The sequence below is a fragment of the Dermacentor andersoni genome, chromosome 3, assembly GCF_023375885.2.
Source record: "Dermacentor andersoni chromosome 3, qqDerAnde1_hic_scaffold, whole genome shotgun sequence".
Taxonomy (NCBI): Eukaryota; Metazoa; Arthropoda; class Arachnida; order Ixodida; family Ixodidae; genus Dermacentor; species Dermacentor andersoni.
The window spans coordinates 154,516,759-154,797,675 of NC_092816.1; the positions used below are offsets into that span (position 1 = coordinate 154,516,759).

The following is a 280,917-nucleotide window of genomic DNA, read 5'->3' on the forward strand; positions in this document are numbered from 1 at the left end:
CATACATAAAAGAAAGGCGCCCTCGGGACCTCGCGGGGCGCCTGCAGGCGCAACAGCAGACGACAGTCATCACCAGAGGGCTTGCCTTCCTTTAATTACTAAGGGGCTTTATTAATTACTTCTGCAGAAAGCCGGAGCCATCGAACCGGCGTCGTTTGAGGCGAGCGAATGCAACTGCTATATATACATATCGCAAAACCAGATCAAGTGCTGCTAGACAAACAGCCTCACTGCATTTGGTGGAGGTGCCGGGTAAGCGCGCTTCGAGCGGCCATTCGCGCGGCAATATTGCATGGAAAAACTTTTATGTAGCACGCATTGAGCAAAAGAAAGCTCTATCAGGAGTTTTTCATGTTCCTCTACAATTTTGCGATTGACACTTTTCATTGAACTATATTTGAGAAGTTGATTAATTAAATAAGACTGATTATGTAAGTAGGCATAATGAAAACATTGATCTGAGCATCTCCAAGCGACGGCAAACAACATTACCTTTGTTCTGTCCATCTACGTAGCATTTGCATATTTTAAAAGTTTGGCTAAAGTTATGGGGGACACCCTGTATATTTAAATATATTGACAGCGGATATTAAAAAAAATTGAAGTTAGGAAATATGGATGAGACAACTGCTGCTGGTGCTCCTATTGCGCTTGTCCTCTTATTGTCAGGATTTGCAGAAATACAGCAAAAGTATGAATTAAAGACTGTGCACGTCCGCACTAACAATGATGCAGAAATAAGGTTTTAGCCACAATAAAAGTGTAAGTGAAAAGGTAGGGGCAATTCAAAAGAAACCTCAAATGATGTGGGTAACACAACTCTGGTAATAATACTTAAGGGGGGAAGCTCTGTCTCCCCCGCCCCCCGGAAAACTTCAGAGGGGGCTCAGGCGTCATAGCCTCTGCGTAGTAGGCGCCTATGGTTACGAGTGACGTCATACGCTTTAACTGAAAGCCGCGGAAGCAGCGGCGGTAGTGTATGTAGATAGGCATGCGTACAGGGCAACCACAATCCCACTCCTGGCCTGCTTAGGGGTTAGGAGAAGGCGCAATTATTGAGTGCACAGCCACTACAGTTAACGTGTCCCATGACTGCTCTTTGATCATCACTTTTGCCTTTTGTTGAGCAAGGCAATGCACCCTCTAATAACGGTGCTTCGGTCATCCGTTTGCTTGTCAAAAGAGTGCGGGATTTTGCTTTAATTGGGCGAGGACATGAGGTGCAAGCGCCTGAACCTTTACTCAAATTATCCATTAGTTTGCATCCTTAGTTGTTAATGCTTACTGCATTAAAAAGCAGGAGGCAAAATTTTTGTGGGGGCTGTTCCTAATTTCTAGGAAGACGTAAATTTTTAGTCTTCCAGTACGAAAAGAGTTTCGAAAAGAAACTGACACATTGAAGACTGCGTGACAATCAATGCCATGTAGGTTTTTTTCATACCAAAGGAGAAAAACATTGTAATTTTTTTGCACCAGTTGTACTATAGTGCATGGTCGCAGGTCCATTTGGACAAAAGCTGCGAATAAAATACCCATTGCACTAGCACATTGCAAAAGTGTGACAAGCAATTATACTGAATAAGTATTAAATTCTATAGTTGCACTTCGTTTCTCGTTGAATATCCACCGAACGACCCTCAGTGGACAGCATGCGAAAAAGAAAGTGGATTGTGAGGGGAGGCACTGCGATATAGTTTGGCCCCCGTGGTTAAAATCTCTGCACGCCTGTAGTACAGTACACAATAAATTTTACTTCCTCAAGTAACACATCAGCTGAACCATGAAATTGCTTCCTGAAGAGACTGAACCCTATAGCTGTTGGGTTAATGACTTGTTTTTGTTAAACACACTCAAATGCCAAGCCACATCCTAATGCAGCCTTCTGCCGCATCTCAGCCCCCTTAAAGAAAGAAAAAAATAAAGTGCAAGCATACCACATCAAAGGTACTATATTTATTAAATTAATTCACATCGAGTAGCAGTTATTACCTATGACTCCAGGCATTTCAAAAGCAAGATGCGTGTGGATAGCAAATAATATCAACTTAGCACTTTTGTCTTATTGTGTTTGATATCGTATACATCAAAAATGATGAGCGGCATGGTTGGTTTATGACTCTACACTGTGACAAACGCAGCATTCCTGCACATTTATTCATGGTTTTCCCTTGGGTAACAAGAATAATGAATTCTTGCCACTTAATGATGACCACACATACTACTTGCACGTCTAACACTCGTGCACCTAAATTACACCCAATAAAACTCGCAGGCTACTTAATGCAGGTAACACTTTATTTCATGTCAAGGTGCTTGGTGACTGCTAACAAATCAAATGTCTTTTACAAGGGTGGTACACAGATGTATCAAATGCAGGCTGCAATACTTCAAGGCAGAAGTTTCAAAGCGACTGCACAGGTATATATGTATACACACAAACACTGTCCATTCAATAACGATTAAAGAAAAAGAAGAAGCACATACAAATGGCATGCCTAAATATTAGGTGCTCTCTTACCATTTATACATACAACAGCAAACACTGAACATATATGTCATAGTTTGACACTTTCTATCAATCCATCCATGAGCAGTTCTTGAAGGCCACAAAAGATGAGTACAAACACGTTAAGCCTGAAGCACTACACTTCCAAGACCAAAAATTAAAAAAAAGAAGGAGAGGGAGGTTGTCACTGCTTCAGTCAAGGAGAGATGCGACTGCCAACTGCCTGACTAATAGGCAAGCCATTTGTGTACACAACCTACTTGTGCACAATGCATGAAGTTTTGGTGTTTGTTTCCCATTCAGATCACACTGCACTTCAGTTCACATTTGTTTGCAATTGCAATACTGCAAATGTTACAACTGAACTGTAGTCAACCGACAAGGGGTATATTTATACCATCACATTTTTTCGCAATTTCTTCGGTGATAAAGCATCAAACAGCACACTGGTTGGCCAAGTCTGATTGGATTGTTATAAGCACACTGGTTGACTAAGTCTTATTGGATAGTTATAGGATGCATCTATTTATCGTTTGTTTTGAACACATATACACAGTTTACAGGAAGGGAAAGCGACGAGCAGGCTGGCAACTGCCACCAGAACGGGCACAACGCCTGCCTGGCCACACATTTTTGATGCACTTTCGAGCATGCTCGAGTAGAAGTGTATGGAGCTCAGTGTGCATGGTGCACTGCTACATGGCCGCTTTCAAGCCCTGTTGAGCTTGATCGCAGTAAGCTATGATCCTCCTTGTGCTTTGATTGCACTTGGAAAGTTACAATACAGATGGAGTTCAACGACGATCAGAACAGCCCGCGTAACAAGGGTAGCTCGCAATAGTTAGCTTCTTAGGCTAGACGCATTATTAAACAGTGATAGAAGACACAACATATGCAGTGTCTGTCATTGTCTTCCACAGTTTAATCAAGTGTCGGGGTATTACAAAACTTAACCTACTCTTACTGGACATGAACACGGACACGTCAACTCGCAGGCACGACCATTTTGGCACAGTTATGGACGAGATAGCATAAGGTTACTCCAGCGGGACGGCACCGAGAGAAAAACCTTAAGATCGAGGAGGAGGGGACCACACTACTTTGTCGTCCTCTGTCACTTGCAGCATGTACCGGGTGTCCCAGCTAACATGGAGCAAGTTTTAAAGAAAAATGAAGCCTTTTGTGTGGATGAAACCAACTGCATTTTAGCTGCCTCATGAAGAAGACTCCAGTATGCTTGGTGTTCTCACAAAGTATTTATTAGCTATCAATAAAGTAAGTTTTGGATTATCAACATTATGGCAACAATGACAATGCATGGTTTGTAAAGCACATTTGAAAACGACATTTTCAGTTCTTCATGATGTGCTTCCTTTTGCACAGCTCTTGCTTTTTGAAGTTGAAAGACAGCCCGAAAAATGCTCTACAAGCACGTGTATGTATCCCACCACTCGCGCAACATCATTCTTTCAATTGCAAAAGAAAGAGCTATGCAAAAGGTAACACATCGTAAACAAGTGAAAGTGGCATTCTTAAGTGTGCCCCACAAGCCACATATTGACACTGGGGCCATGAAGTTAATAACCAAAGACTTATATTGTTAATCAGTGCTAATTGCTCAAGAGCACGAAACTTCAAGTGGTTGCTAACATACGGTTAGTGTCATCCACGCAGAAGGTTTCACTTCTTTTTTCAAAACCTGCTGCATATCAGTTGGGACACCTCACATACGACAGGCATATGTTACACCACGTCTTCACCTGTCTCAATTCTCAAAGTCATTATGCATAAAATCTTGCCCCACACCATGCCTGCCTTGAACATAGGCCCAAGCTTAGACAGTGGTGGAAATGCATGTAAAGCTGGGCAAAGACACATGCCTGGCATAGCCAACGAAAAGGTGTGCTTCCTGACTAGATGTAATGTAACATTGTGGTCCATTTAGGGCCTATAGCTCTTTCCAGTCCAAGAGACTGCTACAAGCTAAGCATCACCATCTGCGATAAGTTCATTGTAGTTCTGGAAACTGACTTTGGAAGGCGCCAATGAAAGCATGCTGCCAGGATGCATTAGGCTTTATCATGTGCAATGACCATGCACTTGCTCATTTGGAGATTTATGCACCATAACGTTTTTGCAGTGTCTGCTTCTCCAGAAAACTTTCCTTGCAAATGCTGGTTATTAGACCCATTGTACAACCCACCAGCGCACAGCAGTTTTAATGCAACAACATGCACTTTCCTAAACGCAGTCTTTGTTTCTTAAGCTGCCGGGTCTAGTAGAATCGAAAGCAATCTAGTGTTGCAAAGCAAGCACAGAAACATATAGCGAGACTGATGAGATAACCTGCTGTGTACAGTATGGGTCATGAAAGCGTGCAAAATGTGGCTTAAAGAGCGGCTGTTAGTATCCTGTGAAAACTCAATTCTCTGAGTCTCCTTGATTGACACCGGAAATGCGATCCCCAGCACACGTTTGTCACATGCAGTTTCCAATGTCATGTTGGACACCCGACTTCTGCAAAACAAAAGCATTATGTACAGTCCACAGATTCAGAAAGCTACAAAAAACCTCAGGTTGAGAAAGACCGCTTCATCCTGAAAGCACCGACGGCTGCTTGCCACTCTTGGTACCTCAGAATACACCTAGTCATCCTGGGTACCTTAAAGGGCCCCTAAACCACTCTGAGCTTGAAAATTTGTTGTATGATTGCAGCTGTGTGCCATTCTACAATGACCACACAGCTGCAGGAGTTTTGAAATGGTGCCGTAATAGCAAAGTTATAGGTGTCTGATGAATGACTACGCAGCCGCCATGGTTTCACGCTCGCCTTTGCTACCCTCCCCATGGTCACTCTCTATAGTCTGTCTCACCAACTCTGCTCAGTGCAGTGAAAGCTAGCGGTTGCATCAGCCAACCAGAACAGATAACCAGAAGAAAAGCTCCTTCATAGTATGCCTCTCATCGCCCTCCGCATGACACATACTGCGCGAAGGCTTCACGGAAAGATCAGCTGCGCGCAATGGGCAACCCCCCACCCCTTTCCTTCTCAGAACACCAGGCCATTTCAGAGCACACTGGCGCTCTTGCCCCTTGTTGCCCGACTAATCAAGAGCATTTACCCTGGTGCCATCACGCGTGTGGACCTATTGGCATAACAACGGGTGAAGGGACCATAAAAGCCTGAAGAAGAGCACAGGATTGTTCTTTTTATTTAGTTTGTGGATTCCCCACAGCATACAGTGCTTCCATGTTCATCAAATTATCACCGTGGCATTCCGTGCACAATGTGCATGTTTGTTTACCACATATTCAAAATGGCAGGGGTGGCTTAGGGGCCCTTTAAAAGCAGTGTGGGCCACACGAGGTAGCTCGACACAGGGATAAACTGTGATAAACTACTGAAAAACTGCTAAGCAGAGACAGCAGACATTCATTGAGTGACTGCTTTCTAAACGAATGCACATGTTCCAAAGCAGAGACAGGGTATCAAAAGAGTTGGCAACCATCGAAGAGTCTGTGAATACACAACTTTTATCTATATCTATGAGGAGCCGTTAGCCCGCAGGGAGCTCTGACAAGTGCAAATAGCGGGTGAAACAGTAGCAGCAAACAGGAAGTACAATGCACGCTTGAAGTTTAACGAAAGTTCTTCAGAAACACAGAAACAAGAAGACACGAGTGTGCTTCCGTTAAACATTCGCACTTGACACAAAAATGATGCAAGACCAACTGGCCCAGCTAGTTACAATATTTCATTTAGACTTTTTCTTACAGAGAAATGTTCTAGAACAATGCTGAGATACATCAGCTTTCTGCACGAAGCGAGTTTCAAGCATGGTATTCCAGAGCATAAGAAACTGGCTTTTTATACGGTCAGCGGCTTTGTTTCCTTTCCGGCTAAGGTCCCCCCAATCGCATCTCTGCATTCCCACAAATTCAGGCTATGTGTGAACAACAAGGAAATTACAATCTCTGTTAGACAATTGTGTAAGCAATTTACAGTATCTTTCCAGCAAGAAATCATATTGCAAAAAAAAAAAAAGAAGTCTCTTGCGGAAAAGGAATTATAAAAATGAATGATTTGCTCAGGCAGGTAATGCTTTTTCCTTTCTCTTTCATTATTATTATTATTTTGTGTGTGTGTGTTTTTGAGTGTGTAGAAATTAGCATTCACTACATTTTCAATCTGCAGAGTAAATATACCTGATCTCTACCATGGGAGCAGGATGCGAAAATAAAGCAGCTCGTTAAGTACAGCCAACCAGTCTTTAAGCATCCTATACATGTAGTGGTTCAGCATGGAATGCGACCTCAGCAAGAAATGGGTGCGTTCGTGAGCCCTTAACATTGATATACAGGACGTTCCAGCAACAAATACCTCCAATTATTAAAAATAGCAAAGTTGACACAAAGCAATTATTTCTGTGGAATGGAATTCAAGTAAATGGTACAAATCAGAAAACTGGGTGATGATTGCTAGTAAGCTACTTAATGAACTCGAATTTCACTAATTACTGTTTACTGAATGGCGTCAGTCACGAATGCATGAATGGCCAATTAGTAGTCACAGGGCATTCGGATCAAGGGCAAGAAATTGAAAGAATACTGAAATTTTACTGCTATCCTTGAAAAGAAAACTGCACAATCACTGTGGATGTTAAACAAAAGACTGAGCTTAGCAGGACACTGCAATGTCAAAAGCAGATAAGTGTGGCTTGCTAGGGTAATGGACTGGAGTTGCAAAGGGGTGAAAAATGCAGCTGATGACAAACCATAATTAGACGGAGCGATAAAGCTTCGAAATATGCAGGTTGGGTTGGGTTCATGCGTGACGAGGGTGATGGTGGAACTCCGGGTAAGGCCTTTGTCGTGCAGGTCGACTTAATGAGGCTGCAGACCATGATGACAATGCACTGGCAAGTTATTTGAAAGGATCGATGATAGAAATGACCGCAACAACAGGTTACAATAGCCCCACCAGACACAGGGACCGAGCTGAGCGTTACGTGCTGCAAAAGTGGCGAAAGTGCCGCCAAAGGCGATTGAGGTTGTTATCTTGGTATGTCAGAAATCACGTGCTCAGTGACAGCTTCTCCCAAGTACAGTGTAGTCAATAATGTGCCTCACTCAAACATAACATGGTTTAGCGTAGCACAAGACCATTGTGTGTACGCTAAATGTTCAGCGCATTTCTGATAGAGCTACGGAAGTATTGGCGCAAAAAGAAGCGCAATATCCATTAGCCCCTTTGACAAAGATGAAGGGGTCCACCGACAGCTTTCCGGCTTATTTGGCGTGAAACTTGCTTACACATTAAATACAGGAACACAAAGAGCGCCATCGACACGAACAGTGTCAAAAATATAAAAAGTGATAAGAGGTGAACACAAGGGAATAAATAACAACGAAAATGAACGACAATACAGTCTGCCTGGTACCAGGATGTCGATAGGTGATAGAGCCCACCTGGTTCCAGGAATGACTAAATCATAAGCTACTAGCACAGTGAAATAAATTCTCGTACAAATGTGGACTCGTGGACTAAATTGGCAGTGAAAGGCCAGTCAGCGACACTAGCATATCGTAAAAAATACACCAAGCAAAGTGGGTGTGATGACAGTGCTTGCTTGTCTCTGACACCCTCATTCTGGAGTCTTTAATCTATAGCCATTGCTATCGAGTAGGGTACCTGCTGCACCATAATTACCTAAGCACAGCTCATATATTACTTAAAAGCATATCTGCAAAATGAAAGTGTATCTAACACTGGTAAATCGTGATGCCATGCTCTAAATCATCAGCTAGCTCAAATTTCTCATTTAACTTATACCTACCGCTTCCCTCCATAAGAACCTGATCAAAAGTTACAGCACATTTGAGACAACCATAAGGCAAAAGAAAGCATGATGAAAGCACTTTTTCTTTTCCAAACTCTTTGCATTCTGGCACCTATGTGTTTTAATGCAATGGATGCAGACTTGCTTGAAGGGACACTGAAGGCAAATATTAAGTCAAGCTAAAGTGATAGGTTAGTGCTCGAGAATCTCTAAGGTGTCAATATTATCATGAACAGAGCCTTAATAATCATGAAATTGAGGTAAATGCAGGACATAATTAGAAACTCCCCCAGGGCATTTAAGTGCTTGCCCGATGACGAAAACACTCCTCAGTTAAATTCTGTCCCTAGTATTCAACCACTCGTTGCAAGAAGCACCCTTGTATTGTATAATAAGGCAAAATAAAATGCTACTTGTCCAGTTCTATTTCATATTTAGAAAAAATAACTCATTGAAATTACCCTTGACGACACAGGCAGTCGAAAGGTTTTGTTTTCGCTTTCGCGTTTTAGTAGTTTCATTATCGCGTATTGCTGCGCTGGTTTTGCTGGCTCCCGAAACTTGCTCAAACTGCAAGTAGCAGAGTATTCAACTTCCATGTGATGTCACGGAATGCTCGAATGGTCTACACCACTTGACAAAAAAACAGCTGCAGCAGCAAATCTTGGCTCGGTACCTCCGTCTGTCGGCCACCATTTTACTCACTAACGGCAGCAAAGAGTGGTGATGGCGTATGCAACGTCACCTCCCGTCACCCAACCTCCCCAGTTGCGGGGGTTGGGTAGCGGGCGATTTAATTTTTAAAAAGGTATTCGGACCTTTCAGATGCAATTTTATTGTAAACCAAACTTTTTCTTGGCCCGAAACAAGCGCTGCGAGGCTTCTGTAATGGTATTTAAACAGTCCACGTCAACTTAGTATTTGCTTTTAGTGTCCCTTAAGATGCCAGGTCACCCTCTATTAAGTGACTGACTGGCAAATGCCAAACTATGCGACGCATTTCCTGTTGTCTTCACAGCCAACCCACAGTGTTCCCTTCATCCAGTCTCAACTTACTGAGTCAAGCCTGCCTACAGTGAGAGAGATGATAACGTTCAGCACCACAGCAAGCTTCAACACTGAAGGGCTAAGCAACCAGTAAATGAACAAAGGGCAACATGGTGAAAACTGAACAAAGTGCACAAAGCAACTGAACCGCCAACAAGATGCACAGCTCTGACCCATGAACTGCTCATCAAAAGTGAAAGACAAAATCGTCAGACAAGACAGGATATCTTGCAACAAAGGCAACATGGGAGAGGGGTGAGAGGGCAAGGCAGCTGCTTTGCAGAGTTCCTCAGAAGAAATGTTTCAGGAACTGCCCACAAAAAGCTGTTCTTTTTAAAACCTGCCTGCGGGTTACTGGGACTTAGCAACAGTCTTTCAGTTACATATAATTCTAAACAGTCGCCCCACTTTCGTCGTAATCAGCAAAGCAACAAAAATGGGGTGGAGATTAAGTTCAAGAAAATGCAGTATGTGCGCACACACACAAAAAAGAACTGTCCCTTACAAGTAACCAAACAAGTGAGCCAGTGGGGAGTGTATGAAACATCACAAGCCACACAACCGCTCTGACATGGTATAAGCTAATTATTACCCAGTGATAACTAAATTAGCACAGATTAAGTACAGTGAAATCAGCAATACTTGGCAACCACAGTCTGGTTCCAGCTCCTCGCAACAGGCTCACATTTCATTCGATTTCATTAAAGGCAAAAGTGTGGCGCTCCCTTGACTCAAAGTTCGGCATGGCAAAAAATGTGTCTGCTTACATCCGAGCCCCCTCCAAAAGGCGCACGAGTTAGTGTGGGCGCAGCAGCACCATATGACGCGAGGCGTTCGTAAAAGGACATTGCTACTAAACACGTGTTACGTAATCGCTGTAAAATGCTCAAACCTGAAAAAGAACTGCAGGTATTGCTAACTCGACGTGCAGTTTGCGGAGCCAAGCGTTAGACAAACATTCCTGCTTGTATCGCCCTAAAAAACACGGAAGTCTTGTGTTTAAAAAAAGCAGTCACCTTAAAGTTAATGAAATATACATTTGCAGCCTTTCTGGTGTAGCATCTTTGCCTCTAGTAAATGGTAAAGCATAGCAGAATAAAACAGAATCAACGCTGCCGAGCTTTTTCACCGTCACTTCACATTCCAAGTTAACCCAAGCACAGAAAAAATGAAGTTGCTGGTTTAAGGCCCGCAACAGCCGACTCTGACAACGTCATAAGCTTCAGTGGTGCCTACAAGTAACAGATGTTCAGGGCAACACCTAGGTGATCAATAATTCTAGAAAAGGCAATGACATCTCAACCAGAACTTGCATGCTCACATATTTAAACATAGGGTGACATAACACACATATATATATATATATAGTACAAATATATAAGAAAAGTAAATCAAGGTAAATATACTAACATATAGAGAGAAAAGTTACTTGATTCCAAAACAAGGGAGCTAAAAAAAAATGCAGCTGTTTTAACGTGTCTACAGCATGTTGCATAAATAAGGGAGATAAGCATATAAGCACTCCCTCAAACTGTACCACCGGCTTGTCCACAGTCAAATTTCACACCAAGGCAAACGCTCCGAGCTGCATTCCGCATAATAGCGTGCTTGGGTGCAGTACTTGAAATTTTTATTCAGAATCATTCGGAAGCGCACTTCATCTGTGGCCGTGCTAGAGAGGAAGCACAGGTCTTCTCAGCTATGCAATGGCACCCTTATCTGCCACTGCTACAGCAAGGCAGGGCGCACACTGCGTTTTGCTGTATCAGGCACAGATGGCGCCACCACTGTTTTCCCCAATAACTTTTATCTTTTTCTACATCGCCAAAGGCGACATGAAGTTGTGTTTCATCCACTATGAAACAGGCAAGGAGCTGCACCCAAACATATTAGTAGACAAAATGCACCATAAAAAAATGTTGTCTTTGTGTGAACTTTCAGCGTGAAGAGGCCAGTGGTTTTGCCGGAAGAGCCGTTTACATCCTGCTTCCTTATCTACACAACATTTTCATAGAGCAGCCTAAAAATATGCTGTAGTACAAATGCAATAGATCAAAGTAAGTACAACAACGAAAGGACAAACATTTTGCTTCAATCTTGAAAATGTGCAATTTCCCGAGTATGCTGCAATGCAGCTCCAGTGAAAACGATTCTGGAAGCATTTATGACACAACACATTCGCACAGAGTGTTGCAGCATGAAATTCTCAGCCTGAAACACAGCACAAAACACAAACAATGCATATATATATATATATATATATATATATATATATATATATATATAAGAAGACATCAATATTTGACAAAATAATTGTACATGCGAAAAGTTTGCCTTCTTGCAAAGAAAGACTTCTGTGTCCAGGGCAGGCCCATGGAGTTGGTTTACTACATCTCCTATGTTAGTAAACAGACCTTTCACACTAGTAAACACCTTGTATGCAAGGCCCTATACTAGTAAACAGACCCAGCATGACTTAAGAAAGTGCTGCAGTTTTGAAAGGGAAAGCACAAGCTGAGAACTGAGAGCCAGCCATGTATACTGAACAAGGATGAAACGGGAACTTTGGTCCTTGCTTTTAGACAGCCCTCCTGCCTTATATGCGAGAAGATGCATAGCCAGCAGTATGGCTTAAGAAGTAGCCAGAATGCTGGGCAGTGCCAGGGCCACCAGTGAAAGCAACGCAGCCATTCAAACACTGCTGTTTTTTTAAAAGCCTCAGCAACATACTTTGCAATGTTTCGTGCACTCCCTACAGCCCGCTTATGTGATTAATGCATTCAAATGTTAATCGCAGCTCAATTCTATTTAAATGAGTCACCACATTGTTCAGTGCAGTTAACGGTCCCCTTACAATGCCCTTACATCATGAATATGAAACAAAATCCCTGTGAAACACATTTTATCGCAGTAATCCTATGCAACAAAATCAAGGCCCTTCAAAATACTTTTGCATGCATAATGAGCACTAAAATTTAAATAAATTTAAGTACAAATCAGAAGTGCAGGTTACACTAGAATCGTTTCCCCTTTACACATGGCTTCCAAGGCAATGCCATACACATTGCCATGTAGCTGCATTTAAAGGCGAAATTCTCTTTGTCATGCAAATGTATTAGAACGTAAAGTTTGCACACAAATTCTTCTTTCACTGTACAGAAGCCATACCACGTTTTAACAGCTAGCAGAAGTAGCAGCAACAAAGACCAAACATACAAGACAACATTGCTTTTGAAGATCACGTTTTTCAAAAGTTGAACACCGTGCAACTTGTGCTAGTTGCAAAGATACGAGTTTTTGTTTGCTCTCTCATTTGAAGTCGAACTGGACACACAAGTTGCGTGCAGGGCTGGTTATATGTACACAAACAGAATAGAGCATGCCCGTGACCTAAGGCAGACTCTGCACCTTATACGCACTAGGGAAAGCAAGTGGCACAAAGAGTAAGTACACATTAAACGCTTCACAGCACCCTGGTGGACCATCACACTCAGTCCCGATGACTAGACAAACACAAGAGCATTACTTTGACCCAGTGCAGCACTTGCACTGCCTCCGAGCAGTGCCGGGGCAGTCAGGGTGCACACTCAGGGCAAGGTCTGGCGCAGTCGAGTGGCGATGGCCGGTCTGTTCACCACCTCTATGATGCGCCGCAGAAGCGCAGCCTTTTTGATCTCCACCAAGAGAACCTGCGCATCCCCAGCAAAAACACATGAAGCGAGGTTTCGGTGAGCTTGCATCCATTTGCGCAACACTTAGCAGCTACAGATTTCACATGCACGGCGAACAGCAGTATGAATCGCCCAAACCCGTTCGCCTTGCTTCAGGCGAATTCACTGAGGCACAGCACAACAAGGGCTGCAATCAGCTTACTTAAGAAGGCAAAGTGCGAAGAGAGGAAGGGGTTTTCGTTGCCCTGAAAGAAAAAAAGGCAGGACTGGTGCTGTGTGTGACAAAGGTGAATGTTCACGGTAAAACTATAGTTCAGCAGAGTCATAGTCATGTGCTGGAATGGACATTTAGAAATGAAGCTAAATGACCATATAACAGAATGATTCTTAAACTGACAGACACTCGTCTGTCATCGTGCCTTTAGGGCTTCCTTCATGTTTCCTTCGTGTTTATTGAGTGGGAAGCATGCACACCCATTTCCTCCCGTGTACTCGCATCGTCGCTTTCGCATGTTGCGGATGCGTCGAGAGCTGGTGTAGACACGGGAGAGACCCACTACGCCCTCTCCCAGTCCTCCCTCGCTCTCGCAACTTGCACCCTTCCACCCCCACCCCCCGACTTGTGAGAAAAGGAATGGTACCCAACGTGCGACGAGGACATTCCTCTCGCAAAGGTAAAAAGGTATAGAAGAGTGTTACCGGGGGAGACTTGCTCCCTGGCGCCTCGACCTCGAACCTGTCAGTTACGGATACCTGCCGCAACCCGTTAGTGACTTCATTGCCTGACTATCATGCATAACGAGGCAAGCCTATTTGTTACTTACTACAGAGTGGAATTCCTTCTGAAAGTGTTCCTTATTGCTCGTAACAAAAAATGTTAAATAAACACTGCTGGTTGCCTTATTCACCCAAACCCAACGTAGCTGCAATTAAGTGCGCTACGGATCGGGAAATACTATGGAACAACTGCATGTGGCTAGATCCGGAGCTCGCCTTCAGCCGTAGTCTCACGCAGAGCTTACATCCACAATTGGGATGACGCAACAAAGCACTCCAGCTGTCTCTAGCATTTGTCTCTTTATTCTGCCCAGTCTTTGCAAACTGTTACATTTAGGTTCTCTGTTATCACTGTGTGGAGCTGTTTTCACGATACTGTTAGATACAGACCATTGATTAGCATTGGTCAAGTTCTTTGGGCACAATTACTTGCCGTTGCATTCTAATTATGCTACCGGACCCGCCAGACAGGCTGGCTATCCCACCCTCGTGTGTCGGACGTGTAGCTTTTGTCTCCCCCCCCCCCCCCCGTGTGACGTTTTCCGAAAGTGTGCCTGTAGTTCGGCACGGTTTAGGTAGTTGACCTTAGTCCTGAGAAAAGCTGCTTTGCAGCACTGGAAGGTCGTTCAAGGACGACCAGGCAAGGAGGCAACGCTGGACGGATGCGGCCATCGGAGGATAGAGTCCAGGGAGTGTCCCCATTGTCCGAACATGACGCCACTTTGCATGGACCCTACAATTTTATGAAAATGACGACACCTGCACGGGCTCGACGATTGGCTGAAAATGACTGAAAATGACGGACTGAAGAGGGTTATAAGCCAGAGAACCATCGGAAAGGGAGAGACGTTCTTGCCACGGGCCACAGCATACAATTTGCTGCCGGCCGTTGATGGATGTTTACTGTTATTTTACCTGTTTCTAATTATGTACATAGTGTAAATAATGGAATTCTCCATTTCTTAAAGTCCCCCTCAATATCGGCCAACTCCCGCACTCAACGGCAAGATCCAATAAAACATATCAAGGCTCGCAACAGCCCACCTGAGCACAGAAATTCTGGAAGCTGGCAAAAGTTCATTCCCTTTCTGGGCATAGAGCACCAAATGCTGGCTTAAGTATGTCACACTTCGTTTCCTCTTTGAACGCTAGAGCAGGGGCCACCCCTAAGTTAAAGCAATACAAAACACAACAGCTAAATCAACTTAAGAGTGATCAAGTTTGCTTTCAAAACTACATTTTCATTACCTCTGCAGTAATAGGCTGGTTATCTGAAGAAAGAATGATTTTCAAAGTACCATTCCTAAATATTTTGTAGCAAAACCCCAGCTCCCGTATGTCAGTGTGACATTGCTGATTTCAAAGTATGTTTTTGTATTTTGGTCATCTCGGTCCAGTAAAAGTTCCCAAACTTGTTAAGTTCAGCTTTTCACTCCTTCAGCACACAATACAGTCTATCTTTACAGCAGAAAAAATGAACTCGCCAAAATCCACGACAGCATGTCAAGGCAGTGTGGGAAATTCAAAGTGGCATTGCCACCAGTATAGTTCATATTTTCTGCCTTTTCTGGCTTAGTAAGCCTCTAGTCTTCTTGTGGCAAGAATGGCACTTTTAATATAGTCGCTGGCCGATAAGACAGACATGCTTGATTATTCAGAAAGCTCTATGGCACTGCCATACAGCCCCAATGACTTAATGTACACGGAAGACAGAAATTTCGGACACCTTACAGTGTGCTGTGTGATAATTCAGATTCTGACGGCGTGGCCATTGCTAATTTGACCACTGAGTTGACCAGAAATAGCGATATTGTCACGTGGTGGTGACGTTGAATAACACAGTAGCAATACTGTGAATGACAAAACTAACTTTTATTGGGCGAACCTGCGCCCACAAAACGGGCTACACTTATAGCACAACGATAGCGGCGAACACGCTCGGCGATCGTCGAAAATCTGGTCAGCGGGTCAAGCGCATCGGCTTTTATAGATCAGTCGTCGAATGTTCCAGATTAACCGATGGGACCGACGTGTCTTCCACAAAGTTCTACACTATTCGCGTCGCGCATACATGCAATCAGATTACACAAGTTGAGGTGAAAGGCAGTTGACGGAACCATCGATAACATTCCAGAAACTTCTTTTACATGCAGGCGCGTCCTGCGCTGCGCGATAACATTTGTTAGGTGGCCAAACGTGGTCGCCCGATAAAGAAAGTACACGTGTCATTACCCCCCTCTTAAGAAGCATCGACCCGATGCTGCAAACAAACGAAAGTAATAAAAAGAAAGAAGCACTCGTAGCAAAGAAAACAAAAAAATAAGGAAGTTCGTCAGCGTCCATAAAAGGGTTTAAGGCGCACCACGTGGACCACTTCAGATCGTGCGCGGCGCCACTGTGAATGCGAAATGCCGTCTGGCACGACCTCATAGTCCAGCGCGCCAATACGTCGAATGACCTTGTAGGGTCCGAAATAGCGTCGCAGTAGTTTCTCACTGAGTCCTCGTCGGCGTATCGGGGTCCATACCCAAACACGATCGCCGGGCTGGTACTCGACGAAGCGTCGTCGGAGGCTGTAGTGTCGGCTGTCGGTCCTCTGCTGGTTCTTGATCCGCAGGCGGGCGAGCTGTCAGGCTTCTTCGGCGCGCTGGAGATAGGTAGCGACGTCAAGGTGCTCCTCCTCAGTGACGTGCGGCAGCATGGCGTCGAGCGCCGTCGTCGGGTTCCTGCTGTAAACCAGCTTAAACGTGATCTGTGATCTGTGTTGTTTCTTGCACCATCGTGTTGTAAGCGAAGGTTACGTACAGCAGGACGGCATTCCAGGTCTTGTGTTCAACGTCGACGTACATTGCTAGCATGTCGGCGAGGGTCTTATTCAGGCGCTTTGTAAGGCCATTCGTCTGCGGGTGGTAGGCAGTTGTCCTCCTGTGCCTTGTCTGACTATACTGCAGAATGGCTTGGGTGAGCTTCGCTGTAAAGGCCGTTCCTCTGTCGGTGATGAGGACTTCTGGGGCGCCATGTCACAGCAGGATGTTTTCGACAAAGAATTTCACCACTTCGGTTGCGCTACCTTTCGGCAGTGCTTTAGTTTCAACGAAGCGGGTGAGGTAGTCCGTCGCCACGACGATCCACTTATTTCCGGTTGTTGACGTCGGAAAGGGTCCCAACAAGTCCATCCCAATCTGCTCAAATGGTCGGCAAGGAGGCTCGATTGGCTGTAGTAATCCCGCTGGCCTTGCCGGGATGTCTTGCGTCGCTGAGAGTCTTGGCATGTTCTGACATAACGGGCGACGTCGGCGGTCAAGCACGGCCAATAATACTTTTCTTGTATCCTCGATCGTGTCCGGGAAAATCCGAGGTGTCCAGCGGTCGGATTGTCATGTAGGGCGTGCAATACTTCTGGACGAAGTCCTGACGGGACAACAAGAAGGTAGTTGGCGCGGACTGGTGAGAAGTTCTTCACGAGTAGATTGTTTTGAAGCGTGAAGGAAGATAATCCGCGCTTAAATGCCCTGGGGACAACGTCGTTGTGCCCTTCCAAATATTCAACGAGGCCTTTTAGCTCCGGGTCTGCCCGTTGCTGTTCAGCGAAGTCTTCCACGCTTATCATTCCAAGGAAGGCGTCGTCATTTTCGTCGTCTTGCGGCGGCGGGTCAATGGGAGCGCGTGATAGGCAATTGGCATCGAAGTGTTTTCGTACGGACTTGTAGGTTACAGTGATGTCGTATTCTTGTAGTCTGAGGCTCCACCGCGCCAGTCGTCCTGAAGGATCCTTTATATTCGCTAGCCAATACAACGTGTGATGGTCACTGACGACTTTGAATGGCCTGCCATAAAGATAAGGGCGAAATTTAGCTGTAGCCCAAACGATGGCAAGGCATTCCTTTTCGGTCGTAGAATAGTTGCCTTCCGCTTTTGACAGCGACCGGCTAGCGTAAGCTATCACCTGTTCGACTCCGTTTCTCCTCTGGACTAGAACGGCACCGAGGCCTAGGCTACTGGTGTCAGTATGGATTTCTGTATCGGCATACTCGTCGAAGTGCGCAAGTACTGGCGGCGACTGCATGCGTCGTTTGAGTTCTTCAAATGCGTTGGCCTGTGGCGTTTCCCACTTGAACTCAACATCACATTTAGTTAGACGTGTCAACGGCTCGGCGATGCATGAGAAGTCCTTGACAAAGCGCCTGTAGTAGGCACACATGCCAAGGAATCTACACACTGCCTTCTTGTTGATGGGTTGCGGGAACTGTGCGATTGCAGCTGTCTTTTGCGGGTCTGGACGGACACCAGATTTGCTGATTACGTGGCCTAAGAATAGAAGCTCATCGTAAGCGAAGCAGCATTTTTCCGGCTTCAGAGTAAGCCCTGACGACTTGATGGCCTCTAGTACTGTCACAAGCTGCTTGAGGTGATCGTCGAAATTTCCGGCGAAGACGACGACGTCATCCAAGTAAACGAAACAGGTCTGCCACTTCAATCCTGCTAACACCGTGTCCATGACGCGCTGGAACGTTGCAGGCGCCGAGCACAGTCCAAATGGCATAACCTTGAATTCGTAGAGGCCGTCTGGGGTGATGAAGGCCGTCTTTTCGCGATCTCTTTCATCGACTTCTATTTGCCAATAGCCAGACTTGAGGTCCACCGACGAGAAGTATTTGGCGTTGCAGAGCCGATCCAATGCGTCGTCTATTTGTGGGAGGGGGTATACGTCCTTTTTCGTGATCTTGTTCAGACGATGATAATCGCCGCAGAAACGTAGGGTTCCATCCTTTTCCTTTACCAGGACAACAGGGGATGCCCACGGGCTTTTCGACGGCAGGATGATGTTGTTGCGCAGCATTTCGTCGACTTGTTCTCTTATAGCTGCACGTTCTCGCGGCGAAACTCGGTAAGGGCTCTGGCGGAGTGGTCGAGCGCTTTCCTTGGTTATTATGCGATGCTTGGTGACTGGTGTTTGTCGAATCCTCGATGACGTCGAAAAGCAGCCTTTGTATCGTCGGAGCAGACTTCTCAGCTGCTGTTGCTTAATCACGGGGAGACTTGGATTAATGTCGTAGTCTGGTTCGGGAACCATCGTCGTCGGGGTAGATGCGGCGGAATCCGAGAGGACAAACGCATTACTGGTTTCCAGAATTTCCTCGATGTACGCGATCGTCGTGCCCATGTTGATGTGCTTGAACTCCTGGCTGAAGTTTGTCAGCAACACTTCAGTTTTCCCTCCATGCAGTCGAGCGATCCCTCTTGCGACGCAAATTTCATGGTCTAGCAGTAGACGTTGGTCGCCTTCGATGACGCCTTCTACGTCAGCGGGTGTTTTGGTGCCAACCGAAATAACAATGCTGGAGCGAGGCGGGATGCTCACTTGATCTTCGAGCACACTCAAGGCGTGGTGACTACGAGGGCTCTCCGGCAGTATCGCTTGGGGCCGTATCGCTGTATTGCGCCGTATTGGTTCAAGAAGTCCATGCCAAGAATGACGTCTCGTGAACACTGTTGGAGGATAACGAAGGTAGCAGGGCAAGTCCGGTCATGAACGGTAATTCTTGCCGTGCAGATTCCAGTCGGCGTAATGAGGTGTCCTCCAGCGGTCCGAATTTGGGGGCCCTCCCATGCAGTCTTAACCTTCTTCAACTGAGCGGCGATGTGTCCACTCATTACGGAGTAATCGGCCCCTGTGTCGACTAAGGCAGTGACTGCGTGGCCGTCGAGAAGCACGTCGAGATCGGTGGTTCTTTGTCTGGCGTTGCAGTTGGGTCTTGGCGTTGGATCACGGCTGCGTCGTGTTGAACTGAAGCTGGAATGTCGCGTCGTCAAGTCGTCTTTGTCGGTGTAGTCTTGGCTTCCGGACTTCGTTGGGACGGCGGCGTGTCGTCATTAGGTCGTCGAGATGGTTTCTTCGTCGGCTTCGTCGGCGGCGGAGGATCTTCGTCAGTTCGACGAACAGCAACCACACCTCCATCGGTTGCTGCTTTTAGTTTTCCGGATATGGGCTCGCAGAGCGGCCCCGGGCTGGGCCGGTGTATGGTCGGCGCTGTGGCGACAGGTAGCGGCCTGGTGACGGCGAACGGGACAGTCGTCGAGGGCTCCATTGAGTCGCGGCGAGGTAGTCGGCGATGTCACGTGGGCGCTCTCCAAGCCGTGGACACGGCGCGTCGACGGCGAACCCTCTCAGTCCCAAGTCGCGGTATGCGCATTGGCGATACACATGGCCGGCTTCTCCACAGTGATAGCAGAGCGGTCGGTGGCCGGGGGCTCGCCAAATGTCCGTCTTCCTCGCGTAGGTGCGCTGGGCGACGGGTGGGCGTGCTGGCGGCGGCGGACGACGGAATTGCGGCGTTACAGGGCTCTGGCGCGGTCGCTGAGGGGGGCCTTGACGGCGTGCGACGGCAGCGTAGGTCATCGCTCCTCCCTGGGGCTGCGGTAACTGAGGTTGCACCTCAGGAACTCTAAGCGATCGCTGAACCTCATCTTTCACGATGTCGGCGATCAAGGCCACTTGAGGCTGCGACGAAGGCAGGACCTTGCGCAGTTCTTCGCGCACAATGGCCCTGATGGTCCCTTCAAGGTCGTCGGAACCCAGTCCTTGGATGGCGTACTGCGGCGTGAGCCCCTGGCGGTTGTATTGCCGGGTGCGCATCTCCAGAGCTTTCTTGATCGTCGATGCCTCTGTAGAAAACTCATCTACTGTCTTCGGCGGGTTACGAATAAGTTCGGCGAAAAGTTCTTGCTTGATGCCCCGCATCAGGAAGCGGACTTTTTTCTCCTCCGACATTTCCGGGTCGGCGTGCCGGAAAAGACGGGCCATCTCCTCCGTGAAGATCGCGATCGTCTCGTTTGGCAACTGCACTCTGGTTTCTAGTAAAGCTTGGGCTCGCTCTTTTCGGACGACGCTTGTAAACGTTTGCAAGAAGCCGCTTCGGAACAGGTCCCACGTCATTAAGGTGACTTCTCGATTCTCGAACCAGGTCCTGGCGGCGTCTTCCAATGCGAAATAGACATGCCTCAGCTTGTCGTCGCTGTCCCAACTGTTAAACGTAGCGACCCTCTCATACGTCTCCAGCCAGCTTTCCGGGTCCTCAAATGTGGAACCGCGGAACGTCGGTGGCTCCCTAGGCTGCTGCAGAACTATTGGGGCTGCTCCGGCTGCCATTGGGGCTGTCTTCTTAGTCATCTCTGGACAAACTTCTCTGACGATCTTCTTGGTCGTCTCCGGTAGAATTCCGTGTTCCGGGGGCAGCTGCTGTAGCCGACGGCTTGCTCGATGTTCCGGGACGGTGCTGGTGTTGTCTTTGCGGTCCGGGCTTGGATTACGGCTTGTCAGGGGCTTTCGGTACATGAACGTAAAGCACCTCCACCAGATGTCACGTGGTGGTGACGTTGAATAACACAGTAGCAATACTGTGAACGACAAAACTAACTTTTATTGGGCGAACCTGTGCCCACAAAACAGGCTACACTTATAGCACAACGATAGCGGCGAACACGCTCGGCGATCGTCAAAAATCTGGTCAGCGGGTCAAGCGCGTCGGCTTTTATAGATCAGTCGTCGAATGTTCCAGATTAACCGATGGGACCGGCGTGTCTTCCACAAAGTTCTACACTATTCGCGTCGCGCATACATGCAATCAGATTACACAAGTTGCGGTGAAAGGCAGTTGACGGAACCATCGATAAGATTCCAGAAACTTCTTTTACATGCAGGCGCGTCCTGCGCTGTGCGATAACATTTGTTAGGCGGCCAAACGTGGTCGCCCGATAAAGATAAGTACACGTGTCAATATCTTCATTTTCATATGCCACCAGCATGGCCATTCGCCATGTTGCTGGCGCCTTGAAACCGACACTAGCGAAGTCTAGTAAATCTAGTAGTCGCCGATGAGAATATAATGCCTGCATTGACTGTACTTTCATCTACCTGTAGCGATAGCATGACAACTGTCAGGATACGAGCCGCGCTTTTGTAGCACAGCCTTCCGCTCCATTCTATCCCACTCTTATCATCTGCCGTTCATGGCCAGCCAGTTCCACTGGTAACGTATGCAAATTGTTGCTCTGATTACTGACGAAGTGTATAAAGCATGAAACAGAATAGCACAACAGGCATTGCTAGAAAATCACAGTGATGGCATGTCTAGGCCAAAGCAAGCATGTGCGCGTGAAGCAAAGCATCGGTAAATTTGGGCCGTATTCTTGGACAACGATTTTTGAAGATACCTTAATTTTTGCAATACAGTTAACCCTTTGAGGGTCAATGACGTAAATATACGGCGCCGCGAAAAAGTCCAAAGTGGTCGATGCCATATATTTATGGCACCGTCTGTACGCTTAAAACGCGCGCCGATTTCCTAACTTTTTCTTTTCTGGCATGTGCTGCCACTATGTGGGAATACAAGGAATTTTTTATCGTGCCTCCCTTCCTCGGTTTTCATTTAATGGTTTGTTTTAGAGCTAGTTTGCTCCGGCGTGTCTATATACTACCACTGGTGCGCGGGCAGGCGGCGGTTTGGGTTTTGTTCCGCGGGTGGTTTAAGCTTCTTGCGCTCGCAAATCTGATGGCTATCTCGTTACTAATCGCTCAAAGGGTGACCGCCTGTTTCTCGCTCGTTTAGTGCTCACAAGGGTGCGCATAGGAAGGATGCCGCCATGCATGCGTTTCCTTTTGTTTTCTTTTTTTTTTTTTTGAGACTCGCCAAAACTAATTTCCTCTGGTTGGCGATAAGATGAAGTTTAGCGGAAGTTTGTCACAAGTTTTGCTTTTTTGACGGGCACACAACCACAGTCTTCTTGAGTGTGCTCACCTACGCAGTTCGATTATGCTATAGACTTAAACATTAGTGTAAGAGCAGGAACATTTGACACTTGTGAAATATTCTTGTGTGCGCATTTTCTAAGCCTTAGGTGTATAACAATGCATCAAATTTTTAATTCTTATAAGCTTATTTCCTTTTTTATTGTTGTTATTCATGAATAAACAATACATATATACCAACGCAAAATATATTTTTTTCACTTTACGGACACCCTAGACAACCAGTAGAATTCTTCGGTCATCCCTCCTCATTTGGTTGTTGAGTTTGATGAGCCACTCGGAAAAGAGTTCTCTGGTCATCCAGGCTCGTTTGTTGGGACGGTACATGCAGTAAGCATGCAGTGCATGTTTGTTGGCACGGACATGACGCTTTTCATGCAGTGAGGCTTCGCATACTTGCCGATGACGAGCGGTTTAATTTTCTTCATGCCTGTTGCATTGCAGCAGAGCAGGACTGTCACTCAAAGATGCGACTTCTTCCCTCCTTTGCACTGCTGCCCTTCGAAGTGCATCGTCCAGTCTGGCAGGAGCTGATAAAAACATGTGGTCTCATCCGTGTCGAAAATATTGCTACACACATGTGGTATTTGACTGTCTGAACGAGGCGCGCGGGCACTATCACTCGAGAAAAGAGGAGGAAGAACGACCTGGGCTCGCGCTGTGAATCTAACCGGTCAGCGCTGCAACAGCTGTTGTAAATATAACCTGTAAATAGTTGCTCGTCTTACCGACTCGTCCTTCGCGTAACAATAATGTGTTCAGAGTACGATTCAGCCACCCCTAGAAAACTATCATTGCGCCAGAAATCCGTGACTTCTCTGTCAGCAGCCTTTTCTTCGTCCGAGACTACCTGCCAAGTTAGTCTGTTCCTTTGGCGGAAACGAAAAAGCCAACCCGCACTGGTGTCGAACCCAGTTATTTCAAGTGCATCAGCAAATTCGCGGGCTTTTTCTTGGAGCATTGGGCCAGACATGTGAATGTTTTGCAGTCTGGCATCTTTGAACCACGTGAGAACAGCTTGGTCCACATTTTGAAAGTTTCCCAGTCGCAGCTGTCTCCTCGTAGGAGCGAGTCGCGATTCTCGGTGAAGCTTGACAATCTTGTCTTGGTCTATCAAAATGGTTGTGACGGCTGATGGGGCAATGCCACGCTGGCTGCAGATGTGGATTTGTTTTCTTCCCTGCATCGATTTCCTGCAATATGTACAATTTGTCATGCTGCGAAAACTGCTTTCGCTTCTTCTTGGCACCGTCGCTAGCTGCATTCATCGTTGGATCTCGCGCGAACATCGCCAAACGTTTGTCGTGAAGTTCTTGGTGAAGCAGTTGGCACTCGACATGCGATGATGATAGCTACAACACTCGTGGTTTCTGTTTCATGCGAGAGTTTCAGCACTGTTACTTTTGGCCGAATTTGTAATACTAATGTTCCTTGGTTATAAAGGGAAAAATAAACTACGTGCGTTATTCTGAAATAAGCGCTGTATTGAAATTCGTAGGTCTGAAATATTTTTACATTGAAAATATGGGCACTCTGGCGGGATTTTTAATATATTTGTAAATTTGAGAAAATCTTTAATGTAGGATTCGTAGTAATGAGATGTGACTGTATAGTGTTCTCGATCGCATGCACCTCACGCTTTTTCTTGTTCACATGGGATCTAGTGGCCAGAAAATGTATGTGATCGCAGTCTGCAGCAGGGAAAGGCGGCGTGTTTCGGTTATAGCTTGGTAAAAGCATGCGCTAGGCTTCCAATGGCACCATGCGCTGTGGAACAGATAGGCGAAGATGCTTATCACAATAGGATTGGCGATGACAGCTGTGAATGCTGTGTGCGAGAACCCCGGAGAAGATTTGCTGGTACCGGAGAAACTGAGTGCGAGCCAGTGTTTTCACGTGACACGGGCGGGCAAGTATTGCAGTGAAGCTGCCACAGCAGGCAGCTGTATACTGTTCTCGATCGCACGTGCCTCATGCATATTTTTGTTTATATGGGATCTAGTGGCTGAAGAAAGTATCATACAATCCCAGTTTGGCGACGTACTGAACTTTGGTGCCAAGAAATAGTGTTTTCAGGGAACATATGAACCGGTAAAACATGAGCGTAACTTTATTGGGTAAATTTTTGTGTTCTCGATTGCAAATGTTGGTGCTGAGAAAACGTACGTAACGGGAATGTATCAACGAGGTTCTACAGCCGAACCTAACTATATCGAACCCGTTTACATGGAATTATTCTATATATCGAACAATTTCTCGACAAGGTATAGTTACAATGAGTATATATAGCAAAAATTACGCCTACATCGAACAAAAATAGCAGCGACTCCTGATATATTGAACGTCAAGCGGCGGAAAAGTGCCCCTAGAAGTTGGCTTTCCCTCGCGGTGGCGGGCAAACCCGGTGGCGCGGATCCATCGAACCGCTCTCTCTTCCGTGACCGCGCTGCGTCGAGCGAGCCGTCGACAACCCCCCTGCAAAAAATGATCCTGGCCCACCCGAAACGCTTGCTCAGACAGCCAATCAGAGGCTCTTGTGCCCTCGTCGTGCAAGATGGCAAAAGTGCGAGTTGTCTCGCTGCTTTTCTGGTTCATTGGGTGTGTGCCTTGTCTGTTGCCTTGACTGCCTGTTGTCGCAGACTCTCAAATTCAATGCTTCAACTTCATGCACTTTCCAATGTCTGAATGACTACCTATTTGCGTATCTGTCTGTTGGTGTCTCTGCTTTCCTGCCAACTTTCGTCACTGGGTGATTTACGGTCTCATGGGCAGAGCATCATGGCCGATGTTCTGAGGAAACCAGGTTCAAAACCAACCATTAGACCAACTTGAGTCACTGGGTTTGTGCCACTCTTATGTGACAAAATAACCTTCTAAAATTTCTCCACTGCTGGGAGGAATCAAACCTGCATTATGTAGTATATTCACATAATCTTGTCTGACTATATCGGGGGCGCGAGGCATTTGAGGACACGGCTTAGGATCGCCATAGGTATTGGCATGCTCGTTCCATCTGCCTAAGCACTTAACATCGTCCATGCCAACCCCTCTGTCACCTGTCGAGCAAATTTAAGCCATGGCCTCAGTCTGGTGCTGGAGACGAAGCTGTGCTTGGAGATCACTACCTTCTTGAATGTACAAAATGGTTTGTGTTCTGGCTGAGACAACAGTTCGTGGCCAATTATCACCTGTGACAAAGTTACGATTGGGCACTGCCAGTGGTCACATGCCATTCAGAAGGTTGAATTTCTCCAGAAAATGGAGGTCATGACAAGAGAACCCTGAAAAGCCTGACTATGGCCACTGACAATCAGCTTCAAGTGGCAGATTAACCTTTTAAACCCAGAATTAATTCCAGAAAAAATGTACCGAATTTCCCAAATTTTTTTTATGCAGTCATATTTTTTAAAATTTCATTCTCATTCTGAAGTTATATTACCTAATTGGTTTCTTGTTAGAATTAAAAAAAAAGTTGATAAGATCTGCTCTTAAAGGCAGTTTTCCATCAACGTCGACTGTAACTCGTCTTTGGTGGAGGGAGCAGCACACTGGGCTGAAAGAATTTGACTCGTCATTGGTGATATTGGTACAACTTCCCGTGAAGAGTGCAGCTTGGGATTGGAGGTTAAAGAGTTAAAGAGTCAAGCTTCCTGTGCATGATTTCGTTAGGCACCACTCCCAAGTTACAGATTAGCTTGCACCCACACCCGTGTCACCCAAGGATGTCTGGCTGTGAACTTCTGCAGCCACGCCAACCTCATTATGGCATCCTAGCTCCGAAAATCTAAACCCGTGAGCCGCTATGTATGGCAGGCGTCACTGAGAGAAAGACTAACAAACAGTCACACAATGACAAAAACTCTCTAAATCTTGTTATTTGGAAGCACTGCACAACATCAACACGCACTATCTAGCCCGAATATATAGACATTATTGAAGCCTAACTCAGTCAATAATTGAGGCTGTCATAATTTGAGGCTGGAGATGGTATTATTTAACCGTGTTATAAAAAAGCAGCAAAAGAAGCACTTTGGAACGAGTGTACCGAATCATGTCCGAAATATCAATGCTATTCCTGAAGTGGTCATTATGTCCTCAAATACCTTGCATACCTGATACATCTGCACCCATAGTAAATGCAGGCTTCGTGGCCGCGCCACTAGATGGCGCAGCATGGCTAGAGTGAAGAAAGCCCCTCAATTGACCAAAAGTAGTGCCATTCTTAGATCTTTCCGCCACCCCGCTCACCCTGGCGTTTCCTCCTCCATCCCTCCTGTCTCCCCAGCCTCCTTCTCTCCCCCATTGGCCAATCTGTGTCACGTGAAAGCATGTGTCACGCTTTTGTATATATTTTCTTTCCAGCGTGCTCCAACTGCCATTGTTGCCCAGTACTATGAAAGTACGCGCAGATTGATTGATCACGGGAGGTCGCGGGATCAAATCATGGCCGCCGCGGCCGCGTTTTGATGGGGGTGATATGCAAAGACGCCAGTGTCCCGTCCATTTGGGGCATGTTAAAGAACCCCAGCTGGCCAAAATCAATTTGGAGTCCCCCATTACGGCATGCCTATAATCATATCGTGGTTCTGGCACATAAAAACCAAGAATCAATTTTTTTTCTCTGTCTTGTGTGCCTTGAGTGTTCCAGTTAAAGCAACACTGCTTCGCTGCGAAAACTTATAACGCAAAAGGATATAGACGCACATTTATACAGATCTAAAATGAGCACTTCAACAAAATTGTTACTTGTACTAATGAGGGGGAGGGAGGATAATCATTTTTGGAACCTCTGTTCAGTTATGCCATCAAGTTCGTTCTTGCTATCAAATTCCAACTACTTGCACTGTAATAAATAAATAAAAAACGATTCCATTTGCCGGTACGTTGTTCAAATTATCAATACTGTCTACGTGTGAAAACGTTGCTCATGGCCGCCACAACCCGTCCATGAGCTACACACATCTGTGAAAGGTGCGGAGCAGAAGTGGCCCTGTTGCTAGGCATTGCTGGCCCCATACCGTTAGAATCTCTCCAAGCCGGCCAAACAAAAGTATCCTGCAGGTACGTAAATGAACCTACGAAACCACGTACACATACTTTCACATAGTGAAAACCTGAAACTGAGGTAATTACGTGCGTGTTTGAGCACGCCGAGTGCATGCGTCCTGTTTCAAAAACACGAATTCTCAACGTGTGGGCGCTTTACACCTTAAATAATGGTCCTTTTCTTTATTTTTTTGCGCAGTTCCAATATGACATTACCAAGGCCATTTACCGACTGACGAAGAAAAACGTCGCCTCAAAAAACTGCTCCACAGGGCAACTAACTTTTCCGCGGATTTCCTCCGGTAGCACGTTAGCCATCGTCTGCTACGGCAGGGCCAGCATAGGCGTCACCACTGTCGAGGCCACGCCGAGCGTGGAAGTGGAGCGGAGGAGGAGGGCAGTGGTTGGCGCTACTTTTGGAGATAGAGGAGCTTTAAGAGCAAAGTGCGTAAGAAGAGCCCAGCTCCATACACGCCTTGTCCACGGCACGTTTTGGTGGTGCAAATGTGACATGTCGCTACATTGTTACAATGCTAATTGCATTAACGTCAACATTTATTGTAAGATGGATTTTGACATAATTTGTTTTTCTCTTTATTGTCCCTCTAAAAGCACTAAAAGCACTACTAACTTCGACGAATGTTTTAAAGAACTGCTCTTCCATTTCCAACAGGTTTTTCTTGTATCTTTTTTCAACTGACATCCAGTTCCGAAGCTCACCTGGCCATTGCGCGAGACAACCATGAGCCCACAAGTGGGCGTGATCGAGGCAGTGAAAGTGATGTCAGGACACACGACGTGCAGACAGAGCGGCGTCACCGTCTCCAGGTCGCACAGGTGAACGACCCCACACTTGGTCAGCACGTACACCAGGCCCTGGCTGCTGGACACCTGAACAGAAAGCCCACCATTGCCACATGATCACATGCCACGCACCGATGATTAGAGGGACACTAAAAGGAAACACTAACTCAGTTTAGAGACTAAAAAAGTGCCATTTGAAAGCTATTTTAATTAATTTCATGGTAAGAGGTTGATTACTAGAATAGGAGATGATGGCCAAACTTCAGTTTCTTGAATTTCGCACTGAAACTTCATCAACAGCGCTCGAGTGTGACGTCACAGATTTCAAAGTGTCTTCTCATATTTTGGCCCCCTTGTGCAGTAAAAGTTTGCGAAACTTGCAGAGTTCAATCTTTTGCTCGTTTAGAATGCAATATATAGTCCATCTTACGTGATGAAAATCAACAAAGCCTGAGCACTTACCTTTCATTTTAGCAATTTTCTGGCTTATAAAGATACCTTTCATGGCAAGAGTGCCTCCTTTGGTATTTTTTTGAAAAGTCATTAACTGTTGCACCAATTTTAATTTCCTTTTTAGCATCCACTTAATTAGGTGTAGGGTTGTGCAAATACGAATTTTTGAGACTGAATCTAATAAAAAACAAGAACAGTGCCGAAAGTGAACCAAATTGAATATCAAAATTTTTCTTATAGTGTTTGAATAATTGACAGCCTTTCTAATTAATATAAATCAGTATTGACATCCCAGTATTTGCTACATTAGCAAGTTTCTGTCATTATACTGCCCATTATAAAGTACGGTTTATCAAAAGCCTGAATGGAATGGTATAAACAGATAAGCAGGATTCTTCAGAGGATCCATGGTTTTGAATTAGCAGAATGAACATTCGAAAAGCAATCTCGACAGCCCGTTAGAATCTGTGTATATCTTCGAGAATACAGTGAAAATTCGCGTTGACTGCAGCAGTGGTAGAACAGAGAAAGCACTATTTCTCGATCATTGTAAATAGTGCCTGTGTGATATCAAAATGGTTGCAATCGACCACATTCAGATTTAACCCTATGAGAACACAGTTCCGGCATTGATAAATAGCAACAAGCAATACCTATTGCAAAAGTCATGTCTGATTGAAGTTTGAGTACGAATGATTGTAATTTAGCTGGAAAAACCTGGCCAGCTCAGCGACACAGCACGGCACTTAACTTCTAGTTCCTTATATCCACTATGGCAGAGGTGAAATGTGCTTCATTTTTGCTTAAGTTTCATGTTTAATCATGCACAGCTGGCAATGTGAAGTAGTTGACAACTATTTGAAGAATGTTTGCATTTGTAGATAATGACTATTCCATCTGAGGACCCAAATCAAATACGGACAACATTCAATTTGTTATTTAAGAGTTCTAAACACTTACACGCCCCTAATTAGGGGCTTTATGCATGTTACGTTAGCAAAAGTAACACTGCAGACATAAGCATACACCGTAAATGGCTGGGAAAGAATGCACCGAAACAAAGGCTATTGTCTTGGAATTCATTTGCACCACATGGCGAGTTCTATGTGGCTGTCCATGGAGAAGGGGTTAACTCTTTCGTTACCGCACCTATAGAAATCGATCAATTTGACTGAAAGTTTTTCTAGGCGTTGCTACACATTTCCATTGCAATTCTACCAACAATGACAAGTACCACCTGAAAAACTTCAACTGTTCATTCGATCTGACAATTTTACAATAAAACAACACAACATTGATGCTTTGGCAGACTCAGCAACATAAATTGTAAACTTGTACGTGTGGTAATGCAAGGCGATTTTTTATTCTTTACGAGATTCATTTTCATTCTCTTGATGAAGACAGGTTAATTTTTATTGGAGAAAATTAAGGCCCAATGTGCCTTGACTGACCCTTGTGGCAAAACAACAGCTCAGTTACATCAGTGTAACATTGCAGATTTCAAAGCATTTTCTAGTATTTGAGTCGCTCTTGTGCACAGAAAGTTCTGGGAACTTGCTAGGTAGAGCCTTTGCTTCCTTTAGCATGCAGTGCCATCCTTCTTCACTGACACACAATTAACTGAAGCCGCCAAGTATGAGCTGTCAATATCTATGGCATCACAGCGGGCTGGTGCGGGAAATTCAGCGCAGCCTTTTACCACCCACCCCTAGTTTCTTGCATCCTTCCTCGACCACTAAGCCTCCTCTCGCTACAAGGGAAACCTCCTTGCTATTGCAAAAGCGTAATTTACTAATTACAAGTTAGAGGACCCATTAACCCCCTTAAGCTGGAAAACCCTTTTTATTGTAGCAGCTGTGTACCACTCTATAGTGAACACAGAGCTGCAAACATTCTTCAGAATGATGTAATAACAAGGTCGCAGACATTCAATGAATGACTACGTCACTGCCCAGTTTCTCGCTCTCCTTCGCAACCATCTCCGCAGGCACACCCTACTGCTTACTTACTAGTTCCATGCAGTGCAGCGAAAGCTATGTGCAGCGTCACAGAACCAGAAGGCCTCCTCTCATTGCCCTCTACACTATGCCACCTGAACAGTAGCTTCACAGAAGGATAAGTGGCACATAATGGGCAAGCCCCCCTTTTTTTTAGGACACAGGGCCAGCTGTCGACAAATTTGGCGTCGCTAACCGTTTTCCCAACTTGCGTCACTGGGTAGTCTATGTCTAGTGGTTAGAGCATCATGTTGCTGTAATGAGGGAACCGATTTCAATACAAATTGTGTGGTCAACTTGGGTCACTCACTATGTGACATTGGGTATGTGCCAGTCATCAGTTAACCCAGTTGGCCAACTTGTACTACTGGGTAACGTGCCGTTCTTCAGTGAACCTTGTTCGCCCCAACTTGGATAACTAGGTGTGTGAAGCTAGGTATCTGTCACAGTTCAATGAACCTCTTTGCTGCGAACTTGTGTAAGTGCCACTGCATATATGCCGCACTTCAATGACAAAAAAATCATTAAAATTTCTACGGTGGTGGCCGGAGTAGGAATGGTGTCATCAATATTCGTACAATTTTGTCTGAGTATATATTCACACACACACTCCATGCGGGCACTACTCTGCGACAGCGCTGGACGGCGCAGCACGGGAGAGCACACCGGTTGCACACACACCTTATAGATGGCATGTTTCAGCGGTTGCAATACGGTGTGTCAGTGCACTGCTTCAATGCTAATCGCAGCAACATCAGCTTTCATCTCGAGATTTTTAAAAAATTTGAGGCTTTCCTTGTTTGCCATATTTGCCAAAGATAATCACTACAGTATTCTGCACATGATGCATGAATTTAATTTAAAATGTGTAAAATGCAAGAGGTAGTTTAGGGACTCCATAAATTATTACCCCTATGTGGCATCTCTCTAAAGAAAGCTCATTCAAATGAGCAAAACAAAAACCGCAGCTGACCTGCAGACACACAGGGAAGTCGAACTTGTCGAGGGGGTCAAAGAACTCCAGCGTCTCGGCGATGGGCCCGCGTAGGGCGCCACCCGTGCTGGCAGGCGGGCCCAGCTCGGACAGGTGGAGCCGGCCCTCGGGCCGCTGTACCGCGGGTCCCCTGTCGGCCAGCAGCAGCAGCTGCGAAGCGTGTGCCTGGCCTTGAAATTGGTGCCTGCACAGCTGCGCACACTGGCCGGGCAGCAGCTGGCTCACTCGCCGGTCCACGCTGTACAGCTGGACCAGGCCAGAGACCACCTGCTCCTGCAGAGCCCAGGGAAGGAGCCGGGACAGAGAGATGACGCTCTCGCTAGCTTTCCCTTGAAGATAACAAATCTTTGGATGTAAAGAACTTTGCCCTGAGGTGTGGCTTCATGGCTGCACTGCCGTGAAGTAACGCTTCAAGGTGAAGTTTCCATAGAACCTGCACCTCGAATTTGCTGCTAAATTTAAAAAATGTGAGCTTTATGCTAGTTATACCTGAAAACACAAAAAAGAAAGAAGAAAAATACAGCATTTGTTTTGGACCGACCTCTTGAAAGAGTCCAGTGACCGCCAGCCACTTGAGGCCTGGGTCTGTGATGTAGCCCACGAGTTCCGTGTTGCGTATGCGCTCATGAAGTGAAAACATGAACACCGGCTCTGTTGGGGCTGGAATCAACAAAAGGAAAAGATGGTGTTATACTCTACAACACTCTGGCGAGTTGTGCCACAGACACGAAGGGCTGCTAAACCACTGAGCTCTCGTCCTTGCTACTTTTCCAGTGTACTTATCTAAGAAGCACGGGAACACCACGTCAATGCTGATAGTCACGTTGCTGTTCCTTCCATGTTTGAAAACACCATCAGCTTTTGTTTACCAGAACTCCACGCTTCTTGACTGCACACAATTTCCGCTGTACACAACACACTACACGACGTGAAAGCAGTTGACTGCGCATGAGAAGCAAGCAACACAAGGAAGAGCGGGCGTGCAAATTCATGGCAGACGCATGCTGGCAGATGGATCAGAACTGACATTCCTCATAGCTGTACCAATCGACAACTATCACCCTGGTAATGTCCCATGCATGACCCTGCTGGCATCACAATGCGTGAAGAATGGACCAGAAAAGACCAGAGGGGAGAGCACAATTGTTTTTTGGATTTGTAGCTTCCCTGCAGCACGCAGTGTTGCCATGTTTGTGATGTACATGATTCTATACACAATGTGCATGTTTATTTTAAATGTGTTAAAAAATCTGAAAGGTGGTTTCAGGGCCCTTTAATGCACTAGCTTCCCTCACATGAGCCTTGTGTACTACATATTTTGCAAGACCCTTCCAGTGTTGTTGGTGGTAGGGATGCTATTCTTGATTATCACCTTAACATGCACTAGCTATTCTTTTCTAGCTTGGTAACTGTTTCTCTCATTCATCATAATCATCAGCCTATTTTTATGTCCACTGCAGGGCGAAAGCCTCTGTAAGCGATCTCCAATTACACCTGTCTTGCGCCAGCCGATTCCAAGTTATGCCTCCAAATTTCCCAACTCCGTCACACTACCTAATTCATCGCCGTCCTCGAATGCACTTCCCTTCTCTTGGTATCCATTCTGTAACCCTAATATAGCACCGGTTATCTGTCCTATGCGTTACATGACCTGCCCAGCTCCATATTAAAGCAACGCTTTCTTTGCCTCTTCCATCGACATCCTTGCTGCTTCTGCTGGTGAAGGCTGTCTTGCCTAATGCGTGCATCACACTAAATGTAATGTCATCGTCATTGTACCATTGCGGTCCTTGCTAGCTGCTGGCTAGTCTTGCACAATTGGTCGGTGCCGAACATAGTGAAAATAAACACCGGATGCAGAGCAAATTAAGGCAGCCCGATTGGCCGGTGCAGGACATAGTGCAAACAAACACTGGATGTAGTGCCAAATAAGGCAGCCCACGATACCAGACATATTGCAAGCAAACAGTGAATATAATGCAAAGTATGGTGGCCCATGGTACTGAACACAGTGCAAACAAACACCGGATATAGTGCGAATTAAGGCGGCCCACAGCAGCAAGTGATGCATGTGAGCTCCAACATCGACACACGGTCATTTCATCGCCTTCATGCCCACTGTAATAATTTCTTCGTTGTCATATCATCATGCCATTGTCTTCATCACAGGGCTGCCATTTTGTCGTCACTTCAGCATTGTCATCCCATGGTCATCAGGCAGTCGTCGTCACGCCATGGTTGTCATTCCAGAGTCATCGTTGTCACACCACTGTTGTCATCCAATGGTTGTCATGCAGTCATCATCCCATCATCATTATCACACTAGTGTCGCCATCCCATGGTCAGCACCCCGTCGTCGTCATGCCATCATCCTTACTCCAGCAGCGTGGTTCCATGGTCATCATGCAGTCGTCATGCTGTTCTGGTGGTTCCATCATGCTGCTGTAGTGATTCCAGTGTCGTCATGCCATTGTTATCCTGTCTTCCTCGTCATTCACACTGTCATCTTCATGTCGTCATGGCCATTCCATCTTTGTTATTCCTTAGTCATCATGTGTCAAAGGCATGACTGAGTGCAAAGAGTTTCTGTTCAGCGAGGCCATTTCCAGTGGAAATGATTGTCATCTGTATTGTGTCGTCTCTACTTGCAAATGATTGCTAAACAGCAACAGCATTCTTCACAAACACCAATGAAAATGTCGCTTAAGCTGATTCCCACAGCCCTTGGGATCCACAGATTTTTTCCACTAGGATATTGGCTACTCTTGTTTGTTCTCTCATTCACACTGCTAGCTTCCTGTTTCTTAACGTTACCCCTAAAATGTTTCGTTCCATCACTCACTGTGCATTTCTCTCATTACATAACCACTAAATTTGGGATATACATTGCAGTGGGCTCGTCTCTCATAAACCGCTGGTGAGTGAAATATGGCCAGGGTTCCCAAACAAAAAGAAGGTTCAATTCTGCTCATACACCACTGGGTGCTTTGTTACCAGTCAAAGAATGCCCCCTCGCTACCCTGGCCACAACCCACAGGCCACTTATCGAGCCTTATCATGGTGGTGAGCACAATGATGTGTGGAGCTGCATATGATGGCATAATAGATTGAGCGCTATGTATCAGATTTGAAAACAAGCACTGCGCAAATTTCTTCAAGCCTCAGCAGAGAGCTGTGTTGGAACTTTGTATATTCAGTGCAACTGCAATGAACTTGTAGCGACAGCAGCATCGGCGTTGCATGAGAATGACGTAGACACTCGCGTCTACAGGAGGCACGAGCGGCTGGCACGCTCTGGCATAGGCTAGCATTCAGAAGGGCATTAATTCAAAAGAACGCTACGCTAAGAGAAGGAGTGTCGGTTTTTCCTCTCCCGCAAGAGCCCGAGACTTTACCGGTCTACGTGGTCGCTCGTCGCCACAGTTTGGTGACCACGGACGTGTTACTGCCATACACTCCCGTGGTAGAGACAACCATGGACCAGACCAATGCTACGAGAGCTCAAGGCCAGAACCCTTCTGAGGAACACGGTGAGCCCTCCTGTTCGGCTATCGCTGTCTGCCTCCCACAGTACTGGGACCAGCGTCCTTCAGCGTGGTTTCTTCGGCCGAATCGCAATTTCAAGTCGCTGGTGTCAGCTCTAAAGCCTCAACGTTTCGTTACGCCGTTGCAGCGCTCTCGCCCGCTGCTATTGACGAAGTAGCAGATTTGTTGAACTTCCCATTGTCTACCGCCGCCTATGACAATCTCAAAGCAGCCCTGCTACAGCGCACAGCAGCTTGACAGCGTTCTCGCATCCAGCAGCTTCTGTCCACTGAAGAACTCGGTAACTGATGCCCTAGCCAACTTCTTCGCCGAATGAGGCAACTGCTCAGAAACAACGCAAGATCCATCGACGACGCGCTGTTGCACGAATTGTTTTTGCAATGACTCCCGTCTAACGTGCAGATGGTCCTGGCGACAGCCTCTACCATGGACCTTACCGGACTTGCTGCTTTAGCTGACAAAGTCATGGAAGTAGCCCACCAACCATCGCAGCCACGGCATCGTCTCCGGGTGACAATACAACCGCCCTGCAAACCCTTCCCTGCTCTTCAGTAGCGCAATCTCGGCCCGACTCCTTGTGTGAGCGCCTGGAACGCATTATCTGTGGAGCGGAACATCGCCGCACGTCATCTCATCGCCCACGCAGCCGTAGTTCCAGCAAATCAAGGTGCACAGGCACCCGCAATGAAACATCAACTACAACGTCTGGCGTTTGCAACTACCACTGCCGTTTTGAAAACGCCGCTCGTCGCTGTCAGCGTCCCTGCGCTTGGCAGGGAAACAGGCCGGCTGACCTAGTGGTGGAACAGCTATTTCACCTTTCGGCGCAGGTCCTGGCACAGGCGAAAAGCCGATTTGGTGCAGCAGCAAGCACTTTTGGTCCAAGGCACATCTGCTTACAATACACCATGCAAATTTTTGGGCGCAGGGTCCAATGCACGTGTTTACCATATACCATGTAAATTTTAACTGATACAATCGGTACGTTGTGGAGATGGGTCTGCACAAGGCTTGCCCTGCAAGCGTGGTCAGGAAAGGATGCGATGCTCCTCCACACCACGACACACAAAGCCTGTGGCAGGGTTCGTCAATATGGCGCAGAGAAGGCACCACAGACAGACTGTCAACAAACGCGTGTTTATTAACTCAGGATGCAACATAGTATGACAGCCACGGCTTGTCGGCAAAGGTGGACTGCAAGACCGATTGAGCACGCACGCCTGCACTGAACATGACATCATGCAATGTACTCACATCATGCCATGCACGTTACGGATTTTTCAAATAGGGGCAGCAAAGATTTTGCGGCTGCTAAAAAAAATAGCATCGCACCACTGCGCATGCACAAGATGCAAATACGGTTTTGCGCTTGCATCAGCGATGCTATTTCACCAAAATAGCACAGCGACTCAAGCTCAACGCAAATGTTTTGCGTCAATGAACATGCTTTGGCATAGGCTGGGTGCAACTTTCCGCTAAGATGCCGTTTTGGCGCAGGATGGCACAAAGGACTGCTCTCGGTGCAGCTTGGCGCAATTGGCGCATTTGTTCCACCACTGACTTACAATTGCAAAGCTTGCAAAATTTACAAACAGGCCATGCATTTAGTTATATTTGCAATGTTTGCAAACTTTACAAACAGACCACACATCTAAGAGTGCATTAGCTGCGCATCAAGGACAAACAAAAGCAGCAAGTCTAACTTCTATGCCACAGGACCAGCTGCAAGAAAAAAAGAAAGCAAGGACAGTGCAGCCTGGAGTCAATGAGTGCGCTAAGCAGCTCCATGACCTAGCAACCCAAGTAATACAAATGAACAAATGCTTACATAAACCATGCTCAAGACTGGCCTTCGCTTGAACGTCACTGCTATATCGTCCCTTTGCGCCCCTACGAGTGGGCAAATACATCCTAAGCTTTACTTCCGTTTACGAGGCTATAAGAATGAAGTCACAAGAAGCCATGATGTTACCAGGAACCACGAGACTACTGGCAAAAAGAATTAGAACACCTAGCTCGCACAACTGCTCAGCACATAGAAAGAAGTCCAACTCAACTCCACTCCAACAGCATCTCCTAGACCAGCATCACGGGATCACCCACCCGAAGAGCAGTCCCAATGGAAGACAGCGTCGCGTGTGACCAGTCCCAGTGTGGATGGTGTGACCCAGGCCCAGTAGACGAGGTCTCGTTCCAGCCGACTCTTGTGCAGCAGCTTCTTGGTGCGTGTGCTGTACAGGTACAGCGCCCACTGGTCTGCACACCACAGCAATGGGAAACGGTGAGCAAGACGCCACAAGGATGCATGCCTGATCAACCACAAATCTGGTGACACACATACAGTATTGCATTTAATCAAACATAGCTCAGCTACGAGAGTAGGTTCAAACCAAGCCAGAAGCTACATGAGGATAAAAAAAAAAGGAACTACTTAAAACCTCGACTTAAATCCTTTTTAAGAGCATGGAAGAAAATTTCATGTCAACAAGCTTTCACTGTGCATTCAGCCCCTAGGAATTGCTAATGCAAACTGTCCTAGACAACAGTCCCAGTAGCATCATGGCTGAAAGTAAGAGGAATGCTCCAGTCATGGATGAGGCCTGCTGTCAAAGACATTGGGGCCGTGACACCTCCACAAGCCAAACATAAAACTTCTGGTGACACCTCTACCTGATCTTGACATACACACCCATCATCCCTTGTCAAGCAGTATGCACACACAATTATTGAGATTTGTTTCAAAGCTTCAATGAAAAGAGGGTTTGAGGAGTTAGCAATGGCTAAGAACCACTGCCAGATTTTTTGGTGGCAATTGGACTTCATTACATTAAGTCATGCCTTTTTATGTCTATACAGTCACAATTGCATGTCAGCCACAATCACAGTAAACATGCAATATTTATGGGGGGAAAAGAGAAAAAAGTCGAACTACATAGCTTGAAGAAGTACCATTACTGTCACAAAATTAAAGCAGAGACAATAGGACACGTGGCCAATGGAAAGATGGTGGATGAGGCAGATTATAAGATATTATTAAAGCGAAAGCCTTAAAGGGGCTCTGAACCACACCTTGGGCTTGGTGAAATGGCATAGTCCACGGGTAGTATATGCTGCTGTGAACATCTCAGTCAAGTTTTGCTGTCATATGCGGTGCGTGAAGCTTGCAAGCAGATCATGCTCATCTTTCTCTCAAACGCCCTCTCTTCAACAGAAGGCCCTGTCCTCACTCTCTTCTAGACACACTACTTCGCGATCGGACACACCATTTCGTCATTCCCTTAGACGGCTGCTATTGGCGAATAGCTGACATCAAGCTGGGGTCGGCTACATGGTGTAGATGCCGCGGCCGCCGCAGGGTGCTGCTCGAGTCTACTGGCTAAGTGCACTGTGGCTCGCTGAGGACAACCACATTTCGCTTATGTTCAGTATGTCGTAGGCACCCAAGGTGCAAGCTGTGGTGTCTACGTTAACATCCAAAAGGAAATTTGAACTGCACGCCATGGTGACATTTAGAAGGCGGAGCGTTGTGGGCAAGCCCCACTGCGCCATAGCCTTTGCAGTGCAAGGCATTGAAGAAGGAACAGGAGCACAGCGGAGGCCATGTTTGATTGCCAATAACTACGCTTCTGCTGATGTATTGAAGTACTTTTTTAGGCAAAGTATTTCTGAAATAGCCTATTTTTACTTCAGATGCCTTTCTCCACTTCGATAAAAAGTGGTTCAGGGCTCTTTTAAGTGGCTCGTTGCAATGGCTCTTACCCGAAAAAAGCTGCATCCAGCCCGGTGATGCAAAATGTATCATCATCAGGAATGGCCCATATCCGTGTAAGCAAGAAAAGATGCAATGGCTGAATACGAATGAAGAAACGAAAGAAAGAAAGAATGAAGAAAAGGAAGCCTGAAAGGAGGAAAAACAGAAAGAAAGAAAGAACGAAAGAACCTTTAGGTAGCGCATCTTGGGGGGAACCTATTCAGCACCAGATAATCATGATTTGGCCGCAGAAAAGGGGCAAACCTAAAACAATTATTGTCAACGTTTATAGTTCTCCCAGAGAAAAACAGGTGGATTTTGAAAACATGGCAGCCACCGCGATGCGATTCGCTCAAGGTAGGGACAAATTAATATTGTTAGGAGACATTAACACTCAAACTAGGGCTACAGTAGAGACAATCCCAAGGGCATCTTGTTAGCAGATGTCGTAGAGCGCTACGGACTTTTCCAGCTAACACAACCGGATCTCCCAACACGAATCGGGAATGTTCACCAACAACGAAAGTGAGATGCGATGGACGAACCTTGGGGAAAACCTAGGATACGATCACTATATTTTAAGCATATAGGTTAATGCAGCCAGGATTCGAAGAGCTATCGGCAAGGCAAGGCTATCCGACTGGACCAAATTTCGTGAAAAACAGAAAATGATCGACGGCGTAACAGACGTACGAGAATGGGCCGAGTGGATTAGAGTTATTCATGCTGGGGTCACAAAAACAATTGAAACAACAACAGAGGCTCCAGCCATGGACCGTCACCTCTTGCATCTCTGGGAAGCCTGGAGAGGCCTCACAAAACGATGGAAAAGGCAGAAGCTTAATCACAAACTCAGGATACGGATAGCTCAGCTAGCGCAGGAAGCTAACGAATACACACAAAAGTTAAGCGACAGCAATTGGCGTCAGTTCAGCGACTTGCTTCGGGGCACGTTGACTACAAAGACAACATGGTGCATTTTTCGAAGTATGATTGACCCGGGAGGAACAAAAACAGTCGCAAATCGCACACTCAAGCTGCTGGAAAATGAGTTTGAAGGTCGGAAAGCCGACATGATAGACAAAATTAAACAGATATACGTAGGAACTGTTCCGACCGGGCACTAGTTTACGAAGGTCAGGACCAACCGGAACTAGACGCCCCCATAACCTTTGATGAGGTTTATGCAGCGGCACACTCCTTCAGGAAAAACACGATCAGGTCACGAACGCAATGATTCGCAATCTAAGTGACGACACACCTGAGAGCTTGACCAAATTCTTTAACAACACATTCTGGACAAGAGGACGGTGTCCTTCCAAAAGAATGGAAGGAAGCGAAAATTATTCTCATTCCTAAACCCGGTAAGCCTCATAACATCAACAACCTTCGACCCATCTCCCTAATGTGAGCAAGAAAACTCTTAGAAAATGTTGTGCAGGTCCGGCTCTCGAACCACCTACAACTAAACAACATGTTCCCCTCCAACATGTTCAGTTTTCGACCCTACATATCAGCACAGGACGTTTTTCTACTACTAAAGTACAAGGTCCTGCACCCCAACAGACAGTCGGACAACAAATTTGTACTGATATTGGATATCAAAAAGGCCTTCGACAGCATCTCCCATCACACTATTCTGGAGGGACTGGAAGCGGTGAACTGCGGAACACGAATTTATAACTACGTGTGCTCGTTCCTCAGTGACCGCACGGCCACAATCGGATTAGGCTCCACGAGGTCCGACACATTCAATTGTCCAGACAGAGGCACCCCTCAGGAAGCTATACTCTTTCCACTGCTGTTTAATGTGGGGATGAGAAAGCTAGCCCTGGAGCTAGATGAATACCCGAATCTCGGCTGTGCGATATATGCCGATGACATCACGTTCTTGGCTCACCAGGGGTCCTATGGGGACAAGCAAGAAACTATTCAAAAGGCTATAGACGCAGTCATGGAATACGCAAGGGCGGAGGACATGGCATGCGCACCCAAAAAACCAGGATTCATTCGGGTGCGTGCGAAATACGCAAGAAAGGACTGGGTGCCAATCATTCTGACTCTTGATGGGGTGCCGATTCGTGAAGTGGAGACACTCAGAATATTGGGGATGTGGATACAGCAGAATGCTGGAACATCCCACACCCTTCAAAAACTAAAGGGCTCACAGGAAACGTGGCCAGGATGATACGGAGGTGGCAAGAAGCAGAGACGGCCTAAGTGAGGGAGAGACCAACAGCCTGGTTCACGTGCTCGTAATAAGCTGCATTACATACGCCTTCTGTATCAGGCCTTGACAAACCAAGAAATCACACGGGCAAACACAATAATAAGAAAAGGCTTCAAAGCCGCCCTTGGTCTCCTCGAATGCGTTAGCACAGAGAGATACGAAGGACTGGGTCTGCACAACACTTTTGATGAGTATGCAGGCACGACGTTATATGCTCAGAAAGAACGACTTTGTTCTTCAACTCAAGGAAGGGAAGTATTGGCGAGGTTAGGCTTTCCCCTGAGACCCCAGTACTGCGGAGAGGAAACGGCACAGATAGACCGCAATGTTCGATCGCACATCACAGTGGCCCCAGTTCCCAAAAACATGCACCCCAAGTATCATCCCGGACGATACAGAGCAAGGATAAAGACTCTTCACAAACGTTTTGGCATGGGACCAGGAGTGTATTATACGGATGCCAGTCGAACCAGCTCAGACAACTTCACCATAGTCTCTACATGTAAGAACAACATAACGACGGCATCGTTCAAAACCACCTCGGCATGTGTGGCAGAGGCTGCAGCCATCGCTTTGGCCATTCAGGACAGCGAGCGCCAAACCAATTCGGCTGTCATATTATCCGACTCGCAAGCGGCTTGCCACTGTTTCTAAATGGAACGGCACCCTAATCAATACTCAAAGTTTTAGGCAATCAACTAGAAGGGTACCACACTACCATATGGTGCCTGGCACACGAGGGACTGGCAGGAAACGCGAGGGCAGACCGTATTGCTCGAGGATTAAACGTCCGAGCAACGGCATGGCCTAGCGACAACCTTCCACCGAATACTCGTGACATCCTCCTACAGCAAAGGCAGGAGCGGAGAAGTTTTGGAGATCCTCACTTCGATTTAAACAGCAAACAGGAGAGGGTCCGGCATCGTATTCAGACGAACACATACTCCAACCTGCACCATCTACACAGAATACACCCCACGAGGTTCACTGACGAGTGCCCGTGGTGCACAGACACATCCACACTAAAACACATCATATGGGAGTGCCCCAGGAGGCCTTCGCACATAGGCAGCCCTATATTACACCGACATCCACTAATGAGGAATAGGCAGTGGGAGGCATGGCATGCAGAGGAGGGTCGGGAGAGCCAATTGGCTCTTCTGGACCAAGCCAAGCGAGCCGCTCGTGCCGCTGGGGCCTGTTATGATTGGCCTGCAGGGATACTGATCTGCAAACCTTTTCCGGCCCCCCGCAGCTGTTTCGATCGTAATGTGGGGGTAGCGATCTTCGAACCCTTCCCAGCCCACTGCGACGAGTGGCTTTGGAGAGCCAACAATGCGTGTCTTCGGAGAACCGGCGACGCCAGCGACCATGCGCCTCCTTCGGGGAACTGGCGACCACAGCAAAGCTAATCAACCATGCGCCTCCTTCGGAGAGTCGGCGACACCAGCAAGGCTAGCCACGCTCAGCGGACCGAGTATTGTTACATGATTAGCTGTCGTCTTCACGGTCTACTTGGAGCAAGAGCACGCCTGGAAAAGGCTGTTTTGCAGCACATTTTCATGGGCCCTAGAATTCGTCACAGTCTGCTGACAATCGCGGCGGCTACCTGAGGAGTCCGCTCTGCAATCAAGAGGCGCCGGCTGGGGTCAAGCGTGACAACCCATGTCTATGAGGACCCGCTCACCTCGGTGTGTCCTGTGAATCCAAAGTGCAGGTGTGAGAGTGCAAGCCCTCCCCCTCAAAGGCGGGCCGACTACGCCTCCAACGAAGACTTTGGACGGTCCGTTTGGACGGAGGTTGAACGGCAGTTTTCCCTCACCTAGGGATCTAGGGGGGACCAAGGGTTTTTAAGCAGCAGTTTTTTTCGGCTGCTCAGTGTGCTCGCGTGCTTCGTTTTTCGGGTTCCATTTGGGAGTCATGCTTGACTGTTGAAATGTACCTCCTGTCATAACATAAATATTGTAATTAAATCCCGTACTCCTAGTTCTCGATGAGAGGAAGTTCCTCCCTACAACCATGTCATAAGCATGAGTGAATTGGACGACAGCATGGGCCACCTACCACCTATTTCATGCCCGACCCCAACTCGTACAACTGTTTGCCAGCGGTGGGATTATCCTCCAACTCTTACAGGTCCTGGAATAGGGGGCCCAACCATCGTGCCTTACTTTTATATTTATATTCTTCTTTATATTATAAATTTATATTTATATTATTTATATTTATTGCTATTCATATTCAATAAAGTTTGTACTCACTCACTTAGGTAGTGCATTAGGTGCTCACATGTGTCGCTGAGGAGGTTGACCTACAGTGCCAAATGTTTACTTCACACTGTGACTTGTTACGTCTTGGATGAAGTCTGACCCCTCTGATTGCATAACTTAATGCATTACCATGTGTGCAGCAGACTTTCACCTTCCTGTGTTACAGGAGTGTAACATGCTGCTGAACTTCTTCTTTTTTTTATTTTGTGCCACGCACAAACCAACAGGGAGAAGGTCAAGTGGGAAATGAGATGAGTACATTTTGCAAATTGACCAATACATAAAAAAGACAAGCACAGTTCAAAACAATTCATAAATACAGCCTGCAAAAAAAAAAAAGAAGTTGGAATATATTGTGTAAGGAGACATAAATAAAAAAATCATCTGAGCTGTACTACCCATCTATAATGCCCTTCTGTAAAAAAAAAAAAGCAAGTCAACTGCTGTTATTGAAGAAAGACAAGGTCCTCTTGGGTTCATTAGTGTTGTATGTGGTTTGATGTTTAGGCTGCACTATCTCCGGGATCGGCCCATGTTTTTCGTTGAGTAAAGCCATACTTCTGGTTCTGGTTTTAGATGCGTGCAGTTTAAATAAGTGCATCTGTGTTTCACTTCGACCTTTTTGCACTAATTATACATTATTCATAATCATAAGCTTATTTTTACGTCCACTGCAGAATGAAGGCCTCTCCCAGCAGTCTCCGCTGGAAGAGGCCTTATTACTACTCCTTATTATGCATTATTACTGCTCTGTAAATAGCTCTACATTAACTTTTCATTCCAAGCCTCGAATGACTTGAATGAATTATGGTGTTTTAAGTGCCAAAATCACGAATTATGAGGCACGCCGTAGTGGGGGACTCTGGATTAATTTTGACCACTTGGGGATCTTTAACGTGCCCACAATGTATGGGACACAGGCATTTTTGCGTTTTGCCCCCATTGAAACGACCCGCCGTGGTCGGAATTTGATCCCGCAACCTCATGCTTAGCAGCGCAACACCATAGCTGCTAAGCTACCATGATGGGCCGTTCCAAGCTTCACTTTCCCACCTTTTTCGTTGTCTTGTGTTCACTAGAAGGCCTCAAGTGGTATAATTTGACGAGATAAAAGTGCCCAAATACCCAGATCACAGCGACCCTAAATCCATCTGAAGTCGCCAAGGAAGATCTTGTCTTTAAAAAAAGCTACTGTTACTGTGAAAAGGAGGCTAAAAGTAAGCGAGAAAATACACAAATACAAAAGACAAGTCACCACGCTGCCTTGAAATTTCCACAGCACATCGCCGTGATGCGTTCAATTTTGACAGCATTTGCTCAGGTCAAGTACCATGTGCAGAGGAGATGCCCAGTTGCTGGAAGATGGCCAAACAATCTTAATGTTGCATGGGCAACATTAAGGTTGTCGGGGGCCAGGTGACGAGGGTAAGAGAACATGGGAGGGTCTATAGCGGTGATGTAGTGGTGTACCACCTCATGGTGAACAGACTGCTTCAAGTCAGGTGGGGCAGTCAATTCTGGAAACTGGCGCAGCAAAGTGGTGATAGGACTATCGACAACTAAAGTGCAGGAAGGCATGCAAGTGATAGTTGCCGACAAAGTAATGCCCTGAATGGAAAAAGATGTCTTGGGGTCGAGGAGACGACGCTGTCGTATATTGACAAGGAGGCCATGGGCTGTAAGGAAGTCAGCACCGATCATCGTGCATCCTACGTCAGCTTCCAGGAAGATCCAATGAAAAGGTCAGCGGAGGCCCAGGTTCAACATCAGCAAACGCTGCCTGTAGACACGTATGCGAAAGCCATTAACAACTTGCAAGTACTGCATCGATTTATAGTACAATCCGTGCATGCCGCTGATGGGCTCCTGCGTCGATGAGGAACTTCTGTGAGGTGCAAAAAGATAGAAAGTTGCGCGAGTTGGTACAGTAACATGATCATTAGCATGAGCGCTCCTCCTGTCTGCTTCTAGTCTGTCCGCTTCCCTTCTTTAGATTATACTGGTCCAAACTGCTGTCATGTTTGTGAAAGTGCAACATGAATTTTTACGTCTATGTCGCTGGATTCTGATGGAGAGCCAGTGTCATAACCACTGGTGTCATGTAAAGCAATGATCACAGTCACTGATAGCTATAACATCAGATCATGTGCATATATAAGCCATAAAGCATTAAAGGAGTGTACGTACAAAATTTAGAGGCTGAATTGACAACAATGCAAGCTTTCCATGCTTACGAGGAATGCTTTCAGAAAGTATGGCTGACAGCAGACGGATAAAAGGTAATTTATTTCAATTTTAAAGCCTACAAACTAAATGTGGCTCCCTTCTACGAAGTCATTGTGACAGCCATCATGACAACGTCATTGTTGAGACCAAAATAGTGCGACGTTAAAGACAATGGTGCCAGCACATTTTCAGAGCGGCTGCATGTGCATTTGCTGAAACACGGCCGGGAGACGCAAATGCTTTCGTCAACACTGTGGTGGTTCACCAGAACTCTGTGACCTCGGTCGCTCATAATTTACGTTTACTCCATCATTTACTCATAATTTACTCCACAAACAGCCTCTTCGATTACCAGTCCCTGACAGCCCCAGACTGCTTGGGACTGCTGTGCCACATTCGATTTTGCTCGGACAGCTTCGGAAGCTCCGCCCACTAGTTCAAGAGTTGTCAGAAACGTGTTCATTTTTTTCATGGACCGGATGTCTTGGAGTGCCCGCAGACTCTTGGAGCTGCCAGCAGATTTTTGCTTGGACAAGCACAAGCAGCTAGCAGACGACAGCTGTCTGAAAAAGATGTGCAAGACATTTGCCACCATGTTGTAAAAGATGCCATGTGCTTCTGCATGCTTTGCGCGTTCCAGATGGCAAATATCGTGCACTCAGCTATCGCATCTGTTACATTGGTGCTTTGTGTGCCATCATGCAAGCTTTTCATGAGCCATGTAATTGCTGCAGCTTTAGTCTTTGTCTTTATTTAAGAGACAAGGACAGCAATCAGGCGCACATACTTGCTTTTCTTGATACATTTCCTAAATGTGTCATGCTCATTGCTATATGTGTAGTAAACAGGTGGATTTTGCTTTTCAGGTCAGTGAAACTGTTGTGCGAGCAAGCGTACCATATTGCATGTGGCTATTTCACACCGATAGCTGGGGTGGTATGCAATTAGACCCTCACTGATTGCTGTTCAGGTACGTTGTTCAGATACGGGATACAGTCCCCGATAGCTGAATCACATGCCTGTGACATGCCATTCTGTCAGGGATAGTCTGACCGAAAGCTGCCGACAATTTGGGGATAATCCGGGACTGCATAGTCAAAGAGGCCCACAGGCTATCCAACCCTGCTGGTGGGAATTATGAAATGTGGAACTGCGTGATGAAAATCATATTGAATTACTAGGCACACGATCATGCATGTGCCGGACTTTATTGTTATAGAAGAGTATGAAAAATATCACCGGAGAATCTGGTGTCTGCACTCCTTTAATAAGCAATGTTCTGGCGCTTACTCCATTTGTCATCTGTGCCCATCTGCTTCCTTCACAGCACCGCATGATGCCCTGGCATTCTCTTGCCTTGATTTGTCTCCTTTAACCACTTCATCAGATTTTCTCCAACACCCCATGAATCATCTCTGAGCACAGCTGTGAACATTCCTTCAATGATACTACAGCTAAATAAATGCCCATAGTCACTAACTGCAATGATGTATTTCTTACCTGTGATGGCTAAAAGGGGCTTGTCTGGATTCAGCTTGGCACAGCGTGCCTCGACCTTGTAAGTTTGCGGCGCAGACCGCTGTGGGTTGAACACGGTCACCACTGAGCACCTGTCGGCGCTGCTGGAAGCACTGCAGCAAATGACATATAAACTGTCACGCCCCTTGTGCCAGTCAGTTTGAACTGCCTCTGACAAGCCATTTTCCTGCTTCCGATCAACATACAAATTTGCACACTATAGCTTAGGAAACATGTCACTGCTCTTGAAGAAGGGTGATAAGATCAGGATTCAGGCAGCTACATACAAACATGGTTTCCAAAGCCTTATCTGACACCTACACATTATTCTAAAGATCTAAATATTCACAGTTTGTGGCTTTGTTTTCTCTACGAAAGTTCCACAGTCTCTGTGCCACTCCAAAATTGTTTTTATGTGAAAGATGTGCACCATGTAGCCTTGAAGGTAAGTCGAAGAAATTCCAAACCTGTGTCATGTATGCATGTCACAGGGACTAAAGTAGTGTAAGATGACAAATTGCAAGGCTGAAGATACTTCTGTCTCTCCTTGGGTCGCTTGAATACCACTGCGTACCACGCAAAAGTGAAGTTTCCTTTAAACACTGCTGCTATATCGGCAAAGATAGTGGCAACCATGCAAATTCTTTGACCCTTGAGGACGTATTTTTGATGTGGGCACATTCCTCGATGTCGAACTAATCCAAGATGTCCTATTTCAGCGCGTGAGTGTACCCGCATGCGTGAGGGAGCATAGGCGATGGGTCCCAGCATAGACCTGCCGCTCTCGTGTTTCAGTTAGTGTGCAGCTTTCGGTCTTTTCAGCAGACAGAGCTTGTGAACGTATTCCAGGTGCCTGACACAGCGAGAACGTGCGCACCGGGGCGCGTGGAGCTGCAGCGCGAGCCCCCGACAGATGCCACGCTCGCGAGCTTCCGCGGGCAAAGCGCGACCGTAAACTCACTTTCGGCAGGTCATGGTGTGGCGAATGCAGAGCCACTGGCTCGGGGTGACCGTGACACGCGGCCATGTGACGTGCTCCAGCGGAATGCCCAGCTGAGTCAGCTGAAACGCGAGAGGAGAGAACGCAGCTGTCAGATCTGGTGCCGCGGCGTCGCTGATAAACAGCGCGCTAGTCCGGACACGCCGACTCTTTTGGCCCGCCAAGGGGACCAAGACAGTTTTCTGCTAATTGCAGAGCTCGGGGAGGCAGTTGAGAATTACCTGGACAAGTTCTGTCACGCAGAGTGAAGGGGTAACGCTTTTCGGGTCGGCGGTCGACTTTTTCCTGACGGCGGACATCGTCAGCCGCTGTCATCGGACAGAAGTCGTCGCGTTTGGCAACGAATGACAGTTTGTCGCGAGGAGGCCGGTACATGAACATGGGGGCATCGATTAGCGTGTTATGTCAACGCGAACCGCGGCGTTGCCGCCAGCGGGACACCCTACACAACGTGCAGCGCTTCAAGCAACGGGATCCGGGGCGCACGCAAACATCCGCATAAACTTCTCGGGCCGGCGGTGATGCTGATGACGATGGCCATGGCGACATGTATCGTCGTCCCAACCACTTGGCAACTGTCATCGTGCGATCTGCTACAAAAGCAGGGGAGCAGATAACAATTCGTTCCCTATCTATCGAGCTAACATGCGTTTGGGCTTTTAGACTCTTTACGAGAAGCAAGAGATATCTACTGACAAGGTGTCGGCCACGAAATAAATATTCGCAGCACACCCTGTCAATCACGTACAGCAAGCCAGCCGTGACTGAATGAAATCTTTATTCACATAAACGAAACAATCGCGCCTTGTTTAACCACGAACTTGCTTTCGTTCGTGAGTATTAAAAATGAGAAACAAGCGTGTCCTTGTCCATACATGGCAACGGAACGTTTTCAACGCCAGTAAATTCACTAGGAATGCACGCACAAACGCACTCGCGACCAGCGAGCGCGCACGTAGGGGTCGTCAGTAATCGTCGTGAGTAATCTCCTGGTGGTAGTGCATTCCCCTGTCCTTCATTGCCTTCGCCCTCTGCTTCTCGAGCTCCTGCTTGGCGTCCGCTTCGATGCGCTGCACCTCGAGTATGTCCTCGACGCTCACTTCTTCGAGGTCGGCGTCCTTCTCCTTGTCTTCGTCGATCTCGCCCAGCAGCACGACGTTGTCGCCGCGAATGACGAAGATGCCCCGAGGAATGTCGCCGTACTGCTTGCCCACGTGTATCCTCTCGATGGTCTGGTGCAGGACCAAGTTGGCGAACTGGTCGATGCTCCGTAAGTAGCCGATCAGGGTGCGTCCGTCGCGGAGAAACACGAGAAGCTTCTTGTCGAGCTCCTCGAGGAGGCTCGCCGTACCGGGCAAGTAGAAGAGCGTCATTGCCTTGTAGTTTGCTTACGACTGTCCACACCGCAGTCCTCGCATCACATGAGAACCGAAAGATGCCTTAAACCGAGAAAATACTAAACTATGACCACACTTCCGTGGTCATCGACCGGCGCTCCGTGCGGAGAAACGTGCGATCACGTGTTGTTTACGGCTGCCAAAAGGCGCGATTGAGCACAAATTGAGTTAACTGCCTTCGCTTCTCGAACTCGCGAATTGTGGATTTGATCCTATTAGCTTCATCTTTTAGTTAGGTTATGTCGCTGTGTTTATATATTGCTGGAAAAGGTTTGTTTCAGAGAGAGAAATCATGCAGAAATCTTTTCCTTCCATTTCTCCTTTTGTGACAACCTCGCAGCCGCGAACTTTGAAGCAGGCGGCATTAAACACTACAAAGACAAGTACTAAGTTTAAGCAAAAGTTCGAACATTCTCTACCCTAGTCGTTCATTCTAATTATGGTAGTGTGCTAACTAAAAGACACAAGGACGAGTAATGTGGCGGTCGCGATAAGATAGAAACACACTCTTACGTTTACGGGCCCGCATTTGTCTGCTGGTTAATCGTTGCTGAAGTTGCATGCACAGTGAAAATAAATATATTTTCTGAACAACTACAAAACTTATAGAGGCGTAGTTGCTATAATTTAGCAAACGTATCACGGGTCAAAAACTGGTCCAATGTTGTCGGTTTAATATTTCAGGCTACTCGCCGTCCTTTGAGCCACTGCGTACGTTGTCACGCAAGTAATACAATAAAACTGATTACTGAACAGCTACTGTAGAAATGTGACCTACAGCTAGCTACTTGAGCTCAAGTAGCTAGCTAGCTACTTGAGCTTTACTAGTTACAAGTAGCTAGTAAAGCTCAAGTGACCTCTGTTCTTGTTCTATCAACTTCAAAAAGAAAGATTGTTGCAACAATATATTTTTCTTTCTTTTCATTTCCTTCTCCGTGAAACAGTTTGCGCATTTGTGCCAATGTGCGAAGCAGCGTGCTCGGAAACCAAAATAAAAGCTAGGAATGTTCTGAGTTACATTTGTTGGTCTGCGCTGCTATTATATATATATATATATATATATATATATATATATATATATATATATATATATATATATATATATATATATATATATATATATATATATATAAGTATATATTGTTATTCGGAAGTCTTACCTGCCAACAGACAGCAAAATCAGACCATGTCTCTACAGTTATCGTAATTATTCGAGCCAACTGGTCCGTGTTGTGCCTAGGCCATTTAACATAAAATTTTATTTGCAAGTTAACCTATATATAAAATGGCACTTAATTCCTAGGTATCTCTAAAACACATGTACACCCCTTAATGGGATAGTGCATGACGTTCAACAGGTACTCTGCTTTTCTTATATTTGGGCTACTGCATTCTTGGGCCATTAGGTAAAGCATGTGCCCATTTTTGGCTAATTCTCCAGAATTGGCATGTTCCAAATTTGCGACACAAAATGTATTGAGTGCCTAGATATATTTATATATAACAGTCGATTTAATTAAAGATGGAGGAGACATAATGCTTGAAAAACTGGCAACTCTCTATACGAAGGGTCTATCGACTTCAAGGGTCCCAGAGAACTGGAAGAATGCATGCATTATACTAATCCACAAAAAGGGAGATGATAAAGAATTGAAAAATTATAGGCCCCATTAGCTTACTCCCTGTATTATATAAAACATTCACCAAGATATAATTTTCAATAGAATAAGGGCAACACTGGACTTTAGTCAACCAAGGGAATAGGCTGGCTTCAGGAAGGGATACTCAACAATGGATCACATCCATGTCATTAATCAGGTAATCAAGAAATCCGCAGAGTACAATCAGCCTCTCTAGATGGCTTTCATAGATTACGAAATGGCATTTGATCCAGTAGAGATACCAGCAATCATAGAGGCATTACGTAATCAAAGAGTACAGGACGCTAATGTAAATATCTTGGAAAATATCTACAGCGATTCCATGGCCACCCTAATATTCCACAAGAAAAGTAGGAATTCAGATGCCTGTAAAGAAAGGGGTCAGACAAGGAGACACAATCTCTCCAATGCGATTCCCTGCGCGCTTGGAAGAAGTATTCAAGCTATTAAACGGGAAGGCTCAGGAGTGAGGATTAACGGTGCATACCTAAACAACCTCTGGTTTGCAGATGATATTGTCCTGTTCAGTAACAATGGGGACGAGACACAACAAATGATTGAGGCCCTTAACAGACAGAGTGTAAGAGTGGGGTTGAAGATTAATATGCAGAAGACAAAGATAATGATCAATAGCCAAGCAAGGGAACAAGAGTTCAGGATTGCCAGCCAGCCTCTAGAGTCTGTGAAGGCGTTCATTTACCTAGGTCAATTACTCACAGTGAACCCTGATAATGAGAAGGAAATTTATACCGGTGTCACACGTACACTTATGATTGCGATCGGGGCCAATCCAGATCGAGCTTTATCCGGATCGGGTGTTGCTACACGGTCATTTGCAATCGCGATCCTGCGGACATGCCACAAGTATGGGAACAACACTCGGCTATTCGCTCTATAACTCTCATGTTGAAGAATCCCTGCTACGGAATTTTAGTTTGTATCAATACGGGTACTATCAGCATAAGTTGAAATGCAAACAATTCTGAAGGTACTCCGACACATTATCTCCCTTCCAGGTTCACTTGCGTTTCTCACAGTGGCTTAAATCAGAGTGAAACGTACAGTCAGGACTACACAGTGGACTACTCCACGCTTACAAACCGGCTACGGAGTGATTACAAGTCGTGTAATAGTTTAAAGATTACAACTATTGTGCATAATAGGTGTTCTGATCATTTATTTACTGTTAGCATTTCAGTGTATGCTAAGGGTACAAGGGCAGCTACCAGCTTTAAATGTAAATCTGGTATTTGCTTAAGTATCAGCCCACAAACGCACAGCACCTAAACATTGGCCACAGTTAAACCTTAAATTACTGCAAAGACTTATAAAATAAGGCATTTAGTCATTTTTATTCCCAATACCGTTAGGCCCTTGCAGAGTTACAGAGCATTACAGAGTGGGAGGAGATCATTTCAAACACATTCACACAAAAAGCATTTCCAGCCTCTGCTGAAACATATCAGCCGAGTGGCATCCTGTGAACACATTGGCGTCGAGTCTGTTCTACTCAACAATGGCCCGAATGAGACATGAAAATTTGAATGCGTCAGCCCTTGGCGCGTGCAAAACCGAATGGCAAGAGGGTGATTTGTATGAACTGATGCTCGTACTGGATGTCGTAGCTATACGTCTGGATCGGTTTTCAAGTTTTTATGATAAATCTCGAACAGCAATTTCAGCCGCACTATTTTTCTTCATTGAGACAAGGGTTTTAGACCATCCCTATCAAGGAGCGCAGTCACGGATTGTTTTCTGTCGTAGCACGAAAAAATGAACCTGGCCTCTGGACTCTAATTTACTCATTTCAATTTGACTGTGGTATCGCAAACGATACCTGCATATTCCAGTACTGGCCTTACTATAGTTTTATATGCCACGAGTTTGACATCAGGAGTGGCATTCCATAGCTTTGTTTTTAGGAAACCAAGCTTATATTGGATAGATCTGCAAATGTACTCAATATCTTTGCCCCACTTCAAGTTATCAGTAATAGCAAGTCCGAGATATTTTACATGTTTGGAACGCTTGATTTCTTTCTGACTAATCGTATATGGATATTGTAAGGGGGACTTTTTATTTGCAACTGTCACAAAGGTAGTTTTTCCAAAATTAATTTTCATGTCCCACGTAACACACCAGTCATTGATAGCTTTCAAAGACTCACTTACAAAGTAAGTTGAGGCATATACGGGTACATTCATTAGCAAAAATAGCTTTTATTGAAGGTAACATGTTCCACCATTCAGTACACACACATGTTCATAAAAATTGACTCCAGTGTCCAGAGAGATACGAGCACAGAGTTGTAAACTTGTATGAGACCAGAGCTCACCAAAGAAAATATTGTAGAAAAAAAAGCCATATAGAAGAACAGGTATAATCATGAGTGAAGAACATCAAAAACCAGCACAACTCCATAAATCACAGTTTACATTTCTATGGAAAGGGCTTTGACTGCACTTGGTCCCACACACTTTTAATCACTGACAATGTGCTCAAAGCTTTACTGATCTGCACTGTGTGCAATCATTAATCGTTTGTGCAAAGTCGGCATCAGCCAATGCATCATCACAACTTTTACCCTGAAAACACACTCAACACGTTTGGATATATATTCCTCGAGAAATCACCCAGATGTAGCCATGTTAGTGTGACACACGGTGGGTTAACAACGTGACAGTACACAAAAGTTGCAATAAACAATGGATGACTGTTGCAAAAATAAAGGCACATCACCATTCTGTCCACAGTGAAAACAGTGTGACACATTTCTTGAATATTGGGAAACACGCAGAGAGGTCCGGCCCCTTCCGGAGTTGAAACAAAGTTAATCTGTACAGACCCTGGCCTTTGCATGATGTAAAACAATATGTAGCTTCCACCATAAGAGTGTATACAAATGCACATGTGCGATCAACAATACCATTGAAACAATCACCATCCATGATTGGTCACTCCACCGAGGTAGACCTTATTAAAAAAATAAAAAAATAATGATATATATGAGGGCACAATGTTATTAGAAGTAATCACTGGATAAAGATGCGACATAAAAACACCGCACTAATGGCAACAGGACAATTGACAAGAACTAAAACCTAGTTTCTACTTTGCTTCATTCGTTTGTTTCCTTGGCAGTCACATCAGCTACTAACGATAGAGGGAATACAGTGAAGCCTCAATATAAAAAAAAAAGCACGGATAGAGACTTTAGTTAATTCGAGCCTGACAAGACCGACAAAACTGATCGAATTATCTGGCTGGTCAAATTAAACAAGATGCAGAAAACCCGAAAACACTTTGCTGATACATTTGACTGTGTTTGCCCGTGTCTAACACACTGCCGAATCGAATGCGCACCCAATATCTGCATCTTAAGTAGAAAACTAAAGCATAAATGAAATTAAAGCTCCTAAACAAAATGTAAATCTAATGCGGACCCGATTTTAACGCGAGAGCGTTAAGGGCCTGTGTCGCATAAAATGTGGCGACGGCGTCCGCAGCCGAGGAAATCATTCCGAACCATGCAAGCCCTCTGCGTGACACATAGGCGTTACTGAGCTAAGTTAATTTCTCAAAGTAAAATGCATCAGAAAATTTGTCAAGTACTACTTGCACACAACCTACAGACATGATAGCGTCAGATTGTAATTTGAATATGCAAGAAAGCATCATTCTGTTATGCGGAAACTCAACGCAAACCCCTTTTCCAACTGCCATTTGAGGTTTGTCTTAGTAGGAGTGGTGTGGCCCGCTTGGCAACACCATCAAAACAAAAGAACCAGAAAGCTCGCCTACATGCATAATGTTTGCCGCCAGCATTTCCAGGAAAACATTACAGTTACATAACCTGCAGTTGCCGGGACATGTGAAGCCCAGTCAGGGATCTTTGAATACTATCGTGTTCCAACTTTAAAAGCGAAACCATTTTTTTAGGATGGCGGCAAGGTTCCTAAAGTTCGCTTCGCCGCAATACAGCTGTGTTATGAGGTAAAGCCTACAAATGCCACAAGGGCGGTTTTGGTTTTGTATCTGATTGCACCATGCAGGCTACTTTCGCCACAATTTCCTAGGAAAACAAAAGGCACGCTTTAGAATCGGGTAAACACCATAGTCAGACATTGCGTGCTATCGTTGTTGCTTGACTACCTTCCTAGGGCTGGCTGGAAATAAGCATTTTCGACGGGAGGTGACGTGTGTTTAATGCATTCACAGTTCCTTAAGCTATGCTGCAACAGATGCTGCCACGAAAGGGAGCGTTATTCGTGTTACCACAGGGATCAGATGCATGCATGCTGACTGGTCAAGTTCGAATTATCTGGTGAAGGTCAATTTTAGAATCGAAATAATGCCCGTTCGGGTCCATCGAAATGCATGGGCGCTGGCTGATAAATTCAGTTGGGATCGAATTAACTGGAAAATCTAGATAAGAGATAATATTGGTTACAGTGAAGCGAATAGTAGTATGCCTACAGCTCGAAGTATGCGTTCCGGTAGCAGAAATGTCAAATACTCGGCAACAGCAACTTGAGATGAAACATTCTGGACATGCATACGTGGGCCAATGGCTCAAATTGGCTGGCCTGCCCCAACGTGCAGATTCTGTACGACTGGATCAACCACACCATCATAGTGTAATGGTACAAAATGCATTCGTAATTTCGAGCTGTTTACGTGCCACGTATCACCATGGTAAGGTACCTACAGACCACTAAAATTGACAGAGCCTTAACTGTCTCATTGAAGGCATCATGCTTGGATTCCTTTCGCTTAGACTCAATCGAGAAATTGTTATTTTTTTCAATGACATCAGCGAGTATGCTTATAATGAATATCGGGTGTATTTTCACTACAGTTGTAACTTCATTTGGTGTATTCAAGCAACATCATGAGAGCTGTATTGTCGGCCTATTCACTGCTTCTGCAGCATGGCTGGACATAAAGCAGACATGTGCAGATCAGCACAATGTGCAACCATTCACCATACCAGATGTAAATTATGGTGGCCACTGCAGCAGTAGCTAATTTTATAAATACTGCCCACAAGCGGCTTTGCGTACCCAAATTCCTGCCCCGATTGCATTCTTTCGCACTCCTTTTGTTTTCTTTTGTATCTTGGGTTCTTTTGTACGCTCAGCCTATAGCGTCCCCTAATCTTGGATCCCATATTACTAAAGCTCCATAATGTCAGCGCATACTTCCCACTGAAGTGAGTTTAGATGTATGCTACTCAGGGTTACAGAGGTTAGACGTGCAGCCATGCACAACCTGAATATTCTTACAAACGTCTAGGTTATCACCTAGAAAAAAATGTAGCTTGCGCAGTGGGTACCCTTAATGAGGGCATTTTTAGAGACTTCTAGGGTGATTTCTAGGGTGAGGGAGTCCCAGGCAGACAGTCCTGCAAAACCATGGCTTCGGAAGCACTGAGTCATTCACGGGCTTTGGGATGACAACATGCCAACCGAGCGAAGAGCAAAAGTGGTGTGCTGCAACATATGTGGAAGGAGACGCCCGATGGTTGGCCTGGCTTTTCTCCGAGCCTGAGTGGCCATGGTGATAGCGGTGTGCTCTTTTTCTAGCGGCTTTGAAGATACAGACTGTTGGTGGCAGTTCTTTCCTCCACCGATTCTGGCCGAGGCTGGCGATTACATGTGGTAGCGATGACAGCACGCTCCATCACAGAGTGCTGTGGGAGCATGCGACTTGCTACTGCAACTCTTGCAAGATGCAAGAAAAGCAGGTTTAGCACTACCTCTTTTGGAAACTCATGCTAACCAGCACTAACAAGCAAGCGTCACCCAGGTATAAGAACACACTATTCCCGTGAAGCAAGCGTCCATCAGTTATATAGAAGTAGCCAGTATTTGATGCTGAATGCCGTGTGGCTGTAACCACCACAGCCATGCCACTTCAGCTCAAGTATGCGCGTGCTATGAGTATCTGACAATGTGACTCTTTGATTTACTGAGTGTGGCATATTTTATGAGTCTCATATGCACATTACATGGTTCCAGCTAATCACCACACATTAAAATGACAATTTCGGATGCAAACAAGAAGGGAATGAGCCTGAAAATACTATCAGCAGTGGTTGCCCGCAACTCTTATCACGTTAGTACTTCCCCAAACTGCCCCCTAGGAACTCTTGGGAACGACCAGTGAGCACTCCCACAAGCTTAACAGGGACCTCTAGAGTGTGGCGTGGTGCAGTGCCCACAGAGGCAAGGGCAGCATTGGCAACGACGAGACAATGCCATCATCCCGGAAACTGGAGGGACTTGTAATAGGAGACAGACCGCTGGACAGCCTCGTCAGGCGTCACGTTCGGGTAGTAGTTGAGCCGCAGCGTGGCCTTGGTGCGGTTGAAGAAGAGCGAGGTGCATATGTAGGTGACGGCCGAGGGCGGAGGCACGTAAAAGCGTGGCCGGTACAGGGGTCGAATCAGCCGCAGCACCAGTGCCAGCAGCATGAGCACCAGGATGGCCAGCAGGTAGGGGACCGTGTAGTCCGACAGCCGGCAGCCCTGGCACTCGACGAACGGCCGCAGGAACTCGTAGATGTCCTCGAGGGGCGTGTCGTCTGTCACGTAGAACACCTCGCCCGCCACTGACTCGTCGATGGCCAGCTTCTCCATGGCCCGCAAGTGTGCCAGGGCAGCATTTCCCACGTATGTCACCTGTTGTTGCAGTGAAAACAAAACAGAAGGAAATGAGGTTGCGGAACAAGCTAGGTGGTTGTTTACTGGATAGATAAGAACCCCCCATCAACAGTTTTGTTGGCTCATGCTAGCTCAATCTGAAAAATATCTACGCACCTCAAGAAATGCAGCCATTTCAGAATACTACATTTTAAAAAATTGAGGAATAGCTAATTTGTGCTCATTAATGAGCACCCTTAACCATCATTGCAGATAAGAATGTTCCCATCTTTCATAGTCACAGTCATCTGCGAGTTCTTCAGAAGATTGTATGCCATGAGTCAAATCTGTGCCCCCACTCCCTTCTGGGGAGGGGTGTCCTCGCCCCTCTATGTGCAAACTTAAACTGAGTTAGCACTGGCCTACCAATGCCAACTACACTGGCCAGCATTGATACTGTCATGCAATTAAACGTATATATGCTTCATTGCCTGCATTTGTCATCTGACTGCAGTGGCAGTAGACAAAGCAGAGTTGAGGCTATCAAAAAGAACTGGCCCGACCGTCTTTTTGACTCTGCAACTGAAATGGCCAATGTTGGCTGCAGTGATCATTCTGCCAAATTAGCTGGTTACCCGGAAACAATTACCAGGAAGAAAACGAAATATATCCAAACACTATGTTGGGCTTTCGGGCTGGACTCTCTACTCGGGACGTTATGCTGCAAAACAAGCAGCAAGTACTAGACAGTAAAGTGAGATCCACCAAAGCTATATTAGGGTTGGATCTCAAGAAAGCATTTGATAAAGCAGCACATTCGGCCATACTCAGTCGATTCAGCAACCTAAATCTAGAAGAAAGGGTGTACAATTACATCCAAGACTTCCTAACGAATAGGAAAGCTGCCCTGGGGGAACTCAAGTCCGAGCTGAGGGACATGGGCAGTTCGGGTACGCCTCAGGGCTCCATGACATCGCCCATGCTCTTTAACCTCATTATGATAGGATTATAGGAAAAGCTCGAGGACATTGAAGGAATCAATCACTCCTTATACGCGAATGATATTACCATATGGATCTCGCAAGGCAGTGATGGAGAGATAGAACCAATTACAGGAAGCAGTAGATAAAGTGGAGGAGTACCTTACAGGCACGGGGCTTGAATGCTCCCCAGAGAAATCAGAGCTTCTCCTTTACACACCCACCCTCAAGGGCAGGCCACCCAAGGGATACATCAAGGAGCGAGAGTACGAGGAGATACAGATTCGTATAAAGAATGGCGGGGCCATCTCCATCGTGAAACAAATTAGGGTCCTGGTACTCAACACTGAGTCAAAGGGAACTAAATGGTGAAACTCTTAGAAAGCTTGTGACCAAGGTCACTAATGCCATTAGGCTGATCAGGAGAATCTCGAACAAGAATCAGGGAATGAAGGAGGCTAGCATTGTTAGGCTAATTCACACTTTTGCTATAAGCCGCATCATTTACGTGGCTGCGTACTTCAACTGGTACTACAAGGTAGAAAAGGATAAAATCAATATGCACATAAGCAAAGCTTTTAAGCAGGCCATAGGCTTGACTGAAAACACCAGTACAGAGATTAATATGCATAACACCTTAGAATTGATTGAAGCTCAGCAGATAGCTCAGTTGGAAAGACTAGCCGGCACCTGGACTGGCAGAAGTACACTCGATAAATTACGAAGAGAGAGAGAGAGAGAGATGAAGAGGAACGGCAGGGAGGTTAAGCAGATATTAGTCGCCAGTTTGCTAAATTATGAATACATTACCATAACCAGCAATGACCCAAGGTTGCATTGGCCATAGAGATCAGGAGCAGGATTCAAATTCCAAATTTACTCAAAGATATGCACCCGGAATTCAATGAGGACAGAAGAACAGGCAGAGTTAATGCTCTACTCAAACACTATGGCAATGACGAGGAAGCACTATTCATGGATGCCGCAGAGTATTCAAATCACCAAGCATTTACAGCAGTAGCAATTAATACAAAGTAAGAAAGCTTACACACGTGCTCAATCAAAATCAGGATTTCTTAGGCGGCAGAGGAGGTTACCATTCCTCTAGCTACCACTTCTCCCAAATATAGATACATTATTAGCGACTCTCAATCGGCTATATGAAATTACGCCAGAGGATGTATATCAGTTGAAGCTGCAAGAATTCCAAACAGTAAAGTCAAACTCGTATCACCTGAGGAATTTTACAAGGAAATCATCTGGTTCGCAGCCCATACAGAATGCAAATCCACTACCACCCCAAACCTTAACGAATCTGCCCATCGTGTTGCGCAACGACTCATTAACTGCACCCGATTAGGGGCGCTTCGGCCGAGGAGGAGATGGAACGGAAGGATAGGAATAGACTTTTCTCATTCAGTGACATTACCCAATTCCATACAAAGTTGAAGTGTATATATCCACCTCCTAGCCCAAAATTGGACAGGTCTCAGACAGTTGACTGGAGGCACCTTCAAACCAGAACTTACATGAACCTGGCACATCCTAACAGCATGTTTCCGGAATTATACCCTGATGCCTAATGTAAATTATGTGATGATAGAGGAGCCACTCTAGAGCATATACTCTGGGATTGCGAAATAGTTCAGGGGAGAATTGCAGCCCCCCCCCCCCCCTCGATGGATTAGGGCTGCAGTGGAGAGCCACACCGACTAGCTCAGATCTCCAGGACCAACTTTGGGCCATCCAGCAAGCCCGGGAAGCTACTGAGAGACAGGGTCTCTCTGCTGCCCCTGGCACAGCCTAGAACCAGGCCATCAATCTGCAGGATATTCAATGAAGTTTTCATAAACACACTATCACGCTAAATGAAAATGCAAGCTTAAGAAAATGACCCAGAAGGAGAATTTCCCTTTCCACATTTACCACTGTTTGTGACAATCGGGTGATTCATTCACGAAGGCTTAGTTTTAAGACCAGCATACTCTTAGCGCACAGCTGCAGCACGATCACACATCTCACTTTGAAGCAATCAGGCAAGAGAGGCATTTTTATTTATTTATTCTTGTTTTCACTTCATTCCAGCATGATAGGCCTCAAGATGGCACTGTTGAGCTGACATACGAAATATTAGAGATCTGAATACAGTTTCATTCACTCGTGTTCTAAATTTTTTTTTAGTCTGTGAGCTCCTTTGACCACAGGCACTGGGTTGCAGTTCATAGTGAGCATGAATGTACATCATCTTGTTTCAGCACGGCACACGGTACCCCGCTCAGGACACCTCTTACTCCCACTTTTCCTGATCAGCAACACATACAGTACCACAGTTGCCCATGTTTTGTGGTGCTGTCTTAATGTTGAACTCTCCTAACCAGCACTCGCACATCAAAGTACCATCCTGTAAGATGGTGACACTATGGTAGTAGTAAAGTGGCAATACATGCGCATACCTGGAAGCGCTCATCAACACTGCGGATCTTGGTCAGGGTGTTCTTCCAGGACTTGGCAACACGCAAGAACTGCACCACGAAGTGCTGGTCCTCCTCCCCGTACATTGCTGTTGGCCGAAGCACCAGCGTGCTGAACTTGGTGTGGCCTGCACAATGAGAGGGCGACAGCAGCATGTGTCAAGCCGTTGCTTCTGCTCTGACTTGATCCCGGCCACAAATGGAACAGGGATGCAGTCCCATGCGAACTGGTCATTATTATTAGGTTTGCAAACATGAAAATGATCACAGAGAGATGAAAGAGAGAGAAGAGGAAAGGCCTGGGGCTGACAACTGCCGCCAGAAAGGGAGCAACACCTGCCTGCTCTAAAGGAAGAAAGGCTGATTCATTCGCGGGGTTTAATGTCCCATAGCAACACTTTGTACTCACGCTTTCTCCCTTGATAGAGCACTCACATGAAAATTGTGTCACACCTTCATTTTGTCTCTTGTTATTTAGGTAGCTGTCGACTCCATAAATATGGTACAAAGACTCCAATATAATTAACTACAGCGCCTTTCATACAGCCCGTTAGTATTGCAAACATTTTGTTATGTTGTATACCAATCAGATCTTTAGTTTAATAGTGAGCCATACTGTAATTAATATTACGTAACTTACATTTGGGTCTGCCTTGCACTGTTTACTCAAGATGTAATTAATATGATTTTCTATTACTTGGAAAGTTTTGCTTTCTAGGTTTCTTTCAGAAAACAAGGGCTTTTCCATCTAAATGGCAGGTGGTTTCTGTGGGTTATTGCCATCTCATTGTGGCCAATCTGCACAAGAGAAAAGCAGGGAAGTGCATCACGTGACTCAACACTGCTTCGTGCAGTCGTCGGGCGCTTTTTCACTGTTGGGTTTGACTTCGTCTGCTGCCTGTCATAAGTTCTCAAATCGGGAGACCCACAGCAAGGAACACGTAACACCACCCCTTCCCCTCCGTCCGCGTCTGTTTATCGCACGTGTAAATGCGTATGCAGCTGCATGGCACACATTTTCGAACTCATAATGTGAATACGAAGCTAGTCTTTTAACAAGTTGCTCGAAGTTAGAGAAGAGACTGATGTGTGCCTACGAGCAGCGTTTGAAACGAGAGGTTGTCGTACGGTGTTTCACAGAGATGGTTGCTATGAGCAATGGTCACCCCGTATGAGCAATGGTCACCCCGTACACTCGCTTTCGTTGGCTAGGTGGTTTGTTGGCTTTCTGAGCACCATGTGACCACTGCGAATAGATATGCATTAATTTGGCGCCAAAACATGATTTTACTCACCGACACCCAAGGACACAGTTCTGATTAAGGCGTAACAAGCTAGACAGTGTGGCCGTGACAAAAATTTACCGCCAGACCTTGTGATAACGAGGTGCAAGCCATCACAGAAAGCGTGTTGCTTACATGTTCCTATGGTTGGCTCATCAGTGATTGGCTGTGTCCGGTCAAATGATCTGCAGCACGGCCATAGTGTGTGTATTTACGTCAATGGTACCTGGCACCACATGACCGCCAAAACAGATTTCAATGATGTGATAAGTCTCTTTCATCACATGAGGAGTCAGCTACACTTGGAATGCATTTTTAACTGGCCTTGTTAATAGGTAACTTTCGAGGTAGTATTAACACTGCATAGAGTGACCATTGGGTGAACAGCTATCTAATAAGGCAATAATAGCGGCACGAAATTTTCTGTCAGTACTCCTTAAATTTTCACACTGGTGCAGAAAATTCAGTCTAGGAGGTGAGTTCCTAATTGAAGCAAAGACTTGCAGGGCAGTCGACTTGCAGAATTTAGTGAATTGCCTGTGCGCCTGCTGGGCTCAAGCGAAGGTTATAGCCAGTCAGGCTTATTTATTTATTTATTTATTTACATTATTGATAACTTGATTGGTTTTAACATCTCAACGTAACACCAGGGGCTATGAGAGGCGCCAAAGTGGAAAGCTCTTTTTTTTTAACGTGCCACACAAGTTTGGTATGTGGGCTTCCTTGTATTCTGCATCTATCAGAGCACGATAGGAGCAGATGGGAATCAATTCTTCGACCTCGTGCTCAGCACCGAAAAGCCGTAGCCATTAGGGAAAAAGGTGGCATTTGAAATTAAGATAGCTAGTGAGGAAGGCGGACAGTTTCGAAAAGAAACAAAAAATAGCAAATTAAAGAGTAATATAAATGAAATAGCAACACAGAGGGGACAAATGTATGCTGCATGAAAATGAAAACAACGTGCACATGCAGCTAGAGAGAAAGAGAAAGAAAACAGTGTGGCACTCAATGACCCAAGGATGGTACACTAACGTGCACGAAATTAGGACGACACCAGTAGCCGGGATAGTCAGACTACAACTGGGAGTCTAAATGTGCCGTTTTCATAGACAACGGAAACACTCTGTAAGCTTCATCGCATCTAGACGCATGGCCAGTACATTTAGTTTGTGGAAACTAACCGCAAGTACACAAACAAGGAAAGGGGGCCTTAAAGTTAACGACACTGTCTAGCACAGCTTGCATTTTCTCTTGTTCGCACTTCATTACTTGTGTGGCCCACAGACTGCCTTCGGCTTCGGAGGGACAAGATCGAAGACAATTATTTTATCAGTAAAACCTGCGTACGTTAATGTGACACCGATGGCCTGATGCACCTTCATGATGAGCCTAGACACCCAGCAGAGTGACTGTCTCTTGCTAGAAGCTGCAACTCAAAAACTTACAGCAGCTTCCTCACGTCAACGCACAACAGAATGTCTCCTCTTTTGTATTATGATAATCACAAAGTGCACGCAACGTAGCTGACAACCTCACTCTGTCTGCGGGCCTCACTCCATCTCGTGTGCACGCATTGAATGTCAGTATTCGCGCAGCTTCTCGAGTGTTGCCATTAAGAGTGAAACGCAGTTAGAGAGTCCCTTCACGAGGGAAGGAAGAAGGTGGCAGCACAACCCACCATCGGCCAGCACGCGCTGGTTGGCCTGGAGTACAAGTTGCTCGGCACGGTGCTTAGTCTCGGCATAGGGACCCATGAGGAAGTGCTTTGGCGTGAAGGTGGTGTTCTCTGCGCCGAAGAAGATGTGGTTGCTGCTCACGACCACGTCCGCCGTGCTCGTGAACACCAAGTAGGGCACATTCTGTCGGATGCAGGCATCAATCACTGTCCGTGTACCTGCGGCAGATGACATCGAGGAGGATTTCTGGAATCTTGGGCAACATTCTCAAGGTCATGTTGCCTGCAGTCACAACACACACAATCAGTGTAAAAAAAATTAAAAAACCGAGTATTTCTGCAGCCTGGTATGCGGATTTCCAATCTCCACTAGTGTGTGCGAACAGAGTTGTAAGGTTTTACTGGCTATGGTCACAAACTGTTCAGAAATTAATCTTATCAGATCCTGCAGTCTTACTGGCCGCAGCAGGTGAGTGGACATGGCCCAACACTGCTGAGCTCAAGCTTGCAGGTTCAATTCTGGCCGCGGAGGTCGCATTTCTACGAGGGTGAAATGAAAAAAAAGCTTATGTGCTTAGATATAAGTGCATGTTAAAGAATCCCAGCTAGTCAAAATTAATCCAGAGTTCGCCAGTATGGCAGGTCTCACAATCATATCATGGTTTTGGCACATAAAACCTCAGAATTAAAATGTTTCAGTTCCTGCAGTCTACAAGCTTTTGATGCTGACTGTACTTGGGACGTTGCAAATTTGCTGGCTTCAGTCCTTTTTTTTTTTTTAAGTTTCCATTTCCAGTTGATAATATCATGTCTCTTCCTTATATCATTGTCTGCTTCTGCACTGCACTTTTGACATTAATCCTAACCAACTTGCTCAGTTACTAGCCTAATCAGTCTTTGGAAGTTGTCTGCATTCCAGTCCCACTAGGTGCAGAAATCAACTGAGAGTCTCACTGAAACATTCGGCAAACAAATGCCTTAACCAGCTCCAGAAGCAAGGTCAGGATCACCAATGACATCTGCATCCTATTGACCGAGTAGGCCCAGAGAAGAAAATGCATGTTTCCATCCAAAAAGTTTGTGACAAAAGTGAGGAATCCCCACAAATTGAGCTGAACCTTGACACTACAGTGAATATGTATTTAAGGGAAGGCACTCCTCGAAACAACCTTTCTTTACTAGCTAGATGTTTGAACATTCAAACAACCATAAAGTTGTTTATGCAGATTTCAAATACTTCGTTTGTTTTTGCGTTGCTGCTATAGTTCTTGAGCTATGTCATACACAATGACAAAAGAGAGAGATCTCTGCAGGCACTTCTTTTATACACTAAATAAAAAAAAAAACATAATGCTGTAGCTTATTTAGCTTTTTGTAGGCAGAAAAGTGCCGATATCTAGCCAAAGAATGTGCAAAACTTAGGACACTTTAACAAATTTTGTTTCACAATTCCTTGAAATATCACATTGTACGTTCACAACTATTGCTAGGAAATATTGCAATTTCAAGTAGATATCAGCATTCTACATATCTTCAAAAGTACGTATGCTAGGTTTCATTAGTGTAGGGCACAAATGCACAAGGTTATTTTCATGGGGTTGTGAAAAAAATTAGTTGAAGTGTTATTTAATTTTTTTTTATAGTCCCAGCAACATTACACACTGTTTGGATAAATATTGGCACTTTGCAGTCTACAAAGAGCTACATAAACTACAGCACAATGCTTTTATGTAAAAAAATTTAGGACACAAAAAGTGTCCACTAAGATCGCTATATTTTGCCGCTGTGTAGGACACAACTCAAGAACCACAGCAGCTACATAAGAACTAATGACATATTTGAAATCTGCATGAAACACTTTATAATTGCCTGGATTGCCAGACCTTTAGTACAAATAATTAAAAAGGCTTTGTTGAGGAGCTCTTCAATTAAATTTGTGATGTACTTTTTTTATTTTACCTCAGGTTACGAGCCTCAGACAAAATGTATTACAGCGCATCATGGCTATCATGCACCAAGCTTTAAAGAAAGCCTTTCTGTATGAGTGAAATTAGAAATGGACATGTTAAGAACAACCTGAAGAATTGTTCAGTATTTCTTGTGCTGGTCATAATAAATTAGACTGCAGTGACTAATTAACTCCTTAATACACTTTACAACAGATATGCTGACACTATGTTTTAGCACACATGCGAAAACACTCGTTTCAATCATTTGCTGTGGGCTATCTCTTGTGTGGCTCACTCTTTGTGCATTTAAGAGAAAGTTTGCAAGATATAAAAAAGCCAATCCCGCGTCTCACTTGTGCAATGCAGCAGTGTCGCAGACATATGAAATTGAGATTTTTGTATATATAATATATATATACAAGGTGTGCATCTTTTCATTTTTCTTTGCGAGACACTTAAAAAAATAAAAACTCTCATGTCTAGGCCCCTGCCTGTCTCATGTCTTGCAGATAGGCTATGTGTCTAGGCAGACATTACCAGCAAGGAAACATTCAACGATAACTTTTTTAATTAGCTTTTTAACTAACTTTAGCGTGTACATTGTAATTGCATAACTGAAGCCGAGGTGCAGTGAAGTTGTGTCTGCTTAGCAGCAACCCTCAGACTAGCACCACTTTTGAGACATGCGACCTTAAAACGTGCAAAAGAATACATTGGCACTCCCAGTTTGAACTTTCCCAAAGGCATGTCTCTAAAAGTTTGGTACGATCTCAACTGGAACACTGAACATTTTCTAGCAAATTTTGGGGACGGACATCTCGAGCCGCGCTTCCGCATCCCCAGCGATAGGCAGCTCGCGGATGTAGACTTTTCATCTGGTTGCCATGCTGCCTGCGCTGACATTACGTGTCACTTCTCGTTAAAGGAGCACAAAAAAGAAAAATTATTTCACATGCAATAGCAAGTTACCCCTTTACATGGTAAGCATGGTATGCCAGAAAGGGTGCCAAAAAGTAACAGGTGGCGCCGCCGCCTTGAATTTAACTGCACCAGCTCACCATGATGTCGTGGACTTTGATGGTGCCAGCTACTAGGGCCTAGTTAATTCTTCAGTGGCAAAAATAGATTACACTGGGTTCTAAAGGAGCCAAAGTTTCGACAAGGCAAGTTGAGGCAACTTCTACTTAAGCAACGCGGCCCAAGTATGAGTAAATACTTTGAAATCTGTGATGTCACAGTGACGCAGCGGCACTGGGGTTCTGGCATGAAATAAAAAGAAATAGAACTTTGCCCTTAATTTTTCTTTGTACTAATCAACCTACTATTTGTGAAATTAATGAAAACAGAGCTTTCAAAGAATATTTGATCAGTCTAAACAGATTTAGAGCTTCACTTTAGTGTCCCTTCAAACATGTGTTAGTTCTGATCTCTGCTTGAGACACAACAATCAGCACGTAACAATTTTTGCGGTGACAGCAGACAATGGACAGTGCTTTGGAAACGATGCAAAGAAACACGCAGAAGTCAAGCTCCCGTCCTTCCTCTCAATTTCTACGCAATGCTCCAATTCCTGGCCAGTGGCCCAACTCGTGGCTATCTTTAGCGTAGCTCTGGTAGAGCAGGACTAAGCAGCAGTTCTGCGATACTTACGCACACCATGTCAAAGAAACAGACCGACCTTCTTTACTGCAGCCAACAACTTTCTGTGCTGGTTACCAGAGTATTCCACAGCTGTTCAACGTGCCGTACCTTCGACGTTAACTGCCTCCATGGCTTCTGCATCGGGAAAAATGGTGCAGTCGACCAGGGCCGCAGTGTGGATGACGCAGTCGACGCCCGCAAATGCCTCCTGGACTGCCTTGGCATTGCAGATGTCGCCCACAGTGGCCTTCATGGGCTTCTCTGTGCTGTGCTCTGCAACGAAATGCAATGCGTGCGGACATAAAATTTGAACCTTTACTGCAGCCATTTCATGCCCTGACATACCGATTTTAATGAACACATTGTGACCTTTTTTTTTTTTTCTAATTTCTGATCTCAAAATGCATGTTGTGATATCTTAAAACCGTGCTTGAATGAACAACATCTCTCTCATTTTTTTTTTTAGCTGTCTGTGCCTTGAAACTTCTCGCCCTTTCTCACACCATGCCTTTTTGGTGCAGCATAGCCCTGGCCACATCATGCCAGAGTGCATGCAGACCAGCAAGAAGGTCAAAGAAGTTAAACGACACTGGCAGCTGTTCACTGTCTATATAATCAGCTGCTCAAAATTTTTTTTACACTGCAATGTGCCAGCCATCAAATGCCTAAATAACGAAAAGGAAGCCAAGTTTAATTTTCATTACAGGGTTCATTGTGTCGAAACTGCATAGCGGGTTATGAGGGATGCAATATTGGAAGGCTCCAGAATAATTTTGACCATCTGGGTTTCTTTAATGAGTACTCAAAGTGAGACAGATGAGAACGGTTACATTCTGATTTATTCAGATGAGTCAGCTTCAGTTGGGAATAGAACCTCATGTTTAGCAGCACGTCACACTTGCCACTGAGGCACTGTGACAGGCAAGCAAATTGGCACAACGCGTTGCAACAGCTGTGGCTGGTGAGGGTTTTAATGCTTGATTAGGTTGCAACATTCCAACGATGGCAGCAAGAAGCGAAACAAAGACGATGGAGAGAACGAAGGCCTCAACAGGCATCCTTTTCCATGGTGCGATACAGACGACATACAGAGAATGGGAACACACACAAGTGCCGCTACCAACTGTTTCCAAAACACTCCCAGTCTCTGCATGACGTCTGCTTCACAGCGCAGAAGAATAATGCACAGTAAAACTGCACAGACTTGCCCAGCAAAGTGCCTTTCGAATCTTACAGGCACCCGTACTATGAGTGCTTGCCACTGGTCTTGGGGCACGCTCGCCCCAGTATTCTAGAATGTCCCCCTCCACTCAACATTCCACTTTGACTCAAGAAAGTGGGTGGAAGCACTACCTCTCAATTGGAGTGGTCGCTACACTTCAGTGACACCCCGTGATGTTTCCTGAGCAAAAAATGTAAGCATGTAATCTCGGCATCAAGACAAATGCACTAGGATAAATGTGGGTTTCTGAACTAACTCATCATCGAAGAAATCACTGAGAATCGTTTCAGCAAGACGATGTGTTCTTCAGTGAAATCAACGAGACTTCTCGTCTAGTCGGGAAGCAAATTTAGGTGATGAACAGAAAATAAGTGGTGGCGCATCTGTCCTCTGGAGATTGCTGGCAACATTAATGCAATTAGAAGTCTTTCTTATGAAGGGGGTGTGATTGGCGGGGGTATGTTTTATATGTTATAAAGATTATTATGATTATTATTGTATTTCCATGCCATATCCCCATGCTATCCATGAATCACAAGACCTTATGGGCACATCAGTAGACATGTGAACTGACCCTCTCGTTGCCAACCAGGATGCTGAATGATACCACGACATCGTATGCCTTTTTGTAATCCCTGCGCCCCAGTTAGATCTTTGGCACCCCCCCCCCCCCTATCCTGGCTGCAACTTCGTTGAAATGGTTATCCATCAAACGATTGCACTTGACGAAGAGGTGTCTTGTACAGATGGAGTGCTATTGCTCCAATATGTTTAAAGTTACATACTCTTTGTGTCACCTAAGCACACCGATTCTGGAGGATTGGCCAAGAATGGGCAAATACTGATATACTATCACACAGACAGTGCAGAGTTGTCTGTTCAGGCACGTTAGTTCAGGAATGCATGAGCTTCAGCTGAGGAAGAGGAAACGTAAACACTTTATTTACAACAAAACATATAAAGCAAGATAAACAACTGAGTGATCGGACTTATTTTCCTTATTTTCTTTTCCGTGCCTGTGCAAATGCAAAACCGCTGCATGTGGAAGCTACGTTTATTCCCAGTACCTGTTCCAAGAGACCGAAGGCACTGTCAAATGCTGCCGGAATGTTCGACGCTGTAACACGTATGCAGAAGTGCCAATCCTTCGTTGCCACGGTTAGTTGTCCACAAGTATAGAAGCGCAACAATGCATCCCTTTGCGCTTTTTAATGATGTGGTTTCTAGGCCAGTGGCCAAACTCTTGGCCATCTTCGAGCAACTCTGGCAGAGCAGACACCGTCAGCAGCAGCTCTGTGATGCTAATATTGCTTGAAACATTGACACCACCATATGTAGGAAGAGCTAAGAGACGCTTTCACATTTACCAGGCACTATATGTACAATTTCAATAGTGTGCTTGCACACACACACACGCACGCACGCAAGCACGCACGCACACACACACACACACACACACACACACACACACACACACACACACACACACACACACTTCAGGATGACAGAGAAGGGTAAGTGATGCTAAGATAGAGAGAACGGCACCCACTGAGTTTGTTCTCGTAGGGCTTGATGTCAAAGAGGCGGATTTCCTTGACATTCTTGTCGTGCTCCTGCAGCAGCTTGACCACGTGCTGGCCTAAGAAGCCACTCGAACCGGTCACGAGCACCACCTCAACCTTGCGCTTGTCCCTAGTCAGCGAGAGAGGGTGACCAGACATTTCACTCATTTTCACTTCAAAAGCAAGTAAGCATTACACACATGGGTCAGTGCAAAATGTGTAGAACAGAAGAAATAAACACAGCTTCTTGAATTAGTAGTAGTCACTAATAACAAAAGGATTCTCACTAGTGCAACATTAGAGTAATACAAAACACTGCCTTAACCACGGCGGCTGTGTCATTATGCTGCATTCTTGTTTCGGTGCATTTTAAACAATCCCACATAATCAAAATTCCTCCAAGGTTGGGGTTAATTTCGAGTTAACCTTCTCTTTCATGCGCATTGTCCTTGAGCACACACGGGCTGCTTTTATACACAGTTTCTAAGGTTCTTTATTGTCAGTAATGTAAAGGTTTTAGTAAAATTGTGAGTCTGCGTTTTATTTTCCTTGCTGTCCGGCACACACGTTAGCATACTTAAACAAGGACACAAAACCAGACACATGATAATTACACGCAGGCACTTTAGTCTCTCAACTTAATGCCGCTTCCTTGCACAATACAAAGAATAAAGTTATTTTTCTAAATCCACATTCTCCTGCCTTCGGGAGACCCCGAAAATTTGAATGACCCTGAATTCCTCTTTGACTAATTCAAACTAAGTAACTTCAAAACGCACTGAAAACATAGCTAACAGAAATTCTTTTTATTTGTTTGTAGTAACTAACTCAAACTTTTAATTATTTAAGTATGAATTTTCTTGGCATTACTGCAGTAATAATAGCCATCAGTGGGCAGCAAGGCCTACAGGCCTCTGTTTCACACTTGCACAGAAAAAAACTAGCGAGACAGTGTGCAAGTAGGCCACGCTTAGTTTCAATAAACAAAAGAAAAGAACAAAAAAAAGAACCTGTGAAGCATGCTATTAGTTTCGCAGTCCTTTTATCATTGCTATTATTGTTAATATTATTAAAGCAATAATACAAACAAACCTACCACCTCTAATTTACAAAGCAGAAGATTCAGTTAATTACATGTAACAAAACTGTTTTGTAGCTTTCTGATCAGAGTCCACTGCCTAGCTGACTGGGATGCATAAAGGATTCATTCATTCATTCAAGTGACAATGAAACAGTCAAATTGTAAGTCACATCCAGAAGGTAATGTAATGGTAACAAGAACACCAATATACAAAATGTAATGAATTATGCTGTGGGCTTTTACATTCAAAAGTCACAGCCTGGCAATGAGATTTTACCCGAACTACAGTACATTTTACAAGTTGGTTTAGCATGGACACCACGTATGATAGCTGGATGAGACAGAGAAGACATGGAAAGGTGCTCAAAACTGATGCCAATGTCAACCAAATTGGTGGGCTTAAGCATCATAAAGCAACCAGATGGCATACTTCTGTTCTTAGATGGCCTTTGTGGTCTTTGACATGTCGCCAAAGACAAGGAAAGATTAAATCAATCTAGGCTGTTTGATCCCACACTTAAAAACCTCATGATTATTGCTTTACATCAAGATTACTGCTTTTCATCAAGTTGTTTCAGAGAAAGCTAAGACTTCATAATTAAGGGGTTGCACACTTTTGCACTTCACATTGCCCAGAATAAGTAAGAGGTCATGCTCTGGCTGGCACACACAACCAGCTACTCCGAGTCAGATGCTCACACAGAGAGGACACAACACACCTGTATATATAGCGCCAATAAAACAGTCTCAAGAGGTAGCATCAGCAAATTACTGCATCAAAAATTCCAATAAAATTGTTTACACCACTGTGTCACGACATGGAATAATGACATCGTATTTTCACACTGACAGCCCTAATGCTATCTTACGTTTACTCAACTTTTTCACTTAATAAGAGCACTGTTCTTCGTAGAAGTAGTGCATATTTATCCAACATGTAGCCCCAATTTGTCAATCTGGTGCCTTTTAGCACCCCTTTACTATGTGCACACTAAGTATGTTTCACATCGGGGAGTATGGCAGCCAACATAATAGCAGCCATTGACGTATAATGTTTATTATGTAAATGAAAAGCCCCCATATGCTAAAATAATAAAAGCAGCAACAAAAAGCAGCACAGCAAACATCAGCTGGAGAATCCTGTGAAGAAATGCTAAGCACAGATTCGTGCCACAGCCCTGCAAGGTGTGCATTGTGTGACAAAAGGTTGGGAGACCCAGAAGTGCTTTATCTTCACATCACAAGCATGTTGCATGGAATTAAACCAACGAAAAGAAGGGACTGCTACTAGGTTCCAGTGCAAGTACGGCGCAACTTTATCATGGACATGACGTCATCTGTTCTCATTAGTAGTAGCAACAAGTCTAGAAGGAATAAAGCAATTTCCACACTTCAAGGAAGAGTTTTCTACCCCCCCCCCTCTCTCTCTCCCCTTTTTTTTTCTGCGGAGGTTTACTTTAGCGTCAAGGATGAATATACCCGGAATGCTAATGTTAGAAGAGCACCTGCTATGGGGTGCCACCTTTTGTATGCTAATGACTGACACGGAAGATGCACGTACAAATGAGTTGAACTTGAGTAGCCAAGCTTCTTGCGAAAGTTATGCCTGCCCGTTTTTTTACATTTGACAAGACCTCGAAATCGCAAAGGCTAACACTGGTGACACTTACGTCATGAAACAGACACGTCAAAGCACATTATTTGATGATGTTATGCTGGGTTTTCCTTTTACATCAGTGCACGACTAGTTTCTTCTTGCTTGTTTCTTTTGGCAAAAGTGTTGCACGTTGCATGTGCAACAATAGCAGACTGACTACCTGTAATTCCATTTTCATTTCCTTGAGCATGCCAACCGAGTGAACAACCTGGAAGGCAATAAGATTTCTTGTCGTCCTGAAGTTTCCTCCACGGACTACACAAGTTTGAAAGTTGAAATTTCGTGGGGTGTGGACTAAGGTAGGCTTGAAGATAACAAGGCCAGACGGCGACTGCAAACTTTTCCCGTGCTAAATCGCATAGCAAAAACAGCTCGACAATGGTCATCGATGTGCACGAGCAATATCTCCAGCTCATACTGCGCGTGTGTGTGCATGCATGTATGTACAATGTAGTTATTCTTCACAATTTTTTCCATATTCAAGAAACCACATATAAAGATGTCTATGTTTCCTCTTTTTTTTTCTGTGCCTTAGCTTCCCAAGCACTCAAAATGTACTCGCAAACCTAAAAAAAAAAAAAAAAAAAAAAGTGTGGGGCAAATCTACAATCTGCAAACATTTTTACAATCCTTTCAGAAGCAGAAGCTTTAGCAGAAAAAGCAAAAACAAAAGTAGCAATGAATTACTACCTGCAATTCTATAAAGCCATTTAATGAACTGCAGCATTTGTGCCTAAACGAAGGCAGCTATACATTCAGCAGATTAAAAGCTACACTAGCATGATCACAGCAATGGCTGCTAGTGAAATTCAGTCACTGCACAACATTCGACCGACTGTAGCTCTTCCTATTGTCCTTTATCTCCTTCATTTTAACAAATCTGCGGTGTTGGCTGTAATCAACTTAGGCAACTGATATGCAAATACACACAGCATGTCAGATAGACACAAAGCACACATTATGGGTTGAAGAAAAAAACAGATGTGCAAACCACTCAGGAACCTAAAGCTCCCAGCATGTTAATTCAAATGCATGTCCCACTTGCCAACACGGGCACTATTAAAGGGGGGTGGTGGGTCTTAGAAAAAAAAAAAAAAAATATTCTTTGAGAAATGGTGCCAAAAATTTTTAGATATATGTAACATTATGTGCTTATTTTGAATATGCAGTCCACGTTTGTTTATCTCCTCTGGTTCTCATTTTATGCAAGCTTCCTTCAAATAATTTTCAGCAAAGATTTGCAAACTATCAGTTCCTGAAATTTCACTAAATTCAGTACCAATGGCTTCTGTATGATTCAAAGAATGCTATAGGACCAACCATTATTGCTTTGCCTCACCTAGAACAAAAGTTGCAAAACTTTAAAGCTGTTCACCAGAAAAACACTTTTCAGAGTTCCAAAGTCAGTACCTCACAACTCATGTTATGGGTAAGACAGAGCAATAAGGTTGGTCTATTGCATTCCTTGAATCGTATAGAAGCCACTGGTACCCTGTTCAGCGAAGTTTCAGGATCAAATACTTTGCATAAAATTGCATAAAGCTTGCATAAAATTTGAAACAAAGGACATAAATGAAAATGGACCACATACTTCAAACAAGCACATAATGTTACATATATGTACAAGTTTTCAGTGCTATACCTCAAAGCATACAGATTTAGACCCACATCCCCCCTTAAAGGAACATTAAGGTGGAAGACTAAGTCAGTTTAGCCTGATCATCAATTTGCATTTACTTGGTGGGAAAAGGCTTATTATCAGTGCATAAGGCGAAGGTCAAAGCCTCCCGTTTTGGAAATTCGAGCTTGAATCAGAGAGCCAGTACATCAATGTGGCATCACAGGTTTTAAAGTACTTTCCTGTGGTTACGGGCTGTACTTGTTCGAGAAAATTCCTTATAGCACACGAGGCTGAGTGTTACATTTCGTAAAATGTAATGCGATCCTTGTTTCCGGATAATCCATTCACCAGACTAGATGCTGTCACCAGATGCTGTCCAAATAGCATGATGTTACAAGGAGCTGGTTTGGGAAGCCCACCTTACATTTTTGTACCAAGATCCTGCTTACAGTAAGACCAGCGTTTCTGGTATTTCAGAAGAGTGATCTGCTGATCCAGCTTAACCTGACGTTTATTTTGCAGTGTATCTTTCACGTGCCGACCAGCCTCTCGGAAGTCTTGATTCGTGCCGATCCACCACAGCTTACAATGAGACAAACTGTTTTCCACCATTCACTACCATCTTAAATGTAACAAAGAAACAGATGCACAGAAGCAATCCCTAATCTCAACAAAGTTCGTCATCATTAAATGGTTGAACCAATATATTAATATTGCAGCAGAAGGATTTTGCTTTTTAGACCTCTTTTTCTCCTCTAATCTATGTGAGACCATGTTGTGAAAGGCCAGTGGATTAATAGTATACTCTTTTTCTTTTTTCATAAGTAGCAGGCAAAGCTACAAATGCGACAAAACTTTTCTGTCTGCTCGCACTCATAGTGTGCCGCATTTGAAAAGGAGACAGGCATGTGTCAAAGATGCATGAAAAGATACAATGCAAGTCTTGTACTTTTACGTTATGTGCACAAAATTAAATCCAGTCTTACCTTCGTGGGATCTAGCATCATTTATTTGCTGGAATGTTTGTTCTGCCACAAACAATACAGCTGTGAAAGAGGACAGCCAATGAATGTTGGATCAGACGGACATCGCAATGGCGCGGCTAAAAACTTCCGAAAGCAATCATTTTAACCTACCAGGTCACAATGTCGATGAACTTAAAATTGATATCCAACAATCACATTTTTGTTTGCCCAGACACAGAAAATATTGAGAATTATATCTTGTTTACAAGTTTATTACACTTTAACCAATAGACATAAATGTTTCAAAAGTTCTTGAATCCAATCATTATACCAATGGCACAAATATAATAAGGAGCCCTTAATTTTTTGTGATCTTGCAGCTGGTCAGACCACATCTCCCGTCCCAATTTATTACGTTCATTACATATTTTTATTATTATTATTATTAATTATTGAACTTCAAAATATTTTTTTCTCATAAGCAGTGCTTTGCTAATCTACTATGTCTTCTAGTATAAGTTTACTGTGTCATTTATTTAATATTTGGTCAGTCTCATTTCTCTCTCCATCAGCGTTTAAAAAGATGTTGATTTGTATTAACGCGTAAGCATTATTTGGCGAGTACCCCAGCGAAATCTGTCCCACGCGAAAATTGTAATACCTTGTATCTGTAAAAAAATGCGTAATTTGCAAAGTTAGGACGTTTAATCGTTATAATAACATAAGTGCAGATGACTGGCAGCTTTATGAGAGTGTTGTGTGTCAAGTTATCGGGAAGTGACAGTGCACGAAGCCAGTGGTGTACATAAAGCGAGTAGTGCGGTGAAGACAATTTAACATCCAGAACGAATGGACGAGCGCAAGAAGACAATGATGAAGAAGCCACGTGTGCAAAATCTCATGTGCTGTCAGAAAGACTATAAAGAACGAAGCGGCCGTTAAGGACAGTACTTGATGGTTGACGTAGAAGAAAAAGAAGGAAGAAGAGGAGGTGAGGGAGAGACTCTGGAGCGGCGTGGTGGTGCTCAGATGCAAGAGAGCACCGGAGAAGTTGGCGTCATCCAGGAGCGGGAGTGAGCCGCCGGGCCGTGGGCCCAAACTTCCAGACTCCTACCGGCAGAACCTGGACTGCCTAACCTCCTGAGCGAGTACAAGGTCCCACCGCGTGACAAGCTGGAGTTCGCTCAAGGAGCGACCAGTACCTTCTGTCAGCGACGTCTCGGCATTCTTCAGCTACGTGACCATGTGCCTGAACTGCTGGTGAGCCGCACCCACCCTTGTTCACTCTCTGTGCAGCAGGACACTCATAGAACTATAGGGTTTGAACTGGAATGACCATTTAACTTTGTTATTCGACGTCTTGTTTTAGTTAATGGAAACCGTGTCTATTATAAGGAGTGTAGAGTTCTTTTTCCCTATGTCTATGCCTGCATTTTCTTGCTGCATTCTTTGTGCAAATGTACATTCTTCCTTCACTTCTGAAATCAAATGCTCTCATCCTTCCTCTGCAAAGGAAACATGGATATAGATGTTATTTCAAGTTGCTTTCATTAATTGAACCTTGACAAAGAGATAAGGAACAATTGAAAGCAGAAAAAAATTGATCAGAGAGAATGGCCATAGGGATACATAAGGGCTCCATAAAAATGTGTGGGGAAGCCTACAGTAGGGGTGGGCCAACTGAAGATATGGGGGTGGGCCAAGCTGGAATTTGCAGGTGGGCCAACTTAAATTTGCAGGTATGCTTACGCATACTTGGACAACTCCAGTGGAGTTTCTGCATAATTTTTTTTCACACCCAACCAAGCATGTCTTGTTAAAACATAATTTCTTCTACCAGTTTTAATCTTCTGGTACTCTTTTTTTTTTCTCTCTCTCTTTTTCTTTTCACGTGTTTAGACAGCATACCTTTTTACTTTCTGTTCAGTGGGAAAATGGGTCCACCATATTGTCAGCGCTGCTAGCACATTCGGATTCGTTTCCCTTTTTTGTCAGCTCTGTTTCTGACAGCAATGCTTCCCTTACTGGTTGCCTCTTTAGAAGAACTAGACACCATCCCCAACACTCTTTTCCTTTTCTCCCCCCCCCCTTCCCCCCTTTTCTTTGAACAATTTGAATTCCGGTTATTCCTCTCACCGGCTTATTCTTCTCCCCCTCCCCCATTGAGGGTTGTGGGAAGCGATCGACATGCATACATAAAGACGCTGCTAAGAAAAGCAGTTTCAAAGACAAGTGCCCTTGTCAAAACACTGGCTTTCACAAGGTTACTTGTTTCACCAGTGTTTATCACTTCAAGCCTCCATTTCCCTGTAAATCAGATCCTTGTTTTTGGATACTTTGATGTTGCAAGGTGTGGCGTAATTATTACATGAATAGTGTCACAGATCTGAACCGATTTACCACCTAACAAGTAGGGCGACGCATTTCTGTGAGCAGCAACCATAGCATACCACTTGGGCTTGCGACCAACAGATACTGGAACCGCACATACTGGAAGCACCAAAGTGCACAAATAAAGCGTGATTTGATGCAACCTTACGTCTACATGTTGTAGTTGCAATGCGTGAAGTGGTTGCTTTCGAGAAAGTGCTGCAGGTCAAGTACAACTGCAAATTGTTTGAAGTGAGACTTCCATAGCTTCACTACTTCCATAGCTTCAGCAGCATTGCCTGCCGAGTGTGAAACGGAGCAAAGGCCACATGGAGAACACATACACTGGACCTCAACAACTATCTAAATATTCTTTTTTTGTTTTGTGCTGTTTAACATGCAGCTACTACAGTCAGAAAAGTCAGATATACAGTTCAAGCCACTAGAGAAAACATTGACCACTGCTGACCCCCCCCCCCCCACCCAATCGGGTGTCAGGTAGCCTACGCCTTGCACTAATCGTATCTTATTGGACCGCTGAGGCAAAGCGAAAGAAAGCCACGAGCTGCCTTGGTTTTACATAACCAAACAGAGATAGTGGCATACTGTGGCCATCCTAAGCAGCCTTCGTCAGTCTCCTTCTAGATGTGATCTTTTCCAAAAGATAAGAATGTGAGTAACTGTAACCTGCAGAGGACACAGCAGTCTTATCAATAGCTTACGCTGAAGTGCCTCTACACAAAGTAGAGATGCCAGGTGATAAACACACGGATGTGTCTGACGGACAACACAAGCTTGCTGGCAGATGGTTGTTTTGTTTTTCAATGTTATTCATAGATAAACCCCAGCGGAGAGCTGAAGTACACCTCGAGATTAAAGATGTTAAACTAGTAACTTATTGGCTAGTCAGGATACTACAGGCAACCGAGGAGAAAATTTCACATAATTGGCATTTTCAAGTACAGCAATACAGCCTATTATTGCGAATTGTTTCGAGCACGTCTGAACAGTTTATCCTATTAAATGAATGTGGGGGCAATCGAGCATAAATTTTTGTGCCTTTTTCAACACATATAACACTAAAGCTTTTCTGTTCTCTACCTGCATTAAGTAAAAAAAATGTATGACACTAACATTTATTGATAGCAATAATCGATCTCTGGCTTGATCAACGGACAAATCCAGTAGTGAAGTCCAACTACACATCGCTAAAGGACCATGCTGAGCACACTGCAGATGTAATAAAATTTCCGCTGACCAATTATTTCATGAAAGCCATATGCCAATTTTTAGGCAGTAGAGGAGCTGGGCAATTCATGCTTCATGCCAAAAATGCCAGCAAACTAGCAATATAGACAGCCCGAATCCTTAAATAGGTGTTTGACAAGGCCACCATCACAACAAGTCAAATTCTCCAGAGAAAATTAGATGCAGAAACTGGTATTCCCACAGGGCGAAGTAAAGTGCCATAAAGTGTCTAGGACCATAAGTTCCTTAAAATGCGATTATATTTCAAGTTCCTGCTACACACACATTTTAAGGCCATTAAATACCACCACAATAGTGACAGCTACAGTGAATGCAGTTATTTCAATTGGCAATAGTAACATCATCAAAAAGTTATTCAGCTGACAAAGGTCCAAGAAATGGCACTTAAGATGTTAATAGGCATATTTTAAGCACATTAATTTACTCCATAAATGTGCTGTTCATACATTTCTGAATGCGATTCATCGGGGAAAGGAATACACATTCAACAAATAAATGAGTTGTGAGAATGCCGCTATGGCTACAGTGGCATTAACTTTAATGCCGTTAGGTATGTCCATGTGGTACTGCACGAACAAAATTAAGCAGCAGTGAATATAACTTTTTTTGTGCCCCTGTGTCATGGGTGCAAAGGAAGATGACATACTCAATTGCATTTGCCTAACTTTGTGCTACTGAGCACATGCTGTTTATCGCTTGCATACATAATTTTCACATATACTGCATTAATATTTCATATGCAGTCAGTGAGCGAACTGACTGTTGAAACTGCAGATATTACACATTCAACTTCACTTACTTAACTCGCTCTGCCCTTTCATCATCGTCTAGATTCTTAGTCGCACAATGATCATCAGGCCATAGTCATGCTTCTTTGGGTGATGTTTCCTCCTTTTTTTCCCGTTTTGTTAAACCTTCTCTCCCCCTCCCTAAGGAAAAGTGCCAGCTCCAAAACGTTGAAACAAAAACTTAAATTTGTTGCCCATGCATGCTGGCGCAGGCTTACTTTGGTATTACCGTGACCAGAATATATGCTGCTTGTCAATGGAATGTGTGCAAATATATGTCGCATTGTGTCCTGACCCTTAACTTTTCCTGAAACATTGCTCACTTGATCTGTACACCTGCCATGCTGTAAGCACTTGAAACGCACACAGAGAGCCACTCACGCTGAGGGTGCTGCCCACGGGGAATCCACATCTTCGAGCTCCGGGCTCTCGTTGCCATTGGTGCTGCTGCGCTCAGGGTCGAAGGACATCTTTCTTCAGCTTGCTTCAGCCTGCCAGCACATACCACAAGTTTAATCGAAACATACTCGTCTTGCTTTGAGTTCTCACTGCACCAAGAATCGCCAATTTAGTATATGGCTTATTGCTGTACACATGCGCACGTATATAAATTTCGGCTATTCAATGTTCTAGAGAGGGAAAGACATAGGTGAATATCGAGGCATGCAAAAACATAATGAACTTCAGGCAAGTGTAGCAGAAAAGAGATGTTTAGGGCTGCGAGTTAAGCAAAAAAGAAATCATGGCACTGAGTGCACGTACCCTGCGCACGCTTTTGTGCGTGCAATAAAAGCGCCAGGCAGGTGATATATGATGCAACGAGCAGAATACACACGGGATAAACACGTCACTCAGTGAATCCACTGCAGAGTCAGACTCGGAAGCATCTGCATGATCATCTACGATCGGTTGTCACGCAACGCGCAATATCTGCAAAGGGTCGCGACGGCTTCGCAGAGGATGTGCATCTGGATAACACCGCCGTTAAACGGTAGCGGATTTTCAGTTTTCGCTCACTGCCCTGCGCGACAGCAAGTTTCTGTGAGGAGCGACCGTCTGCTCTCGCGCAACATTTTACAGCAGCGACCAATCGCGTCGCGCGCTGCGGACAGAATGAACGCGAAGACCATCCGTCCGGGGCCCTTCCTTTTCCTCTTGCCCGAAGACAGACAACGATTGCATCTCTCACGTGAAGGTCGACCGTAATAGATGCCGCGCGACACGCTATCGCCGAGCCCACAATTATATATATAGTAGTACTCCATTCCCTTCGAGGAAAGCGCGGCCTCAACAAGTGCGCCTCTAGCACGACTATACCCCGACCGACGAAAAGTTTCCAACTTTTTTTTCTCTGCTTAGCCTTGGGTGTTTCTTGCGCCGGCGAGAACAGCGAGGCCGCAAAGGACAAGCTCGATAACGATCGCGGGAAAAAGTTCATGCTGGGCCGATGCAGTGTTGGGTACGCTGCCACTGGATCTTCGCACCGATTTGCGCGCCGTCGGCGCACCGTTTGCTTATCTAGTTTTCCTTTTTCTAACCGGCGGACACATCAGACCTTAAGAGATTCCATCGGTCCACTTCAGCTCACCTTCGTCGACTTTATATTGCTGCCGCTTCACGACACGGTTTCTCTTCCGGCGACGTTGGCGTGCTTGGGTGATGACAGCCAGTGAACCCAAGCTGACGTAACCTGTTGAGCAGCCTGACAACGGTGCCGGCCCGCAGGAACGAATAAACTCGATTGAACTCTGCAGCAGGTTGCTCCGGCGCATACAAAAACAACCGGCCGAGCAAGCCCGCCTCTCCACCGAAACACGAACCACACGCTCTGCCGCGCCCACGCTCGGCCGTCGACGAAATGAGCAAGGAGGAAAGGAATCGGCGTGGCGGCGCAGAGAGGAGGACAACGATGGTGGTTTAGGCCGCGGAGTTACAAACGTCGTAGCAGTAACACAATTTTTGTAAAGTTTCATAGTAGGCAAAACTTAACCGTAAGCGACATTAAAACTATTTATTCTAGAACTATGGATTCAGTAAAATTGTAGATCTACTCTGATATTTTTATTTTTCTAAATGAAGCCTCAGTTTGTGAGGCTTTTTTAAGGTATTAATTATTTTGCTTTTATTTCAATATAAGAACACATATTACAGTAAGTGTATTGAAAGAGGTTACCCACAGCTAGCAACTTGGGTATGCTTTGTAAGGTTAAGACGCGCCAAATTAAACCAGAAAGCAACTACAGTCTGCGCACCATGGAAAAAACCAAAACCAAAACAAAGCGCATGTTAAATACGTTGTAGGCGGGTTTGATCGCGCTTTTGTTTCGTGACTCGAGAGCGTGGCATCGTCTGCTACGATGGCCGCCTGTACCACTGCAGCATCAGCGCCGGGAAAAACCATAATTCACGGAGAGCACGCCGTCGTCTACGGCAAGGTGAGTTTGCAATACTGGGCAAAATACTTGGTGTTTCCTGTCGTCTAGGCGGATCTTAACAAAGTTTACTTTAGCCGGCGTTTTCCCTGTACTATGCTCTAAGTCCACCGAGCCGAAGCTAGCTCGCTCGTGCGTGAGCTTCCGTCCTGCTTGGGAAAACAAAACGCGCCACTTTTTCCTCGAACTCGACATTCGTCGCCGTCGCTGGTTTATCTTCTTTTTTTTTTCATTTCTATATATATGTATATATTTCTCCCTCGCGCTGCTCGATCGAGCTTTAGCTGCGGATCCAGTGGGCCGTGTTTCGTATAGATTGCACGTCGTTTGTGTCGCGCATTGAATATATCTGTCGAGGGCTTTTAATCTTTCTTCTGCTTACCCCTTTTCCCGAGGCCGCGGTCGCAGCAAGCGTCAACCTGCGGACCCGCGTTACTCGCTGCGAGCATGAGTCGTTCATTGTCTTGGAAGCTTCGGATCTCGACTTCGTCGAAGCCTGGCCCGTCAGCAAGTTTGAAGCTTTCACTGTTCCCAAAGGAGGTGCGTTGAACATCCGTATAATATATGTAGTGCATACTGATCTCGATCGCGCGACATCTAAACTCGGATAATTCAAAATCCCGGTTAATTCAAACAAACCTCGAAATTTTGGTTGTGCTGCTATGTCCAGAAGTCACTCAATTATTTCAAACAATTAAAAGTGTGATGTTAAACTTTTTTTGTTTCACAAGGGGTGGAGCAAGACTGACAAGAATTATCAGGCCAAGAGTGCATTTTATTGAGGGAATCACTGGCCAAAACACGCCCGTGTTTGGTATTTGCAAAAAAAAAAAAAAAAGCACTGCTAACGACCCATGCATGTATCCATGCAAGTATCTATTCTGACTGCACGTATCTGTTTGAATGTGACCTGCAGCCGGGATAGTATATGTGTGATAACCCATAAATATATTTGGGACCATATCTATTTTGGTTTGCATAGTTTGCGCTTACATTAGTTTGAACAAGAACATTTGGCAGTTGTACTAATTTATTGTATTCATAGAAAAGGAAAAAGAAGGAGAGGGTGGGAAACAAAAAGCCACGAGTGTCATAACTGTTGAACTTCCAAGTGGACACTTTATACATGCCCCACGGTAAGGGAAGAGTTAAAATAAAAGCGCACATTAAGTGAGACACATAAGTCCAAATTAGCACAAGTTGATTGTATATGACTTAAAGCCAAATGGCAGCAAGGTTGCCACACATTAAACATATTTATAATTGTCTTGCAGGCTACACGGCCACTGTCATCGCGTTCACCAGCCTTGTGCCAGATATTTGCAGCACCTTCGACGTTGATGCAAGGTCCTTCAAACCTGGAGACCAGGCGAAGCTTGCATTCCTCTTTTTATTCACTGGCATCACATTAAGGCACAACGATGGGTAAGTACGAATGCACTGTAACCGTGGTTGTAGTTTACATGCAGATATAACTATATAATTAAATAGTCTGCACACAACTGTACAGAGAGAGAAAACTTAAAAAAAAAAATCGGAAGTCAGCCAGAGGAGAGAGGGATACAGACTAAGCATATAAAAAGTAAAGGTCAGCGAAGTCGTCCCGAAGTGCATTCCTGTAGCCAGAGTTGTTGAACAAAGATGTCGCTGTAGCCACTGCTTCAACAAGAGGACTTGTCCTTGCCAGGGCAGCAACTGCTTTCCTTTGCGGCATCTACGCAAACGTAGCTCTCTCTCTCTTTCTCCCTCATCCTAAATGGGGGAGGAGAAGAATAAGCTGGTGCATAGAGTAGGGTAGGGAAAGTCAAAGTGTTCAAAGAACAAAGGAAGAAAAATGGAGTTTGTTGTTCAGCTGTGATAGAGAAAGCACTGGGGGGTACTGCTGTTGGTTCCTGCAAAAAGTTTGGATGACAAGAAATGGAAAAGGATCTATGTGTGTAAGCAGGAACTGTCAATCTGCAGGTGTGCCCAGTTTTTCAGAAAAACAAAAACTCATATGATAAACGGTTCAGATGTTTTAAAAACAAGCAGTAGAAATAGAAGTAAAAAGGGAGAACCACCAACCAAGAAACAACAAAGGAAAAATAGTGGCAGAAGCCATCAAACATGATTGTCAGAGTCAGCGATAGCTTTTTTGTGTAACCTGCCGCATATATCCCCATGCCATCTGTGAATCATGAAATTCTGCAGACACATACTCAAGCAGCAGAAAGTCCCCGTTAGAAAATCTGTCTGACGTCTCTGGCCAGCTGAAAAATGGTTGGCCCGACCTCGGCGCCTGATGGGGGGCCGGCATCAGGGATTGATACTGGCCTCACATGTAGCGACCACCGGCAAGTGACTTAGGCCCGACCACTGTAGCCGACTACGACTCAACATTTTGTAAGCACCGGTTTGCCGTTGGCCATCAGCTGGGTGAAGATGTGTCTTTTTTTTTTTTATTATGTTAAAAAAACACATCAGGTATTTCTTTTTTTGCTGCGTGTTGCCTTTTCAGGTCAACGATATACAGTTTATTAGAGGCGTTTAACTCATGCTGACAATTAATATATGCAATATGCACGTAATTCACATGTGAAACATAATTAAATGCCACTAATTATTCTCTGTACTCGTTAGTATAAATACGTAACACGCAACAGAAGAAACACGTGAATGCAATGTTTTCTCTTTTTAGGTGTTTATTTTGTAACCATAAAATACATTAATTTTTTCGCAGCAGTGTTAACAATTTGCAAGTAGTCTTGGTTCACTGAAATAGTATGATACAGCTGAAAGACAGTGCTGGTCTGCTGTGAGAGTTTCCCATACTGCCTGGGAGGCTCTCTTTCGGCCATGCCCATGTTCTTGGCTCTGAATGGTACAGTATCCGGCATTTCTCTGTTCCCGTCGAGAGTGTAACTTGGATAGTTAGAGTGCTCATACAAACTGAAACAAACAAATAATATAATAATGAATAACTCTGTGAACCATGCAGATGATCTAGTGGACTTTTTCACATTTGTGTGCAAGAAATCCTGACCCTGGCACAGCCAGAGACGAAAATTATTATTTCGTCGTTGCACACGCATGCAACAGACATATACTGTGCACGTCCAGTGAAAATTAGTGCGTTCAACTTCTGCAATGTGATTCACGCTTTAGGATCGCCCAAGGAAACACGAGGACAGGAAGGATCGATTTACTGGCTTGGCTCAGAATATTGTTGAAGAAGATATACATCCAGGGAGCACGATAAATGAATACGACAACAGATGGCATGCACAAACAAAATTGCATGCAGACTGCCATGAGATAACTATAATTGTTTACATCACGTTGAGATTGCGGTGACAAAGTTTTACATGTAAACTATGAAAATGAGACAGCAGAACAATTGAGGAACAACTTACATATCGGTTATCTGCAGTGCTTCACGTGTGTGTCTTTTTGTCCGATGTTCCTAGATCTACTCTGGTCCACATGTGGGGATGTGCCACACACAGTCCATTCTTACCTATAATGCAGCAGACGTATATCCTACAGTACTGGGTATTTACAGTTTTGTTTTTTCATCTGTGAGAAGGAACAAAAGCGACTTAGAATGAATTATGACTTTTCCGCAGTGACAACCAGACAAGCGTCTTACCCGATTTCTTCCCGAGTGGTGATAACAGTTCCGAGTGTAGCAGGTCATTCGCATACTATGCTTCAATTTAAGCAGGGTCGTTCCAGTGTTTCCTAGAAAAAAAATAAAGGAAAATACGCCACACTTACAAGATAAAAAATAACATTAATGATATATACCTGAAAGTACGTTTCACATTAACGCTTGATCCGTTCTCATATAAAGCTCTTCTTCTTTTTCTTCATGTCAGAAAAAACAAACACAAAGAACAAGGAGTTCATACGTTGCAAAACCATTCGCACAATACAAAGCTAGTTTTGTTCACTTGACAAAGGCAGTCATGCACTACACAATGTGAAATTAAAATGCCACTTATGAGTACGTATATCTTGCACGGCGAGACACGGCAGCTCCACTCCATGGAAAGGGCTTGCGCTCTTCTTGTCCATGATAACAGAAATGCACCAACTAGTCTACCAAGCTGTCGAGATGCAAAACGAGCTGGCATCCAGAGCTAGCATTTGGCGGGAACTTGCGCCCCTGCCGCCCTGCATGGGCCCTAGTGAGCAGGCGATGCTGCGCCTGACGAAGAAAAAATATGTAGCAAAGAAAGCCCCACTTCGCTTTCTCGCCTCGTCCTCGTTAGTGGGAACTGATACTGACGAAAAGAATCGCCCGTCCCTGCTTTCCAAGAACCTTTTCATTCCTTCTAGGAGAGGGAGATGCGACAGCACAAGACGACCACGGTTCCCTATACTTTTCCTTTCTTCTTCTTTTTTTCTTTTTTCGCTGTTTCCTTCTTGGTGTGTGCGTGTGTTGTGCGTGTGCGTGCGTGTGTAATGTAAACCTGCGATCTAGATTTTGCAGGGATTGGTAGCTCTATACGAATATGTATATAGCTAATATATATAATAATTTTAATGTCTTCACTGTGTCAAACAGCATTTTGGGTGCTATGTATGTTACCACGTAGGTTCTGTTTTCCTTTTTGTTAAGATTGTCTAAATATTGTCTAATCTTGTTTTGTTTTCTTTTGTCCTTGCTCATTGTTGTATAACTGCTTTTACACTGTACAATTACCTTTGTTTTAAAAGTCTTGATGTGAAGCCGCTGCCAAGCGAAAGGGGGCTGCGACTTTGTCAAGCTGTATCTGACAGCTTTTTCTGTGACTCTGCTGTCTGCACCTTTACAAAGCAGAAATAACTCATTTGAATTTTAATAAATATCTTCAATGCATCGCGTCTGTTTTGCACGAAGTTCGATATGTGCGTGCATGCATGCACATCAACACACCTTCTAGGGAGCTTTGCATGAAAATGGTAGATATGCCTTACAGGAGACGGAGCTTTAAAAACACTCATGATGTACCATAAGTTTATTAATTCTGAACTGCCTGATTGTTGAATGTCATTAGTTCATTGAGCAAAGGTTGGAATAATTTGATCTAGCTCTAGTTCTTCCCAATCAAATACACGTCGACCGCAGAAATGCTCCATTTGTATGACTGACATTGATTGAGATATGCAGCCTTAATTATTCTTAGATGAATTCACAATAGCTACAAAAATTGCAGATTTTGATATCTGTTCACCATTCGGCTTCGTATAATCACCTCTTTCACACTCCCCAGTGGAAACATCCAACCGAAATGTTTTCCTGAACTGTACAGTCCGCGAGTCGCCTGCGCTTATATCGTCTGATAATTTTTACTGTGATGCGACAGGACCGTTTAAAATTAACACGCCGTCCACGAACAATTTTGCTTGACTCTTTCTGCTGTGCAGATGACTATTACGAGAACTATCTAATGCAATATCCACTTTATTATATCTTGTTCCCCGTTAAATAGTTATTTTCTCCATAGTTTACCTGCAAAAAAAGAAAGCAATAATACAAATACAAATACAAATACAAATACAAATACCTTTATTTCAACATCAGGGATGTTAGGGGTGCACCCAAAAAGCCTATCACTGGCTTGACAGAGGGGCGCACCCCCGTACATAAAAACCGGCAGCAACAGAACACGGACAGAACAATAAAAAAAAGACTACAGTGCATAGGTAAACATCATATTCAATAAATATTAGTGAACATCCTCTTGCAATAACAAATAAATGAAGGCGGCAGAATTAACACGAAATGCTCAGGAACACTAAAGAATGCAAAACGAAGAATAACAATAAGAGAAGAAAAAAAGAGGAAGGAGACGCAAACTTGCAGTAACAAAAAATCGTATCATTAGGTTTTCAGTGCTCATTGCGCCGATTACGAAGAGTTGGAGTTATATGTCGGAGCATTTGACGACCGTAATTAGTACGAAAGGATGGCACATGCCAGACGTCGTTGTTACGTGTTGAGTAGTAATATTCTGGGCCATAAGTTAGCTGTGTCATCAAAGAATGTGTCATGATTTTTCCGTTTTCTTTCATAAAGAAAACGGAAAACAATATAATACTGTGACAAACATATTCGTTTTCAAAGTATTGAGATCTTGTGATTTTTGGTAAAGGAAATGTAATACTTCCGCGATATGTCTTCTTCTTGCAAGTTGCACACTGGTCTCCACATACTCTTGCTCTCATAATAGTGGTCGTTTCATGTGCACCCGCATATATGGCGAAAATAAATTTGATTCTGATTTCACAATTCCTTCTAATTACTAGGGTTCGATCAGTCCAGAACAAAACACAGACCCATCCCTTAGCCAGAAGTTGATCAAACTGCCAGATGAACTGTCACTAGCATCTGTATATGATGGCTGCTGCTTTTCCCCGTGTGACGAACCGCTGTCATTGCTTTTGTATAGCTGGTCTATATGCCGTCATCATATATTCGTCCATCAACATTCGTTACGCAAAAACAACAACAACAAAAATTGCTGCCTCTCACTTCTTCAAAGCACTGCACAGCCTGTCGGAATGCACTGGTGCATATGAACGCATTGGCCCAAAGGCTCAATTTCAAAGTAAAGTGTGGTTCAATTCCTGCCTGAACCACCGGTGAAGACTTTTCGCGCCACGTTACTTTATTATGCTCGCTTTTCTTGTGACTGATGACAAGACATTAAATTTGGCGGCCTCTGCAAGACAAAGACATGGACACTACATCAGCACCGAACATCATGTTGGAGCTCTTTTCTTGTTTGAAAGCACCATCAACTTCTGCTTATCAAGACCCCACAGTTCTTGGCTACACACTGTTGCCACCGCACGTACAGTGCTAAACGCACTACGCGAGGTGAAATCAGCTAATTGCACATGACAGGCAAGTGAGGCGAGGAGTAAGGATGGGTGCAGGACTGCATGCCAAACACGTGTCAGCAGATGGATTGGAACTGATGTCCCTCATATGCAGGCCAAGTGACAGCCCTGCTGATGTCACATGTATGCACTTGTTGGCATCACGACATGCAAAAAAATTACCAGAAAAGCCAGGAAAGGAGCACACAATTGCTTTTTGAATTATCAGAGGAAGTTTAGGGGCCCTTTAAAGCAATGTCACCACAAGCTTGCTCGAATTTCAGTGGCTCTAAGGTGCACAATGTTTTCCTGGTCTCTTAGTACAATTGCGCAACTTTGGCTAACTGTTCAACAGATGTCTTTCTGCTGTTCCATTCTTTTTTTATCGGGCCTTGTTGCCACTGGATTTCCTTGCCACTGCTGCACTGCTGGTGTCTAGTCCTGCATGTTGTCCCGAGTGTCACCTTGTCAATCATATGTAAAAAATCCAGTGTCACTCACCAGTGATACATTGTTATAACTGCCACGTCCTTAAATGGGCACACTCACATTGCCTATGAATTATCTACTAACCTATCAAGGTTAATCATGGAGGTTAACAAAAGAGAGCTTGAAAAAACGCTAAGGACTGCGCAGTAAGTAATGGAACAAAAAATTATTGTTGTGACATCGTGATACAGAAAAAGCGCGATATAAATCAGGCAGCAAACAGGCCTAGCTGATAAGATCGAGAACTGGGCAAGTTGTTGATGCCTGTGAATCGCACTTAAGACACAGAACTAACGAAAGGAATTGACAGGTGTACATGATATTCTACTTGATTCTACTTGAGATTAAGAGGGAGGATTGGAGTTGCACAGGCCATGTAATGCGTAGGGCAGTCAACTGGTATGTGTTCCATTCATACAACAGAATAAATGCCAAGAGAAGGGGAGCGTAGTTGAGTGATGGCTCAGGACTAGGCGGTGTGATGAAATCAGGAAATTTGCAAGCACAAGTTGGTGTCAGCTGACACAAAACCAGGGCAATTAGAGATCACTAGGAGAGGCCTTCGTCCTGCAGTGGATACGAAATAGACCAGTCATGATGACTAGGATTGCTACAAGGTAGTAGTACCCTTAGTTTTCCAATTAAGGGAAACTAGCCCAAAAGGAAAGCTACTACTCAGTAGCTTAACATTATCCAAGGCCCTTTACAGACAACAAAGGCATGATTAGCACACAACTCCCAGCTAGACATTCAAATATAACGCAGTCACCAAACTTCCTTAGTAATAGTCACCAAGCAGTACAATAACACTCCGACTATTACTCCTAAGGACACAAAAAAACACAAGGGTAGCGGTCAGCATACAATTAGCCTAATAGGTATCCAAAAAGGTGTCTCGAAAATCCTTAATCATCAGCTGCAACTTCTTTGTCTGCCTACTCTAGCTCCGGCATGAACGAGTCTTGGTCTTTTAAATATTGTCAGTGATGTAACTTGAGCTGGAATATTGCTTGAATGACGCAGACACTTTGGCCCTGCCAAGTTCACCGTCAATTCAAGGCTGCCACTGGGAGCCGGTCTCGGATCATCAGCATCCTACAGCACGGCCTTGGCGACGGTGCTTCTGGCGAAATATGGAGCTGTGCAACGCACTCTTTCTAGCAAGGACCGCGAGCTCATCTCCTTGTGGGCATTCCAGGCAGAGTGCATCCTGCACGGTCAGCCCTCAGGCATCGACAACACAATCTGCACATATGGTACTCCTCAATCAACCGATGTGCTTCCTTTCACGAAATGCATGCAGGGATATGTTTATATGTTCCCTTAAGGTGAGGGCAGGCAAGAAGAACTGGGAAGAGGATCCCATTCCGAGGTTACAGCCTGAATACAGAGTTTCAACATGGTCCTTATCACCATCATGGTCATCAGGACCATGATGATCTATTTTAATGGAGTGATGGTTTCAGGCTGAGCCTGCCATTCTCAGTGTCCTTGGGTGCTTATAAAGTATGCTGTCGTAGGCAGTAATATGCAGTCTCCATGCCCTTGGGTGTTTATGAAGAATGCAGTATGAAGTATGCAGTTGTTAAAGTTGGCTCATCACATGAAATAAATTAAATGAGCACAATAAAAGACACGGGCAAGACAGGGAACAGCACAGGTGCTTATTTACAACTAATGTTGGTTTTTCGTATATATATATATATATATATATATATAACCTGTGGTGGCGTTAATTACGTTGGTTGTTAGTGTACGGCTGTGCTGTTTCATGTCTGGGCTGTGTCTTATTTTTTTAACTCATTTAACTTATAATTGTATGACAGCTAAAGCAATGCTTTGGTAAACTTCCCAATTTGCTTTCATGCTGCTGAATTTCATGTTTACTTTATACTGACTCAGCAAAACATTCTTTGAGTTCGGAGGGAGTTGATTTGACTGGACCTTTGTGTATGCTTTTGTTTTAGAGCACAGCTCTTAGGCACCCGTTCCTGTGGTGAGTGCCGGTGTTCCCGGCTTAACCTAGCAAATGAGTACAGTGAAAGACGAGAGCGAATGCAGCGCGGAACGGGAGATGAAAAGAAAAAGCGAAAAGAGAGAAGAGGCACGAGGAGGAAGTAAAGCGGAGAGGAGGGTGCAACAGAACCGTGAGGTGGAAAGCGAGAAAGGAGAGTATGGCAAAAGCGTGAGAAGAAAACTAAAGCGTAGTGCAGCGATGATCGCTGTGAGATGGTGCCAGAGTAACGCATGTTGTCTGAGAGGTCTGTCGGCGGCGGCTGCTGTGAATCGCACCCAAAGGTCACTCACGCGATGCCTCTCGCGATCTCTAGATTAGTGAGGCAGTGGCACCACGCTTTGCTCCGTTTGCAATGTGCCGCTTGAGACCGATTGTCCGTGTCCGCCAATATATCACGAAATGAAAACACGTATAGAGCTGCGCTCAAATTTCGCATTAGGGAGTATCGCAATCGTTGATGAATTTTATTATTCTGGACCCACAGAGGTGGCCTTAACTGTGTCGTACATGGTCCTTGAAGGGACCCAACCTTGATATCTAAGAGTTGGAAAAAAGTAAGTGGCTTTTGCTGAAATCATATAAAAGAGACCTTCCACTTTTTTTTTTTCAGGAGGTGCCGTTCTTTTCAAGGGTGGGAAAATAAGTGAAATTCTCGAGAGGTGAGTGAAACCTAGTAATTGCATATCAGTTCCGTGGAAAATTCGCAGTGTAGAGGAAGATTCATGAAAAGGAAAAATTGTCATCTACTGGACAGTCGCAAGAAGCTGCAAAAGGAACTCATATAGGTTGCTCAGAAAGAAAGCTTCACAATTGAAGGAAAATTTGTCCTGTTCCAAGTATCGATCCCGGGACCAATGCCTTTCCAGGGCGGTTGCTCTGCCATCTGAGCTCTGAACTTTCCTCCAGCTTGCGGGCTTTTGCAGAACTGGTCTTTTGTATTCAGTGTCCCTGTGCTTTGAATTGCCAAATCATTTGGCCTCACTCTGAACTCTGCTAGCCTCCTGGTTAGCTCAGATGGTAGAATCACTGCCCCAGAAAGGCGTTGGTCCTGGGTTTGATCCTAGAGCAGGATGAATTTTTCTTCAACTGTGAAGCTTTCTTATTGAAGAACCCGCAAGGGCATTCTTCATAGATTCGTGCTACAGATCAAGTGGATGACAATTTTCTCTTTCAGAAACCCAGAAAAGACGAGCTGCATATGACTTACTTGCTCTCTCCTCCAATAAGAAAATAACAGGTAACAGAGTTCCCTTTTACAACCTATTATTGATTATGTGGACAAATGCGGCTTTTGAGAAGTGCTTCTGTTCGTGTTACTGAAGAAAATAAAATAGCATGTGCACACATGTGTGACTGTGGCTGGGAGGACATGTCAGAAATCTAACAATGTGAATGTGGTTGTGTCACCATCTCGCATTCGACCTACACTCTTCCGCAAATCAGCATGTGTACGCAGTGGAAGTATAATGAAATTTTGCCCGAATGTTTTATGAGGGTTTGGAAAAAATTTTGCTCTTGTCAGGTATCATGACTGAAAGAGAGCAAGTTGCTGCCACCAACAGAGCCAAAGCATGTCAGAATGCCTAAACAGAAATAAAAATTTTATTGAAAAAGCGTATATTTCGCTTAATTTCATTACCTTAAAGGCCGCCCTCAGTAAGGGGTATTGCATAAGGAATGGGCATATGCAAGTACATGCAGGGAACAAGAGAATGAGAAGTGTGTGTGTGGATGTGTGCGCATTTGTATGCATTCACTGCGCACTGAATAAAGTGCAAGTACTTAATAACTGAGATGAATGCATACAAGATTATTAAACTAATCAAAGCAGGTGAGTATGGCAACATTGTGTAGCAATGTTGCATTGGCACTTCTGTGCTGAATGCTATCCCAGTCAGTGTTGCTGCTAGGAAACAAAGTGACAGCATGAAGACATTGTTGCTCAGAAAAAAAGTAACAGCGCTGGGAATAAGCAGTAACTTTTTTCATGTGGAATTACAGACTTTTCTGGGGTGTTAGTTATTTCTGACACCGAGACAATGCAAACTGTTCAGCACAAATGTTCTCATGACAGCATTATGAGGCATGTTTTTTTTCTCAGCATTCCCAGCTACAAGGTATTGCTAGTGAACACCCAAGTTCCCAGAAACACCAAGGCTCTGGTGGCAGGTGTCAAGAAGAGGCACGACCAGGTAACGTGTGCCTTCCGAATGCTGTCAGATGTCTAGACTGTCTAAAACAGAATGTTTAGTGTGATAATTTTCATTGCAGTAGTGAAAACCTGTCGCTGTTATTGCTGTTATTGCTGTTATTGCTGAATATTGCTGAAGCCAACGCCTTGACAAGAGGACTTCGTCTTCATCAGGGAAGCAACACCCTGGTCAAGACAACTCACCTTGTTGAAACTTTGGCTTCAGCGACATTCCTTGTTCTACCGCAGTTAATAGCTTCAAGCCGCCATCATCCTGGGAACCTCTCTCTTGTTTAGGATCTTTGTGATATGTGACAGTATGTAACAATCAGAATAGCTCATGGATAAATTTTGGGGCAGAGTAAGCCCCATGTGTTTGCCAGTATTTTGTACATCCGTATCTTTGCGAGTGCATAAAAATATAAATAAAATTTCTGCCCATGTGATACTGCCTCTCTCGTGAATAAGGCTACACCTAGCGGGTTTCTACATAATTAATTTCATTACTAGACTCAGCTTGATTACAATGATGTGAGGTAGTCCCACAGTCAGCGACATAACTATAACCTTCTGTATTCTTTCAGTCACTCTCAAATCCAACAATGTTCTGATCAGGTAATTGAAGTAATTGTCTTCCTCTTCAGTTTCCAGAAGTTATAAAGCCAGTCTTGGAATCCATCGAAGCAATTTCTGAAACCTTTTGGAAGCTCCTGAAGACTGAACCTGAGACGGCAGAGAACGTTTTCTCCAAAGCCTTGGTAAGCCTCTACCAAAACTATTCACTAAGTGCTGATCACAATCGGCAATGATTAAATGGATCAAAATTGGTCCATTGATGTACCCAGATTGCAATGTGGACCAATCTTACAGGCAGTGTACTCAAAGGAATGGCTAGGCCAAATCTGATACTACCGTGTGATATATGTCCTTGCAAGAGTTTTAATGCAATGGAATTACTATACAGATCAGGATTTGGCATTCAGCAATGTAGAGAAGTGGTGCATCACTGGTAGCGCAACTAGCAGGGTGCTGACGTCTATAGGCAACATTGTACTCATGTAGACAGCACCTGTATACCATAATGCCACAATAACTCACAGGTGACTTTGAGATAGGAGAAGTCATTTGACAGAATATACAAGTGGGCATTTCGGTAATCCGTACTGAATAGAACAGCACGAACAGAAAGCGAAGGACAGACGAGAGAAGATTCAGCACTGACGAAGCACTGTCAGTGCTTTGTCTTGTCTTGTCTTGTCCATTTTTTGTCCTCCTTTTTCACTGTTCTATTCAGTTCAGTGGGAGTCCTGTGGATGCCAGTAGGGAATGAAACGATACAGAATCTCACGATGTCATTGCAGTCACTCGATTGAAGCGTAAAGACCTATGAGTTTTCTTTTGCTTTGCATTTGAAGTTGCATGTGTCTGCGATGCAGGAACTGGTGGAGATGAACCAGTCCCTGCTCAACTGCCTTGGAGTTGGCCACCCGCGACTGGACAGGGTCGCCGAGATTGCTGCCCAAAACAGTCTTGCTGCAAAGCTGACGGGGGCAGGCGGTGGTGGTTGTGCGCTGCTCCTCTGCCGTGTTGGCTGTCAAAATGGAGTGGGTGCGTACAGGTTTGATAAAGACCAACAGTCCTGACCGCCCTCTCCAAGATAAATTGCGCAGCCCATTCATGCAGAGCACGTATATCAGGCATGCATCAGGGGCAGCCACCACTGTAAGAGGAGGAGGATGGTGCCAGATACGGCTGAATCTGTCCTTCTAAACAAAGGCATGCCAGCAGTTGCTTTGCCCAGGCATCTCCTTTTAATGGTATGGCAATAAATATGCATGGGGATGAATAGTTCATCACAGCATAGCTTAATGATAGAGCACTACACGTGTAATATTAAAAATTCTGGGTTGCACTGCCAGCAGTGGCAAACTGTCTTTATGTCCACTGTCATTTTCTTTTCTCTTATTATTCAAACATTGGCCAAGCAATGTTTGAAAGTGATGTCTTGCAAATCACTCTTGGTTGATTGTGGCTTGAGACCACGGTAATGTGGACAGAGGTGGGGTCATAACTACAGGTTTTGCATACCGCTGACAGGGATTTATTCAAGCATGGCAGACATGCTCCCGACGCCCTCCATTTTAGCTGGAGCTGTCGTATAAGCTGGCACTTATGTCAAAAGCAGCTAGAGGTGCAGTACTCGTCCTGCTTGTACTCATTTCCAAGTTACGTTGTAGACGTAAAAATGAGTACTAAGTACAAGTTTGTTGTTACTACAGAAGTAACTCAGATCGCTTAGCAATAGAAAGATTAGTTACCATATTTTGGTAACTATATGCTTAATTATCCACGTTGTGGTGTTTTGAAAGGCCATCAAATGTGGCTGAAGTTCCTCTCATCACTTAAATATGTTGCAGTTTTGCATATTTGAACACTTCAGTGGAAACACACTGCCTCTACAGGGAATAACAGCTGTGTTTTTGCAAACGAAATTCTGTGCAGGTGCAAGCAGTGAAGCTCAATCGCTAGCAGTGTGCAAGCAGCTCGAAGAGGAAGGCTTCCTGTACTGGGAGGTGGACTTGGGTTGTCCTGGAGTCATGCTAGACTGAGCTGTGCTCATTGATCAAAGGAAGTTAACTTCAGGCCAGAGCATGTTTTAGGCCAGCGGAATGTAAACTGCACTGTGCGAGCACCCTAGAGTGCTCAAAAGCGACCCATCGAATGTACCATAAGACTCACACAAACTCACGGAATCATGAACTCGGGCTCAAAGATGTATAACTAGACCTGACTCAGAATAAGCTGCTAATGAAAAGGATATTAACCTCTTTTTCTGGGTGGTTCTTAGCCATATGCTCTTTCTGTTCCATTGAACAGAACTGTACACTGTTCAAAACTACCCTAATTAACCTCATTTCAAGATTTATACTGGTTGTTTTAATTAGGTGCAGTGAAAGTGTGTCTTGGTTCAATGAGCAGTTGCGAAGAGCCAGTAAATATAAAAAGCATCTGTATAAGCACACAGTTGCTAACAATCCATAAACTACATGGGAAACCTACTGAAAAAGCTACAAGGATTACCAAAGATTGCCTAAAGCTACCTGGTGCCAGTTTTACAGCACGTCTTGCCTACTATGCTATCTAATAACCCCCAAAGATTTTGAAGCTTAATTAACCCACGTTCACATCCTGATTCATCCTTGACAAATTCTAATGGCGATCAGCTGGATGATGCCCATTCTGCTCAACTCGTTAACTACACTTTTTCATCTGTTTTTCAGACATGAAGTCATGACCCCTTCTCGACTTCTCAGTTCATTTCATAATTATTCTATGCCCCCAATAGTCATAACTAAAGATTGTATTCTTTCCTTATTAACTAACCTTAAAGATACTAAAAGTACGGATCCTCTTGGCTTTAACAACAAAATGCTTAAAAACATTATCGGAGTATTTTTTCAAGTCCTATTTTCACTTTTGTCTCAGTCATTATCATCTGGCTCCATCCTTCACTACTAGCGAGTAGCTAAAGCAATGCCAATTTTCAAATCGGGCATCCGCTCTGATCCTCTAAACTGCAGATCCATTTCATTGACTTGCACCTTCTCCAAGCTCCTTGAACACATCATACGCACCCATATCATTACTTATCTTGAAGATCAAAGCATCATATTTATATATATCAGTACAGTTTTTTGCTAGGAATTTTCTTCTGACACTCAGTTTGCTGGATTTACTAACGAATTGTTTACTTTAATGGACGCCGGTATTCAAGTCGGCGCTTTGCTTGTCGATTTTTTCCTAGGCATTTGACTGGGTCCCCCAGCATAGACTACTACTCAAGTTATCGCGCCTCAATATTCACCCTCAGGTTTTAGCATGGATTGAAGACTTCCTCTCATCTCGCGTTCACCTCTTAATGGTTCTAACTCTTCAATGGCTCAAGTCACATCTGGTGTACCGCAGGGGAGCATGCTTGGTCCCCTGCTCTTTCTAATATTTATTAATGATTTACCTAATTATGTATCTTCCCAAATTAGACTGTTTGCTGACGACTGTGTTGCGTACCAAGCCATTAAAAGTGGTGCTGACCGTCAATCTTTACAAACTGACTTTGATTCAATTAACACTTGGTGTTGATCATGGCTAATGACTCTAAACGACTCTAAGACAAAGCTTGTCTCCTTTACAATAAATTCTTGCCGCATCCCAACCACATACACTCTTAATGACATAACAGTTGAGACAGCTTCCACTTACAAATATATAGGCGATCCCCTTCAGTCCGACTTAACCTGGAACTATCACATTGATTTGATTCTAGCGGCTGCTAACCATTTTCTTGGCATCTTAAATGTAATGTTTGACATGCTCCTGCGCAAGTGCGTAAGCTTCCTTATATTAACTTAATCCGACCTAAAATAGAGCATGCTTCAGCCATATAAGACCCGGATCAAGCCTACATCATAGATAACATCAAATCCTCACGGAACTGTGCGACTCATTTCATTTTTTCAGATCACTCACATTTCACTAGTGTAATGGCGTTAAAAGCTCGTGCGGATCTCGATAACCTTTTCCATAATCGTAAACTTGCTCACCTAACTCTTTTTCACTAAATGTACCATCATCCGTTGCTTCATGAGGATTTCTTTCACTCACCCTCAGCTGTCTTTCCACACCATGACCATCCTTTCAAGAGCAAATGAAATACATGCCACACTTCAACCTTTGCCAAATCATTCATACCCAAAACCATTATTGAGTGGAACCAGCTGCCTGCTACAATCGCAACTGAAATGAATTCGACAAATTTTCATGAACGTATAAAAAAAGAAAGCGATGCATAGCTTTTCTTCTAGTTTTGCTAGTTCTTGTAGTTCCATTCACCACAATGTGTTTTATTTTTTTCGTATTGTTTATTATGTTGCATTTTTTCATTATGTTTCGTTGAGTGTTATTGTTCTGCCACATTTTGATTCTTGTTGCTTATTCATTTATCCCACTTTTCTTGTTTGTCATGCAATCTTTTGCCACCCCCCTATGTAGTACACTCATTGTGAAGGCCTTTAGGGGTTTCTTGAAAAACATATTCAGAATAAACTTAGGCCTTAATTGAGTGCCAGCTCCACATGTACAAGTATAACAATCAACAGATTATTAGGCAGGCTGCAAAAAGAAAGAGATGCCCGTCAAGTCATGACAATTACTCAAAGGGCCTCACTGAATCATGACCAAGAATAACTAATGACTGCACTTAAGTTTATTTTGGTCACAAACACTTTGTACATCTAATAAGTGTAGATTATGCTCTTATGTGTTACGGATACGAGTTGCAATTCCAAGCCATATTTTGACCCCACCATTGCTATATTGCCTAAAGAGCAGAAAGTTGGGCCAAAAGACCTGCTTACTTTTTTTCCTGCACCAAATGGTGATGCTTTTCAATATTAAAGCCAAATTTCTGTATAGATTGTAATCTTTCTTGGCATTTTTCAATTTAAATAGGAGTGCTTGAGTGCCGAAATTCGCTAATAGAATATGAATGTGCAAGAAAAACAATGTTCATATATGGAATCAAATAATGAATATTTCCCAAGCAAGGTATAACGGTTGTACATAGAGCCCTTTCGAAAGACGAAGAAGGCTTCTTTAAGTTAATCGATACACGTAAAGACTGGATGTCAGCAACTGGATGGATCAGCTAATGGATGTCAGGGGAACTTTTAAATGAAAAATAAGTGAAAGTTGGTCATGTTTGGTGCACCAGTGACAATGACAGCAATAAACAAAGGAGTGGCTTGTCACCTAGTGCACGTAGTGGAATTGTGTTTGCTTAAGGTAGCCGAAGTTTTATGTTGCAGCAGTGTGCATCCTTCAAAACGCAGTGAAATCTGCTAAATAATGAATTGCATCACCTAAATTGAGACAACAAATTTGCAGGCTGCCAAGGACGATGCATGCTCATTTAGTGACTGTAAACTGCTGTGCGGAGAGAATCACCTCCACGTGTTTGCTCGGGAAATGGCGTGTCTACATAACAACCGCGTTTCTCCTGCAGGCGTATCATTTGAAAAAAAGTCTCCACTTTTATCGAACATTTTCACTGCAGGCTGCAATGAATATTGTTATCACTTGTGGTGTTGCAACAGATTTGAATATCCGACCAATTTGAATAGTGAGTTCTTTTATCAAATAACGAAGCCTTCAATCCACATTGGAAATGTTGAATATCTGCACAACCCTAGCTTTAATGGCAAAATAAGAGCCCCAGTTATTTATACTGAATACTCGTGCTTCGAATGGCAAGGGCGTTCATCTTTTAAAACAGTGCAGTAGAGATAACATGATCCTTTTTTGCAGCAATGCACTAGTAGTGTTGCCCCATAATATAGTACTAGTAACCAACTAATCATTAGCAAATACAGTAGACGCCTATTCATTTAACGTCAATTAATTCAAATTTTTGCTTAATTCAAATGCACTGGAAAGCCTTGGCAAGAAACCCTATATTTCTACGAAAGGAAAACTCGTCTAGTTCAAATTCAAAAACATGCTGCTTCAATTAATACGAGCTCCACCGGCGCCCCCTCATGCGCCGCAACAGTTACTAAAAGTTTGAAAACTCAAGAAATTCAGCAGTCAACGCTACTGCTTCCCTGGTCATGAAACTGTTTTATTTAAATGTACTTTTGGTCGTTTAGTGGCTGGCATTCCTTCTTCCATTGAAGCCATCTGTTCCCACCTGTTTCATGTTGTGTCACGCTGAAGCAGCGTTTAAACATGTCGCATTCTTTGCCTTATGCTGACTGAGTCTCACTTCAAGAGCAAGAAACAAAAAGAGATTACAGACTATTTCAAGCAATAAAAAAGATTTCAATTAGTTCATTTTACCACCATTAGTTAATCTGACCTATTGGGTAATTCAACGAAATATTTCCCTCTCTAAATTATTGAACTAATGGGAGTCAACTGTAATTAGTTGATCAGTATCTATCATTCACTTACTAATATTTGCCTTAACTTGTGTTGCCAATAAAAATACATTCTTCAATGCACAGCCTTCAGAAATATTACTTTTTTCCAAAGCAGGTGCAGGTAGTATGTAAGCGCTAATACATTTCCATGTGCTTAAAGTCAACAATATATTTGTATTCACTGGCGTGGTGAGAAATGTGGCGACTGGCTTAAATTTATTGTCTTTAAATCATTTACGCACCTGTTTGTTAACAGCATAAATTCATGTAGTATTTTTTGCATAAATATTGTTTGAGCAGAAATATATGAATATAATAAAATTCACTAAATTCATTATTACAGTTTGAACCACAATAAATAAAAGTTGCCTGAAAAGTAAATTAGTTGTGCATAAATAATTGTTCTTGAATAATTACCCCCTTTAAGCAGCAAGCAGAGCTTCACAAAGCAAGAAAAAATAAGTGTATCCCACACGTGTGGGAATAACTTTAGGCAAAGCTCTCACTGACTGCTGTTCTTGCAATCATGTTTAAGCATAGTGTACACAAACAAGTTGGACACGTTTTCATTGAGAAACACCTTGCTCAACATAAACTTGTTCTCGAATATGTGTTAAAAGCTCGCACATGTGGATTCTACACATGATGACGAACAAATTATGTAAAAGGTATGACTACACCAGAAGGATAACGAGAAGGTGACAAAGATAGAATGACCACAATGGCATATTACTGTAAATGTGTAACGACAACTTAACGATGACAGTGTTAAGATGACAACAGCGTGACGACTATGGGATGACAACACTGAATGTCCATAATGGCCTGGCGATGACACTATGACGGTACGACAACGATGGAATGATGAATAACGATGACAGCAACAGCATGATAATGACTGTATGACGACATTTGGAGGCAATACAAGAATGACGACCATAATGTAATGACAATGGTGTGATGACACCAGGATGACAGTGGGGTGATGATGCTGGAATGATGATGGCGTGATGACAATTGGATGATGATACTGGATGGACAGCGACTGTCGATGACTGTGCCATCACAACAGCCTGACCATGAATGCATGATTACGATCAAATGACAACAGCATTATTATGACCGTGATGACGGTATGATCACTGCATGATAATACAACAGCATGACGATAGAATGACGACGATAGTGTCACAACACCATTATAGCGACAAAATCAATGCCGTGATGGCTGAACGATGGCGATGGCATGACAATGAAGGAATTATCACAATGGAATGAAGGCAATTTAATGATAATGATGGTATGATGACAACTAGGAAATGATGACAGCATCATTACAACAAAAAAATGACGACTGCACAACAACAATGAAATGACGATGATGGCATGAGAACTATAGATGCTTAGATGGCAGCGGGCTAGAAAAACTCAGACGGGAGCCATGGCATAGTAACTACATATTCCGATGTCTTTTTCTTTTCTTCTGATGCTACACTGGCTGGCCAAGTTTATTTAACTTAATCTTTTTCTACATTCCACCCTGCCCAAGAAACAGTGGGCATCTCCAGGTGATGCTGGACTTGAATGGGCTTTTAAGTATTTGGCCGTCTTGTGGTTTGATGGAACAAGCCCACAACAATCTATCGTGGCAGGGATATGCTTGCAGTACTCAAGTCAGTGGCCGAAAACGTCGAGAATTTCTGCTGCCTGGCTGTAATATGACGTCATGCATTTTCCATCGTTTACACAGGTGGTCAATTGGGTTGCGGTGTCACCGCTGTGAGAATAATATGGAGAGTACTATAACACATATACAAAATGGGTGAACATCATTCCCATCATGAAACTGCACCACTCAAGGAGGCTCTACATCTGTACACACAGACAATGCGAATGCGAAGAACAGCCCAAATTTTGGCAGAACTAATCTCGTGATGGCTGTTTAGTTTAATGCGATTAGCATTCAAGCAATGCAGTGACACACTGTATTGCAACAGCCAAAACGCATGGTGTATGAGGCGTGTACTGCAGCCGGGCTCCTCTCTCGCGTTTCCCTCTGGACACGCAGCACCATCTAGCGGTGTGCCCATGAAGTTCCCCCCTTTTGGGTGGCCCCCAAGATGCGTGGCGTGCCGGTCGTGCTTATGCTGAGAATTAATTCGTTGGTACTCACGGGCATTTGTGGTGCAGCACTAAGGCATAGGGCTGCTGTGCTCAAGAAACTCGTGAGATAATTGCTTGAGAATGTTGACCTTCACAGTGGGCAATGTTTCGTGCAGTGTACATGGTGGACTTGCTTCCAAAGCAGTCAGTAAATACACTGGAGAATGCCATCTGCTAACGTCAGCCAAAATTAATCAATGTGAAATTATTATATGTCCTGTGAGGCAGAAAATCCGGCGTGGTTAAGTGATGGTTGGTAGAACGTGGCCGATGGGGCAAAGGGTAAAAACACATAAAATACACATAAAGAAATGCTAGGATTGTTGTCAACTTTCTCATAGAGGTTCTTGTAAACAAAGTAAATTAATGGCTTTGAAAAGAAAATTTTGGTGTAGGTGGGAATTGAACACGGCATCGGGGGTGCACGACGAGCATGCTTGCCCAACGCCCCGGCGGCTCCACGGATCGGGCTCACTAAAGGTGTGCCTAGTGCATGCATCATTGCACACGTCACGTCGCAGCCATGTGGCTGCAACATTAGAGTGGATTAAGGTTGGTACAAATTAGAGCAAGATGGATTAAGGTAGAGGTGTGAAGGACACGTGACATATGACGTCACATATTATGGATGTAACCACTTATTTAGACAAGTCATAATGCTTTTGCATTCAAATCACGTAAGGATACTTAAAGGTGACTATCAATTTTGGAGCTCGTGCAATAAAATATGGAGGAATGTTTATTTGGGTATGTCAAGTGTGTGGCGCATGTGAAAAAGTAGAAGCATGTGGGGTAATTAGGCGTGTTTTGAGAATTCACCATATTCTGGTATTCATGCTTTATAGCTAATATACTTTTTTATAGTAACATACTTTTTAATGTTGTGTCATTTCAGAAATACAGGGTGTATTAAGTAAAAAACTGGCGACAGTAAAGCATGTCTGAGGTGGAATGAGGAAAGAAATTGAGATGTTGAACACATATTGTGGCTGCTGCAAAAATTATATAGTTTATTATAATTGACGTTCTTAATTAGTACTTAATGAAGGAGTAAAACCTTTACTGTTTGCGAGCTGCTGGGTGTTTTGGGCTAACGCTTTATAGGAACAAAGTGTGTGGTGGCAAACAAATTGAATAAATAGAGAACTTCTACATCTTTCTAAGTGTGGGAGCACACCTTTGCTAAAGTTTACATTCCATGAAAAATGGTCCACACGATTTGCTATATAATTGACCTAGCCACTTACACGTGCAAATGTTGATTTAACAGATGTAAGACACCAGCATCACCAGTAAGACACACCATTTGGATCTTAACATACTTCGATACATCAGTCGATTCCTCATTGCAGCTCCACTACAACATCACTGCCAATTTGTCGGCGATTACTTAAAATTTCTTCTTCCACTTACAGACCTCATCCCTTTCAAATTCCCTTTACTAACACATAAGAAATTTTTTTTTAAATATTAATTTTATGTACTATAACCTCAAGTAGGTTGTAGTACATATTCTGCACCATTCTGTTGCTATCCTGCAACAGTCTGTGGGGTGGCTGGACTTGCATTAGATCTGCGCAGGCACACTGCAAAATCAGCAGTTTTTCCATGCCACTCACACACTCGTTATAATGTACTGCTTTATGGCACAATCATAATATGGGTCATGTTATTTTGCTATATGTTCATTTGTACGTGTTCGCAGTCGCTGCACACTAGGCTTCAATGCGTAACCTGCATATTATGCACTGAACCGCTCGCGCACATTCTACAGACATAAAAAAAATTGTAAACAATTCATCGCGCTTTAGAGGTTTGTTTCTATATGAATGCAAATGTTGCATAGGGTATCAAGGCACTTAAATATGTAGAAACACCAAAAAGTTCAGGGAACAAATTTGGTGCTATATACCGCCACCTCGTTTCAAATGAGATGCCAAAATTTTCATTATCATCATCATACAATGGCCTAATGAGCTTGTATTAATGTTCAGAGTGTGTGTAATTTCAAGCGAATGTTAAAGTTTGACTTATGAGCAGTATGCACTGCTGATGATGGCTTTGCAAAAGACATATTTTGGTTTGACTTTGTACTCGTCAGTTGAAGAAGCAGTACAACAGCAGATAGCATTCCAACTAAGAGAATGTGCTAGCTGTCATTAACTACCTTCAATTCTTCAGTAGAAACTTACAAAAATATGCGAACAGTGTGGAAGACTTCTGTGGTTTTCCCCACTTTACAACAAACTCCTCTTTCTCGTTGTTATAAGAGGGCGCTGAAATAACATGGGAAAAGGTTGGCACTTTAGAAAAACATTGACTTGGAGTGGAGAAAATGTGCAAATATGTCACAGAACTAGCCAGTAAATAAGATGTTTACAGGTGTGTAGACAATGGTAGAGGAAAGTGTGTTCAACTGAAGTGGGAGAACAAATGTGGATAAGGGTTGTGGAGAAAAAACCAGCTATGGAACTAAATTGAACAGCAATTAATGAAATCAATAAGAAGTGTCATTATAGTATTTCAAAGTGCTGAGCGCTACTGTTAGAACCTACATAAGGCTACTTGATTTTCTGAACAACTTTATCAGCACAGTGGTTGTCCCATCATGATAAATCAGCATCAAGTACAAGATTTCCCACACCACAACACCAACTAGCTCAGAACTTATTGACCTCTGAGGTGCTGTTGATCATATTGAACAACTGGCTAATCAGTGGGCCACATTCTGTGACGTCAAAGGTGGCCCTACAGTGTCTCTTGTCAGCTATTTGCTGAGGGTCCTGTGGACAACTCATGTGGAATATGATAAATGCACCACTGTGTGATCATGAAAGGGCACAACATCGTGTTTCAGTTGTTTCCGGGTTATTGCGGTACTATCTCTGGCAAAAACCTCGCTGACATAGACGATAGTAAAACACATGGAGGAACAAATATTGTTTAAATACTTTTGTGGAAGATTGACGCAGCCGAGTACCTAAGCAAGCTACTGCGTAATTTGACATTACAGCAGTGGCCTACGCCTGACATCACTCACCATCGATTGCATTCACTCGACCCCTCTGTGCAACTGCACCTGTTACCTGGTGTTCCACGAAGTTAAGAAACAGTACTGCTTAGCTTAAATCTGGACATTGCACTCACTAATGCACACTCATCTTTCATTGGAATTACTGATAACGCTGAATACAATGCCTGTGGTGGTAAAGAAACTGTTGAACACCTTCTGTGCTACTGCCCATCTTAAGAGGCTTGACCTCCGCACCACCCTAAACCAGCTAGATGGAAGACCTTTCTCATTGGACAAGATCATGGTATGTTTGGCCTTGTACATCACAGCTGCATGAGGCCACACAAGCACTGCTGCAAATTCTAGAGGCAAATGAACTGAGCCGCTGCCTATGATGCAGAGCAAATGACTTTCACTACGTCATAAACGAGAAGAAAAGGGATTAACCGAGGGGCCTGATTTTTATTAGTCATATCATCAGAAGCCAACAAACACTGACACCAAGGACAACATAGAGGAAACTACTTGTGCTTAATACATGAAATAAAGAAACCATAAATTAATGGAAATGAGAGGGGATGAAAAAACATGCCGCAGGTGGAGAACGATCCCACAACCTTCGCATTTCATGTGCCATGCTCTACCAATTGAGCTACCGCGGTGCCATTTCCCCATCCACTTTCTTGGGTATTAATGTTTCCTAGTAGAACCCTGGGAGTGTTAGCCACCACCACCACTCACAGACCTTGGCGGCGGATGTGCAACATCCTTTCTGCTGCAGGTGTCACGAAAACATGATCTTTTTGTGTGAAGGCAAACGGTCGACTGGGCTCGTCCTGCTTAACTTCCCAGCCTTTCACATATATATATATATATATATATATATATATATATATATATATATATATATATATATATATATATATATATATATATCTGAAAGGCTGGGCGAAGCAGATGGCGGGGCGAAGTCAAATTTGTTAACAACTCGAAGCAAAGGAAGAGTTTGATGTAATAGTTCTGCGGAAACCCGCAAAGTGGAGAGAAGTAATTAAGGGAAAATGAGACATCCACCCAATCGTAGCAATTGCTACAAAGGAAACCCATACAGGTTACTCGAAAGAAAAGCCTCACATTTGAAAAAACGCATATATATACATGTATCATGTATGATACATGTCCCTTTAATACTACCCGGCCCTGTATAGGAACACACTCAATGCTAACCAGTCTAGAAGCTATAAGCTTAACTAACGCTCATATTTAGAAAAGTAGACTTTGCATTATATATTTTGGCACTTCAACTTTGACAAATTTGATTTATTGAGCACACACTTGGGGAGTCCTCCATTTGCAATTCCCTACCTCAAGCTCACTGTTTCCAATGGGCACTGCTCCTGGTTACAAACAGATTCACTCGAAATCATATGAAATCACTCTTGCATGTAGTCCTGTGAAGTAAAAAAAAACACATGAAATCACACCTCATTCAAAAGTACCTAATCTCACTGAAACTATCTCCAGTTCAATGGGACTTGGACTCAAACTTACACCTACTACACGGACGACCTCCACTCACCCAGACTCGCATGCCTAGGCCGAGTCGGTCAGAAAAAAATGTTTCACTGGTAGGTCTATAGTATTCCAGAATTCCACTAGCTTCACATCCTGAGCCATTCTTGTTCTCGTCCTACCTCTTTTTAGCGCTTTAGTTAAATAGGTATGTCTCACTTGTGGTAATAAGTCGAGGTTACTCAGACTCAGACTAACATACGGTCCTGAGTGAGTCCGAGTGAGTCTACTCACATTGTTTGCCGACCTATGGATAAGATGCACGAGACCGACATCTGTGCATTAAAATGTAGTCTGCATGCCTTCATGCTATGATTCAGCGGTAGTCAGTAGCCATATTTAATTGGGTGTACGCTTCAAAGGTGGGTCACACTGTACGTCTGCGAGTGCGACACCTGCTGGCTGCGTTTTATGCGAGTGAATTTCTCCTTTGACAACTGCACAGGCCATTTTGGAGAATAGTCACCAAATATTTTGTTCTTATTGTTTTTCTTTTCTTTTTCTGCAGCTTTAAAATTTCGCCTCACATGCCAGCTGTTCTCTCTCACATCAAAGCTTATCTTTTCGATTTTGAATGTCAACTTGCCATCATTTCTGCATGGGTAGCATGCTGAAAAATTCGAGTGCTTTTCTCCTTATGGAGAACCTACCTCGCACACTGTAACCATTTTTCTGAAGAGAGATGCACAAAAGTGAGATGCACTGATGCCGACAAAAGCTTGTAGGCTGTGTGACCTGCTGCTGCTGATATAGCTCCACCTTTGCTGGACTATAGTTTGAGTTACCAGAAAAAGCAGATAAACTTTCCCCTCCATATTTTCCCAGCTGTTTGTTGCGGTTTTGGACAGAAAGGGCGGCTGCAACAGCACCTTTTTCCTAAACTTAGAAAAAGAACAGATCATGAGTATTGAGGTGCAGGAGGTGGAAGGATCGTAGCACAAGTTAGTTCCAACAGCAAAGCACAGAGTGCTATTAATGCCGATGGTTGGTTTGGGGATGAGTTTGTTGCGAGGCACAGACGTAAATAAATATAAAAAAAATAATGCGGATTCCACGCTCTGTAGGAATCCATGTGCGCGAAGCTTTCTGTGCTGTTTGATTCGATTGACGATAATTAACAGTGATGTTCACGGCAAAAGCTTAAACATTTAGTCTAACACGAGAGTTGTGAGTTTACGTTAAACGTTACCTTGTATGCACCACTGCTGTTTGTCTGCTTAGTACACAGAACACACAGGAAGATGTGTTTGCTTGAGGCTTTGTTGTGTGCCATATTTAGTAACCTCTGAGAGGGTTAAGCATTGTCATTGCCCCATATGGCACATTGAATCGTGGCAGAAGTATTAAACTTTAGTTGAATTATGGAACTGTGCGTGGCAAAACCACAGTCAGATTATGAGGCACACCGTAATGGTGGACTTTGGAATAATTTTGACACCGTAGTGCTCTTTAACGTATCCCTAAATCTAAGTGCACACACATTTCTTTTTTTCTGCTCCCGTTGAAATGCGGCTGCAACGATCGGGATCAAACTCGCAACCTGGAGCAATGCCATAGCCACAAAGCTACCGTGGTGGGCACAGAAGTGTTGATTTGATGTGCAACCACTTCTGTATTGTTGTCTAGACCCTACGGTGCACTTTAATGCAGCTTTGCTTCTGCATGCCCTGCGTAAGTTGTCCGCTCGATGTATTTACACAGTGTTTATTTTTCAGAAATAGCAGGAATGCACTGTACCGAGCCTCGAAATTAAATTTATCCCATTTTCTCGCAACCACCGTTGTGTCTAGTAGTAGCGTTTTCTTGCCTTCTACATCACCTTTTCCCTATCCCCCCTCTCACCACTTGTGTGGGAACTGCGAGCGAAGAGTGGCAAGGTGTTATTCACTCGTTTATGTGACTGCGTTGCTTCTACCCATTCTCTGGCTCCTCTCACCCCCCCTCCCTATTATTCTATCTAGCTTCTCTCTGGACTCGCACGTTAGGAGGAAGGTAAGCACTGCAATTTCTGCAATGCCTTCGCGGGAGTCATGGCTAATTACAGCTGTCAAGACGCTAATGTGGCAATGGCCAGGGAGCTTCAGAGGGGATTGTGCACATTCGACATGGTGCAAAGGTCCAAACGAGTTTCTCACGTCGCCTTTCCTCTCTGCAGCACTCCTAATGTATGCACACGCTCTGAACCACCTCCCGACGCAGTGTGCCAGACAGCAGCAGCAGTAGTGGGAAAGTCGAAGGAAGAGGCAAAGAAAGCTTTGTTTTAAAAAGGACATAAGACCGATGCATGCAGCTTGCATGATTCACATACTGCAGCAATGGGTTTGCATATCCTTTGTCCCTTATCTAACAAGTGTAGACATCAGGGACATTACGCTTAAGTTCAGCGTCCCATCGTGTTGTACTTAATACCATGAGTAAAAAAAAAATATTAAATTATGGGGTTTTACACGCCAAAACCACTTTCTGATTATGAGGCACGCCATAGCGGGGGACTCCGGAAATTTTGACCACCTGGGGTTCTTTAACGTTCACCAAGTAAGCGCAAAGTACACGGGAGTTTTCGCATTTCGCCCCCATCGAAATGAGGCCGCCGTGGCCGGGATTCGATCCTGCGACCTTGTGCTCAGCAGCCGAACACCATAGCCACTGAGCAACCACGGCGGGTAATACTGCGAGTAAGAAAACGGGAAAAAAGTGCCGCATGACGAGTTGCTTACACCTTTTTACGTGGGACACATGGTACGTGAAGGTTATATGTGTGCTGAATGCAAGTACCAGCAAACAAGCGTACACAAGCCCTGTACGCTGATTGGCACCGACAAAGTGGTGCCTGTAACCTCTGTTCTGCACAATAGAAAAGTGAATTCCTACATAAAAAACTGAACATATAATGTCATTTCAGAGGCATCTCAAACAAACCGACCCCTTAATGTAATAATTGCATTATTCAATGGGATCCTTTGATTTACTTGATTTTATTTTAGCTAGCCATTCAGTATGCACCTGAGGGTGTGTGCCTATTCTTGGCTAATCCATAAGAATGGGTATGTGCCACTGTGACACCAAAGGTACAGAATCCTTAAAGGAGGCTAGATGTGTGTTGTGCATCTCTGTGCACACACCTGTCATCACCATTTTTCACTGGACATGCATCATACATTGCCTTCGTCCTTGCGACATCAGTGCAGTTACATGTCACACTGTGCATCCAGCTGATTTGGCATTTGAGTTTTTGCACAGATTGTGAGAGGTGCAGTGCACAGACATAAGAATCGCGCGAGATTGAAGTTGTGACCTTTGTGGTGCATAAGCACAAACAGAATGAGACTACGTCCTGAACCTGCTTACAGCGCAAGTCTAAATAAGCATGTAAGCATATTCAGGATGACCCGCCAACCCAACTTTTTACCAACTTTTTACCTTACCAATGAAAACACACGTTGCATAGGATGAAAGCAAGCACATCTGTGCACATTGACGTTAATTTTATAGCATTTAATTACCCGTTTCATTAAAGCTTCGTTTCACATAGATTCCCAACATGTGCGTAGGATTTGCATGACATCTTTTTGTGATCAATGCCATCACACACAGCTTTATCGCTACATGACATCAGCAAATTTTGCTCTGCATCATGACGTCGCGATAATGACGATGCCAGGTACGGTATTTCGAGATTAGCTTTAATGTCACATTAATATACAACCTTGCTAAGTACCCATCTTTTACGTGCAAGAAGTTTTAGTACTTTGAAAATGTCAGCACTCCTTTAACCTTGTGCTTGCACACAGCCAGAAGAATCTGTGCCATCATGGACGACAACCACATTGATCTAATCGTACACAAAGCATTACTGTTTATGCTAACAATAAAGTGGACTTCTTTTGAGAGAGCTGCAGGTAGTTTGAGCTATCACACACACCACAAGATCATTTTTGACTTCGGTCGCAATCTGTTTTGGAGGGCCACATAGTATGTGCTACACTAAAACACTTAAAAACCTACCCTTTACTAACATTATGCAGCATTTCTGCAGATTTGACGTTACAGAAGTGAATGCAAACACTTTCTGCACAAAGAAGCTATTTCACGGAAGAGGTGGTTTCATAAAAGCAAATATACTGATCCACACACGTTTAGAAGTGGACAATTTGACAGCCGTCATTGGCTGCACTGTGTCAAGAAATGAGTTTTCAGAAATTCAATTACCGACTTGGCCTCTCTGGCCAGTTAGTTCATGCTGTGATGTACGTATAATTAGCCACACAGTGCATAAACTGCAGACAGTGGCTGCATGTTGTAACTCGCTGTAATCTGCAGACCATGTATTTATTGAAAGCATTTCTAGACTAATAAATGAGCTTCACTTCATCCGAGCACCTTTGTTTTGTTGTGTGCATGTGATCGTCAGCTTCCACACACTAAAGCACCAACAGGCAGTGCGTAAAACAGGGTATCTATGACATGCTTCCAACTCCGCAGTGGCTTCTGCTACATGCAGTTAGCAAAAGCACGGCCTTTGAGATCAGTACCTGTTACTCCGAGAGAGCCATTGCTAAAATATTGCATTCTGGGGTTTTACGTGCCAAAACCATGATCCGACTACAAGGCACGCCACGAGAGCTATCGCTGGGGCCTAGATTCGTGCACCACCTATTCGAATGATAAGCAACAGATGACGAGGTTTAACCCCTTAACCATTTTGGACAAGCCCTGCTCGTCCAACCCCTCGCATCCCCAAAGCGTTTAGCGTGAGTACGGTTCATCCTTGCGATATTTGTTTTCCCCTTGTGTGTTCTGAGCAAGAGACACTCGTCTATGGCTTAAGTGGCCTTTTGGTCAGCAGATGGCAGAATGTGTGCAGTGATTTCTTTCTTCTAAAGCTGAAGCATGTTTTTCGTGTCGCAAGTGATGTTTTCAAAATGGCGTCTGACAGAGGCTATGCGTGGATCGCCGGCAAAAGAGGCATTCCTTTGTCGTTTTCTTCCGACAATGATGGTTCAGATATCGAGAGTACATTGTTTCAGGAAGTGAAGACAAATGTGATGATGACTGAGGTCTGCACCGCCTCGGACGAAGAAAAGAGGAAGGTCACAGGAGGACATTGCATGTGCGCATCTGTGGACAAAAATTGATTCAAACAGTGTTCCGCCAAAGTCTCCAGTGTTTTTCTTTTTTTCTGTACCCTGTCAAAAGTGGCAGCTGTGGCGGTTCCACCACAGATGCCATCAACCCCGTGCAAAATGGCAACCGATATTTTGTGCGCCGAACGATGGTTTACTAAAATTTTTGGGCTCTACCTGTGCTAGTCGGGTCGTGAACATCGTTGCCGCGAATGCAATTTTGGAAGTTTGCGGTTTCGCTGAACGTTTAATTACGACCACAATTTGGCCACTAAGGTTGACCAAATATGAAACCTTACATCCTTGGCTTGCGTTGCACGACACCAAGCACCTGATTTTGTGTTGTGTGGCCTGGCAGAAAACAGTGTAGCCCAAGTGCAATAAAGCAGGTACGTGACGAACTTGAGTGACGTTTGCGCTTGCCATTGGATATTTGCGACCAAGATGTTTCATGGTAGCAAGCCTATCACTTGTTGCCCTGTCACACTATCATCCTGGCAAGCGCATGTGGTGCACGTGTGAAATGGATATACAACGTCACATGCACGGCACTCGCGCATTAATCGATGCATATGTACCAATAGGGCGCAATATAGTGTTAAAATGTATAAAGAAACTGGTGCACTACACACAGAGGAAACTGCATGACCTTATTCATTCAGTGTGGCTTTCCTTCCTGACCAGCCGATCAAATGAGTGCCAGTTCACATCTTTAGCTGGTCTGCATATACCCAAACGCATAACACTTATAAAACATTCGTAATGCATTGTATAGCACAAAACAGTTTTCATTTTCTTGCGGCCTAGTTACAATTATGACACCAAATGCACCCACACTTCAAAGACACTGACAATGAAATGGATTATTTAGGCTTGGATTGAAGGATTAAGCGCTATCCAACGCGTGTCTGTGGGCTGTGTGGTTGCCACTGAACAAGCACATTCTGATAAATTTGGCAACTTCATCCTAAATGAGTGTTTTGGAGCAGGTTGGCACAGCTTGACGGTTTGGTGCAAGATAGCGCAGCACTTCCATACCTATATGAGTGAGGACTGGGGACACGGAGAGAGGCAGACACGTTACTGACCTGTACGAAGTTTATTATTTTCCTCTAGAGTGCAGCATGACAAAACATGATGAAGCAGCATTTACACACTTCACCGTAACCACCTTTATAGCAGATTTATGCGCATTGTTGGCATGTCCCATCAGAACAGCTATAACAAAGCAAGCAACCCCCTCGTGAGCAAGTCCTTTTACGGGAATCAGTACCAAAGAACAAAATCGAATACAACCAACACGCAACATCATTCGGCTTCTACATTCCACCATTATATGCACCTTCCACTCTACCACCTCAGCAGCAACACCGGGTGTCGCGTCTTTCAACACTGCAGTCGTGGTTACGCATATAGAAGGGCATATAGTGAGGACATTCCTGATGGACACGCAATCCAAAGGCTGTGGCCGACGAGATGGCGAGGTGATCACTCGAGCAGCTCATCTCCTTCCTGGATCTCCTTGAGGCTGATGACCTCCACCTGACCACGACCTTTGCTCTCCTTGCTCACAAGCTCGTCCACTTGCCGGAAGTTGCCTGGGTCCGTGAGGAACACCTGTACGGCCAACACATGTGCCAGAAGTCAGATGCTTGAGTAGAACTTGTTCTTGGACTGTCATTTGCAATGTTTTATTACAATGTTTTATTTTCTTTTTAGGCTTCATTTTAAAAAGTGTTTATTATAAACAGTGTCTCTTTGTATGCATGGCAATGTGCTTTGCACAAAGCTGAATGTAAAAAAAAAAGAAAGAACAGCTAGATGCTGCCACACACAGTTCACACCGTAGTCAACACTCCCATTTTCATTTGCAAATAAAACTGCTGCATAGGTGTAGAATTACTTATCACTCTTTATGTTCACTATGGAATGCCCACCTTTTCTCCTGCAATGTAGTGCTAATTGGCATTAAAAAAATTTAGTGGCAGACCAAACTGTAGTTGATGTCTACGTAACTTGAAGCATTTTTGTTTTAAAGAGAGTGGCTCTACAAGTCCCAATCGTCCAAATCGACTTCCCGGCGAGGCAGCCTCGAGACACAAACAACGGTTGCTGGATGCGCTGTGCATGCATTGCTATGAGAGGAGAGTAGTTGGTGGGATCGCAGGATCAGCTGTGGCGCCGTGTGCCTTCAGCAGCCAAGTGTCGCACATCCCTGAGGTGCGTGCCTTCTAAGTCGCAAAGGCAAATGTGGAGGGGGTTGCATCTGCTGGGGGGCCAGATGACACGAGCGTTCAGAAGCGTGGCTGCTGCGGATCGCTACCCAAGATGAACCTCGCTAGAGGGAGGCCTATGAAGGAGTTGAGGGGACGTGCCATTCAATCGTGCTCACTGGAGACTACAATCGCAGCACACAGCAGCTACCTAACGAGTGTTGTACCTCGTTAAGATGGCTCTGGACAAGAATAAACTGTCAGATGTGAGTTTGCATCATTCGGCGACAGAAATGACATTACACGCAGCACCTTATAAAAGAGCATAGCGCATTGTCACAGAGAGCGCTGCAGGCGATCACGATTTCGAACATGAGCCAAGTCTCAGCTAGTGGAGCTCGTTAGCGTCTCTCTTGCTCCAGCTAATACGAAAGTGGACGAAGAGGTGTGTCATAAGAGCAGACACTCGCAGAATGCGTCGCACATGCGCAATAAGTTCACACTGCACGTGCCCGGCTGGCTGTCCTCTGTCGTACCCCTTCATGGCCGCTAACCACAGCCTCAGCTACTTCCCATCCCGACTGCAAATCCTGACGGTTGTCTGCTCGTTGACCTACAAAAACAGAGATACACTGCGACATCACCATCATCAATCTATTTTCATGTCCACTGCACGACGAAGGCCGCTTCCTGCGATCACCAATTATCCCTGTTTTGCGCTAGCCGATTCCATCTTGCGCCTGCAAATTTCCCGATTTCATCGCCCACCTAATTTTCTGCCGTCCTCGACTGTACCCATCCTGCACACATTCTGTAAATCTAACAGTACACCAGTTATCTATCCGACGCATTACATGGCCTGCCCAGCTCCATTTTTTTTCTCTCAATATCAGCTATCCCCATTTGCTGCCTAATCCACAACACTCTCTTCCAGTCTGTTAATGATACGCCTAACATTTTCCGTTCCATCGCTATTTGTGCAGTCCTTAACTTGCTCTCGAGCTTCTTTGTTAACCTCCAAGTTTCTACCCCATATGTTAGCACTGGTAAAATGCAATGACTGTACACTTTTCTTTTCAATGACAGTGGTAAGGTTTGGTAATGCCTACCACATGCGCTCCAACCCCTTTTTATTCTTCTATAACATTCCTTCTCATGATCAGGGTCCCTGTAAATAATTGACCTAGATAAATGTACTCCTGTACAGATTCTAGAGCTGTCTGGCGATTCTGGATTCTCATTCCCTTGCCAGGCTGTCGAACATTACTTTTGTCATCAGCATACTTATCTTAAACCCCACTCTTCCACTCTCTCGATTAATGTTCTCAATCATTCATTGTCATGAGTCCACAGCATTGCTGAACAAGATGATGTCACCTGCACTCATTCGTTGTACAGTCGAAACCCGCAATAATGAAATCCCACGACAACGGAATATTTTCATATCCCCGGTGAATGCCCATAGGAGTCAATACATTTCGTACTTCTCAACAACGAAATGTTGCCGAGCTACAATTCCGCATCAACGAAATTTGCCAGAACGTAACTCCACATATTACCTGCTTGCGCAAGGCTAGCAGACTGCAAACTGTGCTCCAATGCAATTGCTTTGCACTAAAATTGTGTAAAATACCACCAAATTACACTTGCGTGGGTGCAGCCATTTTCGTTTACAAAAACAACCAAGCACCGGAAGTGGCTGCTTGAGCTCGAAATGCATCATGGCTGCCATCTTGTTTGTTGATCGCCTGTTTGAAGCGGCACGCATGTTGCTACCGACGCGTGACGACGGTTTTTGCACACTTAGTGCAGTGCTTAATGTGTGTCTCGATGAAAAAAACGCAGCAAGAACAAGGAAATCCACACCCCACTGATGTGCAATTGCTAATGGCTCTTGAGATGGCGGTCACAGCGTGGAGTGCCACGCATCGGGCCGTGATTGAGTGACTGTCCAGGAATACACATCCCTTGTTTCAGGAATGCAGGTTTCGGTGCCACACCACAGGCATCGTGTGCCAGACATAGATTCGCATGAAGGGGCCATAATCTAGACTGCCTTCGGTTATACGAGATACGATCATGTTCGTGCTCAGCAATCGATGCATCAGCATGGCGTGGATGCTGTTGCTCTGCATCAGGTGCCAAGTTATGTGAAATATCGCAAAAGTGATCGCATCTTGAAAAGCAAGTGACCGAGAATACTGCTCCACGGCAGCACTACAGCTGCTGATCAACGCATGCGGCACACTTTGTACTCTCGGCGATGTGGTTCTACAGGGTGTGCTAGCTAACTTTAGTCGGAGTTTAAAAATATGCTAATGCCACGTACCTGGACAGAACAAAGCTAACGTTGTTTGCCATCACTTGGAGATACTCAGATTATTATTTTCATTCTACGTAATTATATATTTAGTCCTAATTAATCAACTTCTCAAATATTATAAGTAGATTAAAAGTGTCGATGAGAGAACTGCAGAGTGACATGAAAAACTCCAGATACAGCTTTCTGTTGCTCAGTATGTGCTACATAAAAGCGGTTTTCTAGGCACGAAAGAAGCCTGCAAATGCACGTAAAATTGCCACGCAACTGGCTGCTTGAGGCACTTTGCCTATCTGTGCCATCTCATTTCGTTACCAAGAACTTCTTGTGAAAGCGAATTCTTCCGCATTCCCCTCTGATTTTGTTATTGCAAGGTTCAACTGTAATTAGTTTCCAGTGTTGCTAAACAGGACAATATCATCTGTGAACCAAAGGTTGCCGAGATATTCACCATTCATCCTCACTCCTAAGTCATCCCAGTCTAATAGCTTGAATACTTCTAAGCATGCAACATTCTGAGCATTGGAGAGATTGTGTCTCCTTGTCTGACCCCATTCTTGAGAGGTACCGTATTTACTTGCATAATGATCGCACTCGCGTAATGATGACACCCCTGAATTTTGTTGTCAAAATTCATTTTCTTTCTTTCCCGTATAATGATCGCACCCCAAACTTTCAGCAGTGATCTGCACCAAGTGGTCTGCACGCACCAAACATTCTTAAGCAGACATCTCAATTCATTCCTTTCATCACTTTCTGCACTTCCATGAAAAAAAAAGCTACAACCAAACTTGCCTTAGCTTTACTATTTGTAGGCCTTATCATGGTTGTGGTCAACAACAAAAAAGGTGCCTTTCGATTCCTCTCGTCTGCACTCAAAAAATCGCGAGCGGCAACGATAGTAGCCACATTTACACTGATACGTTAGAAGTGTACCCTATTCATACACCGACACTTGTAACACAGCTAAGATATTGGCCCACCCTTAGTGGACACGTGCCGTATTAGGATAGTACTGAAGACAAATGCAGTAGTTTTTGCAGCATGCCTGCCATGTGTTTCTATGTCACTGGCAGCTAAGTGCGCCCATCTCTGTTTCTGTCCCCTCAAAGTGGACATGGCTATGTTATTGCCATAAACTTGCCGATATTATTCATTACTGATACGGAAAAAACTGTTTCAATGCACGTAATGTACTCTTGAGAAGAAGAAAAAATTGTGTTTGGCGCGTTCGGTTTGCTTCGACGGTCGCCATTTTTGTTTTGGTGTCCCGCACTGTTACAGCGGCAGCCACCTGTTTGTTGACTTGTCATCTCGCAGCAAATGCGGGATGAAAAAGAAATTAATTTTTGCAGAAAATTTAACCCGTATAATGATCACGCCTCTGAATTCGCGTCCATTTTTTTGACAAGAAAGTGTGATCATTATGCGCGTAAATATGGTAACTTTCTACTTTTCTTGCGGAGAACCAAGGTAGCTGTGGAATCTGTAGATATTTTGTAAGATATTCACATATGTCTCCTGTACTCCTAGATTACGCAATGCCTCTATGCCTGCTGGTATCTCTACTGAACCAAATGCCTTTTCGTAATTTATAAAAGCCATATAGAGAGGTTCATTGTACTCGACAGATTTCTCAATTACCTGGTTGATGACATCAATGTGATCCATTAGAATATCTATTCCTGAAGCCAGCCTATTCTCTTGGTTGAGAAGTGTTGCCCTGATTTTATAGGAAATTATCTTGGTGAATATTTTATACAAAACTGAAAGCAAGCTAATGGGCCTATAATTCTTCAAGTATGTAACATCTCTCTTCTTATGAATTAGTATAAGACTGGCATTCTTCCAGCTCTTGAAGCAATGCTTCGCGACTTGAAGTCGCGAAGCATTGCATATAAATGGCCGCAAGCTTTTCAAGCATAATATCTCATCATTTTATAATTAAATAGACTGTTATTCCATCTTCTCCTGCCGCTTTTCCCCATTTCATGTCTTGAAAGGCCCTTCTAACTTCATCACTAACTACAGAAGAAGCCTCTGTATCCTGTTCATTACTACTCTGAATGAAGATAGCGTGGCTGCTCTGGGTGCTGTACAGGTCAGTATAAAATTCTTCTGCTGCTTTTGCTATATTTTCGAAATTGCTGACGATATTACCCTGCTTATCTTTCAGTGCACACATCTTGGTTTGTCCGGTGCCTAGTTTCCTTCTCACTGTTTCCAGGCTGTGTCCATTTTTTACTGCTTTGTCAGTCTTCCTCGCATTATAATTTCGAATATTCCTTATTTTGTCTTTGTTGATTAGTTCTGACAGTTCGCGAATTCTATCTGATATATTGAGTTCGACACTTTCATTCTTTGCGATTTCTTATTAGGTCCTTTGTTACTTGGGAGAGCTTACCTACTGGTTGCCTTGGGGCCTTACCTCCCACTTCAATTGCTGCTTCTGAAGCCAGCCTAGTTATGGTTTCATTCATTGCCTTTATGTCATCTTCATCTCCCTGTTCTAAGGCTGCAAATTTCTTTGAAAGTGCCAACCTGAACTAGGTCTGCTTTCACGCTTACTGTGTCTAGGTTGGCCTGTTTCTTCTTGACCAATTTTATCCTTTCTCTCTTTAAACTGAGGTGAATCCTAGCCCTCACTAACCTATGATCACTGCACTTTAACCTACCGAACATTTCTACATCCTGCACTATGCTGGGATTGGCAGAGAGTATGAAATCTATTTCATTTCTTGTTTCTCCATTAGTGCTTTTCCAGGTCTGCTTCATGTTACTGTGCTTCCTGAAGAAGGCATTCATTATTCGCAGCCTATGATGCATGATGTACCACTACAAACATTGGCTTGACAGGAGTAGAATGCTTCGCATTAAAGCCTTTGCTCTACCAATGCCAACACAGGCCCAGTATTACTGAAGTAGTGACCAGGGCTGCAACTTTGACAGGGCAAATAAATTTGTCAGGAATTGTATTTTAGATGTGTGTTTTTCTTTCCTCTCTTTTGGCGGTCTGAGTAGTCTGCGAACAATCTAGGTTAAACGATATTTCAGGCCGACATATGCGTGTAAATTTACACGGATGCCACTGACCGCAAAGAGTGAGGATGAGTGAATCTTCTGGTCACACCGTTGGTCTTACATGCTGTCATTTGTCAGCAGGTATGAAAGATTCCCGGGCATGTAAAAAGCATGCTTCGCCGCTGAAAGACCGCGCATGCTAGACATGACAACAAAGGTCACTAGTGCACAGACCATCTCGAGGGTGCCCGTGTCACCAAGAACGGTGGACATCTCGACAGAGGACGCGAGCGCCTCCAGCCGTGACCGCACGGCCTTGCCCTGGGGCACCACAACGCGCAGCTTCATCTGCGACCGTTGCAGGGGTATGACATCTTTCAGCTGACGGATTGCTTCCAGTGCCTGCATTGGACATCAAAACACAGCATTAAATTCAATTATTCAGTTTCATTTCCAAAAGCAAGGCACGGCAGACACTACGAGAGACACTGAACTGTGTGTATGGACTGCATTCAACCACCTGATGTGCCTTGCTGTATGCTTAAAGCATGACACACAAGTTTTTTCATTATGCCCCTAACAGAATATGGTCGCGGCGGTCGGGAGTCGAATTCGTAACATTGCACATGGCTGCTTGAACTTGTGACAACATTGGAAATGTCCAGAGAATGATACCCCCTACAAAGGTTAGAGGAAAATGGCCAGTAAAGGTGGCCCCTGTGTGCTACCAAACAATACAGTGCTCCTGCTCATTGGGAGGCTTTGGTGAAAGCTTTACTTCACATCTTTGAAGTGCCTAACCACGCTTGTACGCACTCACCGTGTTCATAGCAATTCATCCTTCTTCCTACTTTATTATATTTTTTTGATTGATCGGTGCTCTTCATAGCAGCACTGTTGAAGCTTGTTCCATACTTGCATCAACAATATTCCAGTGGCCAAAACAAGTGAAAAACTTGAATTTATTAATGCAATAATAGTTTACTGTGCAAATGAGAAACACTCTAGCATCATTTATATACAATCTCCCCCACACACCGACGAATGCTGGCAATATAAACTCTCTGGGCTACCAGGTAAATAAAAAAAAATCAAAGACCTTAAAATGTTAACATTCTGCGAGTGTTAAAGTCTACAAGTAAGAAGCATCCAACCCCAGTGTGATGGTTTTCCTAAATTAATAAAAACTGACACTGAAAGGAGGTAAAAATAAATGTGGGAAGTATCACATTGGTGCCACAGTTTGTGAACTGCCAAAGCAGCTGGGTTTGTAAGCGATATGCAGGCATTACACTTTCATTAATAAGTACTAGCAAGTACTGTTCAACTTCATAGGAATAAAAAGGTTTTGCATGCGTGCCAAGTTTTTCGTAGCCTTCAAGATTTGCGACTTTTCGCTGTGGTAACAATGTGTAGCACTACGTATAACCTTGAAGGCTGTGCTTCTGGCGTAATGCTATGTTGCTGCTTGTCCACAGACAAACGGAATGCACTGCATGCTAGCTGAAGTGCATGAAAAAGGTCAGTCTTGTTGTACTGAATTAACCCCAGAAAGGCCAAGCACCATTCCACATCAAAGAAAATTAAAACAACTTGTTCTTGTCAATTTCTGGCCATTCCTACTAAAACATTCCGTATGCATTCCAACAATTCATTTGTTTTCAATATACTATTCTTATGGAAATTGCACAAAATATATATATGGAATCCATGAAGAATAGGAGGAATTCCATGAAAATCATGCAGAGTTATTGGAATGGCGTATGGAATGTTTTAGTAGGAATGTGGAGAGTACATTTGCAAAAACAAAAAACAATTAGTAGTAAATAATTACAATGGTAGTTAACTAATAATTGTTTTGCTGAACTACCCAAAAGAAAGCCCTCTCCATAGCTTATCAGAAATGCTACAATTGACTTTTTGTTGAGCATCGAGTGTCCAAGAGGAAGCTTTAGCTCGTGCCCAGCTCCAATGCCACCTATTCAAATACATTTAAAATGCAGAAATGCTTTTATGAGGTCATCTCTGAACCGATTTTAATGACAATTGTTGCATATAAGACACAAAATTAAATTATAGTGACTCTAAGAAGCTAGAAAGAATAATTTTGATTTAGCCCATAATTTCTTTTTACAGAAATTGGCCAAAATTGGTAAGCAAAAAAATTCACCGATGATTATGACACTCCATAATGTGAAACTTGAGTTCACCTGCTCAGATGTCTTAACTTCCCTTTATATTAAGGCAATGAATTTGAATCTGAACGGCAGGATACCATCGCCGGCGGCGCTGAGCCTCTGCTTGTGCAGCTTGTATGGCAGCAGCGGTAGACGAACCACTTCCACCGATTGCGTCGCTCATTGTTCAGAAAGAAAGAAAACCAAAATGCGCGTGGAGCGCATTCTCTAGCAGAGGCGGCATATGTGAAGTAGTGCATGCAGAGTGGGTCTCCACCATGGAGCATGTCTCGTGTGACGCTACCCTTCCTCCTCACCATTTTGCCACGGTATCCTCCCCTGCTTTTCTCCTCGTGGCTTCGCTGCACACTCCACCTCCGCTTTCCTCCTCGCACTCTATTCACTATCGGCGTTTTTCATCTCCTGCTGTGCTCCGCATATGCTCTTTCATTCTTTGCTGCGCTCTTTCACTTGGTTGCGAGAGACACCAATGCTCAACGCAGAAACGGGTGCCTAAGAGCTGTGCCCTAAAGTGGAAAAAAAAAAGCACAAAGCTTACAAAAAGTTCTGCTGACTTTAGGGTGCATGCCAGAGCACCCTAGAGATGGTCGAGAAAAGGGCGGGGTTTGCTAGCAGCAGATGCTGCACTGCAAGCCCCCACCTTTTGCGCAACTATGTTGGCGAGCAGGGGCAAGGTCTAGCACACGCTTTTTCGTTGGCCCTGCCTGGTTATTCCAGCCACGAATAGCTGACACCACAAGCGGACGTGCCTGCTCCTGCTGCCATTTGCTGGCACTCAAGGCAGCCGTCGCAAAGCACAGGCCACATGTTCGTGTGTTTGCTTTCACAAAGAAACCCGACGTACATGCCCATCTGGGAAGTGCCACCCACCTGCTGCTTGGTGCTCTTGTTGGGCCGCACCGAGAAGTGCGCCTCCTTCATGGACTTCTCGATAATGGTGACGGGGTAGGGCCTCTTGGTCTCCGGGTTGATGCACATGTCGGCCACCACGGTGGCAATGTCCCGGTAGTTCGACTCCAGCTGGCAGTGTCGCTCCTTCTCCGACACCTGCAGCTCACCTTTGGCCAGGATCTGGACACGGATTGATTGGCAAGGGTCAAAAGTCAATTGCGACAATATTTCACTCCAGCTAAATTGGTTATAAACGGGCAGTCAACATTTATTTCCACTGAAGGGTAAAGGCCTCTCCCAGTGATCAATTACTCCCGTCTTGCGCCAATTGACATCACCTGATGCCTGCAAACCTAATTTCAGCACACCATCTATAATTGCTATCACAGACTGTACTTCCCTTCTCTTGGCACCCATTCTGTAACTCTAATAGACCACTGATTACCTGCCCCGAGCATTCCATGTCTTGCCCAACTCCATTTTTTCACCTTTAATGTCAATTAGAATATTGATTACCCCCGTTTGCTCTCTAATCCACACCGCTGCCTTCCTGTCTCTTGATGCTGCACCTATCAAATGAGCAGTACCGTATTTACACGATTGTAAGTCGACCCCTTTTTTTAAATTTGAAAGTCTGAAGTTGGGGGGGTCGACTTACAATCGAAACCGAAACATGGCCCCGCCAAAAAAAGCGATACCAGCGGGAGCTACAACGTAGTTAGAATTTTATGTTTGCTCTATGGCCCTACCCATATCTTTTCGCTATCCCGCGTGTTTGTTCGCTTTCGGAAGGGTTTTTCAACATTTTTGAGAGTTTTACAGTGCATGCAACACTCATGGCTGGGGGGGCGTCGATAGTTGATGGAAGCGCCGCTGTTCCAGTTTGCGGCGGCACCCTCAGAACGGCGGCGCTTGCGGGGAGTACCGGTAGTTCATGGAAGAGCAGACACCGCTCGCTGGTTTCTCTGTTTGAAGGCATTGGTATTGGCATGGTATTGGTTTGACGCGTTCCACTTGACTGCCGGCTATGTGCTACTTCTATGCTTCCCCAGTCGTCATGAGTGCTCCAGGCCCACTAATCGTTCGGCACTCGTTCACAGCAGCGTTCAAGAGGGCTGCCATCCTTTACGCCGAAGAAACAAACCACTGCACAGCGGGCCGCAATTTCGATGTTTCTAAACGGGTGGTGCGAGAGTGGCGACTACAGCGAAGCGAGATTTTCACCTGTGACAACAAGTGAGAAATTTCCCACGTGCCAAAGTCTGGACGCTTTCTGGAGCTGTAGGCTAAGCTTGCGGCGTACGTCGCTGAAATGCGTGATCGGTCCCTGCCAGTGAAGTGCGACGTGGTCATGAAACAAGCCCGGACCTTCGCCTTAATTTTAAGATTCTGCTCCGCCGTGAGTACAACGAGTGGCTGGCGGCAGAAGACTGCGAAATTACGCCAACCGGACCTGTCAAAAGAGCCTCCCTGACGGCTGCGTGTGGTTGGGTGCATTTGGCGTGGGCTGCAGTTCTGCAAGATGTCCTGGTGCGGTCGTTTGCCAAATTTGAAATTTCGCTGGACCACGACGCGCTGTGGGACCGCAGCAACGATGACGATGGCAGCACTAGTGAAGACGAGTAGTCCAGTGACCATGTCAGCTACTAATAAATTTTTGTTATCGAATGCGCCCTCAGGTATGCTATCTTATTTATTTTTTTCGGTCACGCGATATGGGGGGGGGTCGACTTACATTCGAGTCGACTTACAATCGTGTAAATACGGTACATACTAGCAAAGCAATCTTGGCAATGTTGCAGGGCTGGTTATTGTCTAATTTTCTCATTAGATGCCTAAGCAGAAGACACTTCCACTTTGTGGTTAGTGTATAGGACGTAAGCACAAGCATATTGCCTATGAGAGTTCTCAGCGCGGCGTGGGTGGTACCCACTCTCCTATATCATTCCAAGGAGTTGGTTGCTCTGGGTTGTGCATCACTTCTGGAAAGTAGTAATGGCAGCATTTTTCTTTTTTTCAGTTTTGGTGTGGAAAACATCTACTTTTACAAGCTTTTCATAACACATCCACTGATACTTCAAATGTAAAATACTGCATGGAAGCTACTTGTGTGTGTGAAAACTTTATTAAGTATCCTGCATATTGATTGCCTGGGTCTAGGCTGTGCAGGGGGCAACAGAGAGACCCTGTCTCTCAGTAGCATCATGGGCTTGCTGGATGGCCCTAAGTTGGTCTTGAAGACCTGAGCAAGTCAGTGGTGCTCTCCTTCATGTCTCTAGTTCATCCGGGGGGACTGCAATTCTTCTCTGAACTATTTCACAACCTCAGAGTATATGCTCTAGGGTGGCTCCCCTATCTTCACATAATTTACATTTGGCAACATGGTATAATTCTGGAAATATGCGGTTAAGATGTACCGGGTTCGTGTAAGTTTCGGTTTGAAGGCGCCTACAGTCAACTGCCTGAGACCTGTCCGATTTTGGGCTAGGAGGTGGACATATACATCTCGAGTTTCTATAGAATTGGGTAATGTCACTGAATAAGAAGAGTCTACCCCTATCCTTCCGTTCCACCTCCTCCTCAGTCAGAGCCCCCCCTCCTAATCGGGCAGGGTTAATGAGTGCTCGCACAACACGATGGGCAGACTCATTAAGGTTGAGGGTGGCTGTGATTGCCTTGCCGTGAAATTCCTCAGATGATATGAGTTTGGCTTTACTGTTTAGAATTCTTGCAACCTCAACTTACATCCATCCTCCGGCGTGATTTCGTACAGCCGTTAGAGAGTCACCAATAATGTATCTACATTTGGGAGAAGCAACAGCCAAAGCGATGGCAACGTCCTCCGCAACCTCAGATACCCTGCTTTTGATTGAGCATGTGCATAAGCTTTCTTGCTTTGTATTGTGATGCAGACTTTCAGAAACTAGGCATTTTTACACACTCCAAAATTTTATTGCAGCTAGCCCTTAAATAGCACATACGCAGACAATGTTGGTACTGTACCTGGTAGTTAATGTATACGACACAGATTCTAGAACATGGCCTCCAAGACTTTCACTGCACCGCAGGAGCAGCTTAATCCCAGAGGTCGCGCCCAGGTGCCAGAGTCACTGTGTTCTGGATTATGGTCATTTCCAGCAAGCAATATAGACAGCGGTTTGGACTTTAACATTTACAAGCTAGTAAAGCATGGCACCTTTCCATTTCCCGCTTTTTCAAAAGCCTGACAGAGGAACCTAATTTTCCCTAACAAGAGTTGTTTTTGTTTGCGATAAGGTAGTGCTACACCGAGGACAGAACATTACCAAGCTACTCTGCACATTTCATTGGCCAGTGACAGCATCTGCAGCAACAAGATTCATTACCTCTTTGCAGATCTCGGTCTCGTCTTCTGAACCAAAACACCTCACAAGGTCCTCCTTCTTGGCAGCCTGGCCCTTGGTGACATTTGTGTACACTGTGTGCATTTGAAGGACTTCATCAATGTCCTTCTCCCTGTGAAAAAAATAAAAAGAAGCAGATATGTAAACAAAAGGAAAACAAAGTGGTACTCTGTAGACGGTTGAGAGGTGAAGCAAGCACCAGAGTGGTAATCGATCGACAATGCCAGTCTACAGCTTATTTCATGAAGAGGTTCATACCAGTCCCATGCACATGCCTCATCTGCAAGTGCAGGGAATACTGCGAATTCAATCTGGACTAAGCCTGCATCACGAGAACAAATTGCAGGGTAATACCACATTCCAATGGTAAACAATTTTTATTTTCTCTGTACAATAGTCTATACACATTATTTTGCATATATGTTAAAGCAGTGGTCACTCATGTTTGGAACAAAGGCCAATGCTGGAGGCGAGTCGCTCCTTTGAGCCAGTGTGCAGGTCTTATTCTTTGAAAATGCGCACGACAGCAGCTTTAATCCAGGAAAGCACGCATGCAGTAATGTCACCATTTTGTCACAATTTTCTATTTTCAGAGCCCCCCAAAAATGAACCAACAGGTAACTTCACAAAAGTAACTAGTTGTTTTTGAAGTTGTCTGCACTGTTTCAAATAACAATTGCACAATCAAATTGATGCCATTTATTTAAAGTGTGCACTGTAAAAGTATTTTCCAGCTTAAGATCAATTATGCACTTCTCATATAGGCGACCTTTATTGTGAAGGAATCAAATCTATTGACGACTATGCAAAGCACCTGCAAAAGAGTTGTCCGACTGCTTACCCAACTGATCACACAACAAATATTATAATTCATCATCGCCAAAACACAAGTTGTGTTTGCATATCACTAGCACTGAATAAACATGCAGTAATAAGATGTACAATCCTACTCATGAATATTCACAGTTAATAACAAAACTTTGTTTTGGCTTTAAAAGCGATGCTGGAGACGTATGAAAAGAAAATTATTTGTTCCTTTGTTTTCCCTGCCTCGCATCCAAGTATGTTAGACATCAGTTAAGCTTGTGTTTGCTCTACGCATATCTTGTGCAGTTGGCTGACAAAGTTCACAGACCAAGTGAATGCATGCCAAATGGCCTCTAAGCGACACTTCTGGTGTCAGAACTAGCATTAAAGAGGGGTCTTTTTGTTTTTTGCCGACGTCATTTTCTTTTTACAGCGACGCTGTATACCTCTACCGTCCAAGTAAATTTTTGTGTTGGTGTGGCAAGCAAAAAACTCCCCATACGTGGGTCGATCCCGAAGATAGTGCAATGCCGGCCAGACCCGCGGCAGAGGTGCAGTTCGCCATTAAAGGGACCCTGAAAAGATTTTGACGATTTTCTACAAACATACTGGGTCGTTAGAGTAGGTCCTTCTGATCATTAATTGACACATCTAAGTGCTCCGCGTAAAGCGCGTAATTTATTACAAGGTTTTAAAAATGCACATCGCTGCCGATCGCAGCACGCTGCTCGGCGGAATTTTAAGCCGCCCCTACCCATATGACGGAAATCACCCATATGACGTCAGTGGGGCGAGCTATCCGATTGGCTCACCAGGGCGCGTGACCGATAATTTTTCGAACTTTATGGTAAACAAATGATCTTCGTAATAGTTGGAATGTTAGTTAATGTGTTTTTATAAAAAGAAAGTAACATAAAGGGAAGGCACAAGAACAATTTTTCAGTACACTTAAGCACTTCCGGCACACAGCAAGCGTCGTCTGCTTGTGTTACAACGTACTCCATTTTGACGAGAGCTCCGCGGTCAGAGTCGGTTTCAGTCTTTTCGCGAGCACTATGATTCGACTTTGTTACCTTGTGGACTGCAAACCTAGCGACTGGCAATATGTCAAGCTGCGACATCGTGTCCCTCTGCAAGGCAGCATACGAGCGAACTGGCTGCTGCGCATCGGACTGCCGCTATCCGATCGAAGCCATGATTTGCGCGTTTGTGGCCGTCACTTTACACCGGAAGATTACTAACGCAATAGCGTTTGGCGAGGCCGCTATTAGGGCAACGCAAGCGCAAGGGGACAGGGTCTGGCCGCCTGACTGTGCCGGGATGAGCCATGAGATGAGCAGAAGGGCAAATGTGAATGGTCTGCATGGTGCAGCCACCTGCTGGCACAGAGCTCAACCATACACAGTAGCAGCAACAAAGTGTATTCTTCTTTGCTGCTGGTGTGTATTTTTCGCAGGAGTGTAATCATCAACACGTTGTTTTTATAAATGTTTAGAATGTTTTGCACTTGGTTAGAGCAATATTAGCGCTTTGTTCGACTGGTTAAGCGCTGCGCCAACAAGTGTCTGGACCGTGCTGACCGATCAGGCTGCTCACGTACGTCTACGCTGAAGTTCCTTCATCCGCTTGAGTTTATGCCTCCAGTCATTTGCCGAAATGACCAGCTTGTCTGTGGTACCGGAATACCGGACACGTTCGGCGCTACGACAGAATGCTCGCAACGCACGCTGTTTCGATAGCTCTTGGTCGACGGCCAAGCGGCTAGCGGAGAGGTCTCGCGCGGGAGGGGGCGTGCTCCAAAACAACCTGAAGTGGACAATGTGACGTCGCATCGTGACGCAGTACCAGTGAAGGCGGAGCTTAGCGCCGCTCGCTCGGCGAGCTAGTTGAGGAGGAAAAGCATGGCTAGGGAGGAGGGTAACTTCTAATCGCTTGTAGCTCCATTAATATGTAACGCTTTAAATTGTGGTGCGAATGTTCTAGTTAAGCTGTACCCTATGCGCCTACAAAATTTGTCCGAACCGTTTCAGGGGCCCTTTAATGGGCCAACATGCACAGCTTCGCTGGTCATCCTTCTTCACAGAGTGGAAGGGCACCGAGTTCTTTTTGCTTGGTGTACTTCTCTGTTTCTCCTTCTCATGCGATGCGCTCTTTGAGAGCTGTGGTGACATGCTTGTCTTGAGAGCAATACAGTGAACTCTCACTAGAGTGAACTTCAAGGGACCGAAGGAAATAGTTCCCTTAACTGAAAGTTCACTAAACTGAATATTCACTAGACCAACGTAAGACATTGCATACAGAGTCAAAAGTTTGAAGTGCAAATCATGGAGCAAAAGACATGGCATCCATAGTGTTAGAAATGTGTGAAATGGAATTTGTACATATCAATGAAAATCACATCACGTGGGTCGTTTGCGTGCACACACGGAACCGATGAGACTGGAAAGAAAGAGATGACGACGATGCCACGACTAGCCGGTCGGAAAGAAACACACACCATGTGGTTTGTGGTGCGACAGATTGCCGCTTTGCTCTGGCGGCGTTGTAAGCACCAGCGATGTTACTTTGTTCATGGCCTCCGAGATTACATGCTTGCTCGTTTTGTGCGGGCGATCTCAGAGGCCATGCCTCGTTGCCATTCGTTTTCCGCGCCGTCGCTTTGCCCCAGGGGCGCCAGCGACGTTACATTGCCGGTGGAGCGGTGGTTGGATGAGGGCGGGCATCGGTTGCACTTGCAGTGCAGTCCAGTGCAAGCCTTGGTCCTCTGAGCGAGTTCGTTAAACTGAAATATTGACTGTTCCGAAATTCATTTAAGTGAAACTTTTTTGCATAGAATCTATAATAATACTGCCGGGGATTTTTTAAAACTTCGTTATTCTGAAATATTCGATAAACCGACGTTCGTACAACTGAGAGTTTACTGTAGTATCATTGGAATTGAAATCGCTGATACCAGCCACTGAAATCTTTTATTCTTGATTGCCTTCTCCACATCACATGACCCACCAAGACTTCACTTCTTCCTATCAATCTCAACTAGAATTTCAGCTTGCTCTCTAACCCACACACCTCTGTTGTTCCTGTCCATTAACATTCCTGATACCATTATCATCACTCGTTGGGCAGCCCTTAGATTCTTCTCAATCCTCTTAGTTATCCTTGAAGGTCCTTTAGGTTAGCATTGGTTAATGATCTGATTAGCACTTTATCGCATATTGCAATGCGCAGCTAATAAAGTGTGTCATATGAAGAGATTTCAGGGTTCATTATCCCATGTTTGACTTGCGAAAGATGCGGTCTCAATACAAGCTTCTCAGATGAATGACATTTTCTGTTCCCCAAAATACTTGTTTAGCCCAACACTAAACAGCACATAAGGCAGGTGTTTATCCGCCTGTCTTCTGTGATTTTGCATGTGTGTTTTCAGAGTAGGGTCTGTGCGGTTCTATACCTTTACCATGAACGAGCTAAGCGTATGAACAGCTGTCAAAGGATTTGAATAATCACTTGCAAGCAATTGTGCAGTCAAAAGCACCTACATAATCAATCTTATTAAGAATTAAAGCTTCCGTCGAATTGGGCACGTACCACTTGAAAATTGAGCTACCGTTTTCACGTGTTGCACAAACACACCTATCCGTTAGAAACGCAGAGGCTCGTGTGTACAGACTCATCGCTATCATTAGAAGGATTGTAGTGCACTCAGAGCTATTTTGTTTCGGCCTTTTATTTCTATAAACTAAACAGGCAAAGCCGGCTGACGAGGCTTGAACTACTTGTATCACAACACAACGCCTCCGCCGTTGCAGTTGACAGCAACAAAATAACTCTGCCCGATATGTGGCAGGCCACGCGCTTTATGGTAACAGCTCGCTAATGTTGCTTCATTTCACGGAAGCAGACGGCGGCCTGTGAGAACGTTCCCTATATACAGAAGAGATGAAACTAAACTTAAACGTAGTCTGTGCACCGAACGTGACTGCCTCGCGCTCATATGAACGGTCGCAACATTTCCGCCATTCCTGCACCGTAACTGACCATGGCGCCCGTCGCCTACAGATAAAAGAGAAACCAAGCTTACACGTTGTTCCTCCAAGCCAAAACCTTGTTCTTGTAGCAGGCGATCTCGAAGCGCTTGCCACCTTTCTTCATGCGCACTATGGCAACGTTGGTCAAACGTATCTGGTTAGTCGGCGTAAATATCGACATTTTGAAACCTTAAGTAATAAAAGAACGCTTTAAATTGGACGTTATTAACTGATAAACGAGCGCTACCGTGTACAGCGAGAGTATGCCTAAGAGTTGTTACGCAAAAACTTGCTCGCAAATGAGCCAAAATCCTGTATTGCCGTAGCGTATAGACCAAATACGACCTACGTGTTCTGTGATACACCAACACGACAACACGAAAAGCAGGAGAGATGGAGAGCCGGAGAGCGCATTCCACCAGTCACGTGGTATGAAGCGCTGCGCCTACTCTGCGCACACGCGGTGTTGCCTAGGCGACCGAGACGCGTCTTCTGACGAAACGGTGACTCCGATGTCGATTGACCCTTTAATACTCGCATTTGAGATTCCTTGGTTAGTTCGTGAGCTCTGCGTGCGTTCGCGTCAAATAAAGCACAATAATGAAAAAATTTTCCAACTACTTAATACTAAATTATTTATAATCAAATGTTGAAAGAACTTACATGAAGCAGCCTCGCACACTCGATTGCTTAGTGGCGGCCCCTGCTCCCGAACACCAGAGGAAGCGAAAGTTAAAGTTTTCATCATCCCATTCAATATTCCTTTCTCGGCAATCCGTGACTGCGTGGTGCAACGCACCGCATCCGCTCCGCAGAGTTTGCGCTCTGGAGTCGGAACAGTACCGCCTTTCTGGTTGTGACAGGCGGCGCATCGCGTTCCAAGATGCAGCTCAAGCTAAGCTGCAGCAAAACAGAGCCCCTCGTGGGTGCCCTAATCACTGCCGCGTACGTCAAGCCGGCCGTCCTCGTCAACGTGGACTGGGACAGCAGTACAAGTAGTACGTGCTTGGAGCTCGACGGCGGCAAGTCGTTCGGATCGTCGGCGCTCATCTCGCGCTACCTGGCCCGTGCGGCTCCGGACGGCCAGCTGTACGGAAACACTGTTCTCGAGCGCACTGAGGTCGACCACTGGATCGAATTCGCAGCCGCGCGCTTGTCCCGCGCTGCCGATGCCGGTTTCGCCCATGCGCTAGGATGCCTCGACAAGGCTCTCGGTTCGGTCACCTACCTCGTGGGTCGGGCGGTCACGCTAGCCGACATCCTCGTCTGGGAGGCTCTCTACGGGAACCCGGCGTGGCACACGGCGCTGGAAGCGCAGAGATGCCCGCAGAATGTCTCCCGCTGGTACCGGTTCATCGCGGAGCAGCCCAACGTGAAAGACGTCGTCGCCAGCCTGCCGGCCGATGTCGCCGCGCGCAAGCAACCCAAGGTGGCGACGGCTGCTGCGGACGCCAGCAGGATCAGCAAGGAGGAAGGCAAGTTCGTCGATCTCCCCGGAGCCGAGATGGGCAAAGTGGTGGTCCGCTTCCCTCCCGAGGCGAGCGGCTACCTGCACGTGGGTCACGCCAAGGCGGCCCTACTTAACCAGTACTACCAGCAGGCCTTCAAGGGCAAGCTCATCATGCGTTTCGACGACACCAATCCAGAGAAGGAGAAGGAGGACTTCGAGAAAGTGATCCTGGACGACGTCAAGAAGCTCGAGATCACTCCCGATCGCTTCACGTTCACGTCGGACTATTTCGAGCTCTTGCTCCAGAAGTGCGAGGAGCTGCTCATGAAGGGCCTTGCCTACGTCGATGACACCGACGCGGAGACGATGAAGGCCGAGCGTGAGCAGAGGGTCGAGTCGAAGAACAGGGCCAATACAGTCGAGCAGAACCTAAAGCTCTGGGAGGAAATGAAGAAAGGCAGCGAGCGTGGGCTCAAGTGCTGCGTTAGGGCCAAGATCGACATGAATTCAAACAACGGTTGCATGAGGGACCCTGCCTTGTATCGGTGCAAAATCATGGACCATCCACGGACAGGTGGCAAGTACAAGGTATACCCCACGTATGACTTTGCGTGCCCTATCGTCGACAGCATCGAGGGTGTGACGCATGCTCTAAGGACTACCGAGTACCATGACAGAGATGAGCAGTTCTTCTGGGTTCTCGACAGTCTAGGAATGAGGAAGCCGCACATCTACGAATACTCCAGGCTCAACATGATGAACACAGTGCTCTCAAAGAGAAAGCTTACGTGGTTTGTCGAAAACAAGATTGTGGACAGCTGGGATGATCCGCGCATGCCCACTGTTCGTGGAGTTCTTCGCAGAGGCATGACCGTAGAAGGTTTGAAACAGTTCATCATTGCTCAAGGGTCATCTAGGTCTGTTGTGATGATGGACTGGGACAAAATCTGGGCATTCAACAAGAAGGTGATTGACCCGGTGGCTCCTCGGCACACAGCTGTGGAGAAACAAGATGTTGTTGTAGTTGATGTGCCAGGTTTGAAAGAAGAGCGGCTTCAGGTTGTAGTTCACCCAAAGAACCCAGCTCTTGGACAGCGTGAAGTAGTTGTGGCACCGCAGTTGCTCGTTGACCAGGTTGATGCTCAGGTCATGAAGGCTGGTGATAACGTCACTTTCATTGGACTTGGCAACTTGAAAATCAAAAGTGTAGCCAAGGATGCTGAGGGCAAAGTAAGCAATGTTATAGCAGAGCCAAATCTTGATGACAAGAACTATAAAAACACACTCAAGGTCACATGGCTTGCAAAGACATCTTCAGCACCATTGGTGCCCTGCAAGTGTGTTTACTTTGACCACATTCTTTCAAAGCAAGTGTTAGGTAAAGATGATGACTTCAAAGATTTTGTAAGAAAAGACACCCGCCTTGAGGTGCCAATGCTGGGTGATCCTCATCTAGCGAACCTTAAAAAATGCGACATCATTCAGATCCAAAGGAAAGGATTTTTCATTTGCGACCAGCCGTATGATCCAGAAGCGGCACGACACACCAGTGTGGAAGGACCCTTAGTGCTTTTCTACATTCCTGATGGAACACAGTCAACGTCAACACTTCCAGAAGTGGTCCAGAAGTTTTACGATGCACGAGAGAGCCTGAAAGAACAGCAGCAACGAACCAAGGGCAAAGCATTCGAGAAGTCTCCTGTCGAAGACAGCAAACCTGTGCTCGCACAGTCTGAACAGTTGGAGGAACTGGGAAGCAGGATACAGGATGTTGGAAACGAAGTCAGGCAGCTAAAGGCGAGCAAAGCACAGAAGCCAGAAATAGACGCTAAAGTTCAGGTGCTGCTCTCGTTAAAAGCCGAATTCAAGAAGCTTAGTGGTAAGGACTGGCAGCCTAACTTGGCAGCACCTGCTGCAAAACAAGGTAACCCACACAATGCTCCTGCAATGCAAAACTCCGCTTCTGTCAGTGACCTGGACAGAAGCATCCAAGCACAGGGAGACAAAGTCAGGAAGTTGAAGGCAGAAAAAGCATCGAAGGAGGCACTGGAGCCTGAAATAAAGGAGTTGCTGAGGCTGAAGGCAGAGTACAAGGCCGCCACTGGAAGTGAATGGAAGCCTGGCAACCCCACCGTGCCACCTGCTTCCGGCACGGGTGACATTTCAGCAGCGATGGGAGGTGCACAGGAACTGGACAAAAAAATTCAAGTACAAGGAGACAAGATTAGGGCCCTCAAGGCTAGCAAGGCTGCCAAAGATGCCATTGACCCTGAGGTAAAGACCCTGCTCCAGTTGAAGGCAGATTACAAGGCCGCTACAGGCCAGGAGTGGAAGCCAGCAGCAGTGGAGCAGTCGTCAAGTAGCAGCACGAAATTGTCATCCCAGGAAAAGCAAAAGGATCAAGGTGACAAAAGTAAAAAAGCAGACAAGCCCAAGCAAGCAGAAAAGGCCAAGAAACCGGTGACGAAGGAGAGCACTCCCACTCCACAGGACGGTCCCAAGAAGGTCACTCGTCTTGGACTGGAAGCCAAGAAGGAAGAAAACCTTCCAGACTGGTACTCACAGGTAGGGCATGCCATGCAGTTTCACAACTGGCATTTATGTTCCTTTGGCCATTGCCATTGAACAAGTTGCTCCAGTGGAGGTTTATATTCAGACTCGTTATGAAGGCATGTGGTCACTGATTGGTAAAAATTGAATTTTTACTTATCAGGTAGAAAAATACTTCACATTTCATTTCATATATTTTTCACCTTAAATGCCCGGAGGCATTACATAAGGGAAGGCTTTAATCCTTGTGACAATGCTAGAACAAATGTACAGAGCAGTAAGGAAACAACAATAAACAAAAACAAGGCAGGAACAATTGTGAAAAAAGGGGGACATCGTGTTGGAGTATGAGTGTGTAGGATTGGTAATTAAGCAATGTGGTTATGTAACATTTTGAGGAACGATTTACCATCAGTGCGTGAGATTATATCTTCTGGGAGACTGTTCCAATGGGTTATTGCGTTAGGGAAGAATGAAGTGTTCATGGCAGGTGATCGGATGATAATGTGTGCTATGGGACGACTGTAGCTTAAGAGTAAGGATGTACGTAAGCGTGGATTGAACAGGGAATGCCTGGAGTGTGGATGGTAAGAAAAGGTGTGAAGCAAGCAGAGACGAGAGATGATCCTGCGAGAGGCAAGTGATAGTAGTTCAAGTGTATGTTTTAGTGTGGTTATGCTGGTTTCACGAGAGTGATTGGAAGTTATAAACCGAGCCGCGCGATTTTGTATTGCTTCTGTGCCATAGGTAAAATATGGTTGGGAAGGGTGCCAGATAGATGACTCATATTCTAACTGCAGATGTATGAATGTTAGATATCCTAGCTTTTTTATTTCTGGTAATGTGGTTTTCAGGTTAAGTTTTAAATATCCAAGGGTACGTGAAGCTTTAGAACAGGTAGTGTCAATATGAGTTGACCATGATAGTGTCCATGTCATGTGAACGCTGAGGTATATGTAAGGTGGGGCATGATTGATACGAGCTGAATTTTTTTGTGTAGGTGTGATTGCTTAAGCTGTGGCTGCGGGTGAATGAAGCTGTGGCTGTGGGTGAATGACAGAGCTTTGCCATTTAGTAAGGTTAAGCGGCATGAGCCATTTCTCACACCATACTGCGATGGAATCGAGATTCTGTTGTAGTGTGGTGATGTCATTTGAGGCTTTGATAGGGGACTATATGACACAGTCGTCCGCGAAAAGATGGAATTTATTCTTAATGTTAGCAGGTAAGTCATTGATGTAGATGAGGATTATTGGAAGATAGTGAGTGTTTTCTAGCATCAGTCAATAAACAAATAAATTAATTAATAAACAAATAAGTAAATAAATAAATAAATCAGTTTATTTCCACCTCAAAGAGCCAGGGCCAGGAAATAAAGTCCTAAAGAGCTTGACAGAGCTCCCTAGCCCCTGTACAGTTTAGCAGCAAAGTCCATATTACATCACAATTTAAACTTCATCAAAGTACACGTTCAGTAGCACAGTACATTATCAATAGCATTATGTATCTGCCTTGCATACAAAACATAAAAAAAAGTAAACATCATGTTGGGACATTTCTCTACTTCTACCCCCAAAATTCTGGGAGAACAAACATAGGATTGATATCTTTCTAAGCGTCTCATAGCACATCATGTTATTTAGTAGTGCACATACACACATATAGTATACAGTATGTATACATGCTACGTGTTTCCGTACGTGCAAAGTTGACATTGATTCCTTTTCATGTTTATTCTTTTTTTGCAATGTTTTCCATTAAATGTTCATACCTTCTCCTCTTCTTTGTTCCATGTGATTTTCTTCTGATACCTCTTCAATCTGGTCCCGTTGATATTGCATGCAGATCCAACACACATGTTGGAATCAATATGAAGCAAAGCTATGTTTATGGGCGATGTCTAATTGATACTGTACAAAAGCTGTTTTGCTTTGAAGAGTTTTATGTAAGTATTGTAGTGGGACAGTATTGTAGTGGGACATTCTAGAGGATTGGCCTGGAATGGGCCCACACCCACTGGCACATACTGAGTGGCTAAAGCAAAGAGTTTGGTGCATATGACTCACCATTTTATTGACAGATCAGTGTGCTTTGAGCCGTCTTTATATGTTCTGGTTTTTGTGGGCAGTTATTTTTTGGCTGTGCGGAACAGAGGTGGGCCTACTTGCTCAGCATACAAGAGTTATGCAAGCCTGTTTGCTGCTACTTTTATCTGGTGCCTTCCACATCTAGGGACAGGCCGTGTCCCAATTTCGCATTAAACAGCCAGAAACGGACAAACCTCATGTGAGGAAAAGAGCCAAAGAAAGCTATCACTTTAAAATAGCAGGCATTAAAATTTTTAAGTTGAATGGTAAAAGGTGACAGGATATCAAAAGCTGTTCTACATGAAGCCATTCATGCACGACACTGGTCTTTATTATAAAAAAATGTGTAAATAGTTCAGGGGTGTTGCGTTGCGTGTGAAGTAATATAATGGAGTACCATTCCATATTTCCAAACTTGTTGAAACTCTACCACATGCTTGTTGCTCATGTATGGATGACACTTAACAAGTGTGAATGTTGAGAAGTGATTATAAAATATTTGAATTTGACCCTAAAGTTGACTTTGAAGGGCTGGGCCTGATGTCATTGACATTATCATGACGTCATGAGATGGAGCAATATTTGCAGACATATTGTATCAGTAACGTCGCATACAATGACGTTGCTCATAAGAAAGCTAAACAACAATGCTGCATCCATTTATGCTGCCTAAGCTAACTTGTAGCAGCTGCAGTGATTGCAGAAACAGAGCGAGCCAATGTATCGTGGTGTCGTGCCCACCTCCTGTGTTTTAAAACCAAAGCTTGTATGTAGAAACAAGTACCGTATTTTCCCCTGTAAGGCCCGCAGTCTTGTTCTTAAAGAATTTTTACTAAGTACGGGCCTTAAATGAGGCATGCTTATGATTACTCACTGAAGCCCTTAACTGCACTCAAACTTTAATGCATATAAATGCGACCCCTGGTGGCCAACTATGGATGCATTTACAGTCGCCAACTTAATTTTCAGACATGGGCTAGTGCCATCTTACAGTAACTTGTGGGCATTCACCAGCCCTCAGGTATGCTAGGGACACTAGTGAAACTCTGTTCCCAAACTATCGCACTCCAAAATGGGATGACGGTGGGCATTATAGTATTTGATTAAGCCAAGTTTCTCTGCACCTAGGCCTTTGATTCCCCGAGGTGCAGTGGTGCACCCTGCACCCTCGTGCTCGATTGAACGCGATTCAGGGTAAGGTGCCACCACAGTGCAGTGCACCCCTGAACCTTGCAGGGAGTGAGTGCAGCCTGGTATGTCATAACTGGCACCACCTGCACCTTTTCATTTGTGGTGCCATGCACCTTTTCTGAATTGAGCAAACCATAGGTTATTTAGGGTGCTCCGACTAGTGTTAGTACTTTTTCTATGGTTTAGAAGGCTTGGACCTATGTTGAACGCAAGGAAATGACAAGTAAAAACAGTTTATGTTAGTATTCCTTTAAGCAATACACACAGTTTCTTGGTAATAATCTAGTGTTTTCATTGTGACCTCACTCCATCCAGGTCTTATAAGGAATCCCTGAGTGGTGCAGTGAGTGTTAAACAGATGCTTGAATACTGAAAGTATATACCACATTGCCTAACATTTTGTGGCAGAATGATTGAGAAATGTGGCATTTAAACAGTACTAGCATAGTGCAGACATACTAGCATAGATGTCTACTGGAATACCTGAGAAATATCTAACAGCAGAACTGATACATCATCTTGTGTCACTTTGACCAACCATAACAGGCTAGAAATGTTTGTGTTGTAGGGTTCCTCTCTTTGAAAAGGACATCTAGGAAAGATGTTCATAACGAATATAGCATTGCTGCTTGCTTTTTACGCTAGCCGATTAGTGTGCACATTGTCAGTGCAATAAATATTTTGCACTGACATAGAGCACCCCTTTTCTGCCGCAAGGCTTGGCCTATTAAACGCAGAAATAAAGACGTATTAAAAAAATTATTTTGCATGCTTTAGATTACAAAGAGGGCTTTGGTGATGCTTGTCCCGACTGGTGTTGCTGCTCATGTCTTATTGGTACACGTCTGTACGGTGCTAACACTGTAAAACAATTAGTTACTGTGATAGCTTCTCCTTGAATGTTCAATAATACTGTCAAATGCGTCCTTTGTCAAGTTTTCCTAACTAGAACAGTACAAAAATGATGAACGATTTCTGTTTACATTGTGCCTACTCTTTGTTCGTTTCAGTTGTGTCATTTGCTAGATGCTTCTACGCATAGTGTGGAACCATGTAAGATGACGCTCGTGAACTACCGCTCTCTTTCTTTCCGGAAACGCAGGTCATCACAAAGGCCGAAATGATCGAGTACTACGACGTGAGCGGCTGCTACATCCTGCGCCCGTGGGCCTACAGCATCTGGGAGAACATCAAGGAGTTCCTCGACTCGAGGATCAAGGTCATCGGCGTGCAGAACTGTTACTTCCCCATGTTCGTGTCGGCTCAGGCCCTGGAGCGGGAGAAAACGCACGTGGCGGACTTCGCCCCCGAGGTCGCCTGGGTCACCAAGTCCGGCAACAGCGACCTGGCCGAGCCCATCGCCATCCGGCCGACGAGCGAGACGGTCATGTACCCGTCGTACGCCAAGTGGATCCAATCGCACCGCGACCTGCCGCTCCAGCTGAATCAGTGGTGCAACATCGTGCGCTGGGAGTTCAAGCACCCGCAGCCGTTCCTGCGAACCAGGGAGTTCCTCTGGCAGGAGGGCCACTCGGCGTTCGCGAGCAGGGAGGAGGCCGTAGAGGAAGTCTACAAGATCCTCGACATCTACACGGCCGTCTACGAAGAGCTGCTCGCGATTCCGGTGGTGCGAGGCCGCAAGACCGAGAAGGAGAAGTTCGCCGGCGCCGACTTCACGACGACCGTGGAGGGCTACGTGCCGGCGAGCGGTCGCGGCATCCAGGGCGCCACGTCGCACCACCTGGGCCAGAACTTCAGCAAGATGTTCGAAATCCAATTCGAGGACCCGGAGACGCGCGAGAAGAAGTTCGCGTTCCAGAACTCGTGGGGTCTGACCACGAGGACGATAGGCGTGCTCGTGATGGTGCACGCGGACAACCAGGGACTGGTGCTGCCTCCCCGCGTGGCTAGCTACCAGATCGTCATCGTGCCGTGCGGCATCACGGCCGCCATGACGGAAGAACAGAAGGCGGCGCTCATCAAGTTCTGCCAGGATTTCGAGTCGACGCTCAGCAAGGAGGGCGTCCGGTGCAAGGGCGACTACCGGGACAACTACTCGCCGGGATGGAAGTTCAACCACTGGGAGCTCAAGGGAGTTCCCGTCAGGGTGGAGATCGGTCCGCGCGATATGCAGCAGAACCAGTTCGTGGCCGTGCGGAGGGACACGGGTGAAAAGATCACGTACAGCGCTGCGACCGCGGTAAAGGACATCAAGGCCCTGCTGGAGACCATCCAGAAGTCGATGTACGATCGGGCCAAGGCGGACCAGGTCAAGTTCCAGGCGGTCACCAAGAGCTGGGACGTGTTTCTGCAGAAGCTGGAGCAGAAGTGCGTCATCATGGCCCCCTTCTGCGGCGACATGGACTGTGAGGACGAGATCAAGAAGAACAGCGCCAAGGACAGCGTAGAGGCGGAGCCCGGGGCACCGGCCATGGGTGCCAAGAGCCTGTGCATCCCGTTCGACCAGCCGGCTAAAGTCGAGGAGGGAGACAAGTGCGTCAACCCCGGGTGCACGAGAAAACCCGCGTTTTACACAATGTTCGGACGAAGCTATTGATCGGCACTCATCTCGCTTCTTAATTTAACAGGATCTGACGCAATAAATGAGATTTTTGTTTTTTGTAGCTTTCTCGTTCTAGTTGCACTCTACAGCCTTCTTGCGTGGCGTCGCAGGCTCGGTTTTGTTTCTTGTGACGGTTACGCAGTCTGGTGAACACGAAATACAAAGTTTTCTGTGTCTTGGGATTGCGGTGCGCGAAATAAGGAATGCGAAGTGATTGCGGTCTACCTGTAGCCCCGGAAACACTCAATCAATCGCTGGACATGGTCTAACGTGCAGCCAGGTGCGGCCCACGGTAACCTCAAGGGGTCGAGGGAGGCTGCCCCCTTCCCTCATGATGCACCAGTACGTGCGCAGCAGCGTCAAACATGCCCGTCACATAAAACATTCCAGCAATATACGGAATCGACGAAAAACCGATAATGCACGCGCCATGCATTACGGTCACCTTTTTTCTTTCTTTCTGTTACAGTCGAATGAATTTAGGCGCGCGCAATTATGCATGCGTAAAGGTACTGACGCGTACAGGTATGTGCTAGAAAGCGAGTTATGTAATTTCTACAGAAGCCATTTTTTCCCCCTTTGAGTTCATGGGGTCATTGCTGTAGCCACTCTTGTGCAATAAGTGCACGTTGGCAGCTAACACACCGCGCAGAGCCGGTACCACGTGAGGCGAAGGCGGATCGAGTGACGCAAGCGCACCTGCTCGTCCAACCTTCTCACGTAACCGTCCCAGTCGTTGGCTCAGCCATGAAGGTTGCTCGCGAGCCCCCGTATCGCGATTGCTTGTTCGAAGCGGTATTTGGTTTCACTGCCAAGTTCGATATATCACGACGTGGAGGTTCGTCGACCATTGAATATGTATTGCGTCAGCTCCGCTTTTGTTTTGTTTGCGCGCTGCTGTCTGCATCTGCCTATATTCGTTCGCCAAGGGCGCTAAGACGCGTGGGAAATGATCGCGTTTTAGACAAACGCTGAACTAGTCCGAAGAAAATTTGTTACACTTAGCAATTTATTTAAATTTTAAGTCCTACCCACTGTACAAGCAGAACTTTAGTTTAGGGCCTTGTAGTCTTTACAAGCCGAAAATCGGAACGCTTCAGGGGAAAAAAAAAAGCACGAAGTTAACAAAAACGTAACTCTGAGTCTGCACCAAAAACGGGAATCCCAAATTGGAGGCGATTTTTACATGCACGTGCCAGCTGGGCCCGCACTGCGTACGATCTGCCCGGTCGTGAACATCAACTTCACTGTAACCTCCCAAATGGACATTTTACAGTAAATCAACGTGTCATTATCAATTGGTCTGCGGCCCCTAAAACGGCATCTACCTACCCCCTCACCGCACCGCTCGTCTTCGCAGGGACCCTCCATGTCAGGCTTTGTGGTAAAGCATGCGAAAGAAGAATACGTACAGCAGAAGTCGCTGGCGAAAATGATATACAGGTTTACATCAGTGTAGCTTCCGTTGCCATGGCTTCGGCGCCGATAGGGTACGAACGGCAGAGCTGGCCCCCGGTGGCACGTATAATTACAAAGAACACTTCCCATCCGAGACCTGTAAACTGCATCTGCCGTAGCACCGAAAGCGGTCAAACGTGAGGTGTAAGTTCGCAGCTTACTTGAAACTGTTACAATGCTTACGATTCTGTTGCAAAAGTTACACTCGCAAACTTGTGGTATATTTCGGAACAATGTACAACGCATCATATTTTTGTTAGCTTTAGACGTTTTAGTATATGCAGTTTTACATAAATATGATAATGTTTATTATTGACGAGTTACACTCCTAAGCTTCGTACGGCAGTTTCCTTCTCTCTTTTTTTTCTTTTATTTATGCTTAAGGTCGCGATTGGAGCGAGAGCTTTTCTAAAAGAAATCGATGGCATAGATTAATAATCTACGTGCTAGAGTCGGTAGAGTTTTCCCCGGAAAGCAACAAGCCTGATCATCATCGGTACGGTGTATTCAAAAAAAAAAAAAAAAGGGAAAGAAATATCCTTTCCCGTGTATTTAGACAGCTGTTGTACAGCGTGTGTTGGCGTCTTCGCCTTCGCGGCGTTAGTTCAGGCTTAGCCCGTGCGTACATTTGTGTGCGTCTTATAGAGTTTCATACAATGATTATTGTATGAAACTCTATGGGGTGTCTAAGCGGTGAACGTTCAAACTTACTGCAGAAACCTGAATACAAATCGACGCATTCAAATGCCTCGATAGCGCTGCGCTACACATCTGAAGTAGACGGAACCACAGCTGCAAAATGCACGAGCTCGAATGTTATCTTCATTTCCTCGAGCCGTTTCCGCGTATAGGATGCCTTGCCGAGATATGTGGCAACTGTGCTTGCTTTTCCAGACTCGCGACGTGACAGTGGTGATAGCCGTGGGTATTTGGCTTAGTCATAATCATTTACGAAAATGCTGTCGACGTTGTTTGCTCATTCAGTGCTTGTTGCAGCTGCGTGTTTTTCTCTCTTCGTGTATTAATTCAATATATATTTTCTTTGGTATCCCAAGGAAAGAAGAGAGATAAATGAGATGCGAAAGGCAGGGAGGTTAAGCGGAAGATAAATCATTATAGATCATTAGATCATTATATATGGGCGAACGGCCGGACGCGGCAGCTTCGTAAAGCTGCAGTTGGAAGGAGGCTGTACGAAGCGAGAATCTGTAGATGGCCCCTTGCGGTAGCGGATTGCTAACTGAGATAATCTAAGTAAACACGGGAAATTTTCAGTTGGACCTGAGGCATCTATACGCCAATCCTAATTGGCGTATGGATGCCAAAGGTGGAGTAATTGAGAAAAAAAAAGGAGGGGGGGGGGAGTAGTCTGTAAGTGTACACCTTGTGGAAATGCACATTTCGTCTGCTGCTGAAGTGCTGATTGGCTGGGCTGGGGTACGCGTCAGAAGAAGACAGGCGCTCCCAGACAATCAGTACTTCAGCAGCAGACAAAATGGACATGTCCACTAGGTGCACGCTTCCAGAACAACCCCCCCCCCCCCCTCGCCACTCAGGGTGAAGAAAAAAGCTAGCGGAGAAGAAATTAAAGAATCGACGCGGGAGCATGTCGAGAGTGTTTCGTGAACAGACGGAAAAACAACTGCGTGCGGAAGCAACAAGAAACTGAGCGAAGGAAAACAACTTCATGTCAGCTGCTTGCATCGCAGTATATAGGACTCAAGGCTACTAAGACGTACTTTCAGTTGCTTCGTTTTTTTTTTCTCCTCGCGTAACGCCTTCCTCAGTGACCTTCAATATCGCCGTTTATGTTCGCTAGCGAAAATGTTGTTTATTGCAATGCATACGTGACGTTTTGCTTATAGCATGTACACTAGCTAATCTGTCATGGGAAGGGCTTACATAAGTGCTGAAATGAAATGGGGGTCTTATATTGACGTACGAGCAAACCATGCAAGCACGCAAGCAAGCGAGCGAGCAAGCAAGCAAGCAAGCAAATTAAAAAATAACCAGCTATGGAGTTTCTTGACAGGGTCGCTCACAAACTCCCAGTGCAAGTTTGTAACGGAACGCGCTTGAGACGTAGGTTTCAATCTTGCACTTTGCGTCGGCACACAGCAACAGTATCGTTTCAGAATTCCATTTTGTTATTAACGAATGATAACAAACTAGTTGTGTAAGAGACGCGGACTAAACGGTTATACACAAAACGCCGTGTTGCGCTGCTAAGAACGAGGTCGCTGGATCCCGGCCACGGCGGCCGTATTTCCATGGGGTCAAAATGCAAGAGCGCCCGTGTCCTGTGCACTGGGGACACGATAAAGATCCCCCGGTGGTCAAAATTAATAATCCGGAGTGCCCCACTACGGCGTCCTTCATAATGAAATCGTGATTTTGGCACGTAAAACCCCAGAATTCTGTTCTGTGCACAACGTTGTGAGCCTCACAATAATAGAACGGTTTAGTATGACAGCCATTTAAGTGTACTTTACCTGTATCCCACCACGGAGTCCGGAAGACGGTGCTGATATGGCAGAGTAAGGTTAGCGATGTACTGCATGTGAAACTTTTCATACTTGCACGTAGGGCAAAAATCAGACTCTCTCGATTTCCGCGCAAACAATTACATAGAAGCTGCTCACTGAAACGCAGGTATCAGGAATTATTGTCTACATAAGCGAGCATATGCAAGTGTTGAAATATGCGGTGAATAGGCATATATATGTGTATCAGGTGCTTCTGTTTTGAACCTTGACATAATTTAAAATAAAAGGTTGACTAGGATAAGATAGTTCTACAGCCCGAGATAGATAACTTGAGGAGTGCAATAACTGGACCATAAACCATAAAACTTTCAATACTCACGAGTACTAATCAGTTCAGGGACCATATTGCGATTGATGATTTGAAGCAAGGTTTGGGTACGGGCTAGTTGGTATTCCATGGTATCGTCGCTTACAGCGCATACATAGACGAGCGGCAAAAAGGACGACGAAGACAAACACAAAGATCTTCGTCTCTTTTTGTCTTCGTCGTCCTTTTTGTCCCTCGTATATGTATGCGCTGTAAGTGACGATTGATGATTCGAAGCCGATGAGCTTCCAAGGCACGTCCACTCGGAAGTCGGAACGAATCTTGGAAACTGGTACACTTTTTTTAACTCATCATCATCATCATCAGCCTGGTTACGCCCACTGCAGGGCAAAGGCCTCTCCCATACTTCTCCAACTGCCCCGGTCATGTGCTAATTGTGGCCATGTTGACCCTCCTAACTTCCTAATCCCATCTGCCCACCTAACTTTCTGTCGCCCCCTGCTACGCTTCCCTTCCCTCGGAATCCAGTCCGTAACCCTTAATGACCATCGGTTATCTTCCCTCTTCATTACATGTCCTGCCCATGCCCATTTCTTTTTTTTTAACTAAATGCCGTCAAACTCGCGGCAAAACACACTGCTCCGGTGCCCCACTGAATTATAGAGCGCAGCTCTTGGGCACCTTTTCCTGCGGGGAGCGTCGGCCTCGTCCCTCGGCGTCCTCGTAACCGAGAAAACGAGCAGAGCAAAAGGATGGAAGAGCGAACGCGGAGCGCAGACGAAAGACTGCGATAGCGAAGGGAGCGCGAGGAGGAAAGCGGAGAAGGAGGAAGTTAAGGCGAAAGCGTGAGATGAAAAGCGTATTGCCGCGCACGACGGGCTTGCGGCGACGAGGGCTACGAGATGGCGCCAGGAGTAGCGCGCGTCGTCTGCATTGAAACAAAGCGTTGCATGAGCGGAGGTCTGTCTGCGGCGGCTGCGGTGAGTCGCGCCCTCGCGTCACGATTAGCGACACAGTCGCGCCACACTTCGCTCCGTTTGCAACGCGCCGCACGAGGCAGATTGTCCGCGCCAGCCAATATATCGCGACATGAAAACACGTATACAGCTGCGCTCAAATTTCGCGTTAAGGAGTATCGTAATCGGTGATTTTTTTTAAAGAAGAAAGAAAAGACGTCTTAACTCTTAAACAATGCGAGGCAAATTTAGCTGGAACGCTCTATGGGTCATTTCACGTCAAGTGTGCCAGAAGTGTCGCTAGACCACCTCGGATATTTCTGTTTAAAATCATGGCTATTTATTAGCTTTGTCAAAGTGACTTCCTAAATTGCTATCACTGATCAAAAATTTCTTCTGCTTTCAATGGTTGCTCAAGTACGCGAAACATGGCGAAACAAGAAAAGTATTATTACAGAGTTGGGGAAATCACTCTGACCAAGGTTGTAAATGGGCATGCCTTTTTAAAGCAAAATCTTAGTTACTAGAGCGACACATCTGGGACACTTAGCGTGGAATGTCCCCTAGGCCTTTTTTCGTCGCACAATATGGGAACGCATATTTCACAACTTGCGCCAGTCTCACCGTGTCTTCCCATGAGGATATACAGTTTACGCCTTGCAAGTTTGCCGGCTGCAATTCCTAAATCTCAATATTTACCTTAAAGGAGGATGCGGGTCTAAACTCGCGATGCTCCCCATAAATTTGCATTTCTAGATTTACGTTATTTTGGATTCCTCAACTAATAAAGAAGGTTCTGTATGACTAAGTTTTGTTGATGTGTGTGCTGCATGTAAGAGGAGAAGAAATTTTTTTTTTCACGTGACAGTGGCGCTTGCTTGGCGTATTCAAATTTATTATTCGATTACACGCTTCAGTGTTTCGAGCAAATAATGTCCGGCTGTTCTATTAGTCCACTTCAAAGGGTAGAATTGTGTAACGTTCCAAAATATTGAGAAAAAAATCAGTTAGGTGTTTAAGAAAATTTGTGCATGTACACTATCCTGCTTGCCCTTCTTTCCTTTATGTACTGCTACGCCCCCCTTTCTTTCAGGTCATGAACGACATGCGCGCATGATCAGCGTGACAATGGCATTCGTAACAGTGGCGTCGTGGGCGCGCACCACGATATAAATGATTCCGCAAGCTTAGACGATGAGCCCTAAGTGATGTAAAAAAATATTCAGAGCCATTCAGGTGGATGGCCAGCGGAGCTGTGTATATGGTGATAATTATATGTTGATAATAAACATGTTGATTGAAAATAAAAGACACATACCACAATGAATTTCGTCTTTTTCACGATCTTTTTGTTGTTTTATTAAATTGCATACTCAATGCTTTTTCTTTATTTTTAACCTTCTCCTGTTTTTTTTATTTATTATTTGGCCAGCAAGGTGGCTATCGCTTTGTGATCGCTATGCTATACGGCCAATGGCTCTGTGGCGACAGTGGAAAGGTTCTTAGCCAATGTGAAGTCTATACACGACCGATGACACGTCGCGCTCACACTGATGTTTCTGTAACATTGAATGCCGAACTTTTCCGTCTGGCCGGTCTAGACACGTCTATGTTGAAATCACCCACAATAACGATGTGAGTGGAGTCTGTAGGGGTGATCCAACCAACCGTGCTTACGCTTGGCGTTTGCGGCGCGATCTTCGTCCGTGCCGCCCGCCGTCGCCGCGCACATTCCCGCTTCTGTTCGCGACGGCGTTCTTCGTAGGCGCGGTGTTCTTCCGCAGTCCTCACCGCCGTCAAATATCCTATAATAATTACCATAAACGGAACTCTGGCGCTGCAGTCGTTGAGCCACCATGGGAATGAATGGGAAATATACACGAATTTGTCTGATCTTCGTGCTTGTGGATTCGTTTATTACGCTTTGTATGCCTTCATTGATCTAAATTTCAGAGAAATCTATACTTTTCTGATGACGAATTCGGCAAATCGCACCGGTGCCCTGGGGCGACGATGAATGGATGAAACGGCACACTGGGGCGCACCGGTGCGATTTGCCGAATTCGCCATAAGTGCAGAACACGCTGGGAACACGCACAATCTCTGCTAATTGCAACGGTTCAGCTTGTCGAGGTGGCCGAATCGAAGCTTGCCAAACATCTCAAGGCACTGGCTTGCCCATGATAAATTCGTGAGGGCGTTACATGTCGCTTGTCGATGCATGCGTCTGTGGCGTAATGGTTTCAATATCGGACGTCTGTGCTGGAGGTCGTGTGTTCGGATCCTGCGGTCGGACAATTTTAATAAAGTTTATACAATTATTTATTACGCAGTACATCGTTGAGAATGACGAGCTTTCAAAGTCGCGAAGTCGTTTGAAGCCAAAAGGACTAAGTTGAGACAAATCCATGTACTCCCCATAATCCCCATGCTGGTTGAACCGCCCCCGTTGAATCTCCCGTAGACACTAGCGCCAGAGTAATCCCTCTAGTAATTATTGTACGAAAGTCCATGGTCATAGCACGCGGTTTACCCATAGAACGGGTGGAAGGGAACTAAGATAAAGCTACGGGGTTTGCCTTTATAGAACCCGTGACGCCAAACCGCAGTACATACTAAACAGTGTCTATTCCAGTGTCTACAAATCCATGTACTCCCCATAATCCCCATGCTGGTTGAACCGCTCCCGTTGAATCTCCCGTAGACACTAGCGCCAGAGTAATCCCTCTAGTAATTATTGTACGAAAGTTCATGGTCATAGCACGCGGTCTACCCGTAGTACGCGTGGAAGGGAACTAAGATAAAGCTACGGGGTTTGCCTTTATAGAACCCGTGACGCCAAACCGCAGTACATACTAAACAGTGTCTATTCCAGTGTCTACAAATCCATGAACTCCCCATAATCCCCATGCTGGTTGAACCGCTCCCGTTGAATCTTCCGTAGACACTAGCGCCAGAGTAATCCCTCTAGTAATTATTGTACGAAAGTCCATGGTCATAGCACGCGGCCTATACCCATAGTACGGGTGGAAGGGAACTAAGATAAAGCTACGGGGTTTGCCTTTATAGAACCCGTGACGCCAAACCGCAGTACACACTAAACAGTGTCTATTCCAGTGTCTACAAATCCATGTACTCCCCATAATCCCCATGCTGGTTGAACCGCGCCCGTTGAATCTCCCGTAGACACTAGCGCCAGAGTAATCCCTCTAGTAATTATTGTACGAAAGTCCATGGTCATAGCACGCGGCCTACCCATAGTACGGGTCGAAGGGAACTGAGATAAAGCTACGGGGTTTGCCTTTATAGAACCCGTGATGCCAAACCGCAGTACATACTAAATAGTGTCTATTCCGGTTTTACGTTCTTTTATTACGATTTTTTATCACAATACGTTTCGACACTTCTCGCGATTAAACGCACCTGGTGAATACTCGGCGATACGCTTCTGCTTTATGATTTAGCTTTCTTAACTCTGGGGTGGCCGCCATCTTCGCCTACACTTGCTTGCAGCGAGCCTCCCCCCCCCCCCCCCCAATTTTCTTGCCGGTGCACTCCCCCCCCCCGGCCCCCGGATATTAGCGATGGGGTCCGGGGGCATCATGTTTTCCTTTTATTTTATTTTTTTACGGTTTTGGACAAATCGACTGAAGAACTACAGTGGCCTAAAAGTTGAAAGGATAGAGCAGCCTTAAATTTGCCGCGGCTGCATATATTTGTCTGGCGCCCGCGAAGCAGAAGGACGACAACTACAACAGTTGTAGATCCACTTCGCCATCAGCGATCCCGACTTTCAACGGCAGCTCTCCCAACGTCTTCTGTGCGGAATCAAATGAACGGCCACTTGCAGTGGCGTAGCAACGGGGGGGGGGGGGGGGGGGGGGGTGCCGGGCGGCCGTGGGCCTCGGGTGCAAGGAGCCAGGGGGTGGGTGGCATATACATCTGAAGAAACCCCTCTTTCCACCGGCTACACCCCGTGGGGGGGGGGGGGTGGGGGGTGACAGAAGACCTATGGGCCCCGGGTGCCAGACGACCTAGCTACGCCACTGGCCACTTGATAAGTGTTCGAGTGTTTCTTTCGTGCACATACTTTTCTAAGACTTCGAACCCTTCCCAAACACCCAAATCAACTCTTTACTCGAAACATCAACGATGTACTCTACCTTTAAAAATAAGGCCGGCACAGACTGCACATGATCCTTGCGAATATAAGTAAAACCTTTATAGCAACATGAATGGGACTCCACAATAAACTTCACAGCATTAAACCCATCTTGAGCGAATGACGGAGTGCCAGACAATGGGAACGGTTCTACGAGGTGGTCCTGTGCCTCCGGAAATCGGCCACGCACACTTAACCCACTGGCACCTCGCAAGAAAGGAGGACCCACCGCTCTGTGAAGAGTGATACATTCCGGGTGAGTTCTTGCTCCGGTCTCAATCGGAATTTCTCGCCTGGGTCTCCTTCGCCACTGTGGCGTGGCAGCCTGTTATGCAGCAATTCCAGCGCTTATTCTTCCGCTTCGGATTCCGAGAATATATGTCAACCACACCAATTTAAATTGACTTGAAGCCTGCCGCCAATTGTCCGAATCGCAACCATAACCACCGCGGAACAAAAAAAAAAAAAAAAAAAATCGAGTGCTAAACACGCGAACGAGGCGGAGGAAACCGCGATAGCCTTGGCTCTTCAAGCCGCAAAAGGCCCGGCGTCCATTTTCTCCGACTCGCGCACGGCGGTCAGGGCTTTCTCGTCCGCTCTAGTTTGTAAACACGCAGCCGACATCGTTAACAGATCCTTTCGTATTAATACGCGAGAAGAAACCGCAGGTCATACTACAGCATGGTTCCCGGCCCACATGGACGATGTAACTAACCGAGCGGGTTGCAACCCTAACGAGCAGGCCAACTGCCTGGCGCGTGAATTCACGAACCGCGTCCGAGCTAGCGGTCCGGCTCTCCCGCAGGATTGCCCCTTCAAAGATAAACTTACAACTTTTCACTAAATTACGTCACATTACAGACACAGCAGGAGCAAATTCCCTCCCCCCAGCCCGAAACTGAACAGGGCTCAGGCTGTTACTTTCAGGCTTTTACAGACGAGATCGTACCTCACCCCGAGAGCGCTTAGTTGGATAGACCCGAACTTTCCGCACTCGTGCTCCAAATGCGGTCACGCGTGCTGCTCCTTCGACCACATGCTCTGGCTGTGCCCGTACAACGCGGGCTCCGACTTTCATAACCAGTCCAAGTGGGACGCCTTGCTGAAGAGCTCGGATTTCCCAAACCAACGGCGAATTAAAATATAAAGGGTGCGAATTCGGCAGTTCGCCCCCATCGAAATGCGGCCGCCGCGGCGGGGATTCGATCCCGCGACCTCGTACTTAGCAGCGTAACGCCAAAGCCACTAAGCGACCACGGCGGGTCAGCTAGCGCTTCGAGGCGCTTAGTTGCGTTGCAGTGACTGCAGTGACTTCGGGATCGGTCCATGTTCGGATCGGTATAGGCTGTGTTATACGTGTGTCACCCGGCACCCTGTTGATCGCGATCTAAACCGATATGAATCGAATTTCTAGAATGCGATTGAGCGCAAACGGGGTAAGGGAGCCAATACCGGTCGACAAATTCGGTCGCGATCGAAATGGGTCGTGTTACGCCAGTAGACTGCACTCTCTTCGGCATCGGCTCACATATTTTGTCAGACAGATACTTAAAAAGTGTGAGCATTAAAATAGCATTACATCTCCGAAGTTGGTTTCGACCCCAGTTCCCTCAGCCCAGAAACCTCGTCATCTACCCTCTAAGCATGTACAAGATGATGGACGCATATCTGGATGCATGCCTATTAATCCATAACATCCTTACCATCTTTCTATGAACAGTGTTTGGTTTAAAAACTTGAGGTCGCGGGATGGATGGAAACAACTTTATTTTGAATCCGGCAAATTTGACGACCCGGGCTCAGGTCTCCCATGAGGGGACTTCGAGGCCTTGCCTCGTCGCCGCCTCTCGGGCTTGCTGGACAGCCCACATTTGTGTCTTGAGGTTGGAGCTGCGCAGAGCGGCGGCCCACTTCGACGCAAGAGCCTCCGGAGCTACTGCCATTGTAGCTGATGCAACCCGACACTCCCACAACATGTGTGACAGCGTCGCTCTATTTTCCTGACATAATTTCCAAAGAGCAGTCGGGTATTGCGCGGGGAAAATGTGCTGCAATCGCACCGGACTGGGAAATGTTTGTGTTTGCAATTGTCGCCAGAAGACTGCCTGGCGACGTTTCAACACAGGGTGAGGTGGGGGCAGCCACCGCCTGCCTAGCTGGTAGTGCTTGGTGATGTCATTCAAATCCCGGCCACGACGGCTGCATTTCGATGAGGCTTAAATGCGAAAACACGCGTGTACACAGATTTAGGTGCATATGTTAAAGAAGCCCAGGTGCTCCAAATTATTCCGGAGCCCCTTACTACGGCGTGCCTCATAATCAGATCGTGGTTTCGGTACGTAAAACCGCATAATTTAATATTTATTTTATTTTTTGTTTAAAAACTTGCTTGCTCTTGCACTACCGCACGGCTGCCAGGTATCCATCTCAAGTACACGGATACACTGAATGTTTTCTGCAAAACTACTCTCTATACTCTAAAGTTTCTACAAAGTTTAATTAGAGGACGTGCAGGCATTACCAGTTTCTTTCAGTTGGTTGAAACAAAGCTTTGTATAATTTGGTATGAACAGTTAAGAATGACGTCAATATAATATCTAAACTTGTTAAGGTGTGAGGGTCCGCTCGAGTGCGGCCCCGCGCAGCCCAGATTCCCAGGTATCTTCGCTCAGGTCTCTCCTCAACACCCACACGAATTAACCTTTCGCCTTTTACTAAAGGTTACCGTGGGGAGGGACACTGTAATGAGCCTATAGGCCAATTTTTGCGTGGCCCTACCTGTTAGGGTGGGGCCTACTACATCAATCCAAAATTAGTTCATCTCGGTCGGCGTTTTCAGGCAATCTCATAACAGTATGACGACGAGGGTATGACAACAATGGTGTGACCATGACTGTGTGTCGGCGACGGCATGGCGAGTTTCGGATGACGAAGCTAGAGGGACGATGACGGGGAAACCACGACGGCCTCACGGCGACGTTATAACAACGAATGCATGACTACGATGGCGTGACGAAAGTCGGACGACGAAGTTGGAATGACGACGCTTGAGCAACTACAACGGCATGAAGACCACGAGTACATACCTCCTAGTGGCGCAAGCTAGTAAACTATGGTGACGGGTCGGCACAAGAGGGCACACACACACGCACACACACACACACACACACACACACACACACACACACACACACACACACACACACACACACACACACACACACACACACACACACACACACACACACACACACACACACACACACACACACACACACACACACACACACACACACACACACACACACACACACACACACACGCACACACACACACACACACACACAAAACCCGCCGTGGTTGCTCAGTGGCTATGGTGTTGGGCTGCTGAGCACGAGGCCGCGGGATCGAATCCCGGCCACGGCGGCCGCATTACGATGGGGGCGAAATGCGAAAACGCCCGTGTACTTAGATTTAGGTGCACATTAAAGATCCCCAGGTGGTCCAAATTTCCGGAGTCCCCCACTACGGCGTGCCTCATAATCAGAAAGTTGTTTTGGCACGTAAAGCCCCATAATTTAATTTTTTTTTTAGCATTGCCAGCACTGCTCCGAGGTCCTGGTACATGGGACCAGTAACACTTTGTGCAGTACTACGTTTAGAACGCAAAGATTTAATGAAGCTCAAATAAAGATCTTATAGGCAGAGTTTGCTTCTGTTGGCTTATTTAAATAATTATGCGTAATACAATATACAAAATAATTAATCACGTCAAAATAACAGATAATCTTGTTAAAGTGTGAGGGTCCGCTCGAATGCGGCCCCGCGCGGCCCAGAATCGCAGGTATCTTCGCTCAGGTCTTTCCTCAGTACCCACACGAATTAACCTTTCGCCTTTTACTAAAGGTTACCGTGGGGAGGGACACTGTAATGAGCCTATAGGCCAATTTTTGCGTGGCCCTACCTGTTTGGGTGGGGCCTACTACGTCAATCCATAAATAGTTTTGCATAACGTCTCACGCCAACGCAGTGATCAGAGTTGTTTGCCAGCAGTGGCGACTACTCGTTGTCGCGATGTCGTTGTGGTCGTTGCATCGTCATTCCGGCTTAGACATCCAACTCTAGTCATTCCGTCGTTGTCGCACTATTGTCGTCGTGTGGTCGTCATGCATCCGTTCTTAAACCGCTCGTCATGAAGCCGTCAGGGCCGTTTTATTGTCGCTCCAACTTCGCCATCACACACTCTTCATATCGTCGTCTTCACACAATCGTCGTCTTACAGTATTCTTGATACAGTCGTCGTAATACACTCGTTGCAATCCCACTGTTCTCATCTATACCACTGTAATGCCATAGCCGTCATTGCGTCATTGTCATGCAGTCGTTGTCATACGGTTGTCGTGATGCCATCGCGCTCCCATTGTCGTCTGCATTCAAGCTTCGTCATCGTCGTCATTCCATCGCCTTCACTCAATCTTCGTCATATCAATGCTGCCATACAGTCGTCATCACGCGGTAGTTTTCGCACGGAGAGGCTTTCGTCCCGCAGTGGACATAAAACAGGTTGGTGATGATGATCGCCACAATGAATTTCGTTTTTCTCATGATTTCTTTTGTCGGTTTATTAAATTGCATACTCAATGCTTGTTTTTGTTGTTAACCTTCATTTGTTTGCTTTTTTTATTTATTATTTGGTCAGGAAGGTGGCTATCACTTTATGATCGCTATGCTATACGGCCAGGGGCTCTGTGGTGACACTGAAAAGGTTCCCGGCCAACGTGAAGTCTGTACACGACTGATGACGCGTCGTGGGCACACTGATGTTTGTGTAACATTGAATGTCGTACCTTTCCGAGAGAAACTGACCGAGAATCGTCTATGTTGAAATCACCTACAATTACGGTGGGAGTGGAGTCGGTAGGGGTGATCCAGCCAAAGGTGCATACGCTTGGCGTTTGTGGCACGATCTTGGTCCGTATTACGTCCGGGGTGAGGGCGCGGGCCTTCCCTCCCCCCCCAATTTTTTTCGGTGGACTGGTGCCCCCCGCCCCCGGAGATTAGCAATGAGGTCAGGGGGCATTATGTCTTTTTTTTTTACGGTTTCGGACAAATCGATTGAAGAACTAAAGTGGCCTGAAAGTTGAAAAAATAGCACAGCCTTAAATTTGCCGCGGCTACGTAGATTTGTCTGGCTCCAGCAAAGCAGAAGGACGGCAACAAGAACAGTTTTAGATCCAGTTCACCATCAGGGATTCCGACTGGCAACGACAGCTGTCCAAACGTCTACTGTTCCAAGTCTGCGCGGAATCAAATGAACGGCCACTTGATAAGTCCGAGTTTTCTTTCGTGCACATACTCTTCTAAGACTTCGAACCCTTCCCGAACGCCCAAATCAACTCTTTACTCGAAACATCAACTATTACCTACCTTTAAAAATAAGCCCATCGCAGACTACACATCATCCTTGCGAATATAAGTAAAATGTTTATAGCAATATGAATGGGACTCTGAGCTGCATAATAAACTCCACAGCATTAAACCCATCTTGAGCGAATGGCAGAGTTCCAGACAATGGGAACAGTTCTACGAGGTGGTCCTGTGCCTCCGAAAATCGGCAGCACACACTTAACCCACAGGCACCTCTCAAGAAAGGGGGACCCACCGCTCTGTGAAGAGTGATGCATTCTGGGGGAGTTCGTCCCACGGTCTCTACGGGAAGCCGTCATTTCTCGCCTGGGTCTCCTTCGCCACTATGGCGTGGCAGCCTGTTACGCAGCAGTTGTGGCGCTTATTCTTCTTCCTCTTCGGATTCCGAGAATATATGTCAACCAGAGCAATTTAAATTGACCTGAAGCCTGCCGCCAATTGTCCGAATTGCAACCACCACGGGACAAAAAAAAAAAAAAATCGAGTGCGTCATCGACATCCGGAATCAACGTGGCCATTAAAACTGCAGACTCAACAAGCGACGGCTGCATAGGAAGGAAGGAAAGAAATCAACTTTATTCAGGTCCTGCAGGCCACGAGAGCTTTGGGCTCTCATGGAGTGGGCGTCTCCTACGACGGAACCGGGAGGTTGAGTTTCCTGGCGGCGCCGTGGACCTGCTGGACGGCCCAGAGTTGGGGAGCGAGTTCTTCGCTCCGGATTGCTTTATCAAACTTGCGCTTGTCCGGTTCGGAGTTTATGTGAGCTTGCGAGCACGGCCAGAGTAAATGATATACGTTAAGGGATGTATTGCAATTGGTGCAATAAGACTTGTCGTTGAGCTCAGGCATGTAATGGTGTAATCTGTTTGCGTGGGGTATGTATATTCTGTGAATTATCGACGTCACTCCTGCTCTGCTCAGTGAAAGCTATGTCAAAGTTGTCGCTGGAAGCGACTTGTAAGGCCGCTATGGGTAACGAATGAAAATAGAGAGGTTGTGAATTCAGCAGTTCGCCCCCATCGAAATGCGGCCGCCGCGGCAGGGATTCGATCCCGCGACCTCGTACTTAGAAGCGCAACGCCGAAGCCACTAAGCGACCACGGCGGGTCAGCTAGCGCTTCGAGGCGCTCTGCTGCGTTGCAGTGACTGCAGTGATTTCGCAATCGGTCCATGTTCGGATCGGTATAGGCTGTGTTATACGTGTGTCACACGGCACCCTGTTGATCGCGATCGAAACCGATATGGATGAAATTTCTCGATCGCGATTGAGCGCAAACGGAGTAAGGGAGCCAATACCGGTCGACAAATTCGGTCGCGAACGAAAGGGGTCGCGTTACGCCAGTAGACTGCACTCTCTTCGGGATCGGCTCACATATTTTGTCAGACAGATACTTAGAAAGTGTGAGCATTTAAATAGCATTACATGTCCGAAGTTGGTTTCGACCCCAGTTCCCTCAGCACAGAAGCCTCGTCATCTACCCTCTAGACCACGCACAAGACCATGGACGCACACCTGGATGCATGCATATTAATCCATAACATCCTTACTATCTTTCTATGAATAGTATTTGGTTTAAAAACAGGAGGTCGCGGGATCAAATCGCGGCCACGACGGTCGCATTTCGATGGGGCTGAAATGCGAAAATACCCGTGTAAACAGATTTAAGTGCATATGTTAAAGGAGCCCAGGTGCTTCAAATTATTCCGGAGTCCCTTACTACGGCGTGCCTCATAATCAGATCGTGGTTTCGGTACGTAAAACCACATAATTTAATCTTTATTTTATTTTTTGTTTAAAAACTTGCTTGCTCCTGCACTAGCGCCCATCTTAAGTACACGGGTACACTAAATGTTTTCTGCAAAACTACTCTCTAAACTCTAAAGCTTCCATAAAGTTTCATTAGAGGACATGCAGGCATTACCAGTTTCTTTCAGTTGGTTGAAACAAAGCTTTGTATAATTTGGTATGAACAGTTAAGAATGACGTCAATATAATATCTAAACTTGTTAAGGTGTGAGGGTCCGCTCGAGTGCGGCCCCGCGCGGCCCAGAATCCCAGGCATCTTCGCTCAGGTCTCTCCTCAGCACCCACACGAATTAACCTTTCGCCTTTTACTAAAGGTTACCGTGGGGAGGGGCAGTATAATGAGCCTATAGGCCAATTTTTGCGTGGCCCTACCTGTTTGGGTGGGGCCTACTACATCAAACGAAAATTAGTTCATCTCGGTCTCGTTGTTCCCCATTCACGGGTTGCGACTCGTTCAGGTTCAAAACCCTTCCGGCGTTTTCAGGCAATCTCATAACAGTATGACAACAATGGTGTGACCGTGACTGTGTGTCGGCGACGGCATGGCGAGTTTGGGATGACGAAGCTAGAGGGACGATGACGGGGAAACCACGACGGCCTCACGGCGACGTTATAACAACGAATGCATGACTACGATGGCGTGACGAAAGTCGGACGACGAAGTTGGAATGACGACGCTTGAGCAACTACAACGGCATGAAGACCACGAGTACATACCTCCTAGTGGCGCAAGCTAGTAAACTATGGTGACGGGTCGGCACAAGAGGGTACACACACACACACACACACACACACACACACACACACGCACGCACACGCACACGCACACACACACACACACACAGATGATATGTTCGAAGTGGCTAAGGGAGGTGGAAAACCTTAATCACATTGAAAGGAAATTATTTGTGGTACAGTTGTTCTCGAACCCGCTTCCCTAATCACAGCAGCCCGAAGTACAGCGGCCCGATGCTTTCTGCACCATTGTCTAATAAATGCACGCTTGGAAAAGCAGGTTTTCCCCAAGGTTTAAAAACTGCTTTGGTTGCGAGCTAGCACTGCCAGCACTGCTCTGAGGTCCTGGTGCATGGGGCCAGTAACACTTTGTGCAGTACTACGTTTAGAACGTAAACATTTATTGAAGCTCAAATAAAGATCTTATAGGCAGAGTTTGCTTCTGTTGGCTTATTTAAATAATTATGCGTAATACAATATACAAAATTAATTAATCACGTCAAAATAACAGATAAACTTGTTAAAGTGTGAGGGTCCGCTCGAGTGCGGCCCCGCGCGGCCCTGACGCCCAGGTATCTTCGCTCAGGTCTCTCCTCAGCACCCACACGAATTAACCTTTCGCCTTTTACTAAAGGTTACCGTGGGGAGGCACGTCGTAATGAGCCTATAGGCCAATTTTTGCGGAGGCCCTACCTATTTGGGTGGGGCCTACTACGTCAATGCAAAAATAGTGCTGCCGTTGTCGCGATGTGGTCGTTAGATCGTCATTCCGGCTTAGACATCCAACTTCGTCATGCATCCGTTGTTACACCACCCGTCATGAAGCCGTCAGGGTCGTTTCATTGTCGCTCCAGCTTCGCCATCACATACTCTTCATATCGTCCTCTTCACCCAATCGTCGTCTTACAGTATTCTTGATACAGTCGTCGTAATATACCCGTTGCAATCCCACTATTCTCATCTATACCACTGTCATGCCATAGCCGTCATTGCGTCGTTGTCATGCAGTAGTCATCATGTATTCGTTGTCATACGGTTGTCGTGATGCCATCGCGCTCCCTTTATCATCTGCATTCAAGCTGTGTCATCGTCGTCATTCCATCGCCTTTACTCAGTCTTCGTCATATCAATGCTGCCATACAGTCATCACGCGGAAGTTTTACCATTGTCATTTCTTCAGAAATGTCATCCTATGATCGTCATGGTGTCACCATGTGGCCCCCGTCGTTCCATCGACATCATTCCTTCTTCTTTATGCTAAGACAATCATACTGTCGTGATCAAACCATGATCATGTCGCCACTGTCACGCCGTCACCGTCATTGCGCGCAGTCGCTGCCATGCATCCGCCGTCATACCGTTGTCGTCACGCCAACGTCGTCACGTCACACACTCGTCCCCATGCCTTTGTTTTCATGCCATCATCGTCACGCCATCGTCGTTAGTCGGTGTCGTCATACCGTTGTCGTCACGTCACACACTCGTCCCCATGCCTTTGTTTTCATGCCATCATCGTCACGCCATCGTCGTCAGTCGGTGCCGTCATACCGTTGTCGTCACGCCAACGTCGTCACGTCACACACTCGTCCCCATGCCTTTGTTTTCATGCCATCATCGTCACGCCATCGTCGTCAGTCGGTGCCGTCATACCGTTGTCGTCACGCCAACGTCGTCACGTCACACACTCGTCCCCATGCCTTTGTTTTCATGCCATCATCGTCACGCCATCGTCGTCAGTCGGTGCCGTCATACCGTTGTCGTCACGCCAACGTCGTCACGTCACACACTCGTCCCCATGCCTTTGTTTTCATGCCATCATCGTCACGCTGCCATCGTTATACATAAAGGGGACTCTAGGGCTAGTTGGAAAATCCTCTTTTTTTCCTATTTCTTTAAAGCGCTGGAAATACGTGAAACGTCGTTATACCATCAACATCATTTCATAATTGTCATCTTATAGACATCATGCCACCGCCGTCGTACCGTCGGCGTCATTCCATCGTCTTCATTCCTTTTTCGTCGTTCCATTGTCGTCACTGCGTCGTCGCCATGCAGTCTTCGATATGCCGCCATATTCACGGGTGATCTTGGCAAGCGAGCGTCTTAGCAAAGTTGGCCAAACCGGAGACAGCGTATGTCGCAGTCAAAGCAACGTAATTCTCCGAATGACCACTACAGATTTGAAATAAACTTGACCAGCAACACGATGTGTCGCTACATTGTTCGAATGCTAATCGCATTACCGTGAACGATCATCGTGAGATGAGTTCTGCGTATTTTTTAAGTTGTGATAGCAACTATATGGACACTCCAGGATAATTTCCGTCGTCACCGTCGGCATCGCCGTGATGTTCCATGTAATGTCCAAGTGCGATAAAATCGAGGCCGCGCGCGGTGTGTGTTGGCGCGAGCGAAAGTTGCGAGGGGGAAGCCGAGAAGGATGGTTGTTGATGTGGCGGTGTCTTCACGCGGTCGCAAGAGAGGAAGGTGGGGAGGGTGCGCGCCGTCTTCTCATGCCCTCAAGGGGAAGGGTGAGAGCGGGAAAAATGTGCGCGTGCTAGGAGGGAGGGAGGCAAGGGGCAGGTTAGTTCGCAGCTCTTCTACAGCAGCTGAGGTGGCTGAGCGTGTCCTATCTTGTAGGCAATCTGCGCTGGGTTCGAAGGCTAGTAGACTTGAGATAGCTGATGGCTTCATGTGCTGTGTGTTCTCGTGCGCCTAGTTCGCGTTGAGCGCGAGGTGGCTGCCGCTTTTCATAAAGCCAACGTTCTGACAGCGAGTATCTACGGTAAGCGAGTGAGATGTGCTCGTGTGCACCGAGCACATGTCACCGTGCACAAGCCTACGCCGAAATGCAAACGCTATATTAGGCGGACGGACAGCGTCGACGCAGCGATGACAACAGGACGAATGATATATGTATGATGCTTGTATAGAGCGAATGATCGTAGGTGTGTATGCGAGGAGAACTACGACACACATCTGAGTGTTTCTATGCTCCTCGTGTCACAGTGGCACATACGCATGCTATGGGCTGGCCTGGAATGGGAATATACCGAATGTTCGATGGATGGGTGAAATTACAAGAAATTTAAGAACATCAAGCTAGTTGCTGAATATCCTGCGCTATGACATTAAGAGGTCCGTAGCCTATATTATAACATGTAGATGTTCTATGTCGTGATTTAACATTCAATGGCCATGAACAGAGGTCACTGGCACTACCTTCTCGGTGAACGTTAAGTGCTGTATGCAAGTCGTCTATGGGGCGGGAAACTTTCTCGTACTCCACAAAACCTCGAGGTAGGCGAACATAGTGAGACCAGCACATCGACGGTGATAAACGAGCCTCGCATCGTGGTAGCGACGCGGCGAATGTTTCATAAATGAGCGCGACAGGCGACACATGCTGCGTAGCTGTGGTCCTCTGTTAGCTTGCCCGCGTATTTCTACTCCCGTACAATCTGTAGTTTGGACTATGGCAGTAGCTGTATGCTGGCCGGACTCGCTTCTTCGTCTATAACAAAGCCCGAACAAACGCAATCACGCTTTCTCTCTCTATCGGCACATTGCGACACCGCGGAGCATATGGCGCGTGTATTAAAGCGTGCCACTATGTCTGTTGTTTTCTTGGGCGATGTCGATCGAAGTTTAGGAGGGTGCTTCAGCTCGGGGCCAACTCCGATTACCCAATATAAATGCATGTAAGACCCAGAAATGTTCTCACGAAACAACTGCTAGACCGGTTAAAATAACATTTGTTGCGTTATAGAAAGAAAGTTAAATTCTGACAACTGCAAAAAAGAAAAAAAAATATATCACGAACCATTCCACTCTGTGAAGGGGGATGACCAGCGAAGCTGATTAGTATACGACACATACGTGACACATAAATTTGAACATAGGTATGAACTCATTTACCCTGACTTTTATACACATTCGCATGAACGACGGGACCGCCGCTCCGAGCAGCCGGAGGAAACTAGACACGCGTGACGTTTCGACGGGACCGCCACCACGGGAGAGCGAAAGGAAAGGAAATGAGACACGCAAGCGCATGGAACGCCGACAAAGAGAGGGCAGTGTGAAAGTAGACATGGCCGACGTGGATGAAAGTGTAGTATCTGTTCTTAGCAGCTTAATGTCTGATACGGGTTGTATTTGGACCCGAGATGTTGAGCTTCGCCGAGTCTTCGCGCCTGGTACTCAATTTCTTAGATAGGACAACCACGATGCGATATCAAAGTCACGTGTGTGGCTAACTGAAAGACTTTCGTCAAAGCCGGTTTCTCTTAAAATGTGGAGGGCTGCGGGAGAAGCCCACCTCTGGAATTCACGATGTTCCAAGCAAGTAGAGAGCGCTTCTCCAAAATTTTCCCTCGATAACAGTGGTACGGCAGAGTAACACAAACGGGCACGATTGTACACTTTCGGGTCGTAATAAGTGTTAGCTTAGTGACCACACACTAATTGCGCGGAAATGCGTGCTTGCTGTGCCGGATGTAAAAAAAAAATTAAATTATGTTGTTTTACGTGCCAAAACCACTTTCTGAACCACTTTAATGTGCACCTAAATCTAGGTACACGGGCGTTTTCGCATTTCGCCCCCCGTCGGTGTCGAATGTTATCTCTTCAAAGCGCTCTATTGCGCGCACATTCATTCAATACACGGGATTGACAGTGTGTCGTGCGTTATACTCCCATATTAACTGTATGCGGTTGTTTCGCACCGGAAATACGGGACGCGCCACAATCGGAAGATGCCACCGCACACGGTGCCGAACTACACATCAGAACTAACAGGAACTCGCGCTGAAGCCTCACTTCGCCGTCCTCGACACAATTTCGGCGAGAGGTCTAGCGATTCTACAGCTGTCTTACGGTCCAGACGATCCCGCTGGCACCGTTGGTGGGGCGTCGCTCAGAGCACTGTCGAAGTGCGAAGGAAAAAGGCATTCGAATGCAGTCGTTACATTACCCAACCTAGGTTTTTTTCGCCGCCGTTAAGCTTTCTCTTGCATTTAAGAACAATGGGTGCGTCTGGATGTCGTGTCGTCGCGCGTTAAAAAATAGCACGTTGAGCCAATGAAAGCGCGACACATTCGCGACATTCATTGCGCGGAGAGGCAGGGAAGGATATACGAAAGAACAATGAAGCCACGAGGCGCGCTAACAGAAAGCGAATGCGCCCGACATCGGGTACAAACAATGGACTGTTCTTTTTTTTTCCTATCTCACCTCGCCACATGTCTGCAACGCAAACAGCACTGAGCTCTTCTAACTTGGGCCGGCAGCCCACCGGCGTCGAATGTGTGAGAGTGCTTCTTTCTCTCGCTCTTCATTATTTTTGGTCGGAGGAGAAAAGCGCATGCAATGATAGCTCCGCATGTATTGCAGACCGATGGCGTGCAAATCAATGTTTTTCATGGTATCGCGCGCTCCTCTGTTGTGGTAACACAATGCCATACCGGTTAATCAGAATAGAGAAAGAGGAAGAGAGTTTAATGAAAGCTGAACATTGTTTACTACTTTAGATGGAGCGATCAAAGAGACATGAATGTTTTGAAAACATATGTGCATTTGATAGGAAAGGGAAAGCGAGGTGCAGGCTGGCAACTGCCGCCAGAAGGGGCACAACGCCTGCTTGTACTCTAAAAAAAGCAAGAGCAAGAAACAAGCAACAATAAAAATTGCTTGGCAGCGATAGCATTTTCGCAAGCCATTTGTTCACCTCCCGACAAACATTCAGCGCCCCGTTTAATCAGACCTTACGCTGCGGCTGTTCTTTCTGTGGGACGAACTTATGACAACAAACCTAGAAATTTGTAGAAAGCCCACAATGCCCTTGACTGTGCCCTGTTATTATTATTATTTTTTAACTATGTAACACATGATGGCGCAATACAGCCATCGTCCGCGCATTTTTCCTGACAGCTCTGTGGATCCACACGAATCGTTAATAAGAATGGCGCTGCAAATACATCTTCCCTCAGCGCTCATGGTGTCCAGGCACATACAATTACCTTTGTCAAGTTAGATAGCAGAGAGTTTTAGAAAGGAAACGTACCATGGAGGCTTCGAGCAAACCCACACGGCGCTTGGGTTCCATCTAGTGCTATCTTCCTCCTTTCAGAGGATGTTCGATAACGTTCCCCTAACTAAGGATTCCCTAGGGATTCCCTAACTAAGGATTCCCTAAGTATTAGGGGGCGAAATTCGAACAATAAAAAGCAAGTTGCTCGGGTACTTAGGTTTAAGTGAACATTAAATTTTTTTTTCACGGAGTAAGCATTAATCCGGAGCCCTTCAATGCAAGTTTTCCCCAATGTTACTTTTTTATTTATTTATTTGTTTCCACAAGCAAGGAGGTATATGGTTGTGGCGGAAGAACAAGGGGAGAAAAGCTGCAGAGAAAGCAGCTCGACTGGCCCCAGGTTCCGTTTACAATGGCAGTAGCAGGGCAGGTGGGAAACGTGTTAAGGAATAAAGAGGAGAAAAAAAAGAAAAAAAGAGCAAGAACACCAAGGGCGAAATTCACAAAGTACAACCGTACACAGTCAAGATCGCAGAAACACTTCATGCAGATTTTTTGCGGAACAAGTGAGCACATCGATATTGCATCTGGTGAGATCATTGAGTAAACTGGGTAGCCAGTGGCATAACATTTGCTGGCCATAATTAGTACGAAGTTGAGGAACACACCAAGTCTCAGGAGCTCTAGTTGTGTAAGGGGTTTCTCGTTTTGTGAGATTAGCGAGGGAGCTGAGGGCGCCAATATTTTTCTCGTATCTTTGTAGGTTGACAACAAGCGCAGATTTATTAGGGCAGGCAATTTAAGGATTCTAAGGCCGCTGAAAAGAGGAGAGGAATGAAAATCACGAGGCTTATTACAAATGACACGTAGAAATTTTTTCTGGATAACAAACAGCTTGTGAATATTTGTGGCTGAAGTTGTCCCCCATACGAGGCAGCAGTAATTGAGGTGACTGGAAGAAAGTGAGTTATAAATCAGCAATTTCACGGATTGGGGCAGGTACCTAAAGGAATGGACAACACCCAACACCTGTGACAGTTTGCCGGTGAGGAAATCTACATGAGAGCGCCATGTCATATCATGATCAAAGTGCACACCCAGACATTTGATTGATTGTACAACTTCAATAGTACAAGAGTTAAGCACAATATCTCCAGGTAGCACGACATTCATATTTCTTGGATGAAAGCGCAAGGCTTTGGTTTTTGCGGAGTTGATTGTTAGAACGTTTTCGAGGGACCAGTGGTGTACTTTAGAGAGCACACTGTTAACACGTAAGACCAGGTCACCCAGGGATTTGGATGAAAAAGGAAGTGTGGTGTCATCGGCATACATAATGTACTTTGTGCCAGAATCAATGTTAATAAAGTCGTTGACGAAAATATTGAACAGACTTCGGGCTGTTAAAACTCGTGAGAGAGAAAGAAAGCGAGAGAGATACACACTCTTTAAAGGGCCCCTCACCAGGCCCCATAGCAAATTTTCGTTATACGCTGGAAGTTGATACGTGTCCTCTCGTTCTGCCGCAAAGAAATTAAAATCGGCTCATTGATAGCCGAGATAGAAATATTTAAGCGCCGCGAACCCATGATTTCAGCAGGCGGGCTCCATTGCCAAGCAAGACGCTCTCTTCACTCGCCCCGTCTAGCCTACGCAAGCGAAATTCCTTCCCTGCGTTCTCCCATACCGGACCTCGATGATCGCGTGACGCATACGTCACAGGCCCCGCCTTCATTTTTTTTTCTCCTCACTTTTTTTTTTCGGCGCTACGCACTTCCGCCGACGGCGTCGCCCGCGAGCTGTTGTCTCGTTCGTGCAGTGCATGATTGTGCGCGCTGCGCACAAGGAAACATGACTAGCGGTATAATTCAGTGCTACACGAATACTGAGGCATAGCAAGCGGATCGCAGAGCATGATCACGCGCTGGAACACAGTAGAAAATGGCCTAGTTTCGGTACCTGCGCACGTGACCACACTGCCGTGGGAACAAGCAGACGAAGCGGAAGTACATCTCTCTTGCTTCGGTGCGAAGTAAAACAAAAAGACACGCAGACATTCCGTTTGTGCGTTTTATTATTTATTTAAACTCAAATTCGTCAATTCAAGCAACAGATCGCACAGATAACAGGTGTTGTCTTGAATAATTCTGGAAGTCATGTGTCACCACGAGCGACTTCACACTGCGGACACGACTACGTAGGCGCAGGGGAACGATTACGTCACCGTCCGGTTTGGAGCGCGGCGGCCGCGAGAAGGAATAACGGCGTTCGGTTTGAAATTTCAGATCTTTCCGCGGCGCGTAGCGATATGATACTTTGCAGACACGATTGTTATCGCGCAATGTATGCTCTGTGCTTGTCACCGCAAAATGGCCAGACCTGGTGAGGGGCCCTTTAATAAAAACTGTAGAGGTTTGCCTGGTTGCAGATCTAGCGTGCTGCTCCAAATGAATGCGATGGCAAATGAAATGATGCGCACAACACATCGACAGACATGTAACACACATAAAGTGCGCGAGGAGGAGGAGGAATACGCGTTTATTTTCGAAACAGTATCCCGAGGTAAGCCCCGGTTCTACTCTAGGTGGTAGGTCTCCTCATTCCAGGAACCATCTGGCCTTCGCTGCCTCCTTGGCCCTGGCGACGAGGCGTCGTTATTGTTCCAAATCTTCGGAGACGAGCTTGACCTCCCACGTTTCGATCAGGTCTTCGCTTTCTTGTCTGGCGTTACAGCCTCTCGGTGAAGGAGTTGCATCTGCGTCTAGATGCCATGGACCCTCGAGGATCAGGTGCACCAAGGTGTCCGGTACGCTGCATATTGGGCAGGGTTATCCTTGTAGTGTTGGGTAGAGTCTCTGCATGAGTATTCCGTGGGTGTAAGTGTTACTCTGTAGTCCTCTGAATGTGGTTGTTTCTTTGTTGAGCTTTGGGTGAGGTGGTGGGTACACCCTGCGTTCCAGCCTGTGATGTTGAAGGATAGCTGAGCAGGCGATGGATACGGTCTCTGCCCCCGCTGACGCAGACCGGGCATCTCGAGAGTAGGAAGGGTTGGCCCTGCAAGTGTGGCCGCGGGCCGCGGCGTGTGCCGCTTCGTTCCCCTCCAACCCTTTGTGCCCAGGAACCCATGTCACGCAGGCGCAGGGGATCGTAGTGCTACGGTGCTTCAATATCTTTAGTGCTTCTGTCGACACGCAACCCTTAGCGTAGTTCCTCACAGCTGCATGCTTCAGAATAGGAAAAGACGACAGCTGCGTCGTCTACGTGGTAGTTGCTGGGGCGATCGCCGTCTCTTCTGCAATCTCAGGGCATTGTGCGCGGAGAGAAAGAGAGTAAACGTTTATTGTAGTATAAATTGTTTGGTTATGGTGGGTGGAGCCCCTTCTGCAGGGCCCCACTGGTTACAGCGGCTCGGCGGGCCTGGTCAAGGGTCGCCATTTGGCTTCCCAATTTCACTTCCGCGAGTCGCGCCTCCCACGACCAGTTATGGCGAGTGTTCTAGCAGCGGCGAGGTGGCAGCCGCCGAACGTAACGCGCACTGGAATGTTATGTGTTCCAATGTCTGTGTTCCTTCGCACCACGGGCATTTGTTGCTGTATTTGTCTGGGTACACCTTGTGTAGCCTGTATAAATGTGGGAAAGTGTTTGCAGGCGGCGCCAGTCCCGTGCTTGCCTCCTGTGTAGGTCTGGGTGAGGAAGGGCTTTGGTTCGCCTACTTAGCCGTTGTAATTCGAGGATTTCTCTTGGCGCACCGGGTGTCGAGGTGTTCTCTAGGGCGGTGTGGCCCACGGCTCGGCCTGTCATGCCTCGAGCCAAGCGGTCCACCCGTTCGTTCCCCGCTATCCCTGTGTGCGCCGGGCATCAGGTCACGCTATGATCCATGGTGAGTTCCGTGATCCATGGCAAGTCCATCGACCTTGGCGTCTAGCGTGGTAGTCATATTGGCTATACCTGCGGCGAAATTCGCTATTGCATCCTGGACGATTTTCTCAATTGTGGCGTGGGTACTTTTCACGAGAGTTTCTTGGAGGATTTGGAATCTTGCGTCAACTATGAATTCAACACCTGCGTTGGGAAGTGAGGGTCGCGGCTGTGCAATGTTCTCTTGGACTTTCGTGCATCTCTGTTGCAGTTTGTCGATGAGATCCCATTGCTCCTCGCACTTCCGTAGGAGCCTGTTTATGTTGTCTTGCTGTTTTTGTTGGCATTGGATCAGCTTGTCGATGAATGCCTGTTGGCCTTGTAGTTGACTGTTTTGATTATGCAACGCATTTTGTTGAATTCGCACCCGATTTTCGAGAGCCTGAAGGGCCGCAGTTTCGACCGATAAGATGCGCGATAAAAAAAATAGGTATCTAAGTGAGACCAGGTAAGTTAAAAGCGCCTTCGTGGTGGGAGACGCACAGGGAGCGCAGCGGTCCGTGGTGTAAACACTTGTAGCCCAAGGTGGGAACCCTGCATGAGGTACGTTCGGCGTCGATCTTTTGCATTGCGATGGGGCTGCAAGAGCATGAGTAAGTGTGCGACGTCTTTTCGCACATTACACGCAAGGCATAACGGTGACCCTATCCGCTTTGTTTTATTTATGCACGAAGCATACTTTCTTGCGCCAGCCGCTTTCCGGCGAATGTCGGTGCGGACATGCATGCGGTGACGCTTGTCGAGGCCACACGGCGTGCGGAAATTCTAAATTAGATGACAAGTGCGAATGGACGTGCTCAGGCTTGCTCAGTGATGGTCCTTGTATAGCACGTTGCGAGCACCACGCAAGGCAAGACAATGACGCTGAACCGTCACTTTTAGAAGCTAGGTGTCTAGGTGTCGGTATCTACTGTGAGGAGTTGCCGTTTGCCGAACCAGCAACGAAGTCAGCGTGCGCATCGCCCGCTGGGCCGCACTGAGAAAGCGCAGTGACTGGCAGTATACCGCGCCGTGCCGGCAACCCGCAGGTAAAACACACGAATCAGCCATCCTATATAGTAAGGAGCGTTGCGAGTGGATGACAGAAAATAAGGGCACAATGTACCTAGCCAATAAAGTGGACGTTGTCCCCAAGCTTTATTATCTTTTCTCTAATTATTCAAGTGATAATTAAGCTCACAAAAAGGTACGTTGCTGGCTGAACAGGTCTGATGTACCAGTCATCTTTTATTCTTTAAAAGCATGGCTTACATTAGCTTGGACTTCCGTTACTGCGTTCAGTGTTGCTTTACACGAGTTAGTTTAGGTGCACCACGTCTTATAGTAGCGTACGTTCCCCACGAGATTCGCTTTCTGATCACAGAAGCATTCACTAGAGTCAAGAAGAGCTCAGAACCCAAATTTCGGATTGTTGTTAACTCGCGTCGAACGACCGCGGAGTAGAAATCATCATGCCGTCTCCGTCATGAGATCGTCGTCAATGTCATCGTCTTGCTGCTGTCGACACACATGCACGGCACAATTGCTCGGTTTACGGTCGCTCCACCCCGTAACGTATTGCGGAAACACAAACGATATGCTGGATTGCCAGCTAGCTGCAGCAGATTACTTAAAAAAAATCAGTGCCCTCCCACTCTGTGAAGAAGGATGCAAGGCGAATGGGACGCTTATTGGCGAATTGGGCCTCTTCCACGGGTCGGCCCGGTATTGCACAATCTCCGGGATGGTCCCACGTATGGGGAGTGCTTAATGCCTGCTTCACCTCCAACGTAGGTCGGCCCGGTATTGCGTCATCTTCAGGCTCGGCCCACGTATGGAGAGTGCTTAATGCCTGCTTCACCTCCGCCGGTGGTCGGCCCGGTATTGCACCATCTTCGGGTACGGCCCACGTGTGGGGAGTGCTTAATGCCTGCTTCACCTGCGCCGCGGTTCGGCCCGGTATTGCACAATCTTCGGGATCGACCCGCATATGGGGAGTGCTTAATGCCTGCTTCACCTCCAACGTAGGTCGCCCCGCTATTGCACAATCTTCGGGATGGGCTCACGTATGGGGAGTGCTTAACGCTTGCTTCAGCTCCGCCGTGGGTCGGCCCGGTATTGCACGATCTTCGGGTTCGGCCTACGTATGGGGAGTGCTTAATGCCTGCTTCACCTCCGACGCGAGTCGGCCCGGTATTACCCACCTTCGGTATCGACCCACGTATGGGGAGTGCTTAACGCTTACTTCACCTCCGGCGGGGGTCGGCCTAGTATTGCATCATCTTCGGGATCGGCCTACGTATGGGGAATGCTTAATGCCTGCTTCGCCTCCTCCGCGAGTCGGCCCGGTATTGCACAATCTTCGGAATCGGCCTACGTATGGGGAGTGCTTAATGCCTGCTTCACCTCCGCCGCGGGTGGGCTAGGTATTTGACAAACTTCGGGATCGGCCCATGTATGCGGAGTGCTACATGCCTGCTTCACCTCCGCCGTGGGTCGGCCCGGTATTGCACAATCTTCGGGATCGACCCACGTATGGGGAGTATTTAATGCCTGCTTCACCTTCACCGCGGGCGGGCTAGGTATTTGACAACCTTCAGGTTCGGCCCACGTATGGGGAGTGCTTAATGCCTGCTTCATCTCCGCCGCGGGTCGATCGGGTATTGCACAATCTTCGGGATCGACCCACGTATGGGGAGTGCTAAATTAACCTCCACTGCGGGCGGGCTGGGTATTTGGCCAGCTTCGGGATCGGCCCACATATGGGGAGTGTTTAATGCCTGATTCACCTCCGCCGAAGGTCGGCCCGGTATTGCAGAATTTTCGGGATAGGCCCACGTATGGGGAGTGCTTAACGCTTGCTTCACCTCCGCCGGGGTCGGCCCGGTATTGCATCATCTTCGGGTTCGGCCCACGTATGGGGAGTGCTTAATGCCTGCTTCACCTCCGCCGTGTGTCGGCCTGGTATTGCACAATCTTCGGGTTCGACCCAGGTATGGGGAGTGCTTAATGCCTGCTTCACCTCTGCCGCGGGTCGGCCCGGTATTGCACAATCTTCGTGATGGGCCCACGTATGGAGAGTGCTTAACGCTTGCTTCACCTCCTTCGGGGGTCGAAAAGGTATTGCACCATCTTCGGGATCGGCCCACGTATGGGGAGTGCTTAATGTCTGCTTCACCTCCACCGCGGTTAGGCCCGGTATTGCACAATCTTCGGGATCAACCCACGTAAGGGGAGTGCTTAATGCCGGCTTCACCTCTGCTGCAGGTGGGCCCGGTATTGCACCATCTTCGGGATCGGCCCACGTATGGGGAGTGCTTAATGCCTGCTTCACCTCCGTCACGGGTCGACCCGGTATTGCCCACCTTCGGGATCGAACCACGTATGGGGAGTGCTTAACGCTTACTTCACCTCCGCCGGGGGTCGGCCCGGTATTGCATCATCTTCGGGATCGGCCCATGTATGAGGAGTGCTTAATGCCTGCTTCGCCCCCTCCGCGAGTCGGCCCGGTATTGCCCAATCTTCGGGCTCGACCCACGTATGGGGAATGCTTAACGCTTGCTTCAGCTCCGCCGTGGGTCGGCACGGTATTTCACGATCTTCGGGATCGGCCTACCTATTTGGAGTGCTTAATGCCTGCTTCACCTCCGCCGCGGGTGGGCTAGGTATTTGACCATCTTCAGGATCGGCCCATGTATGGGGAGTGCTTAATGCCTGCTTCATCTCCGCCGCGGGTCGACCGGGTATTTCACAATCTTCGGGATCGACCCACGTATGGGGAGTGCTTAATGAATGCTTCACCTCCATCGCGTGCGGGCTGGGTATTTGACAATCTTCGGGATCGACCCACGTATAGGGAGTGGTTAATGTTTGCTTCACCTCCACCGCGGGTCGGCCCGGTATTGCAGAATTTTCGGGATGGGCCCACGTATGGGGAGTGCTTAACGCTTGCTTTACCTCCGCCGGGGGTTGGCCCGGTATTGTATCATCTTCGGGATCGGCCCACGTATGGGGAGTGCTTAATGCCTGCTTCACCTCCGCCGCGGGTCGGCCTGGTATTGCACAATCTTCGGGATCGACCCACGTATGGGGAGTGCTTAATGAATGCTTCACCTCCATCGCGGGCGGGCTGGGTATTTGACAAGCTTCAGGATCGGCCCACGTATGGGGAGTGCCTAATGCCTGCTTCACCTCTGCCGTGGGTCGGCCCGGTATTGCACAATCTTCGGGATCGACCCACGTATAGGGAGTGGTTAATGTCTGCTTCACCTCCACCGTGGGTCGGCCCGGTATTGCAGAATTTTCGGGATGGGCCCACGTATGGGGAGTGCTTAACGCTTGCTTTACCTCCACCGGGGGTTGACCCGGTATTGTATCATCTTCGGGATCGGCCCACGTATGGGGAGTGCTTAATGCCTGCTTCACCTCCGCCGCGGGTCGGCCTGGTATTGTACAATCTTGGGGATCGACCCACGTATAGGGAGTGGTTAATGTCTGCTTCACCTCCACCGCGGGTCGGCCCGGTATTGCAGAATTTTCGGGATGGGCCCACGTATGGGGAGTGCTTAACGCTTGCTTTACCTCCGCCGGGGGTTGGCCCGGTATGGTATCATCTTCGGGATCGGCCCACGTATGGGGAGTGCTTAATGCCTGCTTCACCTCCGCCGCGGGTCGGCCTGGTATTGCACAATCTTCGGGATCGACCCACGTATGGGGAGTGCTTAATGCCTGCTTCGTCTCCGCCGCGGGTCGGCCTGGTATTGCACAATCTTCGGGATTGACCCACCTATGGGGCGTGCTTAATGCCTGCTTCACCTCCACCGCGGGCGGGCTGGATATTTGACAATCTCCGGGATGGGCCCACGTATGGGGAGTGCTTAGCGCTTGCTTCACCTCCGTCGCTGGTCGGCCCGGCATTGCACTACCTTCTGGATCGGCCCACGTATAGGAAACATTTTTGTTGCCGTATGCCTAAAAAACTACTGAAGGTTAGTCACATACAGCTTTCCCTGTAATAATATTGATTCCCAGAGTGCGTGGGACCTGTAAAATTATTTTTAATGGTGATTAGGCTTTAAGATTATCACGTCACACTTCCTCCTGCTTTTTTTCTTTTCCTTCATGATGTTAACCATCTGGACTGCAAAGTATTGTGCCAAATCTGTCTTCCCTTTCCCATATCCCTCTTCTTATAGTGCAGGGTAGCCAACCAGGCGTTGTAACCCTGTCTCCCCCTCTCTCTGTATGAGCTGGGATGAAGATGAGGAGAATGTAGAGGCCAGAGAAAAGCTGTTTCATATTCAACAAAATTTCAAAATCTCCTCTTCCGAGCGAAATAATGAGAATTAATGACGTTCAATCACTAGAATTTAGACGGAGATCCGAATTCATAAAGCTCACTTTGTGCTAACGTATTATTCCTTTACCTATTTCCATATTTAACGCAGTTATCGATAATAGACTCATCTATCATCGTAGTCGGGACGCGCGAAGACCGCTTTATGCACGAATGAAAGCATGCAAGTATTCTCTTATCGCCCATGCTATACCAGAATACAGTTGTTTAATTGGGTCCGGGTCCTGACCTTGCAATAATAATTTTGTGTTATTCATTGGTGCATAATTGTTCAGTGTTCGCTGGTTTTCACTCTAAGTGTACTTGTTGCCTTCCGGGGGAGGGGAGGGGGGAATAATGCGTCTGTAGTAATAATAATAATAAAAAATAACAAATGACAGGAGCGCAGATCTTTGGGCTAGTTGATTCGTTGCATTAATTGAGGTCACAGCGGACGAGTGTGCGATGATTTCTACTCGTTTTGTCGGTGTAAGCGCCATGCTCTTCTGAAATAAAATCAATTGATAGTTAGCGCACGTCCTGTCGTCTTTCTTGTCCGCGTGAATACAGCGCTATGAGCTCAATTATTGAATGACAACCAGTTGACAACCAGGAGACGGCCTTTATTCTTTCCTCTATGCACGACGAACAACAACTGGTGCACAGTAGTCGGAGTTGTAAACAACGTGTTAGTGTAGTGGGTGCACACATGTTACTTTGGATGCATCTGACCGGCGGCGGCTCGTCGTCACTCTCGTTCACAAAGGATCCATCAAACTTGAGCGCGTAAGGAGGGAGGGGGGTAGGGGTGAGGGGATACAAGTGGGTGCGATGATGATCACCAACGAGCAACCGAGACAATAGGTGCCGGGTGGCACAAAAGTACACAAGACCACACAGTGAGCGGGGCGGGGGCACTACGCAGTCCGCGGGCATGGATTGGGGCGCATACACGACAGATATGTGACGCCGACAAGACAGGAGGCGAATGACGATGCTTTGGTTTTTTTTTTATAACTTTCACTATGTGTCTTTATGTGTGGTCTGTATAGGTTCGACAAACCCTGCGCCACACGGCAGTTGTCGACGACTGAATGAGATCTCGGGTACAGTAGAGGTAGTTCTGCTATCGCATTTAAGCTAAGCAAACGGGGAAACTATGCCACGACACCTACGCTACAGTGTCGTTCCTATCGTTTTCTCCACTTTGGTTTATTGGAATGCCCCGCATTTTTACCTACTCCACCGTGTTGTGAAAGCTACCCCCGTGCAGGTAATGGAACATCGAACTTGAGCAACAGCCAGTGCAGACACTAACTCATTAGGTGCACAACGTTATATCACTCGAACGTCGGGAGGAGGGACATACTTATGCAGCCGCAAACTAGCGTGTGCGAGAGAGAAACGATACAGCATACGCATACTTCGCACTTGATTCACTAAAAAAAGCACCAAACAAATATTGCACCGGAAAAAATTGCCACTTTGGCCGCAGCGATCGAGCCATCGGATGGCCGAAGCTCACGAAATGACGGATGCGTCTTTGTGAGACACAAGAGAAAGCCAATCTACGCAATGTCCACTGGGTTGATGTCGGCGCGCGCAGCCCGAAATCGGAGGCCGTGCTTGACAAGTGGTTCGACTGTTTCTGTCGCCGAAACATTGCATGGCGAAAGCACGAATGCGTCGTCACTCGCTGACCGTCGCTGACCACGTAGCACAATACCATATTACTTTGAATTAGTCGGATTTTTGCACCTACAGCCCGTGTCGTGATTGATAACGGCAACGTCGGCCGCGGGTGCAAGCGTGCAAGCGCTGCGTTACACTGTGTGTCCCAGCTAACGCTAGCCAAGCCGTTGAAAAAAAAAAAAAAGAAAGGAATGGTGCAAGACACGGTTTCAGATATACTGTGTTAGGCTGTCAGAACGCTGATGATCGAACAGCGCAGGTCTTAAGACTGTATCTTGCGCCCTGTCTTTATCAATAATTTTTTTTTATCGTTGAACGGATTGGCTAACGCTAGCTGGGACACCCTATATACTACGGTATGCCAAACTGAATTTCGTCCCACCAGTTATGCTAATTTGGGCAAAAACCAATAAAAAAGTTAAAATAAATAAAGCTCCGCCTGTGCAGACGTTTCGAAATTTACGATGGGTCCTCGTCCGCTGTGTATCTGGAGGTACTTTTCTGCGCTCAAATACGTCTTTCAGCGAGATTGTTGTATTGTTATCAATACTGACAAATGCGCTAAAATGGCGTCATCGAGGATCCGAGAGCCAACATCTAAACGCTATATTCCTTTACTTGGCATAAAATTTCGATCAATAATAGAGGAAACGAAGACCGGATTTCACTTTTGTATTTCGCTGAATTAACCTCAACGCCGGGGCGCGGCCACAGATTTCTAAATATATTTTAGAATTTGGGCTATATTACAGCCGGTAATGTAATCGAGAACTGCTAGTTTGAGTAGTTGGTTTCTATATAGTGCAACGGTGGTCCTTACTTATCACGAAATTATTAACTGGACCCGCGTCGCCACCAGTCTAGGTTTAGCGCCCCTTGTCCGTATTACCAAGCCTCCGCTCGTAGTCAATGCGGACGTCCTGCCTGTCGCGTAAAGTGTGATTCACTAAAAGATCGTACGTTTGGATTTATCTTTAGTGTCCCCTTAAACGATGTGAAAGTACATGCCAAAATGCGCCTACACGTACTAACGGACCCGACAGTCACAGCAAAACGCAATCGTGGTGATTCCTACCAGATTGGGAACTCAGAGGTAAGGCGTGGAGCAATGTGATTTAGACCATACTCACAGGCTTGCGGCGCAGGTAGTGGTATTGGCATGGTAGTACCAGCTGACTAACGTGTTTGAGTGTGGTCTCAAGAGATGCTTTCAGAACTGTTGCACCAAGATTTTGATTGTGACAATTGTTGGACAAATTTCCTATTGCCCGGTCCCAGGAGGATATTCTGTAACGTCCCCGTTCTGTCTCTGACCGTGCAGTAACAAGCTATGTGCTGCGGTTTTTCAGTTGCACTGCCACCTCCTCACTCTTTTCCCCCTTGTACCATTTCCGTAGACAGCTGAATAATTTCGTATGTTTTCAGCGTTATTCTTCACGACTTGGACACGGGGAGCACACCAGCGCAGATTCCGCACCATTTCCTCGAGGGTGACGCCGCAAACATATGGAATTACCGGACCGCATTACTAAACGTTTTCGGTACCTGTCTCGTTCTATATCGGCGCTTTGATTGAAAGTACGAAAGTTCAAACTCTGCCGTGTGACGAAGGTGTGTGGGTGTGTACGTGAGACCACGTGGGTGCTACGTTTCTCATGCTTTTACAACCATCAATGTAACAACCATCGTGTTTTACAACCGACGATTCCGCCCGCGATGCGGTGGGCAGCCCGGCGCCGGAGATGTTGGTTTCTGCCCAAAAGATGGCAAAGTCACGTGCCCCGCGCAGGCCTCGCCGTACCGGGAACCAGCGGAAGGTGGTGGTGTAGTAGTGGTGTCAGTGGTCACGAACGAGGAGGGTACCCGCAGCTGCACCGGCCACGGCTACGTCACAGCCTAGGACTCCTTCACCTTGGTGCCCACCTCCCGACTCTGCAAAGCGGAGAGACGGAAACGTAGCGGTCACGACTCGGCAACTCACAATTACAGTCGCGTACACGTGTGCATTACACGCGGTGCTGTCCTCCAGTTACATTGCACCGCGTTTAGCCGCTGGCTACGGCGTTCACCCGCTGAGCAGGCTACCGCCACTGGCTCGGTAGGGGGTGAGTTTCGTGCCAGCAGTGGCATCGTGGCCTCCCTGTATTCCCTCGTTTGGAGGTTAAAAAGTCAGGACACGAACTCTGCACCCAGTGCATGTTTGTGATACCGAGCACCAAGTCACGGGTTCGAATCCCTGCTAATGCGGCTGCTTTAGTATAGGGGCTGAATTCAGAATATGCTCGCGTATGCCGCGATTCCTCATTGTGGTATCGCGCAAAAAAGCAAGGCAGTAGGACACCACAGAAAAAGAGCAAGCTCTTGTATCACCTCGTCGTGTCTAGCTTTGTAAACAGTGCCACTACCACAAACATATAGCGGAAGGATTCACTCGTATGCGGAGCTTAGTGAGCAGGTCGAAAAAAAAAACATTAATCCGATGACACTATTGCGACGCTAGATAATATCTCGAACCCGGCTCCATATCGTAGCGTGGCGGAGGCTTCGGGTTGAAGAAATCAGAAGCTCGGAAAACGAAGACCAACAGGTTTACTGGTACTTGAACAAAACCTATTTGCGTCGTTGAATAGGAAAAACAGAAAAAGCCCTTCGTCTCGTCTCGGCCTCTCCTGGAGTGGCAACTCTTTCTTCCCTTTGTGGCGCTTCTTCTCTGACGAGGGGAGCTCGTTACGGGAAAAATGGCAGCGCCCGGCATCGCGTTGGAAGTGTCCTCCGACTATCTTCCAAGCGTGGCTCTCGCATTGTACTCTTGCGCGTGACTAACAGCATGTTGTCTACAGGAGTCATAACAACAACCCCCACAACGGCGTCTTGCGTAGCCCATTGACGCAGAGCAAGCGGTAAAAATGGATTTCGTGCGACGCTTGCGTGCTATGAGATCGCCGGCTATAATGTAGGTTATCTCTCCATATGTTTACAGTTATTAAACAAGCAACTACACGGAGAACGAAGGGACCCCTATAGCTATTGCCATTAGCGAGGGAAAGACAAAAGTGAACAGGGATCCAACGGGTTTATTGGCGGATGAAAAAAAAAATGCACACAGAAGGTTTATCGGTGTATGAAGTAAGTACACATAGAGCCGAACCGTGCAAAATCCATAGGCAGAAGCATAAACAAATGCAATGTTTCGCGTTGTCTGCGGCTTTTCCGCGTTATAAGCGCCACGGATTACCAACAAGCCCGAACGCATACGATGGCGGAATCGCTGCTCGGCCGTTAAAACTCTCAGCTGCTGACACACTCATATGCGTAAGCTATACGAACTGCATACAACGGGTGCGAGGAAACAGGAGCACCGAGGGGCTGGAGTTTTCACGAGTATAGTAACCACATGAACTGCGACAAAGTAAGTGCTCGGGCAGGTTGTGAAATATTATTTCACCGAGGAAGAATCCTCGTTAGGCACAGCCGCTGCCGTAGCTCGAGTGGTAGAGCATAGCACGCTTCATGTTCATGCGAAGTTTGTGGGCTCTGCTACCGCTCGCGGCAAGTTGACTTTTATTCCACTTGCATTTCCTTTTTTTCGTTATGACGTGTATACACTTCAATTGGAAACGGAGATTTGTACCACATCTTTGTTTGTTGGACTTGTTGGATTTGTTGGAGAAACGGAAACTTTGTACATCTCATGGGGATGCCAAAACAGACAGCCGAATTTAAATGCCTACTTAGTTAGGTTTAATATAACCAACACACTAGAGCAGTGGGAGGCACAACTCGCCAGCTCAGGCCCGAAGGTGCAGAAGGCTCTTCTTGGTCACGTTCAGCTAGCGGCAGAAGCCAGTGGAGCCCTGGACTTGGGGCGCCACCCATCATGCTCCTAATCCCCTATCCCCCTTTCCCCAATTCAATAAAGTTATTATCTCTCTCTCTCCTGTCTGCGAACACAGTGCGTTCCAGCTAACCATTGCACTTACTCCACGTGAAGCCCGAGGGCGCGGGATCGAATCACGGCCGCCGCGGTCGCATTTCAATGAAAGCGAAAAAAAAAAAAAAAACTCGGCTGTGCATATCGTGCGATGGGTGCACATTAAAAAACCGCGGGTACTCAATATTAATCCGGAGTCCCCCGCTAAGACGTGCCTCATAATCATATCGTGGTTTTGGTACCTAAACCTCAGAATTACTTTTTTCTTCAAAGCAATCGCTGTCGTGAAGAGGCTACATAATTAAACTGTGGGTTGAAGACATCATGGGGAATTTCTCGTGCTATCTCTGATGCTTGCGACTGCAGAAATACCACTCCGAGAACCCAAACGGAAGCTAGGAGGCCTCAAATTTATTTTTATTAACAAAAGTAGGTTGACAGGCTAAACAGGCGATAGGTGAAAAAATATAGGTTCGTATCTTTATTAAAAGTGGGTAAGAGATTGAATTTTACCGGGGAGGATGAATGTCAAACTTCCCTGTCACGAGTTTCGGGCCGAAGTCCCAGTGATGCACGCCATCGTGACGCCCGGAAGTCAAATATTTTGACTTTTCTTTCGAAATTAATTTTCTCTAAACCTGCTAGGTTTAGTCATCGGCTCGTTGAGCACGCAGTTCAGTAATTCTTTATAGATAGACACAAACGTAGGTCCACGCGTAGATGCTGTCAATATCCATGACAGCACGGCGTGCTAGTGGGGGGAACGTGACCGCTCGGGCCGTTTTCTTTAATTTTGTTACTTTGTTTCATTTTTTTTTCTTGAGAGACGCTTAAGAGACGTTTCTTGCTTGCCAGGCCTTTCCTCACGATATAACGCGATATAACGTGACCTATTTTGTCATTGCAGAGGCGTGATTTACAAATGGAGCCTAACCTAATATTCCTATTTAATGATTCTTAAGAAAGGTTGGGGAATGCGGTATTGTATAGAGCAAGGAATATCAGATGTCTAGAAAATGTTCATTCCAACAAAAAGGCGACGCGAACACTTTGAGTCACAATGGCGGCGCAGTACCACCAGGGCATGCAACGAATTCAAACAGTTGAGCGTTGCAAGCGCGGGACGTTTTCATACTCTCGTGTAAAAAGGCTCAAGTAATAAATGTTTACCACTACCACCACCTCGTGTGCACGTTTCCCGCCGAATAGACAACTTGGGTCACTAGGTACATGCAAGTGCGTACGTGCCCGAACAGACAGCGACATGGGCAGCTAGATACGCGCCTCTGGGTGCGTGCGGATGGGCCCGTTCTTGGCCTACAGCTCCTAAACTGGGTATGTGCCGCTGTGACACGAGTGGCATAGAAATATTCCATGTTCTTACACATGCGTCGCATTTCCCTCTGCCCCCTTACACAGCTATCGTGATCACCACTCTTCCCTAAACTATCCTCACAGATCACCTTCGTCGTCGAGAAACGGAGCTTTAGCAGCTACGGGCGACGAGGCTGCGCTCGTGGCATCAGCTGCGGCTACTAGCCTGCTAACACAAACTTCGCGTCATTTAGATTTCAACACTGCGTTGAATCCGTGCGCGTTGTTTTTTTAATAAAGTGAATTCACGCGCATGGCGACCAGTGCAACGTGCGCAGACTTCTACGAAAGCGGAACGTCGACAGCAGTGGCGACTTTCTCTTTTACGCGAGCCGACGAGGACATAAACAAAGCTTTAGAGGGTATTGTTGGAGAGCGACCGCCTCGACTGCACGTGCGAGGTTATTATTAGACAAACGGAACGCCGCCACGTCCGCTGACTTCATCGCAGGCGAGTCGTGAGACCTTGTAACCGGTTTCCCAATGCGATGATGCGTATCTGCGCCAAAGCTTGAGCATCGTAAACAAGACGGTTAACCTTGACCAATTCCGCATTCACAAACGTTGCTGAGAAATATCACTTTTCGCACATTCTCTCTCTATATATTTTATAGAAGAGTGCAAAATTCATGAATTTTGAATACGCATCGAATGTCACTGTCTACAACTAAACCTATGCTATGCTATGTTCGCCGTGTTGTGAATTCGCTTGCACCCTTCGGAGTAGCAGAGTAGCTTAGAGCGTTGCGCGACTGTGTTGCAATGGGGACGGGTTCGACGCCCGGCGCGTAAGGCTGCGTACAATTGTAGAATGTACGCGAGAACGCCCGTCTACGCGAATCCCTGCACGCCTCCGCTGCAGGCCTGTACACATTGTATCACAGGGTGTCCCAACTATACCATGCATCAAGTTTTAGAAATACGCATGTGCCACGTAGCCGGAAAGAAGAAAGCTAATGTTGTGTGCCATCGCGTGGAGATACTCAGATTATTTTTTCCCAATCGGTGTAGTTACATAACTAATCTTAATTAATTAATGACGATTATATGAGCAGGGTCAATGAGAAAATTGTAGAGCAACACGGAGAACTCCCGATACAGCTTTCTGTTGCTCAATACGTGCTACATAAAAGTGTTTTTGCCAGCGTGAAAGACGCCCGCCGATACACGCAAAATTGCCGCGCGACTGGCCACTCGATGCACTTTGCGTATATTCGCGGGTTAGCGGTTGGTGTGTGTGTGTGTGCGTGCTGTGTGTGTGTGTGTGTGTGTGTGTGTGTGTGTGCGCGTGTGTGCGTGCGTGCGTGCGTGCGTGCGTGTGTGTGTGTGTGTGTGTGTGTGTGTGTGTGTGTGTGTGTGTGTGTGTGTGTGTGTGTGTGTGTGTGTGTGTGTGTGTGTGTGTGTGTGTGTGTGTGTGTGTGTGTGTGTGTGTGTGTGTGTGTGTGTGTGTGTGTGTGTGTTAACCTCAGGTTTCCGCTAACGCCGTGGCTCTAAAGCGCCACGCCGTGCCCCATATAGAATGGCTCGCGGTCTTCCACGCGGCGTGTGGCCGACCTTAGCGCGGCGGGCATGTCCTGCCATATTGCACAACGCGCTATACCCCTAAGAACAGACATCGCCCCTGTTGTGCCCGATACACGGTTCCAGGTTTAGAACGCATTCGTCGGCTGCAAAGCCCTGCCGCACTCCGAGCAGCGCTTGGGAGCGGCTTTTTCCTTCATTGGTCAGCGTGAAACCAGGCGTACTTCGATTGCCCGTCGAAATCAAGTGCACGGGGCGCTGACTAGTCACATGCGTTTTTGCTTTGTTAGGCTTCTGCCTTCCTCAGTGAGCCAGACCCAGGTTCGCGCTTAATTGGCGATGCCGAGTTGTCGATGATAACGCCCTTCCGCACGCCGAGTTCACGGAAGCAGCGCGTCAGCGTGACTTTCTTCTTTCCTTGTCGGCGCTCTACAGGTACAATTTGTTCCCTCGGAGAATAAGTAGTGCACGTGTCTACGACAAACCACGTGTACACGACCACTAACCGCGTGGGCATCTACTTTCGTTGAGCCTAACACTAGGCTTACAAATTATTTACAAGACCCACATCCGGGATGTCAAGCCTTTCCACATGATAGCGAGTACATAGGGGAGGAAAAAGATTGAAAAAAACTCAGTGCCCTTCCACTCTGTGAAGGAGGATGACCAGCGAAGCTGTGTGTGTGGGCCCCTTAATGGCGAACTGCAGCTCCGCCGCGGGTAGGCCCAGCATTGCACTATCTTCGGTATCGGCCCACGTTGGGGGAGTGCTTAACGCCTGCTTCACCTCCGCCACGGGTCAGCTCGGCATTGCACTATCTTCGGGATCGGCCCACGTATGGGGCGTTTTTTTCTTACCACGCCAACGACACGAAAATTCCTTGGACGGTAGAGGTATACAGCTTCACTGTAAGAGATTGCAGCAGAACCTATATCATGCTGACTGTCTACGGTAATACGATTACCATTCAAGCAATTTAGTGACACACCGTATTTCCGAAAACGCGTTTATTTTGAATCCCCAGTAGTCTTTGAGACTTCCGTTGCTTCGGCTACATGCGACATACATGATGCGTCGTGTCTTCAACCGCACCAGAGGCCTCAAAGAACGAGATATGCGCCGGCTGCGTGATGCTTTGCTCATGTCACGACTTCGATACCACCTTACATACAAATTTACGTAAACAACACCTCAACAAGCTCGACGCCTTTGTCTGAAAAGCTAAGAAGATTGCCATGGGACCTGCCCCTCTGTGCAAACACACAGTTTCTCTCACACATGGGACACCACAACACCGTCAAATTATAACAATACACCACAAATGCCAAGAGCTACGCCTCCAGCTCAGTGCCCAGGGTCGACGAATACTGCGCAGTATGGGCACGGAACTACCCCTGCAGCATCCAAACCTCTGCCACCATGCAGCGTCTGTATTTCTCCTTAAAATTGCTCCATTACCCCGACGCACGAACCCCGAACATGACAGAGCACACATACAGCAACGAGTTTCATACTACACATGCTACACATCACACGACTCCAAAGACATGTACTACTACACAGATGCAAGCACAAAGGATAAAAGCTCGGCAATTGCCGTGGCCGACCACTCCCCCTCTACCGTATACACTCCACTCGTCCCAACACGAGACACTACGACGGCAGAGCTGTCCACAATAGCCTCTGCCATCAAGAACTTTCCCCCTGCATTACAATACCATCCCCATAATACTCACATACTCCGTGGCGGCGTGCAGGAAAATCATTCACAACGAACTCCGGCACCCATTAGTAAACAGCTGCACGAACACATACACAGCCCAGTAGAGATCGTCTGGGTCCCTGGTCACGGAGGACTGTTGGGGAATGAACGAGCTAACCAGCTTGCTTGTGAGATGTTACTCCAGGCTCCCGACATCCCTGCGCCAAGCCCAGGCGATCGCGTAGCGAAACCCCAAAAGCTACAACCGTAACGGGGCGAGCGAAGAAAATTCCCAAAGCTTTGACCTGGCCTCACTCGCGCACAGGGTACCCTCATTCGCCAGGCACTAACACACTGCTCGATCCTGCACGCATACACCTCCTTCGTGGCCTCCTCACAGAAGACCTTCCACCCTGCTGACATTGTTGGAACCACCTCAAAGCTCGCATGTCATCTGGGGGTGCTTTCCATCCCCCACTCCCCTCTCATGCCCCACTGAACTCACCCCAACCCGACCGCCGAGTGGCTGACTCAGGCAGCCAGCCTACAAGAGCGAAGTTACCTGGTGGACTATATCAGCGCTGCGCTGAACTACGCCGCCAGTGGACCCTGGATTGAGGGCTCTCGACTCCCTTAGTACAATGAAAATTAAGTGTTCTCTCTTCTCTCTCTCTCGGCATCCGCCATATCTGCTTGCCAAGGCATTCGCCAAGACCTTGGCATTCGCTTGCCAAGGTCGGTCACGAGCATGACGGCATGACGACGACTCTATGACGACGAGGGAATGACGTATATGGAACGAAGAAAATGGTATGACGACAACGCGATGACGATTCTGAAATGATGACGATTATATGACGATGAAGGCATGGCAAGAGTAGGTTGACGAAGTTAGAATGACGACGATGGAACGACCACGATGGCATCATGACGACAGTATGGAAACAAATGCATAACGACTACGCAAGAACGTTCTAGCATGACAACGGCTTCATAACCACGATTAAATGAAGGTAGCAAGGTTACGATATGATGACGAAAGAATGACGCTGGTGGAATGACGAAGGCGGTGTGACGGCACTGGGATGAGGCTTCTGTAGATACGAGGTAAGACGACAACGTGACGACGACGACGGCGTGAAGAGAACGGTATGGCGATGACTGTCTGAAGACGACAGCGTCACGATACACGGCACAATAAGAGTGGGATGACGAAGTTTGAATGACGACGACGGAACGACCACAACGGCATCACGACGTCGACGCAATGACGACGACGGCATGATAACGGCATGATGATGCGATAGCGACGAGGGTATGGCAACAATGGCGTGACCACGATTATATGTCGACAACGGCTTCAGGAGAATCGGATGACGAAGCTAGAGAGACGATGATGGAAAAACCACGACGGCATCACGACCACGATGGCATGATGAGAGTCAGACGACGAAGTTGGAATGACGACGACTGAACAACTACCGCGGCATCACGGCCACGAGTACATACCTAGTGTCCCGATATATATATATATATATATATATATATATATATATATATATATATATGATAAGCTCAATGGGGCTAAAGGAGAAATCACATTAAAAGGAAATTATTTGCCCTACACCTGTTCTCGAACACGGTTCCCTAAGCACAGTGGCCGCATGCTTTCTACCCATTGTTTAATAAACGCACGCTTAGAAATCCCCACATAACACACTCACCAGCTTTCTACCAAGGTTTAAAAACTGCTTTCGTCGCGAGCTGGCACTGCCAACACTGCTCCGACGTCCTGGTGCATGGGGCCGCTGAACACTTTCTGCCATAATACGCTATAAAACTTAACGATTTAATGAAACTCAGATAACGATATTGCAGGCAAAGTTTGCTTCTGTCGGCTTATTTACATAATTATTCGTAATATAGAACACGAGATCAATTATTCACGTCAAAATAACAGATAAACTTGTTAAAGTTCGAGGGTCTGTTCGAGTGTGGCGCCGCTCGGCCCAGAACGTAGGTATCCTCGCTCAGGTCTCTCCTCAGCACCCACACGAATTAACCTTTCGCCTTTTACTAAAGGTTACCGTGGGGAGGGACACTGCAATGAGCCTATAGGCCAATTTTTGTGAGGCCCTACCTGTTTGGGCGGGGCCTACTGAACAAACTAAAAACAGATCCGGTGCTAGATGTGCATAGTACTGTTAAGAATGCGTCAGAAAATTCGTTAAGTACGACTTTCACACAACCTGCACACATGATGTCATTGGATTGTAATTAGAATATACGAGAAAGTATCGTTTTGATACGCGGAAACTAAAACCCCTTTTCCAACTGCTGTTTTCTTTTTTGGGTGAACACGCCACGAAAAATCCCGACGAACCAGAGGCTAACAGCTTCGCTGTAAAACTATAGTCTGACGCACGAGCGAAGCGTTTCAAAGCGCTTCCCTGGCACGATAGAAGGATGCGTGTGTGATCGTGGCTATAATGTTTAGAGCAATGCGTTGCCACCATCGGTCGCGAATTTCTATATAACATCTTAGGCGGACTTCACCAGAACTTGATTCACTCGAGCTGAAATGTCACAGTGTGCACGAAATCGCAACTTTGGAAGAGACACCAGGTATATATAAAATCCCCTTCAGTAAAACAAATAGCTTTCTAGAAGCATTGGGCTGTTCGCTTACGTTGACAATTACTGTCGGTGGTTTCTGTACAGTATTTTAGATGTACAAACACAGGGAGGTAAGCCGCGTTATAGCTAGTGATTACGAATTTGGTACTTAAAGAACAATTGGTTACCCAAAGCGTAATGTCAATGCTTATTTGTACGCGTTACACACCGGTCACAATCTACGCCGGAATGCAAACGCCAAATCAGTCGGAGGCACAGTGTGAGAGGTCGACGAAGCGACGTCGCAAAGGCGACGCATGACAGTCGTCGAGAGGAATAAAGGGAGATGAGAGGTGCATGGCGCATAGAAACGCGACACATACTAAAGTATAGTAGTCCTTAATGTATTTTTGTCCACTCCAGGTATCTTGATAGGCGCTGCTTATAGAATTGTCATATAGTTATTTACTACTGAATTACATAATTCGAAACTTCGTACTTGAGCTACTTTTCAATCTTGCAATATTCCGAATTTTTCGTTAATAATAACAACAATCTGCTTCCTACAGTCACTAGATCTTACATGTTCTTGTTGTTTGTTAGATTCAACGAAGCCCATCAAATTCGATGCAGTATAGGTGCTGTTCAAAAGGAGTTTTTTTTTTTAGCTAGCATGTATTTAAATAGGAGCTCCCAAAAGTTCTTTTCATTTTCCCGTTGTTCTCGCTTTTCGTCATTATAAAGGTGCCGTTGCGATCGAAAGTTCTGGCGGTCCGGCATGCGTGCTCGTGGCACAGTGTGGACGAGCAACGCGCACAGTAATGTCAATCAATCAGAGTAAGAAGCACCGTGTTCCCACACTCCTGCGTCATTCAAAACAGCGCGCGCGATAAGGATAGAGATACGGTTTCCTTCGGGGACACTGACCACCCGTTAGCCAAAGCGTACATATGCGATGGAGCTTAACATATCTCTGCCTTTTACTGCATGCAAGTAAGTTGGAAAAGAAAATGGAGTGCCACAATGCATGTCGACAGTGTTCGCCGATAAATGCCGCGTCATCAGTTTCTGGGCGCCGCGGGGCGCCGACTCCGCGTCGCCTCTCGAAGCCCATGTGGCCCTACGTGAATATTGCGACGGATGTGGTGAATTTGACTACAGTGCGAAAACGGTGAAGAGGGTCTCGAAAAGACACGGCACGGTCCGAAGACAGTCGATCGCCAATCATATGCGCCCGTCCCTCTTGCTGTTTTTCTATGCCCCTACACAGAGCCATGTCACGATGTTATAGATGGCGCCGGTCTAGCCGACACGCCTGCTTACGCAAACGGTAGCGGATACACGTTCACACACGCCCGCGAGACACGATACTTGCCCCCGCAAATACAGTGTTTCTAAATGTGCTCCTACGCGCCAAGTAACATCGCTGCGGTATTACTCGCCTATTTGTGCTCATGACGGTGTTTCCTTTTTTAATGCACAGTTCTAGACCCAGTAACAAACAAATACGAGGAAGATCACATAGCGCTGCATATCCTGGACTTATAGTGCACTCAAGGGACACCTGACTGTTCCGTAGTTTCTCACCAGGAGAGCGAATGTAATCCCATCCTTTGAATCCCATCAGCCCCCACCGCCTTAAAGAAGAAAAAAACGCAGAAAGAGAACGAAGCCAACCCCACGCAGGTTCTATGCCACTATTCTTTCCAAAGAATATATATATATTTTTCATGCATACGTTCCTTCTTGAGCGGCGGGCTTCACAGGGAGTTATCCAACGAATGCGCCGCAGCAGCCGTGAATCGGACCAGCGGCGCCGTTCTCAGTAGTTGCCGCGGAAACAAAAACGACCGCAACAGCAAATCGATCAAACATCAAAGATATTAGAAAACTGGGGCAGCGTCCTCCATATAGGACACACATTGATTATTTTCGCTTTTTGCGTGGGTCAACGTCCCACCGCAGCGGCAGCGACACTGTCAACACGCCCGTGTAATGAGATGCGAAGACTTAAAGCCGACGACGCGTGGGACGTGCCTTTGGGCCACACCCGCCGTTGCTGCCGCAGCAAAATCAGGGCGCGATCAAAGTGAAATCCCCGAAACCGCGGAGGAAGGAGGGAATGTATATAGGAGGGAGCACGACGCCACTCTGACATACATCTCCTTCGCGAGCCATGTTTTTGTGACACCGTTTTCCCTCTATTCCTCACCTCCCGCAAATCCTTAAAATGAGGCCGTCACGGGACCCATCAGACTTGGCGAACATGGTGCGCAATGCTTCAATCACTGTATATATGTTTTTTTTTTTAATTCGATGCACAGCTCTTGGCCAATTCCAGCAAACGTTGCGCGCACGTATTCTCGATGTTCTTACAAAGCATTGTTTGTTGCGGAATTTTCCCTCGTTCTCCTCATCGGAATGTGCGGTAACAGCGGCCGCATTATGGTACGCTTTTGTTTTTCGTGATACACTCACAAAGCCGACGAATATTGGTGGCACATTCACCTACACACAAATCTCGAGCAGCTTTAACCCTTGCGTGAGCAGCGTGCCCGCCATATATATGAACACACGTTCTCCGCTAAACACAGGATAATCAGAAACACGGAAAACGTGAAAACGGCAAAGAACGACGCAAGGCACTACACTTACCGATCGCTCAACCGCACGACCGCCGAGTTCGGGTGTGTCCATTGGCTGCAAGGAACAAGAGAAAAGGGCCAAGTAAGGTATCAGATTATTCTGGCCATAGATTAAACACATGTATAGCGAGCAACGACTTGCACTTTTAATGTGAAAGCATTGTGTGGCGCTTGAGGCGGAAAATCCGGCATGGTTGGTGGAATTGGCGTGACTACCGATAGTCGAAAAAAGTCATCGACCCCACAACCATTGGGGGAGTCCAGCCCGCCACCTTTTGTGTTAATTACGGCGAAGTTAATTAAGACACATTTGATTAAGATAGAGTTAACTAGGCACTCGACCCCACGACCTTAGATGGGAGTTTAACCCACTACCTTGTGTTGTGGCATAAATCTAAGCATCGAGCGGTGGTCGCAATGCTTTCGCATTCATCCAAGTCGGGATGAATGCGAAAATACTAAGTGCCCCTCAATTCTTTACTTTAATCCTCTTACAAGAGAGAGAGATATAGACAAAATGTACAAAAACGAACGTTTTGTGCTTAACACTGCATTATATTCCCCCAAAATTCGCAACATCGATATTTTTTTCTTCTGTCGGCATCGTTCAGTAAGGCACTTGGCAGCTTTCTTTGTCTGCCTCTGTGACAGAAAAAAATTGCTGCGTGCGCGTATCACCATCAGATAAATTCAATTAAATTCGGGGGTTTTGCGCGCTAAAACCACGGTGTAATTGTGAAGCTTGCCGCAACGGAGTGCTCCGGATTAAGGTTGGCCACCTGGGGATCTTTGAACGTGCACTTAAGTTTAGGCACGCCATCGTTTCTGCGTTTTGCCGCCATTGAAATGTGGCCACGGGAGTCGAACCTCCGATCTCGAGCTCAGCATGCACAACGCCGCAGCGTCGAAGCTACCGCGAATGGCCATCAGAGAGGCGAGCTACGGCAGAGATGTGGGCTGCTCTTGGCTCCAATGGTAAACACGCAAACAATGAATGCCATGTGCGTCAAGGCGGAATATTGCTAATTTGTTGGAGCATATTAAATGCGTGAGAACAAAGCATCAGTAATGGCTGAATTTTCTTTCATAGCTGTTAAAGAACAGATCTCGCAGATCCAGCACATATGTTGGAGCAAAGCTTTTTTGAAACGTTTAATTGAATACTATACACTGAGACACAAGGTTAGTTTGGTCTACCTAATGTCTTTAACATCTCTTTAACAAGCTGATTTAAAGCTTATATATGTACACGTTGTACACTTATATGCACACTCTTACACTTTATGCGCAGGTTACCTTATGTACCCTGCTTCTTTTGTTTACCTCCAAGACGTTTTATTGTAATATCAATTTCACGGACAGCCCAGGCGAATTCTCGCCGTCGGTGTCGGCGTGCCGTGAGGTTCTGTAAATAGCCTAAATGCGATATGATCCTATCGCGCACCGCATGCCCTATGCTGTGGGTGCGAGGAAAAGCGTGCGAGGCTGAACCGAGAAGGATAGCAGCTTGATGCGAGTCAAACGTTAGAGGTCGCGTGAGAAAGCGCGCTCAAGGCTGGGGGGGGGGAGATGAACGCGCGATGATACCGCGTTCAAGCGCACACAAGTGGGGGACGGGGGGGGGGGGGGGGCGGTGAGCTTGCTTCTCCGCTAGCCCTGCCCTGGCTGCGCATGGGTGTACGCGTGGCTGAGCGCATACACCACCTGCGCGTTGTCTTAGAGGTAATCTGCGGCGGGTGCAAGGATAAGGCGACCCGAGATGTCTGATGGCAACATTTGCGCTGTGCTCTCGCGCGCCTAGTTGGCGTTGAAGCGAGACGCAGCACGAAGGAGAATTCGCTCGCCGCTTTTTCCACTCTTCATCACGTCGGTGTTTTGACAGCGAGGGTCCGCGGTCATCGAGTGATATGTGTTTGTGCTTGCCTGTGCGCGTGTGACACTATGCTTGTCAAGTCAGTTAGCAAACGAATGTTTCGTGCACGTTATACGACCGATGAAACTACTAGCATTACTTGTTATAGCTGTCTAACAATTTGCTATGTCAATCAATGCTACGCCTTACGGGTGAAACTGCGACTTTTCCTGCTTCAGAATGCTTTTTATGTCACCAATTGCTTTCTGCAAGCTTCTGAAATAGCGTGAAATAAAATTTTAAAAAGGTGATGATTTGCTTGCCTGCACTTTTTGTGGTAGCTACTAATGGGGCTGTGCGCTAATAAATTCCAATAATCATCATTAGTGAAGCGGCTATACAAGTAACTAGCAAGAGAGAGCGAGCGAGAAATGAGACAAGACGGTTTGCTATCCTGTACTTGGGGAGGGGTAAGGGGAGACAAAAAGATGGAAAGAACAAGTACAGAAGGGAAAGAGACCCACAGAAAGAGAACACACAGATACACGCACTCACGCACGCACGCATGTACGCACACACACACACATGTCAGAAAAATAAACCGTTTGTTCAACTGGGTCCCCTCAACGCAGTAACAAAGTCCATACGAGAGTAGTTAGTGTACGCTGTAGACCAAGCGTTCCAGTCTTTTCAAATAGTTTTCAAATAACAAATTTTAAACATCGCAGTTTTCTGTGGTCGTCTTGATACGGGCCACAAGTATTGATATCAGCGTTCAAAGCACCTCTCTTTTGTGGAAAATCAAGAAAGGGGCTGACATAGGGAATAGCACACTGAGGTATAAAGTTTGTAAACAGGGATAAGGTGCCTCAGAAAGGCTGGCCAACGTTTCGATAGGAGGACCTGTCTTCGTCAAAGGCGGCCTCGTCATCCGCGGCATGTTAGTTTTAGAGGGTTAGTGCAGTGACGTCACGTGCGGGTGTTGTCGCTGGCGGCTGGTTTTAAAGGGAGAGACATAGGTCCTCTTATCGAAACGTTGGCCAGCCTTTCAGAGGCACCTTATCCGTGTTTACAAACTCTCTAGTGTGGGAAATTCATTTAGCTGAAAACTGATTACGTGCGCAAGAAAGCCAGCTGACTCTGTACGGCCGTTTGATGTTTTGTAGGACACTCTAGTATCTCAGGTAGCGAAAAAGAAAGCGCACCGAACACCGCGATATGGCCCGATTGCACTCAGGCTGGAGCCGCTGTAGCGAGGCAGCGCTGACGCGACCACAAACTACCCTCGACTGCGCATTACGCTGTGTGCTGTCTTACTTTTGTTGTGCACTTGTACAGTATGCTTGCACTCCAAAGGTGACCTTGCGCACCCACCCCGCTTTTCTCCCGCTCAATGTTTCGCCTGAATTTCTGATAGAGGTGTTATCGATCGGTTTTAGTTAGTATTGGTCAAATGGTCTACTTGGACAGCATCGCAAGGAATAAATAGAGAGAGAAGCAAGCAAGGCAAGCAAGGCAAGCAAGCAAGCAAGCAAGCGAGCGAGCAAGCTGTCGCCTGAGCAGCCTCAGTATACTCGTATATAGGGCGAAAGTTGAAGCGGAAATGTAGAGGGATCTTCCATCACTTGTGCACGCGCATGAGTCTGGAGGATCAGGTGACCTTTCGAAATGAGTCAAACGTAAAAAATAATGAAAGACAAAAAAGGAAAGGAAAGGGTCAGCAACGGCTAAAGAAAAACAAGATGAATAAAAAGAAAGAAAAAGTAAGGAAGAACGCCAAAAGGAGGAAAGTCGTAGAGGCCGTGCAATGTCTGGTGTGCGCACTTATGGTGTGGTCAGGACCAACGATGCACATCGCAATGAGAGAGAGAGAGAGAGAGAGAGAGAGGGAGCAACGAGAGGAAAGGCAGGGAGGTGGACAGCCGAGAGTCCGATTTGCTGCCCTACCTTGCTGCTAAGGGAAAGGGGCAATAGAGGGAGGAAAAGAGCGAGCACAGGGTGCACGTGGGAAGATCACTCAATCAATCAGTCAGCCTTCCTAAATCTTTTGTGGTCGGTCTTTGCCTTCATCTTACGTAGCTTTCCGTCTTGAGCCAACGGGATTCCATGATACCCTCGATTTCATTCCTTGACATACGTACTGTACAGGCGCAATTGCGATCCACGTGAGCTCGTCTATGCAATAAGGCTTTGACTGGGGCTAGTTGGTGTGGCATATCGTTCTGTTTACTGCGCTATACTGTCATACAGTGGAGAAAAAGAAATAGAGCGAGACTGACACACATGCGCTCAATGCGAAATTACAAATTGCGTACATGTCTGTCTATCTATCTATCTATATATCTATCTATCTATCTATCTATCTTTCTATCTATCTATCTATCTATCTATCTATCTATCTATCTATCTATCTATCTATCTATCTATCTATCTATCTATCTATCTCTTTGCCCTTTGTATAAAACTATAGCGCAGTGAACAGAACGATCGTCTATGCAATGGAAATGCGGATATTTTCTTTTTCACAGCATGGAGAGGCTGAGTGGCTGCTATCGCGTCTCCTCTTTACAATTTCTTGAACTTTTCCTTTTTCTTGTTTAATGCGAATAGCATTCTTGGCCTGCCTGGCCTAGTTTCATTGCGGCTGTGTAGCCTATCTAATCGTTTTTATGGGCCGATTCCGAACATAAGTGCCGTCTAAAAATGCAGGCCGATCCCGAAGGTAACGTAGCCTAAAATTTCTGAACATTTCTCCAGTGCATGGACGGACTAGAACCGGCGTCATGCGGGTCCCAACAAGCACAGCAATCCGACGCTTCAGCGCGCTGTACCACAAATGCCTAGGCACAGGGAGCGGATTTATTCCACGCATTGGCGCTCCATGCATCTGGGAGGCGGGCATCCCGGACGCTCCGCTAGATGGCGGCGAGTGTTCAGAGGGAGGCGCGGGGGAAAGGAGCCAGGCTGAAGCACCCGGCTCGCATAATGACGCGATTCTGCTATTCGCGTACTTCGATGCTCACCGTAGATGAGTTGTGCCCAAACTGTGTTTCGTTTCGTGCTGTTTTTCGCGGGGATGCGAACAATGCTGGGTAATTCCGTAGAAGTGTATTCAGACGTGTGCTCTGCGAATTCTTCGAACGTGTATATATAATCAAGCGGTATGTGTCAGACATACAGTCGCGTGAAAGAGCGATGTTTTTTTAAGCGCTTTGTTGTGAACAGAACTATTTCAGCATATGTAGAGACTCGTCACAGATGCTTGTAACAGGTCACGCAGGGTAAGTGCCCTGCGAACGCTATTTGCGAACTAATGTCAAATTTCTAGTATGTAGTTCGAGTTTCCGTTACTTTATGGAATTGTAAAATTTTTAAGTGGCATTTTTTTCGATCTGCACTATTTGGTCGTTTAGTGTGTTTTCTGTTTGCTTATCTTTAGCTAAAATATTTGGATAGCCGACTCTTGAATAGTCAAACTTTCTGAACTGTCGCAGCTAATACACAACATAACAACGGCTATAACAAAACATCGCTGTGCTCTTTCAACCTCGGTTCAACGACGAAAGCTTTGAGTGCCTTAAACAATGGATTGTGTTCCGGAAGAAGAGCCGAGGGAAACGCCGTTCCCGCAGCTTGCTCCTGTCTGACAGGACGGGGGCCGTGAGACGCCTGCCGAGAGTGGGGTTCGGTAGCTGCCAAACTAAACGCTGCAAGACCGAGAGCTTTCGCTGTTTTTCTTTTTCTTAGTCTTTCTCTTAGATCAATGCGTGGCAGCTTTCGAAAACTCGACGAGGCGAAGGCGTATATAGATAGCCACACGTCCGCCGGGCCACTTTGGAGGAAGGGGACACGTTGGGGAGGAGCATCGAGGCCACTACTCGAAGACCAGCCGCACCGATCCGAGAAACCGTATCCTCCCAGGAAAAAAAAAACGAAAAAAAAAAACGATGCGTCTTGTGTGGCGAAAGATAAACAAGAAGCCATGCCTACAAGAAACTTCCCCGCACCATGAGACAAGATAAGTAAGGAAAGAAAGAAATAAAGAGAAACGGAGGAACAAGCGGGTATTATACGCTGAAACAGACGACATGCATCGCGGAGAGGCATTCATCTCAATTTGATCAGGCAGTGCAGTTCCGACAGAGAAAGCAGCAGCAACAGCAGCTGGGGAGAGGGGCGGGCAGTACTGCGGGCGTGCGCATTTCTTCGGAACGTGACAAAGTGGGTCAAGTGCCGAAGCACCAAGTATGTCGGGGCTGCCAGCAACGGAACCCGCTGGACATTGCGCCGTGGAGCCTGTGCTGGCGACAAGCCGGATCTTGTTCACTGTTGTCCGTACCATCGTAGACCCCACGCACCGCCTGGGCAAGATTTCCTGGGCTTCATTGCTTTGTCCTCTGCTCGTATTTTCTGACGCGAGCGTGTTTTACAAAATGAGTTCGCGACAAGAAAGATAATCAAGTGACTGGCTGAATGAGAGTGAGACAGATGAGAATAGGTGACGCGCGTCCTAATGAAGAAGCACGTATGATTAATAGAAGTCCTCTATATATATAGTCCTATATGATCATGCGGGACCTTGTATCAAAGTCCGTGTGTTTGCACGTAAACCCACTTGGTCATATAGAATTATGGTATACGGGGCACTTGGGTCTTTCTTTCAGAAGGGCGTTGACTGAATGAGTCTCAACAATGTGTGACAGACTGATTGGGTGATAATTAACGCTCCGAGGAAAAACATAAGCTATCAGAGGTGCCGCAGTGCCGGTGCTTCTAATTAATATTGGCTTCCTGGGGATAATGAAAGGGCCAATAAAGAGGAATACAAAGTCAAGATGGATTGGTGAATTTACAGCTCCCAAACGCCGCTACGCTCAGTCTTGTTTTGAGCGGCGAATCATAAGAGACATAAAATATGCAAATAAAATGAACGGGTAGCGACGCCACCGTGTTGTTTTCGCACTAGCTACACCTGACGTCATAAAGTTTTGACGGCGTCTGCTCGAGACTGGTTGCCTGTTTGCGGTTGGACAACCGTTTCGTTTCATTAGAAAGCGGCCAAAGAGTGAAACTAAAGAGAATTTTGGGAAGGTCTCGCGCAAGAAAAGAATTCGACAGAGACCATTAAGACTGCTTGCGTGTGGGAATACGAAAACATTATAGTCGAATTGGCGAAATGTCTTTTTCTGCGCGTTCCTTGTCCGCGAAAGCTATCGCCTGCGTTTTAACTGCGCCTCGGTGAGGCCAAATGAAAACGCGCCAAGAGTTTTCATTAATACATCAATGTCTTTTTTTTCATTTTATACACTGATATTATACATTCATGACGTGGCGCCACCTCATTCCCATTGGCTACGCCGTCACGTGCCCAACGACGTACGTACTAGGCCACACGTCTAGCCAGCCAGATGGCTACGACGCGACGGGCACAATGACGTACACGCACTATAGGCACACATCTAACCAGCCACAACCGTGGAACCGTCGTGGCTTCAGGGAAGCGTGCTCGCCTCGCACCCTGGAGGCCAGGGTTCGATTTCCACCCAGACCGTAGTAATGCGAGTTTTGTTATGTGGTTTTACTGTTTGCCGCCGGCTGTTTTTGGTACCATCATTCGGTCACACAGCCGACTACAACGCAGAATTTTCGCATAATGGGGCATGTAATGTTTTCGCACTAAAAAGAGGAAAAAAAGTAGAGAAAGAAAACGGCCCGTACATGGAAAAGTGCCCTGAAATCCAGGAAGTCACACTGCAGCCATGCCGGTGCTTCACTTTGGGTCGGAACTTCAAATAAAAACACAAAGGCGAGCTTTAGCCTTCATTTTTTTCACTATTAAGCAACCATATACTCCAACAACTACACATAGATTTTCGAAAATAGGCTTTACCAATGTAAAGTGATGTTGCTTTTTTGGGGCCCCTTTTACCGCGCACTCAAAACGCGAGCATTTTTTGCATTCTACCCTCACCAGGGTGGAATGCAAAATGCGAGCCAGCTCGGTAAGGGAGCAATGTGCCATTTATTCGCTAAACAGTAGATAGGCAATTAATGTTACCTCCCGGGCATGCGACTTCCACGACATGCACGGTCACGTTCAAGATGTGCCCCATCGCTGGCTGCAAATCCAGCCGAATCATGCACTGCCGCAGATGCGGTGACATCGCGAAGAGCCGATCAGTCAAGAAACCTCGCTTTTAAAGTGAAGCCCTGACTTTCATCTTCCCACTTTGCAGGTGGCTGCTGTCTTGCCTGGTAGACAGCAACTTGGTCCACTAAGTACGTAAGTACATGCAACTGGGCAGGCGCCTATTCTTGGCCAGTCTTCAAGGATGAGTACGTGCTACTGTGGCACCAGGGGTATAGAAGCCTTAAATGTATTTAGACATCGACGCACTTCTCAATGCATTACACCTGTCCCCACCACCCTTATGAGTCCTCCATATCCATATAAACAAAATTATATTTATATAAACCTATGAACCAAAGTTTATATTATCCATATAAAACAAACTCCCCCACCCCTTCGTCCAAGGATGATTCCAGTCAAGAGTGGAAGCCGTAACCACTAAGAACTCAGCAAATACATCTCTCTCTCTCTCTCTCTTTCCCTCAACAAGCATCATACATCGTCTTACTCCCGTGACTCAGAAGAGCTGGTAGCAAGAGGGGACGATGCCGCGTGCTCGTCACCTACTACCATCGATGCCTCCCTCACTCCAGGCAGCTACGCGTAATATATTCGAACATTGCGTTCGATCTGCCTGTTCTAGCTGAGACGACGTGCGAGAGAATACGGCCTTTAAAGAAGTTACAGAAAAAAAGAAACGTGTCGTGCAGGTATAGCCGCGTCATCGACGAAACAGAAAAGTAAGAGTATTCTTCCTCGCTGCGGCAGAGCGAGAAAGATCCCTCCGCATACCGTTAAAAAAAACTTCGTCCCTGCGTGCCGCACTGATGGATATCTCTGTTTTTGCGCACCGGCCTATTATTCTTAATGATTACAACAGGACCAGCGCTAAAAGTAGAAGTGAGGCGATTAAGAAGACCATTAAGGTGATGAAACACGTAGTTCTCCACGCGCGTCTTTAAGGCAGCTGAAGATGCCTAGCTGCAGGGAACTAATTACCCACTTCATAGCTAAGCCTTATGTATGTAGAGCTTTGGCGTGGCTCTACTTCTACGGACAGAATGCCGAAACACGCCCGCGCTTTACCACTATCGAGCTGCACACCTTCGAAGCTGGGCCGCGTGAACGACATGAATGTAGCCGTAATGCCTCGGGGCGTACGTGCGGATTATGAAAAAAAAAAGAATAAACGATATCAAAGGCGAAGGAAAGGCGAAACCACGTGCGTGAGGAAAGTCATCACAGCCTCCTTAGCAGTGTAGCCCTGTGCCGCCTCTATATATGGCAGCGGCACGGCTTCATCGACCAGCGCCCGCTCCGAGCGCCGTGACGTGTAACACGGGGTCGGCCCCCGGGGGCCAGGAGCCCAGACAAAAGGAAACTTCAAGGTCAGCTACTCCTGAAGAACACGCGAGGATCACGGCGTCGTGCAAATAACGAGGGGCAGGGCAACATCAGCGGCAGCTGCAGGAGAAGACCCATCATTTACTGTTCATGGCGAAACTTTTTACACTGAGAGGCGACTGCTGGATCAGCTGGTACTGCAGTATATGCAGTGGACACACACACGCACGCACACGCGCGCACGTGCAGAGAGAGAGAGAGAAATAAAGAAATAGCCGGGAGATAAAGAGACATATATACAAATAGATAGATAGATAGATAGATAGATAGATAGATAGATAGATAGATAGATAGATAGATAGATAGATAGATAGATAGATAGATAGATAGATAGATAGATAGATAGATAGATAGATAGATAGATACGAGCGCGCACGCGTCTCTTTTTATATTAATCGTAGCTACGCCCGCTTCACGTGTCACCGTTGTGTAAATGATTTGCACTAGTCGATAAAAGAAACTGGGAGAGAGGGATGCCTTGCTGACGACGTCTTGGTTGCAAATCACGTGATGTGCAGTGTGCACACATGTTTATATATTTTTCCTTTTTTTTAATAAACATCCAATTACCTGTTCAGCGCCGTGTCTGTCGTCTCGCTTCGTCCTTGTATTTTGGGCGACATTCGTGCTCAACTAGTTATCCCACCCATACCTCGCAATATGCACCCTGAACACAATCAGGAGCGACGTGCAGAACGAGCTTAACAACTACAAAAGCGCTACGACCAAGCCGCTGACGTAACCTACGTGGACGCAGCAGAATACCCAACCAAAACGCCATGGCGGTCGTCGCAGTCGTGGGTTCGCAGTACCGCCTCGCCGCGGCCGCATCAATATTCACCACGCAACCCGAAGTAGGAGAAGAAACGGCCATCGCTTTGGCCTACGCGGCTACCAATGCACACTGCACCATCAGCGATTCAAAAACGGCCATTCGTAACTACACAAGAGGACTGATAGCACCCCAAGCGCAGAAGATTCTCTCTGGCACTCCTCCCTCAAGGCAACGCCGCATGCAGATCATCTGGGCCCCTGGTCACTCGGGTCTGGCTGGAAACGAAGCCGCCCACGATGCCGCCCGAGCTCTCGCACACCGGGCGCATCACCCTTCTCCTGCGCCTTCCGATCCCAACCAGCCCTCTGCTCTGCATCGCGGTCACGCGCGGGACCGAATGGTCACGTTCAGAGAAATTCTCCTGCACTGCCGCAGAGAGCGGTTACACTACCCCCCAGCACACAAAACACTGAATAAGTCTCAATCTACCACTTGGCGACTCCTTCAGACACGAACTTTTCCGAACCCCGTGCTTTACAACCACATGTACCGCGATGCATACTCCCCACTCTGCAAAGCGTGCGAGGCCAGCGCTGACCTCGATCATATTATTTGGCAATGCCCCAAAGCCTCACCCACCAACACCTCCCGCACTAACACACGCATCATAACTACGGCCGAGCAGTGGGAGACATTGCTGCTCAGCTTGGACCCAGAGGAGCAGCTCTGGGCCGTCCGGATGGCCGAAGACGCCGCCAGAAAGCAAGGACTGGCCGCTGTCTGAGGAAGGGGGGATTGGGGGTTAGTCTCCCGACCCCCGCCACCCCTGAACCCCATCAAGGACATAACAAAGTGTTATCTCTCTCATGCGCTACCGGTAATCATGAACCTTAAACAACTTGCCCGATTCGCCGCTCTTCTCTCTCTCTCTCTCCCTTTCTATATATATATATATATATATATATATATATATATATATATATATATATATTAAATAGTGTAATTGATAGCTTAATTAATGTGCGGAACAAAACGACCACTAACCGGCAAGGAGCTTGCAAATACGTAGCGAGACCTCAAAGTTTTTTTCAATAAAAACTGGGGGTGTTCAAATTCCGAGATTTTCTTATCATATCGAATACAAATATCCGAGGGACATGACCACCGAATATCAAATAATATACCTGATATCCCATTTCTGTATTAAGTGAAAAATAAAGGTTGTGCGTAGTCCCGTATATAAGGTAAAAAAGGAGGCTCATTTTCATCCTTCGGTACACGTGATGCCGTTCAGAACTTAATGAGCGCCCAGTCAAGTTAGGAACCTGTAAATGAGAAGACACAACTAGAAGCTTATAGTATCTGGCGCACTCTCACAATCGTTGTAGTGAAACAGAGAAACATCCCGTTACCATGCGTTGAAATGAGCAAAGTGTAATACCACAGCACCGCACACTGTCTCAGAGGGATGCCAAAGTGGTGAGATTGCCCAAATAATATATTGCTTTGCCGGAATCGAGAAAACAATTTCGTATAAGCTGCCTACAGCCGAGCTAACCTTATTGAATGAATGAATATTACAGACCAGAAGTTAGCGACTCTGCGCTCGCGCTGCGACTGGAATCCGAGGACAGCAACCGCGGCTGCATCACGGCAGGATCGTTCGGAATATTCAGCACTTACATCCTTCGTCCTGCATACTCCGAAAAAGTGTCATCTCTCACATTGAAAGAAGTCAATAGCCGTCGACTCTGAATAGCGAATGCTCGAATAGTACTCGAATCTAATGGCAAAGGCTATTTAATTCGGATTGGAAATTTCGAGTACTCGCACACCCTCAATAAAAATGAAGGAACCGCGACTTGTGTAACCTCTTGCTATGGCACTTCGTTCAGCGCTCCAGAAGCACGTGGCATGGTTTCCATTGAAAGAGCGTTTCCTGATTTGATCTCCGTGTTTTGTTTTGATTCTTCAAACATGAACCGATTAATCCCAGAGGAAATACCACAGAAAATTAAATCGTGGTCGAGGTATTTCAACAACATGAAATTAACTCACCCTGGGAAGAAGTACGAAACTCGAACTTCCGCGGACGATCGACCCCGCAAGCGCACCACAAACGCTATCGGGCTCCTCGTCCACTATCAGAACTAAAAGTTTTAGGCCAATGCTTCGAAAGAACATTGAAGGCCTTACTCGCGTTATTAAAGTTCCTGCGGTCTACGGGGCTTCACGACAGACTCTAAGAATGCCGCCCCCAACCGCTCTGTAGTGTACGCACTTTGTTCGTGCTTGTGTCTCTTTCTATCTCCCCTTTTCACTGTGTTTCTCTTTTTATCCCCCTTAACCCTTCCCCCTGCGCAGAGTAGCCAACTGGAACTACCTCTGGTTAACATCCCTGCCTTTCTCTGCATTATTTTCTCTCTCCCTCTCCCCCTCTCTCTCTATCGGGCTCCAACGTATCGGACTCGAGCGTGCACGGCTGTCACTATGAGCCTCTATCTCCAAGTTGTCCGCTTAGCAGCCCGGTTGCCTGGCAATAACATTTTTTCCCCACAGCCTGCTTTCGAACGAAGCAAGCACAAGGGCCAAAAGGAAAAAAAAAAGAAAGAAAACAGGCCGGACAAATAACGCTAGTACGCATGTTCTTTGTTCCACACCTTCCGCGAAGTATCATTAGAAAGGAGAGATTGACAGTTCTTCCGCTATTGCCGAAAGAAGCTTGATCGGGAACCGGGAAGACGCGCGTGACAATCTGTCACACTGAACGTATGCTGTACAAGAGAAACGACGCAAAAAAAAGAAAAGAAAAAGAAAAGCGCGCTCGCGCGCGGCGGTCATAACGGCGCCGATTGAGACGTGAAACACGTGATGCGCCGGGGCTCCGCGTCTGCAAAGTGCGCGCCGGAGACAAAGGAGAAGTGCGTCGCGACGGCGGAGCGTACGCAGTTGGCGGCGCCGGCATCTCCCGTTCGCGGAAGGGAAGAAGGGCGCACTCGCCGTAGGGGGACGCACGCGCGGAGGCGCCCCCGATCGAGTCCCGCGTCATTAGCAGCGTCCGTTCTTCCTTCCACGCCGGGTCATCGGGCACGTCGTCGTACGCGCCATGTGGCAGGGGCGCATGACGTAATGCAGCATGCGGCACGGGGCTTAGAGCACGTCGGAGACACGGCGACGACGGAGGAGGGGGGGGGGGGGGCAAGGTATTTCATGTAGGACGTAGCCACCGCTTGCGCAATCCGCGAGAGTGTCGCTGGCCGGGCGATCTCTTTCCAGGATGCACGCTGCACTCGGGTGACCACGCGCTACGCGGTGACACTCGGATCGCTAGACGACAGAACGTTTCGAGGCGAGCCGCTATGCGAACGCCCTCGTGAAAGAAAGCATGCCCGTGAGACCCCGACAGGAACGCACGCACACTAGCGGGCGCGTACGCCTCCTCCTTCCCGGCGACGTCAGCGGTCGCGTCGCAGGGTGACGTGGCAACGACGAAGGGGCGTACCTGTGGCCGATCGACGGAGTGACCTCCCACCGTGGCTCTGACCAGGGCTCCCAGGTTGCGCACGAAGATCACGAACTCGACGCACATGGCTGCCCGCCGGTAGAGCGCGGATGGGAAACTACTGGTGACGCCGCGCGACAAGAGCTTGCGCTAGCTCGCGCACCGCGGCGTCCTCGTCGTCGCCTATCGGAGAAAGCACGGTACGGACTGCCGCGCCGACTGCCTGGCCTCGGGGCTAGAGTCCCAGGGAGAACGCAGTGCGCCGTCCAATCGATTGGCGCCGGCCCGCTGCGCAGAAGAAAAGCGGGCGCGCGGGGAAGCGAGGGAAGCGCAGGCCCAACATCCCGGCGTGCATTCTTTTCGCCTCTTTGGGCGCGCCAAAGCTATAGTGTCGGCGGGGGGCCCCGTCGCCCGGACAAAGCGGGCTGGCTCGCTTCCCTCTCGGCGCGGTTTTTCTCCGTCGAAAAGCTCCAATTGATTGTATAGTCGGGGCTCTTTGCCGCGCGATCTGTCGATGACCGGTGAAAGTGGGCCTCGCAGGGGTTGGCGTGTGGGGCCGTTCGGAACGACGGCGGCGCGATAGGGGCGGGTCGATGCTCGGTGAACGACACTTTCTTACAAGAACAAGTTGAGGTGCCCGATAAGGATTACATTGTTCGCGCGCTTGCTGGTGTCCACACTCAGCGAAAGGGTTAATGTCACACTCGGCATTCATTTCCATTTCGTGCATTGCGTGCGCGAGGGATCGAATTTCCGCCTTCTAAGAACTTGCGGGATCTGCAGCGGGGCAGCGACGGCGGTGAGCCACTGCGGCCCCTCGAACGATGTTATCCCTCGAACGTAGATGACCCCTCGAACGCAGATGTTGTCCGTCGTGGTAAAATACACGCTATCGCTCAGAGAGGCGGCGTTGCCAGGTTTTGAGTGAGGCTACAGACCCTGAAAGCTTGGCGACTGACTAATTGGTCCAGTTTCTACCCTACACGGGGAAAAGGGAGTCGATGACACAGGGAGAGGAGGCGTGACTTCAGGACCCAGTGTATACTGATCCTACAGACGGGCCCTCAGGGTTAGTTGAATAAAGGTTGATAACGCGAGGGTAAATGAGCGCTTTCTGGCACGGAATAGTCTTCGCTTACATGTGCGGACAGCCCAGTGACGCGCGCGCGCGCGCGCGCCCACACACACGCACACACACACACACACACACACACACACACACACACACACACACACACACACACACACACACACACACACACACACACACACACACACACACACACACACACACACACACACACACACACACACACACACACACACACACACACACACACACACACACACACACACACACACACACACACACACACACACACACACACACACACACACACACACACACACACACACACACACACACACACACACACACACACACACACACACACACACACACACACACACACACACACACACACACACACACACACACACACACACACACACACACACACACACACACACACACACACACACACACACACACACACACACACACACACACACACACACACACACACACACACACACACACACACACACACACACACACACACACACACACACACACACACACACACACACACACACACACACACACACACACACACACACACACACACACACACACACACACACACACACACACACACACACACACACACACACACACACACACACACACACACACACACACACACACACACACACACACACACACACACACACACACACACACACACACACACACACACACACACACACACACACACACACACACACACACACACACACACACACACACACACACACACACACACACACACACACACACACACACACACACACACACACACACACACACACACACACACACACACACACACACACACACACACACACACACACACACACACACACACACACACACACACACACACACACACACACACACACACAGGCATATACAACCAGCTGCCTAAAACGTGAAGGTAGGGTTGGCTGCTGCGCATAAACACTATAATAGTGGAGAAGCCAGCTTTACAAACAGCACTTCTTAAAAAAAAATTTTTTTACAGCGAAGCTGTAAAGATTACAAGTGCTGAAAATGTTATGTGCGTGTTGTCACGGTTTATAAAAAACAAAATGGTTCACTCACAAAATTTATACTTTGAGAGGTAATGTTACGTGTGATACGATGACAAATTTTGAACTGTGTGTCAATTAGGCGGTAATTAAAAATTGCTAATCCCTCGTTTCTGGCTCCTTTATAAGCACTATAGGAAATGCGTAAAATGATATGCCACTTGGTTGGGAGGAGCAAAAACCGCAAAGATTTCCTATATTGAGAAAATGGGGGTCACTCAATATTGGACGTGTACTGAAAATTTGAAGTTTGTTAGTTAATTATGCGTTTTGAAAATAATTACTGAATATTCGTCGCCTCCCAATTTTTATGCGTCGTGCGAGGCACCTTGGCCGGCACATTCACTCGTGAGTACACCCACTCGCACTCACTCCCACTCATTTCGAGGGCGTGAACGTGAGTGAGGGCTGGTGAATGTGAATGCATGTCACTATGAACGTGATTGAGTATCTGTATGTGTAGGCGTGAGTGTGAACGTGAATGTGGGCCGTTGAGTATGAATGCATATTAGTATGAACGGGACTGAGTACCTGTAAGTGTGAGTAGATGTGAGTGGCAACGTGAGTGAGTACATTTGAGTGTGATTAGGTGTGCTAACGCAAGCGAGGGTCGGTACGTGTGACTGCACGTGAGTACGAACGTGAGTGAAGGCCGGTGAGTGTGAATGCACATGAGTATGAACGGGACTGAGTACCTGTAAGATTGGGTAGGTGTAAGTATGAACGTGAGCGAGTGCTGGTAAGTGCGAGTAGGCGTGAGTGTGAACGTGAGTGAGTGTGAGTAGGCGTGAGTGTAAACGTGAGTGAGTGCCAGTGAGCATGAGTAGGCGAAAGTGTGAACATGAGTGTGAATGCACGTGAATATGAACGTGAGTGAGTGCCAGTGAGCATGAGTAGGCGAGAGTGTGAACATGAGAGTGAATGCACGTGAATATGAACGTGACTGAGTGCCTGTAAGTATGAGCAGGTGTGAGTGTGAACGTGAGTGACTGTGAGTAGGCGTGAGTGTAAACGTGAGTGAGTGCCACTGAGCATGAGTAGACGAAAGTGTGAACGTGAGAGTGAATGCACGTGAATATGAACGTGACTGAGTGCCTGTAAGTATGAGTAGGTGTGAGTGTGAACGTGATGTGAGTAGGCGTGAGTGTAAACGTGAGTGAGTGCCAGTGAGCATGAGTGGCGAGAGTGTGAACGTGAGTGTGAATACACGTGAATATGAACGTGACTGAGTGCCTGTAAGTATGAGTAGGTGTGAGTGTGAACGTGAGTGAGTGTGAGTAGGCGTGAGTGTAAACGTGAGTGAGTGCCACTGAGCGTGAGTAGGCGAGAGTGTGAACGAGAGTGTGAATGCACGTGAACATAAACGTGTCTGAGTGCCTGTAAGTATGAGTAGGTGTGAGTGTGAACGAGAGTGAGTGTGAGTAGGCGTGAGTGTAAACGTGAGTGAGTGCCACTGAGCATGAGTAGACGAGAGTGTGAACGTGACAGTGAATGCACGTGAATATGAACGTGACTGAGTGCCTGTAAGTATGAGTAGGTGTGAGTGTGAACGTGAGTGAGTGTGAGTAGGCGTGAGTGTAAACGTGAGTGAGTGCCACTGAGCATGAGTAGACGAGAGTGTGAACGTGAGAGTGAATGCACGTGAATATGAACGTGACTGAGTGCCTGTAAGTATGAGTAGGTGTGAGTGTGAACGTGAGCGAGTGCCAGTGAGTGTGAATAAGCGTGAGTGTGAACGTGAGTCAGTACCTTCGAGTTGAAGTAGGCGTGAGTGTGAACGTGAGTGGATGTCGGTGAGTACGAGTAGGCGTGAGTACGAACTTGACTGGCCTGTATGAGTACGTGCGAGTATGAACGTGAGCGAGGGCCAGAGAGTGTGAGTAGGCGTGAACGTGAACGCGAGTGAGGGCCGGAGAGTGTGAATGCACGTTCGTATAAACGTGATTGAGTACCTGTGAGTATGAAGAGTTGTGAGTGAACGTGAGCGAGTGCCGAGGAGTGTGAGTAGGGGTGAGTTGAACGTGAGTGAGGACTGGGGAGTAGGAGTAGGCGTATGTGTGAACGTGAGTGAGTGCCTGTGAATGTGAATGCACGTGAGTATGAATGTGACTAAGTGCCTGTAAGTATGAGTAGGTGTGAGCGGGTGCCGGTGAGTGCGAGATCGCGAGAGCCAGCGTCTGGGTGATACGTGGGTGCGATTCAACGCTGCCGCCGCCAACAGACCTCCCAGGCGACGCGTACTACTCTGACGCCCTCTCGTAGCCACCGTCGCTGCACTACGCTTTTCCTCTGCCCCTTTCGGCATACCTTCCTTCTACGTTTTCCACCTTATGGTTCCGCTGCATCTCCGCCTCCGCTTTCGTCCTCGGGTCTTTCATCCTCCGCTGCGCTCCGCGTTCGCTTTCATCTTTCGCTCGGTTACGAACACGGTGGTTACGAGACAAGGTCGATGCTGGCCCCAGGAACGGGCGTCTGAAAGCTGTGCTCTAAAACCTAAAACTCTAAAACGGGAGCGAGCAGACTATGAACGCGTATGAGTACCTATATATATATATATATATATATATATATATATATTAGTCATATCATAAGAAGCCAACAAACACAGACACCAAGGACAACATAGGGGAACTTACTTGTGCTTAATAAATGAAATAAACAAACAAACGATAAATTAATGGAACTTAAAGTGGACGAAAAAAACAACTTGCCGCAGGTGGGAACCGAACCCACAATGCTCGATGCGATGCTCTACCAATTGAGCTACCGCGGCGTCGTTTTCCCATCCACTTTCTTGGGTATTTATGTGTCCTAGTAGAACCTTGGGAGTGTTAGCCAGCGCCACCTCACACAGACCTTGGCGGCAGACGTGGAACGTCTTTTTTGCCGCAGGCGTCACGAGAACGTGATCTTTTAGGGTGAAGGCAACTGGTCAATAAACCCACATATGCTACCTGAAGGCATCAATGTTGCCGGATTCGAGACCCTCGTTATGTAATAAACGAGGGTCTCGTTTATTCCCCCCTCGGTCCCCCCCCTTTCTTCTCGTTTATATATATACACACACACACACACACACACACACACACACAAACACACACACACACACACAAACACACACACACATATATATATATATATATATATATATATATATATATATTAAATTAATGTTACGTGTAGCTGACGTACGAGTCTATTTACAATATATTTACACGTAGACAAACGGTGGCAATGATGGCGACGCTATATCAAGCGGTGGCCACGACGTCTTCCTTCTCCTCAGTGCAGCCACACTGTGGCGGCTGTTCCGTAGCAATATATATATATATATATATATATATATATGTGTGTGTGTGTGTGTGTGTGTGTGTGTGTGTGTGTGTGTGTGTGTGTGTCAGTATATACCGTGGGTACCAACTAGCGTTAGCCAAGGTGTTCAACGAAACAAAAAATATTGAAAAGAAACAAGGTGAAAGGTACAGTTATAAAAGGTGCGGTGTTCGGTAGACAGGGGTCTGGCTACCAATCACAGTAGGTCTTAATATTCTACCTTGCACCTAGTTCTTTAAATATTTTTTCCTTTGAACAGGTTGACTAACGTTAGCTGGTAGACCCTAAGGACGGGTGGATGAACGAGAGTGACGGTCGTCGAGTGACGCAAGTGAGGGCGTGAATTAGCACCCAATGGTTTGAGTAGACGTGAATATGAGCAATGAAGGAAGAATAGGAAGAAGCAGAATTTTTAACAGACTGATTTCCCGAGTTCATAGGCAAGCGTGGAATGCCAAATGCGAAAAAAAGACAATGCTCTTTCTTCAAGACACGTTTTGTTCTCCTTAAGAAGAGCAGCGTTGACATTTTAAACGAAAGCCACCTCACGCTGAATTGGGAAGAGGTTTAAAGACCACGGAGTGGATCCACAACTTAAAGCTAGAGCCTACTATACTATCGTCATCGGTTACGCTGTTCGTGGGGCCAGGCCTTCTCAACCAGTACATATGAACTGCAGGTTGACTTGATTGGGAGCAGCGGTCCTAACCCAGTCTAGGGGGAGGCAAGAGGAGGATGTTGCGCTTTTTGTGTGCATCCGAAAATTTCGCCGAGCAGACGTCGTACGAAGCGGTGCCTCCTCTCGTCTCTGATCTGCGCCTGCACGTTGTTAAGTACAGTAGCGCACGTGACATATACGCCCGTCGTACGTGTGCCTACAGAATTCGCTGTTTTCATTCTTTACCAATCCTCACATGACGCTGTATAGCCCTACCACGGGGAAGAGTACACGGTCTCTATATTGAATGTAAACGTCGCTTGACGTTTCCTTTGTATTTGGCTTCCACAGAGCCGTAAGAAACAGGATGAACGCGAAATTTAGTGACTGTTCTTGATGGTCGCTTTCTCGACTACTGAGTATTCATACTTTGTAAATGTCAGTGTTGTTAGTGTAACCTGTGCAATACACGCTGCCAAGCCCGAATGCCGCCGACATTACGCAGCGTATAAGCACATAAGCGAAAGTGGAAGCCATAGCTACGCGCTATGCTATGGCGCCGAGCACGTGATGGTAGCGCCACTCAGCAGCAGAGCGGAGCTAACCTGCGTCAGAAGGCAGTGCAACGCACATGAAAACACAAGAATCTGTAACCTAAATTAGGGTTTATGCGAGAAAAACGATTTACGACATGCTATTTAATGGCGGATAACGGAGCGAACGCTTGCACATCCAGTGCTACACTTTATTTGCTGAGGACAAGTACGCATACCCTTGTGGTGGCAGTGCCGCTGCTTTCGCGGCGCCACTGAAAATCAAGCAATATTTTGAAGACGAACGCCTTAACTCAGTATGTTTCAAGGTCGCGTTATGAGGCACAGAAAATATCACGTGGCCCATGGAAGGCCAGAAGCGAACCAAAGGATGTCCAGCCGAGTATAAGATATGATTAATGATTAGCAAATTTAATAATGCATTAGTGTTTGAATTAAGGCAGATTAGGGTGTATGAAGGTGGATTAAGGTAGATTAAGGTGGATTAAGGTGAAACACAGTAGGCTTTACAAGGCTTTCGCCTGCGCGTCTCTTGGGCGATAGCTAAGGGCACCTGGGAATTTTTACTGGCTCGGAAGTGTCAACAGCGAGCGAGACCAACTTGCTCGATGCTTGCATAGCAAAGGGTCAACGCGTTACTGAAATCTGCAAACAGCATTTGTCCTGCAATCCTGATTTGTTTGCCAAGAAGTCTTCGCTTGCGCATCGAACAAGGCACACATGATATCCTAGAGGAAAAAGAGTAAATATGTGATTGCTTAGAGTGTTCACCTGTGTCGTATTTTGAAGAGCTAGCTGTTCTCTCATGCGCCCTTTTTCACATTTAACAATTTCTTGTCACAATGGTTGAAGTGATGCCTGTAGGAATTTTCGAGCCGGGGGTGTCCGTTCCCTGTGTATTATGAGATGCGTCCATAAAAATTTGCCTGACAGTGATTGATCGTTTATTTCGACTGTAATTTTTTTGTGTGCGTGTGTCCGCCACTTTGAAATAAGCTACCATAGTAGGAAAGGGTTACTAACTTGCCCAAGAGTCAGTCGCCTAATATCGTCTCCCGCCCTGTTAGCTCTATCCGACTGTTAGCTCTATCCGAGCATAGGCGGCAAGCACGCACGCACGTGCGCACGCACGCACTTGAGCTTCAGTCCACATTCTCACAGACAAGAGCGAGAGAGAGACGGATAGAGAGATGTAGGAAGGAGGAGGGGGCAAGCATGATAGCGCATGATCGGCACTCTCGTGAGTGTACTAACTCACACTTATTTCAGAGGCGCGAGCGTGAACGCGAGTGAGTGCCGGTGGGTGTGGGTAGATGTGAGTATTAACGTGAGCGATGTGAAGCTTGAAAGAAATAATGGCGTGTGAGCGTTCGCTTATGCTGCCGACCTAAGCACTTAGTAGCATGAGAACCACTGAAAACGCTTCCATGTTTACACGGACGGTTCTGTTTCCTCCAAAAGTCCACCTGGAGCAGTGGTAATTCCTGTTAAATCGAACATCATCCAATTCAAGATGTCTCACATTACATAATCGGTTACATAAAGAAGGAATGAAAGGTAGGGAGGTCAACCAGACGCACGTCCGGTTTGCTACCCTACACGGGTAATCATATCACGAGAAGCCAACAAACACACTAAGGAAAACACAGGGGAACTTATTTGTACTTACTAATTGAATTAAGTAAATGTTAAATTAATGGCCATGAAAGTGGATGAAAAAACAATTTGCCGCAGGTGGGGAGCGATCCCACGTCTTCGCATTACGCGCGCGATGTTCTAACCAATTGAACTACCGCGGCGCGGTTTCCCCATCCACTTTCTTGAGTATTTACATCCCTGCCTTCTCTCTTTATTTCCTCCTCCTCCTCCTATGAGTTACTACTAGAATGAACCTTGGGAGTGTTAGCCAGCGCCACCACTCACAAACCTTGGCGGCGGATGTCAAAAATCCTTTCTGCCGCAGGCGTCACGAGCACGTGACCTTTCTGGGTGAAGGCCACTGGTCAATAAACCCGCACATGCTACCTGAAGGCATCAATCTTGCAGGATTCAAAACCCTCGTTATGTAAGCACGAGAAGAAAGGGGGTTAACCGAGGGGCATGGTTTTTATTGATCATAAATGTGTTTGCGAGTGGTGGCGCTGGCTAATAGTCTGAAAGTTAGTTATAGTAGTAGCACATAAATACCCAAGAAAGTGGATGGGGAAACCGCGCCGCGGTAGCTAAATTGCTTAGAGCATCGCGCGCGTAATGCGAAGACGTGGGATCGTTCCCCACCTGCGGTAAGTTGTTTTTTCATCACTTTCATTGTCATTATCATTTCTTTAATTCAATTAGTAAGTACAAATAGCTTACCCTGAGTATTCCTTGGTGTCTTTGTTGGCTTCTCATGATATGATTAATAAAAATCGGGCCCCTCGGTTAACCCTCTTTGTTCTCATTCCTACACGGGTAAAGGGGTTTAAGGGATGAAAAGAAAGAAAGGACCGGGAGGGAAGAAGGTACTTTCACTGTCAACACGTGCGGTTGTCCATCACTTCTCGCCTATAATCAGCCACTGAGGCCAGTCGATTTTGTGAATCGTAGCGATGCCCGCGTCGCTTTGCAAGCCTGCGACGCGTGGAGCCATATTATCCGACGAGAATCTTAGTCTCTGCAAGTAATCTGTTGTCATATCGGTTTAACCCACTCCGAAGAACGTCGCGTCCGATGTCACCGAGATTACAAAAACACAACACGTGCTCGATCGTCTCTTCACAGTTGCACGAGGCACAGATCGTGGTGTCGGACATTCCAATAGCCACCGGGCGGCCGTCGTAAGGCGCCAGCGTCGCGTCAGCGATAGCGTTCCGTATATGCTCCCGCAGGGAGCAGAGTGTCGCATAACTTTTCCGGTGCCGCTCGCACCGTTATTCGCCAAGCGATATCACGTGGAACAAAATGTCGTCAAATGTTCGAATGCAGCGTTGCGAAGCCAACTTTATGGGCGCGATGCCGACTCGTCGTTTCCGTCAGTGTCATCGATATTGCAAACAGCTGGCCGTCGAGCGTGCATTGCATTCATCGGCTCCGGGCTGTAGGTACGGTATTCGACAATATTAAGTTGAGTACCTTGGTGAAGTGATACGAAACGCATCATATTGACATTTCTATGCCGCTATGACGGGGTGCAGCGCACCAAACTGCGCAACCCACGCGGAAGGTGGCAAAGATTTTTACGCGGTGCCGCGCGGACGGACGGAGGTGCGCCGGCAACTGGTATGGCTGCTGCGCATTGTTATGATTGGGGGCTCAATCCCATCGCTCGTGATCCGCTGTCAAGATTGGAGTCGGGCATGAATTAGAAGGTAGCTGGCCCATGCCGTCGTCCAACTTATCCACGCTGAGGACGTTGATGAAGGGAAGGACTGCTTCGCATCAAGAACGAGGAATATGGGTTTATTTACAGTATTTATATCAGTCTAACATGACTGTTTTTGAAAGTACATCAGTCTAACATGACTGCTTGAGAGAGAGTGTCCTGAGCCGGCGCAAGAGCGGTTTTTAAGCACTCGGTCCTCTCCCGATACAAGGTGATGCGAACGTTCGTTTAGTCATCGCAAACTAGCCGCCTCCCCGCAGGACGGTCTACACAAACACATGCACACACGCATACACACAGGTGCGAAGGTCCGAAGCCGACGTCAGAGGGGCCCCGTAGAACTCGGAGCCGTTCCGTGTAGCGCATTGTCTTGCGTCTTGGTCAGTGCGTGGGAAGAAGCGCAAAACGGCGTTCCCGCGGCAACTCGCGCACCCGTAGCAGATCAGGTCCGCGTTGGGGAGTTTGGGAACAATAGTTGGCCCGCCGAACTCATTCCGTCACAACGGCGATGAGGCTAGAGGTTGGCGGCGGTTTCAGCACAAAGCCTGCTTTATCGAACGCATCCTAGCTGAAGCGACGGAGAGTGGGGGATGCGCGTCTTGTTCCCCATCACAAAGTCTATTTAGTCACGGTGTGGCTAGAGGTTGGCGGCGATGCTCCCGAGATGTTGCTTCCACAGTCACAACTGGGTGGCAAACTTGCACTGCAGCTGGCCGTTCTTAACAGCATCAGCCAAGACCGGCCGGCTCCTAAAGGGAACAAGATATACGAGATGCATTCGCCTTGTCTACAGAGGTTAGTTTGCCTTGTTTACACTAAAGCAACATCTATCTCGAGTAACACCTCCGTAAACGCTGAGAGGCGTACGGGTGGCATGAAAGGTTGTTTACTTGTACGACTTTTGGCGTATATGTGAAGCGCGACACAGACGCGGGACGATCAATGAAATGCACGTCTGTATCACGCTGCACATATGGGCAAAGAATGTTGACTTACCAACTCGCCCGATTCGCTGTGCTGCTTGTACGATTGCTCTGACTATGCGGCTCTAGAATAATGTTTTCAAAACAGAGTAAATACTAGCGGATACAATTTGCCCACTGCACGGTGAGCTTTCCCTCATCTGCATCTTTTTTTTTTTTTTTAATTTTGTCGGCGTTCAGATTTTTCATGTAACGCGATTGACGTGCTAGTGTAGTAAGCGAAAACCTCGCGCGCTCCCGCTTACGAGACAGCTGTGATAGCTTCAGCATTTACCGCCCGGAATATCTTGCTTGTTCAATCGGCCTTAGTTGAAATGAAGAATGTAAAATTCGGCCTGTATGTTTAATAAACGCAGTGTTATGTCAAAATGACTCTAGTAGTATGAAAATATCAAGAAAGATGTGTTGTCATACTACAGTCTGCAATGTGTGAATTATTATTATGCAAAAAGGTGAGGCGTGCAGTCAGGACACAAGAGAAGAGAAGTGGACAACACGAACGCCGTCCACTTCTCTTCTCTTGCGTCCCGTGTGCACGCCTCACCTTTTTGCATAATGAATCCTTACCAACTAGCTCAGCTTTCTGTCGTGAATAATTACTTTGCAAGTTTGCCATCTCCATGTGATTCGTGCAATAAGAATACCATGTTGTTACTCTTAATAGCTTGTAGCCTTTACAGTTGCTTTGAATTCTGCCCCCAAAGACTCCAAGAACCAGAACTCTTGCCCTCCTGCCAGCCGCAATTGCTCATCCATTCCCTTGTACGAAATAAACTTGATCTAGACGCTCGTCCGTCTTGAATCTTTTTTCACTCGAATGTTTGCTGTTACGAAGCAGCTGGTAGGTCTGCGGTATGAATGAATCGTAAAAATAAGCTTTGCATTAAATGTGCGCATGTGAACATTTGAAATGCGTTTAAATCTACGTGTCGGCACCGCATATATCGAAAACATGTAGCTGCTGTGAACGACGGTTAGCGATAAATGACGCTCTGTTAACGGTCCTTGACATAACTGCAGGCATGATGGTTCTCTTGGCAACGATCATTAATAGGCTGATTTCGGCAGCCTAGATGCGCTCACATAATTGTCCACCTTACGTGTACGACACTTTTTTTAAACACCCTTCAAAACAGTCCTTGCCTTCCGGCCTCGGTGATAAAATTTTATATGCATGCTGGAAAAAATTGCACCGCTTATTGTTGCAAGGTACATCGCGGCTGCACGCGAACTTTCCAGCTGTTCGAGCACGGGCGTAGTCAGGATTTTATTTAGGTAGCTCGAGGGGGGTCCTAACCCCAATATGTATGTTCGTGCGTGTATTTGTATGTGTTTATGTACATGCAAACAAAATTTAGGGGGTTAGAACCCTACCCCCCACCGGCTACGCCAATGGTTCGAGCGTAGCCTACATAAAAAGTGCCATCTTGCTCAGCGCTTGCGAAGAATCGGCGCATGTAGCTCGCGACAAAAAAAAAAAAAAGAAGAACCAACAACTCATGGAACTCCGCGCGGCATTTGCCATCCTGCGCGCGGTATGAGTGGCTTCACTGCATAGTAGGGACATACTGGCGGACCTATGCTCAACCACGGCCGTGGCGCCATTCTGCTCCCTGCGGGAGCATATAGACGGATACTAGTCACCGACGTGCTGGCGAACAGCACCGCGAACGGCAGCAGTCAGAGCCCTCGTATGTGAAGCAGACGACAGGACGAAGGCGCTCACGGTGCTTCCAGTGATTTCGCACTGCGTGTTTTAAGGCCTGACGTACCGGAAAGCGCATTTTCGTGTCTTCTTTTGAGAGAGGGTTGCCACTTGTACGAGGCAGGCCACATTCATGGTACCAGGTAATATATATATAAAGCCGAAAATTAGTGGAAATTGCGATGCAAATGCACCCCGCCAGCAGAGCTCACCGCGGTAAGCTGAGACGTGGAGGACCAGAATTTAGGTTCCAGATAATATTTTCATGTGTACGTTAACATTGTCTCGTACTTAATCATGTAAATAGGATAGGAGCAAAAAACAAATCACCGACGGTGTGTGAAAAATGTATAAAATGCATACCGCTGGGCATGTGTGCCGTGCCGCTAGGTGTGTGCCATTGCGTATGCGCCTCAAGGGCCAACGGGCATCTGCCGCTCTTCAATAAACCTTTTCTGACGTCAAGCTGGGTCACCGCAAGTAATACGACATCACGCCTACACGATGACGTTCACGTAATGTGATTTTCTTTGCAAATGAGAGTCGCCGTCGACGCTGTGGTTTTTTCGGCTTTCAAAAAGCGCGTTCTTGCCAAACATGGCCTTCAATATCGCATTTGTGCTCTTTAAGGGCTTTGCATGGGAGATATTGAACTAAGAGGCTTTAGCTGCTACCGAAGCGGTTCACGAATACTGCTCCAAATTTCTGGTTAATCATACAATGACGATGTACTTGTAAGAGGACTAAAGACACTCCCAGAGCAACTGCAGCGGTTACGAGCGATAACATGTATACTTGCGCATGTATTTTTCGGCTCCACTGGTAGACGAGTAGTCAAACGCTCATGTCAGTCACGACTCTCTACAACGAACGCCTCTAAAACGGAATGACCTGTAAAGCGGAAGAATAACTCTGTCCTTATACGTGTGTGAGCCATGCGCTGAGCGATTAAATATGCGTTCGACTGTATTACACTTGTTTGACACGACGGACACGTATACGTGGCGTACCACATAGCACTTATCTTCGCTTTAGCTTCCATTTGGCGACTAGAATTAATGACTTTCTTCCTTGCGTCATAAGCGGGAGCGTGTCAATTTGTCACATTCTCGATCGCCTGGTGGCAGCTAACGCGTTGAGACGATTTGTTAAACTGGACCACGCCTTCGGGGTCGGCTTTCATCCCCCAGTCATTTCCTCGTAGCAGAACGCTACGAAGACGCTGCGAGACATTGCACTGTCTTCGGGTACGGCCAGGGTGCACCGTTTCTTTCTGGAGTAAGAAATTCACCGACGATGATGATACTCCCAAATGCCAAATATATACGTGCTTTCATTTCGCAATATATTGGCTGGCGCGGACAATCTGTTTCGTGCAGACATTCCGAACGGAGCGAAATGTGGCGCGACTACCTCGCTTATCGGGAGATCGCGAGAGGATGCGCGTAAGTGATTGGCGGGCGCGATTCACAGCAGCAGCCGCAGGCAGACCTCCGCTCACACAGCGCTTTGTTTCCATATATGGTATCGGTGGATGCGCTCCCCGCACGCACTTGGTGAACAGACGACGGCGCGCTGCTCTGGCGCCATCTCGTAGCGGTAGTCGCCGCTGATCCCGTCTTGCGCGGCACTACGCTTTCGCCATACCCTCCTCCTCCGCTTTCCTCCTCGCGAACTCTTCGCTATCGCCGTCTATACCGGGCCGATCCACTACGGAGGAGAAGGAGGCGTTAAGCAATCCTCATATGTGAGCTGATCCCGAAGATAGTGAAATGCTGGGCCGAGCCGCAGTGGAGGTGAAGCAGGCGTTAAGCACTTCTCATGCGTGGGCTGATCCCGAAGGTAGCACAATGCCGGGCCGACGCGCGGCGAAGGTCAAACAGGCGTTAAGCACTCTCCGTACGTGGGCCGATCCCGTAGTTAGTGCAAAGCAGGGCCGACCCGCGGCAGAGGTGACGCAGGCGTTAAGCACTTCTTATGCGTGGGCCGATTCCGAACGTAGTGCAATGCCGTGCGGACCCGCGGCAGAGGTGACGCAGGCGTTAAGCCGTCTCCGTACATGGGCCGATACCGAAGATAGTGGAATGCCGGGCCGATCCGCGGCGGAGGTGAAGCAGGCTTTAAGCACTTCCCATACGAGGTGCAGTTCGCGATTAAGGGGCACATACTCAGCTTCGCTCGTCATCGTTTACAGAGTGGAAGGGTACTGAGTTTTCTTTTTGCGCCACAGTTGAACACTAGGTGATCGCCGTGAGACCAAATGCAATCAGAATGCTTCATAAAGGTTCTCGATTTTAGTGTATACCACGATGCACCAGTTAGATGTCCCCAGTGCTGACGGTCGGTGCAAAAAGCGCCGGCGACCATGCGCTTGGAGTATCGCGTTTCAGTTGATGAGCAATATACGCACTGTTGCGTACTGACCGCGCATATCCGATCATTCCTCCGTTCCATCTGGTGAGGCCGCGATGAAAAACGATTGAAGTGAACGGCCTGACCAGCTTTATTCATGTTTCGGTAACTGTTTGCGCACCGGAATACGCAGCATGTTTGATCAGACTTGATTTCAGTGGGTATTTTATTTTGGCAATGAAAAAAAGTAACAATGATAAACGACGGCACATATTAAATCAACGTAGCTGGCAGCAGCGCCTGCTGAGTCCGGCCCGGCGGCGCCATCCGTGGCGCCGCCGCATGAAAGCGCCACCAGTCTAAACTCATCCCGCACCCGGTGCCTATAAGGAATGCGTAGGCTTTCGTAACAGTCACCCTTAATCAGAGGCGGAACAATAAATTTTCATCACGGCGGGAGAAGTTCCGTGGAATCTGCAGCTTCATTGTAGGATCCAGCCAGGGGAGTTGGCATTTGGAGAAAATCGGGCTGTTCCATGAAGTTTCAGTCTTGGTTTGAGCAAGTAAACCAAGACCCCTCGCGGCCTCGGTTCTTGATAAGGGTGTAGGAACCGTCAGGGTTTCTTTATGGGCTGACCGGGTGGCTGCAGAATTCGTAGTTATCCACGCCGCTCTTAAGTTTATCGGTCACGTCCCATCACAGTCATCATCCACCTTTTGGGATTCGAAGGTAGCTCTACAGTGTCTGCTGTTCCCTTTCAACCACGGACCTAGCGTGCGGTTAGTCGCATACATCCGACTGCTTAATCATCGCGCAAGCGACAGTTGCCACAGCATCATCTACGAGTAGGTACCGGGTCACTGTTCAATTTTTGGAAATGACAGTGCGGATGCTGCTGCCCGATCGACCCAACACAGCGCCCATTTTTATATCAATACTACTGTCGAGAACAGATGAAGCCACAAGGCTTCGCTCCCTCGCATGCGAGCTTATACTCTGTGGAACACGATTGAATTTACCAACGTACGTCTCCAGAGATTGGATCCACGTCTGCAACTCCGTCTTCCGCCAGGGTTACCACGAACGGCAGCAACACTTCTGCGCCGCCTGCGGCTCAGCGTGGCATTCACGAACGCCAATGCTTTACGTATTGATATGGCCGACAGCCCTGATAGCGACAGCGGTGGCTGGGAGGTGCCGATCAAGCACCTTCTCGGTGACTGTCCCCGTTTCAATGCGGCAAGAAAAGTTCTCCCGACCGCGACAGAAAAACTGGACGATCGCCCCTTTTTCCTGCTATCGGAGGAAAAAGTTCCAGGACGCTCTTCCAGGCTGCTTCGGGCACTCAAGGCCTTAAGTGCTCTGCTCAAGTTCTTAAGGGCTTGTGAATTGCGCGACCGACTTTGAACGTTGTAGCGCGTAGCATCGCGTTACATTGTGAATTTTCTCACTTTGTTTTGCTTCTTCTATCGCCTTTTATTCCCTTTACCTCTTTGCTCAGAACAGGGTAGAGAGCCGGTACTTACACTGGGTAATCTCTCTGTCTTACACTTCCTTTTTCTCATCCTTGCCTTTTTCGCTGTCTGCTCAGTGAGCTATGAGAAACACATTCTTTACATTTAGTTGAAGTAGTAAGCATGTTGTGAGTGACGAAAGATAAGATGTTCAATCCGTGGAGAGTAATTATAGCATTTGTAGAAAGTTACTTATTCAAGCGTTCCAGAGTGGCGTACTTCCGTGGTTCGCAATGTGTTACAAACTCATAAAACAAACGTACCAGATACCAACTTCAAATTTGGTGAAAATAGGGAGAATATCAGTAATGTGTGGCGAAATTTTCACATGTCTGGACTGACTAGAAGTGGCGCAAATAATTAATGAACCCTCGCATTTCCCTACTTTCGTGCGCCCATTAGAAGTTTTTGATTGGTTTCTTCAATGTTTTTGCTAAACTGGGGAAGCGAAAATATTGTTTTTCTAATGCAATTTGAATAGTCCTTGCTGTTCTATTCCAAGCTCCCTATTTGAACTTAGGCATGGCACGGTTTGGCATGGCAAGGCATGGTTTAGATGTATGTCAGACCCTTTAAGCAGGCCGTAGCCGTTCTTCGCTGAACTTTCTTATTGATTTGTTGCACTTTTGTTGCTGATTAGCCATTTCCCCCTAACTGGTAACAGTGATTCAAAAGACGCAGTTCGCAGGGTGCTCCAACGCATCATATCTGAGGCGGTCGCACTGCCGTGCGGCTGGGCCGGTTGCTCGAGGAACAATTTTGCTTTCGAAGCCTCACAAGTGTGCTGCTCGTTATGCATGGTAAGCATTAGCGTAAAACAAAAAGCAATATAATCTTCTATTGCGGCTGTGAAAAGTAACTTCCTCATCACGAGATTTATATTGATATGTAGACTTCTCCATGGTATGACACTGAGGTTGCAGTTTAAGTGAAATGTTTAACCAAGGTCAGCATACTACGTATGCACTGAATTACTGATGTCTTGGCTTGGTATCATGTTTTATAGATGTTATTTCGCTCAATTTTTGAACAGTGTTTGGCCTCGCGAATACTGCAAACTTGTGCTGTCTGGAGCAACAGTCAATAAGCTAGTGCAAAACAAGTTTTCGCCACAATCACAGCTTCCCAGTTCAGAGCTGCCTCATCTTAGTCTGTGTAACAGGAACGTTCCTTTTTTCCTAAGCTCAGAATTAAAGCAGGTAACGAATTTCATGGTTTACGACTGAGCTACACAGCTAAGATGTGCAGGTTGCCTAAAGGAACATAGGGAAGTTGAAGACGAGTGCCTCAACAATTATATGTATTTTCATATGACTGATTCCTTCTTTTGGCTGTAATCGTTTTTCACCGGTGCAACATGGCACGACTGAAGCAGGTGTTGTAGATATCACCAAAAGTTGCAGTGGAGTTCAGCGCTGTTTGTGCGGGCGGCTGCATGTAAGGGTCAACGGGGTAGCCAGAAGAGGCGCATGGTTCGACACCAAGACGGCGGTGGAGAGTTATAGCCATCGGGGATGGGGGAGCCGCGGTTGACGAAGAGCGCGTAAGCGAGTAGACTGTGAGTCGGGGCTTCCGCCCGTCGGTTCGCTGAAGCAGTGCCATGGCTTTGTAGTCAACCCCTCGTCGCTGAACCGCACCATGCCGAGACATTCCGCAAACGGACCAGATGTCCCAACGGGGCGTGGAAGTGTTTTCTGCGGAGAGTGTGTCTTTCTTGTTTGGGAGACAAGAGACTCGTTGCACTGCAAAGGATGTGTGGCAACGGCCTTGACGTATTGGAACTCCGGATAGTGTCACCCTAGAGCCCCGTTGTGTGCACACTGCGCGCACCGCAGTGTGATTGGACAAACGATGGAGCGAGGAGGGTGTTGAGAATGCTTTTATGTGCGTGCAGTGCCGTTGGAAGGGATTCGGTGGAGATTCGGCTAAGAGAAAGAAGACCAAATTCTAACTTTGTCTCGTAGTTTGATGTCCGTGTAAATACTTTCCATTCTATCGCTTGCCTATTCTATCTTAATAAACAGTTAACCCCATTGCAATCAGCGTCACTGGCTTGCCTACTGTAAGGTGACTTCGCGACATCCACAACATCTTCAAGTTTCCCTCACTGACATCGAGGTGAACATCAACTGTTGCTGAAGGTAATACAGCCCCTCTTAACTCCCGGAGTTAACGATGCAACTTCTTTTTTACAGTTCTATTGTTAGGGTTTATTAGTTACATTTTCACTATTGGCAGATTTGTGTTTCATCTTTAATATAAGAGGTAAAATATACAGTGGTAAAATATGGCGACCTAATAAGTTGAAAAAGTAGCTTTTATGGTCTTGTTATCGTCTATATAGCCTACTCTGTACACTGTGTGCAGCACTTGGTAGGTATGCCTGGCGTTCTTACTAAGACTAAGTACTATTTGAAATAGCCAACTTGAAATAAAAGTGCGCTTCATCCTGAGACATGTCGTTAGGGGCGGCAACCTTGGGGTGAGGGGTGATAGATGTCTAAAATTACTGGATTCTTCTTTTCTTTTTTAGTAGGTGCATGTGCATAGGGGCAAACGACCACTTTTGTGCTAGTCTGTCTCAGAAACATGGGAACATTTGGGCGATTTTTCTTGCAACCGATTTCAAAAGCTTTTTACACAGCAGTCGCATGTCTTCCCAGGCCCAGTGACTTTAGGAAGAAAACGGCATCACAATAATTTCTGCAGTACGATTATAACGTCATTGCGTGTTAAAAAAAATACATGAAACAGCACTTCCGATTTAGCGTTGTTGAAAAACGATTAGCATGACTTAGAGTCGGCCGGAGGTCGTTCTGAAAAGTGGTCTCCTTGTAAATGCTTTTTGACCTGTATGTTAGTGTCATTATATTGCTTTAATTGGCTGCCGTATAGTAATTGTACTGACCACCTAACCTTGACTGGAGGCCCCAATACAGCCTTTGACTATGGGACCTCCTTTTGTATTTCATATCCGTCAAAACTTGTAACCACACTGAAGCAATAAAAAAAAATGAAAAATACACTTTGTCAGTTTGCAGTCCAGTGACAATACAACAAAGCAAAGCAAATGAACCTTATAAAAAAGAAAGAAATGGTTTCCGTTTTGCCTGTTAGCTGAGCAATCACAAAGGGAAGCGGGGGGGGGGGGAGGGTACGGCGAAGGGAGTGGTGCAGTAAGTAGCAAATGCAGCGGCCAGGCCGTAAATATCAATAAATATATACAATGTAATAAAAAAATTAATGAACGAAAAAGTCCAACGCGGTAGTCGAATAAATCATACAAGTGGTGTGCAGTGGTAAACATTTCATTCGATAGCAAAGTGGGACATAATATTCATACATTCATGCATACTATTCCTTCAAACAGGAGGAGTACACAAAGTACCAAATTCACCTTTCGAGCATGCATTTCAATAGCCAACTACATAAATGCCTGTTCTTACTTACATTACTTGCTTAAGTGTCACTGTGGCATACATCAAACAAGAATCGGCTAGCAAACAGCCCATCCAGCAAACTCCTCGTGGGTACTTCCTTTGTCTCTCACGGCCGCAGACCAGCAGATGCCTGTTGCCAAGGCACAGAACGCTCCCTACTCACAAAGTATGAGCAGAAAAGGTCTCTTGTTTCCGCTGCCGTCGCATAATTGTGCCCAGTTGGAGGTCGCAGACTGAACATTGCTGAGGTGCCACTGTCCTGGGTGGTGCGCCACTGGCCACCGGCGATGTTGCCATATGCATCTTCAGTGTCCACATAGTTCGCCGTCATGTAGATCATGGCATCACGCAAGAAGTTGTGTAGGACACAGCATGCCATGACAACGCAGTCTGCATTTTGTGGCTGCAGAGTGATGGCACGCCGAAAGACCCTGAACCGGGAGACCATCACTCCAACAGCATATCCAACGCCACCTCCTGCAAATTTAAGTAAAAAAAAAATCAACATAATCAAGGGCAAATTTTGTGCTTTTGGTTGTCTGGCTCTGTTTAGACGGTAATTAAAGATGCGCTTGTTTTCATCCTGTCACCTCCTAGAATATGGCCGCAGAAAATCCGGACTAAGTTGAAATGCTTCATTTCCGACGAAAACGTAAGGAGCAACGATGTTTGTGCCAGGCAGCTGCTTCGGAGGTGGAAGGCCGAGCAAGCCCTCTTCCAGTGATTTTCCAAAGCGAGAAGCAGACAATGTGCCACCATCACTTTGACGGCCATACGCCCCAACATCAACGCATATGAATTTCTGATTGCTGTCAACAGCGGCCATGAGGACGACGGAGTATGTGCCCTGTAATAAAATAAGACTATAAGCACATGTTATGAAAATATGACCTACTGCGTTAATTACCTTGTAGTTGTAATGCAAGCTGCCTGAATTAGGAGGGGATTGTATCTGAACGTGCTTGCCGTCGATAGCACCAAGACAGTGAGGAAAATTCCATTTTTCTTCGAATCCTTTGGCTACCTCTTGCCAGGCTTCAGTTGTCCGCACCTCAGTAACGAAAAAAAGTCACTCTTAGCGTGTGAAAAAAGATTTGTTCGATAGAAGCGCACTCGAAGCAAGCTAGTTCATGCACACAGGTACTTCAGAAAACTAGCTGAAGGAGTCGAAGTTTGTAACCACACTGTAAGTGCCGATAATAAACAGCCTCCATGTGTAGTGGCTAAATGCATACCTTTAGGTATAAAGGTTGCACTGTTCTCCCCAGCAGCCTGCATACGTGATGCACAATGGTCGCCATCGTTGAGATGCCAAACTTGAAGCTAATTGCAACATTTTGCATGTACATGTTAGATGCGAGGTACCTGAAGAACAAGGTGCTAAGATTGATAACACAGCACTCGGTTTAAAAAGAAAAATTAAAGGGAGCTTATGTTCTCTTTAACAAAGGAAAACATCACAGCGTAATAATACACAACGTCTGCTCTGCCTGGTCTTTCGTTATTTTTTATTTATTTCATTGCATACACACAATACCGTTTGGAGTCATAGCCTTGTCGGCTAGTTTGGGGTCCAATAACAATATAGACATAAGAAGAACAGCGTACTTATTGTACGAGACCACTTAAACACATGTTACGAAAGCATTTTTGCATGGAAAATATAGAATAAACAAAAGACTGTCATGACAGCAGGGGATACAAATGGAAAGACCCTGTGAGCATTCATGAAAGAAGATTTTTAAGCATTGCACAAAGTTTCGGCTGGTCTTTACACTGAGTGGGAGTGCGTTCCATATTAAAGCACCGTTGTACCCCACGAGTCTCTGTCCATATAAATTGTGACATGGTGGTAAGTTAATACAGTTGTTACTAGCTGCCCTCGTGTTTCGTGCCGGAAAATTAAATATTGTGATAGGTAGAGGAATATTATAACGTATTACTGCATGAACTACCTGAACAACTCTTACTTTATACGCCACACTGAACGGCAGAACACGAAACAATCGAAATAGACGTTTACATGGATGAGCATGTTGAGGAAAGGCAACTATTCGTATCGCCCGTTTTTGAAGACCGATGACAGGTTCTACATAGGTTTCGTACGTACTGCCCCAAGACTGTAAACAATAATGAAGGTTACTTTGTATAAAAACAAAGTATCCGTAAAACTTGAGGGTCAAAACATTGACGGGCTTTTAACGATACATGACAACCATACGCCAATTTGGAACATACCTTACCAATTTGATATTCCCAATGGATATCAGATCCTAAGGGTCTGTCCCTGTCTCTCATACACACATGCACACGCACACGATCCGTCCCTTCTCATCGTCGAAACTGCACCCCTGCTCCAAGATGTAAACGCAACAGGAGCGACGCCCTGTCCTTATCAATTACCGAGGGCGAAGGTTACCTCCATCGAGATGATGCCGTCTCCAATCTCCATTCTGGCCAGACAAGGACTCATTTCGCTTTTCTAGGCATCGCCGATGCTCTAGGAAAGGCGTCTTGAGTGCGCACGTGCGGTTAAATAAATACAAGAACACAAAAATACAAGGTTTGAGCAACATTTCGTGTTCTGCATTGTTCTTCTATTTTGACCAGACAATAATGATGTATGTAAAGTTAACTGCATGCAGAAATGGCATAGCATTTCCTTTGCCTATAAATGCAACACTGTAAGAGATCTCTAAGCGTAAAATTTTATTTTATGCGGCTTTTCAAGACGTCTTCCCGAAATGAAACAGAATATTTAGACAGATATACCAGAATCAGCTTTCAGTGTTCTTTGCTGAACATCACTATAGTTACGGTGTCAAAACGGTTAAAACAATAGTAAGATGAGATAACTACATCGCAAGTGGTGCCAGGCATTGACTGAGACCAATGCTGCTTAGGTATAGCATGCCTACCTGGGTGCAATAGCGAGCCGTGCACATGAGGGCAGTAGTTCCCGCACGACGTGAAGCCTTATCAAACCTGCTTCGGCAAGTGAGCGCAGGGATTCAGAGGTCTCCGGTGACATTCTGTAATACTTCTTGAAGTATTCCTTGTCTCCCGACATCAGCAAGGGCAGCTGCACAACACAAACGATTTATCCTTTTGCATGTTTATCTATAGGAGCTCCGGAGCAAAAGCTTCCTGTACAAGTTCTAACTCACCGTTGCGTAAAATTCCGACTCCTGCTTCCGGTTCCCCCAAAGTACCCTCCAGCGCCGGTGGCTTAGGAGCTTCACGAACAATTCCTTTTTCTCCAGCTCACACTGTTCATTTAAAAGGAGAAGCTTCCCGCTATCCAGGTCGGGAGCAGACGCCGTCTTCAACGTTCGGCACGTACCCACTCGGTCGTCACCGTCGTCATCTTCATCGCCACAAACTGTGCCAGGTGCTTGGACACTCAATAGTAGCTTCTGTTGAGAATTGCTAGCGACCGTCGCATGTTTCTTGCAAACCGTGGTTGGGGGCCCGGCGACGCACCAAGAGGGAGCCGGCGAACGGAGGAGGGGCGCCCCGCCCCGCTGGGCTGGCGTCCCGACTGGCGCCTCGACCCGCAACCTGATCCGTGCCCCGTGTCTTCGGCGGACCGCCTGCCGGGCGCGAATGTCCGGCGCCTCCGAGAAGGACGAAGGCGTCGGTGTGGCCAACGTACTACTTGTATTTCGTATTTTTCTTTTATCTTCCTTTTCTCTTCACTGCGACGTCTTTTGTTAAATAAACGTTCAGTCTTGAAGCGAACCCCGACGAGTGAGCATCGTTCGTTCGAGGCTCCTGCGTGCGCGGCCCCTACGCCGCCCGAAAGAGCCTCACGCAGTTTGTAGTCGCACTCGCGAAGTGAGCTCCACAGTGTTGGTCCTAGCTTGTATTCCACAGCTTTTTTTTTTTTTTTTTTTTTGCAGAACCCAATACTCCTCCAAGAGAATAGCTGTGGCTTCCATAGTACCGCAACAACGAAACCAGAGTGCAGAACAGGAACCCACCCGACCGATGCCGCGCTAGCCGCACACTCGTACTTGCGGTGTTGAACAGCGTTACGCGTCACGCGAAACGTCACTGTAACTTTTCCATCTCATTTTCCAATGTAACCTTTAGAATGCAACGCAGTCTTGCCTACAGCGAAATCGCGTGAAATAATTTGCTGTAAAGAGCGAGTCCTTCATCTAAATATACTTAAAGCTTATCAAATTGTTTTTCGTAAAGCCTAGAGTTGCAGTCAAAAATCATGATATTCCGCACTTCTGATAGGAAGCTATTATACAACTTAGTTCATTGGGTGGCGCGAAAGATGTGATGACGACGGCGTGAGGAGAGGCCGTAGACGAAGCTGAAAAGTTGATGACAGAATGACCGCGATGAGGTCACGAACACAGGCAACTACAGCTAGTAGACAACTTGGGTCATCCGGTCAGCGAAAGAGGGTAGATAGTCTACAAATTTCGGATGCAAGTAAAGAATGCCACTGGCATAGAAAATGAAAAACGAAATTTGAAGAGAGGACACTCGGGCCATAGAGTTACTCTATGACTCGGGCAAACCTGTCCTGAGGAAGTGCGTCATGATCACGGGGAAAGCCTAGTGTTCCACACAGGCGCTAGCTGGTGCGAATGGCAAGCTTTTTTTTTTTGAAGTATAAGCTCACTCACAATGTTATACTTTTAAAATTTTGTTCCTAATCAGGCTACACACTTTTACTTATGTAATAAGTTGGACAGTTGTAACTACGTTCTTGTGGCTTCTTAATGCACGACAAAGGCCCAGCCGCAAGCCATTTGCATTTCAGTGCGTTTCGTCAGCGAGTAGCCTCGTGCGAACTTCAATTCCTCACGGCCTCGTGCTAACTTCAGTCTCTCGTGCGGAAAAGACCTCTGCTGCTTTCGTATCGACATCGTTCTCGCGGCTTGAACGAAAGGTGAGACATTTTTTTAAACATTTTCTTGTACTTCAAACGTTGCGCGCGCTGCATAGCTTCAATGAAATTAGACATAGCTGGCTTTGCGTCTTTAGGTTGACAGCTTAGAAAATGCGGAAGGGACCATTCTTTCTTAGCCAAAGGTTATATTAGGTAAGGGAGGTTGTTCCGTTTGCTAACAGCTGATTCATGAATTTTAATTAATTAATTAATTAATTCTAGAGGTTATTCCTTTTTTCGTTTACCATGCAGGATAAATTCGTTGTGTGGTTGTCGTAGCTTTACTTGTTGCACGTTTTTTATGCCTGGCAAGATATGCTTTTCCTCTGACTATGCTGTATTGTATTGCTTTCCTGTTGTGTCATATTTGTCAGTGTTTATTTAATGCACGTAACCTGGAAGGGATGGGGTCACGTTGAATTAATTATTACAGTTAGTGTCATGCAATAAATATTTATTCGTTTATGATGTGTCTCCACAAGAAGCTCAACAGACAACAGAACCGCTAGTATTATCTTGCCTGTAACGGTACTTGCAAGTGCAATGCAACATCTTAAAGGGCACCTGAAACGATTCGGACACATTTTGTAGACGCGTAGGGTACAGCTTAAGTTAATCCTTCGCACCCCACTTTGTGTGCAACGTCTCATATTAAGAGAGCTACGGATGATTGCAAGTTACCCTCCTCCATACGGTCAAACTGCCAGGCCCTGTCCCCTTGCGCTTGCGTTTACTCTAATACCGGACTCGCGAAACGCGATTGCGTTAGTAATCTTCCGGTGTAAAGTGACGGCCGCAAACACGCAAATTCTGGCGCCGACGATCGGATAGCGGCAGTCCGATTCGCTGCAGCCAGTCCGCTCGTCTTCTGCCTTGCAAAGGGACACGATGTCGCAGCTTGACATATTGCCAGTCGCTACGTTTGCAGTCCACAACGCAAGAAAGTCGAATCACAGTGCTCGCGAAAAGACTGAGACCGACTCTGACCACGGAGCTCTCGTCAAAATGGAGCACGTTGTATGATAAGCAGACGACGCTTGCTGGGTGCCGGAAGTGCTTAAGTGTAGTGAGAAATTGTTCTTCTGCATTCTCTTTCTGTTACATTATTTTTATAGAAACAAACTCACTATCATTCCAGCTATTACGAACATCATTTGTTCACCATAAAGGTGGAAAAATTATTGATGACGCACCCTGGGCAGCGAATCGGATAGCTCGCCCTACTGACGTCAATTGGGTGATTTACGTCGTATGGGTCATGGCCGGACTCGTATGGACCATGGCCGGTCATGGCCGGCCGTGTATGGGTAGGGGCGGCTGAAAATTCTGCCGAGTAGTGTGCCGCGATCGGCAGCGATGTACATATTTAAAACATTATAATAAATTACACGCTTTACGCGGAGCACTTAGATGCGTCAATTAATGATCAGAAGGACCTACTCTAACGACTCATTACGTTTGTACAAAATCGTCAAAATCGTTTCAGAGTCCCTTTAAGGAATTAAATTTTTGCCCTTAAATGCATGCAGTCAACTAGCTGAGAACTATATGTTAAAATAGACGCGCTAAAATATAGAAAAACATCGGAATACTGTGCGGATTACCGTTGCCGCGAGCAGCGCATTCAAACAGCCCGCTTATATCGGTATCCAGTAAACGGAAACCGGAAGTTAAGGATTAGTCTCCAGTGTATCAGCTTGGTATGCTACAGTCGCTAGGGTCGTTGGGTTCTATGGGAGTGCCCCCTCCTTAAAAGCATTTCCTTTCTCTAGGCTAATGGTTTCAGTTTGGTTGGTAACAATTTATTTATAGTCCTGCAGAGCTTTCGCCGACGGGGCCTTAAGTTTCCCACGTGGGGACGTCGAGGTGTTGCCTCGCCGCCGCCTCGCGGGCCTGCTGGACGGCCCAGAGTTGGTCGCCGAGCCTGGGGCTGCGCAAGGCCCACCGCGGCGGAAGGGTTCCGGAGTTAGCACCGTGCGATAAAATTTAACCTAAGAATGGGTCAGAGGACGGGGGTTTGCTTGAGACTACATGCTCGCACGTGAAGTGAGAAGTCACCTCCAAGAGCAGCAATGACAATCGAGAACAATTGTTTGGGTTATCTTCAAGAGCAGCAATGGCAAACCAGAACAATTGTTTGGGTTATTGAAACCATAACCCAAACATTTGTTCTGGATTGCCAGTGCTGCTCTTGGAGGCAACTACTCACAACTCATACGAGCATGTTGTCTCAAGCAAACCCCCGTCCACGGACTCATTTTTACGTTAAAATTTTCAACTTAACATTTAGAATGCACCTCAGTCTTGCCAACAAAGAAAACACGCGAAATAATTTGCTCTAAAGAGAAAGTATTTTATCTAAATTCACTGAACTATTATCAATTTGTTTTCCGAAAAGCATGAAGTTGGAGTCAAAATCATGATATTTCGTACTTATGATAGTGGGATTCGCCAATCGCTGGCTTGCTTGCTTGCTCGCGTGCTTCTTTCTTTCTTCGTTATCTATCCATTTCTGCTCTTGCTACCGCTGCTTCCATCAACCATTTATTTCTGCAATCCGTATTTCCAAACCGATTTTTCAAATTTTTCGCCGACTCACTGCACGAACTTTTGAGAAAAGCCTCGCAGATCGGTCAGCGTAGCGTAAGAACAAAGACAATTTGTGTTTTGCTTAAATACATTCAAGAGCGAGCTTGAAAACGGTATGGTATGGTATGGTATGATATGGTATGGTATGGTATGGTATGGTATGGTATGGTAAAACTTTAATGAAGTCCTACAGATCGTGTGTCTTCGAAAAAATCTACTTCCATCCATGAGCGCAGTTCTGAATCTATGTCAACCGGTTAAAAATGGTTAAAATCTCACTATTTTTGCTCTGTAGCTGAAGCTGAAACTACCGAAAGATATCCGGAAGTCTGAGCCCGAATCCGAACCAAACTAAAACAATCTTTAATGTTTATTTTAGCGTGCGTGCGCGCGCGCGCGCGGGGTGTGTGTGTGTGTGTGTGTGTGCGTGCGTGTGTGTGCGTGTGCGTGCGTGCGTGTGTGCGTGTGCGCGCGCGCGCGCGCGTGTGTGTGTGTGTGTGTGTGTGTGTGTGTGTGTGTGTGTGTGTGTGTGTGTGTGTGTGTGTGTGTGTGTGTGTGTGTGTGTGTGTGTGTGTGTGTGTGTGTGTGTGTGTGATTTGTACCTTTGCATTAAAAGAGGCCGTACATTTTATCAGTGATTAATCTTTCTCATTGGCAAACCTGAATGTTAATCACACGTAATCAATCACAGTCCAGTGTTGACAAAATTTTTTCCAGTGCATCGCTGAAGTGAAACAAAAGAGTCGCTGAACGTCCCACTAAAACTGCCAAGTGGATTTTAAATAAGAGAGGTTTTGGGACACTATAAGCTAACGTGAAGTAAATCTTTTACCTCGACGTTTCACGCTTGTCCAACTTCTATGGAGGTTATGGAAAAACAGTACACTTACCAGGAGGTGTTAGAGTGCTTTTATTTATATATTTAATTATCCTGAAATTGTATCTGGGTATTTTCGCCGAAATGGTTGCAAATCAAAACTGATTACGAAATTTGCAGTAATGCAATAGCGCACATATCACATTTACAAATAAAGATGAACACATTTTCACGACGCTAGTTTCGAAACAAAGAGTCAACTCCTGAATGAAGAACTTGATCATTCTGTCAAACTCGTTAACAACTCTAGGGAAGGAGTACTTGAATCAATTAACGCATGTGAGAAAGGGAGTTACATTAAAGTTATGTTTTCGTCTAGTGGCTTATCCGAATGAGTGAGATTAGTTTATCAGTGTTGGAGTGCCCATTAACTAGCTGTTAAAGAATTCAGTCGGTAACAGCGATTTCTCTAAGACAGGTATTCAGCCTTGGCCAAAAGAGCTGTTATTCAAGAGCGTGCAAAAATGTCATATGCAAAGCAGACAGCTTTTTTTTACTTTTTCTGTAATTGCCAACATCATCTAGAGTAAAAGGGTCACATTATGGAAGCATAGTCAACAGTTTTATAGAAAAACTTTTTATAGGCTAGCCGCCGAACAGCAGGGCTTAATAATTTTAGAAGCTCTTCGTGAAAAAAAGTTTCCGGTTTGGGTTGGTGTCATAGGCACCGACTACAGGGGGGTACTGAGGCCCCTCCGGATTTTTCCGGCGCGGACTGAGCCCTCGACCCCTCCCCGCCGATGCCGAAGCCTACCCCCCTCCATCTCCTAAAGTGTCATTGCCTGAGTTTTGTCACCCACATCCTTTTAGGTTTCTTTTGACTTATATCTTTTGAGGATCTTTTCGCTTAAAATTTTGTTGAGGCTAATTAATAGCTTACTGCATCATTATTGACGCGGACATGCACGGATTTTAATTCATACTTTGTTTTATTTCTGCAAATGCTGACAATAGGAGAACAAGCGCGCTAGAAGTACCAGCGGCGGCTACTTCATCTGTATTTTCTTACTTGTGCATTGTTTTAAATTCCCACTGTAAGCACCATGCACATACACAATATTTTTTTAAGTATGTACACAGGGCAAAGTTTATTTTATCTTTAATCAGAAGGAGGTAGCCAATGAACAATGATTTCTTTAGGTATGGATAGTTTATGCCTAGAGAATGAATATGTTGCTGTATATTCACCTCGCTTCAAAATGCATTGCGTGCATTTTTTAACCCTGAAAAAAAAAAAAAAAAACCTCTAAACTTCGGTGATACGCCATGATCTTTTCGGCAGAATCTTTTATCAACGGTGTGTGAAATGCACGTGAATTATATGTGTCTCAGCATCGCTTCGCTTTCCAGTAAGCAAAGCTAAGCACTATATCAAAGAACACTTCTCATAATTTACAACATTTATTAGGGATGGAAACATCGTCCCATGCATGCAGAGGTCATAAATATGTACAGGGTGTCCCAATTAAACATCATGCACCAAGATGAAAAAAAAGAAAGGCAATGCGTTATTCGGTAAAAAAAACCTTGTGCATATGGTTTCCGGTACAGTGGAGCAGCTGCCAGTAACTTTTTCGTTACTGAGATTTAATTCGGTAATTGTAATTATCAAAATCGAGACGTGTAATCATAAACATCAAAATGTCAATGAGGCATTTGTAGGCACAACCAAGGGGCATCTAACTGCGGCATTTTCAGCAATGTACTAATTGCGTACTCATTTTTTCCAACTGATAAATAAACCGCGCGAAATATGACGAATACCACGTGACTGCGCTCCCACCCGCATCATAGAGCAGGGCCCTCGTACAGGCTCCTTCTGAGTTAGACCGTACGAAATGAAGGAAATAAAAAAAAATCACCTACCAAGCAATCCGTACAGATGGTTAACCAGCGAAGCTGAAACGTGCGCTCCCGGTGATTATCACTGGGTTAATCCCAACGGTATTAAACGATGGCTTGGCACGCTGCCGTATCCTCGGTACGCAGTTGCTGCTTGCGCTCGGCTGCCCGAGCTTGTTATTGCGCCCGGGCTGCAGCATCGCAACGGCGTAGACGAGCTCATTCCCGGTCCTGCTCGCGGCGTTGCTGATCGAAAGCTGCCTGCTCCTCAGGAGTATGTACGACGCGTGGCCTACCGATTTCGGAGCCGGAGAGAAACTGCTACGTGCCCGTTCGGCTGTGACGGAGAGCAACGACGTCACTACTGGCGCATCCAATCGTGCGCCTCCCTTTGGATTTTTTGCGCATTCGCATGGAGCTGCGCCGGAGGAGTTTTTGGCGTGCAGACGACAGACGGACAGACGAATCGGCTAGCCATAGATTGCGTCACTGTAAAACATCGTGATCGAGCTGGTGCATTATCTGCCGCGCCTCGGCCGATGTAACAGGCCCCGTTTGGTATTAGTTGGAAACAAGCTGTGATAGCTGTTGTCTTAGCGCAGATAAAGTGCGCGGATAGTTCTTTTGTTTTTGCCACAAAACCTATCACCCCCAAAGCGAATCCACAACGTCAGTGCAAATGTGCAAAGGTGCATTTTGTTTCGTCCCGGTCGCCATGTCTTTCTCTAATGAGCAGAAGATAAAAATGATCCTTGTCTTGGGAGCTGCAAATGTCGGCAAGAGTAAGGCCGCAAATATATGTCAGTCATGGAAGTGTGGACGTCGACCAAACGCGTCGACTGTCATCAGAAATTATGAAAACCCGAGACAGACCGGTAGCTTCAAGAAACAGCGGCGTTAGGACTCCATCTTTGAGTCCTAGCCTATACGCATGGATGTTCTAGCATTTATGGCCTCAAACCCTCATGCTAGCGTGCGAGACGTGGCCGCCCAGGTACGAATTTATAAGTTATGAGTTCGGAGGATTCTAAACGAAGGCCTTTCACCCGTACCACCTTAATCAGCACCAATGCTTGGAAGATACGAATCTGTAGATCATCTAGATCTCTCGAACTGGGTTCTCACAAAAGCCGATGAGCCACCGGACTTTGTGCTCAGATAAAGCCAATTTTCACCGAAACACACAGGTAAATTCACATAATGCACACTATTGGAGTGATTACAACGCATTCTGAGTAAAGCGCAATCGGCACCAGTAACAGTGGTCGTTAAATATTGGGTGCGGAATTTACGCTGGCGCAATAATTAATCGGTCCCATCTTCTTCGACCACACTCTGACTGGACAGCGTTACGTGGAAGAAATCCTTGAAGGAGTGGTGGATGAGTTTCTCAGCGAAGTCCCGCTGTCACGTCTTCCCCTTGTGGGATATCAGCAAGATGAGGCGCCAGCACACCGCAGTAGCCGAACACGAAAGTGGCTGGATGCGACTTTTCATGCACAATAGATTTGAAGGCACGGGCCTGTAAATTCGCCGGCTAGATCACCTGACCTCTCTCCACTAGATTTCTTTCTTTGGGGTTATGTGAAAGATCGTGCTTACATGATCGAGGCGGACGTCAGATTAGCTCAGGACAAGGATAACGGATGTTCGCCGTAGAATTCGGGCGTCGGTCATCGAGAAAGCCACTGAAGATGTGATAAAGCGGAGTCAGTATTGCGTAGCTGCAGAAGGGAACCTATTCGAACGCGTCCTCGAGGCAGCAGCTGGTGTTCAACGGCGCTTACGAATTCATAGATAATAAAGGCCCATCGAAATCTGATGTACCTTCTTTTTTTTTTTTGTGCAGGCGTCCGCACTACCAATTCGGCTCATTTAGAAGTGGCTATTTACTTTCTTGAGCGCATTGGCTTTGCCTACACGTGGGTCGCCTCCCGGTCTGTTTATTTCGCTTTTATTTGATGCCATGAACCTGTTGTTGCAACACGTGCACACTCTCATGAAAACTAAAACCGTCACTTTAATTTGGCTCTGATCCGAAGCAAGTTTCTGGCGCGAAATATAGCTGCGCGCGCACACTGTCGATGCGGTGCGAGCAAAGCCGGGATTTTGAAACGTGCTATGCCTATGTATGTACATAGCTTCTCGCGTTTTGTGGGTGGTAAGAGCGGTACTTCGGCCGTGTTATCAAGCGGCTTTTGTTATCGATGTCTTCAGTCGGCCTTGAGAGACGGATAATAAGTCTCACGTAGACATGAAGGAATAACTTGCAAAGCCGCGAAACCTGCTGTTGGCGCTCCTTCCGTACCACTATCAAGGTGATGCGCTGTCCCTTCGGGTTTGCGACAGGCAATGCAGTTGCTTTCAATCAGCTTATTCAAGGGCGCCGCTTTGTGGGATGCGGGTGGGAGTGCAGTCACGTGGTGTTTTTCATAATTAGTGAGGTCTGTTTGCCAGTCGGGAAAAAATTGCACGCATTTAGTGCATCGCTGAAAACACAGCAGTTAGATGTTATTTCGGGGCGCCTACAAATGACTCATTGACACTTTGATAGTTAGGACAGTACTTCACGATTTAGATCATTAATTGTAATTGTCGAATTAAAGTTCAGGAACGAAATAATTACTTGAAGCTACTCCACTGCACTGGAAACAATATGTACTAGGTTTTCTTTCTTTAAAGGACGTCTTGTTGGGCGAGTTGGTCACAATTCATCTTGGGTACTAGGCGCGAACACACCGAGAAACAAGAAAGGAGACGGGACAGAGCGCCACTTATAACTGCTTTAATCGGAGGCACACCACGCACTTATATAGCCGTCTTAGACGTAAGGAACACAATCGGTTGACGGTTGACGCTGGACGCTGGACCCCACAGAATGTAGGTGCCTGTGACTTCTGTGTGTTCGTGATCTCGTATACCTGATCATTTTTGTATATACCCATCTCATAGTAGCACTTCAAAATTATGTAAAATGTCTCCGTCGCATCATCAGTGTACATAACCATTTTGTACACTGTATATATCAACATCATTTTATAGAACCTGACAATTAGTTTCTGTGTAACTGTGTGTTGCGTGGGTCTATGTGGTTGTGTCTTAGTGAATGAGGACTCGGACACTTCTTTGAAAACGTGCCGTGTATACAGTGCTTCGTACTTTGTATATGTAATCGTCCTAGTGGAATTGTGCCATGATTCTGACTCAGTGTTCGTATCGTCTCTTGTTGAATTAACTTTTTCTAAACCCCGACGCCGGATTTTCCGCGACGCGGGGCCCTTAACGCTGTCGCGTTAAAACTGAGAACCTTGCCGTCATTAGCAGGCTTGTGAGGCCTACGCATTAAGGTTCGGCTTTTGTGCCTCCTCTCCGAACACGCGCTAGCGAAACGACACAAACGCTCTCTTGCATAAGATGCATTGATACTATTGTTCCGAAAGAACAACCGTGTTGAACACAGCGGGCTTGCAAATTCGCAGACCTTTTTGGAAACACGACCTCAGAAATTTTTTTCTCATAACAGATTTCTCGCTGTCTCTTTCTAAACGTGCGTTGAAGCTGCCTTAATTAGTTCTTCGTTCTTTTATGTTGAACGCACATATTTCTATCTGTTTGATATATACATGACTCAAACACACCTCTTCTTCCGTTGTAACAGACGAAGAGTATTTTTAAGTTTTAAATATATATATATATATATATATAGTCATATCATAAGAAGCCAACAAACACTGACACGAAGGACCACATACCGGAAATTACTTGTGCTTAATAAATGAAATAAAGAAACGATAAATTAATGGAAATTAAAGTGGATGAAAAAACAACTTGCCGCAGGTGGGAACCCAACCCACAACCTTCGCATTTCGCGTGCGATGCTCTACCAATTGAGCTACCGCGGCGCTGTTTCTCCATCCACTTTCTTGGGTATTTATGTGTCCTAGTAGAAACAAACTTCCAGTTGGCAGTCAGCGCTTGTCTGTGGCATTTGTTTCCTTGTGTCCTCGTCTTTTTCGCGCTGTTTAACCTCAGTTCGAAGTATGAACCAACTAGCCCTCATCAAGATCTCACTAGCGAAATTCCTTCCCTGCGTTCTCCCATACCGGACCTCGAGGATTATGTGACGCATACGTCACAGGCGCCGTCCTCATTTTTTTTCTCCTCGCTCTTTTTTTTTTTTTCGCGCTACGTGGTGCCGTCGACGGCGTCGCGCGCAAGCCGCTGTCTCGTTCGCGCAGCGCACGATATTGCGCGCTGTGTACAAGGAAACATGACTAGCGGTATAATTCAGTGCTACACGAATACTGAGGCAGAACAAGCGGATCACAGAGCATGATCACGGCGCTCTAACACGGTAGAAAATGGCAGTTTCGGTACCCGCGCACGTGACCGCACGGCCGTGGGAACAAAAAAATTATGAGGTTTTACGTTCCAAAACCACTTTCTGATTATGAGGCACGCCGTATTGGAGGACTACGGAAACTTGGTCCACCTGGGGTTCTTTAACGTGCATGCACCTAAATCTAAGTACACGGATGTTTTCCCATTTCGCCCCCATCGAAATGCGGCCGCCGTGGCCGGGATTCGATCCCGCGACCCCGTGCTCAGCAGCCCAGCACCATAGTCACTGAGCAACCACGGTGGGTGACCGTGGGAGCAAGCAGACGTAGCGGAAGTACATCTCCCTTGCTTCGGTGCGAAGTAAAAAAAAAGCACGCAGACATTCCGTTTGTGTGTTTTAATCTTTCTCCAAACTTCAATCCCTCAATTCAAGCAACAGATCGCGCAGATAACACATGCTGTGTTGAATAATTCTCGAAGTCACGTGTCACCACGAGCGATGTCGCACTGCGGACACGAGTACGTAGGCGCGGGGGCACGACTACGTCACCGTCCGGCTTGGAGCGCGGCGGCCGCGACGAGAAGAAAAAAACAGCGTTCGGTTTGAAATTTCAGATCTTTCCGCGGTGCGTAGCGTTGTAATGCTTTGCAGGCACGATTGTTATCGCGCAATGTATGCTCTGCGCTCGTCAGGTCAAAATGGCCAGACCTGGTGAGGGGCCCTTGAAAAGTGGAACGCGTAGCAGTCAAAGGTCCCTGACTGCTTGTCACGCTTCCCGGCAAGCGCAGCTTTTCTTATCCACCTTCGCGCAGATGCGCGGAGGCGGGCGCCATCAGCATGCAGTTGCAAGGAATTGAGCGCGCGCGCCGATCTGTGAATGGTAGTAACGCTGGAAAAGGAGTTCGGTTGTGTCTCCGCGTAACAAAATTATGTTTGCTCGTATATTCACATTACAATCTGACGCTATTATGCCTGTAGCTTGTGTATAAGTTGTACTCTACGATTTTTCTGACACATTTTACTTTGAGAAATTGAACTAGCTCGGTAAGGCCTCCACGCTACGCGGAAGGCCTGCGTGGTTGCTTGCGGTTCGCAATGATTTTTCGCGAAGGGATTTTCACCGCAAGGCACCGATGCCGGATTCTTTTGCGACACAGGGACCTTAATGTTATCACGTTAATATACTGGAAACGTGCTGTAAATGCACTTCATGTAGTTTGACGGTTCTGACGGGCGAGATGTTGCCGAGAGGAAATTACTGGTAGTCGAGGTGTTGGAAAAGCTGGGAGCGCAGCGTTGATGAAAGGACAAGAGGAACGATGACAATTACCGTTTTGCACCACCCGCCGTGGTTGCTAATATCTATGTCCTTTTTGCCTCGGAATCACCTGCTAACTTTGATGGAACACCCATTGTTCACCTGGGGTCACCCATCAAGCGCTGTGACAGCTGTCACCGGCTGTGATTGATCACCGGTTTCCTGCGTCCACCACGGACTGTGCACGGACGCACATGAGCCACTAAAGGCTTACGCCTTAATATTAGCAGGTATGGTGTTACGCTGCTCAGCACGAGGTCGAGGGATCGAATCCCAGCACTGCAGCGGCGGCCGCATTTCTGTGGGGGCGAGATGCAAGAACGCCCGTGTCCTGTGCATTAATTGGGGGCACGTTAAAGATCCCCTGGTGGCCAAAATTACTCCGGGGTCCCCCACTACGGCGCGCCTCACAATCAAATCGCGGATTCGGCACGTAAAACCCCAGAATTCAATTCAATTACCGTTTTGCACAAGAACTCGACAACTTCGTAAAAATGGGCGTGCGTGGTACATATGGCTCAAGACGACGTTCGTGCAAGCACTGCGGCGTCATGTCACGGGAAATTGAGCCCTCTCTCCCGCACCCCCTCTCCCACCTTCACCCCTTCCCGAGTTGCACGCCTATATAGGTTCCGCCGTGTACCACCGGTCGATTAATCTCGTGAAGTTTACAGTAGGCTGAGCAACGAGCGTTAATGGAGGCCACGAGCGCGCTGCGCTAATTCGTGCACAGGGCGTGTCATTTGCGCGTTTGCATAAGGGATGGCCGGCGCGTAGCATGTCGCGGATCGTTAACCAGAACGCAGCAGGACGTTCTAACATTAACGAGCGCGTTAGCGGAGCAGCGAAATCGGGCGGCGGCGCCTAGAGATGTAAACAGCGAAAAACACGGCAATAACTATACATTATATACGCTGCAAAATGTGCTGTCGCAAAGAGTTGCGCTTTTGCCATTTTTACGAGCGAGAAGGGAAATAGCATTTTGTATTTCGTGACGCATTATGCATTCATTATTTGTACTGGCCAGTAGTCACGTTTGAAACATAGAGATAACGCACGCAGGGCGGGGACAAATATAAATGGCACACCTGGTTCGTGGCGTGGTACGGTATGGTAAAGCTTTATTCACGTCCTTCGGAACGCGTGTCAGCACGTAGATGACCGCTCCTACGGCGGTATAGAAAGCCCAAGCCTCTCTGCTGCGTCGCGACAAGCCACTGGCAACTAGCCAATTGCTTGTTCACCAGCCTGCTTTTTTTCCCACTTTTGCATTGAAGTCGTCCATGACTACAGTATACTGAGTTTGAGTTTTCGCCTCGGTAATGGACTCTTTGCAAAAAGTGAGCTTCCTGCCGCTTCCTGCCTTTAGGGGTGAGGAAGCCTTCGTTCGGGGAGCTGGGTGCGAGAGTATTTGTGTGGGAAAACATTCCCCGTCGTCGCCTTGTTGGCACTTGTGTCATCGAGTTTGGTGGCGTAAAATTCAGCTCACGTTGTTTGTTTAGTCGTTTTATGACATTTCAAAGTGATGGAGGAAGATTGCATTCCGTTTTCTTTTTTGTTTTGTTTTTTTTGATACGGGATGGATTTGCGACTTTTCGCGATGCTCGATCGCCAGCGACCAGGCGTGGAGCTCCCTGCACACAACAACCGCGACCCTGCGTCAGGCCCATCGTGGTTGGGCATTTAAAGAAGAGGGCTGTGTGAGGAACGTTATGCTCAATCTAAACGCCAGTGACCCACAAGTGGGTCTTGTTCGGGCAGCTTGTACCTGCCCCATTGGGTTTGACGTCAATAGATTCACTTTTGCTTTTCTCTTTCTGCAGTGTTGTAGAAGCTGAACTAAATACGTTACAATGCAAGTTTAATGCTGTGCAAGCTGTTACATGTAGGTATTAAAACAAAACTAAAATGACGCCCAGGGATGAACTGGCGGCTTGGGTAGACGCTAACTCATACAACCTGTCGCGTTGTCAGCTGTCGAGGCAGGCTGCATTGCGTCGGCTAGCCTTTGCTTAATATCGGTCACTTATCTCGCACTTAGAGAGGCAGCATAGAATGATCGCGGACTAAGCGCCATGTTTTCCAACAGATTGCATTTATGACATATAACTCGTCGCATCGAGTAACCAATCAATAGCCGCGTTTACATGAATGCGACAGTGTCGCATCGCATTTCTAGCGCGTCGCATTCATGTCATCATCATCATCAGCCTGGTTACGCCCACTGCAGGGCAAAGGCCTCTCCCATACTTCTCCAACTACCCCGGTCATGTACTAATTGTGGCCATGTTGTCCCTGCAAACTTCTTAATCTCATCCGCCCACCTATCTTTCTGCCGCCCCCTGCTACGCTTCCCTTCCCTTGGAATCCAGTCCGTAACCCTTAATGACCATCGGTTATCTTCCCTCCTCATTACATGTCCGGCCCATGCCCATTTCTTTTTCTTGATTTCAACTAAGATGTCATTTACCCGCGTTTGTTCCCTCACCCAATCTGCTCTTTTCTTATCCCTTAACGTTACACATATCATTCTTCTTTCCATAGCTCGTTGCGTCGTCCTCAATTTAAGTAGAACCCTTTTCGTAAGCCTCCAGGTTTCTGCCCCGTAGGTGAGTACTGGTAAGACACAGCTGTTATACACTTTCCTCTTGAGGGATAGTGGCAACTTGCTGTTCATGATTTGAGAATGCCTGCCAAACGCACCCCAGCCCATTCTTATTCTTCTGGTTATTTCAGTCTCATGATCCGGGTCCGTGGTCACTACCTGTCCTAAGTAGATGTATTCCCTTACCACTTCCAGTGCCTCGCTACCTATCGTAAACTGCTGTTCTCTTTCGAGACTGTTAAACATTACTTTAGTTTTCTGTAGATTAATTTTCAGACCCACTCTTCTGCTTTGCCTCTTCAGGTGAGTGAGCATGCATTGCAATTGGTCCCCTGAGTTACTAAGCAAGGGAATATCATCAGCGAATCGCAAGTTACTAAGGTATTCTCCATTAACTCTTATCCCCAATTCTTTCCAATCCAGGTCTCTGAATACCTCTTGCAAACACGCTGTGAATAGCATTGAAGAGATCGTATCTCCCTGTCTGACGCCTTTCTTTATTAGGATTTTGTTGCTTTCTTTATGGAGGGCTACGGTGGCTGTGGAGCCGCTATAGATATCTTTCAGTATTTTTACAACGGCTCGTCTACACCCTGATTCCGTAATGCCCCCAGAGACGTATTCTGCCGTAATCCGCCAGAGCCGTAATGCCGCATTCATGTAAACAGCGGTAATGCGCTAGGAAGGCGCATCGCATTAATGCGCCAGTCGAGGGTAGATTTACGGGCGCGAGTCGACTCTCGCGGAGCATGTAAACGCAGCATCGTCGCATGAGGAACTATGGGAAGGAATTAGCTGCGGGACTGCCGTGCTGGTGAAGCTGCGAGACAGCAGCGCTCGAAGCAGAAGCAAAATGGCGTCCCCACACGGCAACTTCGCTCGCCGCAGCGTGCTCTGAGTGAGTAAGTGAATAAACTTTATTGTAGGTCCGGCGAGGACGCGAACTCGTCGCGCACCCGGCTAGTCCCACGTCGGGACTGGCAGGTGTAGCCCACCGGCCCGGTCGCGGGCACGCCGGACGGTCAGTATTTGCTTTTCTAGAGCGGGGCTACGCAGAAGCGTGCTCTACGCGAAACTATTCTCGGCACTCAGCCACCAACGTGCACTCGGCCCACTACCGGAAAACAGTTACACCGGAAGTCGGTTGAACTTCCCTTATACGACACCATGTGGCGCTACATTCTCGCGAGAGTTAATGCGCTACATGTAAACGGCGTCGCATCGCCTTTCCCAAATGCGCTTGGAAATGCGATGCGCCACTGTCGCATTCATGTAAACGGGGCTTATGTGCTATCGGAAGCGTAGCGACGTGCGAGACGGCATGACACGATTTTCAAAATAATCGTTCGCAAATACAGCCTTTGATTTTCATTTCAACTCGCAATACAAACGCGCGTGTTAGCTGGCGCGCGCACAGACGGCGGCGGAGCGAGCCCGCGCGCTCAGGGCTGCAGGAGCGTACACCGTGCACAAGAGCGCGCTCTGAAACCACTAGCCGAAGCCGTCGCGCGTACGCCACAACGAAATCCTACTTCGCTGTCGTTAAGAGGAAGCTTTAGCTCGGGCCCAACTCCGACGCGGCCTATTCAAATACATGTAAAACGCAAAAACGTTTTTCTGAGATAACCCCTGGACCGATTTTAATGAAATTTGTTGCATTTGAGAGAGAAAGATAAATTCTAGTGACTGTTGGAAGCGGAATTTCGATTTAGGGCTTGAATTTTGTTAAAGAGATTTACAAAATTTCAGAAGTTTGAAAAAAATAGAAGCACGAAGTTTACAAACTAATAGCTCTGCATCAAGAACAGATATCGCGGTTCTGTAAACGGCATCCATTAGATCATTCAAAGCGGACAAATTTCATATGCCATTTTACATCTTACGTGAGTTTGTTACGTCGTTTACGAGGGTTCTGCAAAAGTTGTAATTACATATTAATAAATTTTTTTAGATTCATGTATAAGATGTCAAATTTGTCCGCTTTAGATGAGCTATTAGGTACAATTCACAGAATTGCGATATCACCTATTCTTGCTGAGTTACAGAGTTGTAAACTTGATAGTTTCGTTTTCTGAAAATTTGCGATTTTTGCCAATTTTTAATAAAAAATTGACGACCTAAATCGAAAATTCGAAACCAACAGTCACTAGATTTTAAGTTTTTCTTTTAAATGCAACAAACCCCGTCAAATTTGGTGCTGTGGTTGCCGAGAAAAACGAATTCTCCGTTTACATGTATTTAGATAGGAGCCCCCGAGCTAAAGCTTCCTCTTAACGTGCGTGCTATTGCATGCCTCTTTAGCCGGAAGTTCGGGCGTATGTGAAAACAGCACGTAGTCAGAGCTGAAAAGTTTAAAGGCTGGCCTAAAATTTAAGAAGGGCAAATATTGCTACGGAACAGCCGCCACAGTGTGGCTGCACTGAGGACGACGAAGACGACGTGTGTGCCGGTTTGATATAGCGTCGCCATTTTGGCCTCCGTGAGCTTACCTGTAAATAAATTGTAAATAGTATTCGGCTTCAGCTTCACGTAACATTAATTTGGTGGAGGTGGACGTTCCCCGTACCCGTCATGGAGCTTCGCAGCGGTCGCAACGGCGACAATGCAACTTCGGCTCCTGCTGGCGGCACTTCATCTACGCAAGCGTCTCCGCCTACAGCCCCGACCTACGTCGCCGTTTCCCCACCTCGGGATCCTGGTGTTTTCAACGGAGTCGGCAGTCCTGATGTTGACGACTGGCTCCGCTTATACGAACGTGTCAGCACCAGTCACAGGTGGGATCCGACTATTATGCTTGCCAACGTACTTTTCTACCTCGACGGAGCTCCATTGGCGTGGTTCCAGACTCACGAAGAGGAGATCTCGAGCTGGGATCTCTTCAAAGACAAGCTACGCGACGTTTTTGGCAATCCGTTTGGTCGACAAGTCAACGCCAAGAAAGCCCTTGCCACACGTGTACAGACGTCGACCGAGTCCTACGTGTCGTGCATTCTCGACGTGTTGGCCCTTTGTGCCAAGGCTGACCCGAACATGACTGAGGACGATAAGGTTAATCATGTCCTCAAAGGCATTGCTGACGACGCCTTCAATTTACTGGTGTTTACGAACGTCACCAGCATCGATACCATCCTCAAGGAGTGCCGCCGTCTCGAGCATGCTAAAAGCCGCCGGGTATCCCAGCACATCACGCGACTTCCCAACACAGCTGCTACGTCATCCTGTGACGACCTTTTCCACCAGCCGTCGCGATGTGACAACTTGAGCCGTATATCATTCGTCGTGAGGTCGAAGCGGCACAACCGCCGGCCCCTTCATTCGCGTTATCTGATCATTCTCCGGTGACAATCTCCTTGATCCAGGCCGTCGTCCGTCAAGAGTTGTCCAACGTCGGCGTGCAATCCATTCGTTCCGTACGCTCGGAACCTTTGTCTCCACGCACGTCCCCACCGCGCTCTTCTTACTCCTCTTATGGACAGCGCAACCCCTCCGAATGGCGAACCGTGGACGACAAGCCGATTTGTTTTAACTGCCGACGCATTGGACATGTCGCTCGCCACTGCCGCAGCCGCTGGACTTCTCCGACGCGCTGTTATCCTGATTACCCCCTCGCCCCTCTAGCGCATCCTTTTCCTTCGCCCCTTCTATGCCCGCTCCATCATCTGATTCTGCGACACCTTTGACACGACCCCGCTACTCCCGCTCGCCTTCTCCCTCCCGCCGCCAATCTCGCTCGCCCCCGTCATGCCGTGCTCCTTCTCCGACCTACTCGCCGCACCCCCGACCGGAAAACTAGACAGTGCAGCTTCTGGAGGTGAAGCTGCATTGACGACTGTTGGAATCGCACCGCTGGCACGAGTTGTTGGGGTCTCGGTGCTGACGCCCGTTATTGCCAATGGGTCGCAAGCCCCAAGGGTAGCGTTGGCCTGGCGGCCTGGGGCACTGGAAGCATCCGAAGGTCCCGGCAAAGCAAGAGAAGACTGGTAACAGAACAACTTGTTTATTCTAACATAGCAAAAGAGCGGCCGGTCAGGTCGACCGAAGTGGAGAGACGGGAGAGCACGTAACTCAACAGTACAAATCGGAGCCTCTCTCCTGGCGTCCGGGGGCAGCTGCTCTTATACCCTCGGCGTCGCGGTCCAAAAGAGAAGGTCACGGGATGAAGGTCACGGGATGAAGGTCACGGGACGGCGGAGCATGACCCCACGACGGCGCGAACTGTCGAGCCGAGAGACCTGCTGAACCGAGTGTAGTGACGCATCGCCAACCCTCACCCACACGACGGCGCGAACAGTTGAGCCGAGAGACGTCCAGGCTCCTCATTCGGGGAACTCCGCTCCCCGGCTGCCGCGCTTTGACAAGCGAGGGCACACACACACACACGCACACACGAAGACACGTGGCACTGAAACACGCCTGGACACGCTTGGCGGGTAGGCGTTGCGGCGGCGTCGGACGGGCCAAAATGTCCGCCGCTTTGAACAAAGCCCCGGCGTCCGTTGCATCCGCGCCGGCATTACCGCGCGTTGTAGGCGAAACGTAACACGACATTGGCACGAAATCCTCGCTTCACCTTACCCACGAACAAGAATCTTTTGGACGTTCTCATCGACAATGTTCCTGTGTGCGCGTTGATTGACACCGGGGCGCATGTGTCCATTATGAGTGCTGCTCTTAGCCGTCGGCTCAAGAAAGTTCTGACGCCTGCCCCGAACCGAGTTGTGCAAGTCACCGACGGAGGGACTGTCGCTATTGTTGGCATGTGTTCTGCCCGACTCACCATTGCTGAGAGACACACCGTCGTTCTCTTCACCGTCATCGAGCATTGCCCTCACGAACTCATTCTCCGTCTGGATTTTCTTGCCCATCATTCTGCCCTCATTGACTGTTCGGCCGGCTCACTTCGCCCTGACTTGCCTCTCCTTGCCGACCCTGTGGACCCGCCTCCCAGCCATCTGAGCTGCATAGATTTTATTCGCCTACCACCTCACTCTGTGACACACGTCGACTTGTTGTCCTCTCCAGCTGTACCTGACGGCAATTACGTGGCCGCACCAATTCCGGCCGTTATGCTTACACATGGTGTTACCGTGCCGCACACTGTGCTGAAAATTACTGGCAACCACACCTGCCTTCCACTTGTCAATTTCGCGCTAACCGCACAAGTTCTGCCTCAGGGGATCTCCTTGGCTATAATTCGCGCTTTGCAGGATGATGAGGTCGAGCCATTCACAGTGGAAGATCGTTACAGCTCAGCCCATGCCGTGACGTCATCGCACGGTACTGACGTCGACATTAAGAAGATGGCCTCCTCTGATCTTACACCTGCTCAAGCTGAAGCTCTTTGCCGCGTTCTTGAAGGCTATCGCGACATTTTTGACTTTGACAATAGACCCTTAGGTCAAACGTCCGTCGTGACCCATCGCATAAATACTGGCGATGCGAACCCTATTCACCGACGTCCATACCGTGTTTCTGCGTCGGAACGAGCTGTTATCCAACAGGAAGTCACAAAGATGCTTGCAAAGGACCTTATCGAGCCTTCCTGTAGTCCCTGGGCATCTCCCGTCGTACTTGTCAAAAAGAAGGATGGAACGTGGCGCTTTTGTGTAGATTATCGCCACCTGAACAGAATCACAAAAAAGGACGTGTACCCTTTGCCACGTATTGATGACGCTCTAGACTGCCTGTACGGTGCCACCTATTTTTCTCCTATCTACTTACGGTCCGGCTACTGGCAGATATCCGTCGATGACATGGACCGAGAGAAGACTGCATTTGTTACCCCTGACGGCCTTTATCAGTTCAAGGTGATGCCTTTCGGTCTCTGTAACGCGCCCGCCACCTTCGAACGAATGATGGACTCTTTGCTTCAGGGGTTCAAGTGGTCCACCTGTTTGTGCTATCTGGACGACGTCATCGTTTATTCGCCCACATTCGACACGCATCTAGACCGTCTTTCAGCGATTCTTGACGTGTTCCGCCGCGCCGGTCTCCAGTTGAACTCGTCAAAATGTCATTTCGCTCGCCGCCAAATCGCCGTCCTTGGACACCTCGTAGATGCCAGAGGCGTGCTATCCGATCCGGACAAAATTCGCGCCGTTACGAATTTTCCTGTTCCGAAGTCTACCAAGGACGTTCGTAGTTTCGTAGGGCTGTGCTCTTATTTCCGACGCTTTGTGAAGGATTTTGCGACCATTGCACGTCCCCTTACCGACCTCTTGAAGAAAGACGCCCCTTTTTCTTGGGGTCCTCACCCTGCCGCATCTTTCTCGCAGCTGACTACTCTCCTTACCACGCCTCCAATTTTGGCCCACTTTGACCCGTCTGCCTCAACGGAAGTTCGAACTGATGCCAGTGGTCACGGCATAGGAGCAGTGTTAGCACAGCGCCAGCGTGGACATGATCGCGTTATAGCCTACGCCAGCCGACTTCTATCACTCACCGAGCGCAATTATTCAATTACAGAGCGCGAGTGCCTCGCTCTTGTGTGGGCTGTTACGAAATTTCGTCCATACTTGTACGGACGCCCCTTCTGTGTCATCACTGATCACCACGCTCTCTGCTGGATATCCTCGCTCAAGGACCCCACGGGACGACTCGCTCGCTGGGCGTTACGCCTGCAAGAATATACCTTCTCCGTGGTATATAAGACGGGACGCTTGCACCAGGATGCCGATTGTTTGTCCCGCTACCCCGTCGACAAACCGGCTGATGCGGACGCCATCGCTTGCGTTTTCTCTGTGTCCCAGTTGCTTCAAATCAGCAACGAGCAACGGCGCGATCCTTCATTACGCGCCCTCATCGACCGTCTGGAGTCTACTCCTGGCGACGCCTCTCTCCGGATGTTTCTCCTTAAGAAGGGGACATTATACCGCCGCAATCTCGATCCACATGGCCTTGACCTTCTGCTCGTCATTCCATCGCACCTGCGTTCGACTGTCCTCCAGCAACTTCACGATGCTCCCTTGGCTGGGCACTTGGGCGTCTCGCGCACTTACGACCGTGTACGCCGTCGATTCTTTTGGACGGGTCTCGCCCGCTCCGTGCGGCGTTACGTTGCCGCTTGTGAGCCCTGTTAGCGCCGGAAGAAGCCCTCCACACCTCCAGCTGGATGTCTCCAGCCGATTGACATCCCACCCGAACCCTTTTTCCGTGTTGGTCTGGACCTTCTTGGACCATTTCCTCTCTCGGGCTCCGGAAATAAATGGGTCGCCGTCGCTACCGATTATGCTACGAGGTACGCAATCACCAGAGCCCTCCCGACAAGTTGCGCTACTGACGTTGCTGACTTTCTGCTCTATGACATTATTTTAGTGCACGGTGCTCCGCGCCAATTACTCACTGACCGTGGCCGCAGCTTTCTGTCGGCAGTCGTCGAGGACATCCTCCGCTCCTGCTCGACAAAGCACAAGTTCAGCACGTCCTACCACCCCCAGACCAACGGCCTCACGGAGCGCCTCAACCGGACCATCACCGACATGCTTTCCAAGTACGTTGCGACCGACCACCACGACTGGGATCTTCACTTACCATATATGACGTTCGCGTATATTTCATTGCGTCACGACACCGCCGGCTATTCACCGTTATATCTCCTATACGGCCGAGAATCCATGTTGCCCTTGGACACTTTGCTGCCCTCGGCCACACGTTCCGCCACTGAATACGCCCGCGACGCGATCGCACACGCCGACCACGCGCGCCAGCTCGCCCGCTCCCGTCTCGAGGCCCCACAGGAGCATCAGAGATGCCTCTATGATTGCCACCATCGTGACGTGCACTTTTCTCCGGTTTCTCTGGTGCTTCTCTGGTCACCCGTTCGCCGTGTGGGTCTTTCCGAAAAGCTGCTGTCGCGCTACACTGGCCCTTACCGTGTGGTACGCCAAGTCACCGATGTCACGTATGAAATCATCCCCGCCGATCTCTCAGCGTCATCATCAACTGCAAGTGACATCGTTCATGTGGCAAGACTAAAACCCTACCACACACCTTTCACCGCGGATGCGTAGATTAAGCACCGGGACGGTGCTTATACAGCCGGGGGTGATGCTACGGAACAGCCGCCACAGTGTGGCTGCACTGAGGACGACGAAGACGACGTGTGTGCCGGATTGATATAGCGTCGCCGATTTGGGCCTCCGTGAGCTTACCTGTAAATAAATTGTAAATAGTATTCGGCTTCAGCTTCACGTAACAATATTAATAGAAAGGACTCATTACAGGCCAAAATTCATGACGTACACCTGTTACAAAGTGCTCGCTGCGAATCCGAATCCCTGAGTGCTCGTTTGGTTACCACACTGAGCTGTCCGCATTCATCTGCTTTACGGCGTTGAGTCATGACGCTCTTTTTAGGAGGTACCGCTACTCGGACGGAAACAATTAAGAAACAAACACATTATTCTTGCCGCAGTAATTCGTAGCTACGCGATGCAGTGCGCTGGCACAGCATTCAGAAACGTGGACACGGGAGCTTGCCTGAGCGTGCCGGAATGCCCAGCCAGGCGGGGAGTCGTCTGCTGGCTTTCCAATCGCATGCGAAGCGCATGCGAGGCAGCTTTTTTGCAAAGTATCCATTCAACCTCTTCACAAATGTGTTCTCTTTCTTCATCATCGTTACTAGAGGCTGGAACGTAGGTTTGTACTACCTTTATTCTATACCTCCTATTCGGCTTTATTACGACTACTGCTACCCTCTCATTAATGCTGTAGAATTCTTCAATGTTGCCCGCTATGTCCTTATAGATTAGGAATCCTACTCCGAACTGCTTCTTATTGGTAGCCATCTATAGCAGAGTTAATTCAGGCACTCGAACCCACGACCTTTGGTGTTGACTAGAGCGAAGTTAATTAGGACGCAGTTAATTGAGGTAGCGTCAATTAAGGCACTCGAACCCACGACCTTTGGTGGGAGAAAACAAGCAATGAGAAGTAACAACACATTCCAATGGTATGGTATGGTAAAACCTTATTCTGGTCCTTCGGAACGCGCATCAGCACGTAGCGGGGCGCTCCCACGTCGGTACAGAAAGGCCGAGCAACTTTGCTGCATCGCGGGCCCGATGGACAGCCCATAGCTATTTGTCAAGTAATTTAAGTCGCTTGAGCGCGCAGGCTTTCGCCTTCACCCTCTTTGGCGTATGTTGAAGTGACTGCCAATTTCTCTTTTACGTTTTTCGTTGATAGGAAGATGCTTCCAGGTTGCCTAAACTTTTCCTTTAGGTTGTCATCTTGGAATGCAATAAACTGCACGGTGTACTAAGTTAGCGCCCTTGTATATGAATGCGCATTGTTTTCTTGCCCAACTCTTCTCGTGTGTTTTTTTTTACATATTGCCATCTCTTTCACTTAAAGTTAGGGGTTCTCTAAAAGTAAAATTTCTTAATCTAATTGAATCGAATATTTCCTGATTTCTAAAGCAACGTAAGATATTAAGTTTGTACGGAGTGCGTGTAGAAGCCAATAAATAAGCTAGCCTTAAGTAATACACAACGGTACCCCAATGCATGCATATATATATATATATATATATATATATATATATATATATATATATATATATATATATATATATATATATATATATATATATATATATATATATATATATATATATATATATATAAAGCACACAAATCATAAATAATTACACCCAGTGTATATAATTTACAACCTTAAAGTAAAATAAAGATGTAAATGTGGAACAACTCACACCTCTACGCCCTTTTTAGGTGTTAAGGGTGATAGACAGATTTACACTCTACTCACCTTTATGGGTGTACATTATTTTACAGTGCACTCTTCACAATTACACGCCCAGATAACTGGGAAGGTTGTAAGCCATTAGCAACTGTTTTCTATTATTGAGAAAGAGAGAGTGTTATACCACAGCAGCGCACATTGTTTTAAACGAATGCAAACATAGCGAGTCTGACTAAATAATAGTCCGGAACGAATTCGTATATGTAAGGAAAAGCCCGACTGCCTGTTTAGTCTGCCTAACCTAAAAGCGAGTCATTCTTACTGACTTACTGTAAATTGAAGAGCAGAATAAGTTATCTCAGATGCCCGTGCGCTCGGCTCGGGAACTGGCGTCCCCGATGAACAGCCGCAGCTACCTGCAGCAGCATAATTCGGCACAGTCGTCATATCCGTCGTTCTGTCTCCCTCGGGTCTCCAGACTTTTTATCTTTTGCATTTGTAAGAAACGAATATTCGACAAGTTCGAATAGTGAATTCTCGAATAAAGTAGCAGGGGACCATTCGATTCGTATTAAAAATTTGACATTCGCACACTCCTAATTGAAAATGATTCCGGCAGAAACCATCCCAGGAATACCGTCGACGTAATGGATTGATGGATGGATGGATGCAAAACTTTAATGAAGGTCCTGAGGTACGCGACCTAGCGCGCTGCGGGCCGCTGCCACGTTGGGACAGTCAGGCCATGCCCGGCCGCCGCATCGTGGGCCCTCTGGACAGCCCATAGTTGCGCCCCGGCATCGGGGCTCTTGATAGCGGAGAGCCACTTGTGCTCATTGATTTGTTCTGTGCCTCGTAACGAGGGGCAACGCCAGAGCATATGGTCTAGGCTAGCGATGTCATTGCAGTGCCTGCAAGAACTAGTGGCATAGGTGCCGGGATAAAGCTTGTGGAATAAAGCCGGGCTGGGATACGAGCCTGTTTGCAATAATCTGAGGGTCAATGCCTGCGCTCTATTTAACTTCTTGTGTGGAAGGGGAAAGTCTCTCCTGCCGCGATAAAAGTGCTGCGCAATTTCATTGTATGTGGTCGGTTGATCTCTGTTCTCCACCACTGCGGGCCGGCGTTGGAGTTCTCCATGATCGCGGAAAGCGAGACCTCGCGCCTTGGAGTGGGCCAGCTCGTTGAGTTTTGTGGGGCCTCCCATGATAGATCCCATGTGAGCGGGGAACCACGTGATTGTGTGGGTGGCGATGCTTTTGCTGTCGAGGATGCGACAGGCTTCCTTGCACACAGCGCCAACGCTGAAGGCGCGGATGGCTGCCCTGGAGTCGCTGAAGATATTGGCATGTTTGTCGTCCAGGAGGGCCAAGGCTTGCTCGGCCGCACGCGACGACGTGCTTTGTACCGAAGCGGCGTTAACGGTCGAACCCCTGTGGTTGATCGACACTACCGTGAAATTGTCGCTGTTGCCATACTGGGCCGCGTCAACGAAGCAGCTGCCGCCAGGGCGTTCTGTCGCGCGGCGTAGGAGCGCCACCGCCCTGGCCTTCCTTCTTTCTACGTTACGCTGGGGATGCACATTGCGCAGGGCGGGCGATATGATGATGCTATCTTTCTGCTCTTTCGGAAGGCCCTGGTAGGCGTCTTCGGCAATGCCACCTCTGAAACGCGTCCTGTATGGTGCGTGTAATGCAGCGAGGATTCTGAGTTCCTCTGGCCACGCTGCGCCATCTAGCATCGCCGCCGCCAAGCTCGCGCGTGGCGCGTGTTTGAATTTATATTCATACAAGATTGTCGACATATACATGACGTGGGTTCAAGTACATTTTGCACTGGATAAATGTTAAAGGATTCATTTTTGTTATTGAAGAGCGGTACATACCCAGTGTCACATGCGCAGTGCCACGAACTCAGTGACCAACTTTGGTCCGGCGGTTGGGTTCGAAACCGGCTCTCACAGCACAGCAGCCAGCTTCGATACCCATTAGACCATGAACTACCCAGTCACCCAAGTCGGAGTGAAAGAGGTTAGATGCGGACAGAGTCTCATATCGCAAATTGGCTAAAGTGCCCAAAGAATCCTAATCATATTATTTGCATATTATTACATCTGAAGTATCAAATTGCCCGACCAACCAACCGGCCAATCGACAGAAAGACGGGCGGGCTTGCGTTATGCTAACATGACGTCGTAGCAATTATCACCACTCCATCAAGTAAGATTTTACAACGAGATAAAAGCACTAACTACGTATGCTACGCTTAAGAGGAAGGCGGAAAATGACTCAAATGCAGCCTATTTTGCGTGCGACGCGTCGTAAGAGCTAGGGGCAGCTATCAGAACGGCGAGCAGCAGCGTAATTTTATTATGGACACTGCGCGAATTTTCGCCATCACGGTGATGCTCCGCATAAAGCCCAAGTACAATAATATCGTGGCCGCGCGCCGTGTGGGATTCGGGAGTCGTGGCCTCGGCGTGTGTCGTCGCGCTGAGGCCACGACTCTGGCCTATACACCGCCGGTGACACTCGTAAAGCTGGCCTACACTACAGGGGCGTCACACGGAGCACACACCGTCGTCCGAGCCTTCCCGACGAGGGTTGCTCCTTTTTTGAAGAGTACGAGGTCGAGAGGTTGGAGGAGCAGGGGGTGCATTTACATGGGAGAGGCAAACTTATTTACATAGAAAGGTCGTACTCGTACTGGCCGGAGCACGTAGCCCAGCATATCGTAGCACGCAGAAGCTGCGTGTCAGCTACTACATCGATCTGGGAGAGCACACCAGAGGAGCACATTGTCCTCCCAAAATCCCTATAAGCCAGGGAAACCTGCGGTCATACCTTCCACCAACGGAGCGTCCGGACTCGCCGAAGGCTCCCCACCTTGAGGACGAGGGTGCGCGCAATCACTTCGGCATTTTTGTTCACTGAACACGACGTGGGAAGTGCCCTCAGGCGCGCACGGTTCACTGCCCCAGAGAAAGGAGGGGACGCTCGTTGACAGAAGGTTTCGGGCTTGTCTCAATTGACGCCCCTTGGCTCATGGAATGGTCCAGCGATTAGGTGGTTCGTCTGGCGGTCGGCGGCCAAGTGGCATCCACCAACCACGTATTCGTCGAACGTTCTCACACCATGGCCGCTAGTGTGACTGATGGGACGTACTATTAGCTTCACAATGCTGAAGAAATGCGTCAAAGGAAATCAGGAGTGCCTAGAAGTTTCCTGCCCCCGCTGGCCGATCGTAACCACTGCAGGTGCGAGCGTAAGCTGGCGAGGGTGAGCCGAGAAGGATGGTTGCTTGATGCCGCGTTGTCTTCTCGCACTAGCAAGGGAGGAAGGCGGGGAGGGTGCGCGCAGTCTTCTCCCGCTCGCGAGGGAGGAGGGAGAGCAGCGGGGACATGTTCGCGCGCTAGGAGGGGGGAAGGGGACAGGTTGGTGCGCTTCATCTCAACTATTCCAGGTACAGCGGCTAAGCGCGGTCACGTTCGTCCTATCTTGGAGGCAATCTGCGCTGGGTTCAAAAGCTAGCCGACCGAATATGCCTGATGGCATATCGCTGTGGTACATAGTGCACAGCAACCAGTACGGCATTGAACATTGTGCCCACGTCACCCGTGAACTCAGCCGCTGCGCCTGTATTGCAACAATTAAGTGCAGAAAATTTTATTCCCCGGTCACTCATTATATGTTTAAAGGAATGTATACACAGCTCTTATATAAGTATTCATTTTTCGCACTCATGAGCTCTAATATGTGCGGCACTCTCCTTTCTTTTGGGATATGAGCCATACTTGAAGGCTTACACCCTCACTATGTTACGTACATTATGCTTTTCTACACAGTCATATTGCTGCATTATCTTCGTCGTGTCGAAATCCTCCACTGACGCTCCCAAGGAACCAGAACTTGATGTTCACGTCGACGGGTGTCCCTTTGAGGGCGTTAATAGATACTGGAGCCCAGTTATCCATAATGAGTTGTAACCTCAGTCGTCGACGGAAGAAAGTTCCTCCTACTACTCGAGCCGTGCTCGTGGCCGATGGTAGCACTGTTGAAGTCACTGGAATGTGTACTTCCCGTATCACTATTGCCGACCGCCACGTTCCTGTTCTTTTTACAATGCTGACCAATTGTCCCCATGGCCTAATCCTCGGACTCGACTTTATTACGGCGCATTCAGCTTTGATCGACTAAACGTTCAGTCTTGAAGCGAACCCCGACGAGTGAGAATCGTTCCTTCGAGGCTCCTGCGTGCGCGGCCGCTATACGCCGCCCGGAAGAGTCTCACGCAGTTTTGTAGTCGCACTCGCGAAGTGACCTCCACAGTGTTGGTCGTAGCTTTAATTATTCTGCATCGCCCTTGTAGGCGATATTTCAGCTCGTGCCCTGATGTTAGATTCACGTATTCACACGTATTCCTCGGCCAGCCTCGGCTGCACGTGCCACCCGTTTCTAACGCTATATTTACTTTAGTGCCCGCTGCCTACCGAGCTACATGTGTGTGCTACATGCACATGGCCACGACTTCTGTGACTGAGCTTCGAGTTATTCTGAGTTATATGACTACGGATTCCGAATTGTTTCCCAAACAATAAGAAGTAGCGGCAGAAACCATCTGTCGCTCACTGTTCACAGAACTACATCCAATCAATGTGGCCACGCAACTTATTGCCGCCGTTAAAAGGGGTTGTGAAAAAGAATTGAACTCACTTCAAGAGAATACCAACTTATTACAATGAATCGAGAAAAAAAAAGTGGCGATGTTCTGAAACTCAACTTACCGCGCGAACCATGTCGCCCCTTCAAGCGATATGTCAGCTCATGCCCTGATCTTAGGCTTTGGCGAACCTGTTCGAAGCCCAAGCCCTGACACGAATTCCTCGGTCAGCCTCGGCTGCACATGCCACCGGTGGCGAACGCCAGTGTAACTTTACCGCCCACTGCCTACCGTACCACAGGCTGCTGCTCCTTCATGCACGCGGCCACGGCTCCGGTGACTGAGCTTTGAGTTACTCTTAGTTATATGACTACAGATTCCAAATTGTTTCCCAAAGAATAAGAAATGGCGGCAGAAACCATCTTGCGCTCACTGTCCCCGCGACTCCAACGAATAAATGTGGCCTGTAGTGAAGAGGAATGCCCAGCGCCGCAGCCACATCGCCAGTGGCCCGGGTGGCGCGAGCTCGATATTGCCTGAGCTGCTCTGGGTGAGACACGCTGCCTGCTGCTCTCTTGTGCTGTATTCATATTACACTCTTGTGGAGGTGCTACGGTTTTCCCCAACCTGGAATTACGCACCCGAACTCTGCCATCCGTCATGTCTGACGACCCCAGCCCGACATCCCCACCGGTTACTCCAGCCATCGTGTGTGCCGGTGCCCAGCGTCAGCGGGATCCTGATATCTTCAGCGGCACCGATAAGAAAGACGCTGAAGGTTGGCTGGAATCGTATGAACGCGCCAGCAACACCAACAAATGGGACGATCCCCTAAAGCTCGGCAACGCAATCTTCTACTTATCGGGCGTCGCCAAGCTGTGGTTAAAAAACCACGAAGCCAATCTCCGCACGTGGTCTACCTTCAAAACCAGCATCGCAGAAGTTTTCGGCCGCCCTGGCGTGCACAAACTTCGCGCTGAACAACGCCTACGAAGCCGATCCCAGCAAACTGCATGGTGAAACGTTCACCAGCTACATAGAGGACATCGTCGACCTCTGCCGGCGTGTCAGCCCGACGATGGCGGAGGCGGACAAGGTACGTCACATCATGAAGGGCCTTTCCGACGATGCCTTTCATATGGTCCTGTCCAAAAACCCAGGCACTGTCTCTCAGGTAATTAAGCTTTGCCAGAGTTTCGACGAGCTCTGCAGGCAGCGCTTTCTCACGCGGCGCCCTCCTGCGTCCGACGAAACTCTCGCGAGCATGACCGCGGTTCCTGAGATGGACTCCCTGCTTGGATAAATAAAAGAGTTCGTCCGTGCTGTGGTCGCTCGTCAGCTTTCGCTGCTGTCCTCAGCCACGCCACCAGCTTCGGCTTTGCCGGCCAACCTTCGCCAGGTCATCCAGGAGCAAGTTGTAGTATAGTGTCGCCCCCTGTCAGATCTCTGTGTCATCGCACATGTATGTTTTGTAATTGCTTAACTAGATGGCGCACCCCCCTTCTGTCATGTGACAAGCTTGGAGAAATTTTTCAAGTCCACTGTTTGCGACAGTCTGTGCTGTCGACCAAAGTGCTTTCCAAAATCTTCGGCCGTCATCAATGAGGCAGACGCTCCCGTATCCACCGGCAGTCGCATGGAGACGCCGTTCACTACGACTGGAACTTTCAAATCTTTTTTAGTTTCAAAAGCGCTTACCGTCAGGACAGACGCGGACGGCTGCCCTGCGGAAGTTGAAGACCGCGTCTCTGCGGAAGAGACGTGCTGAGCAGTACGGGTTTTTCGGCATACTGATGCAAAATGGCCCAACGTGTGGCAGGCGTTGCACCGCCGGTTCCTTGCTGGACAATTCCTGTACGTTGCAATATGCTTCGTGCTGCCACACCGGTCGCATGCACCACGGTTCCCGGAGAAGCCATGTGCGAAATGTCCGTCGTCTCGGCGGCCTCTCGGAAGAAGTCGGCCCTCTTGGCGGCTTCCCGGAAGAAGTCGGCCCTCTTGGCGGCTTCCCGGAAGAAGTCGGCCCTCTTGGCGGCTTCCCGGAAGAAGTCGGCCCTCTTGGCGGCTTCCCGGAAGAAGTCGGCCCTCTTGGCGGCTTCCCGGAAGAAGTCGGCCCTCTTGGCGGCTTCCCGGAAGAAGTCGGCCATCTTGGCGGCTCCCCGGAAGAAGTCGGCCATCCTGGCCCGTCGACGGAACGCCAAGTTGGGATGCCTCAATTCTTCGAACATTTTCGGAGCCGAACGCGCGGTTCGCTCGATGCAAGGCTTCTAACGAGCGTCCAATTTCTTCTGCCTTGTCCAGGGACAGGGTTTCGCCATGAGCCAGCAACTTTTCGCGAACGCTGACGTTCGCTACGCCATGTATTATCTGGTCTCGGACGCGCTCGTTGTAGGCTGTGCCGAAGTTGCACTGTACCGCCTTCTCCTTCAATGCGGTCACGAATTCCAGGAATCCCTCTCCCTCGAACTGCTTTCGACTGGTGAATTCGTGCCGTTCCGCCAGGACATTTGTTGACGCGGCGAACAGCCGGTCAAGCCGCTCCAAGAGTGAAAGGATGTTCGAAGAATCGAGGCATCTCAACTTGGCGTTCCGTCGACGGGCCAAGATGGCCGACTTCTTCCGGTGAGCCACCAAGATGGCCGACGTAGTCCGGGAGGCCATGAAGATGGCCGACTTCTTCCGAGAAGCCGCCGAGACGGTCGACTTCTTCCGAGAAGCCGCCGAGACGACCGACTTCTTCCGAGAAGCCGCCGAGACGACCGACGTCTTCCGAGGAGTCTTCGTTCCGGTTTTCATCGGGAGCAGTTAGCTCCGTGTCTCCTTCACTGCGCCGGCGCTAGCCGCGCGTTCGCCTGTCGGGGCCCCCCGCTTGCCTGCCGCTGCCGACACAACATCTTTTGGCGACGAGGATGGGATTCCCGCAGCGGTTCCGACCGAAGCCCCGGGACACCAACGAGCTTCGTAAGTGAAGCGACCCTTCCCGTGTCCGCACGGCAGGCAAACGCCGCCGACGCACTCGGCGTCGCGAGGCTTCCGAGCCTAGGCCTTCTCGCCCCCTTTGTTCTTCCTTGCCCCATTCCTGCTGCGAGCTCCGGCTTGTTTTCTGCGCTGTCTCCTGCGCGCTACCGGGCATGGCTTCTTTTAAGGCGAACCTTCCAGTCTTTCTTGAAGTGCCCGGGCCACCGTTAATTCCATGGCATCGATGGAAAAAAATTTTTCAGGCCCACCTCGAAGCGGCCGGCGGTGGCGACTGGACGGACGCGCGACGAGCGTCCGCGCTCGTCAGCGCTCTCGGGCGTGAGGGACAACGGAAGTACTTTGCAGACGAGGAGCAGGAAGCAGCAAGGCAGTTAACCAGCGCAGCGTCAGCTTCAAGCGAAGCAGCAAGGCAGTCGACCGGCGCAGCGTCAACGTCAAGTGATGCGGTCCCGCCAGCGTCAGAGTTTCCGAGACTCTTGGAGCGGCTTGACCGGCTGTTCGCCGCGTCAACAAATGTCCTGGCGGAACGGCACGAATTCACCAGTCGGAAGCAGTTCGAGGGTGAAGGATTCCTGGAATTCGTGACCGCATTGAAGGAGAAGGCGGTACAGTGCAACTTCGCCGCAACCTACGACGAGCGCGTCCGAGACCAGATAATACATGGCGCAGCGAACGTCAGCGTTCGCGAAAAGTTGCTGGCTCATGGCGAAACCCTGTCCCTGGACAAGGCAGAAGAAATTGGACGCTCGTTAGAAGCCTTGCATCGAGCGAACCGCGCGTTCGGCTCCGAAAATGTTCGAAGAATTGAGGCATCTCAACTTGGCGTTCCGTCGACGGGCCAAGATGGCAGACTTCTTCCGGGGAGCCGCCAAGATGGCCGACGTAGTCCGGGAGGCCATGAAGACGGCCGACTTCTTCCGAGAAGCCGCCGAGACGACCGACTTCTTCCGAGAAGCCGCCGAGACGACGGACTTCTTCCGAGAGGCCGCCGAGACGACGGACATTTCGCACATGGCTTCTCCGGGAACCGTGGTGCATGCGACCGGTGTGGCAGCACGAAGCATATTGCAACGCACAGGAATTGTCCAGCAAGGAACCGGCGGTGCAACGCCTGCCACACGTTGGGCCATTTTGCATCAGTATGCCGAAAAACCCGTACTGTCCAGCACGTCTCTTCCGCAGAGACGCGGTCTTTGTCAACTTCCGCAGGACAGCCGTCCGCGTCTGTCTTGACGGTGAGCACCTTGGAAACTAAAGATTTGAAAGTTCCAGTCGTAGTGAACGGCGTCTCCATGCGACTGCCGGTGGATACGGGAGCGTCTGTCTCAATGATGACTGTCGAAGATTTTGGAAAGCACTTTGGTCGACAGCACAGACTGTCACAAACAGTGGACTTGAAAAATTTCTCCAAGCAACACATCGACATTCAAGGCCTGTTTCAAGCCACTGTCCAGTTTTTCCAAAAGTCATGCTCCGTCGCGTTCCACGTAACGACTACAGGAACATCGCTGCTGGGTTTAGACGCCATCCAACGCTTGGGCATACAGATCGACGGTACGTCGCTGACATGTCGTCTACCATCGCTTCCTTCAGTACAGAGCCCCACAGGTGTGCCTCCGGGTTTTGATCACCTTTCCAGTGACGAGTTGGGCCTCGTCAACAACTTTGTGCACCGAATTCATCGGCAGCAAGATGCGAAACCAGTATCTTCAAAGTTGCGCCGACTACCCCTGGCTCTCCGTGACCAGGTCACACATGAATTGCGACGTCTCGAGGACTGCGACGTCATCGAGCGCGTCGAGGCTACTGAGTGGGTGTCTCCACTCGTGGTGGTGCGCAAGAAGGATGGAACCATGCGGCTCTGTGTAGATCTACGAGAACAGGACAGTCTTGTGTCTCAAGTGCAAGAAAGGGTCTTGCAGAAACAGTCGCAGACTAAAAAGTACGTAGACAAACGTAGAGGTGCTCAGGCAACTCGTATCAAGGTGGGAGACACCGTCAGAATCAGATTTAACAGGAAAGGATTTTTTAAGTACAGTAAACCTCTTAAAGTGAAGGTCCAGATAGGACCATCTACTTTTCTACTCAGTGATGGGAAGACGTGGCATGTGTCTAAGTTAACCGTAGTGATGAAGGATCCAGCAGGTAGTACAATGTGTACAAGTGATAGAAACTTTTTGTACTCGTATTCAAACCTGGATAGTCATTCCGATGACTTGTCTGTAGTGACATCGTCCTTTCATGGGCATCAGTTAAGCAGTTCGACTGACTGTATCACTTCCGAGTCTGCACAGTCAGCAGTCGTCTCTGATTCCGTGGGGGAATCGGTAGCTTCCCAGGACTTGTTGGGACTTCGAGAGGAGCTTCCTGGGCAACCCTCTCCAGCTTTGAGCGACAACCACATTCAGTTTTCCAACCAGGGGGAGGTAAATAATAGTGGGACGACTGGGTCTTTAAAGTCGACCGATACGCGTCGCAACCCCCAAAGTTCTTCCGAGGTACGCACGCGTCCTCATCGTGACAGAAAACGGCCTCCGTGGCTCGATGATTTTGTTTATGTAGTGTAGAGTGTATTTCAGTCTTCGAAATGCCACGGCTAAGGGCCTCGTTGTGACATTTAGCAGACAGTTCACATGTTTCATTAACACAGGTATAAAATGTGCTCCTTGTTGCGGTGCAGCGAGTTTTGTGCCCTGTTTCTTGTCAGACTTTGAGTGACTGCCCGTGTTTTGGTGCCCAAGACTGGTGCACGTGTATGTGAACTTGGGCAGGGATGGATTGAATTTGTTGTGGACTTAAGTGCGTGCTTGTGTGCATCTGGTGCACGTGTGTGTGAACGTGGGGGGAACGAACTGAAATTGCCTTTGGACTTAAGTGCGCGTCTTGTGTGCGCGTTTCACTGTATGCTTGCTTTGTTTCCAGGGGGGGATGATGTAGTATAGTGTCGCCCCCTGTCAGATCTCTGTGCCATCGTACATGTATGTTTTGTAGTTGTTTAGCTAGATGGCGCACCCCCCTTCTGTCATGTGACGAGCTTGTACCAATCGGGAGGTGTCATCTAGCTAAACAACTACAAAACATACATGTACGATGGCACAGAGATCTGACAGGGGGCGACACTATACTACATCATCCCCCCCTGGAAACAAAGCAAGCATACAGTGAAACGCGCACACAAGACGCGCACTTAAGTCCAAAGGCAATTGGAACATCAAAACATACATGTGTCATCGCACATGTATGTTTTGTAGTTGTTTAACGAGATGGCGCACCCCCCCTTCTGTCATGTGACAAGCTTGGACCAATCGGGAGGTGTCATCTAGCAGGTGAAGCCTTTATAAGTAATAAACAGCCGCAGGTCGGCGGAGTCTTCGTTCCGGTCTTCATCGGGAGCAGTTAGCTCCGTGTCTCCTTCACTGCGCCGGCGCTAGCCGCGCGTTCGCCCGTCGGGGCCCCCCGCTTGCCTGCCGCTGCCGACACAACATCTTTTGGCGACGAGGGTGGGACTCCCGCAGCGGTTCCGACCGAAGCCCCGGGAAACCAACGAGCTTCGTAAGTGAAGCGACCCTTCCCGTGTCCGCACGGCAGGCAAACGCCGCCGACGCACTTGGCGTCGCGAGGCTTCCGAGCCTAGGCCTTCTCGCCCCCTTTGTTCTTCCTTGCCCATTCCTGCGGCGAGCTCCGGCTTGCCTCCTGCACTGTCTCCTGCACGCTACCCGGCATGGCTTTTACGGCGAACCTTTCCGTTTTTCTTGAAGTGCCCGGCCCACCGTTAATTCCATGGCATCGATGGAAAAAAATTTTTCAGGCCCACCTCGAAGCGGCCGGCGGTGGCGACTGGACAGACGCGCGACGAGCGTCCGCGCTCGTCAGCGCTCTCGGGCGTGAGGGACAACGGAAGTACTTCGCAGACGAGGAGCAGGAAGCAGCAAGGCAGTTAACCGGCGCAGCGTCACCGTCAAGTGAAGCAGCAAGGCAGTCGACCGGCGCAGCGTCAACGTCAAGTGATGCGGTCCCGCCAGCGTCAGAGTTTCCGAGACTCTTGGAGCGGCTTGACCGGCTGTTCGCCGCGTCAACAAATGTCCTGGCGGAACGGCACGAATTCACCAGTCGAAAGCAGTTCGAGGGAGAAGGATTCCTGGAATTCGTGACCGCATTGAAGGAGAAGGCGGTACAGTGCAACTTCGGCACAGCCTACAACGAGCGCGTCCGAGACCAGATAATACATGGCGTAGCGAACGTCAGCGTTCGCGAAAAGTTGCTGGCTCATGGCGAAACCCTGTCCCTGGACAAGGCAGAAGAAATTGGACGCTCGTTAGAAGCCTTGCATCGAGCGAACCGCGCGTTCGGCTCCGAAAATGTTCGAAGAATTGAGGCATCTCAACTTGGCGTTCCGTCGACGGGCCAAGATGGCAGACTTCTTCCGGGGAGCCGCCAAGATGGCCGACGTAGTCCGGGAGGCCATGAAGACGGCCGACTTCTTCCGAGAAGCCGCCGAGACGACGGACTTCTTCCGAGAGGCCGCCGAGACGACGGACATTTCGCACATGGCTTCTCCGGGAACCGTGGTGCATGCGACCGGTGTGGCAGCACGAAGCATATTGCAACGCACAGGAATTGTCCAGCAAGGAATCGGCGGTGCAACGCCTGCCACACGTTGGGCCATTTTGCATCAGTATGCCGAAAAACCCGTACTGTTCAACACGTCTCTTCCGCAGAGACGCTGTCTTCAACTTCCGCAGGGCAGCCGTCCGCGTCTGTCTTGACGGTAAGCGCTTTCGAAACCAAAAAAGATTTGGAAGTTCCAGTCGTAGTGAACGGCGTCGCCATGCGACTGCCGGTGGATACGGAAGCGTCTGCCTCATTGATGACGGCCGAGGATTTTGGAAAGCACTTTGGTCGACAGCACAGACTGTCAAAAACAGCAGTGGACTTGAAAAATTTCTCCAAGCAACGCATCGACATTCAAGGCCTGTTTCAAGCCACTGTCCAGTTTTTCCAAAGGTCATGCTCCGTCACGTTCCACGTAACGACTACAGGAACATCACTGCTGGGTTTAGACGCCATCCAACGCTTGGGCATACAGATCGACGGTACGTCGTTGACATGTCGTCTACCATCGCTTCCTTCAGTACAGAGCCCCACAGGTGTGCCTCCGGGTTTTCATCACCGTTCCAGTGACGAGTTGGGTCTCGTCAACAACTTTGTGCACCGAATTCATCGGCAGCAAGATGCGAAACCAGTATCCTCCAAAGGCAGTCGACCGGCGCAGCGTCAACGTCAAGTGATGCGGTCCCGCCAGCGTCAGAGTTTCCGAGACTCTTGCAGCGGCTTGACCGGCTGTTCGCCGCGTCAACAAATGTCCTGGCGGAACGGCACGAATTCACCAGTCGAAAGCAGTTCGACGGAGAAGGATTCCTGGAATTCGTGACCGCATTGAAGGAGAAGGCGGTACAGTGCAACTTCGGCACAGCCTACAACGAGCGCGTCCGAGACCAGATAATACATGGCGTCTTTTACGGCGAACCTTCCCGTTTTTCTTGAAGTGCCCGGCCCACCGTTAATCCCTTGGTATCGCTGGAAAAAAATTTTTCAGGCCCACCTCGAAGCGGCCGGCGGTGGCGACTGGACGGACGCGCGACGAGCGTCCGCGCTCGTCAGCGCTCTCGGGCGTGAGGGACAACGGAAGTACTTTGCAGACGAGGAGCAGGAAGCAGCAAGGCAGTTAACCGGCGCAGCGTCAGCGTCAAGTGAAGCAGCAAGGCAGTCGACCGGCGCAGCGTCAACGTCAAGTGATGCGGTCCCGCCAGCGTCAGAGTTTCCGAGACTCTTGCAGCGGCTTGACCGGCTGTTCGCCGCGTCAACAAATGTCCTGGCGGAACGGCACGAATTCACCAGTCGAAAGCAGTTCGACGGAGAAGGATTCCTGGAATTCGTGACCGCATTGAAGGAGAAGGCGGTACAGTGCAACTTCGGCACAGCCTACAACGAGCGCGTCCGAGACCAGATAATACATGGCGTAGCGAACGTCAGCGTTCGCGAAAAGTTGCTGGCTCACGGCGAAACCCTGACCTTGGACAAGGCAGAAGAAATTGGACGCTCGTTAGAAGCCCTACATCGAGCGAACCGCGCGTTCGACTCGGAGAAAATACAAAGAATTGAGGCAGCTCAACTTGGCGCTCCATCGACGAGCCAAGATGGCCGACGTAGTCCGGGAGGCCATGACGATGGCCGACTTCTTCCGGGGAGCCGCCAAGATGGCCGACGTAGTCCGGGAGGCCATGAAGATGGCCGACTTCTTCCGAGAGGCCGCCGAGACGACGGACTTCTTCCGAGAGGCCGCCGAGACGACGGACTTCTTCCGAGAGGCCGCCGAGACGACGGACTTCTTCCGAGAGGCCGCCGAGACGACGGACATTTCGCACATGGCTCCTCCGGGAACCGTGGTGCTTGCGATCGGTGTGGCAGCACGAAGCATATTGCAACGTACAGGAATTGTCCAGCAAGGAATCGGCGGTGCAACGCCTGCCACACGTTGGGCCATTTTGCATCAGTATGCCGAAAAACCCGTACTGTTCCACACGTCTCTTCCGCAGAGACGCTGTCTTCAACTTCCGCAGGGCAGCCGTCCGCGTCTGTCTTGACGGTAAGCGCTTTTGAAACTAAAAAAGATTGGGAAGTTCCAGTCGTAGTGAATGGCGTCTCCATGCGACTGCCGGTGGATACGGGAGCGTCTGCCTCATTGATGACGGCCGAAGATTTTGGAAAGCACTTTGGTCGACAGCACAGACTGTCACAAACAGTGGACTTGAAAAATTTCTCCAAGCAACGCATCGACATTCAAGGCCTGTTTCAAGCCACTGTCCAGTTTTTCCAAAGGTCATGCTCCGTCACGTTCCACGTAACGACTACAGGAACATCACTGCTGGGTTTAGACGCCATCCAACGCTTGGGCATACAGATCGACGGTACGTCGTTGACATGTCGTCTACCATCGCTTCCTTCAGTACAGAGCCCCACAGGTGTGCCTCCGGGTTTTCATCACCGTTCCAGTGACGAGTTGGGTCTCGTCAACAACTTTGTGCACCGAATTCATCGGCAGCAAGATGCGAAACCAGTATCCTCAAAGTTGCGCAGACTACCCCTGGCTCTCCGTGACCACATTCAATTGTCCAACCAGGGGGAGGGAAATAGTAGTGGGACGACTGGGTCTTTGAAGTCGACCGATACGCGTCGCAACCCCCAAAGTTCTTCTGAGGTACGCACGCGTCCTCATCGTGACAGAAAACGGCCTCCGTGGCTCGATGATTTTGTTTATGTAGTGTAGTGTATTTCCGTCTTCGAAATGCCACGGCTAAGGGCCTCGTTGTGACATTTAGCAGACAGTCCACATGTTTCATTAACACAGGTATAAAATGTGCTCCTTGTTGCGGTGCAGTGAGTTTTGTGCGTGTTCTTTGTCAGACTTAGTGACTGCCTGTGTTTTGGTGCCCAAGACTGGTGTATGTGAACTTGGGCAGCGATGGATTGAATTTGTTGTGGACTTAAGTGCATGCCTTGTGTGCATCTGGTGCACGCGTGTGTGACCGTGGGGCGGAACGAACTGAAATTGCCTTTGGACTTAAGTGCGCGTCATGTGTGCGCGTTTCACCGTATGCTTACTTTGTTTCCAGGGGGGGATGATTTAGTATAGCATCGCCCTGTCAGATCTCTGTGTCATCGCTCAAAGCTGGAGAGGGTTGCCCAGGAGGCTCCTCTCGAAGTTCCAGCAAGTCCTGGGAGGCTACCGATTCCCCCACGGAATCACAGACGACTGGTGACTGTGCAGACTCTGAAGTGATACAGTCAGACGAACTACTTAACTGATGCCTATGAAAGGACGATGTCACTACAGACAAGTCATCGGAATGACTATCCAAGTTTGAATAAGAGTACAAAAAGTTTCTATCACTTGTACACATTGTACTACCTGCTGGATCCTTCCTCACTACGGTTAACTTAGACACATGCCACGTCTTCCCATCACTGAGTAGAAAAGTAGATGGTCCTATCTGGGCCTTGACTTTACGAGGTTTACTGTACTTAAAAAATCCTTTTCTGTTAAATCTTATTCTGACGGTGTCTCCCACCTTGATACGAGTTGCCCGAGCACCTCTACATTTGTCTACGTACTGTTTAGCCTGCCACTGTTTCTGCAAGACCCTTTCTTGCACTTGAGACACAAGACTGTCCTGTTCTCGTAGATCTACACAGAGCCGCATGGTTCCATCCTTCTTGCGCACCACCACGAGTGGAGACACCCACTCAGTAGCCTCGACGCGCTCGATGACGTCGCAGTCCTCGAGACGTCGCAATTCATGTGTCACCTGGTCACGGAGGGCCAGGGGTAGTCGGCGCAACTTTGAAGATACTGGTTTCGCATCTTGCTGCCGATGAATTCGGTGCACAAAGTTGTTGACGAGACCCAACTCGTCACTAGAAAGGTGATCAAAACCCGGAGGCACACTTGTGGGGCTCTGTACTGAAGGAAGCGATGGTAGACGACATGTCAGCGACGTACCGTCGATCTGTATGCCCAAGCGTTGGATGGCGTCTAAACCCAGCAGTGATGTTCCTGTAGTCGTTACGTGGAACGTGACGGAGCATGATCTTTGGAAAAACTGGACAGTGGCTTGAAACAGGCCTTGAATGTCGATGCGTTGCTTGTAGAAATTTTTCAAGTCCTCTGTTTGTGACAGTCTGTGCTGTCGACCAAAGTGCTTTCCAAAATCTTCGACCGTCATCATTGAGACAGACGCTCCCGTATCCACCGGCAGTCGCATGGAGACGCCGTTCACTACGACTGGAACTTCCAAATCTTTTTTAGTTTCAAAAGCGCTTACCGTCAAGACAGACGCGGACGGCTGCCCTGCGGAAGTTGAAGACAGCGTCTCTGCGGAGGAGACGTGTTGAACAGTACGGGTTTTTCGGCATACTGATGCAAAATGGCCCAACGTGTGGCAGGCGTTGCACCGCCGGTTTCTTGCTGGACAATTCCTGTACGTTGCAATATGCTTCGTGCTGCCACACCGGTCGCATGCACCACGGTTCCCGGAGAAGCCATGTGCGAAATGTCCGTCGTCTCGGCGGCCTCTCGGAAGAAGGCCGCGGTCTCGGCGGCCTCTCGGAAGAAGGCCGCGGTCTCGGCGGCTTCTCGGAAGAAGGCCGCGGTCTCGGCGGCTTCTCGGAAGAAGGCCGCGGTCTCGGCGGCTTCTCGGAAGAAGGCCGCGGTCTCGGCGGCTTCTCGGAAGAAGGCCGTGGTCTCGGCGGCTTCTCGGAAGAAGGCCGTGGTCTCGGCGGCTTCTCGGAAGAAGTCGGTCGTCTCGGCGGCTTCTCGGAAGAAGTCGGTCGTCTCGGCGGCTTCTCGGAAGAAGTCGGCCATCTTCATGGCCTCCCGGACTACGTCGACCATCTTGGCGGCTCCCTGGAAGAAGTCTGCCATCTTGGCCCGTCGACGGAACGCCAAGTTGAGATGCCTCGATTCTTCGTACATTTTCGGAGCCGAACGCGCGGTTCGCTCGATGCAAGGCTTCTAACGAGCGTCCAATTTCTTCTGCCTTGTCCAGGGACAGGGTTTCGCCATGAGCCAGCAACTTTTCGCGAACGCTGACGTTCGCTACGCCATGTATTATCTGGTCTCGGACGCGCTCGTTGTAGGCTGTGCCGAAGTTGCACTGTACCGCCTTCTCCTTCAATGCGGTCACGAATTCCAGGAATCCTTCTCCCTCGAACTGCCTTCGACTGGTGAATTCGTGCCTCTCCGCCAGAACATTTGTTGACGCGGCGAACAGCCGGTCAAGCCGCTGCAAGAGTTTCTGGAACTCTGACGCTGGCGGGACCGCATCACTTGACGTTGACGCTGCGCCGGTCGACTGCCTTGCTGCTTCGCTTGAAGCTGACGCTGCGCTGGTTAACTGCCTTGCTGCTTCCTGCTCCTCGTCTGCAAAGTACTTTCGTTGTCCCTCACGCCCGAGAGCGCTGACGAGCGCGGACGCTCGTCGCGCGTCCGTCCAGTCGCCACCGCCGGCCGCTTCGAGGTGGGCCTGAAAAATTTTTTTCCAGCGATACCAAGGGATTAACGGTGGCCCGGGCAATTCCAGAAAAACGGGAAGGTTCGCCGTGAAAGACGCCATGCCCGGTAGCGTGCAGGAGACAGTGCAGAAAACAAGCCGGAGCTCGCAGCAGGAATGGGGCAAGGAAGAACAAAGGGGGCGAGAAGGCCTAGGCTCGGAAGCCTCGCGACGCCAAGTGCGTCGGCGGCGTTTGCCTGCCGTGCGGACACGGGAAGGGTCGCTTCACTTACGAAGCTCGTTGGTGTCCCGGGGCTTCGGTCGGAACCGCTGCGGGAATCCCATCCTCGTCGCCAAAAGATGTTGTGTCGGCAGCGGCAGGCAAGCGGGGGGCCCCGACGGGCGAACGCGCGGCTAGCGCCGGCGCAGTGAAGGAGAAATTTTTCAAGACCACTGTTTGTGACAGTCTGTGCTGTCAAACAGCACAGACTGTCACAATTCAATTTTGAAGGGGGGTGCTTAACTAGATGGCGCACCCCCCTTCTGTCATGTGACAAGCTTGGACCAATCGGGAGGTGCCATCTAGCAGGTGAAGCCTTTATAAGTAATAAACAGCCGCAGGTCGGCGGAGTCTTCGTTCCGGTTTTCATCGGGAGCAGTTAGCTCCGTGTCTCCTTCACTGCGCCGGCGCTAGCCGCGCGTTCGCCCGTCGGGGCCCCCCGCTTGCCTGCCGCTGCCGACACAACATCTTTTGGCGACGAGGGTGGGACTCCCGCAGCGGTTCCGACCGAAGCCCCGGGAAACCAACGAGCTTCGTAAGTGAAGCGACCCTTCCCGTGTCCGCACGGCAGGCAAACGCCGCCGACTACCCCTGGCTCTCCGTGACCAGGTAACAAATGAATTGCAACGTCTCGAGGACTGCGACGTCATCGAGCGCGTCGAGGCTTCCGAGTGGGTGTCTCCACTCGTGGTGGTGCGCAAGAAGGATGGAACCATGCGGCTCTGTGTAGATCTACGAGAACAGGACAGTCTTGTGCCTCAAGTTCAAGAAAGGGTCTTGCAGAAACAGTCGCAGACTAAACCGTACGTAGACAAACGTAGAGGTGCTCAGGCAACTCGTATCAAGGTGGGAGACACCGTCAGAATAAGATTTAACAGAAAAGGATTCTTTAAGTACAGTAAACCTCGTAAAGTCAAGGCCCAGATAGGACCATCTACTTTTCTACTCAGTGATGGGAAGACGTGGCATGTGTCTGTTAACCGTAGTGATGAAGGATCCAGCAGGTAGTACACTGTGTACAAGTGATAGAGACTTTTTGTACTCATATTCAAACTTGGATAGTCATTCCGATGACTTGTCTGTAGTGACAGCGTCTTCTCATAGTCATAAGCTTCAGTTAAGTTGTGCGTCTGACTGTATCACTTCCGAGTCTACACAGTCAGCAGTCGTCTCTGATTCCGTTGGGGAATTGGTAGCCTCCCAGGACTTGTTGGGACGTCGAGAGGAGCTTCCTGGGCAACCCTCTCCAGCTTTGAGCGACAACCACATTCAGTTATCCAACGCTTGGGCATACAGATCGACGGTACGTCGCTGACATGTCGTCTACCATCGCTTCCTTCAGTACAGAGCCCCACAGGTGTGCCTCCGGGTTTTGATCACCTTTCCAGTGACGAGTTGGGCCTCGTCAACAACTTTGTGCACCGAATTCATCGGCAGCAAGATACGAAACCAGTATCTTCAAAGTTGCGCCGACGCACTCGGCGTCGCGAGGTTTCCGAGCCTAGGCCTTCTCGCCCCCTTTGTTCTTCCTTGCCCATTCCTGCGGCGAGCTCCGGCTTGTTTTCTGCACTGTCTCCTGCACGCGTGTGTGACCGTGGGGGGGAACGAACTGAAATTGCCTTTGGACTTAAGTGCGCGTCTTGTGTGCGCGTTTCACTGTATGCTCGCTTTGTTTCCAGGGGGGGATGATGTAGTATAGTGTCGCCCCCTGTCAGATCTCTGTGTCATCGCACATGTATGTTTTGTAATTGCTTAACTAGATGGCGCACCCCCCTTCTGTCATGTGACAAGCTTGGACCAATCGGGAGGTGCCATCTAGCAGGTGAAGCCTTTATAAGTAATAAACAGCCGCAGGTCGGCGGAGTCTTCGTTCCGGTTTTCATCGGGAGCAGTTAGCTCCGTGTCTCCTTCACTGCGCCGGCGCTAGCCGCGCGTTCGCCCGTCGGGGCCCCCCGCTTGCCTGCCGCTGCCGACACAACACAAGTGTGCGCAGCTCTCCCTTCTTCCCGCCAGACTCCGCCTGTGCCGACTCCCGTTGCTTTTCCCGAGGTGACTGCACCTCTCAGCTATGCCGAGGCACTCGCGCGGCCACCACCTCCGACCTTTGGGCCATCCCCATCGGTCGTGCCACTGCGTCCAGCTCCTCACTTCGTTCAGCCGCGGTACAGCAGTGGACAATGGCGCACTCCGGACAACCGGCCAATATGTTTTGCGTGTGGTGTACCTGGCCACGTTGCACGATTTTGTCGTCGCCGCGCAACGTCCTACCGCCGTAGCTTTGACGCCGCACCATACGTTTCCCCATACCCGTCATCCTCCGCGTCTCCGAACCCCGGCCAGATGTCTTCCTACTCGGACCACCGCCCTCTTGTCGACCGCCGTTGGCCATCACCTCGCCGCCGCGCCGTCGTCCTTCTTCGCCGGAACGGGAAAAATAGTCGTTGCAGTTCCAGAGGCAAGAACTGCGTCACCCACGAACAGGCTAAGGCCTCTCCCTTCTCCGGCTAATGTTATTGACGTATATGTGGACGGCGTCGCTGCACTCGCCCTCGTTGACACTGGTGCTGCAGTTTCAGTTATTAGTATCAAACTTTGCCGTTCGCTCAGAAAAGTCACGACGCCACTGTCCAACGTGTCCCTTCGTACTGCCAGCGCAGACCGCATCACGCCTGCAGCTGCGTGTAGTGCTCGCGTTGAGATCAACGGCCTCGTATACATCGTCGAATTTTTGGTGCTGTGTTCTTCTTCCCACGATATTATTTCGCACTGGGACTTCCTTTCCGCTAATAAGGCCGTCATCGACTGTTCTCGTGCTGAAGTGGAATTTAAACGGTGTGTAATGCCCCACTCCTTGACGCTCGTGAACCTGAAGATAAAGTATTTGTTGCCGAAGACGTTACAATTCCACCGCACTCATCTGCCCTTGCCACTTTTACATGCAACATTGTTGCTGATGCCAGCGCACTTTTTACGCCATCTGCAGTTTTCGCTCATCGCAAATGTTCCCCGCTGCCTTTCGCTCTTTTGGACGTTCATGCCGGCGTCAGCAGATAGCTCGTCGCCAACCGATTATCCTGTCCTCTCACTTTGCTTCGTGGGAAGTGCGTTGGCCGTGCCCAGTGTGTAGACCCTGCTGCCATCACTGACATGCCAACTAATGCCATCGCCACTCATGAGGTCGCCGGAGTTACCTGTAACCCCGCGCAGGAGCCGACTTCGCCCGGTGTTTTACGTAGATCCATCGCCGACACATTGACTGTTTCTCAACGCGCCCAGCATCTACGCATTATCCACAAGTTCCGTACTTCTTTCGACTGCCAGCATGTTCCCTTGGGCCGCACATGAACTATTTGTCATCGCATCGACACGGGTACCAGTGCGCCACTGCGACAAAGACCATATCGCGTATCCGCAACAGAGCGACGTGTTACCGACGACCAAGTTGCTCACATGCTTAAGCGCGGCGTCATTCAGCCTTCGGACAGCCCCTGGGCATCTCCCGCTGTTCTTGTTAAGAAGATACGATTCTGTGTGGATTACCGTCGTCCTAACAAAATGACTCGTAAAGATGTTTACCCTCTTCCGAGAATTGACGAAGCCCTTGTCTGTTTCCAAGGCGCGGAGTTCTTCTCTTCTATCGATTTACGCAGCGGCTATATGCAAGTCCCCATGGCACCCGAAGATCAACCTAAAATGGCCTTTGTAACACCAGATGGCCTATATGAATTTCGTGTCATGCCTTTCGGGCGTGGCAACGCCCCCGCAATATTTGAGCGCATGATGGACAATCTTTTGCGTGGTGTCAAGTGGAAAACGTGCCTGTGCTACTTAGATGATGTGGTTATTTTATCGCCCGATTTACCCACTCATCTTTGTAGGCTGGAGGAAGTGTTGCAGTACCTAACTGCCGCCGGCCTTCAGCTCAACCTGAAGAAATGCCACTTTGGCGCAAATCAGCTCCCCATCCTTGGCCATGTAGTATCTAAACACGGTATCCTTCCTGACGCCGCCAAGCTCCGTGCAGTTGCTGATTTTCCCAAACCTTCTTCCGTAAGAGAACTTCGCAGCTTCCTTGACCTGTGTTCTCACTTTCGCCACTTCATTCGGAATTTTGCGTCCATCACCGCTCCCTTGAATCAACTTCTACGGAGCGACTTGAATGACTACGCCTGGTCGTTCGCTTGTGACGATGCCTTCCAAGAGTTGCGTCGTCTACTGACCTCGCCGCCTATACTGCGTCACTTCGACCCGACAGCTCCGACCGAAGTACACACCGACGCCAGCGGTGTATGACTCGGCGCTGTGCTCGCGCAGCGCAATTCTGGATTCGACAAGTACGTCTTTGCATACGTAAGCAGCCGAGAAGTATTATTCCGTTACGGAGAAGGAATGTTTGGCCATAATCTGGGCACTTGGTAAATTTCGACCCTACCGCTATGGCCGTCCCATCGACGTGAATACAGACCACCATGTACTTTGTTAGGTGTCCAAGTTCAAGGACCCCTCAGGTCGATTAGCTCACTGGGCTTTGCGTTTGCAAGTTTTCAACGTGTGCGTTGTCTACAGGTCTGGCCGCCTCCACACCGATGCCGACGCGCTTTCCCGTTCGCCCGTGCTAACTGAAAGCGATGCCTACCTCTCTGCCGTTGACCAAGTACTTTCGCTCCCAGAAGGCTGCGACATGGCTTCGGAGCAACGCAAAGATGCCTGCGTTAGTACTCTTATCCACTTCCTTTCAAACTCGTCGACTGTTCCTTCACCTTCTCGAGCTTTGCGCCGTCAAGCATCTCACTTCCAAATTCGGTATGGACTTCTCTATCGCAGGAATTACGTCTCGGACGTCCGCAAGTGGTTGCTGGTCATACCTCGACATCTTCGTGGTGAAATATGTTCTGGCTTCCACACTGACCTGAAGTTTGCACATGCGGGTGTCTTCAAGACGTACACCCGGCTTCGCTCCAGGTTTTATTGGCGTGGCATGTACACCTTTGTGTGCAAGTACATTCGGTCGTGCCCTCAGTGCCAACGCCGCAAGGTTCCTGCTCAGCATGTCTCTGGTCCACTCCAACCAATCCCGTGTCCTGCCAGGCCCGTCCATCGCATTGGCATTGACCTGTATGGACCCCTTCCGAGTACGGCTTCCGGGAACCGCTGGATAGTCGTCGCCATCGACCATTTGATGCGATACGCAGAAACAGCCGCTCTGCCTGCTGCCACCGTTCACGATATAGCATCCTTTCTGCTGAAAAACTTTATTCTCCGTCACGGTGCACCTCACGTACTTTTAGGTGATAGAGGACTTGTCTTCCTCTCCGGAGTCGTAAACGCGCTTCTTGCTGAATGTCGCATCGTTCATCACACCACCACAGCCTACCATCCTCTAACTAATGGTCTGACGGAAAGATTTACCCGCACCCTTGGCGACATGCTCTCCAAAATACGTCGCTTCTGATCACACTGATTGGGACCTCGTTTCGCCGTTCGTCACGTTCGCCTACAACAGTGCACCACAGGCAGCCACAAACTTCTCCCCCTTCTTCCTCTTGTATGGCCACGAACCTTCGACTACCCTCGACATCATTCTTCCGTACAGACGCGACTCATCCGAAAGTACGCCCCTCTCTGAAGCTGCCCGCCGCGCAGAGGAATGCCGTAAGCTCGCCCCTTCCTTTACAGCCGTCGACCAACGGAAACAAAAATCTAGACTTGACGATGATCACCCGCACTGTCACTTTCTTCCAGACTCCCTTGTGTGGCTTTGGGTTCCTGCCGTTCCTGCTGGCCTCTCATCCAAGCTTGTCTCCAAATATCAAAGACCCTACCGTGTTGTAACGCAGACATCGCCTGTGAACTATATTGTCGTGCCTGTCACGCCACCTACGGACCAACGCTGTCGCGGTCGTGAAACCGTTCACGTACAACGCCTGAAGCCGTATTCTGACCCCATTATTCTACGTTCACCATGAGTGGCCAGTATGGCTCCTTTTCCTGTGGGGTGCAATTGTAGTGAAGAGGAATGCCCGGAGCCGCAGCCACATCGCCCGTCGCCCGGGAGGCACGAGCTCGAGATTGCCTGAGCTGCTCCGGTTGAGACACGCTGCCTGCTGCTCTCTTGTGCGGTATTCATATTAGAGGCCAAGCAACTTATTGCGGTCTATGAGACGGGCTGTGGAAAAGTATCGCAGTCACTTCAAGAGACTATACCGACACTTTACATCGAATCAAGAAAAAGAAGAGCCGCGATGTCCTGAAACTCAACTTACTGCGCGAACCATGTCGCCCATGTAAGCGATGTGTCAGCTCATGCCCTGATCTTAGGCTTTGGTGAACCTGTTCCAAGCCCAAGCCCTGACACGAATTCCGCGGTCAACCTCGGCTGCGCGTGCCACCGGTGGTGAGGGCTATTATTTCTTTAACGCCCGCTGCCTACCGTACCACAGGCTGCTGCTTCATGCACGCGGCCGCGGTTCCGGCGACTGAACTTCGATTCGTTCTGAGATATATGACTACGGATGCCGAATTGTTTCTCCAAGAATAAGAAATAGTGGCAGAAACCACCCGTCGCTCACTGTTAACGGGAATGCATACAATCATTGTGGCCACGCAACTTATTGCTGCCGTTGAGTTGAGTTGTGGAAATGTATTGCATTCATTTCAATATAATAACAACAGATTACAACGAATCAGGAAAAGAAAAGCGGCGATGTTCTGAAACTTAACTTGGGGCGTGACCCATCTCGCCCATTCAAGCGATGTTTCAGCTCGTGCCCCGATGTTAGACTTGGTGACTCTGTGCGAAGCCCAAGCTCTGACACGTATTCCTCGGTCAGCCTCGGCTGCACATGCCACCGGTTGCTAAAGCTATATTTACTTTAGTGCCCGCTGCCTACCGAGCTACATGTTTGTGCTACATGCACATGGCGACGACTTCTGTGACTGAGCTTTGAGTTACTCTTAGTTATATGACTACAGATTCCAAATTGTTTCCCAAAGAATAAGAAATAGCGGCAGAAACCATCTGTCGCTCACTGTTCACGGAACTACATCCAATCAATGTGGCCACGCAACTTATGGCCGCCGTTAAAATGGGTTTTGGAAAAGAATCGAACTCACTTCAAGAGAATACCAACTTATTACAATGAATCGAAAAAAAAAAAAAAGTGGCGATGTTCTGAAACTCAACTTACCGCGCGAACCATGTCGCCCCTTCAAGCGATATGTCAGCTCATGCCCTGATCTTAGGCTTTGGCGAACCTGTTCGAAGCCCAAGCCCTGACACGAATTCCTCGGTCAGCCTCGGCTGCACATGCCACCGGTGGCGAGCGCAATTTTAACTTTAGCGCCCACTGCCTACCGTACCACAGGCTGCTGCTCCTTCATGCACGCGGCCACGGCTCCGGTGACTGAGCTTTGAGTTACTCTTAGTTATATGACTACAGATTCCAAATTGTTTCCCAAAGAATAAGAAATGGCGGCAGAAACCATCTGTCGCTCACTGTTCACGGAACTACATCCAATCAATGTGGCCACGCAGCTTATTGCCGCCGCGAAAACGGGTTGTGGAAAAGAATCGAACTCACTTAACATTATTTAACATCGCGATTCTTGTTTTATAATGTTTGCTTCATCATGGGAACACTGTTATGTTTACCTCATAACATTTCGATAGTGTTCATCAATGTTGATTTAGCTTTTACATATACCAAGCTGCCTTCTACTGTAGTTTCTTTAACAACACCTGTGAAAATAATGTGCTCTTTTTCTAAGGGAAGTGTATGTGCAATAAAGAATACATTTCAAAAGTTTAACTGTGGCAAACTTTTCATTTGTAATTCATTGCTCAACATTACACTGGTGTCTCACACTTACGACAAGAAATCCAAAAACACCAAAAACGTTTGAAAAAATTCATTTTTTTTGTCTATGCATTTCTAGACGTCATTCACCTTCAGAAAACTCCATTATATGCACTGCACTTGTCCCATTGCCTTTTCTATTACTCATTGCTGTTCTAGAATTGTTACAGGATGATGGCCTAAAGTGCTCTTGTCATTTGTGTCTACCTGTTCCTCCTCTTGAAAGCATTTTCAAATTCTTGCTTCAGGCTTGGAATTGAATCATGGAGAGCACGATTCATTGTTGTCTCATTTTAAGTCAGGAACTGCCACAAACCCACTGCTGTGTTAGGCAGCTGTGTGTGTTCCCGCCGTCACAGCACTGTTTCCAGTGTTTCCAAGATTACGTAGCTATACATGTAAAAAGGAAAACGGAAGAAGCACTGAAGGCCACGAGGTTGTGGTTGGGAAAATGCAGGAAGACAAGTGAATTGCATCTCGGGTAGAGTATGTTAGGGTGATTAAAGTTTGCCAGTGATTGAAGAAATGTACAAATTTCAAAAAGACAATTCTTTCGATTTATGGGTATGTGCCTTAAAATGCTGCATGCACCACTAATTTCTGAAAACAGTGGAATATGTAATGTCCAAATATGATCCCAGAATCTCCCGGGGAGGACATTTCATGTATACCTGGCCACAAAATATTACGAACCATAAAATCTGAGAAAAAGCTGAATATCTCCGCAACCTCACAACGCAGCCTGGTATTTGCATTTCGGGCCTCGACTAGAATATGCTACCAACGTTGTCGTGTACAGTTTTACTGGATACTACTACAGGCTGCTCGGGAATTTAATGTTTTCCGAGATCCCGTGGTCCATAAACTCTTCTGGCTGGGTGTACATCCAGCGGATGCAGCTTTTCTTTTCTCATTTAAGAGGATTTCGGGATTGCTGTGGGACATTCCACACCTCCTAAGCAGGACATCCGAAGGATGTCAGTGCATTGTCTGGGGCCTTTTTATTAAAAAAATCTGTAGTCTAAAAATAAAAAACACCCTGTGCCTTTGACCAGCGGTGATACACATATGTCAAGTGGCCGGAGTTTAGCCGTTTCATTTGATGGCAGAAACAGTGTGATGTTCTTTCAGTTCCAAACTCAAATTATGTGCCGACTGTCAAGAATTGGAGTTCTAAATCTGCCAGGAGAAAAAAAGACTGCTCCAGAGTGGTCGGTCACATTGACAAATTAAGTGCAAGCAATAAAAAGAAATTTGGAAGGCAATCAAAGACAATGTGTTCCTGAGTGAGATGGGGGTGAGAATGGGGTGGAAACACTGTGCACGGCACTCTGTTGCGTCACCCCTCGTGTGAGGCGAGTAGGAGGAGAGTCGGACTGCTTAATAAATTGTTTTACTGCACTATCTTCGGGACCGGCTCACATTTTTATACTTTACTATATTCGAGATCTGTCCTCGAAATAGGCTAGAAACTTGGACGCTCGATAATGGAAAGTGGGAGTAACCCGCTAAGGAAGACATTGTCTTCAAGAGGAAAAGAAGAACCACTGCTGAAGCACGTTCACAAGCCAAAAAGACAGAAAAGGTAGTGAGGTGCCACGCTGCAATGATTTACTGCATCGTATGGTATGTGCTGTTGAGCCTTCCCTGCTGGTTCGCGAGATGCTGCCATGCTACAGTTCATCCTGTTTGTAGTAAATTAAATGAACAGGCCACCAGCCCCCGAGTCGCTATAAGTGGATGGGTCTCCCATAGATACTTTGCGAAATGTTTTGGTTGTCGATTGTTGGGAAACTGTTTGTAGTAGCCAAAAGTTTTTACTAAGTGAGATGGTTATGGGGGCGGCCTTGAACTTAACGATACCACGAAATCGAGATGTCCGGCTATCTGAAGCAACCCACTTAATTTACAGGACAAGAGCTAGATTGACGGGCCTTTGCTACGAAGTTAGCTTTATAGACGCTTTCCGGTGCCATGGCAGGGGTGCGTCCATATTGAATCATGTGAACATGCCAGCATGAGTGGCTTTGTGTTTGGAAAAGCCGGCCACAGAACAATATGGCCACCAACACAGCCTTTTGGAGGCTCCAGGGAACGGACGCTCCTTGTGTTGATGGTATATGCATTAAGTAAGTACAAACATGCACACATCTTTAAAATTATTTGTAATTCTATAAGGCTGACACCATTTTTTAGCGTGCTTGCACTACGTCATCTCGCATACAGTGAAATCTCGATATGACGAAGTTGGCAAAATCTGCAATTTGCTTCCTTATATCGAAATTTCATTCTATTGAAATTCGACCTTTTATGCAAGTAAGTAAAGTCGCGGATCGATTTTTCTTACATGGGAAGGGGCCGCAAATTTTTCAAATTATTGGGCAACCGAAAAAAGCAAGTTTGAAAGGAAAACAATTCATTTTGAAAAAATTCGGGAGTCGGCCACAAATGATACGGTTTCGTGCCACTTACATCGACGATATCTTTTCAGCGGTACAAATTAAGTGAAGCTTGCCACGCTTTCATGTGCACTCCGCCCCTGCAGCAGATAGCATCGCCCGCATTGGGACGACGCTATCGGGAAAAGCGCCGACAGCGGGGAGCGAATGCTTCATTTGCTTCGCGCTCTAACGGGTCACCAAAACTCGAGATTATGCAACCTCCAATACTAAACGCGTGGTAAGACAACTTACATGGTGCCACACTGTCTCGGCCCACTCTTTGCATACGCGCAAGATGGCTGCGGCTGTGTATGCTCTCAGCCGCGCTTACAGCCATGC

The 280,917-nt window shown here is 47.1% G+C and overlaps 8 protein-coding genes, 2 long non-coding RNA genes, 6 other non-coding genes and 1 pseudogene across 18 annotated transcripts; 9 read left to right on the forward strand and 8 right to left on the reverse strand.

The window, feature by feature from the left end:
- Positions 1-11,649: 11,649 nt before the first annotated feature.
- On the reverse strand, positions 11,650-49,198 carry LOC126524591 (clathrin heavy chain 1-like). Of its 2 annotated transcripts, XM_050172892.2 has the most exons (8): positions 48,707-49,198; positions 48,447-48,547; positions 47,468-47,598; positions 37,594-37,746; positions 32,486-32,604; positions 31,924-32,217; positions 28,417-28,587; positions 11,650-13,082 (listed from the first exon to the last, which is right to left on the reverse strand). In XM_050172892.2, exons 1-8 carry the CDS (start codon positions 48,782-48,784, stop codon positions 12,981-12,983), a joined length of 1,149 nt encoding a protein of 382 aa, XP_050028849.1. In that variant the 5' UTR covers positions 48,785-49,198; the 3' UTR covers positions 11,650-12,980. The 2 variants fall into 2 exon arrangements, with proteins under 2 accessions (XP_050028849.1, XP_054923361.1); XM_055067386.1 differs by lacking the exon at positions 11,650-13,082 and having other exon boundaries at positions 28,285-28,587.
- A 48-nt stretch (positions 49,199-49,246) lies between these two features.
- Positions 49,247-50,022, reverse strand: LSm1 (U6 snRNA-associated Sm-like protein LSm1). Its single transcript, XM_050172900.3, has one exon. The coding sequence runs from the start codon at positions 49,856-49,858 to the stop codon at positions 49,451-49,453; it is 408 nt and encodes a 135-aa protein (XP_050028857.1). The 5' UTR covers positions 49,859-50,022; the 3' UTR covers positions 49,247-49,450.
- A 3,720-nt stretch (positions 50,023-53,742) lies between these two features.
- On the reverse strand, positions 53,743-82,582 carry LOC126524590 (3 beta-hydroxysteroid dehydrogenase/Delta 5-->4-isomerase type 2-like). The gene is made up of 7 exons (XM_050172889.3): positions 82,309-82,582; positions 81,102-81,211; positions 70,957-71,099; positions 68,294-68,458; positions 64,599-64,814; positions 61,620-61,765; positions 53,743-58,225 (listed from the first exon to the last, which is right to left on the reverse strand). Exons 2-7 carry the CDS (start codon positions 81,188-81,190, stop codon positions 57,806-57,808), a joined length of 1,179 nt encoding a protein of 392 aa, XP_050028846.1. The 5' UTR covers positions 81,191-81,211; positions 82,309-82,582; the 3' UTR covers positions 53,743-57,805.
- Positions 82,583-82,975: 393 nt separating this feature from the next.
- Positions 82,976-101,758, forward strand: Mvk (Mevalonate kinase). The gene is made up of 9 exons (XM_050172893.3): positions 82,976-83,155; positions 83,548-83,692; positions 84,427-84,577; positions 91,514-91,746; positions 93,118-93,166; positions 94,609-94,699; positions 95,343-95,456; positions 96,135-96,306; positions 97,201-101,758. Exons 1-9 carry the CDS (start codon positions 83,078-83,080, stop codon positions 97,305-97,307), a joined length of 1,140 nt encoding a protein of 379 aa, XP_050028850.1. The 5' UTR covers positions 82,976-83,077; the 3' UTR covers positions 97,308-101,758.
- Positions 84,579-111,827, reverse strand: LOC129383107 (uncharacterized). Of its 2 annotated transcripts, none has more exons than XR_008611035.2 (3): positions 108,217-111,827; positions 86,545-86,872; positions 84,579-86,080 (listed from the first exon to the last, which is right to left on the reverse strand). It is a non-coding gene; the product is annotated as an uncharacterized lncRNA (long non-coding RNA). The 2 variants fall into 2 exon arrangements; XR_008611036.2 differs by lacking the exon at positions 108,217-111,827 and having other exon boundaries at positions 86,545-86,707; positions 86,781-88,668.
- A 2,803-nt stretch (positions 111,828-114,630) lies between these two features.
- Sbds (SBDS ribosome maturation factor) lies at positions 114,631-132,799 on the reverse strand. The gene is made up of 5 exons (XM_050172896.3): positions 132,461-132,799; positions 127,555-127,684; positions 124,169-124,369; positions 121,335-121,502; positions 114,631-115,163 (listed from the first exon to the last, which is right to left on the reverse strand). Exons 1-5 carry the CDS (start codon positions 132,586-132,588, stop codon positions 115,035-115,037), a joined length of 756 nt encoding a protein of 251 aa, XP_050028853.1. The 5' UTR covers positions 132,589-132,799; the 3' UTR covers positions 114,631-115,034.
- Positions 132,800-133,164: 365 nt separating this feature from the next.
- GluProRS (Glutamyl-prolyl-tRNA synthetase) lies at positions 133,165-142,309 on the forward strand. Its single transcript, XM_050172884.3, has 2 exons — positions 133,165-136,422; positions 140,788-142,309. Exons 1-2 carry the CDS (start codon positions 133,291-133,293, stop codon positions 142,240-142,242), a joined length of 4,587 nt encoding a protein of 1,528 aa, XP_050028841.1. The 5' UTR covers positions 133,165-133,290; the 3' UTR covers positions 142,243-142,309.
- Positions 142,310-154,302: 11,993 nt separating this feature from the next.
- LOC126524811 (U5 spliceosomal RNA) lies at positions 154,303-154,428 on the forward strand. The gene has a single exon (XR_007598079.1). It is a non-coding gene; the product is annotated as a U5 spliceosomal RNA (small nuclear RNA).
- A 1,060-nt stretch (positions 154,429-155,488) lies between these two features.
- On the forward strand, positions 155,489-155,617 carry LOC126524818 (U5 spliceosomal RNA). Its single transcript, XR_007598083.1, has one exon. It is a non-coding gene; the product is annotated as a U5 spliceosomal RNA (small nuclear RNA).
- Positions 155,618-159,130: 3,513 nt separating this feature from the next.
- LOC126524813 (U5 spliceosomal RNA) lies at positions 159,131-159,259 on the forward strand. Its single transcript, XR_007598080.1, has one exon. It is a non-coding gene; the product is annotated as a U5 spliceosomal RNA (small nuclear RNA).
- A 926-nt stretch (positions 159,260-160,185) lies between these two features.
- Positions 160,186-160,315, forward strand: LOC126524819 (U5 spliceosomal RNA). Its single transcript, XR_007598084.1, has one exon. It is a non-coding gene; the product is annotated as a U5 spliceosomal RNA (small nuclear RNA).
- Positions 160,316-175,472: 15,157 nt separating this feature from the next.
- Positions 175,473-204,247, reverse strand: LOC126524601 (uncharacterized). The gene is made up of 3 exons (XR_007598014.3): positions 204,016-204,247; positions 190,363-190,407; positions 175,473-178,494 (listed from the first exon to the last, which is right to left on the reverse strand). It is a non-coding gene; the product is annotated as an uncharacterized lncRNA (long non-coding RNA).
- On the forward strand, positions 187,118-187,243 carry LOC126524814 (U5 spliceosomal RNA). Its single transcript, XR_007598081.1, has one exon. It is a non-coding gene; the product is annotated as a U5 spliceosomal RNA (small nuclear RNA).
- An 8,250-nt stretch (positions 204,248-212,497) lies between the features above and the next one.
- TRNAT-CGU (transfer RNA threonine (anticodon CGU)) lies at positions 212,498-212,570 on the reverse strand. Its single transcript has one exon. It is a non-coding gene; the product is annotated as a tRNA-Thr (tRNA).
- An 11,407-nt stretch (positions 212,571-223,977) lies between these two features.
- LOC126524598 (uncharacterized) lies at positions 223,978-227,305 on the reverse strand (annotated as a pseudogene).
- Positions 227,306-259,765: 32,460 nt separating this feature from the next.
- On the forward strand, positions 259,766-263,338 carry LOC129383106 (uncharacterized). The gene is made up of 3 exons (XM_055067385.2): positions 259,766-259,934; positions 260,195-263,003; positions 263,265-263,338. Exon 2 carries the CDS (start codon positions 261,245-261,247, stop codon positions 262,517-262,519), a length of 1,275 nt encoding a protein of 424 aa, XP_054923360.1. The 5' UTR covers positions 259,766-259,934; positions 260,195-261,244; the 3' UTR covers positions 262,520-263,003; positions 263,265-263,338.
- Positions 263,175-276,761, forward strand: LOC140216567 (uncharacterized). The gene is made up of 6 exons (XM_072286937.1): positions 263,175-263,190; positions 263,305-263,504; positions 263,761-265,194; positions 272,295-272,443; positions 274,848-274,992; positions 276,600-276,761. The coding sequence occupies exons 1-6, from the start codon at positions 263,175-263,177 to the stop codon at positions 276,759-276,761; spliced, it is 2,106 nt and encodes a 701-aa protein (XP_072143038.1).
- The last annotated feature ends 4,156 nt before the right edge of the window (positions 276,762-280,917 follow it).

Bases quoted from the DNA above. Each gene is read 5' to 3' on its own strand.
- LOC126524591 (XM_055067386.1), bottom strand. From the start codon at position 48,784: ATGTCCGCCGTCAGGAAAAAGTCGACCGCCGACCCGAAAAGCGTTACC. The intron at 48,548-48,706 runs GTAATTCTCAAC...CTCGCGTTTCAG, and splicing joins GCGTGACAGAACTTGTCCAG to CTGACTCAGCTGGGCATTCC. The intron at 28,588-31,923 runs GTCAGCTGCGGT...CTTTCTGTTCAG, and splicing joins ACTTCCCTGTGTGTCTGCAG to GTGTCCAGCAGCCAGGGCCT.
- LOC129383106 (XM_055067385.2), top strand. From the start codon at position 261,245: ATGCGACTGCCGGTGGATACGGGAGCGTCTGTCTCAATGATGACTGTC.
- LSm1 (XM_050172900.3), bottom strand. From the start codon at position 49,858: ATGACGCTCTTCTACTTGCCCGGTACGGCGAGCCTCCTCGAGGAGCTC.
- Mvk (XM_050172893.3), top strand. From the start codon at position 83,078: ATGGCCGCCTGTACCACTGCAGCATCAGCGCCGGGAAAAACCATAATT. The intron at 83,693-84,426 runs GTGCGTTGAACA...ATTGTCTTGCAG, and splicing joins TTTCACTGTTCCCAAAGGAG to GCTACACGGCCACTGTCATC. The intron at 93,167-94,608 runs GTGAGTGAAACC...TTTTTTTCTCAG, and splicing joins ATAAGTGAAATTCTCGAGAG to CATTCCCAGCTACAAGGTAT.
- Sbds (XM_050172896.3), bottom strand. From the start codon at position 132,588: ATGTCGATATTTACGCCGACTAACCAGATACGTTTGACCAACGTTGCC. The intron at 121,503-124,168 runs GTGGGTGGCACT...TGTCCAATGCAG, and splicing joins ACAAGAGCACCAAGCAGCAG to GCACTGGAAGCAATCCGTCA. The intron at 115,164-121,334 runs GTCTGTGCACTA...TTGGCCGTACAG, and splicing joins ACACGGGCACCCTCGAGATG to GTGTTCCTCACGGACCCAGG.
- LOC140216567 (XM_072286937.1), top strand. The intron at 265,195-272,294 runs GTATCCTCCAAA...TCTTCCCGCCAG, and splicing joins GGCAGCAAGATGCGAAACCA to ACTCCGCCTGTGCCGACTCC. The intron at 274,993-276,599 runs GTTAGTACTCTT...CCCTGATCTTAG, and splicing joins AGCAACGCAAAGATGCCTGC to GCTTTGGTGAACCTGTTCCA.
- LOC126524590 (XM_050172889.3), bottom strand. From the start codon at position 81,190: ATGTCCTTCGACCCTGAGCGCAGCAGCACCAATGGCAACGAGAGCCCG. The intron at 64,815-68,293 runs GTACGGCACGTT...CATCTGCCGCAG, and splicing joins GGAGGCAGTTAACGTCGAAG to GTACACGGACAGTGATTGAT. The intron at 58,226-61,619 runs GTATGCGCATGT...CTGCAACAACAG, and splicing joins GTGTTGATGAGCGCTTCCAG to GTGACATACGTGGGAAATGC.
- GluProRS (XM_050172884.3), top strand. From the start codon at position 133,291: ATGCAGCTCAAGCTAAGCTGCAGCAAAACAGAGCCCCTCGTGGGTGCC. The intron at 136,423-140,787 runs GTAGGGCATGCC...CCGGAAACGCAG, and splicing joins TTCCAGACTGGTACTCACAG to GTCATCACAAAGGCCGAAAT.